The 278,150-nt window shown below is 42.9% G+C and overlaps 20 protein-coding genes and 1 long non-coding RNA gene across 37 annotated transcripts in view; 9 read left to right on the top strand and 12 right to left on the bottom strand.

Annotated features, from left to right (window-relative positions):
* nectin4b (nectin cell adhesion molecule 4b) overlaps positions 1-11,816 on the bottom strand; it is a 14,849-nt gene extending 3,033 nt beyond the window's left edge. For all 3 annotated transcript variants that reach the window (XM_076745714.1, XM_076745715.1, XM_076745716.1), the window contains exons 1-5: positions 11,357-11,816; positions 7,751-7,951; positions 6,936-7,103; positions 3,955-4,233; positions 1,153-1,270 (exon numbers count right to left, since the gene is read on the bottom strand). In XM_076745714.1, the coding sequence (XP_076601829.1) occupies positions 1,153-1,270; positions 3,955-4,233; positions 6,936-7,103; positions 7,751-7,951; positions 11,357-11,408 (818 nt within the window). In that variant the 5' untranslated portion in view covers positions 11,409-11,816. The remainder of the gene's footprint in view (positions 1-1,152; positions 1,271-3,954; positions 4,234-6,935; positions 7,104-7,750; positions 7,952-11,356) is intronic.
* A 173-nt stretch (positions 11,817-11,989) lies between these two features.
* Positions 11,990-15,973, bottom strand: fcer1gl (Fc receptor, IgE, high affinity I, gamma polypeptide like). Of its 2 annotated transcripts, none has more exons than XM_076745303.1 (5): positions 15,772-15,968; positions 15,519-15,610; positions 15,064-15,102; positions 14,578-14,607; positions 11,990-14,390 (listed from the first exon to the last, which is right to left on the bottom strand). In XM_076745303.1, exons 1-5 carry the CDS (start codon positions 15,824-15,826, stop codon positions 14,325-14,327), a joined length of 282 nt encoding a protein of 93 aa, XP_076601418.1. In that variant the 5' UTR covers positions 15,827-15,968; the 3' UTR covers positions 11,990-14,324. The 2 variants fall into 2 exon arrangements, with proteins under 2 accessions (XP_076601418.1, XP_076601419.1); XM_076745304.1 differs by having other exon boundaries at positions 12,125-14,390; positions 14,578-14,604; positions 15,772-15,973.
* Positions 15,974-16,155: 182 nt separating this feature from the next.
* Positions 16,156-30,868, bottom strand: LOC143329082 (vang-like protein 2). Of its 2 annotated transcripts, none has more exons than XM_076744774.1 (8): positions 30,632-30,868; positions 21,951-22,304; positions 21,646-21,769; positions 20,636-21,243; positions 20,215-20,348; positions 19,945-20,080; positions 19,438-19,681; positions 16,156-18,873 (listed from the first exon to the last, which is right to left on the bottom strand). In XM_076744774.1, exons 1-8 carry the CDS (start codon positions 30,844-30,846, stop codon positions 18,613-18,615), a joined length of 2,076 nt encoding a protein of 691 aa, XP_076600889.1. In that variant the 5' UTR covers positions 30,847-30,868; the 3' UTR covers positions 16,156-18,612. The 2 variants fall into 2 exon arrangements, with proteins under 2 accessions (XP_076600889.1, XP_076600890.1); XM_076744775.1 differs by lacking the exon at positions 30,632-30,868 and adding an exon at positions 30,039-30,340.
* Positions 30,869-32,021: 1,153 nt separating this feature from the next.
* Positions 32,022-44,272, bottom strand: ncstn (nicastrin). The gene is made up of 17 exons (XM_076744773.1): positions 44,151-44,272; positions 42,625-42,726; positions 41,922-42,045; positions 41,052-41,173; positions 40,201-40,346; positions 39,103-39,247; positions 38,871-38,983; positions 37,300-37,452; positions 37,086-37,190; positions 36,646-36,723; positions 36,062-36,231; positions 35,867-35,969; positions 35,590-35,688; positions 35,078-35,165; positions 34,329-34,492; positions 33,760-33,972; positions 32,022-33,295 (listed from the first exon to the last, which is right to left on the bottom strand). The coding sequence occupies exons 1-17, from the start codon at positions 44,206-44,208 to the stop codon at positions 33,173-33,175; spliced, it is 2,106 nt and encodes a 701-aa protein (XP_076600888.1). The 5' UTR covers positions 44,209-44,272; the 3' UTR covers positions 32,022-33,172.
* Positions 44,273-44,669: 397 nt separating this feature from the next.
* On the bottom strand, positions 44,670-56,941 carry copa (COPI coat complex subunit alpha). The gene is made up of 30 exons (XM_076745057.1): positions 56,759-56,941; positions 56,268-56,381; positions 56,077-56,150; positions 55,732-55,812; positions 55,501-55,577; positions 55,254-55,363; positions 53,453-53,562; positions 52,565-52,664; positions 52,123-52,341; positions 51,763-51,913; positions 51,560-51,626; positions 51,383-51,458; positions 51,094-51,176; positions 50,560-50,785; positions 50,112-50,250; positions 49,486-49,648; positions 49,193-49,339; positions 48,746-48,935; positions 48,555-48,650; positions 48,199-48,287; positions 47,885-48,008; positions 47,586-47,675; positions 47,358-47,461; positions 47,119-47,265; positions 46,862-47,002; positions 46,546-46,728; positions 46,273-46,383; positions 46,008-46,169; positions 45,720-45,914; positions 44,670-45,092 (listed from the first exon to the last, which is right to left on the bottom strand). Exons 1-30 carry the CDS (start codon positions 56,796-56,798, stop codon positions 45,033-45,035), a joined length of 3,669 nt encoding a protein of 1,222 aa, XP_076601172.1. The 5' UTR covers positions 56,799-56,941; the 3' UTR covers positions 44,670-45,032.
* Positions 56,942-58,411: 1,470 nt separating this feature from the next.
* pex19 (peroxisomal biogenesis factor 19) lies at positions 58,412-63,939 on the bottom strand. Its single transcript, XM_076745745.1, has 8 exons — positions 63,842-63,939; positions 62,583-62,683; positions 62,062-62,224; positions 61,885-61,970; positions 61,635-61,808; positions 61,381-61,551; positions 60,797-60,841; positions 58,412-60,078 (listed from the first exon to the last, which is right to left on the bottom strand). Exons 1-8 carry the CDS (start codon positions 63,900-63,902, stop codon positions 59,992-59,994), a joined length of 888 nt encoding a protein of 295 aa, XP_076601860.1. The 5' UTR covers positions 63,903-63,939; the 3' UTR covers positions 58,412-59,991.
* Positions 63,940-65,811: 1,872 nt separating this feature from the next.
* Positions 65,812-72,460, top strand: myadmb (myeloid associated differentiation marker b). Its single transcript, XM_076744292.1, has 2 exons — positions 65,812-65,926; positions 69,699-72,460. Exon 2 carries the CDS (start codon positions 69,813-69,815, stop codon positions 70,692-70,694), a length of 882 nt encoding a protein of 293 aa, XP_076600407.1. The 5' UTR covers positions 65,812-65,926; positions 69,699-69,812; the 3' UTR covers positions 70,695-72,460.
* Positions 72,461-77,589: 5,129 nt separating this feature from the next.
* Positions 77,590-90,848, bottom strand: nfatc4 (nuclear factor of activated T cells 4). Its single transcript, XM_076744130.1, has 13 exons — positions 90,159-90,848; positions 84,816-84,982; positions 83,862-84,374; positions 83,602-83,777; positions 83,041-83,203; positions 82,729-82,829; positions 82,072-82,173; positions 81,714-81,901; positions 81,377-81,517; positions 80,017-80,072; positions 79,775-79,901; positions 78,809-79,531; positions 77,590-77,876 (listed from the first exon to the last, which is right to left on the bottom strand). Exons 1-13 carry the CDS (start codon positions 90,355-90,357, stop codon positions 77,806-77,808), a joined length of 2,727 nt encoding a protein of 908 aa, XP_076600245.1. The 5' UTR covers positions 90,358-90,848; the 3' UTR covers positions 77,590-77,805.
* Positions 90,849-95,729: 4,881 nt separating this feature from the next.
* On the top strand, positions 95,730-100,490 carry ltb4r2b (leukotriene B4 receptor 2b). Its single transcript, XM_076744270.1, has 5 exons — positions 95,730-95,806; positions 97,671-98,256; positions 99,131-99,331; positions 99,437-99,480; positions 99,622-100,490. The coding sequence occupies exons 2-5, from the start codon at positions 97,690-97,692 to the stop codon at positions 99,887-99,889; spliced, it is 1,080 nt and encodes a 359-aa protein (XP_076600385.1). The 5' UTR covers positions 95,730-95,806; positions 97,671-97,689; the 3' UTR covers positions 99,890-100,490.
* A 951-nt stretch (positions 100,491-101,441) lies between these two features.
* Positions 101,442-102,923, bottom strand: LOC143328856 (uncharacterized). 2 transcript variants are annotated; one of them, XR_013077852.1, is made up of 3 exons: positions 102,804-102,923; positions 101,924-101,967; positions 101,442-101,659 (listed from the first exon to the last, which is right to left on the bottom strand). It is a non-coding gene; the product is annotated as an uncharacterized LOC143328856 (long non-coding RNA). The 2 variants fall into 2 exon arrangements; XR_013077851.1 differs by having other exon boundaries at positions 101,924-102,904.
* A 625-nt stretch (positions 102,924-103,548) lies between these two features.
* Positions 103,549-106,597, top strand: sdr39u1 (short chain dehydrogenase/reductase family 39U, member 1). The gene is made up of 6 exons (XM_076744478.1): positions 103,549-103,704; positions 104,187-104,293; positions 104,508-104,590; positions 104,888-105,009; positions 105,147-105,299; positions 105,430-106,597. Exons 1-6 carry the CDS (start codon positions 103,689-103,691, stop codon positions 105,861-105,863), a joined length of 915 nt encoding a protein of 304 aa, XP_076600593.1. The 5' UTR covers positions 103,549-103,688; the 3' UTR covers positions 105,864-106,597.
* mettl17 (methyltransferase like 17) lies at positions 106,590-111,413 on the bottom strand. Its single transcript, XM_076744477.1, has 14 exons — positions 111,216-111,413; positions 110,413-110,554; positions 110,168-110,317; positions 109,824-109,911; positions 109,554-109,635; positions 109,239-109,312; positions 109,066-109,160; positions 108,894-108,964; positions 108,499-108,606; positions 108,259-108,327; positions 108,122-108,172; positions 107,930-108,022; positions 107,207-107,403; positions 106,590-106,872 (listed from the first exon to the last, which is right to left on the bottom strand). The coding sequence occupies exons 1-14, from the start codon at positions 111,282-111,284 to the stop codon at positions 106,779-106,781; spliced, it is 1,383 nt and encodes a 460-aa protein (XP_076600592.1). The 5' UTR covers positions 111,285-111,413; the 3' UTR covers positions 106,590-106,778.
* Positions 111,414-111,750: 337 nt separating this feature from the next.
* On the top strand, positions 111,751-118,802 carry parp2 (poly (ADP-ribose) polymerase 2). Of its 2 annotated transcripts, none has more exons than XM_076744475.1 (17): positions 111,751-111,954; positions 112,767-112,976; positions 113,102-113,269; positions 113,402-113,475; positions 113,734-113,784; positions 114,060-114,156; positions 114,311-114,386; positions 114,474-114,576; positions 114,714-114,867; positions 115,157-115,295; positions 115,404-115,467; positions 115,560-115,694; positions 115,898-116,025; positions 116,239-116,338; positions 116,476-116,574; positions 117,021-117,145; positions 117,576-118,802. In XM_076744475.1, exons 1-17 carry the CDS (start codon positions 111,882-111,884, stop codon positions 117,733-117,735), a joined length of 1,956 nt encoding a protein of 651 aa, XP_076600590.1. In that variant the 5' UTR covers positions 111,751-111,881; the 3' UTR covers positions 117,736-118,802. The 2 variants fall into 2 exon arrangements, with proteins under 2 accessions (XP_076600590.1, XP_076600591.1); XM_076744476.1 differs by having other exon boundaries at positions 111,768-111,954; positions 113,405-113,475.
* LOC143328949 (protein lifeguard 1) lies at positions 118,746-124,953 on the bottom strand. Its single transcript, XM_076744479.1, has 6 exons — positions 124,877-124,953; positions 123,275-123,567; positions 122,408-122,608; positions 121,724-121,852; positions 120,439-120,582; positions 118,746-118,998 (listed from the first exon to the last, which is right to left on the bottom strand). The coding sequence occupies exons 2-6, from the start codon at positions 123,554-123,556 to the stop codon at positions 118,864-118,866; spliced, it is 891 nt and encodes a 296-aa protein (XP_076600594.1). The 5' UTR covers positions 123,557-123,567; positions 124,877-124,953; the 3' UTR covers positions 118,746-118,863.
* A 646-nt stretch (positions 124,954-125,599) lies between these two features.
* LOC143328950 (uncharacterized) lies at positions 125,600-132,864 on the bottom strand. Its single transcript, XM_076744480.1, has 5 exons — positions 132,053-132,864; positions 130,586-130,681; positions 130,386-130,491; positions 128,859-128,960; positions 125,600-128,207 (listed from the first exon to the last, which is right to left on the bottom strand). Exons 1-4 carry the CDS (start codon positions 132,576-132,578, stop codon positions 128,903-128,905), a joined length of 786 nt encoding a protein of 261 aa, XP_076600595.1. The 5' UTR covers positions 132,579-132,864; the 3' UTR covers positions 125,600-128,207; positions 128,859-128,902.
* Positions 132,865-133,140: 276 nt separating this feature from the next.
* Positions 133,141-155,729, top strand: tep1 (telomerase-associated protein 1). Of its 2 annotated transcripts, none has more exons than XM_076745854.1 (55): positions 133,141-133,294; positions 133,879-134,396; positions 134,512-134,706; positions 134,902-135,051; positions 135,818-135,982; positions 136,064-136,201; positions 136,502-136,573; positions 136,736-136,860; positions 137,683-137,840; positions 137,998-138,107; positions 138,383-138,461; positions 138,895-139,087; positions 139,184-139,460; positions 139,588-139,740; positions 139,880-139,945; positions 140,476-140,597; positions 140,813-140,878; positions 141,187-141,324; positions 141,439-141,730; positions 142,220-142,341; positions 142,544-142,657; positions 142,826-142,943; positions 143,350-143,538; positions 143,849-144,036; positions 144,143-144,281; positions 144,450-144,629; positions 144,715-144,807; positions 145,313-145,448; positions 145,608-145,767; positions 145,977-146,110; positions 146,210-146,298; positions 146,794-146,908; positions 147,032-147,242; positions 147,396-147,516; positions 147,849-147,973; positions 148,081-148,180; positions 148,392-148,547; positions 148,855-149,070; positions 149,231-149,287; positions 149,423-149,561; positions 149,666-149,917; positions 150,086-150,237; positions 150,772-150,876; positions 151,030-151,134; positions 151,224-151,353; positions 151,454-151,539; positions 151,827-151,953; positions 152,619-152,749; positions 152,840-152,961; positions 153,526-153,669; positions 154,053-154,152; positions 154,465-154,576; positions 154,731-154,813; positions 154,989-155,093; positions 155,182-155,729. In XM_076745854.1, exons 2-55 carry the CDS (start codon positions 133,881-133,883, stop codon positions 155,299-155,301), a joined length of 7,791 nt encoding a protein of 2,596 aa, XP_076601969.1. In that variant the 5' UTR covers positions 133,141-133,294; positions 133,879-133,880; the 3' UTR covers positions 155,302-155,729. The 2 variants fall into 2 exon arrangements, with proteins under 2 accessions (XP_076601969.1, XP_076601967.1); XM_076745852.1 differs by having other exon boundaries at positions 141,187-141,330.
* Positions 155,730-156,757: 1,028 nt separating this feature from the next.
* Positions 156,758-173,032, top strand: apol1 (apolipoprotein L, 1). 3 transcript variants are annotated; one of them, XM_076746052.1, is made up of 36 exons: positions 156,758-157,031; positions 157,151-157,204; positions 158,841-158,912; positions 159,032-159,097; positions 159,236-159,304; positions 159,958-160,029; positions 160,104-160,175; positions 160,284-160,346; positions 160,788-160,859; positions 160,943-161,011; positions 161,628-161,699; positions 161,799-161,867; positions 161,959-162,030; positions 162,144-162,212; positions 162,312-162,371; positions 162,663-162,728; positions 162,849-162,914; positions 163,030-163,077; positions 163,276-163,344; positions 163,443-163,496; positions 163,637-163,708; positions 164,154-164,207; positions 164,635-164,700; positions 164,978-165,055; positions 165,151-165,210; positions 165,410-165,490; positions 165,611-165,655; positions 165,889-165,960; positions 166,600-166,650; positions 166,887-166,979; positions 167,133-167,183; positions 168,192-168,245; positions 168,953-169,030; positions 169,403-169,442; positions 169,987-170,038; positions 170,454-173,032. In XM_076746052.1, exons 1-36 carry the CDS (start codon positions 157,029-157,031, stop codon positions 171,400-171,402), a joined length of 3,153 nt encoding a protein of 1,050 aa, XP_076602167.1. In that variant the 5' UTR covers positions 156,758-157,028; the 3' UTR covers positions 171,403-173,032. The 3 variants fall into 3 exon arrangements, with proteins under 3 accessions (XP_076602167.1, XP_076602166.1, XP_076602168.1); XM_076746051.1 differs by having other exon boundaries at positions 162,846-162,914; XM_076746053.1 differs by lacking the exon at positions 164,154-164,207 and having other exon boundaries at positions 162,846-162,914.
* Positions 173,033-174,061: 1,029 nt separating this feature from the next.
* LOC143329835 (uncharacterized) lies at positions 174,062-195,760 on the top strand. The gene is made up of 49 exons (XM_076745943.1): positions 174,062-174,107; positions 178,894-178,946; positions 179,062-179,088; positions 179,198-179,257; positions 179,843-179,893; positions 180,287-180,367; positions 180,651-180,710; positions 180,811-180,867; positions 181,018-181,083; positions 181,407-181,484; positions 181,570-181,620; positions 182,312-182,416; positions 182,660-182,731; positions 182,812-182,880; positions 183,195-183,263; positions 183,371-183,430; positions 183,557-183,628; positions 183,717-183,779; positions 183,872-183,943; positions 184,115-184,183; positions 184,420-184,491; positions 184,726-184,785; positions 184,923-184,979; positions 185,488-185,556; positions 185,745-185,816; positions 185,990-186,055; positions 186,152-186,223; positions 186,530-186,589; positions 186,684-186,758; positions 186,848-186,913; positions 186,993-187,061; positions 187,146-187,217; positions 187,332-187,397; positions 187,499-187,573; positions 187,671-187,739; positions 187,985-188,053; positions 188,141-188,212; positions 188,308-188,379; positions 188,489-188,551; positions 189,276-189,338; positions 189,421-189,480; positions 189,717-189,788; positions 190,001-190,063; positions 190,291-190,353; positions 190,903-190,977; positions 191,110-191,149; positions 191,271-191,322; positions 191,526-191,940; positions 192,544-195,760. Exons 2-49 carry the CDS (start codon positions 178,899-178,901, stop codon positions 194,176-194,178), a joined length of 5,064 nt encoding a protein of 1,687 aa, XP_076602058.1. The 5' UTR covers positions 174,062-174,107; positions 178,894-178,898; the 3' UTR covers positions 194,179-195,760.
* A 5,943-nt stretch (positions 195,761-201,703) lies between these two features.
* LOC143329739 (putative ferric-chelate reductase 1) lies at positions 201,704-208,312 on the top strand. Its single transcript, XM_076745764.1, has 7 exons — positions 201,704-201,743; positions 202,560-202,660; positions 203,274-203,480; positions 205,607-205,717; positions 205,839-205,980; positions 206,937-207,086; positions 207,806-208,312. The coding sequence occupies exons 2-7, from the start codon at positions 202,562-202,564 to the stop codon at positions 207,853-207,855; spliced, it is 759 nt and encodes a 252-aa protein (XP_076601879.1). The 5' UTR covers positions 201,704-201,743; positions 202,560-202,561; the 3' UTR covers positions 207,856-208,312.
* Positions 208,313-208,883: 571 nt separating this feature from the next.
* LOC143329266 (heterogeneous nuclear ribonucleoprotein C) lies at positions 208,884-216,281 on the bottom strand. 7 transcript variants are annotated; one of them, XM_076745078.1, is made up of 9 exons: positions 216,133-216,265; positions 214,010-214,118; positions 211,859-212,127; positions 211,515-211,587; positions 211,256-211,306; positions 210,898-211,067; positions 210,477-210,590; positions 210,086-210,252; positions 208,884-209,515 (listed from the first exon to the last, which is right to left on the bottom strand). In XM_076745078.1, the coding sequence occupies exons 2-9, from the start codon at positions 214,012-214,014 to the stop codon at positions 209,396-209,398; spliced, it is 969 nt and encodes a 322-aa protein (XP_076601193.1). In that variant the 5' UTR covers positions 214,015-214,118; positions 216,133-216,265; the 3' UTR covers positions 208,884-209,395. The 7 variants fall into 7 exon arrangements, with proteins under 7 accessions (XP_076601193.1, XP_076601195.1, XP_076601196.1 ...); XM_076745080.1 differs by having other exon boundaries at positions 210,086-210,249; XM_076745081.1 differs by having other exon boundaries at positions 210,086-210,249; positions 215,487-216,252.
* A 4,727-nt stretch (positions 216,282-221,008) lies between these two features.
* glis1a (GLIS family zinc finger 1a) lies at positions 221,009-264,735 on the top strand. 2 transcript variants are annotated; one of them, XM_076745815.1, is made up of 9 exons: positions 221,009-221,126; positions 236,856-238,015; positions 245,166-245,327; positions 251,399-251,512; positions 253,426-253,552; positions 255,179-255,335; positions 261,594-261,709; positions 261,821-261,919; positions 262,566-264,735. In XM_076745815.1, exons 2-9 carry the CDS (start codon positions 237,101-237,103, stop codon positions 262,706-262,708), a joined length of 1,833 nt encoding a protein of 610 aa, XP_076601930.1. In that variant the 5' UTR covers positions 221,009-221,126; positions 236,856-237,100; the 3' UTR covers positions 262,709-264,735. The 2 variants fall into 2 exon arrangements, with proteins under 2 accessions (XP_076601930.1, XP_076601931.1); XM_076745816.1 differs by lacking the exon at positions 221,009-221,126 and adding an exon at positions 222,532-222,554.
* Positions 264,736-278,150: the final 13,415 nt, after the last annotated feature.

Below are 278,150 nucleotides of genomic sequence, written 5' to 3'. Positions count from 1 at the left end.
AAACACGACACAGGATCAGGTTCACCGCAGAGTGCAACCACCAATTCGCATGCACCTGAACCCAAACCTGCTGGGCTTACAACTGGCGCCCATTGATCCGAATAGCCCGAATAAATACCAGGTTTGAGGGATTTAAGCAAGTCCAGCGACTGAGTCCCACACTGCAGCTGAAGCCATCGCAGGCCACATAATGGAGAGCCGGTTTCTGATCAGGTCCACTGAGAGGGGTCATGTTGCACCTATGTCTCACTGTGCTGCAGCAGCTATTTAAACTGCTGCTTTACCCCCCAAAACTGAGGCCAGCTCAGATTTCTTTTCTCAAAACCCCACCTAGCTCCTCTAACCAGCCCTTTAGAATAGAGTCACAGGTGGAGATTGCATCTGACACAGAGCAGATGGGTGAAAATGATACAGACGGCGAGTAATCCAAAAAGATTCTGGTCAATGCAACAGATGCAGGTAGGCACATTGTTACCTTTGGGCAGAGCCAGGTTAGCCGTTTCCCCCTGTTTCCAGTCTTCACGCTAAGCTAAGATAAACAGTATGGGTTTGCACTGATGAACGCGCCGAAGGGTCTGTGGTGTTGAAAAGGTTTAATCCAGAATAATCTTAATATTTCAAGACTGTCTCATTGCTGCAATATTTTTCACTCGGCACACAACATTCGATCATTGTGTGTTCACTCATAGCCGTAATGGCTGGTACAGTGTCTCTAATTAAAGTACAGACCCTGTGTTTTACCAGGCATTAGAGTGATATTTAAAGCATGGCACTATGATTAAGCGCTTAGCATGTGTCTCCTGCTCTTCCTTGTGTCGCTCCCTCCCTCCCTCGTGTGAAAACATCTCCCTCGCTCTTTTTCTAACTTCCAATTGCGCAACACGACACCATATCTTTTATTCCGCGGTGAATTGAGCCGGCAGAGAAAGACGCCCTCCTTTAGATTGAAGCACACTTCTTTGTTGTTCTCGGGCGTGTAGGCTGCGTATATGCGTGTTATGTATGTTTTGAGACACATTCCGGTGCCATGTAAAGAGCAATTTAGCAGTGCACATAGCATTGAATTAACATGTAATTGTCAGATTCTCGCCGGCAGTCAGATAGAGCTAAACTGTAGATTTGTACGAGCAGCAGACAGGCTGATGACGTTACCGTGTCCAGGTGATGTTCTGAGGTTCGGGGTATCCTCTGCTGCTGCACATCAGCTCAGCTTTCTCCAAACCCGTGTACCAGTTTCCTGTAGCAGCGCTGATGGTGGCATCTGGGGGGTCTGAGACAGAAACACAGACATTAGCACGCAGTGACACAAAAGATGAGGCTGTTTTTTATCTTTCAGACTGATGAACAGTGCAGAGGTGGGACAAAGTCATTGTTTTGCAAGTCACAAATAAGTCTCAAGACTTGGATATAAAGTCCTGAGTCACATCCAAGTACCAAACTTTGTGCTTGGAGTCTGAAACAAGTCGTTTTGATCAGATTAGGTCAGATACTTCACCGTCTCCCTGAGGAGAAATTTGTCTCTTGAGAGACACAGTCGACGCAGCAGCACACATGTGCAATCACACTACAGTTAACATGCAGCATCGCACCCAGATCTACACACGAACACACCAAGAATACTGCACAGATGCCATTCACCAAACACTGCAGACCGTTTCAACAGCAACAGGCAGGATATGACATTTACAGGAATAATGAGCTTTTAATGCAGCTGAACTTATCACTTCCAAATAAAATCTGAACATTTAAAAGCAAACTGATCAGAGATGTTCTGGTACAAAATCTTTTTCCACTGACGTAACGGCAGTTATATGTAAATGTTGAATGTTTTGCATGTTGCTGACGAGTCTTTACATGTGGAAGGTGTTATCTGATGTCGGTCTGCTGGTCTGGTTACTGCCAAACGGATCTTTTCCTCCTGCTCAGGCACAGTCACTGGCTGTCAGACTGATTTGTGTTCTGTATATCTGAAAATGAAAGTTTGCTGAATGATATTTTTTTTAAGTATTTTTTAGTCTTTGGCCTTGAGGAGGATATCAAGTCATTCCAAAAGGTTAAGAGCTGCAAGTCAGATTTTTTGTAAAGTCATCAGATTCATGACTTGGATCCGACTCGAGTCCGCTCCTTTGGACGTCACTGACTCTGTGACTCTGGACAAAGAACAACTGTTGTGCACTGACAGACCTGAAGTTCAGGCGCCTTTTCTGCCGCTGCACTCACAGTGATAGTCGGGGACGCAGCGTGACTCACACACTTTCCCAGCGAGCGATCCAACCTGCCAATATTGTCTAATGTTTAGCCTGCTGTCACCCATTTATTTTCTTGCAGGAAGGTTAAGCTATACAAATATATCGTGCAGGGACTCTACAGGGAGAAAATGTCATTAGTTAAATTAGCTATTAGCAAGAGGAGCTAAAAGAATCGGCCCATAGCTGAGCACACAGCACGCTGTGACCTCATTTCAAACTTCATTTTCTTTCTAAGCAGGTTTAAAACAGGCAGCGTGTTCACACGGGAAAAGTGACACAATTAGGAAAACAAAATACTCATAAAGTCTGAGTCCATACATCTCAAAATGCCACGCACAAAAAATATGTGCAAAAAATACAAATAAATTGAGGATGGTGGTAAAACTACTCTGCAAAGATCTCAGAAAACCAGAAAATATGTTTAAATATTCGGAGAACTTTCTTCCTGGATAAACCTGATTCTCAGTTGATTTGGTTGATTTGTTTGGATCCAAAATTACTACAACAATTTCATGTGATTGTGTAAATATGTCAACTTAAGTGAAAGTAATATTAAATAAATACATACTTACACATGAAGCAGGTAATACTTTTAAAAAACGCCAGTTTGACTGACACCCTGATACAGATTAATAGATAGTATATCCTGTGTAAAATGCAGAATGGATTGGGAACACAGCGATGTGGATAAGGTCATTCGGTTCATGTTCAATCAAGCGCTCGATTACTCATCTCGGTAAGCCTGTAAACTACAAACCCAATGAAGTCATGAATCACTCATGTGTCACTGTCGTTTAGATTTTGCTCTATTTTGACTGGAACAACCTTTTTCACTGCAGATTTGTTGACACGCCAGAGGAAATGCTGCCTAAAAAAAGCACAGCTGGAGCCAATGATATCAATAATTCATCGGCTATAATTTCATTCATCCTGTTATATGGCTCTGGTACGACTTCCTGACTGACACACCTCACCCACACCAAAGTGATCATTAATGTTTTTAGCTCTTCCTGCGCTGAGAAAAACTTTCTCATTTCCTGCTACGAGCATCTGTGCAGACTAAGGAAAATCTGAGCAGATTTTGAGTATTTGCACAGAAAAACTGACCAGTCCACTCAAAAAAGTCATCATTTGTGCTGCAAAACACTTAATTTTGACCTCTGCTTGTGACAGGAAATGGAAGCGTTGCTCACAGCTGCAGAAAAACACTGAAGCACGCTGTGGATGGTGGCGAGACCGCTCAAGGAAGTATTAAAACAATGGAAAAACATTTCACTTTCTCTTCTGTCATGTTTCATCGACACTGACATTGACGCGCACTCATGGCAGCGTGTGCTGCATATTTGCTGTTAGTACAAAATGTACAGTACAGTGATTCCTTGTAAACAAACGCAGTGCAGTCTGACAGTAGAACAGCACATAGTGTGTACAGCTGGTATGTAGCATGGAATCAGGACTCGCCTGCGGTGGAAAAGGCCTTCACCTCCTTTGTTATTCAACTTTCCAGATAATAAGTTGCACTCTGACAAAAGGTGGGTCTTTGGTTCCTCCCACTGATGTTTAACTCAACCAGTAAGATTATTTCTGCTCTTACCCAAGCTCTACCTTCAAGAAAATTATAATTAAAATGCCAATCTGCTTCACCTCTGCTCCACCGTTGGACTCTTTTGGCCTTAAAGTCAGCGTCATTATTAGCCATACTCACATTGAACCACCAGGCGGTTTGAGATCCTGCGCGGCTGCTCCAGGCTGGGATGCCACACCAAACAGTCCAGCTTTTTCCCGTTCATGCTGCGGAGGGGGTGCAGGGAGTAGTAGCTGGACACGGACCCGCCCTCTTTGGTGCGGTTCTGGGACTGGCCCGGCAGGTCGGTGTCCCAGGAGAGGCGGGGAGGCGGGCGGCCCACGGCCCGACAGGAGGCGACCACGCGGAACGACTGGCCCTCCACCAGGTCCACGGGCTCCAGGGAGGAGATGGGTAAGACTGAGGGAAGAGGAGGAGGAACAGAGCGAGTTTAGTGAAGACCTAGAGACAAAAAAATATGTTTTACTTATCGTTTCTTCACTTGGATGTTTGTGCAGAGTGAAGTTTGAGCAGTTTGACACTTGAGGGTGAAAGTTTCTCTGCGCTCGGCTTAAATCTGAGTTCAACCTCCAGAGCTCAGGCAGTGAAAACGGCCTCTGCACTGCAAGCACGAGACACCTGGGTCCAGTTTCACTTTTCAGAAGAACATTTCCACATTCACAGATTCTGGACTTTTCTGAGTGAAGGAGTGCATATATGCATCTTGTATAAGAAAGTGGACCACAAACAATACACAGTTTGTTTAAGTCACTTCAGTACAGTAACATGCAGTAAGTCTGATTTTCTCAGGTTTAATGTCTCATCTGTCTCTCTGTTTTTATATTTATGTTTTTTTTTATCTGCCTGATTTTATTTCATCTTGAAACGTTTTAATCTTGATTTTTCTGTCCAAGCACCCTGTAACCTTTTTGAAAATATCTGCATAAATAAAGTTCATTATTATGTTTTTATACAGAACAGAGGCACCAATAAATCAAAACATTCTACGGAAAGCAAAACATGCCAAAAATCAACAAACCCATTCTGTGCTTGTTTTCATTTTCTTGGAGTATAAAATGAAAATCCATTAAACTACTGAAATGTATTTGTTTGGTAAACCAATCTGCTCATGATTTCTGCTCTTTTTTCTCATCAAACTGACTATATTTGCTTAATTATGTACTTTATTTATGTTCTTTAAGTATAAATCCTTTTCTATGTTGTGTGTAATTGTACAGTATCATATAGATTGTGCTCTTTTCTGAACCTGTATTATCTCACTCTTATGGAACTGTGTTTTGTGGGTACATCTCGTTAAAAACACCATAAAAACAGCATTAGTATTAAATATGATGGGCTTAAACAGAGTCCCTGCAATTACAGTATACATTGTTACTGCATTCACGTATAATTAATACTTCCCAAAGCCTGCTTAAAGCAAATTTGTCTTTACCTTAAATTCCCTAAAGAGGCTGTAATTAGATCCATTAAAACCTGGATTTAACTAAAGGTTCTTGTATGTTTGTGTAGTGACTGTCATTCTATGTCAGGGACAAGTTTGAGCAACAAGCTGGAAGACTCAGATAAGAATACTGTTCCCAAAAAAAGACCTTACATACATCAGAGAAAACCGTAATCAAGAAAACAAGGTACCACCAGGATGTCACTGCACCGTCCATGACAGATGATTCTCCACAACGTTCAGATGCCGAACATGGAGCCGAACCGGCATCGTAACTGTAGACAGTCTAACAATACTGTGATATTTTCCCATTAATACATTTCTGTTGAGTCGCCCTCTCTGTCACCAACTGGTTTAATATGCCTGTGACTCACACCGCGGCCATGTCGGCCTTCACCGTCACAAACACTCAGCGGGAACACCTGGCAAGCCTTCCCACTGCTGTTTGGATTATTAACGCATGGAGACAAAACAGGTCGTTAGCATTAGCAGAAATAGCCATTATGGATTAGCACACAAAGACGAGGGCACCACCTGTAGAGGCTTTACAAACAGAAACTCCAAAAAACATGACATCACAGTACCGCCCACAACGTTTGATTGGCAGGTGATATCTGGGAAGAGATTTCCTGCAGGGAAAAGATGCTGCGACGAAAGCTAGAATGAAGAATGATCTTTTAATCGGGGATGACAGTGAGTCAGGGCCACCTAAATAAACCCATATGCAGAAAATCCTGTAGACATCTATGTACTGGCCGAAAAAGGAGCGTACATGAAGGATCTGCTTTTGGTACTGGCAAGTTTAGACTCCAGTGCAGAGTGAGAAGAAATCAGGATGTTTGATAAATCCATAGATTTATATGCAGCTTATGATTGAGTGTTTATGGATTAATGCGTGGAGAGAATTCAGGGACAAGCTTGTGACTGAGCTGTCACGCAATACGATAAAACCATTCACGACAGATAGCATCACCGCAGGGTTTTATTTCAAGGAGGATCCATTAAAAACAACTGCATTCCACGGCTGCTGTTACGGTTCCACTGAGAGGACACAATGCAATCATCTCAGACGGCACGCGAGCTGGAGGAGATCCAAAATACTCTGTCAGGTGACCGAGTGTCGACGGACAGAAGGTGTGAAGCCCTTTGAGGCAGATTTGTGACGGTGAGATTGTGTGATGGTATGTGGCACCAACCTAATTATCTTTTATCATAAAATGCTCAAAATCAGCTTTCCAGTGTTTTGACAGTTTAACTACGACATTGCTGCTGTAACACCAGTAAGCAACAAAGGAAATCATCTGTTTTTGGTACAAGCAGATTTGGGATATATTGGAGCTTTTTGGCTCCACCTCAAACTTGCTTTTTTGTGTATTTTCCACTCAGTATGGCGCAGTTACACGGAATAAACCATATTCACTTTTCAGATATGCTGTCAGTGTTAAGTGTTTGTGGCCACGTCGGCAAACCTGCTGAATTTCCCCTGGTCGGCAGCGCTGTTTCTTCTATGGAGATGATTATGGTTTAAACATCATTACAGCAGCTCTGCCAGGATTAGGAAGGTGTGGGAAGAGAAGAAAGAAAAAAGCAGGAGGAGGAGGAGGAGGAGGAGGAGGAGGAGGAGGAGGAGGAGGAGGAGGAGGAGGAGGCTGACTCTTACTCCATACGGTGAGCTTGATGTGCCTCTCAAAGTTCCCGTTGGGGAAGGTGGAGATGTGGCAGGTGTAGCTGCCCTCGTCCGACTCCTCCGTGCTGGGGATGAGCAGAGCCGAGTTCTCCGTGGGGCTCTTGCTCTCGAACCTCACCCGGCCCGAGTAACGTCCAAACTCTGATGTACAAAACAAAGACTTCGGCTCAGGCCAGACAACACGTCCATCAAGCTCAAACAGAGGACACACATTTTAAAAATATGAGTACAAAGTTTTCCCAGTGAGAAATCCTCAGTCAAAAGCATCAACTCCAAGAAAGGAAACAGACATGAACCAGCATTTATCCAGTGACGTCACAACCCCACCCTACAGACAAATCATCCAGGTGCAAACCTATAGTCTCCCAGCATGATCTCATTTCAAATAACACTGTGTTGCCAGATTTGTAAACATATACAAGACTTTTATCACAGAGCTATGTCTGAATAATAATTTGCGCAGAAAAACGGTCATCCTGGTTCATTCTGATGTTTGGTTTTGACGGCCATCAGTTAGATACAGCCTAACTGTTCACATGGGGGAAACCACTGATTAAATAAAAAGCAGCCCAGCTGGGGCAGAAAAGCATCCAATCTGGCAACACTGCTGCAGTGTAAACCGTCCAATATCTGTAAAGTACATGTCTTTAGATGAGCTTTGAAGAGTAAGATCCAGATCCTGCGGGTGCATTTGCACCTGAAGCATGCTAACACTACACCTCAGCGATGCTAACAGTGTGAGAATAACCCCCTTCACAAGCACTCATGAAGCCCTCGCCGCCGCCTACCTGTGTGGCCGTCCACGAAGTGGGCGGTGATGATCTGGTCCTTGCTGCCGTCTGGGAGCTCCTTCAGCCAGGTGACCTGCACCACCTTCTCCCCCTGCTCCACCTGGTAGTGGCAGGGGAGCCTGGTCTCGCTCTCTGCCAGGGAGCGCAGGGAGGTGACGGCCTGAGGAGGCTCCACAAAGACGCCATGCACACCCACCGCTGCAGAGAGAGGGAAGGAGGGAGAAGTTCATTAAAGCTCAGTGCTGTGAAGTGCTTAAACGATGAATTAATTTTCACGGCCAGACCTCCAATAGCTGTCCACACATTTCACAAAAAGCCAACAACGTCAGCAGATCACCAAAGTATTGATCATCTGAGCTCCTTGAATGTCTGTGCACAGTTTAATGGTAACCCCTCTGACAGATGTGGAGACATTTCAGTCTGGATTGTCATACCTCGAGTGACGCTGCTAACACGGCTAACAAACCCCAAACATGTTTTCTTGAAAAAACGTGGATCCATCCATTCTCTATACACCTCATCCTGTTAAAGGACCCATAATGCACCGGACGAGAGGAGGTTAAACACACACCCGCTGGCTGATTCACCTCACCTGTTTGTCTGTTGACACGCAGACACAGAGAAGACATGCGAACTCACAAAGAATGGCGGACGCTCTGCTAACAGCTGCAACAATAGTGCCTTTATCTGCGTTAATTCTTTCCCCTGAAGGAGACACAGTTCCTTGTTGGTGAACAGACGTGCTGCTGTGATAGAGTTCGTGCTATACGATGTTCTACGTGGAGGTTTTTCTCCATTGACTTGTTTTTTTGTGCCGTGTTAGATCGTTTACTTCATATTTCCTGATAGTGAATGATTCTATTGAATGTTTCAGATTCATTTTTACATTCCTGTGTGGATATGAGACTTGGACCTCACCCCTCTCTGAGCTTCTCTCAACAGATTAAAATCATTTGTTTTATAATGCCCCTCCAATATTTTAGAAAATAAAACCTTTTCTATTCTTTTTTCTATTTTCATTTGCATTCTATGGATCTTGACATACAGTGTGCCATTGTTCTCATTTTAATAATGTCAATCAATCAATCAATCTGTCAATGGCGGATGTGGTAATTGCCTCAGGTATTTAAGATCTGGCTCTGCTTCTGCACAGCAGCACTGAAAGTTGCTCAGTTTTTGTCACGACATTTTTTAAAGAGATAGAACAGAATATTCAATATCGACTCAAAATAGCAGCTTCAGTGCACTGGAGCAGTCTATCAGTGAGGTGTTATACTATCAAAGCAGCCGACTAATGACTAAGACTGATTGCGCCTTTATCACACCTGATTAAACGTGGGAGAGACACACAAACATGAGCGAGAAGGGTGTGAGAGATGCATCAACAGCTCAAACAGGAAAAACCAAACAGTTGCCCTTTGATTTCTGGGATGAACACGTATTTTTTTTTCTGTGGTTACTGATTCATGAGCTCATTTAATGATTACACCACAGCCGATAGGGGACGCGGACTCCCACAGATAAAACTCCCACACGGCCGGCAAAGCGTTGACACAGAGAAGGAGGGCAAACGGGTCTCATCACACACAGAGAAAGGTTAAATTTGGGGAACAAAGAAGTACAGTGTGGTTGACCTAATTGTGGAGAAGCGACAGAGGAAGACAGAAGAGTGAGACTTTAGGGGGAAGCAAAGAGAAATCAAGACAGTGTGATTAATGCCAAACTGAATGAAAGAGTTACACACTGCAGACGCACATTCTAGACAAACATGAGTTCACCTGAGCGTCACAAGGCTGCCATACAAGCTTTTCCTGTTCACTCAGGACACGAGTAACTTTATCACACGAGTGACTGCAGGTTAAATAATAACAGTCCAACATGCGCATTGGCTGTTTTAACTGGAGCGGCACAGTTGAACTGAGTTTGTTCTCCGCTGAAGAGGCAAACAAAAGCAGCCGAATTAGTCACACAAACCGGAAGACGCAGGTTGGGTAATAAGTTCACATTCGTGCTAACTAAAAGTAAGAATGCGACTGAGCCACATTCTGTTATGCCACTTCTCTCCACACACCTGCAGGGACAAACAAGTAAGCTACAGGGCCAAAAGTGTGTGGACACCCCAAAAATTACACCCATGTGTGATTTTTATTCCCAAACTGTGGGTTTCATGTGTTGCTGTCACAGCCTTCCCTCTTCTGTGAAGACTCTCCACAAGCTTTTTGACTGAGCCTGCAGGGATTTGATCCCATTCAGCCACAGCATCGGCTGGCTGGGCTGTGATGTCGGACGATAAGGCCTGGCTCATAGTCAGCTCTGCCAATTCTCAAAGGTGCAGCCAAATTCCGTCACACTATACCGAGAAAACCATTTCTTTACGGACCCGGAATTGGGCACAGGAGTTGATACGGGCTGTGGAAACGAGGAAGGGCTCTCCCCAGACTGTTAGAGGCGCACTACTGGCTAAATATCACCTTAGTGGCCTTGATTAAGTCATGTGCCAACCTGACTCCAAAAAGATGAGACACCATGTGAAATGTAAGTAAAAACCAAAACCAATTATCTGCAAATGAAAAGGTGTTTCTGAGCTCATGTATGAATCTCCTTTATCCAGTCATGTGTTCACAAAGTGGTGAACCTCGCTCCATCCTCGCTTGTGAACGACTGAGCCTTTCCAGGATGCCCCTTTCACACCCAATCAATCAATACCAATGGTATTATCACCTGTTACCAATGAACCTGTTTACCTGTGGAACGTTCCAAACAGGTGTTTTTGGAGCGTTCCACAACGTTCCCAGTCTTTTGTTGCTCCTGTCCCAACTTGTCTGAAACGTGTACACTCTCTTATTGAAACATCATCGTGATTAATGTTTGGTCATTTCTCTACAGACACGTGAAAAACACACCACCACGCATCAAAAATGAGATGGGAATTCACTGCGCAACCGACATCAGGGGTGTCCACATACTTTTGGCCATATGGTGTAACTAAATGCAACAATAGCCTTTAAATTTCCCTTCACTGGAACAAAGAGGCCACGATCACACCAGGAAAGCCTCCAGCTAGTGTAACAGTGCATATGAGTGTCCACATACTTTTGGCCAAAGCGTGTACAATGTGTTAATGACTCATCAGCTTTGATTTCTGGTCATTTATCTACAGAAGCAGGAAAAACAAATACACTGTGACACCAAGATTAGGGTTGTCCACATACTTTTGGCCATATAGTGTAACTACAGACAACAATATTCAACTGTAATCAGAGAAACACAGATTTAGACGGCACATATAAGCTCAGACACACTGATAAGGCACCAGCATGAGGACGAAGAAGGATTCTGTCAAAAACATGACTGCAACAGATCTGAAGTTATACCAGAGGCCACATTTCCAGATGGATATATTATTGAAAGATCATAAAGATTTATTCCCAAATATCCCATTTTCGTTTTCCTGCAACTCAATTTTAAGAATACGGTCACTTTTCATGTAGATATAAAAAGTTAATACAAATGAGTTTGCACACTTTCAGTGGTCTTTTTTTATGGCACACTGGCAGCACAGACAGTGAACTGTCATGTAAATGAATGCAACAGAAAACTCACCGGTGAGTAACAGCAGCGCCAGACATTTCGCCCTTTGGCCGGTCAACTCCATGTCCAGTCCAAAAACAAAAGCTGGTCTGAATCAACTTATTCTGAGCTGCTGATATTAAGCTTTCATTATGGAGGCCTGCGTCAAGTTGAGACAGGAAGCCCGGCAGCAGCTAGGAGTCCCCAAACACCTGTAGGCAGGTGCAACAGGTGTTTCCTCGTTTAATCTCATATATGATGCGCGAAAAACAAAAATGCTCCACTGCTGTCCACATGGACGAGATGAACATCGTTACGTGCACGCTGCAAACTGCTTTAACTTCATTTCGAGTGCAAGAAAAAGTCCTCCTCAGCACCTGGACGAAGCCCTCAGCAGAGAGGTACAGGTGGACAGGTGAACGGAAACACTGGGAATTAGGCGTGAGTTGACGCAGAAAATAAAATAAACCGCGTATTGAGCAAACACGAGCCTGTCGCGCCTGTCACGCACAGGGTGAAGCACTTACAACATAGGTTTGAGCCTCTACACCTGTGCTACACGGCTCCGCCCACCGCGCCGCCTGGATACGCCCACTGCATGCTGCGTTCTGGTGGCGTTGACAAAATCTGATTTGAGTGCTTCGGGACAAGAACAGACATCCAGCTGCCCAACAAGCTTAGAGATTTGTTTATTCAATCAAATGTTAGCAATTGATCAGCTTAATTCAACTTTATAGCACGAGAGAGAACAATAGAAAAGAAAGAAGAAAACAAAAACTTTAATTAAAAGATGGTAAAAATCACACGGTTTCACAACTCACTGAGACAGGCTTCAGCAGAAAGGTCGCTTAACACCGTTTGAAAGATCAGTGCATAAAAGCAGGTTTTAAGACTGTCAGCATATAAACATTAGGATGTTATCTTGAGCTAAAGTTTCTACTTCTTTCTGATGGGCTACGCAACTTCTTTCAACCCATCCTGGAAATATCAGAATTATGTAAATGAGAGCACATGAATGCCCCAACTCAGGAGGAGGAGGCCCTGATAAAAAGCTTTTGTTGTTTTGTTTTTTTCATCAAGTCAAGTCAGGGCAAGACAGTTTTATTTATAAGGCATGTTTCATACACAGGTACGGTAGATTCAAGGTGCTGCACAGAGAAGTTAAAATAATCCAATGAAAATAGCAGAATAAAGGGAAAAGTCTATATCGTAGTACATTTAAAAAATAAGAAAAAGAATAAAAGATCAAAAGTAAATGAAAAGATTTAAAATAATACTAAAACAATAATAATAAGGCCTTGGGTTTAGTTAAAAGTGCTTGAGATCTATGTAAACACATATAAAACAGGCTTCCCTTCAACATCCATCCCTCCGCGTTGAAGCGTTTTTACCGTTTCTACGCACATTCAGTTGTTGAAAGCTGAAATTCCCCGGATGCAGTGAACGCAGCATGATTTCGTGCGAAATTCCGAATTAGTCCGTTTTTCCAAAACAGCCTCTGACAGGAAGATGCTCCCGTCAGCTGTTTGTCTGATGACTGAGGCTGAATCACAGACACCAGCAGCTTCATTCATATGGAGGCGCAGTGCGGACGTGTGGACACTCACACTGAGAATAATCAAAGCTCAGTGTCTGTCAGACAGCAGCAACAAACACACACACTGCACACTGTGCTGTCCTGCTGCAGCAGCATGTTTAACGTACGTATGTTCAGGCTCATAAAGACTCATTTCACCACTGTGCACATGCAGCTGTGAGCCCAGAACAGGGTGTTGTAACAAGCAGCTGGATGAGCGAGTTTCTTGTCTTTGTCAAGAGCCTCAGGGGGGAAAGCAGCACACGCAGAGAGAGCCCGGGTTGTGATGAGTCTGTTTTGAATACATTTCCAGTCATGTTTCTATGTAAATAAGTCAGCAGGACAATCGGCTGCTACACAGGTGGAATGAAACAGGCTTTTACTACAGTGAACATGAGTGACAGCTCTCTGCCGCTGCAGCTGGTTTATCTTTCCCTCCTGTACATGAGCATTTTTGAGGCATGAAAAGAGATGTTACTCTTTACTATATTATATTTACTCTTTGCTCTGTTATTTCTAGTTTATTGGAATGTAATTCTGGGGTTAGATTTCCTCTGAATACTGAGATATTATCATGTTACTGTTTTCTGCCAAAAACAATTCAATCAAAATAGAAGTTGAGATTTTCTTTTTGTATTAGAAACTGCTGAGTGATAAATTCCAGTGATCAAATGTTTCAGAAGTAGACATGAAACCAGCTCAATGCTTCAAGGTTTCAAGTAAAAACTGAATCAAATTAAATCAGATTTCTTATATTCTTTGAAGAGTATTTGCAGTTTTTGTTCCCAAGTTTTGGTTCTGATGCTCATAAGTAGCCTTTAAAGCCACCACATGACTTGGGCTAATCAAATCAGGTTTATTGATAGAGATCAGACAGTTAATCAATACGCTGATGGTCAGAAAAGTTCCAGCTTTAGAATCTGCTGATTGTCTCTGTTTTATTTCATTGCAAACACTTTGAGTTTTGGATTAATCTGATATATCTGAAGATGTCACTTTGGGCTTTAAGAGATTTTTTTTTACATTTTACACACAAAAAGATGAATTAAAAACAATCAGCAGACCAGTTATTAATAAAAAAAAAAAAAAAAAAAATCCTGAGCTGAACTCTACTTGTTGACATATTTCATGTGTGAAAGGGAACACATGAACTGAGAGACTGAGACTTCTGCTTTCTTAGACACCAGATGAGGAACACAGAGCGACATGCAGTGAAAACACAGATCATTAAATTAATTTAATTCGCACACATGCGTGACACAAAGTTTAGAAATAAAAGATATATTTTTACATGTAAAAAAAGGGGTAGAAAAGTCATGTATAGGAACTCTTTGCACACACCCGCCACATGTTAACACAACCTAATATACAGTAAAACCCTCGAAGGGACTCGACGCTGTTTCTGTGCTCAGCATCCTCCTCCCATCACACAATGGGCTTTTTATCCATTTTGATGGTCTCGTAGGTATCACTGGTTTGACAAGTCAGACCCTGCAGGACACACACACGAACCCAGAGCGGTAAAAGTAAAAAGTTAAACACTTTTTTTTCACAATGTGTTGAGTATTTCCTGCACTGAGTCTGAGTTTGATTTTCTCTCTCTCTGACATTCAGGGGGGGGTGACTTAAAAAATGACACCCACTTTTCCTTTTTAAGCATTAGTATGAGAAGTCTCACCGCATAGATGCCTCCCTCTGCGGGCTGCTTCTGTGGGACGGAAACAATGAAATCAATTATCGAGTGACATCATTTCTTAGTAAACACAACGGAGCGCTGGACGCTTGATATTTAGAGTATCTAGTTCCTCCTTCCTGTGCCTTTAAAGAGGCGTTTTATGCAGATAGTTTTATTTATTCTTAGCTTTCAGGATCGATTCCATCTCATTTTGTGTGCACAGAACATGTGGGAGGAAGTTGGAAGTGACACATTTGTTGTGTGAAGAAACACCGGTGGAAACTGTGACTGTGTATAGAGTATAAATAATGTAGGTCGGTGGTCAACTCAAGCTTACAGGAAATAGACTGAGGTAGACTTTAAAGTAGAACTACAGCTCTTGAGGTCAAAATACCACAAAATGACTTTTTGCTTTAAAAAGCTCTTTTCCCAGCACATTTTCACCTGATCATAACACACACATGAATACATGTACAGCTTTAATCTCACCTCAGGCTGGTTGTCAGGCTTTTTGTTGGCTGGACTCATCTGTGAAAAACCAATCAGAAAGCTCACATGATGATTTATCGTGAGGTGTGAATTAGACTCTGATGTGTGGGTTTTAACAGGTAAAGGTGCAGATATATTGCAGAGGATGTGAAGAGTTTGCTTCTAAAATTGGCAGAAGTTGAAAAAAGTTTCGCTGCTGCAACGGACATGAAAGTTAGGTAGGAGGAGTTTCCCAATCAGACAGATGGAAATATTTATGTTTTTATGTGCTGGAGGATCATTTTCATCACTATTTCAAATCCACGGGGGAGAATATTACAGAGAATCTCTTAAAATATTCTAAATAATCACATTTCTGTCAGTGCTGCAGTGAAAACATCATTGTGACCATAAGGAACAGCTGTGCACGTCTATGTGGTGTGTGTCATGGTGGTGTGTGTTGCTGCTGGTCTTACCCTCAGTCTGCAGTACAAGACAGTGAGAATGATGCCGTAAAGGATGAGAATCCCATCCAAGATGTAACATACGCTCATGTCTCCGATGGCCTCTGCACACAGAAAAGACATCATCTTCATCACTCACCATCACCTCCAGCAGAAAGGTTAAGATGTCCTGACGCCATCTCATCCACCCACAGTGTACCGCTTTAATTCTCTGTGCCACAAGTATCTTAAAGAGCTCAAAGAAAGGACATTTGCTAATCCTCACCAACGCAGGTGGGACTGATGATCAGAAAGGCAGCGATGAGCGACGCTCGCAGCATCTTACCGAGCGAGCTGCTGATGAGATAAAAGGTGTGTTTTGCTGCTCCTTTGTCGATGAGATCTCTTAAAAAAAAGCTCTGCAGTGAGCTCTGTGAGAAGCAGCGATCAGGAAGTCCGGGGCTCTCTGTCCGTTTTTTTGAAGCTGTGAAACCACACGCCTGCCACACGACCATCCTCCCTGCACAGAAGTTCCTCTAAAACTCTTGCGAAAACAGTTGCGTTTGATGAGAACTACATCTTTTAAAAACAGAAAGCAGAAGCCGTCCCAAAACCAGAAATGCCAACAGACATCCCACAACCTAAAATAAGTGACAAAAAGAGCACATGTAAGGAATAAATGGTTTAATAATGGAAAAATGCCTAACACACTATACAAGCTACAGTTACCAAAAGGAAGAAAATACAAGACAAATCTACATTTTTTTTTACAAGCCACTTGTTTTCCAAAAGTAAAAACATTGAGAAAATTGCATCGTCATAACTTAGGCACCTTCAAAATGATAGAAAACAAATTATTATAAAAAAAAACGTTTTGGAGCCCGACATAACTCTAGCATGCATCTTTGAAAAAACATCCGCATTTCTGATCGCTCGGGTGAAATGTCGCACACGTCGGACCTGGCGTTTGGACAGTTTTTTAGAAATGTAAAGGGCTTTTTAAAACCGTGTTTTCACTGGAGAGACAAACATACTGCAGGTAGATACAACAGAGGGGCTCAGGCCTCCACATCGGGCCCGTTTCAGGGTTACAGTGAGTTTTTGAGGACCTGGAGAAGAAGGAGGCGAGGCGTGCCCCGTCGCTGGGCCTCCACCTGTGGAGGGTAAGGCTGTGGGATGGAGGCGGCGAGCTCACGGCGCTTGGCTCAGCCCGTGGCACAAGGCGAGGCGGTGAGACGCTACGGCTGCAGAGAGGAGTTACAATCACACGTCCGGTTTGGGTGTTTTTGTTGAAATGCATAAAAACACTAAAAAACCAGAGAAGTCTGCTCGTAGTTTAACTACAGCTGCCCGTTCAGGGCTGATGTGTCCACTGTTAGAAAGCCTCAAATAGACCATGACCCCGTTTACACCTGGAGTTAACATGTGATCCGGATCTGGATAACGGCATCTGAGCATCTTTGCATTCACGCCCTCTTCGGCTTGACTCAATTCTGCATTGTGATTGGACAGAAATGTGCACATCGGACAGCTGGAGCTCCGGGAATGTCAGCAAACGAACGTCCACAAGTCCACAAGTTGTGGATTTGAGTTTGATTTGAGTCCACAACTTAATCCTGAACAAACCTGATATGTTGTATTGTTATAAATACATGATATTAGACTGTGGTCAATGAACCAGAGGAGTCTCAGCAGACTGAGTTGCTCAGCTGTGATGGAAATGGATGTGTGGTCGTATATGAGGTGGAGATTGTAGCCCTCGTCTCTGTTCAAAGATGGCCTCCTCCTCCGACAACTAAACCATCGCGAGGACAGCTGAGCAGCTCCGTCCACCGAGGAAGACCCTGACATGCCGATGAAAGCTTCAGAAACAAGACTGCCGGCACACGAGGCTGACATCCAATCACAATCCTGACCTCCATCGATCCAGTGGTGGATCCAGGTCTGACTGCATGCAGTTACAGGCTGCATTAAAACGGTAAATCGAGAAATATTCTGTATGTTTCTTATTCTCAGTAAATCCCATGAAAAGACTAAAAACAATGGATGGATCCTACTAACTGGTATTTTCTGTGTATCTAAAGTCTGATCTAAAACTACTTAATTTTAAATTACTCCCACGTACACTTCCTGCTGCTGTGAATACTCAGCATGCATTAGTCAGCGGCTTAAAATAGTACCCAGAAAAAGCCTAATCTACTCCTCTTATAGTGATGTTTGTTAAAAACACTGCCCAGCTGCTTCAGGAACATATTAAGCACATGTTCTGTGAAATATGTGTGTTAGGATTGAACGTTTCCACAGATGCATCGCTGGTTTTCTGGTCTCTTCATGGGATTCGTGCTTTAACATCGTAATCCAGATAATATGTAGATACAGACTGCGTGTTAACAGCAGGCGTAAATGAGGTCTTTGTTTAGTCTCTTTGCCAAAACTGTGAAATAATAGTAAAAAATACCAGTGTAGAATAAAACAAAAGCTGCATATTTAGACAGTCGTGGAGTCGCAACAGCTTGGGAATGTACTTCCATTCTTCTTTACAGTCAGATAAAAAGACAGTTTGACCTTCAGGCCGCAGAGAAGCCACGTGTTAATTCAATGCACATAATGCTACATTCTGTAAGTAAAAAAAAAAAAAAAGTCACACCCTTTAGTATAAAAACAGTCCTCGTCACTGACAGGGAACCAAAAGGCAGTGGTACACCAGCGTCGCAGTCAGAGCTGAGCTCCGGTCGGTCGGCTTTTAAGACACGAGAAAGAGGAAGGGACGAATCTGATGCAATCCGCCTCCTCCGGTGTTCATGTGTTGAGTCGGCACAGTAAAGTAGTCCAGTGGTTACAGCAACGGAAAGAGGCAAGAAGAGGAAAAAGTCCCTTCAGAAAAGTTTTTTACAGCGTGTTGACAAAAACGTAACAACACAGAAAAAGAAGAAGTCAAGGCATCGGTTTAACTCCAGGTTTGGACAATCGTTGAGCTGATCACAGTTTGATATCAGAGCATCTGTGATGATCAGAGAACAGGAGGGAGGATGCAGACCCTCCTCCCCTTGAAGGGATTCTTCGTCACAGACGGGGGAAATGATTGGATGTCCCGCCATGGGAGCGATGCGGCGGCGGCGGAGGGCCTTCACACCGAGGTCTCCGACTGCAGCCTCATGACGAACTTGTGGCTCTTTGGGTCGATGAACTCCTCCCCGAGCCGCAGGAAGGGGAGCGGCGTCACCGTGACCACCAGGGAGAAGTCCAGGCGTCGCAGGGAGAAGACCAGACCCTGACGCAGGGCCGAGGTCACCGGCTCCTCGCTCACTAGAGTCCACTGGCGCCCCCTGCCGTTCTGCTGCTGGTACTGCATGGTGGGGCCTGGGGTGAGGTAACGCTCCAGGAAGGCCTGACAGGGAGGACGCAGCAGGTTAGTCATCGTGGAAACACTGGAAACAGGCTTTAACAGGACAGCACTTCTGTTGCTGTGTTGAAAATAAATGAATGAATGAGGAAAGGGGTTTTATGTGTGCTGCTCCGTCTAACTCACTGTTACTGTTGCCCATCTTGAACACGACTCTCTTGTTAGAGAGATTTTAATCCTGGGTCAATAAAGGTTATTATAGCAACCTATAGTAAGTAAATAATAGTAAGTAAAGGAAATATTTTTTATGTTTAAAGGCATCTTGTGCATCAATTCCTAACAGCAGGAATGTTTCATCATGTGAGTAACTGTAGACGTGAATGGAAATCATTTTAACTTCGAGTACTTCTGAGTATCTGTAGTAAACAGTGCCATGTGTGTACATTTTCAGCTCCAGGGATCTAAATGTTCATGTGCATTGCTGTAAATGCTGTGGCCAAACTCGCCTGCAGCAACCTCAACCCTGTGAGGACGTTTAGACTAGCCACAAAAACTGATTTGTCAGCATTTCTGATTCACTGACGGAGCAGCGAGTGAGGTCAGCTTTACCTTCGGCGTCATGTTGTGCGTGATGCAGAACTGCAGGTGTGTGAGGATGCTCTCCATGCTGTGGAAGGCCTGCTGCCGGGTGGTCCTCAGGTATTTCTGCATGGCCCGCGCCATCGGGGCGAAGATGGCCTGCGCCGCCTCCCGGGGGTCCATCACCTCCCGAGGGTGTTTGGGGGACGAGGCGACCTCGTCTTCATGGAGACGCTTGATGTGTGTGAAGGCCTCCTCCACCGCCACAACCAGCCTGGAGGGACGAGAACAGACATCGTGATGACTTTCTCAGCTTTGATGTTTCTCAACAGAATGTAGAAGGAAGGAGAGCGCTTCACCACTATGTGAACACATGACTGGATAAAGGATGTGACTACATGGGCTCAGGGACGCTTTGTAAAACTGCTGCTGGTTTGTTTATAAATGATTACATTCTGAGTTTATTTACATTTCACACAGCATCTCTGCTTGTTTGGAGTCTGAGTTGAGTTTGAAAGAAAGGATTATCTATCCGACCTGGCCTTGCGTTTGCGGACCCTGCGGTCCATCTCGGCCTCCTCGTAGTAGAACTCGTTGTGGGAGTTGTCTCTCCTCCGGGCGGCGGCTGCGATCATGGCCCGGGACTGACCTGTGGAGTTGTTGGTGGTGTTTTCTAAAGGCAACACATGCAGAAGGAGGAATTAGCAGACTGCATTTCATCTGGTCTTGATGCAGACCAACAAATGACAACTGATAACAAAGATGGATGAAAAACAGGCGTCAGAGCCGTGATGAGGCTGTATTTACCGTCCAGAGAGTAAACCTTGAAGCCGGTCATCTTCTTGGACAGGATGGACTTGGGCAGGTTGAGCAGGGCGGGGTTGTAGACGGGGAAGTCGCTGTAATAACGGTCCAACACCCAGACAGCTGCCCGCTGGATACTGAAACACAGCATGTCAATGATCAGTGCTGCAGCGCTGCACGAGGACAGGCTGTGTGCATCACAGGAGAAGAACAGAGAACAGCACTACAGTGCGAAAATACTGTCTGCAGGAGCCAATGAGCCCTGAACGCTGCAGGCTCACTGTGTGTCTACTGCTTTACGCCAATTTAAAGTTTGTTTGGAAAACACTCCACTAAGGCAAATAATCCCCTGACATGATGAGGGGCTTAAAGTGGGTTTTATGTTATTATCTGATCCAGCTTGAAGAGGGAACTCCTCACTAACCTCAGATGGCCTATGTTGTAGAACTTGCTGGCCCCGTCCGTGCTCCGGACCACCTTGAGGCAAAAGGCCGGCTGCAGGTGCCGGACCTCCAGCAGCACCAGAGCCAGGTACTGTATGAAGAGCAGGGCGTCCACCAGCGAGGCGGCGTACTCCACAATCCCCCTGTAGTCCCTCTCCCTGGGCTCCAGCACCCGCACGCCGTAGAACAGCCAGTACGATGCCACGAACAGGAACACCAGCACCATCAGCAGGCAGCGGAAGACAAAGAAGCGCGGCAGAGTGGCGCGAGGAGGCCGGAGGAACAGCGCCCAGGAGGAGATGAGCAGGACCAGGAGCTTGAAGGCCAAGGAGACGTAGAGGCCTTCGCAGGGAGTGCCGCAGGGCTCGAGGGCCTCACGCCACAGGACCTGCGGGAGGATGAGGAAGGCTAAAGGCGTGACGAGGGCGAAGAAGCTCAGGCAGCCTCCCAGAGCCGGGCCGACGAAGCGCTTGCACTCCAGTGGAGTCGACTCCTCCAAATCTTTGGTGACGCGGGTCAGGTCCTCGTTGGAGATGCTGTGCTCTGACGTGCCGGTGACGACCGTGGTGGTCTCGCCCCAGTTATCATCCTGTTAGAGGAAGAGGAAGAGGAAGGTTCATCAGTGTTTAGGGTTCATTTCAGTGTCTATAAAACAGATTTTACCAAGATGTTTGGCCTATTTATTGAATAAGTGAAGAGAGCCAGAGCAACACGTAGAAGCACAATTTCAGACATTGAAATTCTTCTTTCTGAAGGGAGATTCAGTCCGAAGCTCTGCTGTTTAAAGAAAGACGCTCTTCACTTCATCTAGAGACAAACATCCTCAGTCTCTTTAATGGACACATGCCTTTAACTTCATATGATACCTACCCATACACAACTGAAATGAAGCGACTGAAGCTTATTTACATTCTTTAGATTCTTTAAAGGCGTCAAACCCACATCCCAGAGGCCTCAGTGGAGGTCATTAAAACTGAAAGCAGTGACTGACCCTGTCGTCTCCGCGGGTCGACTCTGCGTCCAGCAGCGGTTCTCCGGGAGTCTGGATGGTGACAGATTTGTCTCCACGGCTGCTGCTGTCCCGGCTCTTGGACCGGTGACGATCCCTTCGATCCCTGGAAGACAAACGATGCAGAGTTACTGGATGCGAGGCAGTTATTTCTCTGCTCTGCTCTGTGATGGACGTCTGATGCAGCGTGTTCAGGGTGTTTTGGAACGAACACATTCAGTCGCTGCTGCTAAAAGAGAAAGCCGAGGTTAAATCGACGTCATCCGTGTGACCTGCGCTGCATCTACCTGTGCTTGCGGGAGCTCCTGGAGTGGGAGGACTTGTATGAGTAGCCCGAGTACTGCGACTCGTTGTCCATGTCTCGGGTCGGCGGTGAGCGGGCTTTACGAGCCCCGCCTCCTCCTCCTCCCCCCGTGCCGCGCTGCTCGCCCACTCCTCCCAGCTGGCTCTTGCGCTCGGAGATGGACTTGGTGGAGAGAGCGAGGGGCAGCTTGAGCAGGTCAACCTTACTCCTGAGGGAATCTATCTTGGAGGCGGATGAGGAGGGAGCAGGAGAAGGGAGGCGGGAGAACGGGGGAGGCTGCAGAGAGGAGAAGAGGGGCAGGAGAGTCGCAGCAGGGGAGAGCTGAGGCGGCTGTGATCTGAAAGAGACGAGCAAAGACAGAGTGAGGGTTAAAACTCCGGAGGAGTTTGATTATGGTGCACGCAGCTCACTCTGAACACACTTATCATTTATACACGTTAAAAGAACAGACGTCACTGAACGCACACAGGAGGGTTCATGTGCATTTCCTCATTTTCGAGCCGTTCTTGATGAGCTTCCTGCCTCGGCTTCGAGCGGCTGTAACACCAGCCGTCGAGATGGAAGCACTTCAAACGCTCCCATGGGCCCATTCTGAGCTTCCTTTTTATATCACGCACTGTTGGTTTGGTATAATCTACGAGATAAACATCATTTAGAAACACTGCCTTCAGATCAGGCATCCTCATTCAAGAGCTGATTAAGCAATCGTTAAAAACTTGACTTTGCAGCCTTTGAAAGACGGAATAACACAACCCTCCGCTTACAAATGAAAAGTCTGATTCAGAAGCAATAAAACGCTCTCGCTCGCTCAGATGCACTGAGGGGTTTTGCTGCTGCAGCCTCGCTAATGCTGCTAATGTTAGCGAGCTTTAGATGAACAGACACAGCTTCACTGACTCTGAGTCCACCTCTGTTATGATTGAGCATTGTTTACCTGTGGAGTGATCCAAACAGGTGTTTTTGGACCAGTCTTTGAAACGTGTCGCTGCATCAGATTCAGAATGAACAAGCAAAAGCGTTATCAGTTTGTCAGAATACTGAGCTGATGGTGTCCTTTTTCTAGATATTGTCCCATCATGTCAGGTCATCCACTACTGATCTTTTGGAGGTTCCTCCTTCATCATCTTTGCACAGTTTATTTCTACATTTGATTGTTTGGTTGGTAGTTTTTCCAACATGACTTAAATATCTTCGGTCCAGTTTTCGTTATTGATGTTGTTGTCCAGCTAACAGCTCAAAATCCAACTATTTTACAACACAATTACATAAAACAGAGACATACAGCAAATCCTCGCTCTGGAGGAGCAGGAACAAACAAATGTTTGGCTTTTTTCATGCAAAATGAAATCAATCTGCCAACTGTTTCAGCTCTTGCGTAAATGGAAAGTTTTGTGGCACCATAATGATCTAAACATTTTCTAAACAACCACAAAAATGACAAAGTTCAGGCGTGAAAACTGCCCAAACTGGAAGCATCAGCACAAACAACAGTCCCTCAAAGACCACGAGGACCCGGGTCGGGTTTCAGGAGGGCGTGTCAGTCGCTCTGATTGTATAGCTTAAGTGTAAATGACCTTTTGAATTCCCAGTCAATCTACGCGGTCGTCTCATGAAGGCTCACTGAGCACCGCTAACAGCCCACACACATTAACCCTACAGCGAGCCTTTCACCTCAGCTCTGCCTCTTACATCACGTCTTCCAGCTCTCCGCCGGGGTTAATCATCACACCGCCGCATGCTCTCTCACCAGGAAGGCAGCTTTAGCCGCCGTTAGCTTGGACACAATGGCGGCCATATTGGATTACTGTGTTTTCACAAAACTTGTTTGCCCTCTCCCTCCCTCTCGCCGTCTCACATTCCCTCCCGCACTCCCCTCGTCCCCCGGGAAACAGGGCCTCACTGGTGCCATGGCGATGAAAGAGGGTGTTCAGCTGGACGGGGATTGGAGGTTGACAGTTGCCGTGGAAACCTGACCTCACGCCGCCCTCTGCCGCTCTGTTGTCCACGCCGGCGAGAAATCACCAAAATAAAAGCGCCGGCATGACGGATGTTGGGCTGTCATATGCTGGTTAATTGATAAAGGGCGGCTGCAGCTCGCCCGCTTTGATTGGCCCTCTGAGGGAGACGGAGGGGGGCGTCAGCTGCCATCGGGGTCCTGATTTGACTTAACGTGGTTTTTCTGCTCCGTCGTGTTTTAAATCCACTTCCCTTCAAGCCAAACGCTGTGACTTCGTCCTCATGTTCCTCGTGCGCTCCTTTGTTTTACAGCCTTTCATTTGGATTTTGTCTGGAGAGGAAGCGCCCTGATCGTGGCTCCCTGCAGCCGTGTGAACACTCAACGACATGCCTTTTCCAGACCACAAAACTGAAATGACTAACAGCCTCTTCCTCGTGCATCATCGCCAGCTTTTATCTGCAGTAATGGCAGAGGAACGAGCATCTTATGTGCAGACCCGTGCGGTGCTTTTATGCCATTTAAGTGCAGAAACTGTCCTCTCTGCAACAGAGAGGAATCTGCCCGCTGAGTGTCACGCAACACGAGCAAACACATGCTTGACATGACACTAAAAAAGTGCATTAAAGACAGTTAAGGTCCCAGAGCTGTCCTCAGCTGCTTCGAAGCATCTTGAGAAAACAGTCGCTGCAGATTCACATGAGATTTAAGCAACAAGCTGCGTATTTTTAGACGGGCAATAAACAAAATCTAAACAGTGTTTTTATCTGCTGGCTGTGGATGTTTGGCTGGAGCTTGTCCTCCGTCGGCCAAAATAACAATCTGAATTCATCGCTGGCATTACTGTTCAGCCCGCCACTTCATAAAAATAACAATTATAGTAATGCTGCCTGCATCACAAAGCGATTACGCTGCAAGAGGAGTCATTCTGAAATGAAGAGCAGCACTCACTGATCCTGTAAAGTCTGACAACAGCAGCCGATTTACTGTTACACATCTCAGACTATCACACGTGAAATAAGGCAATCATAGACAACACAGTAAGTGTCCTTTCAAGTTTCAGAGGCACAAACATGTAGAAAGTTTAACTCATTAGCTGTAGCAATCACAGCCAAAGCCCTGCAGGGCCCGTGTGCACCCACAGGCCTTAGAGATGAAAAAGGACCTCGAATAGAAGCCCAAATCGCAGCCGGTGACCGCTGAAGGTGCAAACATGTTGGGCAGAGCAAACACTGTGGTGATAAGTAAAGTTTGCCGTGAGGTCGGCACTCGAAGGAAAAGTCAAAAGAGATTTGGGGAAAAAATTAGCACAGCAGCAGGACAGTCAGCAAAACCTTAGACATTTGATGATATCTCAGGCTTTGGGACATCTTACAGACCAAACAACTCATCGATACTCACAATGACAATAACCGTCAGCTGCAGCCACAGTTGAAAGAACTGCTTCAGGCTTCACTCTGCAAAGGCATCCAGTTATCCTCAGTGACGCAGAGCAAAGGTCCAAACGTTGCTACTCTGACTCTGAGTGTGGCGTTCAGGACTTCATTCACATTTCCCGCCACGACTTCTGACACTGGATGGACATGAGACATTAAACTGACCTCAGGACTGAGCAACATGAGCAACACTCAAATATCACATAGGAACAACTAAGATTCATCATCACTAGAGCCACCATGGATGAAGAAATCTGGATCTCTGCTGACTTCAGGAAGAAGGACTGATTTCAGCTTCAGCCTTCCAGCTTGAACATTTTTATGATATCATGTCAACATGATGTCACAACGCCTTCGTCCGACCACATAATGAGACGCACATGGAGTGAAAAGCATATGAAGAGTGCTTTGGGTGGTCTTTTAAAGTCAAGCCAACATCCAAATCCAAAAGAAACAAAAGCTTGAATAGAGGAACGAAGCCGGTTTGTAATTCTGGCCTCGGATCGCGAACAGGGCCGGAGAGTCTGAGCTAAAATCTGATGTACATCACAAACTGTCACATTTAACTTAATGCCAATAAATTTATAGTTTATTGTAGATTTCTGTTCTAGTGTTGGCCTGCTTATGATATGTTTTAGTCCTGAAAGGACAAGGCGGGACGGGTCTGACAGAAGACTGTTCAGATGCATTATGGGAAATGTAGGATCCAGTGTTTTTGGAGCTTGAGCTTCTGAGCCGGCTTCAACTTTGACCCTCCACTGGAGGAATATTTGGGAAATACACTTATTGGCTTTCTTGCTGGGAGATGAAAAGATTGATAGGTATCTCATGTCTGCGTGGTAAATATGTAGCTGGAGCTAGCAGCCGATTAGCGTAGCTTTGCATTAAGACTGGAAACGGGGGGAAACAGCTAGCCTGGGTCTGCCCAAAGGTAACGAAACAAACCAACCAACAACTTTAAGTCACTAATTAACACAGTAGATCTTGTTTATTTGATCTATATGAAAACCAAAGAATCAGAGCATCAACCTGTTGCTAACCGCTAAATAGCCAAGGACTAGTCCAGCATGAAACATCCCATAAAAAGATGAATTACCATTCCTATACTTCAGATGTTGTACAGATTAAACAAATGTGATATGTTAATTTAGAGGTGCCGCGGGTGGGATTTTGTTACCTTATGACAGAGTCGGGCTGGTCTGTTTCTCCCGCTTCCAGTCTTTATGCTAAGCTAAGCTAGCTAAGCTAACGCTGGCTATAGCTTCATGTTTATTGCACAGACATGAGAGCTGTTCAGCAAGACAGCAAACAAGCCTAAAATGTCAAACCATTGTTTTAACTGAAACTAGCAATGTGCGTAATAATAACAGAAAATCAGTACGTTTAGTTAAAGGTCCAGTTCTGTAGTTTAGCCTGTAATCAGATTTACCTTGTGCATTATGGCACCTGACATTTCTTTTCTTCAGCGGGATCTCTTACCTGAGCAGCACTGAGTAAAACATTTACTACACAACCCTGAGACGAGCCGGTCTGCCTTCGACCCGTCTGTCTCTCCGTCAGCCTGTTAGTGAGAATATGACACAACACTCGATCTACAGAGGTGTGGTCCAGGGTTGGGATGGATAAGGTTTCCTATTCATCCCAGTGTCCTATGGCCTACTTAATGAGCCTCACCAGGACTCTTCTCGCCGACTTCAGCCAGCGAAGTTAAATTAACGTGCAGAGTCTGAGCTCCAGCCTGTTCTGGAAAAGCACAACCTGCCATTGTTTAAGGCTTTTGATCGGCTTCCTCCATGAACACACAGCTTCATTTCTTTTCATCCCGCTCAGTTTCTGTTCCTGGACAGCCACTGTTAACCCAACAGAGGTGTGATTCTTCAGGATTTTCTTTCATTTCTTCAACAACAGGCCGGTTCAGGAGTCTGTGTAGGTGTGTGTGGTCTGAGATTAAACAACAATGATGGGCTGAAGCCGTTTAATATCATTAACTGATAGCAGACACAAGCTAAGCTGCTTGTTAAGATGATGCTTCCGTATCATAAGATCCCTCCTGGAAGGGCTGCACAGCCAGCATTTGAGCCATCCTGAGGTCAAAAGTCCAAAGTACTCCATCACAACCCCACCCACCTAAGAAATCTTTGACTAGCCACCAACCAAACTCTGTTCAGGATTTTAGAAAAACAAAACAATTAAAAGAATCTAAATTAACACTTCAATGTTTCTCTGCCCACATTATGATCTGAAGCAAGTCCTTATTTATCTAAAAGTATAGATTCTACTTAAAGTAGGGCCTGGGGCACTACTGCAGAACATTTTTTGATGCAAAAACAAAAACAAGGTACTGAAAACTGGCACTGGATCAGCATGTTAGGCTTGTTTACACAACTGATCAGATATTTCCTGATTTAAGTGCTAATTTGGCTAATTTTAATGTTCTTATTTGATGCATTTTAGAAGTTTGGTTTCTGTTTTAAGTGAAAATGTTCCGATTTTTCAAAATAAGACATCAAAACATGTAGCGTTTCGGTTTTGGTACTAAAACTAGCTCATGCTCCGGCACCAGTGCTGAAACATGTCAAACGATAGACGGAGCCCTAATGATAATTAAGAAAGTCAAGCTCTACTCCTCAATAAAGTGATCAAAACATCAATGATGACCGATTAAAGCAACAAAAATTAACCTGGAACTTTGCCGTATACGAGCAGCTTGAGCCACGTTACGTTTAACACAAGCAGATGTAGGATTTTACAGCCTCTCTTTTCCCAAAGGCAAAAAGAAATCAAGCTGTCATCAAACATTCAGGCTGCTGGCGCTGAGACAGCAGCTGTCAGGGTGGAGAAGCAATCTGGGCCATCTCTGAAATGACCAGCTCCACTCAACAGCCATTTGAGGCCTGATATACCAACTGTGAAAATAAGCATGCACACACCCAGGGTGCTGCAGGGGAAGAGGATCAGCACTGTACCAGGGCCACACACACACACACACACACACACACGCGCACACACACACACACACACACACACACACACACACACACACACACACACACACACACACACACACACACACACAGGGCTGACCACCACCCACTGCTGCCTGCGACGACATCAGTAAAACCAGCGAAAAACAAGACAACTGCTACTGTCAACCTTTGTGCACACATGGGCAGCAAACTGGAGCAGGTGTGTGTGTGTGTGTGTGTGTGTGTGTGTGTGTGTGTGTGTACAAATCTAGCAGGATATGGTTGAATAAACAGGCCTGTCCTCTGCTCGGCGCTGTGATTCAAAGAGACCCCTGCATACAATCTGTCTGCATATCCAAACAAAGTATTAAGGAGACAGGAAGTGGCTCAGTGAGCTGCGATTGGATGGATGTGGTTCAGATAAAGGACTCCGGTCCATTAGACAGTCTGGAGCATGAGGCTTTCTTATAAAAATTAAATCACGTTAAAGGGTCAGTTTAGCAATATTAGCCCTGTAGAGGTGTCCAGCCATGCAGACAGTTCCACCACAGTAGCACCATGAGGCTGAGAGCAATTCAACGTGTGGGTCAAAGCACTTAAAAATGACTCAACGACAGCATGCCTTTCAAGGGCCAGCGGCCGGTCCTTCTACATGATCCGCAGATATAACCGTTCTCTTTGGGAACTATTTTCTACACATTACAAACACATCAGCTCTCCTAAAGACAATCTTCACTCATGTTTTACCCTTTAATCCACAGAGGGCAGCGCTAGAGCTGAAACAATTAGTCAGTTAATCAGTTCAGATACTGAAAAGCTGTTTTCATCTCAATAACGTTTGCTGATCAGGACTTCATCGTCCTTTTAGTTATCAGTAAATTACACCAAACCAAACCAAAGAGGTGACTGACAGACAGACAGACAGACAGACAGGCAGACAGACAGACAGGCTGACTGGTGCTGAAAACATCAGTCAATGGGTTGATCTGCAGATCAATCGTGTTAATCAGCTTTTATGGAATTTTCTGGCTCCAGCTTCTCAAATGTGAAGATTTGATGCTTTTATCCAATTTATGTCACTGACAACTGAGCAGATTTTGGTTTACAGCTTCTGATTGGACACTGAGTGGAACTTCTGGCATTTCATTAACTTGATTAAACATAAAACAAAGCCAGTTAGTCTCGGACCAGCTGGACAGTAGTTGAAATGTCCTAATTCAAAATCCACAGTGACACAGTGAACTGGCTGTACTTCTACATCCTCTGTGGCATCACTGTGATGTTACAGTAAAACTCTTGTTACAGGCAATTTACACAGGCTCTCTGATACTTTATGGTATTTTTATGTCCTGTTTCATCTCTTTAACAGTCCCACTGGAAGCTGTTCGTAGTTACTGCAGTACTTTCACTCTAATGAGTATTTAAAGCGTTATACAGAGTTTTCCCTCACAAATAAAGCCATAACTCGTTTTTCCTCCATTAAATAAAGACCAGCAGGTATAAAGATCTCGGTACACATGAGGAAATCAGGGCCTGTTGCTGCTGCAGCAACATCCCACTGTTTCAGTTTGAATTTGAACGGCGCAACCACGGAAAAAGCCACTCGGGCACATTTTAGCTTCAATGGATGAGGCGACATGGATCAGGAGTCCGGCTGCATCCATAATTCAGCAATATTCACCACGCACAAAAGGCTACCAAAAAGGCGAACTTACTGTGAGCATTTAGGGCGACTAGAAAGAGTTGTGCGACCTAGAAAATGAGAAAGGAGTGTGCTGTAGCAGGGCAGGACAATGGGAGACTCCCAGGCCCCACCGGTCGCGTCCTGATGCCAAATTAACCCGAATGCTCGTTCCCTTTCTTCCCCCTTTCCTTCTCCAGACGGGACGCCCTCACAGTAAATGAATGGACGCACTCAAAACTCCCACCAGGGCGAGCGTTCACCACCTTCGGCCTACAACCAAACCGGACGCGATCGCCGCCTCCATGCGCATCTCCCCGGATCATTCAGTCCTCTGGAAACGCTCACGAACGCAACGCTCGTCTTCCCACGTTTAAACGCGCTCCGCAGAGCTACGTGGCCTCTGCGGGGACAACAATAGAGCCGATGAGGGTCCTAAACTTCCCTGCGGTTTCAAAAAAAGAAAAAGGCGACCATCGCGTCCTGTCGACTATTGTTTGGGGAAACCGGAGATCTCCGGCGCCCCAAATCCTCCCTCCACTCCTCTCTGCGTTACGGCGGCGCACACGCACTCAAATCACCGCCGGCAGCGTTTCGACACATTTTCCACACAAATATGCTACTTACTTATTCCAGATTGTCCATTCAGGTATTTTCTCACTTTCCACTTTCTTTCCACTCAGCCGTAGCGCCGTGCGCCCCGCCTCCGCTCCACTTTGGCCCCTCCTCCGGTGGCCCCCGGGGGAGCAGGCCTGAGAGACATCAACCACCGCCGCGATGCTTCTGAGGGAAGAGCCGGACGGTAGACGGTCTAACAGTGCACGGTTCTCTGGATGTCTCATAAAAGATGGAGTTTATGGAGCTGCTGAAACCATCACCATCATCATCATCACCACCACCACCACCACCATCATCATCATCATCATCATCATCATCATCATCATCGTCAAACTGTTCATGAATGCAGGCTGACCTCTGTGGAGCTGTGAGGAAAGTGTGTCCAGACCTGCTGAATTATTGGACATCTACATATGACACTTGTCCTGTAATACTGTTCTGGAAATCATAAAAGTACTTCGTTAAGGCAAAAAAAGCTCTTATTTCACGTTTTTCTTTATGGAATTTGATGGTTTATTTCCCAATTTTGTGTCAGATTATTTAAGAGATGGAAATATGCAACACTATTTTTGCTCAATTCTATAGCTTTTAACAGAGTATTTAAGAGAAAAAGCTGGTTAGATCTTATTGAATATTATTTCATCTAATTTAGTCATGATTTTCAGAGTTTCATCAAGATACATGGAAGACTTTTTGCTGTCATGATCGTGTTTTAATAACAGGCAAGAACAAGTTTCACAGCTCAAAGAAAGATGAAAGTAACTGCAGTTTTAATAATGTGTACAATGATTATCTTTCCTTAACGTTAGCTTTTTGTTTCCTCGTGTTGTAATCGTTTTGTTCAGATTGATTGTTTTTGTCTCCTCTGTGTGTCCTTTGTCTGTGAAATACTGCAGGAGCCATTTTTGGATTTCTAAATAAAAGTGACTTCACTTGAATTAAGATTTGTTTCATCAGGCAGAGAACAAACCTCAGCAAATTTAAAGCTGAGAAAAACACAATTTTAGGTTAAAAAAATGTGCTTTTTAGGGTTTTTTCCTGACTTTTATCTAATATTTGCACTGGATAGTTGTAGCCCCTCAGACTTCTGAAAATTTCTCTGATTAACTGCTCACAACTCGCTCACACATTATATTTACTGGGTGAAAACATTGAGCAGCTCTACTTTAGAAAATGTGATTAAATCCATTTTTAAACTTTCTCCAGTTAATGAAGAGACATTCATGGATCCAGAGCAGGAGAATTGGACTTTCTGCTACTTGAAATTAAACAGTAAACTGAAGCCACAGCATGTGATCGACTGTCCCGGTCCACACAGCCTCCATTCGTAACAGGAAGCTGCTAAAGACAAATCATCAATCACGTTTCAGCGGTCTGTCCGCAATGAAAGAGAAACTGGAAAAGAAGCAATGTTTATTTCTTCATCAAGGCATCACAATTGGTCGTCGATTCCAGCCGTTACATGAACATCCATCACCAAACAATTAAAACCATCTCGCGTCTTGTCACAACGTTCAGAAGTTATCGTTAAAAGGAACCTTGTGAAAAAGGTACGAACCAAAAAAAGAGAGTGCACAGCCAGAGTACCAGCGCGTTTTCAGCGTCAAAACACAAGATTTCTGACTGGATTTGACGGTTTTTGGCAGCTGATCGATATGAAGTAAAGTGTTTGTCAGCCACGCCAGACTCCTCGGGAAATTCTTCTTCTCCACACAAATATCACAATATGTGAAACTGCAGTGGGTCTACAGTACAACTACACACACCTGTAGTCATATGTGTACTGGGACTGAACAATATAAATATTTAGGGTTGTTTTCAACATCCCAGGACCGAAAACTTATCAAAATACTTCACCACACATTTCCAGATTTAGCAAAATCTTAAATTTAAATGTTTCTACTTGTTCATTGACTCAAAAAGTGGTTTCTTATCATTAGAACTGATTGATAAGTTAAGTATATCGACAGAGAAGACTGCTACAGTATTGCACATACCATTGCAATCCTCAAAGTTCAGACACACACACACACACACACACGTTTGTTGTGTTCACACACACTGAATCAGTCAACTGCTCACACACTTAGTCACATTTATATACTCTCACACACACACACACACACTCCAAATAATGCTCCATGTTTAGTGCCTATCCCATGACACAGTAAACAAAACATTCTTTGACAATAAAAAAAAAAGGGAAAACAAAAACCTAAAACAAAACAAATATAAACATCTTTTCCACTGGCAGGGCCTGCTGGTGCCTGCCCAGTGTTTCCTGACCCTGATGAGTCCAGATCCATCCAGGCCGATCCAGTCCGGTCCAGTCCTCATGTCACGTCTCACCCGCGTGAGTCCATAAACATGGAGTCGTCGTCTAAAATAAACCCCCTCTGCCGCTGCTGTGTCTAACCTGTCCGTGTACCTACTTGTGTTGTGTTTGAAAGAAAAACGAGCTTGTCCGTGTCTGGTCGGGATAGAAGTAGTAGTTGTAGTAGTAGTAGCAGTAGTAGTAGTGGTTGTGGGCCTGCGTCGCGTCCGTGTGGGTCAGTAGGTGGCGTTGGTCGGCTCCCTCCCCGAGCTGAAGAGCATGTCGGCCTTGGAGCTGATGATGTACGTCAGCAGCAGGGATGTTAGCAGCACGCCCACGCCTACGCCCAGCGTCAACATCTGGAGCAGCCAGAAGAGCAAACTTATCATTTCTCTGCTAAGCCATTTTAAATCAATTGATCTATTTGGGTGCAAACGAACCGGCTGTAAATACAACTTTGACAGCATTAGCATTTAATTTGGAGTTGTGTTGTCAAATATTTACCCTCCTTTTAACTCTATTTTTGGCCTCTACCGACACAGAGGGGAACATCTTACTCATTAGCTGCAAAATGTCACTGCGCGCTGCATCTCTCATGTTATAGATACTCATTTGATGTATTAATGGAATCAATTTTTTACATTAGTGCAGCTTTAAAGTCCCCATGTGTACAATTTTAACATATATGACTTTGGCACCCCTAGTGGTGGCCTCTAAAATTACACAGTAATATTACATGATTCATTTTCTCTATAAAACTAACTTTGGTTGTCTACAGTGTGTGAATAACTGGGGTCCATCACGTCTCTGAGTGAAGGTTTACCTCCAGGTCGTGACTGGCCACCAGGAATATGCGTCCTTTGATGCTCTTCCACCTGGACTCCGTCCACGTCGAGTAATCTTTGGAGGTGTACTCCCGCAGGTCGAAGGCTGGGGACAAGGCTTTGGAGAGGCGGACCGTGGAGCGCACGCAGAAACCCTCCCGCTCTGTGCTGTTGGGAGGCATCGCACCTTGAACCCACAGGTAGGAGTACATCTGAGGGAGGAGACAGGGTGGTGGTGGTGCGGAAATTAATGTTTTATTATTTCTTTTTAAACAAGAATTGATCAGTCAACCTACAGCAAAATAATCTGCAACTATTTTCATAACTGATTAATCACAGTAAATTGAATATTTTGGGATTTTATGAGTTTATCCAAAAAACAATCCATCAGTCCTGAAGATGTTGTTTTGGACTCTGGAAACTGATGGACATGGTGCGTTCATGACCTTCACAAATATAAATCCTACTCATGATTATACATCTTTCCCTTGTGATATGATTTGTATCGTCCTAAACAAACAAACAAACAGATGTAAATGTATAAAAGGGAGACTGCTGCAGGTCTTACGTGTTTGCTGTCTTTGTCCGTCTCGTCCTCTCTCTGGTTCTGGCAGTTGTCCTGGGTGATGTTGACGGTGCTACCAGTCAGGTTAGCCAGCAAGTGCTGGACCAGAAGGGTGGGTTCACTGGACTGCTGCGTCACACCGACGTAGAAGTTTGTGGGCCTGTTAGCTGACAGACAGACGGCAGAAGAAAACGTTACTACAGTCTCCTCTGCTCTGTCCCCGTCTCGTCATCACACGGTGCAACGACAATCACCTGAAGCTCAATATCAGCAAAAACAACCAGCTGATGGTGGACTATAGTGCTTCAAATATGGATGCTGCTGCATAGAAGCTACAAACTGTAAAACATGGACGCTTCACACACATCTTCAAACTAGCAGCACAGAAGATCTAAACAACCCTCATCATCATCACCGATCTACTAATTCAGGCAGATTGTGACCATATTTCACATTTGCTCTGATCCCCTTCTGCTCCTGAACTATGGCGTTGAACAATGTCCAGAAAAGTGTTTCTGCAGGACATCATGATGTCACAGTGAAGGTGACCTTTGACCTTTTGGATGCAAAATGTCATCACGACATGATTTTATCTTCTGAGACATTTGTGTGAAGTTTTGTCATAATCATCCCATGAATTCTTCAGTTATGGTCAAAGCTGTGCGGTCAGATTGACCTTTGACCACCGAAATCCCCTCGAGGTTTTCCTCAGTTATCGCTTTGAAAAAGGACAAACTTGTATCCCAACTTACCCAGATGGCTCGTGAGGTCAGAGGGGATTAGTTGCTGGAACCAGGAGTTATTTGAGCGAACAAGGAAGCCGTACAGCATGCGGGTCACCTGAGAGAGTGAAAACAGAAAACACCAAGAAGAAACAGCCATTGTTATGAAATGCAAAGAGGAGGCAGAACGACGCTTGTTTGTCTTTGGATTGACGATGATACACATCATTAAAAGCACATTTCAAGTGGATGAAAGAGGCAAAGCAAACTGCAGTTCAATAAAGAAATATGTAAAAGGAAGAAAACAAAGACAAACATGACGAGAATAAAAAGATCTAAAAAGGATCAGATTGAGATCCTTTCACGCCTTCAGTTTGGATAAAAAACAAGCCTGAGACAACGTAACTCCAGACGCTGGAAGACTCCTCTCAGCCTTTCAAACATTCACTACAAATATCCTTCAGATGTTGTACTTGAGAAGGGACAGACAGACAGATAAGATGAACAGTTTGTAACGTCCAAATGAAATCCAGCAGTCTTACCATCAGAGGGTCTGCGTTGATGCTGCTCAGCTGGGCTTCTGCTCCTCCGGCCTGCATGAACAGAGCCCGGGCCACCATGGTGGCCACCTCAGCCAGAGCCTGACAGAGGCACAAAGAGACACTACTCAGCAGCTTAAGAGAAACACGATGTCTCCCAAACAGCTGCGACTACTGTTCAGAAGTTTCAGATGTAGGAGGATCTGGCTAACCACCGTGAGCGCAGAGAGGCTGTGGGCTGGTTCATTTAAGAACACATGAATGTCAGTAAAAGAAATACCTTCGCCGTGTCAGTGACAAACTCGAGCTGCTCCTCTGCCGTCAGGTTTGGTGGGTACGATACGTTCAGGTACTCTGCGTTATCGTACATACTCTCGTAGAACCTGGACGCAGAACGGGAAAATTAATTAGCGAAACACGCCAAATCCTTCTATCAAATGGAACAACGTGGAATAATTGTGCTTTTTAAAGTCACCTGCTGGTGAAAGCAGACTGGTGATCCTCAATAACGACGCCGGGGATTGGCCGAGCTCGCAGGAAACGCTGGAAGGACGAGGGCGGGAGCGGCTGGGAGAAACTGGGCTCTTCCACTGAGACGTTTAAACCTCCTGCAGCCGAGTGCAAGTTTTCAATGAGCTTCCTCACCTGGAACAGAAACGCATGCGTTACACACACTTTGAACAATACTACTCACACGCTGCGAACTCAGTTTGACAGCCAAGTCTGCTCTTAAACACACATCTGACACTGAAAGTCGTGGTAGGTTTTACAGTTAATCATCAACTCAGAAATCTGTGAGTTTGGCCCTTCACAGGCTGAAAATCAGGGATGTTTCTGACGACTAATTTCCTTGAAAATTAAACAGATATTTGAAAGGAAACTCTCAGACAACAGATTTAGTGCAATTTACTTTCTTTGCTGCTGTGAGTCAATAAAGTTTATCTTATGCACTCTAAACATAAGCACTGCGCCTCTTTAAGGTACATTTAGCCGCATTACGGGACATGTCCTGTGGTGGTGCAGCAGCAGTGAAGCTCATAAATACACGCAGATGCAAACCTCATCGTTGACGCTGCTGTTCTTCCTGGACACAGGATCAGAGTGAAGCCACAGCTTGGAGTCAGTGCGCAGTCCCACCTATAATGAGCAAATTTAAGATACTGGCACATTACACACACACACACACATATATCTAACATACACCTTATAACATTAAAGTAAAAGGTACAATTATTTTGACTTTGAGTGCTTGGACTCAAAATACAGATAAAACATGATATAAAACCTGAGAGTCTTTGTAGTTTCATTCGTTTTGTCATTCATTTCTTAAATTGTTTAAAGTAGACTTCTTCAGAGCTTAATATGTTCTTGAACCAACCAAAATTGTGTCCACTGAGGATCAAAAACCCAAAATACCAAAAGATTGCAGCATTAAAGTATTTTTAAAAAATCTGCAGTCTGTGCAGGAAAAGTAAAAAAAAAACCCCAAAAAAACACACCTGTCCAATCTCCACCACTGAGTGAACATTGTCCAGGTCCACGGCAAAGTTGTTGTTCTGCATATCGAACACCATCCTCGAACTGCCAATGTAGTCAAAGGTCTCCTGGAGCCAAAGAGTCACAACAAAACATGAACCAGGCAGGCAGAGCTACATCAAATCTGGTGTGTTCATCAAACACAGCGGAGCGCAGAGCCATGTGGAAACAACTGACCCCCTGAAAGAAGGTGTAGAGGATGGTGCGGTTAGGCTGGGCCTCCTGCGTGGCGTTCCGCAGGGCGTGAGCGGCCGCCAGGAGAGCGACGAACCCCGAGACTCCGCTCTCTGCTCCTGGAGCGATGTCGAAGAAAAACGACCTGCTGTCCAGCTGTGGAGAGGAGAGGAGAGGAGAGGGGAGGAGGGGAGAGGAGAGAAGAGGAGAGGAGGGGAGAGGAGAGGAGGGGAGGAGGGGAGAGGAGAGGAGAGGGGAGGAGGGGAGAGGAGAGGAGAGGAGAGGAGGGGAGGAGGGGAGAGGAGATCCATCAAGCAGAGATGGTATCTGGGTAAGTAGTCCAGTTCAACTTGCTGTGACCTGTTTTAACTACACCATAAAACAAAATGTGGCCTCAAACTATGAGGAAATGCAGCCCATCTTGTCTTTTGGTTCACAGGCAGCAAAAATAAAAAAAGCTGATTATTTCCTTATTTAACTGATTAACCATTTAGTAAATAAAATGTCAGAAAGCAGTGAAAAAAAAACAAAAAAACAACAATCACGTTTGTCAGGCAAAGCGTGTTTGAAATAATGCAGATGCAGGATGCGTCTTGATGCGGCATTGCTATCAGTTGCATTGTGGGAAATGTAGGATGCAGGACGTTGGGAGGTTGACCCTTAATGATCAGAACGCCTCAGCCTCCGCGGCTTTGATTCCTGTCACTTTAATAAGTTCACAAACCTCACGGAGGTTTACCTGCTAAATGGATGGATCATACAACATTCAAAGTAACCGTTACTGTATTTACTGCGCTGCTGTACTGTAGTACTGCACTTGCTTCATGCTTTTACATTTACTGTGTATTTTTACACATCCTCGCTCAGCTTTGTCGTCATGTTTTTTAGCTGTTTGTCCATTTCTATCATCATGTAAATTACTCTTGAAACTGTGTGCAAGTAACATGAGAGCGACTTAAATTCCTTGCGTGTGAACACACACTTGGCCCATAAAGCTGATTCTGATACCATGTTGTGCTTCCTGTGGGGACTTAATGCTGATCTTCACCGGTGATGTACTTTGTTACTTCCTGCCATGAGGGGCGGCGTTAACTCATCTCACAACATGCGTACAATACATTCAGTTGAACTGACGCTCAGTTTCATGACTGCTTTCAGTAAAACTTCAGAGGAAATCTGCCGTCTTCAGCTCGGCGTTTAGCTCACTGTGCAGCTGTATCTTCACTTTCTTTAATGTTTTGTTCACATAGCTCTTACACTCTATACCATGAAGTAGGAAAGCTGTTTACACAAGAAGCAAAGAAACACTGCCAGTAACTCGGACTGTATCTGTGACTGTAAGATCACATGACATACATTACAAAGCAGGACTTATCTTGGACTTGGCTTTTATACTGGAAAGCTTTGAAGTGAGTGAGATCATCGCAGGAGTTGGCTGAAAACCGCTTTTCATCAACTCACAGGGGCCCGCTAATAACTAACAAATGTTGGACTGCAGTGAAATGTTGGCACAGGCCTATTTTAGCACTTCAGCTTAAACTCTGAAGAGAAGAAGACTCTTTCCTGTGACTCACCCGGGCTGCTGCTATGACCACACTCTCCCACATTTTGTGGCCCTTGGCTGTGTTGTTGAGGGGCCTGGTGGACGCCCAAACATTATAGTCACCCAGTGGGTCACAAACCATCTCTGAGGGGAGACACGGAACGAGAACGAGCATGTGCTCATGTTAGAATGGGTCAAAAACAGTATAATCAGTGACTGTTTTCTTGTACTAAAATAGATGCTTATTCGCGGCATGTAACCACCTGGGCTGATGCTGAAGTTGATGTCGTTCCTCCTCATGCAGGTGGCCGTGTCGGTGACGGCGGACATGTGGGAGTACAGCTGCATGGCGCACAGTGGGTACTGAGGAGTGCTGCCGTTCACGGCGAGGTTATGGTCCAGGTAGCACTGCGAATGGAGAAAAGCTTAGACGCATGCGGTATGTGCACGTGTGGGTTTGTTTCTGCAGACAAAATAACCACAATAACAAAGTATTTTCACAGATTTCACGTAGTTACAACATATACATTGGCAGGTTTGGGCACAGTAATACTCTATCTACCATATGTGGACTGACTGTATCACTTTGAGGCAGCAGCTGCTCTGGAGATCAAACCTGAAACCAGTTTACAGTCTCCCTCGTCCGCCCTGCCTTCTTATCTGAGACAGGGAGCAAAGTTTCAAACTCATCCAAATAAACCGTAGCATGAATACAGCCTCTGGACTAAGTCATAAACCTGTTTCAGAAAACTAAAACATCACCGGCGCAGTCCTTCACTGAGCAAAATAAACTGTTTTGATCTGGAAAATTTAAATCTGCAAGTTCGCCATCATCTGTGAGCTGAAAATGAAAGTCGACATGAAACAGATCTGAAAGTCGCAGATGACGGCGACCTCTGCGACCCGCCAATGTTCGCTCTGTTCTGTGGAAACATGAAGCCTGCTGACGGGAAGAACCACACGCACTGCATCAGAGGAGGACCACCTGAACCCTTTGTAATACGATCTGTCTGTTTTTGTCACATGCGAGGCTGGAGGAGCAGCTAATGATTTGTGAGTTCTGACAAATCGTCTCAACATAATGTGCCACAACATGTTGGTTTAAGGAAGACGGTGAGCTTAAGTGCTGCTGCAGCAGCTTTACTGGCATCGCTTCTAATCTCAGCCGCGACTGGGACGAGTTCAGATCAGGTTCTACTGCAACTGTACTGCTTTGTAAAGGCTTACTTTTCATCAACACCAGAGGAAAATGGGAAACAATTGGACAGCCAGTCTGTGCTTTGACAACACAGTTAAACAATGCAGTAAACTGGAAGTATGAAGCAGTTTCATCCAATGGGCTTAACGGACGAAAATATTACCTTCCGTATGACCTGAGTCTCATTGTCGTCTTTCAGAGAGAAGATGGGGAAGTCAAACTCTTCATAGGACAAACCGTTTCCCAGAGGGTTCCACACTGTCATGTTGCAGTGGGCCATGGTTGGATCGTAGCTCTCTGAATACACTCCTGAGGGAAAACACACAGTGAACATCAGCAGCCGCAACACTAAAGCAGACACTAGTGAAGCGTGCACTGCATGAGCAGGGGTCATGTTCATAAAGTGAAGCTGAAAATGCTGCTGGTACCCAGTTCCCGGATTTCTACAAGTGAGTCACATGAATGAACATGACTGATATGCATCTAAAGTCTATACTGCTGAGAAGTGGTTCCAGACGCAAGAGCCAGACTCATTTTGTCCAGAAACAGCGTCAGCTTACTCATAGTTGGACTTGAGAGTCCCCCGATTGAATCATCAGTACAAAAGGTTCAGAACTGCATGAGAACATATCTGCTTCTTTGATAAAAGAGTTGAAGGTTCAAGCCTCAACACAGACAAGAGGCTCATGGGTACTGTAGCATTTAAAACATGATTTTGGTAGAGAAAAAACCTTCTCCTCCCACTTCACAAATCTATTTACATCCACTGTGATATAACATTATGAAAACAAGAAAACATGAATAAATGAGCGTTTTAAATCTGAGCTATGAGCCTAAAAAATGAGGACATGGTGACATCACAGCGTTGAAGAAACTGCTCACAGAACATGAAAACTGAGAACCGAGTTTGTAATTTCATGAGCTGCTTCCCTCTGAGGATCACAAAACTACAATTAATCACTGTAGCTGGTGTAATACTGAGGGACAAGCCCGAGCAGGCAGAGCCAAACCCACCTGTGTTCTCGTTGGGACAGGTGGTGTGTGGAGAGAAGCCCTCAAGCGGGTTTAAGTTTGGCGCCACGACAGCAACGCCAGCCACCCTGTTGGGGCCGTTCTTCAGCTTCATCATGATGGATCTGACAGGCAGACAGTCGGCACGGGGCGGCAGAAATGATACGGGTACAAATACGAGTCAGACATGAGTTTGAATTGTGGTTCAAGGAGATTTACTGTACGTTTCTGCTCCTGACAGTTCGAGACTGTTAGCTTTGACTGCCATGTCGTCATGTTATAACTTCTCTCAGTACAATGCAAAATGTTAAGGACTTATAGAACGACTGATCCACTGTCATCTTTTTATTGATTAAATACTTGCGTACTTGATAAAAATGTCAAAAATAACAACAACAAAAAAAAGTCTGGTAAATCAAAAAAAGATTCAATGTGCGACGGGCTGCAGCCGTACGTCAGTTTCACTGCATATGACAGGACGAAAACTGAACGTTATCACAACATGTACATTTGTTTACCTAAAAATGAATTGTACCGTATTATTAGAAAAAATATTTCAGGTTTTTATCAAGTTTCATGTCTGTCAGGATATATTTTTGAGAAATTATAAAAAAAAAAAGGTTTGTTCAACCAAAAAGTTTTTTCACTCCTGTCAGAGTCACTATAACTGATAATAATAATAATAATAATAATAATAATAATAATAATAATAATAAGTGTGTAATACTTTACATTGTGAAATAGTGATATTTGTTTTTGTACGTTGTAACCCTAGCATGTGAGCATATGAGCAGACAGAGAGTGAGAGGCACTTCCTCTCATGAAGATCTACTGTAGGGACTCCCTCTGCAGGGTGAGACATGGTAAGTGTACCTGGTAAAGAGCGGGGCCTCCAGGATTACCAGATAAGGAGGATTAGGACCGGTGTGCAGGACCCAGTCCACGTTTTCCTCTGACTCGAGCACATGGAGCACACCCACATTTCCCGACAAAGACGCTGAAATCCGAAAGAGGAAGTTAAATATCAGCATCTGTGATTCGAGGCGCGACAGCAGTACCAGATAAAAATGTCCTGAAAGCTCGTCTGTCAACGTGTCCAGCGGGGTTCTTCTATATTACAGGGACGGGTCTACTGTAATGTTCTGACACAACAAAGGCAAAACCACTGCAGCTTCTGCTTTTGTGGCATGACAAGAGTTTACGTTACATTCTAGCAGCTTCTTAGCGTCAGATTTTAATCACAGGAAAAGGCTGGTTTATCTGCTTTTTATCTGCTCTCGGGATTTATTTCTAATCTTCAAAGCCACAGAACTTGTAGGTTTCAAAACTTCAACTGCCTGAAGCAACCACAGAGAGAAGTCTTTAAAAGGGGTTTTGTTTGTAGTAGATCGTGTAGTGAATCTTTTTCTACACAAACCAAGTGAAAGCAGGACACTAAGAGGCCAAAAGGACACACACTCCACATTTAAGACGTGCAAACTGTAACAAGTATTTTTACTTGTCAGAGTGTCCCAGATACATGTTGGGCTCTTGTGACAGGCGCTAAGCATCATTTTAATCTGGCAGTTTTACTCACACTGGCAGCCTATTTGATGTGTTGCATTGAGCAGTCGCACACACGGGACAGTGTAATTGAGATGCACATAAATCTTCTTTTCCACAGCATTACAGCTGACACCTGCAAAGGAAAAGACACTTTTACAACTGCACAGGGTGAGCGATGTGAAATTAGAGCATAACTTTAATAGAGATTACATCATAAACAGACAAATTAGTGGGTTTTAAGGCTCATCCTTCATCTCTCATTTGTAAAAGCGTGTGAGTAATTTTAGACTTGAGACAAGCTGGCAGAATCAGATGTGGTAGTTCAGACCTACATGCAGTTTAACAGGTACAATTTGCTAAAAAACAATGAAACTAAATACACAAAAACAACATAAGAAAAGAAGCAGGGAAAGTGAAAGATGACAGAAAACTATCACATATGAAACGTGTCTGGAGCCAGGTGCTAAACTAATGCAGTGTAACACAACAGACCTGCAATAAATCCTACCTTTGTGAAGCCAATGACTTTTTGTTTAAAACAGTTTTATAGAGGTGTTGATTTAAATTCAAGGTCTCTTTGGCGGGTGTAGTTCGTGGTGCTGATGAACTGTGCTGTATAATACAGATAGGTGTTTCTGTTATTTAGCTTACTCTCACATAATAAGAGAAACCCCAGTCAGTGACCTGTCACTTGTGTTTTAAATAATTTTTATTGTGTACTTTAACTTTAATGCTGTCGCTCTTGGCTTTTCAACAAAACTGGGATCACCTGAAGGTCCAATTAAAATGGTGACAATTTAAATCATACTAATATATTTACTCTGTATATCACTGTCACAACTTTCATCCAACAGGCAGGTTTTTTCAATTAAAATGTAGTTTTTTCGGCTTGGTTCACCTGTTGGTCCCGCTTCATTTTCCACTACAGCGCCCAGAAAAACAGCAGTAACGGTAAAGCACCATTAAAAGCCGTTTTAATGCAAACTAAGTGCTATTTTGGTTGATCACCTGTATGCCGAATTTACTAGGACACCCTACAGATTTTAAAGTGACTTATATGTTTCTTCGTCTGCTTGGGGCGTTTGGTGACAAACAAATTAACATTAGACGACAAAATCTTTTATGTAATTTGGTGTGATGCTCTAACATTTAATCCCTCGAGCTCCGGGCGGCCGCCGCGGGGAAATCACGAGCAGTCACGCTGATGCTGAGTCGCTCATATCAGGAGGGCAGACCCAATCTGTGACTGCTTTGAAGAAAAGTCTTCAAAAAGACTTAATAAAAAGAGGTGTAGAAATATTCCTTACACTCCCAGCTGATGGAAACGGGTCAAGAATCGCTGCTACGATGAACCCCATTGTGAAACTTTTATTAAATAGCCTGGCAAAGGAGATTAGAGCCAAACGGGACAGCCTTTGCTAACGCTGACTAGCCTAGCATTCGGCTAGCTCAGAGCACAAAGAAGCCCATCAAGCTAAAAGCCTGACACAGAAACACACTCCTCTCATTAACAAATACGTGAGCTTACACACTGAACACAGTTAAAATACAACTTACCGACGAAAAACCAACAAACTAGCAAATTAGCAATCCATTTGTTCGACAGTAAATCCATCTTCCTGGTTTGGAAAGCAGAAGAACACAACAGCTAGTGTTGACATGGAAAACGTCCGGGTTCCGCTCTTTGGTTCCGGTCGCTTGAAAGAGAACGGACTCAGCAAAATGGCACCTCTAAATCTCTGCAGCGGGAGTAGTCAGTTATTTCTGGATTATTATTATATTTATTTTTTTAAATTTAACTTCAGGTCAGGTTAATAACACGTAAGTGTAATAAAGTAATTTCCTCTCCCACCACTTCCTTGTTTTCAGTTTATGGACCAAAGCAAAGCCAACCAAGGACTGAGTCAACTCTGTACTCACTTGACATCCGTGATGACTCAATCCGCGATGAAGTGCACTTTGGATACTCCTAAACCACTATTATACATATGCATATGCACAAACACACACACAATAAAAGCTTCTAATATTGCTATGCCCACATACCACAATTAAAAAAAACACACACACACCGCATTTCCAACGATAAACAGGCATTTTTATTCCCCCTCCCCCCAGATACACAGTGCTGCTCACTTTTAATTATTCATCTCATACAAGTCAGAAAAGAGACGCCAGTTAAGTTTACAGCTCCAATAAAGCCACAGCACAGAAATGAGGCATCAGCACTTAGAATAAAAGCTTTGTGCAGGACAGGTAATGCGTGGAATAATTGGTTAAAAGGAACAAACAGGTGTAACATCACTGTGAGCACACATATAGATCTCTACTTTGATTTCTCATGTTAATAACTGTATTATTTCTGCAGTGCAGACTGGGTGTGGATGTGTTTCTCTGATCACACTGTTCTGCTCTTCATCTCGTCTTCTCATCCTCGTCTTAACGGAACTGAAGTGGACTCACACGCAGACCAATCACATCCTTACCGATCTCAGTCACCTAGGAAATAAAGTGAAATTAAAGGTTAAATTAATCTGTTTTTCTTGGTATTTTCTTGGCATTCTGTCTTTTAAATGGACACTAACACAACCACCAGGAGGCCCCTGATAAATATATTTGAGGAAACACAACAGGTGAACACCGTTAAAGATTTCAGCCATTTATACTACTATTTATACTATTTATTACAGGCTATGCTTGGATTTTTTTTTTTCCTTTTCCCATTTTTTTCATTATTTCCTTGACTTTGTGTAATTCTGTATGCAGAGAAATGAGTCTCAGTACAATTGACAAACACGTTTCATGACCTACAAATCTAAAACAAACAAAAAAAGCTGATTTACAAATATCTCTGACAATTTGTGAATTCATTATGATGTTCAGACACCAGTCCTCCTTATCCACAGATGGCACTCAACTTGGCTTAATGTCGGTTTTCTACAGATATAGTTCATTAAAATCAGTAACATTTCTTTTGAAATTGTACATTTGTCTCCTCTATCAAGACGAATTTCTCTTCATATCTTTGTAACTATTATATATACATAATATAAATGCAATCTATTGCTTTGATGAACTTTTCAGGTTGACTGGAGTTGTGCATGGCTGTCCCGACTCCTGACCTACCTGTGTGACCCTGCAGATCTGGCCTTTGTACGTAGGGCAGTAGCAGGCTCCGGACAGAGGGCACTTCTCAACAGGACGTCCGCGGTACAGCGGGACGAAGGAGGCAGCGCACAGGTCGAACGGGTTGTGGGGGTCGTAGTTCAACTGGTGGGCGTCTGTCAGGGTCTTCTCACAGGCTGCCAAAATCTTGCGGGTCTGAATGGTGGGGAGATATTTAGCATGAAGGCGAGAGACGACAAATGCTGCAGTGCTGTCGATTTAAAAGGGGAAACTGTAACGTGAACCCACCTGCTGTGCAACATTTGGATTCGGACCCAGCTCGAGCAGACGGCGTGCGAAGCCGGCAGCTGTCTTGAAGTTGCGCAGTTTGAAGAAGAGGTTCAGAGCTGTGCGCAACACTAGCACCATGTGGACCGGCTGGAGATTACAGTGGGTGAAGTAAGCAGCCATCTGTAAGGAAAACACACGCATACACAAGAAAATTAGTATTCAGTCGGTTTGCAACAGCTGTGACAATCAATGGAGGGTATGTCAGCAAGCTGCAGATTTTTACCTCACACAGCCTCTTCTGCTCTTCCAGTGTGTCTTTAGGCAACTTCTTCCTCTCTGTCTCCATGGTCAGACCCACAATGTACTCTCTGCATATTGTGATCAGCTGCTGAGCCTGAAACACACACAAATCCAAATCACACAGGTGGCCCCGACACATTTAACAGTCACATTTCTAAATAAATCTAGGTGGGTAATCATATACACAGCAGCCACACATGGGTTTGCAGGACAGTAATTTGTGCTCTATTTGAAGTTTAAGAGTTTTGGAGCTCACCTCTGCAATCTCCTGCTTGTTATCAACCACCAGCAGAGGCACAGACAGCAGGATGACTCTGAAGCGCTCGACAGCTTCCTCAAACCGGCCGGCCGTGGTCAGCTGGTAGCACTGCTGCAGGCGGGTGATGAGGTCAGAGAGGCGCAGGCCCACGGCAGGCAGTCCCTGCTTTGCCCCGCAGTCCTGAAAGATGTTTGTGTATGTGCATATTTATATTAACTAAGAATATGTGAGTCTATTTTTCATTAGAAATAAATTAATGACATTCTAAAAGAAACTTCTTTAATAAAGGATGACAAAAAACTAACAGCTGTACCTTCCAGTTTCTCTGGGGATGACCGCGCAGGCACGGCAGGGAAGGCAACCCCAGGTAGCAGGTGCGGCCTCTGGAAAGCGTCTGCATGAACAGCGATTTGTAGGGGCCGAAGTTCACAACTCCTACCTGGTCGTGGAGCAACTGTGGTGCAGGAGGGAAAGAGCAAATGTCAGTGTAGTGCATGAACTGGCCACATCAAAAGCAAACAAAAGAGGAAAAAAACCCTGTAGCAATTCAATATCGAATTGTGTACACACTCTCATAGCAGTTTCGAAAGAGCCAGCCAGGATGTGGTCCACTGGCAGCTGGGAGTTGTTGCACCACATCTGTGTAGGACTCATGCCCTTGGTTGGTGGGACAAAGAAGCCGTCTTCAGCTCCTCCACCTCCACCAGCAGGCATGTCCTGATGGGAGGAAGACATGGTAATATGAAATCAGTTTGGCATTAACTGTGTTTCACTGGTGGTGGAATTTGTAATGATGTGGCTCCTCTCACCAGCTCTGGAGGAAGGTCCAGGTCTTCCTCCACCTCCCAGCCTCCTCCCTCTTCTTTCACCATACCTTCATCCCCTAATCCTTCCTGGGCATCCATGAAACCATCTGAGACACAGGAAAAGGTGGAGAACCAGAAATATGAGTTTAAACATCGTGGTATTGCTGATGTGGAACTCTCCTCTCACTAAAAGGTCAAGTTTAAAATGTTCTTTAGCTACACTGAATTTACCTTCATCCAGCTGAAGCTCAGCATCGTCTCCCCAGCCCTCGCCTCCTGGGGCATCCATGTCGAGGTCGGCTGCCATCTGACCTGCCTTCCCTACAACACAAAAACTCAGTTCTCACTCTGCCAAAGTCGGCTGCCACATGTTACCACAACTTAGTAATTTCATTTTGACTTTCAACACCTGGAAACTACTTCTCACTGGTGGGCTTAAGGCATGTATGGACAGTATATATAATATGCGCTGTGTTTCCATATGATATATGTAAATGTGCACCTGTCATGTGTCAAGACTGATGACTCACCCTTTGCTGCAATGGCTCCCTCAAAGAAGCCCTTTGATACAGTGAGCAGAGGCCAGTTGGTGTCCAGAGGGTTGATGGGTGGAGAGGGCTGCAGCAGCTGTGCATTGGGATCAACCTCTGGCACCTAAAAGACACAAATCCAATATTATTTTATTGAAATTATGCATTTAGCTGCTAACATGAGAGTCAGATGAGAGTCTGTGGTGCAGAAAGGAAATAAAAAGCAGGTAAAAATGCTCTGCTTCTGTTTCAGTGTATGTTATGGTTGTCCATGTTATGAGTATGAAGGGACGGGGAACGTTTTCTCAACACACCGTCTCCTTTTCTGGGTCAAAGGTCTCCTTTAGTGCCTCAGCTTCCTCATCCAGTCCATGAGTGGCTGCAGTCAGGTAAGCCAGAGACTCTGGAAACATGCACACATCACACAGCTTGTTGTCTCATTTTCAATTTAAAAAACACATTAAGTACATTTATGGTATGGTCAAAGTTAAAATAATTAAATCTGAATAATCTGGGTCATGCCTGGTGCTTCAACCTACAGGTGGAGCAGTAATGGCTAAACACACTGGGGCTGATGTATTTAGGTAACAGGCCGACTGAGCATCAAATTCAACTGCAAAAGAACAACGGAAAGGGCAAAGGAGAGAGCATGTGATGGGGGTGGACTCACTCTGTCCACAGTTCTTCAGGATGCGGACCCTCTCACTGACGTCTCCCAGGTAGAGAGCTGCCTGGTAGTGACCACTCATGTCCTTCCTGATCTCAGCTACAAACAAAGAGTACACAAAGATTAGTTCACTGACATACAGGACACACGAAACTCCAAACAAGCCATCAACAAACAGCATCCCCATCTCTCACCAATCTTCATCATCTTGCGCAGCTTTGCCAGGTTGCCGGTGATGAGGTAGAGGAAGGTGAGCTTGTCAAAGTTCTTGGTTCTCTGGTAGCACATCTCCACGACCTGGTGGTGACCCTGCAGCAGTGCTGCTTCACCCAGACGCTCCCAGCAGCTGCGCTCATCCAGAGCCTTGGCGGCCTCCAGAGCGACCTGGAAGTTCAGAGGAACAGAAATATTCAAGCAAAGTGAGCTTGAAGCTGATTCTCATGCAAAACTGAACCAGACAGAACAGAGAAAATCCAAACTTGAGCTTGATGAGCTGCAATTGTTATACAGCAAATTATGGCTCCTCGGAAAATATAGAAGCATCATCAACATATGTGCAAAAAAGAAAAGAAAAAAAAAAAGTGCATGTCGTAAATGAAAAACAGCGTCATCATCACACAGTTTGTCCAGCAGCAGCTCACCTCGATGTTTCCACACTCCAGAGCCAGGCTAAAGCGCGTCTTCTCATCTTTGACGAAGTGCAGCGCCACCTCAGGGTAGCCCTTCTTCTGCAGGTAGGCAATGATGGACTGACCCACCAGCTTGGCATTACGCACCATGTGGAGCACCTGGAGGGACGAGGATAAGAGCAGTGATGTCAAAACCAGCATTTGGAAATTGAGATTAGAGCTGCAGAGTCCTTGCTAACGTCCTACACTGTTGCACAGCATACTCCAATAATCAGTCACAAACACATCGGTCACCACGGACCCACCTCATCATATTTGCGGTTGACCAGGGCCAGCTTGAAGCGGTACTCTGTGGGGTCGATGGTGAGGACGCGTGGCCTGCACTCCCTGTCCAGACAGTAAACGCTGTTTCCTCTCACACGGGTCACATAGATGGGCAGGTCCAGGGTCCTGATGATGCCATGATCGCTGCAGGGAAACACGATGACAGTGCCACGTTAGATGCTGACGTGTCACATTTTACTTTTCAAAGTGTAAAACTTTTAAATCTGATGTTGCAAGTTTCATTGTTTTCCTCAGTTTCCAAGGTAGATAAAAAGTAGTAGTGCAACATGAGTGAATTGTTTGCGGGGAAAGAAACTTAAATTTTGATTCTACAGACAGGATCCTGTATATCAATCCCCTAAACCTGTTGTTAACATGTTGCCGAACAAGCATTCACATATCCTGTGCTGCTGGTTGCTTTGCACTATAAAAAGCACTTTCATCTTTGAAATCAGGTCAGTGAAACACCACCAGTCTGCTGCATTTTAATCAGAGTTAAACCAAAACCTGCGTGTTGGAATCTGCTGCTGCTGCCTGCACAAAAATAACAGACTGCTGTCAACTGTTGCATTAACAGAACACAGCTTTTGTTTCAAGCAGCACATACCCAGAGGTGAGGGCGTATTTGATGTGGTTGGAGGTGGTGTAGATGAAGACTCCACTCTCGTCCCAGGCTCCGCTCTTCACTCGGATGTTCTCGTGGATGTTGCACAGACTCTCCAGCTTCCGGTTGCAGATCATGATGGCTGAGGGACGCAAAAGTGAGCAAAGGAGATTTAGATCTAGAGATGTTTTTCCATCACTACCACTAGAGATAAGCATCAGACACAGGGAGCACGCAGACATCAGTGGTCTTGTTTGAAACAATAACAGCATTATTTGGAAGTCAGATTGACTTAGCTGTACTAAAGCCTTTCATAAACTGCTTAACGGTGCTTTGATCAACATTCACAACTGAGCACAGCAGCAGCACATTCAGCACAGTGGAAAATAAAGATGCTGTGACTCTGTCATAAGTATCCTGATGTGTAGCTAATCTTATCTTATCTACCCACCGTGTTTAGCCAGCAGAGCCACGTGGGTGGTGTCGGAACTCCACACCACGTACTTGACCTTGGAGATCTTGACCGTGGCCAGAGAGCGTTTCTGCTGCACGTCGAACAGCGTCACACCATCGGCGTCGCGCAGCAGCAGCGAGCCCGTCCCGGCGTAGAAGATTTCCTCGCAGCTCGGCACCTGAACTTTCTTCACAATTTCATTCTTCAGGTTCTTAATCAGCAGCTGCAAAGGAGAAGGAAATGTCTTAGAAGAGCTGATTTCAGGTTGGATGAAGAAAAAAAAAGCAAAATAGATACAGATAATAACTATCTCACAATTAACAGTACTTCCAAAATAATAGTAACTTATTTAACTTTAACTGACTGAATCCCTCACATTACCTTCATGTTTAGTAATAAAGTGATCCTCCTCTTCAAAGTAAGCATTTATTTTTTTATCATAATGCTAATCATGATCTCAAGATTAATGTTAAAATATTACTCTGGTCTCTTTTGAAAACAAATACTGTCTAGACCTGCAAAAGGACTCACAGAGTGCATACGGTCCAGGACGGCAAATCTGTTCCTGGCCACCCAGACTGCAGTCAGACCAGAGGACCTCTTCCCCTCCGGTGCTGAGAAAAAGACAAATTTGTATTACTTTAATCAATACGTACAGTATATTGACAGAGATCCATCATGGCATCCAATCAGCAGCTTACAGTGTCACAAAGTAAGAGACACGACATAATTAACTACACATAATCACTCTAGAAAGATAAAACATGAAGGAATTCAGTGTGAGGAAAACCAGAATAACGTCAGTGAGGTGTTTCTGTACCATCGGGGTTCTGAGAGTCGCTTTCTTTGGGAATCGAGTACAGGTCATAGGTGCTGTTCTCCAGGTTGGTCGCCCTCTGCAGGAGGTAAAGAGCATTATGTAAAATGTATGTAGAACAAGGAAGTTGCCTGTGTATACCATTAAGACATTAACATGTTTTGTTTAAGAGACACTTACAGTGCAGAGCAGGACAGCGTTCTCAGCAGGGTTGTAAGACATGCTGAAGACCGGGAACTTTGACCCACTAGGACGAGATCAAATAAAACACAGCATGTTACACTCGCTAGCATCCCAATACTTCAACAACAGCCTTAAATCAGAAAGAATGGTGTTGGTGTTTGGTGCACTGCACACCACAGCCACTAGAAATTATGGCCTACCTGCGCAGCTGCATGACTGCAGTGTCCTTGCTGCTGTTGAAGTCCAGCTGGCGGAGGAAACGGTCTTTGACGTAGTAGAGCATGTTGCCGTGAACGGCGTATGCCGGACGCTCACGTTCGAGCTTGAACACAATCATGCCGCTGTCATGACCTGAAGGAGACGCAGTCTTTCAGTGTAAACACACACTTAAATGTAAGCTTTGGTTTAAATGTGCAAGTCCTGTGCTGTAGGAGGAGGGTGACATTATGAAAAGGTTCACAACAAAGGCAGGACGATCTGTGAGCTTTCATACGCCAACACCAAACTCATGAAGTGACTTTGTTAAACGTGCACAGATGCAGACCAGTGTCACCACCTACCAGCAGCAAACAGGTTGAGGTTCGGGTGAGCGCCCAGCACCCAGAAGCGATCGTGGTCCCGGCGGAAGGTCTGCACTCCCGTCCTTTTGGACATATCCCACACGCGGATGCTCTTGTCCTCGGAGTTGGACAGGATGAGCTCCTGGCGCGGGTGGAAGACGGCACAGGACACGTTGTTGTAGTGACCGCGGCACGTATCCAGCTCCCATGCCTTGGATTCTGAACCGAAGGAAAGCAGCCATAAAAGAGATATTAGAGGATGGAAAGAGAGGGAAGAGACATGCCAAACCGGGTGAGAAGCAGCCTTTCAGCTGACATTCACTTTGATAATGGACCCTCTTAATGCAATGAAATCTGAAAATGTCAACAGGCCTTCAGTCATAACGGACACTTGGCAGCAGACCGTTGACAGACGTGCACTAATGACTTCTGAGTCACTTACCGTTCATCCTCCAGATCTTGACCTGCCTGTCGTCAGCTCCAGACACGATGAGAGGCATGCTGGGGTGGAAGGCAGCCCAGTTGACTCCCCGGTCGTGACCCTGAATGCAGACACCCAAAGCCATGTCACACAAAACCAAATGAAAATCCATCAGCTGTGCCAGCACTGAGGCCAAACACAGAAAGCTTTCTGAACAATCAAACAAAGACTGCCCTCTCTGGGAAAAATTTAATTTAGCATCAAATTACACCAAAATATAATTAAACCGTTATGTTTATCAACGCTTATGAAAAGGCACAGAGAAGTTAGAATACAGAATCCTAAGTTGCTGAAATCGAGTGTGACTGTGCCTGGCCCTGCCCAAATTTTCCATTGCTTTCACTGAATGACACATCAGTTTTACTGATGTTAAAACCAAAGCCAGGCATTTTATTTCCTTGGGTGGGACATTTCTGGACCTCAAGGATTAATAACTCAGTATTCAAAAACACACAGGACATGATGTCATTTCGAGGGTTGCTAACATCAAGTCCCACAACGAATTTAGTTGATTTTGTTTTTCCAATCAACAGGACGAACTGTTGGAATCGGTGCTGATTTGGAAAATCTCGTTACAAGCTTGTTTCTCTTCTGCTTTTCAGTGGACACTGTTGCTTTTTACACAAACGCAACATATTTTTTCCACTATTAGCATTAATGTATGACTTTTTCAAATATGGTAGCTTCAGGCAAAGGAAAAGCTGGACGGATGAGAAAATAAATTATTTTTAAAAGAGGTTTCCAGTGAGCACAACACACTGCAGAGGCAAGAAAAAAAAATCTGTCATTCATCTGTCAAAGTTAACAACTCAGACCCTGAAAAAAACAAACGTGAAAGTCACTGCTCACCTCAAGGACATGCTTGACAACAGCATCCGAGGCACCGAACAAGTCGACGCCAGAGATGCCGCGCACCTCCGTCTCCACAGCGCCCGGAGACAAGTTCTTCTTCCTCAGACCTGGAACCGACATTCAGGGCATCGCGTGCAAGGAAGGAGCCATATTCATGTTACACAGGGCACAACCACAGTACAGGGGAGGAGGAAAGACACGTAAAACAAGACACAAATTATTAAAATAATTAAACATTAAGCAATATCATCCTAGATGAGAGGCAACAGAGAGGGGAATTACAAGGAGTGAGAGCTGTTGGACTACTGAACACACACTCGGTCAAAACACACCAACACAACCTCTGCTCTCTCATTCCATGTCAGCTTGAGTCTGAAAACAATCAGGGCCTTAATGGTGCTGTTGATTGGGTTAATGAATCACTAGCACACAGATAAAATCACGAGTTGATTGGACAGCAGTGCAAGACACTGATTACCTCCCAGACTCAAACAAGATCAGGAAAACAAATGACTGAGAAAACACAGTTTGCATTCATGATTCCCGCCCATTAAAACGATGCGGTGAACAGATAGTTCAACAGCGTGAAGAGATGACACGGGGGAAGAAATGGCACTAGGAACCCTTGAGCAGGTGTGGATGTTTCCAGGGAGAGCATGGGATAAGGAGGACGCAAAGAGGAGCGCATGGACTCGACTGATGGGGATGGGGTGGGTGGTGCTTGCTGTTGTAAAGAGGTGCTCTGATGGGGCGTTGGATGTCAGGAGTATGAGGAGTTTTCTGTTCTCTTAGAGGCTCATGCATGTTTCTGCATAGATGTTTGAGTCACATGCAGAGTTAATAGAATATGACATGTCACCATCGTGGGTTAGGAGCGAAGTTGGTAAAAAAAAAATGGCGACTGAAGCTCAAGAAATATTAACACTGAGGTATATTTCATGTTATATTTTGAGTTGAGGAGCCAGCCGTGCAAATGTCATGCCAGGAGGAGTGTCAAACATTTCACATCAATACGGAGAAGTTTAACTTTGTTAAAAAATACACTTTCAACCTAGTTAGTAGTATCGTCTGTTCTTCTTGATGCAATCCAAACCAAGAAAATGGTCAAATATCAGTATGGGAAATATCATGGACTTCCTATAATGAAAGGATGAGTGCTAAATGTTGTTAAATGGATGCAGGGCATGTAGCATGGTAAGTCAAGCATGACTGTTGATCGCGCTGCTATAACTTCTTTAAATGTAGGAGCTCAAAAAAATGTTTGTATGTATAAATGCATTCATGCTCAGTGTTAGAAACCTGAAATAAATCCCCAGGACAGGAGAGACAGTAAAGAGCGATCTTATGGATGTAAGAAAGAGACAGTAGATGTGAGCCAGTTTAGTTTGTCAGAAGACAAGAAACAAGAAGCAAGAAACAACATCAACAAACAGAGATTTAAAGAACATGCAGAAACACAGAAACACCTCTCCCATTTCCTCTTACATCCCTCTGATCTGCAGACTCTTTCTTCATCCAGAACACTTATTCACAGTGCAGTATCTTATTAACAAATACCACACCATAAATTTGCTCTGATAATACACTATTTCCCTGTCTGTCTTTTCTGAAAGAAGAGGTGTTTCTGCAAACAGCCCACAGAGATTTGTCCTCTACAAGCAGGAGAGGAAGAAGTGGCAGTGCAGGACTTGATATTCATCCTGCTCCGCTTCTTCCTCGTCCTTCATACCACTCTACCCTCCCACCCCTTCCTCAACCCAGCCCGCCGTCCTCTGCTCCGCCATCCCCAGGCCCTCACCAGAAATATCCCACACTCGCACGGTCTGGTCCAGGCTGGCTGACACCACCAGGTCCTCGGATGGGTGGAACTGGGCGCACATCACATAGTGATTATGGCCAGTCAGCACACTGTAGATGAAGAGAGAAGATTGTTTAGCGAAATTTTGTTAAGCAGTTTTGGGGGGTGTTGCATGATACAAAGTAATGTGTAGTAATTGTATTTCTCAGTCTAAAAAACTTCTGTGAAAGAACAAACTGTGTCTTACCAGACGCAGGTCCTGGACTGCCAGTTCCAGATGCGAATAGTCTGGTCATCTGAGGCGCTCAGAATCCAGGGGTACTCCTGCAGAAATGGAGATGACAGAATTCATTCATTCATTTCAAACAGACTTTTTGTACAGATGACAAGACACCAAGTCTTTGCCACTCTTGTACTTTGAAATCAGTGATGATACAGATGAGAAGCACATGTTTTCTAAAGTGGCAGAGAAACTCACATGGTGGAAGAAGGTGGTTCTGATGTAGTCGAGGTGTCCAAGGAGAGTGAAGAGGCAGCGCCTCAGCTTGTAGTTCCACACCTGGTCAAAACAGGAATATTCACTCATCACATACACATACAATGTAACAAATACCAACACAATATATGTTTTAATACACAGGACATAGCAGTGTCATGCAGCATCTCTGACATCTAATGTAAATATTATAACTTAAAACTCAAGTTCTCAACATCAAGGAAAATGCATACAAACATAACTTTTGAAGAAGAACAGGAAATATTATATTTGGTCAAACCTTCATAACATTTCTGTGAGAATTTGCACATGCCAAAGCAGTCTCACCTTAATTTTGTAGTCATCTCCTCCAGACACAAACAGTGGCTGCTGTTTGTGGAAATCAATTCCTCTGACGGGGCCTGTGAAGACACATCATTACAAATATGACATCAGTATCACATATGGTCTGTATCAAGAGCACAGCGAGGACGTTGAAATAACAGCAACACACTACATCAGCCACGTCGCTGCCTTACCATCGTGCTCATCAAACTTGTCAATCAGAGTGCACATCCGATAGTCCCACAGCTGGATGACTCCGTTGTGCAAACTTGCAAGAACCCATGGCCTTTTTGGATGGAAACTTAGGCCTAAAATATAAGACAGTTTATCAGCTATCTCGTGATATCAGTTGAAAACAGGCCGTTATATTTCCGTCGATGAATGATCAGCTGATTACAGATCAGCAAAGAAACAATATCAAGTGATCAAGATTAGCTAAACAGTGGAGATCGTTACGCTAGCTCGACAGCTAATGAGGAAGAATGTCGGTGTCCGTTCAACATCACTACATTTGGACGCCAGACGTGGCATAAAATATTTAACGTTAATTCGTGATACATAAACCTGTAAAAACAAGCAACTGACTTATTTACAGACGCAACTTTAAAAGGACAAATAATTCAACCGGTTAACGTCAGCTAGCTAACGTTAGCTCCGAGGCTAACTGCAGCTGGCAAGCTCTTACCTTTAACACGGGCCGACTTCGTTTCAAATTTAGTTAACATCGTCGCTTGACGGTTAAACGAGTAGTAATTTTAATGCTGTGGCACAACGTAACTCCAGCAGAACCGTAAAAACAACTCAAATCTTCCAGACAGGTGAGCTCAGGCGGCCTGATCGCCTTCGCCCATTGAGCCGATTCTCCTTTTTCCTGACACGTAGCCCGTTTTGTCTTCCGGTTTTGAACAATAAAGTTGTACAGTGAAAACTTGACGCAGAAAGCTCCACGACGGCGGCAGCTAGAAATACAACAAATAGAACTGACTGACACGAGCCTCGTAAACTGAACACGTTAACATAACTACTCTAAATACTGTATTTCTACACAGTCTGGTTAAAGTGACCTATTTACACATTAGACCTTTTCATACGTAAAAAGTATATTGAAACTACAGTATGTCTGTACTGTTGATAAATTATTCTTACCAAAAGGCAAATTTAGTAACTATTGTGGAGTTTTCTGTCATATTCTATAATCTTCATCAGCTCATTGAGTTTTCCCATTTGGATGGAAATGTTGATATTTAAATGGACATTTTTCTGAGCACTTTCACAACTTTCCATCCATGCTGGCTTAAAAGCTTCATTTAGTAGCTGTTTTGGATCTTTCAGTCCTATCACATGAACTTCAAGTGACCTGTTAAGTGCTGAGAAAAAATAGAAACCTGGACATCTGCAATTTTGTCGCATCTGACTCCCATCTGCTGATGAAGAACATGTAATATGATCAAGACATACAAAAAACCTCTAAAGATCCACTTAACAAAAAAAATGTGATATCTAAACCGAGAAAACTCAACTAAAATCTCCAGAAAGAGATAGTAAGTGGTCATTGAGTTGAGATTTTCCAAGTACAGCATTCAGATCCTCTTTTTTAAGAACATCATAAAGTAAAAGTACTCATAATAATAGAGTGAAATAATAAAAAGCTGAATAAAACTGCACTGTAATTATCAAAAGGACTAATTTTACCACTGAATTACTGATGCATGAATGTGTAAGCAGCTTTTTGATGACTCAGCTGGTTGAGGAGGACCATATTCAAACTAGAGTTCAAGCACACACACACACACACACACACATATGAACCTTGTCACCTTTCATCATTTTTATTAGTCTTATAAACGTTTATACACGCAGTAAATTTATATGTAGATATATCTTGTTTTATATTCTTACTCTGCTTTATGTTTACTTTTAACACATTTCTCTCTTTGCTCGCTGGTTTGATGCACATGAACTCCTCAGATGTTTTTTTATGGTTTTGTCTTCGTCTTTGATGTTTTGCCAGTTTTGTGCTCTGGTCTCACAGAAACCATATTTCACTTCAGCCGTATTTCTTACAGTTGAATCAACAAATAAGCTTGAATCTTTATACACTGTTGGACAGTTTGATGTGCAGCGAAACATACATTTTTCTAAGCCAATTACAGCTTTTGATTCATCTGCAATGCGACTACTTGCTATAGTTGTCTGATGAACACATAAAACAGATATACTCATGTATATGTTTATCAAAACAGCATCGGAGCTGCATACATGTGCTGACCCTCTATCACTCACTCCTACTAAAATAAAAGCAATGACGACTAATAATCCACAACAACAACAACAAAACTGTATTATATCATCATTTTATTTCATATATTTACAAAACAAAATTGTGTCAAATAACAGGTTGCATTTTTTTTTTTTAACCGTGCTCTGGGCATGTTTTCATCAGCCCTGACAGCTGAATAGATTTTCACCCCCCCCCCCACCACCACCACCACAGGCCTTTATGGACCTGCACAGCAGCCTCCCCTCAGCTGTGTTTCATGTCAATCTGATCTCTTCTCAGTGCACGGCTGACTGAACCCTTTCACAGTACTCCTTTATTATACAGTTATTGATGAGCTGATGGTCGTGTGATTTCTAGACCTCTCTCCACGGTCGCAGCGCTAAAATCTGCCCACTGGCAATAGCAGCCGGTGAAAAGTGGCCGCTGGAGTAAACAAACCCACCTACCGCAGCCAAAATGTGCTAACATCAGGCTGTTGATGGGTTACCCGACAGTGCATCTGCATGAATTACAGACATGTTTCTCTCCTCGGGTGACATGCGATGTTTAGTTCTCTGCCTGTCACCTTTTCTGGAAAGAACATAATGTACTTTCAATGGAGGCTACAGGACATAGGTACATATCATCTCTCATGAAAGTGTTTTTCTTTCCTAGCGGGGACCGCATGCCAAGGAAAGTATCACTCTGCACATTAAAAACACTGGGAATCACAAGGGAAGCACTTTGCACAGTAACTCTACACTATAATCATCACTGTAACCACAGCAAAGGCATCTGGGAATCAACATCTCAATCACTTCAAATCAGCGCCTGGGAATCGGGGACAACACTCGGGAGATTGGTTTCAATTAGTTAAATTAGTTGGCTGAATTACAGTAGGTGCTGGGAACATCTCAATCCTCTTTAGTCTTTTTAATTCTTTAAATTACCAACACTGTCATTAACATTTTTTCCACTTTCCTTACATGTTAATAGGGAAATTAACGCGTTAATTGAACTCCTGTAAAGCCTGAAACAGAGGTGTGTGTTTAGTGAAGTGCCAGAGATTCATCGCTAACCCGGAGTAAACCTGGGGCGGCATCGCAAAGTCACACTAATAAAACTATGATCTTTAGTGCTTAGCTGAATGATAGCAATGTCTTTGCTCTATGCTGACACCTAAAATAATAACTTTTTAACATTAATAACAATAACATTTTCAAAGGCACTGTTTATACCCGTGAAGTGGTTTGATAGATTTTACCATGAGGCTAAACAGCGTTGTAAAAAAACATGGAGAACGGCAGTGGTGTTTTCTTCTCAAAGAATGCTGTTAAAACTAAACCGTGAAGGAGCGATAGGAACCGCTGACAGACTAATGCAGAGATGTTAAAATGTTCTCATTTGTGCGTTCAGTGATTTTAAACACGAGTGTGTGTGTGAGTGGGTGTGTGTGTAGTTCCTGTTGGTTTTTTTCTGCCTCCTCCTGATGTTTCTGCATCCACACACCTCCTACTTGACGGAGAACAGTGTCGACGGTCTGGTCACCCTCCTGCCCGACCTTTGTTTCGCACTCCTTCCCTCCCTGCCTGTTGCTGACACACACTGAGTGACCCCTATGGTTCCAGCGCTTCTGATTGGACCGCGCCGCTACCTGCTCACATGATGGAGCACTGCTCTGCCGGCCCGGTCCCGGGAAGTCCTGGGAGACTGAGGGACTCCATGTCAAAGTTAAAGCCGGGAGGCTGAAGGGGAAGAAGAGACAAAGACATGTCATATCATGTCTAAGCTAGAGCTGGACGACCAGTGCTGACCAGTAACACAGTACTGTAATCACATTACATTTGAGTGGAACGCAGTAATTAAGTCATTCATTTGCTTGATTAGCTGAGAACAGAATTTCATGAAGGGTTTTTTTTTCCAGAAAACGTACTTCGTTCAAACAACGACCTCAGTAAAAAAGATATCATTGATTTTACACATTTCCCACAATGTCACCAAAAAAGTTACGAGTTTCTTAAACACAGACGTTATGGTAAGGCTGCTGCTGAGTGTATGTACGATAGGTAGCATAAGTGGTTTCAGTGTTTGATTAGTAAAGGGGAAAAAAGGTTGAGAGAAATAAGTAGTCTGGATTTCTGGAGTGTAATTTGCCGACTCAGCATTTTGTAAAACAGCCGGGTACTTGACAAATATAACTTGGTGTACTTTGTATGTCGTGCAGCCTGTGTATTGTCACTATGGCTATGCCAAGAAGTGTCTGTCATTCCAAATTAAATTGGAAAACATCTTTAAAAAAAAAACATACATCATGACTAACAAATACACTCTAAAGCCCTCAGATGTCGAGATATTTTCCTTTACTGAAGACAGCAGTGAAACACATCGAGTGTGGCCCACTGAGGTCATACATACGCTGCACACACGCTGTTCGCTGTTGCCTGAGAGCAGTGGAAAACTTACCGAATCACCTGCAAGCTCTTTGGGTGGTTGGCCAAGGTCTTGCAGCTGTAAGTAAAATCATTAAAATCTGTGATGAGCTTTATATTCTTAACAAGCCAAAGTTTATTCTGGAGCTACACTGAACGTCATTTTTACATTCAAGTCAACACGAAGGAAAATAATTTCAGGTAAATATACGGTACATGTACGTATTCAGAGCTCTGATACAGCCACCTCTCTCTGTCTGTAGTCACCACTCGGTAGTCTCACTTAATGTTCCGCCCATAGTGCTACTTCACACTGAAGTAAAAAGTTTGTCACAGTTTGTAAGTGATGCCGTCCACTGCCTGTGATACTGGACGGGGGTTCCTCTTGTAGTTATAGCTATTTAACATATGATGTCTGCATCATGGAAGCACTAATGTCAGAACTCTATTAGCCACAGTAATGGCTGACTGTTGATTCACAGTGCAAATATTCAACAAGCACAAGACAAAAGATTTTATAACAAACCTACAAACAGATTGATTCGAAAGTCTTTTTTTTCTCAATTTTCATTGAGAAACTATTCCACGATCAAGAAGTCAAATGTAGGGTGTGTCTACCTTCTGCATCAGGTCCATGATGCTCTCGAACATGCCTTCTTTATCCTCTGCCCCCTGGTCCTCCCTCTCAAAGTGCCTACAGATCTCTCCCATGATATTGGCCTGCTGTGTATAGCGCTGGTAGTCCTCTGAGCTAAGGCTTGTCTTGTTGGCATCCAGCCATTCGGGGTACTGTGAGGGTGAATGACACTCATGAGTGACACCTGGTAGAGCAACTAGAGACGACAGTGAGTGCTTGTAAAACAGATGCAAACCTTAGCAGTGATCTCTTTGAGGGATGGATAAAGCACTTCCTTAGAGAGAAGGTTCTGCATGATGGACTGCATGATGGGCAGGATGTTTGCGTCATCACTACCTCCCTCACTACCCTCATCCAATCCCAGGCCCTCTAGAGCCTTGACAAGGTCGTCTCCAGCCAGTCCTGTGGACTGTAAGGGGACAGTACAGAGTCTGTAAACTGGTCTGTTTGCATCACAACAAGTGACAGAGCCTGATTTTACCCACCTGCAGGTTGTCTGCATTTTTGGCCAGGCCACGGAGGGTTTCTTTAAGACAGGAAGTGAACTCTTGTTGGGAGGCGGTGTCAGTGCCTACACAGAACACACAGATAACATGAAAGCTACAGGAGAAGTAGGCAGAGGAACATATCAAGGCACAAATATAGCGAATCGTGGAGCTTACCAACTTTGCCTGCAGCCTCTGACAGTTTATGGAAGTGCTGCAGCAATTCTGGCTCCTCCTGGGCCAGCTCAGTCATGGCCTTCTCCCACTCCTCCTTGGCTTGGGCAGCCATGTCCCCCTCGAAGAGAGTCTCAAAGAGTTTGCAGTCTTCAAGCAGGGGGGGCTACAGAGGTAAAAGGAAAACATGTAAAGTGCCTTCTAGACACCTCAGGGAAAAACCATGAGCGAGCGCTGAACTGTATCAAGCATGCTTTTATTGGCTGAACTTCAAAATCTGTTTTTATCTTTTCCTTCCTAATTAACCTCTTTGCCATCACACCTTGAAATTTATTGACTGTAATGATTCGTCTCTGCTGGACAATTCTTAATAAAATCATTTTTCACCAGATGACAGGTGCAATTTTTAGAATGTACAGTTGAAGAAAAGTGGATGCTGTGATGATATCGTCTGTGCACCTGTGACAAAATAAGATGTGACCGCTGAAACGTCACCACCGCGACACGAGCAATAACAAACAGACCTTCTCTGCACCACTGTTGGCTGAGGCTGAGGAGGAGGAGGAGGCTGCTGCAGGTTCAGGGGCTGGAGGAGCCGATGTCTTATCAAAGTCATCCAACGCAGCTGAAAGAAAGGAATAACATGAGAAACATTCCAGTGGACCCTCAAAGAGTTTTAAAGGAGGAATTAAACAAGATAAATGTTCCAATGTGGCCATTTACTATGTATTCATACATCATAAAACGTATATCAAATGTCAACAAACAGCTTGTGCAGCATTGTCCAAAGTGTCCGAAAGTTCAACAATAACTCTATTATACATTGCGTTTTCCTCACTGGTAATAGTGACTTCTTTGGGGCAATCCAATGGATGTTTTAAACTGTTTTAGAGCTGAGAAAAAGAGCATTATAACGAGGTGTTGATTTAACGTTATTGTCATTTTGGAGGCCGTAGTGAGAACTGTACTGTGCTATACTGAAATATAGTTTAACCTCATTGATATAGATAAATTGGTCCTCTCATTAGAAACAATATAACTAAACAGCACCACAACCAACAGTCTGTAAAATAAAACAAAGTTGAATCAACACATTTCCACAACGTTTCAGCAAAAACTCAACATTATAATCTTATTGAAAGTCGGATTTGTTGCAGAGTTGATTTATTAGACTGGTTTGGATTTAGCTAGGTGAAGCTGGTAAAACAACTGAACATGACGCAGATCTAGAAGATACGACCTTTACAGTAAGTAAAGCACAGTGCAGGTCTAGTACGAGCAAACACTATGAGCCAAACAGAGTCTCCACACCTGTGACGTTACACGTGTATAAGGCTGCCGGCAGAGACAATAACTGACAGTTCAGCCGCCATGTTCCATCATCAGGTTTTCATTTAATCTGACGGCAACTGTCTTTCATTAGACAATTCAAGGGCAAAGCCGCAATGTGTGAAAACAGCTCGGTGGGTCTAAGTTAGCTAACATTAGCAACACGAGTTAGTTTAATCGCATACGTGTAATCACATCGCGGCGGCTAACTTAGCTTCATGCACTGACAACACGCATTTGATAGTTTTGGCGAATGATAAGATCGTCTGGTCTGACTTTCAGCGACAACTCAAGGTACTTTGTCGATATTTTGGACCCAAGCCGGAGGTCCCACTGAGCACGTATGCTAGCTGACCCTTACACAGAGAGAAAGAGAGGAGGGGGTCCCGTTTCAAACAGCAGAACAAACTGCGTAAAAAGAGAGTCGTTGTTAAGATTTAATGTCGACACTTACAGTCCAATATTTCCTCCAATTCTGCATCCGGTCCGGACGGCTCTCCTGATCCCGACGCCATAATGCTGCCTTCTCCAAACACCCACCGAGCAGGTCTCCGAAAACTGACGTTAGTGTTGTGAAAACGTCGCGGGAGCTATGACGTCATGCGTACGGCCTCAGAGGTGTGGCGCCATCTGGTGGCGGTAGTGAAAACCACAGAAGAAGAAATCGACAGGAACCAAACACAAACACTGACAGCTGCGAATCTCTGAGAGTTTGATTCAAGGTTGACCACTGCTGTTTGAGACCACTCACTTTTACTTTTAACTTTTATCTATTTGCTACTTACATACTTCATCAAGATTTTTCATACAAAACACACATCTATATGATATAAATATGATAGTACAAGTACATTTTCCTGATAGTACTCACTCTAACCAATGCTGGAGTTCTATTTTTAATATCAGTGTGGTATTGCACTATTTTTTTTAAGTAAATAACCTGAATGTTTCCTCATTCATTTCTAGATTCAAGAACACTTGAGATGACCTGTAGTTTTTACTGGGTCTTGTTATTGTCTAAAATACCAAGAGAGGAATGAACATTTACTCAGCTAATGTACTTAAGTACAATTCTGTGATACTTTTACTTTACTTGAGTATTTCCATTTTATTTTATTTACTTTTACTTCACTACATTCCAGAGGGAACAATTGTAGCCTACTTTTTACACCATTACATTTATTTGACAACTGCAGCTACTACTAACTTTACAGATTCAGATTAATAATACAAAACAGATTCAAATAGTATCATTATAGATTACTGAAGGGCAGTACAAGTAATCAATTGAAATTAGTCCCACATTTTCAGCTGCAGTATTTAACTGATATTACACATAATGCGTCAGTTTTTATAACATAATAAACTCTATTTGGAAACAGACCATTCTATATAATGAGCACTTTTACTTTTTAACACTAAGTTTTTTTCAGGAATAAATCTTAGTCATGCTATATAGACTAAAATGCATTCTACACACACACACACACACACACACACACACACACACACACACACACACACACACACACACACAGTCTCAGTCACACAGTCCTCCTATAGATTCAGCAGTGGAATGAATGAGCAGTTTCAGCAAATTAAAGCAATCTTGTGACAATGTGCATGTGATGGCAGCTTTCCTTCGTTTCTGTCTCTCTCTCCCCTTTAAACAGGAAACACGTCAGTAACGTATCCTAGTCAACAAAAAACGGTTGTCAGGGGTTACCGCTGCTGTTGCCCAGCGACGCATACAAATAGACCAATAGTTGATGAGTAAGAGTTCAGCAATGACAAATATTTAACGTCATCCCCTCGTGTCGATAGTAACGCTGATGGAGAGGCGTTAAAATAAAGATGACGACGTTTACATGAGTAATACTTGATGGGGGGTTTCCAGAAGCGAACCCGTCCACTCTGTTAAAACATTTCAGTGTTTTTTCAGCATTTATTAGCAGAATATTTAAAAAATAATCTCTCTTCCAGCTTATGTTATTTAGGTTTATCTCAGATTTCCATGAGGCAAACAGACACAGTTTAGCGGATTCATTCAGCTCTAGTGAATCCATGAATTGCTGAATTGAATAAGTGATAGATAATCGTTTTGGGTTCTGATATCCAATAACAGGAGTCAATATGAACTGATCTTTAGTAGTTTGAGACAGAAAACAACCATCTGCACATGCGTGAGAGATATGTTCATAAAAACATCAGTTTAGCTGTAGATTTATTGCGTTTCCCTGCTTTTCAGCCAATGAACATGTGGAAGAAATGTTATTTTAAAGGACGATGAACTTCTGCACTACATTGGGTGTGTTAGGCAGCAGAGTCCTGGGCTGGAGGAGGAGGAGGAGGAGGAGGAGAGTTCAGACAGATGTGAATAACGGTGCAGACATTTGATGCCTAATTTGGCTTGCTGGGCGGGGAGCTGCTCCTCTGAGCTGCTTAGTCAAGTCTGGGAGCTGAGGAGTCGCAATCCACGATTCTGCACCGCTGGACGTCCCGGAGAACAGAGACCATCCGCAGCCAAGTGTCCGAAAAGGTAACCAACATTCACACAAAGCTGACTTGTGGTGAAGAGAAGTGTTGAGCTAAGGAGGAAAATACTTCGTTCAGCTGCAACTTGTTGCATCTTGCATACCTGCGAGGAAGAATGTGACATATGTGCAACCAGAGAGCTTTTCTTTTTCGCACGTTAAAGGACATTTTCGTAGTTTTTAGCAAGAAATTGGGCTTTTATTTTGAGATCACGGAGTTCACATTTGAAATGAGTTTGTAATATGTATATATACACGTATATGGGAAAAAAAAAGTTGAGAGTAGGAGGAAAACCTCCAAAGGATTAAATGTATTTCTTAACTGCTCCCTGGTGAGCTCTGTCAGGATTTTCTACTGCAGTTTTTTGTGGTGAGTGATTTTCAGGCATTCAGCAAAGAAAAATGCAGTTTTTCTTCACATATTTCTGTGTTTTGGGTCAGTTTTGTGTCAGTAGGCTGCAGTGTTGAGTGTGTGGTGTGAGCAGGGTGCGGCAGGCGGCACACCCACCTTCACCGTCAATGAATGAAGCTCTGCAGGAGCCTGACACACAGCTGTCACACTGACACACACTGTTTTACAGGGAAATGTACTCTCTGTCTGTAAACATGCCTGAATTGCTTCGAGGACGCATATTTAGATTCTCATCAACAACTTCTTCATTGTTCTGCATTTAAATGCAGAGAAGTAGTGGGTGTGGCGGGTCAGTCTGCCTGGAAAAAAGGTGGTGACCCTTGAAAAATAATCAGTGTGTGTTTCATAAGAGAGATTTAATATCTTATGACACTCAGCATGTGGAGGAAAATGCTGAATATCTGGGATGTTTTTCTGCTTGAAAACACACAGACACACACTAATATACTAACACTGAGCTATCTCACACACGCACACGGGGATGGTTTGCCAACAGAGCTCGTCTTGTGCTTTGACCCACGGATCCCCTGTAAGTGGATTATGAGTGAAATCGAGTTAGTGATGTTGTGTCATGACAACCAAACAAGCAGCGCACATGACCTCTCCTCCTGAGACAAACACTTGTTTCCTGACCATCTCAGCCCTGTGTGTGTGTAGAAGTGTATTACTCAAGCTGCGGGGAGATAAATCTGTCCACACAGTCACACCCCAGGGACTCGCCTCCCTTATGGGAGCAAAATACAAGTCCTCATAATTTAAATCATAGCATTTTAGGGTGAGGACTCGGGCTAAGGTTAGGGTTAGGGTTGGGCACTAGTGGCTATGGTAAGTCTCCAGGAAATGAATGCAAGTCTATGTAATGTCCCAGAAAGTGATGGAAACGTGACTGTCTATGCAGGGCAAACTCTCCTGCTATTAGTATGAAAAGTGACTGTGCAGATGATGGTGTCACATCCTGCTTGCATGAACCTATTTTCAGCGCCTCTCCAGTTGGGGAAGTGCTCCCTGCCTGTGCGATCGTGTCGTGTTTTCCATGCTGCACTGTGAAAAGACACTTTTCCACACTGGGCTCTTGCTTCTCCTCTCTTTTTCTGCTTCATTCCTCTGCCATTTTCCTCTCCCATTTCTTTCCTGACTCGATTCCATAAGGGGCAAAGTAATGGCGGCAGGAGTGGCGGGATTGATTTTTCCATTACGACCCTCCATATACGTTTATTTTGAGTGGTTTACATGAAGCATAATTGGTACCCTGACTTTAAAACTGGAGTGGGAGCTTTGAGCTGGGGAGGGAGAAAGAGGACAACTGATGGAAAAGAGAGGGAGTAGCCGCCAAATGAGACTATGAGGAGGGAAGGAAGGAAAGAAAAAGAGTGGAGAGGAAAGAACTTGGCAAATATGACAAAGTTACCAGTTGTTCAGCAGCGGCCAGACTGCAGCACATCTGGAACGCATCAGCAAGTTGGAAAATCTTACAAGAAATAAGGGAGAAGGGGGGAGAGAAAGGAGGAAAGAGAGGGGCCCAGTGGTGACTCACTCCTCTGCTATTCCACTCCATCACTGTGTTTAATCTATGTGTCCTTCTGCGGCTGAGGCACAGGGCTTCCCCCGTGTTCCTCCCTCGTTTTACTCCCCTCCCTCCCCTCCACTCCCTCTTGGCTTCAAGTGAGCCGTCCTGCGGGAGTTTTAGGGGTCTCTTTTTCCATTTCTGCCTCTTCTTTCTATTCATACCTCGCCACCAGTTCAGCTTTTCGCCTCCCCAGCCTTGACTGTTTTATAGGTGTTTAATGGGACCAATGTAAACAGGCCTCCCTGTCCTTGTTTAGAATTGTCTTTCTGTGTAAACTGGGACCAGAGAGCCAAGTAGGTGATGGGTGTCAGGAGTGACAGGAGGGAGGACAGCCAGTGTGGTCAGAGGGCCTCTGCTCTGTGAAAATGTCCACCTTGTCTTCTTATATGTCTATTTGTTGCTTAATATCTTGTTTTTATGAATGCAGATCAGCTGGTTTCAAGACTTTTTGTGCAGCCAGTTGCGAAAAATGTCACTCACATCCAGAAATATTTTCCAGAAATAAAACACCAGTTTTCATAAGTCTCAGCAAGAGCGTCTTCATACAGACTCCATTATGTAGCAATGTTCAATAGCAATTTATCCCAGAGGAGGAAGACGATGACTGCAGTCTCATTAGATCACAGTAGAATGCAGCTGCACGGGTTGCGGTTTAAGTCGTTTGTCTTAACTGGAAAACCCCTTTGCTGCCTTGCAATGAGTACAGCCGAATTCAACCATTTCACACCTGATCTCATGTCTCTGGGCCGAGCTGAAAACATGACCTCACCCGTTACTTTCAGAATGGGCCTTATGAAGCCTGGAGTTGAGGTTGACACCTTTTTGTCAGATATCAGAGCCACAAAATTCAAATCTGAGGCCGAAGGTGCAGTAAAGCGAGCAACCAACAAGCATGGAGGTTATAGCCTGTCCGGATTGGTATCATGCCAAAACCAGAGCTGAAGAGATGTCAAATAATCAATTAGCTGATCATAAACAATTCTGATAATACAGCCGAAAAAGTGATGAAGCAAAAATGGTTTCAGCTTTGCAAATGCAAGTTTTTTTTATGTCACATTCGGCTTTTGGGATTTCTGATGGCACAACTTCAGTCAATCAGATCAAGGAATTATGTGACATAATAAATCAAACTCTTGCTGAAGCCAGTCTGGAGGAGAGTAATGAATTCCCATCAGAACATTAGAATGTATGTCCATCCCTCCTGATAAGAACCTGATTGAGAAAACAGGTTTTCGGGGCTTTGAGATGCAGTTTCCTTTGACGAAGTTTGGAACTTAAGACCCAGCAGCACTAAATTTAAAGCCTCGGTGAGAGTTGAGATATGGTTGTAGCGTAGACGGGGTCGCTGGGAGTGGGAGTGAAGAGCGCCATGTTTAGAGCATGATGACAGACACACTGTAGGGTCGCTGGAGGTTGAGGCGCCACGCCCGTCACCGAGGACATGAGTGTGGAGGAATGTCAGAGGGAAACAGTCTGCGCTCAGTGCTGGAATGCTGTTGAGAAGCAGTTTGATATGAGACTAAATAACCAGAGAAAAAGAAAGCGAGTGTTTACCCCATGGTTTGACCAGATGTAAATGTGATGTGGCCACAGTGCAGCCATTATTTGTGGTTTGAAATTGTGTTTTCATGCTTTCAGTTGTTGTTTCACCCATTCATAAAAATACAATAACAGCATTGTGTGCTTCAGAAAATGGAGTGTAGGAGTACATAGCCTGTTGCAAGCTGTTGCCCTCGTGTGGTCATATCTTATGAAAATCTCGCTTACTAATTCTTTTCAATATCTGTTCGTTTTGCAGTTTCTTCTCTGAGTGGCTGAGCAGAAAATTTGAGGAAGCGATTCCTGAAAGGAAGGAGCTCGTATCTCACAGGAACCTTTTCAGCTTCTCTCATCACCTTCTACATCTCACATCATGGCTATAGTCCTCCACTCCAACCCCCTCCTATGGACACGGTTGGCAGCCATGGTCTTCTCCTGCGTGGCCTTCTCTGTGGCCGTGCATGGTGGCAGGCTCTTCCACGGCACCGGAGACTGGTGCATCTTCTGCTGGGCCTTCAGTTTCGCTGGGACTCTTCTCGTCATCCTGGTGGAGGTGTTCGGCCTTCAGACCAGAGCCCCTGTTTCCTGGAAGAACTTCCCCATCACCTTCGCCTGCTACGCTGCCCTGCTCTGCCTCTCCGCCTCCATCATCTTCCCGCTCTACTTCCTCAAGGGCTCCACAGGCCCGAGTGAAATCCGCGACTACCGCATCGTGTCCACCGTCTTCTCCTGCCTGGCCACCATCGCCTACATGACCGAGGTGAGCATCAGCAAGGCGCGTCCAGGTGAGGTGGCCGGCTACATGGCCACAGCCCCTGGCCTGCTGAAAGTCTGCGAGACCTTTGTGGCCTGCATCATCTTCGTCTTCGTCAGCGACCCTGTGGTGTACGATCGTCACGATGCTCTTAAGTACTGCATGTCCGTCTACTGCATCTGCTTCATCCTGTCGGCGGCCATCATCCTGCTCTGTATTGGCGAGTGCACCGGCTGTCTCCCCTTCCCGTTCGCCCGCTTCCTGTCTGCCTATGCCCTGCTGGCCATGGTCCTCTATCTGTCAGCAACCATTATCTGGCCCATCTTCAACTTTGACCCAAAGCACGGCGGAACGAAACAAAGGCCCTACAATTGCAGCAGCGCACTGGGGCTTTGTGTGTGGGATAAGCTCATGGCGGTGGCTGTGCTCACTGCTGTCAACTTCATCCTCTACCTGGCCGACCTGATCTACTCCACCCGTCTGGTGTTTGTCAGTGCTTGAGGGAAGAGAAAGGATGTCAGGCCTGCAGTATGCTCCAAATGAAATTGAATTTGGCATGTTCTCAAAGGCTGTCGAGCTGCTGTCAAAAACAGTGCTGCGAGCAAACAAGACTCTGGTCTGTTTCTTTAATGGCATCCACACCAGCTGGAGGAGCCTGTGGGTCATGCTGGGAACAGACTGAGTTATACCAGAACTGGTGTAGTTTATTGATGTATTTTAATCTAGTGTGACTCCATTTGTTGTTTGATTTGGAATTTGCTCTGAAAATTAAAGAAATTGATTTCACTGTAGTTCTGGTAGTACAAAATAGTAGAATAGGTGGAAGTGGCCCAAAGTACTTGTGTAATGCTTGACCCAGTATGTGCTGGAGATAATAATGTATGTATAATGTATTGGGGGAATTGAATGTTGCCTTTTAAAGAAATTGGCAAGTTTAGCTGGCTAACCTGGTTAATCCAACTGAAAATTTTGTGTTTTTTGGCCCCAAACTCACAGTTTTGCCTGTGCAAACCTGCCAAATTTGATTCTGTGTAAAGTATACTGCCAGCTTGAGGACTGTAGAGTTGAGTGAGACTAGAATCAGAGGTTGAGGTCAGTGGCTATGTTTACACGTACAACAATATTTCCTTAAATTACTGGGGCTTTCTGTTCATGTGTTGGAGCAAGTTAATGTCAAAACTTGCGTCCCGTGTCCTGGAAAGACTCTATCTTGATTATAAGAGACCTGAATGTGATTGCTGGAACACGCTGACATTACCCGAGTCATTTAAAAATCTTTTTTTTTTATCAGTTTTAATGGCAGAAAACAGGATTATTTCATGCATGTAGACACGAGTAAGCTATTAAAAGAATCTCCTGGACAAGACTCTAACAAGGATAGAAGCTAACACCCAAAATACTATGTGCATGTAAACATAGTCTGCAATGACAAATGAAGATAAGACAAAGAAAATGGCGGCTTATTGTTGTGTTTTCATCAGATTTTATTATATATATAATGCATATGTCATTGCTCTGCCTTGTTTTCAATTTGACATCAGGTTTAAAAAGACTGTGGAGCAGTATTTCTAATTTTAACTGCTAAAGGACAAAATGTAGAACAATAATGAATATTAGCTAAGGAGCCAAGGTTAAGTTAACTGTTGGAACAGATATTTGAATACCATACAATTGGATATCCAAGACTTTAAAGACAGTTAATTCAGCAGTATGCAGAGCAGCTGATCAGGTCATATCATTCATCATTTGCCATTTTTTTTACGGCGCCACTGTTTTAAGACTTGAAGTAGCTTCCATGATGTTAAGATGAATGCTAGGCTAGCTTTTTGCTCCTGTTATGATATATGTGTATCTGTATCTGCGAGCTACAATCAATGGCAAGAATATATATGTGGCAAGAACATGTGCAAGATTGTGGATTTCAAAAACGAGAAAAGTATGTTAAAAGTGCACTTAATATTAGTATTTTCAATGTGTGTTTAAGTTTCTGGTGTCTCCAAATAGTAATGCATCTATTAACACCAAACTCACACCACTAAATTCCTAGAATTTGTCAATTGGGTCTATTGGTTTTGTACTGCTGTAGAAGAAATTCTCTCTCTCCAGATGTTGTTAGTGTTATATTCTTCAACTTTTTTATATTCCACTGTTCATGTTTCGAGTGTGCATACCACATCAGTGTTGTAGGAAACGTAATCCAGTGTTTCAATAAAACCACATGGTAAACAGATGTGTGTGTGGTTGTATTATGGTTGGTTTGATTAAAGGTGCCATATAACCCACTTTCATTCTTTCTCTCTTTTTTTTCTTTTTTGACATGCTGGTGGAGTAGCTCTATAGCAATATCAGTCGGTCAGTTGGTCCACCACTTTGGTCCAGATTGAAATATCTCAATGGCTATTTATACAGCTGTCATATCTGCTTGGCACTAATGAGCGTAAGAGACTGTCAAAAGTGATTCCACAACTGTCTTTAATTATGGCAAATGTATGTCAAAACATTCACAAGCGAGACAAATGAATTCACTCCAAGAAAAAAAGAGCAATGCTGAGTGAACCGAAAGGAAAATGAATAAGCATCTACTCTATGTACACTTCACACTTCCCTGTTTACTTTATCTCTCACCACATTTTCTCCTTTCCCCACCTCCTCCCTACACCACCACCAGATTCCCAACCAGGCTTTACTCTCTGCTTACCCCAGTATGACCAACAGGGGCTTGAACATATCTCAGGGCCCCAGGGTCTTGACTGTCAGGAGCACTGACTGCTGGGGACCACTGCGCCTGAGGGACGGAGTGGAACACAGTAAACATTTCAGTCGTCTATGACCAGGAAAGGAGACGGCAGAGACGCCCAGTTCTGACACAATGACATGTCATGAAGTTTGTTTTGTTTAAGGAAGGGTTGTACCCTGTGGGAAAATGGCTGCTGCAATTGCAAACCCAGCCACCGGCAAGTTAAGAGTTAGTCTACCTGCACCATAAGGTAGGATCATAATGACATTTGCAGTTATTGCAAATGTTATAACACTAACCCTTGTCAAGTTTAAAAGCACTGGAGAACATTGTATATTAAATTTGTCAAATTTCTGTGTGATATTCTTTGTTCTGACAAATAATACAATATAGAGTTTTATGCTATAGCCTCTGAGCTTTTATCTTAATTGCCTTGTTTTTCGTCTCATCCCATGTAAAAAATGGTTTTCCTATCTCTTTGGCTTCTTGAATGTTAGTTTTGGCAACAGCTTTTGTCAGTCTCACACCATCTCCCATAAGCTTTGCTGCTGTTGTGTACAGTGAAAAGTCCTGCAGGGGGTGGCCTTCCAACTCCCCTTAGGTGACTAAATCAATTCTTGGCCCTCCCACACTGACCCTAAAAAGAACAAAGGGTGCAAGTCATCAGCACTACAATAGCTTGATACAATCTCAAATGAAAGAGGCCACAGAAAGAACTGTGTCTCAAACGCAGCATCGCGTTTCCACTCTTTAAACAGATGTGTTGTTCTCAACGCAGCCAAGAGTGAAGTGTGTAACAACAAGTTGACTTACAGCACAATACAAAACTGAAAACATGCGGCTAATTAAAATAGACACACTGATACGCCGAGTGGTCGGAAAGACCCGACATTCCTTCCGTGCAGTTACAGCGTGTAGCTCTCTGCTTGGCTTTAGTCCGGATTCTAACCTCCTCTCTTTCCAAACCATGACTCTCAGGGGCAAACAGCTGTCCAAGCTGTGTGTGAGTAGCAAGCAAAGCCATTTTGCTGGGCTATTGCCTAATATGATCATTTCATTTCAACACATTTGTGTCCTCTGACTCTACGCTGACCTTTGACTGTGTTGTAATTTGTCACTTCCACTGCAGCATCTCCTGTTAGCCACGGGTTCGAAGGGGAACTTGAACAGTTTAACATATAAAGGTCTGTGTATTTGTCATGGGGGGTACTACTCATTCTGTGAAGCAACATGTTGTGGTTTTATAGGGGGTCGTGCACGGGGCTATTTCTTGGCCACCTGCTGTGACTTCCTCTCTGCTGGTTGCCTGGCAACTTCAGTGCAACGTAGGAAGGAAGTTACTGCTCCTTGCCAAGAAATAGTCTTGCACATAATCCCCTATAAACCCCAACTTTTTTGTTTTTATACTTAATTGTACAGCTGAAACACCTGTTAATTAGTGAGCTCTGGAGGTGCTGGTAGGCAGATTATATTACCTTTAGATAGAGGCAGGCTAGGTTTTGGTTTCCAGTCTTTATGCTAAGATAAGCTAAGTGCCTGCTGGCTTCAAAATTACCCTACAGACATGAGAGTGGTACCAATTTTCTGATCTAACTCCTGCAAGTCTGAAGTTGAGCACTAAATCACTGGAATACCCCTCCCCCTCCTTCATTCATTCAGTCAGTCTGCAAATGCTTGTTTCTCCCCAGGTCCTGAAAGCTTGCAGTGAATTACTCTAATGCAATTTTGTGTTGGCCATGACTACTTCAGCTGTCCATACAGATAGATAGTACAGCTAGATACAGTGAATGGAATTGGGACTGTTTCTGATGCTCACAGCCCAGTATTTTTCCATTGGAAATAAATTCCACTGAAGATAGTCCATATGAAAATGATTTAAAGCAAGCTTTAATGTCCTGGATTACTCTGAGTAGTCCTAACAAACCTGGACCTGCACACACTCTTGTATTTTAGCCAGGCAGCACAGCTTCATAGCCCTGTTGTCCATCAGTCCACCACTTTGGTTCAAACTGAAATAAGAACTACTGGATGGATCGCCATGAAATATAGTATTAGCACAATATTGTATTGTTTGGTTCCCAGAGGCTGAATTTGACTTTGGTGATACTTGATTTTTACTTTGTGTTCAGTGCTACTTGGCAAGTGTTAGCAATATGCTAACAAGCTAAACTAAGATGGTGGACATGGTGAACATTATGGGTTTCCTGGTTAATATTGTCATTATGAGCACATGGCCATGCTAGTGTTAGCATTTAGCACAAAGCACACGCCTAAGTTCAGCCTCACATAGCTGCTAGCATGGCTTTGTTTTGTTAAATGCCACTTATGCAATCACAACAAGTATTTGTATCAGTAGAGAGGAGTTAGCGTATTAGTGTCACTATCAGTCAGTACCAGTCTTACAGGGGCAGTATTAGCAGCAGTATTACAGCGGCTGTGTCAGTACTAGTATCATCGTGGTACTAAAGTCTGAACATTTGGTGTATTACTGTTAAATCACATTAACAGCGGGCAGCAACAGCCTCTGCTCTGTATTCCTCCCACATACCTCAGTAATCCTATAGTTAGCTTGTCTTTTGGGACTCTAGCTCTCCACTTTGGGAGGCTAGGTTTAGACATAATGGTCAGTCTGTTAGCACATGTAGGCTCTTTGTGATCGAATGGAGGCACTTCCATTAAGGGTTAGGGTTAGCTGCTGTTTCATGAACCTGTGTGTGTCAGTCAGGCTGCCTCACAGAACTCATTGTCTAATGTTTGAGATTATGCCTCCCCCTGGTGTGTGGACAGAGGAGCACCGAATACTCCTCCATACCAATACAAGACATTATAATGTAAGAAATAACTGAGCGTCTTCATGCAGGATACTTCTTATTTCTGTAGCTGATTATTGTGTTAAGGTATGATAAATAAAATGGAGTACTATTCCCTAGTGGAAGGCTGAGTGACCTCCTAAAATGAAATATTTTAGTAGGGCATTCAGCAGCTTTAAGTCAGAGTGACCTCGCTTGCCTATTCATGGGCTGGGAAACTATGCTATACAGATAATGACCAATAAAGTTGTGCGTGCGAAAATGACATCAAGAGAGCATGAAAGATGACTGTAAAGAGAATTTCTGAGACTCTATCTTATCTGAAACATGTGGTCCACAATTGAGCCAGCAAACAGTCACTTTGTTGTGTTGCTCAGCATTCTGGCAAATTAATTCTTTCAAAGCATTTCTAAGTCAAGGCTGTGTTTATTAGTTAACATTAGTGCTTGATTCTTTTTTTTTTTTTTTTAAACTGTCTTTTATGTTTACATAGTTGCTTACTGATGTTCTTTTCTACATTTTTCTTCCTTCCTTTAAATATGTGAGTTATTACATCAGAGGAGTGTGTCTTAATGAAGGATGAAGTTTATATTCTTGATTTTTTTTTTTTCCACTATTCAAGTGCTAAGTTTCACACACACAAAAAAAAACCTTCATGAGAAAAGAGGAAGGTAGAGAATGTATTCATCATCTTGATTAGAGGCTTGTGTTTGAAGTTTTTCTTCTTCATTATTTTTGCCACTTTCACCTCTCATAAACTTTCCTGAGCTGCAGCCAGACAGAAAAAGCTGGAACAACAATAGTCAGTGTCATGAAGGAATTATTGATTCAGACTAAAGCAGTAAGTTCTTCCTAGAAGATGTTCAAAGCTCTACACCAACTGTATCTATCCCTTACCATTAAGGCTTTTTTGGTCTCGAGCTCCCAACATGCCCATTTATGGTCGCACCGATGCATTTAGTCCCATAAAACTGTCAAGAAAACATATAATGCTACTTTAGCGTCTTTTGGTTAGGTTGGTGCGTTTTTATTGCCTTTGCTGTTGTGCAATAATGAAGCCGTTTTGTCTATCTTTCTTGCAGCCACACTCTTTTTAGTGGAGAAAGTACAATTCGCAGAAAATAAGACCTGGAAATTTTACATAATCTCTCAAACAGTTGCTGATTTAGGACTGTGGAGGCGTCCTGGTCCCGAGTCCCCCCAGGGGGCACTGTTCTTCAACACAAAGCTGCTCGGCTCAGAGAGGATTTAAGAAACTATATCTCATACAAACCTTTCAAACAGCTATAACAGTCACAGCTGAGTCATGTCATCTTGTCATGAGGTCAAACTACCTTTTGTCTCGATGCTTTACCTTTACACCAACCACAGACTCAACATCAACTGAGATGAATCAGAAACATTTATCAGCTTACTGATCAGTAAAGTCTTTGTTAACAGCAGCATCTTTTAGTACTTTTCGTCACTAATATGCTATTTGATTAAACTACTATGCAGAAATCTGGCACTGCAGAAAAATTCTGAAATTTTTGCTGCTGTTTGGCAACACAGGATCCTAAATCTTGTTGCTGTTACTAAGGAAATACTTGGAACTGAGCAGAGAAATGTGTTCTGACTGCGGCATACTCAGGAAAAAGAAGTACTTGTGTCTCCTGAAACACAGGACATATATTTATAAAGTTATGTGGGATAATAGATGCCGTAGAGAGTACGGTATGTTGCATAATATCTTATTACATTTTTTTAGTTTTCTGTAAGGTTTAAGCTTTCTTCCTTCAGTCCCTCTATTCTGGATTCACCCTCTATGAGAATTTTTCCATGTAAAACACATAAGACACACCAAACCAAGCACGTTCTTGTATAATTTATATTGAAAACATGTTAAAAACATTAGTTTCCCTTTATAAAACAATAACAATTACCTGTGGTCGTAATTACAACAGTGTCCTGGTAATCAAATTCCCCTGTCAACATTGCATGTAACTGGAGCCATGCATCTTAATACCAAGTGCATAATGGATTTAAAATGATGCTGAATATCAAACGGGGACGAGCTGCTCTGAGCTCAGTTTGGCTGGTTGTCCATCTGTGAGCCTGACTGGTAAGACTGGATGTCCTCCCCGATGAACTCCGTCACTGCGGAGGGAGAAGAGAAAATCACAATCCTGTTCATCCCTCCATCCTTTCATCCAGCTCATATACTCAGTGTCATTGGGACAGTTTGTTCAGCTTAAATATTGCTAGAATCTGTATGTATTAATCTGGAAATGCTCATTTATTTGGAAAGCAGGAGGGTCGGCAGCATCTGAATAATTTCTCTCATCCCTCACAAATCTCTTTGCTATGACAATACACATAATAATAGTGCAAAAACCAAAGGAAAAAATCTATAATACAGCAAAAGGAAAAGTGCAGTGAGTTACAACTTGAGTTTTTGGGAACGTCCAAAAATGCTGCAGGTGTTACACTTTTTAGGGTATGCCCAAAGACTGCATTACATAGACTGATTAGATGATGTTAGAACGATATTGGCTGCAAAAATTCTGCTCTATACAGTATTCTGATTGTCATTTTGCACTAAAGGGAAGAACACATAGTTATCATTGCTGGTAGTTACTGAGTGTTGGCCACATCTATTAAAACTTTTAAGAAGAGTTTGCTTTGGGGACAAACCTGCTTTGATCAACCACTTGACTTCTCAGCTGCAGTAGCTGACACACTTATAACAATTCATCTCCACCCTGACTTCACCTCCTTGTCAAAAATTTGGATTTTCAGGTGGAGGGTGTACAATCTTAATTCCAAAAGAGTTGTGACGCTGTGTAAAACATAAGTGTGATAACTTGCTAATCTTTTTTTGACATTTACTCAAATGAAAACAGCACATCTATTTAACATTTTCCCTCATCAGCTTCATTGATTTTTTGTAAATATCTGCTTATTGAATGATGCAGCAATGCGTTTCAAACAAGTTGGGATAGGAGCAACTAAAGACTGGGAAAGATGCTCCAAAAACACCTGTTTGGAACACTCAACAGGTAAACAGGTTCATAGTACGTGCAACTCACCTTCTTCAAATGTAATGTGGTGCATCGAGGCAGAGCTGGTAAACTCCAGGGGGCACTCCTGGATCTTGGCATCCCTCTCTCCCCCATGCCCTGTCCCCAGCGCCCTCCCCTGGGGGTCCCAGCCATCGTAGTGGGAGTAGGGTGCTGGGCAGATGTCCTGATATGGGCTGGGTTTGGAGGGGGGTGAGGGGCACACCTCCTGAGGATAAGCAGAGTACTGGGGGTAAGGGGAGGTGGGGATGGGAGGCAGAGGGGAGGTCGAGATGGGACTGCTGGCAGGAAACGGACTGAGAGAGGAGGAGTGGGAGGGAGAGGGCGAGGAGGACAGGTAGGGTGAGTCCAGCCATGGGGAAGGGGAGGGGGAGGGAGGCTGCGGCCCACGGGGATACAGGGGAGGAAGGAGCTCAGTGAAGCCCAGCTCCAGGTTCTCGAAGCTGGGGTGACGCTCGGACAGGGCTGCCCTCGACCCGCTGGGCTCCTCCACTGCAGCGTCGGGTTTAGAGCAGTACTCCTCATGGTATCCCATGGTGGGGCAGGGAGGGGAGTAGGCGGAGGGGTAGGGGGGCAGGTGGAAGCCCAGGCCTCGATCATCAGCCAGGTGGTCACCTCTCACGTGGAAGCCCCTGTCCATCCTGGGTTGACCCCCCACAGGACACACAGACCCCCCATCCAGAGGCAGCACAGAGGGCCGGGACAGCAGCGGGTCCTCCTCTTTGAACATAACTGTGAGGACAAAACAGTTTAACAGATGTGTGGAAATAATATTTTTATTTGTTCTTCTCAATTTCCTCATGATGAAGAATATTATTTTTTGATTTCTGTTTTGTTTTTTTTTAGTTTCATATTTTAATTCTTAATGCTGCTGGTGACAGTGTCACCAAAGGAGAATCTCCAATCACGCAAACAGCACAAAAGCTACAACAGAGAAGAGACACACAGGTGACTCAGGTGAGACTGGACACTCACTGGGGAGATACTTGAAGCAGTGAGTGCTGCTCCGTTTCCTCTTCCCATTGGACACGTAAAGACTAACCGACACCGGCCGGCTGACGGACAGGTCGCTGTATGCGGGCACCCTCACGCACAACAAACACTATGACAAACAGAGGTGTGGAGAGTTACACTCTAACCTGATCAGTGATGAAGAGACTCTTCATCACTTTGGTTTTTTTAGACATTTTTTAGACCGATGTCACTCACAAATTTACCTCATTGCTGTTGTCCCGGTCGACATGAGCCTCCTCCTCCCACTGTAATTTACCATCTAACAGATAAGAACATAAAGTGGAATTAAGTGTAAGCTACACACACACACACACACACACACACACACACACACTGAGTCAGTTTAATGAATATAATTTGCTGTCACAGCGTCACATTAACATTAAAGCTTTAGCAAACCTGGTTGCTTCTACTTTTAAAGCCTCCATCAGTGGAGGAAGAAGCACTCAGATGTTTTACTGCAGTAAAAGTAGCAATACTGCAGTGCAAAAACACTATGATGCAAACAAAAGTCCTGCATTTAAACTCCACAAGCGTAAAAGTATTAGTATCAACATATACTTAAAGTACTAAAAGTACTCATTGTGCAGAAAGGCCCATTTCAGTATAATGTGTATTATTGGATTACAACTGGTGATGCATTGATGTGTAAGCATCACTTTAATGTTGCAGCTGGTAAAGGTGGAGCTCATTTAAATTACTTTATCAACTGCTGGGTGGCTTAATCGTTCTATTAACAATACATTCTGATTTATTAGTTGATTATATTTTATATTAGTGATTTGAGTCTAATTAACTAAAGCAGCCAATTAAATGTGGTGGAATAAAAAGTGCAATACTTCCCTCCAAAATGTAGTACAGTAGAAGTATCATGTAATGGAAATACTCAAGTAAAGTAAAGTAAAAGTGCCTCAAAGCTGTCCCTAAGTACAGTACTTGAGTAAAAGTATTTAGTTACATTGCACCACTTCACATCAGCTGAGAACATCAAAAGAAACACAGAAAGGCTGAATTGTCAGAGGAAAAAACAAACTGGATGCAGTCATGGGACTTTTAAAAGAGTTGCTGGTTTTTACCCTCAAAGTTACAGATGTAAGAGTTGATCATATCTCCAACATGAGTGCAGCTGGCCAGAATAAATACTGATTAGTTTGTAAACCCTACTCCTTCTCCTGTTCCTGCCTGCTCAAACCATAACTCTGAAAATGTTTTTTGTTTTGTTTTGTTTTTACAATTTTATGTCAATACATCTGCTAAAATTTGCTCTAAGATCTTTCTGTCCCTCTTAGACTTTAAACCTGTTGCAAACAGAACATTTGAAACATTGTTTTCACATTATGCAGATATCATGAAGCCAACTTCTCTAAAAATCTGACACTATTGGTCCTATTAGCCTAATTTTCTTCCTTATTTACAAAAACTAAAAATAGAACAGCTGTTATTCTTCCTGTATTTTATCCACTGAATGACTGTATAACTGACGGAAAGCTCCCTGACTTCAACTTTTAAAGTGCAGTTTTATCAAGACACGAGAGACAGACTGTGTCCTGTTTGGACCTTTACCTGTCCCCCTCTCCATGAAAAGGACTCTGGAGATTGGCAGGAAGTTAGAGCCGCTCAGCAGAAGCTCCTCCCCTCCCTCCACGGAGCTGGAAGTGAGACTGACGGACTCGATGACGGGCAGCTCCTGAGCCGAACGCTGGGCTGAGACGGGGAGAGTCAAGCAAATGAAACATCACTTTCGCTGCCACTAAACACCCTGCTGATTTAAAGCGTGTTAAAAAATGTCTGGCTTCGGCGACCCCGAGTGGCGATGCACGGCACAAACTTTACACACAGCAGCTTTAACAACCTCTTTGCACTGAAATCTCAATAAAACTGCATCTGACCAGCTACTCACAGCATTCAATGGGCAGGGAGGCAACCTGCAGAGCCAGGACCCGACCAGGCGGGGCCACAGGGGGCGCTAGAGGGAGGTGAGTACGAAAAACCAAACGGACACGCGTGTTCTTCCTCCCGACGTCCGTTTCTCCTTTCCTCAGCTCGATGTCCGAGTTCCTCAGCTTCAGAATCCCTGCACAGTCGATGCTGCGACACAAAGAAGTAAAGTTTGAAAGTGTAACCTTCACATTCATACAGCTGAGCCGCGCCGTCGGCAGCTGAAACTGAGGAAACAGTGGTTGTGTTTGGGGTTCATGGAGTCTAAATGATCGTGCTGAATAACAAGCACACATCGAAACCCTCTCTCTGCTACTCACAGTGCAGTCATGTTGTTCTCAGGGGTGAGGGGGATGTCCAGCAGTTTGGTGCCCACCTGGACGCTCTCATGACTGGCAGTTCCCACCATCTTTCCTGTCACCCTGCAAGGGGAGAAACAGCTCAATTTAACAACCCTCCATTTAGTTTTTATGCTGGATCCCGCAACCCTGAGTAGGATAAGACGCTCCAGATCAGCTTTGACAATTGATATGTGATTTTTCTCTGTTTTGTATCATTGAAAATTTTAATTATTTGGATTTTGGAAGAAACAAGCAATGTCATCTTGGGCTGCAAAACTTGCTGGGGCAGAATAAGAGTATAAACGAGGGCCTACAGTGGCTCTATGTCTCTGAGGCACCTCGTCTGGAGTCTGGATGAATGGATTTCTGTTGCTCTGCTGCACCATCTTATTCAAAGGTCTTGCATGTTCAGCACTAAGCTGATGTTATCATCCAGAGCAATTTACATTAAGAACAACTGGTGCAAGAAATTTCCTGGACCGACACTAGAAGCAGCTTGTGGTGAGTTACGCAATGGTTAAAGCCACAGTGGTCAGATAATGATTATGCAGTGCGCCATGTGGCCTTGAATATTAATGTACCTTAGAGGGAAGCTTGGTAATAAGCTTGATTTCAAATTGAAATACAGTTGAGTACCTGTGTATCTGGTAGAAAGGATGAGGCCGGATCGATCGGTCGTCAGCTGTTCCAACGAAAACCTGAAGGGAGAGCGGCTTCCTCTCTGTGTATCCACACAGCTGTACAGAGAGACACAGGGAGGGGGACGAAATCAAACTGGGACAAGGCCAACAGCAGTGAGCCACAAAGCATGTCCGAAGGCTTTGTTCCAGCATTACGAGAACTAAATTTCTGCTTCAGCTTCGACTCAAGTAACCTCATTATAAAAGCATCTAGATCGTGAAGGTGCAGGTTTGTGCAGCTGCTGAAATCTGCAGGTTCGGCTCTCACCTTGACGAGGGGATGTCCTGTCGGTGCAGCCTTGACGGCTCCTCTGCTCCCCTCGGTCTCATAGTGGGCTCTGTGGTGAGGACGGGGCTGCACCTCAATACGCAACTCGTACTGGTCAAACTGGGATGGCAGCGGCCAGTCGAGAGGCGGCAGGGCGTTAGACCTACGAGAGTATAATATCAAAAAACACTGGACATTAGTGAGCATGGAAGGAGCACACCAGTTACCAATGAATATCTAGATGTAGCACCACAAGCACATCTTGCCATCACTGCTGGTTGCAGCTTGTTTTATTCTCAAGGGTACGAAGAGAAAATCTCTACTGCTGTTACTTTTCATCCCGCCGATATAAAATTGAACGGTGCCAAACAGCTAATATCATGTCTTTTAACTCATATTGGATTCTCAAGTTCTCTGTGATTTCCCCAATCAGAGGAGTAACAGAGATACATTGGTATGTTTATTTTTAATTTAACTGTCTTTAACACAGCACCAGTATGTTGAGCCTCACACTGTGACGTCTTTGATGGATATTATCGCGCGTGTCGGGGTGTAGCTTGCCTGAACAGAGGGCTGTGGGCGCTGGCTCGGGTCCGGCCCCAGGCTAGAGCAGGGGGCACAGAGAGGTAGTCCATGCCCATCGAGGGGGGCTCCCTCCTGGTCTGCTGGGTCTCTGGCAGCAGGCAGGGGGAGCTGTGGCCTGGAGCCTGCTCCTGGTCCACCTCCCTGGGAGACAACTGGAAAACAAAAAGCATGTTTCAGTACTGTGATGCTGATTTTTAAATACTTGATATCTAGATGATCTTTAATATGGAGCAAACCTGCTCCAGTGATGTCTTCCTGGTTTTCTGTGGGATGCTGAGCTCACAGCTGCTGGGTGGAGCTTGTGACAGAGTGATGGAGTCTCCACCCTCAAGGTTGCATCCCTGCAGGTCCTCTGAGTAGCTGCTCCTCCGTGAGGTACAGGGGGAGGCCAGGGGGGAGTTTCTACGCTTTTTACCCCCGGGGGAGGTGGGCCTCGAGGACGGGGAGAGTCCGAAGTTGTTCGTGGCCTCATTCAGCTCCTCCTCCTCCACCAGCAGGGAGTCGCAGCTGGAGGCGGGGCTGAGCCAGCCACGGGAGGAGGGGCTGGAGGCGGGGCTGGGACTGAGGGAGCCGGGGCATCTGTCGCGGTAAGAAAAGGGGTCCAGCAGGGGGAGGTAGAGATGCTCTCGGTCCCACCCACCACTGCTGCCCATGTCCCAGTAACTGGAAATAGTGGGTGCTTTGTCGTCCTCAGGGGAGATGGTGGTGATCTGGATGCTGGGACACTCCACCACACGAGACTCTGAAACCTGGAGGGAAGATGAGAGCGAGCAAGAGATGGCTTTGATTTCACATATTGACTAGATAGACAGGAAATGACACATATTTAACATCTATTTAACAAGCAAAGTTGCAAAAGTTTGCTTCTTCCAGCTTCTCAAATCTCAGAATTTGCTGCTTTTCTCTAGATTTCATTATTGGAAATGGAAAAACTTTTAGATTTTGGGACTTTTGTTTTGACCAAAAAAGCAACAATGATGTCACCTGGCCTGTTTTATCAAAGCAGGTGAGACTTTTGACCTTCAAAGAAATGTTGACTAAGTAGCTTTTAGAGTTCTAAATGAGGCAATTTCAAATGGTGACATCATTGCTGGGGAGCTGTAAAAATGTGTGAGTGATAATGTTTGTCATTGTATGAAGAAAGGCAGCATGTGAGTGCTCTGCAAGCTGTACACAACAGGTGGTCTCACCTGCACAGAGCGCGCCGGCAGGCTCTCATAGGTCCCGCTGAACTCTCTGACGGGGGCTCGCCGCGGTGGCGGGGAATGCATCCCAGCCCGCTGATTGGCTGAGGGCGGCGGGCTGGGGATGCTGATAGAGTGTCCTGCGTGAGTGGCAGCCGTGTGGTTATCTGTGACTGAGAGAAAGAATTATCAGACTGAATGTGTGGAGACATGACAACCACTGGCACCAGAACAGGAAGAGAGAAGGAAATAGCAAACATCAGAAGTTCAGAGCACAGACTGAGTGTGTCTGACAGCACCCGCAGTTCGCACTTGTTGACAAAAGATGGTGTTAAAAACGCAGATAATCAAATGCCGCAAACATTTACTGTGTGTTCATTTTCCTAATACACACCTTTACTTCCACATGGCAGCAATTTGTTTTCTGGCTCTTTCTAGTAAAAAAAATGCAACATTTTTTGTTTCATTCAAACACATTTTCTTTTTATATCACATTTTGTGGGTTTTGGCCTCATGTGACCTCGCATTAATCTTTCCTCACAACCACAAAGTGACAGTTAGCTATCGAAACCTGCTGTTCTCTTACATTTGGCACGAGAAAGACTCATTAGATGTCAATCAAACTACTATAAACACAATTTGTGGTAAGTAAAGAATCGTTTTTTATCATCAACACGCATACATCATTCATTACACATCAGTTTTTCTTCATTTGCTGATCTGTAATTGTTGCCATATGGAAAATGCATGCAACTGGAAGTCTTCCTCAGGAAGTGCACAGTAAATAGCTGTGTCTCCATCATCCAAGAAAACTTCCTCAATTTAGCAAAGAAGTTTTTACGCTCGCTTGATTTTTGCCTTTTTCAAATAAAGAATTAATGCACTTAACAGGAGATAGAAACTCCTTTTCCAATGAAGTTCTGATGAAGCAAACCTTTAGCTCACATGGCTATTCAGCTATTTCAAAGAAGAAGAAGAAGAAGCTGCTTCTGCTGTCGGAGTCTTCCCGGATAACGTGCAAAAACATGGCTGACAGTAGTAAATGTATGTGTGGACCGATGAGGTGCACACATTTTCTTCTTCTTCTTCTTTGAGGTTTATTGGTGGTTGGCGAACATCTGGTTTTGTGTCTACTTCTTTTGCTCTGTTTTTTACAACCACGCGTAACATCGCCAATACCACCAACTTGGTGTAGCCTAGTTTATTCGCTCCAAACCAGTTAATTAAAATGTGCCTAACTCACAGAAATTCTTTCTTTTGCAACATTTCAAAGGTTTTCTTCAAATTTTCTCGACAATTAGATGTAGACACGGCCAATGTCTTTGAGGTGAGTGCAGCATTTTTGTCACTTTTAATATAAAGACATTTTGGAAAAATACAATTATTTGCTTTCTTGCTGAGTGTTGGGTGTTCAGAATGACAAATATGAAGCTGGAGCCAAGATGTGGTTAGCTTAGCTTAGCATAGAGACTGGAAACGGGGGGAAACCGCTAGCCTGACCCTGTCGAAAGGTAACAAAACCTGCCTGCCTCCAAAGCTCACTAACTGCCACAGTTGGTCTTGAGCGTACAAAAACAAAAGTGTAAAAGTCACATGTTGCAGTATAAAGGGGGTTGTGTGCCACGCTAGCTGTTTCCCTCTGTTTCAAGTCTTTATGCTAAGCTAAGCTAACCTTGACAACATGAGGGGGAGGAACTCTTGGCAAGAAAGTGAATAAATGAATTAAAAAATGTCAAACTATTGCTTTAAGTTACATACACTGATAATGAGTTGTATGAATGCTACTTTGATTTAACTTTTATTCTTTACTGCTTCTTTACGTTGTCTTTTCTTGTTCACCGCACATAGATGACTACATTTTTATTCGATGGTATTTATCGGTAATTATTTTACAAATTATTTCTACAATCTGCTCAGAAATATTAAAAGTGATTATAAACTGTACATCAGATTTCAATAGTATAAAAATATCGTAGGATCTCAAAGTAGGATTTGGTTTTATATTCCATAATCTCACAAAGTCACATGGAAATAATTTACTAAACACCAATTTAAACTCTACTTTGAGTGTGAAGAAGTATTTCAATACATGTTTTCCATGTGTTATGCTCCCAAATGGTGCAATAAAGGGTGAAGTGAGAGTTGTAAGCAAATCATGAAGTTTATTTTTGGCTCTCTCATCCAAATCTTAAACTGCTCAGAATCTTGACCTTTGCTGCCAATCTGTACATTATGAGGATGATCTGAGGCTGTCCTACATCTCTGCATTAAAATTTTCAGGAAACAAATTCTCAAATGTTTGACTTCGCCAAAAGAATCATCCGAATGAGGACACGACCCTTCAAGGCCGCAGTCCTCACCACAAAATTTCCCCAGCATGGTGTGGTCGGCCTCCACATGGAACCAAACAGTAGTTACTGTGTAATGAGCGAGGCTCCAACTGATCATTGTTGCGCTGCAGTGGCGGCCCATACACGCAATTTTTGGGCAACGCGGACACACAACAGCAACTGCCAACAAATTAAGACTCGGGGTGAACAATCTCTTCAAATGTTTCCTGGCAACAGAAATATTTCCAAGTGATTAAAGCTGCAGCGCTGAGGCAACTCTTCTGCTGGATTTTTCACATGAAACAATGATTTAGATGTTTGTGTACAGACCAGCAGAGTAGTTCATGAGGCACGAAAACGTAGCTAACACTTATTGAACACAACAAAGCTTGTTTCAAGCGTGCAGGATCTAATACGCTGACATATTTTATTGTGTGTCCCGAGTTGAACCACTCTCAGAAAGTGATGTTTACATCAGTTTCCCAAACTCTGTCTCACATGGGACCACCAGATGATTCGCAGGAAAACAAAAAACCCATATTTTTGCCACACAAACACAAATTTAACTGTATTTTTTCAGACCAGCTGCTGATTTATTTCTTTCTAAGTCTTATAACTGTTTTAGGAAGCAATAATTTGTTTGTGTCCAGACCAGCAGAAGAGTTTATCATGACCAAAAGTTACCTGACAGTTATTGTAGACAGTCACTTTCTTTTGGGGAACCTCATCTGAAGTCTAACAGATCTAAAATAACATTTATGTACAGACCAGTTCCGGGTTGCCCCAGATATTCATAAATCCTTCGTTAAGTTGTGTGAAGTCCTGCCTGAGTTCTTTGTAGCTACTAGCTTTCAAAGCAATGAATTAATAAAACTTTAGGAGTAAAGACTTGAGCTCTGTCCAATGAAAAACACTCAGCTATGTAAACAGGAAGTTATAGTAGCATCACAAGCTGAAATACACCCTTCAAACATAACATCTGTAAGAGGCCAGATGATGTATTCAACTTGACTGTAAAAGTGAATTCATATGTGTGTTTATGTAGAAATCATCTGTGTTAAGAATGAGTGGAAAATATCTCATTAAACGAATCTACCCGACAGCATTTGGTTGTTCTGATGAATGTGAATCATTGTGAGATGAATAACGAGACAGCAAAGCACAAAAAAAAAAAAAAAAGTATGTCGATTTTGTCCGATTTTCCACACGTTGTTGCATTTTTCTTGTAAATAAATAGCAAATTTGACCTAAGACCATTAATATTCTGTAAAACGCTCGTAAAGAGTGAGAATCAGAGACCAGCTGAGTGTCAGGACACTCACAAGGGGTCATAAGATAAATCCGATGGGTCCTGTGGTAACAAGTAAACAGTCATATTGATGTTCTGGACAGAGCTCCAGAAGAGTTAATTACTAACAATGTTTTCCTGACAGTCAGCCTCATCAACTCAAAAAGTCTCTAATGTTTTATACTGTGAGGCTTTATTCTGTGTCCTCAGTTGAACCTCAAATAAGACACAAAACTATATTCTTCTCAGACATTCCTTGAACTGTTGCAATTTGCATGCAAATTAATTAGGAATTTCTCTCTTCAAACTCTCCTCTATAAACTGCTGCTGAATCATTTAGATGTACCATGAGTTACTCATTTCTTTTGACAAGCGTAACAGATAAAATAAATAACACGTTATTCTGTGTCCTGAGTTGAACCTGTCAACAAAAAGGGATGTTTAGATCAGTGCTTCCCAACCTGTGGGTCGGGAACCCGTCCAGGGGTCGCAAACCAAATCTGAGAGGTCGCGCGGTTTATTCATCGCCGTCAATACAAAATACAGCGTTTCCGTGCTGTCGACTGAGCTTTTCGCACCACAACAATCTCCGGCCTCATGTTACTGTGTATAAAAATGATTCCAAGGATTGCAGGCAGCGAAATACACAGACTTTGAATTTGGGAGAAACAGAGCAGCGGCGCTCTGGATGCACACACACTCTGATTTGATGAACCAGGAGAGAAAAACAGGGGTCGGTGCAGCCCAACATTTTACCTCTTTAGACATTTAAAAGTTATTCAACTAAAGAAAAGTCAATCACTGTTTGGTCGAACTGGTCACAACTGGTAGATACACCAAACCTCTGTTTTAAGCAAAAAACGTTTTGCCCCCTGGTTTGCATGTTACATCAAAAGAGACATGTGACCAGCTGAGGACATACTGTGTGTGAACATGGAAGTGGCACGAGGAGAGCTGACAGAAAGGTTTATGCTCTGGAAAGTAAATCTGCATCACCCAGAGTGAAGAATCACTCTCTTGTTTCTCCTGCAGTTCACTTTCATGCACTGGGTGTGGTAACGCGACTGTATGCCAGTGTGGGCGGGAAACAAATGAAAGAGGGGATGTGAGGATATGAGGTGTGTGTTTGTGAGTGTGTTTGTGTGTGCGGAGTGAAAAGGAGGATGGAGGCTGAGCGAGAGAGGGAGGGAGGGAGGGAGGGAGGTGTGTATGTGGTGCGTGTTCAGTACACAGAGGTTGAGGTTCCTTCCCAGATGGCAGCTGTTAACTCTACTCACACGCACAGCTGATTAGAAACACATTGAGTCTGGGGCTGCACGCACACGCACGCACGCACACACACACACACACACACACACACACACACACGCATGCACGCACGCAAACGCGCTCACAAACAGGAATACACTCAAATATGCGCACACGTGCACACAGCACACAAAGCAAACACACAATAACAATATACACATGCTCACATGCTTACAGATGGAGGCACGCACACACAACACATGCAAGATCAAACACACACACACACACACACACACACACACACACAAGCACAGGCATGCAGATGAAGGGCCTCATTATGGCACATGCGCATGCAACTGTAACTACACGTGCGCGCGCACAGAAGTTCCCATGCATTAACCCGCTGTGTCAGGCCGCTCAGACCTATCTATCCAGTGTGTCCCTTTACTTTACACATTCAGCCATCCAATAAATGACTCTAACCCAGGCTGCTGCTGCTGCTGCTGGAGGGCTCCAGGTGCAACAGGGCGCCCTCACTCTCCTCCCCGGGAATGGAGCTCTCCGGCTCGGCCGTGCGCACCGGGGATGGCCCCTGGCTCTGCCGCGGCGGCGGGTCCTCCTCAAACACCAACTTGAACTCAAACTCGCCCTCCTCCCAGCCCGAGCCCGGCGCGGCCCCCATCGCCCTCCGGCAGCAAGGACAGGATACAGATCGAGTGATACAGCCTTATCTCCCTGCGTCGGATACAGTGACTCTAACGTCCTTGGTGCGCCTCGAAACTTTCCCGGAGATAATTCCAAAACTTTTGTCCTCCTATGTGCGTGTCATTGCGCAAATATCCCTCCTCCTGGAAGGTTTAGATGTAACTTCAGCAACTTTTCCACGCGGTTTCCACACGATGGGGGCTGCTTTTTGCTCGGATATTTGCAACTTTTCCAGCCTTCATGCCTTCAAATCTTCGCTCAAGATGTCTCACAGTCTTTTCCGAAGCATATCTCCCACATACAGTCGCTTCTTTCATTCTAGCTCCATCGACATCCTCATAGCTTCTTCTTCTTCTTCCCCGGTCAAGACAGAGAGAGGGGGGAAAAAAAGTTTATCAAATATTTTTGTCGTCCTTTACCCTTAATTGCCTTTGGGTGGGTTTCCCAGCTCCAGTTGGTCCGTTACTCATTCCCCATAGGACCATGGGCCCGTCAGTCATGAATCCCCCCTGCCCAACCTCCAGCCTCCCTCTTCTCCCCCCTCCCCACTCACTCTGGAGGTTTCTCTTTTAGTCACTTCACATTAACTTTAATACACCAACACATATTTTCAGCCCGGCACATTTGACTTTTCTGTACAGTTTACAGCTTATTGCGCATCACCGTCGCGTCATTTTCGTGCCGTTTTTCCACAAGAGTTAGCTTTATCTCCGCATTACCCTCAGCATCAATATTTTTTTTTTTTTTTAAACATTAAGCCCAAAACAATATGATTATTATTCCAATCATGAGCAGGACTCATGGCAAGCAGCTCTCTGTCTCTGAAACCTGCCATTGTAGACCGGCTGCAGGGCCACCAGGGCTGTGATGTTAGTGATGTCAGTGAACATAAGCGGGCCTATTTCCTGTGCCGACCAACACCACAGCCCCCCTTTTTTGGCTGTCACTCTTCCCTCTCCTCCCCCTTTCCTCTTCTCTTTCTTTTTTTTTTTTTTTTTTTTTACCTCACTCCTCCTTCCTCTCTTCTCCCCACCAACTCTCCTCCTTGTCCCTCCTCCTCCTCAGCCTCCCCTCCCTCCCCTTCCTCTTCACCAAAGATCTGTTTCTCATTATCCTCTGTAGTCTGCTCTCTGTCTGAGTCAGGAGACGAAAAACTTAAATAAACACACTCTCTCTGGCTCTCTCCGCCTCGGTCCAGCTCCTTAAACCCACCAACCCAACCCCCACCTCCCGTCTCTCCCCTCTGTCCTCCATCCTCACCCTCCTCCGATTCTCACAATCATTAGGCGTATGTCATACTGGCGTGTAACTGGGGGCTTGTTTCACTCTCCCTGTCATCCTCTTGGGGTTGTGTGGGCTGGTCTTGGATTCTGGACTGATCTCAAGATGTTGCCGCCTGGCCAGGGAGAGAAAAAGTGCTACCAGCAGGGCCGACACAAGACTTTTTGGGGCCAAAGGCTCAATCAGATACCCCGTATCCCCATCAGACCCCTATATGGCACTAATGGGCCCTGTAACAAAGTTATGGAGGGTATACATTTCAGCACAGCAGTGGCAAAACATGAATCCAAAGAGAGTTCAGTTTGTTCTTGCAGTCATTCAGATTGTTTCGGGGGTCTGTGGTGGCTGAGGGTCCCCAAAGGAGGTGTTAATTTTGCTGCTTGCTGACTAATTAGCCTACCAGTCACAGCAAAGCACTGCACAGCGCTATAATGACTGACTTTAACTTTTAACACATTTATGTCTTTGAAATGTTGTTTATATTGCTCTTTTCTAATCTTTATATTTTAATCTTATGCTCATCGTTATTGTTGCACATTGGCCCTTTGGCACATCCTCATGAGTGAACCACCCTCGCATCTCACTGCACTGTGCTGAAAATATGACTGAGTGACGAGTAATTCTTCACATTTTTAATCCTTAGACAACCGATAACAGCTGTGGGAAGTTATGATGACGATCACTTTATCAACAAGCAGGAGGCAAACACAACTACAGTATCACAGTTTAATCTATGCATTTCCATGTATCTGACTGTTTGCGTCGCTGGATTATGTCTCAGTGTGTTGAGGTGAAAGTTACTTCATTACAACTCATTGGTAAATATTACACTTTTTCCTCCACTAGATTCACTTCATAACTTTAGTGAGTAGTTTCTTTGAAGATTCAGATTAAGAATAGATCATAATTAACATTACTATACATTCATATATCAGTAATCATAATCAAATAATCTAATAAGCCTCATTCTGAAATGAGGGTGTTCTTTTTGTATGTTTTACTTGTGATATAGTATAAATGCACTGTGGTTTTTGGGTGTGAATAACGGTGGTTTACTGAAAATGTGAAGCCAAAATGGAGAGAGAAGGGTAGATTTTCAAGGTCAAGGTTCAAGGTCAAATACAGGATTGTCCAGTGAAATGCAGTTGTAGCGCCTGCACACACAGGAAATATATGAACAAATATTTGTTTTAAATAAGAATAAAATAAAACAGTATCAGACAATAAAACAGAACAAAGTATATAAAAGAAGAAATAAAAAGAAAATTAACTTACTATAACTATATCAATATCAACAAATCCAAGTTATTTTCTGATTTAGCTGCTTTGACTTGAGGGACAGTAACTCTGTTTTCAGGCAAGAGTGGTAAAAAGTTTTCATGAGCGATGGATCTCCAGTAAACACGGAGGAAACAAAACTGAACCCGAACTGGAAAAAAACTTCTTACACACAGGTAACGTATGTGTGCACATTTTCAGTAGTTGAGGCACAGAGCGTCTCTAAACGGAAAGTTTTGGGGGATTGTGAAACCGTAGAGCTGAGTGGCTGATAAACTGCTGCAATGTGATGGATGAGCGCAACACACAGGAGGAACTGCTGAGTGTCAAGTTTATGGGAGGCAAAGAAGAGCTGGTTCCTGTGGATGTGATGCCATCATGTGGCGAAAGGCGGAACAGTTTTACTCGGCGCTGCTGTCAGAGAGTCACAATCAGGTTTATTGCCAAGTAGGTTTTCACAGAACAGGGTCCGACTTGGTATTTTGGTGCAAAACATTCAACATATTATGATACAAGTAGTATACTATTACATTTTATAATCTAATTTTATAATATTTACAACTGAAAGACATAGATATCTACAATAACAGACTCATCACAAAGTCAGCTTTTTATGGGCAGACCTTAACTTGAGGAAAAGTATTAGTACCACAATGTAGAAATACTCCATTAGAAGTAAAAGTCCTGCATTTAAAATGTTATTTAAGTAGAAATACGTAAGCACAATTGTGACTTCTTAAAGTGTTAAAAGTAAATTATGCAGAAAAATGTTAAAGCAGGACTTTATTGCTGTAGTTGGTTGAGATGGAGCTCATTTTCAGTTGCCGCGCGGGGGGGGGTGGGGGGGGGTGGGGGGGGGGTGCAGTGCCATCGGTATGTGAATTCATGTGTATGTCTTTGGATAAAATGGAGAGACCGGTTTTTGTATGGTGGTACATCCTGTAATTTACTGTCTCTATATGATGGGCAAACAGACCTCATCCTGGTCACATTCAGCACCAGGAACGTGAACACACCCGTCCTGACCTGCTAAGAATCCATTTACACGTCACATTTCACTCGTAAAACAGCTGCAGTGATTGCTGCTGTTTCAGAGAGATGAAGTCCTGTTAGTCTCAGGGAAAGAAGCTACACTAAATATAAACGTACCCTAACCCTGACCCTTATGTAACAGTACCCTAAAGTGACCTGAGCTAAAAGTCTGTCATTTCCTGTAACTAAAAACAACCCATTCATGTCAAGATATCTATTTCCTTTTGCTTTATATCCTATTTGATTGTGTGGATGAGCAAACTGCTGCCAAGTCTGAGGTCTTAATTTAGCGGAACCAAGCAAAATATTTATTCTTAGTTGGATTATTAAAAATTTAAGCCCCTCTTTTGCTAAATGATGTATATAACATAGTTGTACAGTTTACTTTGTGAACTTGCAACATCTCTAAGACAAAGTCATTGTTATTTTTAGCCACACTAGCAGCGTGGCTCCATGGATGCCGTATTCATGGCACCCACAGGAAGAATCCAGATTACTTTAATGAAGTATATTATAAATATTTTAGTTTGAGACCAAATTCCTGCAAAACTAAAGACATTCCCAACAGCCTCAGCTGTGTTTAGTTCTTATCAGTAATGTTAGCATGCTAATATGCTAAAGTAAGATGATGAGCGTGGTTAAATCATACCTGATATACATGAGGTGAGGCCAGCTAAAAACGCAAAAGATCTTCTCTAAAGTGGTTGTTTTGTCCTTTCTGGGTCCCTCTTTTTTTCCATGTATTCTTCATCCTTGTTAAAACGTGGTGGCGACGTTACCCACAATGCAACCAGACCACCGACAGTTTGGTTGCAGATTTGGGCTTTTTATGCTAATATTGGATAATGTAGCCACGAGCTGCTAGCCTCACGTGGTAAACTCGCCTCTTTCTAACTCCACACCCCCGGATTTTCTTCTTTTTCAGACTTCTGGTCTTCAGACCCAACGAACGCTGACTCAAGTGACATCACTTGAGGCATTTTCTTCTAACAACTTTTTTCAGATATGTAACTGTACTCCTCAACACCTGTAAACAGACTTTGATGAGTGAAATTGGCGGTGCTCCTCTTTAATCAATTCAACACGTCTTTAGAGTCAGAATTTCAGAGGTATAAAGTATTTGGTGTTTGCTCAGACAGTTACAAACGGTCTTGAGAGCCCTCAGCTTTTGATTTTCAGTTGTCTGTCCGTCTCTGCAGTGTAAATGTGAAACTGTGCGAAGGTGAAGCATTATGTCACTTTGGCCTTCTCCACATTTTCCGCTTCTTCCAGCATTCCTGTCAGCGTGAGAGGCTTGTAAGAACTAGTGAGTGTGAGTATTTACGCGTTTGTGTGCTACCTTAATGCATGTTTGCGCTTGTGTCCTCCACATCCATTACACATGGGAGATTGTGCAAGAATTTGAATCACCTCTGATTTGTCAGATTACGCAACAAGTTGACTCAGGCAGCATGAAAATTGCCTCAGGACACACAAATTCGCATTTAGATACATGACACTGGGACATGTTTTATGGAAAAATGCATGTTTGTTTACATAAGCTCCTTTATGTATACAGTATCATTGCACAGATACTTGAGATGCACTCCACTGGATAATCATATATGGAGATGATAAGATAGAAGGAGAGGGAGAGCTTTAAGGAAGGACACACCTCTCTCTCACCGCAGCATGTTGCAGCCTGTGGGGCAGGATGTGATTCAGTTTATTATGGACTGAGCTAACAGAGACCGTCACATAAGGGACTCACAGTGAGAGCTGGACGGAGTGGAGGTAACAGCAGAGGGATAATTGAGTCTGACACACATCACAGAGAGACATCAGGTCCTGGAAAGGTCAGTCACTGTTGAAGGCGAGCCTGAAACCTCTCAGCACCTCGGCTTCTTTGGCTTGTTATTAACATTTTCACTTCGATCTCTCTGTCAGACTTTGCTAACATTTGCCTCTCTTTCATCTTTTCTTGACTTGAATATTTACATGAAGCAGATTTATTACAAACCAGTGACTCATTATTGCAAAACTTTGGACTGAAGCTGCACTGATTTTCTCATTCTCTCAGGTCTTGTTTTGTTGTTTTTGTATCCAAATAACTGCTCAACATTGTCAAAACTCACATCTTGGCTGTATTTTTTTCTCGCATTTATTGGTTTTTGTTGCATATGCTTTTACAGTCCTTTCCTTAGTCAGTCATTTAAACATGAATGATATCAGAGTTCTTGTCTTTAGCGCACTTTGTCCACTACAACATCATATGCATGTCGTGGGTCGAGATTTACAGATTTTTGTGTTTTTGTTCTCGTCTGTGTGTTGCAGCAGCTTTGTGACACCTGGCTTCATTATAAACTTTTATATGAAACAGTTTTCTTTTAAAAATCTGTCACTTCTGAGAAAAAAAGCGCCTCCACCTGACAGCATCAATCTGTTGCATTTTCTTTGAATAGAGACACAAATGTGGCTTTGATTCACTTTGTTTACTCGTTCACTAAAGTCATTGGGGGAAAATAAACTGTTTGTTTAAGCAGGACCAGATCAAGGAAATAAGGACTTACTCTCATAAAGGGAAATGTGGTTTTGCAGAGATCATATCAACTCTAAACCAATTAAGTCCTCTCTACAAGTCAGGGTCTGTCAGGGATCCTTAACTGTGTTATTCCTTGAAGGTCGACCGTCGTTGACCTCTGCACTGCGTGGCACTGGTTTCCATGAGCGCAGGGATTCAAAAGAAGTGAGACAGATGAGGAGAAGAAAAAAAACAAGCCAATCAAAGACTGTGTTGAAATACTCTCATGTCCCTCTTTGACGTAGTGCTGCGATTGTTTGGCGTGTTTTAGCACGCCGCCTCTGAGTTTAAGCCACTCTGTTGGCTACAGGTTCTGATGTGAATACTTTAGAGGCTGCGTCAGGGTGGCAGCCATCCTCCAGCTCTGGAATCAGCTTGTGTACTACTGGTGAACAACAGTTTTCCGTTCTCCGCTATTTTCTTGATGCCAAGCCCCCACCCTGTCTAGAATCTGAATAAAGTGTGAAGTGAAAGATCCAAATTATCAGTGCATTATTTAGCTCCTGTCTTTTCTATCACCTTTTCCCTTTTTTACTACCTCTTTTCATCATTCACATTTAGAAACCATTTCCCAAAGAGGAAATTCTTTTTTACCGCCGGTTCCTGTTAGCTTCAAAGAAGAGTTGTGCAATGGCAGTCACACAGACAAGGAAACATATCAGTGATATGTGAGGAGAGATTTATCAAAATCTGACCAAGAAACTTACTGAAGCACACTGGGTGCAGGGTCAGGGTCAGGGTCAGGGTCAGGGTCAGGGCCAGGGTCAGGGTCAGGGTCAGGGTCAGGGTTAGCCTTTTTGAGGCCATCAGGTGAGAGGAGTTGAGAAAAACAAATGCTGACTGACGTTCAGTGTTGAAAGCAGGTGTGCATCTGCCACCACAGACAAAACATTTCACCATCAGTGATGCAGACCCAGTTAATCTTTGTGGAGCAGGTGATAAACAGTCCTGTACATACCAGAAAAGATGATCAGCAGTGATTAACAGATTGTTGACCGAGTTAAGTAAATCTTAAGTCATGCACTGCGGAAAGCATGTCAAAACAATATGTTTGTGTTTTTTACTCATACTTATTATTTATCATGTCAAAATAACTTTAATAGCTTAACTAACTGTCTAACTTTGTCTGTTGTCCTCAGGATCAACACTCCTTCTAGCATGAGCAACCTCAGTCATTCCTTTGTCAATGACACAAACCACGAGCATGACAGCGTTGTGAGTAATGACTTCTCCACGGCCTTGGGAGCCCTCATCCTCAGCTTGGTCTTCCTCCTGGGCGTCCCTGGCAACCTCTTCATCGTCTGGAGCATCCTGGCACGCACCCGACGACGCTCTGTCACCACCCTCCTCATCCTCAACCTGGCGTGCGCCGACGGCTTCCTCATGGCCCTCACCATCTTCTTCATCGTCTACCTGGCCAAGCAGACGTGGGTCTTCGGTGACATCATGTGTAAGGGCCTGTTCTACCTGTGCAACTCCAACATGTACGCCTCCATCTTCCTGATCACACTGATGAGCGTGCACAGACTGGTGGCCGTGGTGTTTCCAAAGAAAGTGCACTCCCTTGCCAGCAAGAAGATTGTGAGGAGGATGATCATTGGTATGTGGGTGGTGGTGATGGTAATCGCTATCCCCTCGCTGGTGTTCCGAGACGTGAGAGAGGACAAAGATGAGAGGAATAAAAAAAGGTTGGTGTGTGCGCCCAACCACACCCTGCCCCGACATGTAAGTAACAATTATTTCCAGTATCTGTTATTAAGCCGATTTTTTTCTGTTTTCTTGAGTCTTTATTGGATAGTGCAGCTGAAGAGAGACAGGAAAGTAAGGGAGGGACGACATGTAGCAAAGGGCCCCAAGTTGGAGTCAAACCAGTGAAGGACACAGCCTTAATACATGAGGTGCATGCTCGACCGGGTGAGCGACCAGGAAGCCCCAAATCTGATGAATTGATTAATCATTTGCTCCAAAAGCCCGTCGCTAATACCTGCTCTGTCTGACCAAAAGGACAAAAGACATCTGAACGTCTGAAGCCCTTTTAAACTAGCACAGACAAGAAGTTCCCAACTGAACTAGTCTTAACTGCTTGTTTGGACTCCATGAGTGCATCTGCTGAAGGTGGTTATGGGATGTGATTGAAAGCTCTGGAAGGGCTCAGATGGACCATCCTTTGAGATCTTTCTTAAACCTTGCTGATTTTTTTGGGGCAGTGGAAACAAGTTGTGAATACAACACTGATACATGGTCGTTGAAGCAAACAGTTACACATCCAGCGGCTCCAGAGAAACATCATCTTTGATTTGGAGCATTATTTTATCGTAAAGCTTTTCCTGGTTTTAATTGACTGTCCTTCTGCTTATTTTGTTTGCCGTTCTATTGGACATTGTTTTTATGATCTGCTAGTTATGAAGTTTGTGCGAGGCACTTTGTAACGTGTGTTTAGAAAAATGCTCTTTGAAAGATTATCATTTGATTGAGTGAAGGATTTAGATTCAGTATGCTTGTCTTGCCATTATCTCGCCCTGCCTTGTTTTAGCAGATCCATTCATGTCTAAACAGTCATTGCATTGAGCACACCTGCTTTGTGTCGTCCTGCGTGCAGGTGAGGTTTCAGTACGCCTTTGAGACAGTGGCGGGCTTCATTCTTCCTTATGCAGTCATCATATTCAGCTATGTGCTCATCCTGAGGCGCTTGAGGCAGACCAAGTTCCGCAGAAAGGTCCGCAGCGAGAAACTCATCCTGGCTATTGTGGTGATGTTTGGCCTTTTCTGGCTTCCGTACCACGTTATCAACATGATACAGGTGTGTAAGGGCATGTCCATTTTTCACATGAAATACTAATTTCATCTATTAAATCAATGATCTGATCCGTTGAATGAACACTGAGTTTGTTCTTTTCTGTCCAAGGTGGCAGCTGAGTGGTATTCAGAAACTTCTCCCACGAGAGAAATGTGAGTAACAAAAGGTTTTCACCATTTTCACCCTGCCTCTCAAACTAAACGTAACATATTTTCACTGACGCTTATGTGTTTTAAAACATATAAAAACAATTCAGCTGTATTTGTGGTCTAAAACGGTCTGTTAATCTGCAGATTGGACCATATCTCAAAGTCCAGCCGTGCGGTGACCTCGGCTTTGGCCTTCATCAGCAGCTGTGCCAATCCTGTCCTCTACACCTTCGCTGGGAAATCCTACATCAAGCAGAACGGCTTCGGCTTCATGGCCCGTCTCTTTGAGGGCACGTCTATGGATCAGACAGGAAACAAAAAGAGTCGGACCATGGGGAAAGACAATGTGGGAACCAGTATGGCGGACTCCTCAAACAGCACAGGAGTTCCTATTTCACAGAACGGGAGCTGAGCGACGAATGAACTTTGTGCATAAATCAGAGAAAACGCCTAAAATTACACATTTATATATTACATGAGCATATTCTGGTGAAAGCAACATTTGAGCCTGAATTTGCTGGGCTTAAAAAATACAGACAACACCGAAGCAGCAGCTGAGACCTGACCGACGAGTATTTTGAATTTATGTAAATAAATTGTGAAATGTAACTGTCTGTATCTGATCAGAGCTGTAAATATTCTTTTTTAATGTTTTATTTTATTACATTTTCATGTCACTTGCAGGGAATAACACTTGAACAAGGAAAACATAACAATAAATAAAATAACTACATAACACAGTACTGTATGTACTCGGGGAGCAATCGTATTGTGACAAAAACACGGGATTTCACTTCTACATGAGAAACATTTTGATCACTTGAAGTCCCCCTATTCAGCAATAACCATTCAACACATGGTTTATAACACACTATGATGTAGTTTTAAGCAGATATGGCATTAAGTTGTAATTATTAATGTACAGTATTTGTTTGTAATTATACTGATGTCTTTTAGTATATTGTCATTTATTATGTTGATGCAGCAGCATCCACTTATGGGTGCTGATAAATATATTAATGCATGCTTTCAACTACATGATAGCATTATAAACCCCTTATAAATGTTTATGTGCTGCTCATAAAAGGCAAATTGGGGGACTTAAAGTGCTGCTCGTTAATCCAAACAAACTGACCCTTCAGATAAATTGTATTTTTGAAGAGTAACTCACTCACTGGTGCTTGTTCCAGCTTTAATCACTTTCAGGCCACTGGGACAACTGAACCACTTTTTTTTTTATGTGAATCAATACTAAACCAGCACATTTGGAGTTTCATCACAAACACGCTGAAAACATTAAGTCTGAATAGAATCTGGTGCGTGACACATTTTATTATGGACAACTCAAATCCACCCTTGAAATGAAGTTTGATCACGTTCTTCCTCGCAACACGCGGCCACACGGCAGCGTCTGACACCATCAGACATGTTGTAATAAGTTTTGTAACAACTTTATACAAAATGCAGATTTTCTACTCGATTGTCATGAAAGCCTGAATATACAAAATCTTTGGCAGTTTTCTTTTTTTTTTTAATTTTTACATATTTTGCAGCTTGCCACCAACACACTGTCCTGTAATGTGTGCAATGATGTCAACATTTTGAGTTTCTGTTGCAGAGCATGGATCTCAGCTTAAGTCATTTTCAGACTGTTATGCACTGATACTGAATTTAAAACACTTAAATTGGTTTTTATTCCTATGTGTAATTCGACATGCAGTTTTATTTTTCAATAAAGCAGAAATTTACTGATTGAGACTCACTTTTTACAGTCTACACAACAAAAACCCCATCTTTGCTTTATCATCCTCCAAACAGCTTTAGGATCTTTACATGAAGATTGTACCAAATACCCAGTTTTTACACAAGCGATGTGACCTGCTCAGTGATTTAACACCATTTCTTCCTCATCAGGTTTCATTGAATCACACATTCTGTGTCATCTACAAATTAAGACAATACAGTTTAATATTTAAATAATGTTTTATTATTTTCACAGTTCATGTCACAAGACGAAATAGAGATTTAGAGATTATGTTCATAGATTATAAAGACATTACGATATTTTCAGGGAACAAATTGTATTTATGGGTTTCAAATAGCCCCTCTATGAAAACAACGCAGCGTTCAACTTCTAATCCTAAAACATCCAAACTGGGACGATCCAGCAGCGTCCCTTTACCTGTGAAAAGCAAAAAAAAGGTGAATTAATATCTAACAGTTGAAAATGTTTAAAGTGTTGACAGACTAAAAATAAACCTCCCAGAGTAGTGCAATGCAGTTTCAGCCTGCAAAAAAAAATTAGGTTTTAATCAAAATCAAACATCCTTCATGAAGATTTACTGCAGTGCTCTATGGACTGCACTCATTTTACATAGATGGATCTGAACTGGCTGCAAAGTTTAACATCAATGAGAATCAAATCATCAACACTTCACTAAAAAACACTGATACAGACCTTAAAAGATATCCAGTCCGGGCTCTCGAAACCTAAAACAGAACACAGGATGGTCAGTCTCAGCTTGCATTAAAATAATCATCTCAGCAGCGTCTGAGTCGTCAAACCCATCAGTGCAGTGAAAGAATAATCATGAGGTTCAGGTGAAACACGGACTCACATGCAACTCATCATCAAGGTTTGACTGTAAAAAGCAGAACTAAAAGCTTCAGGTGGATTTACTGTAACAGGCATCTTTCTGAGATGACTCTCAATCTGCTCAGATGGAGGAAAAAAAAAAAACCTGCAGCAGGTGCAGATGATGCCTGGCAATATTACAACATGCACCATGCTCAGACACCAGTTTATTATCGGGTTGAAACTTTCAGACGTGTTGATTTAGCTGGGCAGCCGTGCTGGAGGAGGTAGTATTTTATTATACATGTTAATCTACTCTCACTGCTTTAAACGTGGGCAAAAAAGTAACTCATGTTAGTATAATACCTTTAAAATGATCATAAAAACTCTTCAATTTCAACAAAAACTGACAAGTTTTACGATTTAATGCAGGACTGTTGTATTAGACTGTATTAGTTTCAGCTGCTCTTAATAAACTTGCAAACGCCCGCATGTTGATCATCCTAATATTTAGATCGTGCACACATAATTAACTCTGCACAATTCATGCACAGATGCAAAGCAGTGCAAGTGGACGTCGAATAAGGCCCAGCTCGGACCATCAGAGACCATGAGGTCGCTTTGGCGCCGCAGCAGCAGCGAGCTAACGACACTAACCTGAATTAACCGCAGCAAACAGCCGCACGCAGATACACAAAGACACCAACTGCGACATAAGCAATGTGATCTGACACAAAGCGGGAAGAAATACCGATAGTGAAGCTCCACGCGTGCTGGCCTGTGTCTCTCCGCCGCAGCAGATCCGACCTTCATCAACGATACAAGGAAGAGAGGCCGCTAATGAAGCTGAGGCTCAATTTATGTCCTCATCAAAACCACGTGTTTACTGTCCTCCGTCAGAAAACAGGCCGCTTCCGGGTCTGGCACGGTGGCCTATTAAAGAGCCAATCTTATAAAACACATTATCAATGAAAAATAAAAACAACTTGAATCATGAACAGTATCTTCTATTTAATGCAGGTATTATTGAAATTAAATAATGATATTACGTTTTAACTGGAACGTATCAACAAACATACAGACATCCTACATCCAGCAGCTACAAGTGCATTGTTATGCACAGAAATATCATTCAAAATGAATAAAGACTAGAAATAAGAAATAAAATATAGTAGATTATAGAGATTAAAATATTGATCATATCATCAAATGAAACTTTAATCAAAATGCTCCATTGTCTACATTGTCCTCACATATGAGTACAGACTACATGAGTTGAACTTAATTAACTTATAAAAGCTATTTGTCTTGCACCTGTAGCCCCTGACATGTTGTTGAAACCATGATTTACGCCTGAAAATTGATTTAGTTGGTAAATATTGACCGATAACTGGATAGCTGTGATTAAATAAACCCGTGACTGAAATCCACCTGTTCTTTTAAAACCTCTTCCCACACACAGCGCCGTTTGAAACTACAAAATGACGTCGCTGACTGGCTACGGAATCCCTCTAGGTTCAAAAAAGCCAGAAACAAGTCTGTGATACGTCTGACACTGGCGTGAGTCAAAGGGAACAGTGTAACCTGCTGCAGCCTTCATTTGTTTAATTCAACAACTGACGGGGATTTAATAACCATGAGAGTTTTAATAGGTATGTACTTTATTTTAAAATAATATCTTTTTTGCCGCTCGAAAGGTCAATGTGACATAACGCTGCTAGTTAGCTGTTAGCTAATGTTAGCGTTGCAGGCATAGATTGAGTCTATGTAAGTTGCGTGTGCGTGATCTAGGTACAGGAAATTACAGTAAAAACAGGTGTGCCAGCAACGCTATTAGACCTAGAAAGTGCCCATATGTTTTGATAAATCGTTATCGAAGAAAAGTTTGTAATGGTCGTAATGCAGTCCTGTTTTGTAAGCATGCACAGTGCGCATGCGCACTGCTCTGGTTGTCATGCTTTCAGTGTCAGAGTCTGTGCAGGCAACCGACTGTATTCAATACACTGTGTTTGCATACATCATAATATTTCTCACAGTCAGTATTCTATATTAGTAGAATTAGGGTAAATAGAAACTGTTCAGTGTCAGATTCTCCTGTTTTTATGTACATTTCTCTCTATTGTCTTGTTCGCAGGAGGGGGATCTGGCTTTGTGGGCCGTGAGCTGAGTCGCCTGCTCAAAGATAAAGGTCATGAGGTCACAGTGATATCTCGACAGCCTGGTCCAGGAAAGATAACATGGGTATGATCTCAGGTTAACTCAGATTTGTGGCCATTTCAGGGTCATTTCTCATCTTGGCTAACTCCTGATTCATCAGCATTTTTATTTCTTTTTTAATCTCAAATTGCTGTTGAGCCCTGTAAATCCCCCCATTTTGCCATGTTACAGGTCACAGTACTTGTCTCCAAATCCAGAGTAATTTACATACTACCGTGCTTCCTCTGTGATTCTGCAGGGTGAGTTGGAGTCTGATGGCCTTCCACCATGTGAGGGCGCTGTCAACTTGGCTGGAGAGAACCTGATGAACCCACTACGATGGTGAGCAATAAATACATAGTGCCTGAGTGACAAGTCACAAATGGTCAAAGTTTGTGGACACTTCAAAATTGTGGTCTTGGGCTGAGGTTTTCGTGGCCCCCAACCCAATCCAACAACTTTGGGATGCAATGGAACATTAAAGCAAGCCGGGCCTCACTGCCCAACATCAGTGGCCGACTATGCAGTGCTCAGTGCTGTTCAGTGGAAGCAGATCCCTGCAGCCAGATCAGGCACAGAATGAGTGTTGCTCTTTTAATGAAGCTGGATTTTCACCTGATCTGTCTTGTGTGTTTTCAGGTGGAATGAAAGCTACAAAAAGGATCTGTTCTCCAGTCGTATCGACACTACCAAAACTCTTGCTCGAGCCATTTCTGCTTCCCCGAGTCCTCCTCGCTCCTGGGTCCTGGTATCAGGTGTAGGTAAGTCTCTCCTTAATGATAAAACAAATAACAATCATATTTTCCGCCAGTACAAAGTCAGACCACACAAACTCACAGATAATAAGAGCAGTGACATCAATCATTGTGTACTTGTCACTTTGATTTGTGACACACAGCTTGTTACAAGCCCAGTCTGACAGCTCAGTACACAGAAGACAGTGAATGGACTCCATTTGACCTCCTCTCCAGACTTGTGAAGGAGTGGGAGGCCTCTGCACTTCTTCCTGACGATGTGGCAAAAACCACCAAACAAGTTGTCATCAGGCCTGGTATGTAAAAAGTGACTACTTCACTTTATGTAGAGAATCCTGGTAGTTTGATCCCCAGTAACCACGACAAGGACAATAAAATGAGATTTATTTATTTTGGTGATCTTACATTCCTCCCTCCTTCCACCAGGGGCAGTACTGGGCCGCGATGGTGGTGCCATGAAGCAGATGCTGCTGCCTTTCTGGCTCGGCCTCGGGGGCACTCTGGGGTCCGGAAGTCAGCCGTTTCCTTGGATCCACGTCTCGGACCTGGCGGGGATCATCGTCCACGCCCTGGAATCCCCCGCTGCTGCTGACGCTCCCTCCCCTTCACCACAAGTGTTTAACGGCGTCGCGCCTGCTCTGAATACCAACTACGAGTTCACGAAAGAGATGGGCCGGGTCCTTAGGAGACCCACCATTTTCCCTGTGCCTGGCTTTGTCTTGAACACCCTAATGGGCTCTGAGAGGGCCGTGGTCCTCGTGCAGGGCCAGAATGTCATACCAAAGAGGACTGAAGAGGCCGGATTTCAGTACAAGTACCCGGACTTGAAATCAGCCCTGAAACAGATTGTTGGGAGTTAATTGTGTGCTCATATTTACTGCATCACATGAATATAAACAAGTACAACAGCTTAAATCAATACTTGAACAAGAACAAGATCATGAATGGGAAGACGAAGCATTCTGTAAATCCCAGATTCTTCAGATCTGAGGACTTTTGTCTGTGACAGTTTGTTCATGCTTACAGGTGTGATGGGATCCCTGCACATATTTAGGGCGCGCTGGGATCTGATCACTCAGGCCACATTGCTCAGCATTAAGAGTGAGTCAGGGTGACATTGAAGGACTGCAGAGCAGGAAAAACCTGTTCATGTCAAACAAATGGGATAAAGTTTAAAAGTCCAAATCACAGTAGTCCACTCTTCACGCACATGTTTTTCCTGTTCGGCAGCATTTACTCTTTTCAGATGTCTGTATAATCTGGACAGCCTGGCTGCAACTAAGCATGTTTTATCTGACCAACCGTTAAAGAACTTATATGTAAGACAAGGAAAAGCGGAAATTCACACATTTAAGAAACTAAAATGTGGTATTTTTGCTTGAAATGGACTTATTGCTCTTGTTCTCGCTGACTGAGGGTTATGTTAACTGCTGTAAAACCTGTAGGACAGAGCAGGACATCCTCACACCCCCACTTTTCTATTTTCCCACATTTTTAAATGTCACATGACTACAAACTGCAGCATGCTTGTTGCGAGAAAAAGACTGTGTTTGGTTGAGGGTGGTGCATAATAAAGCCGGGCAAAGTGCAGAAAGACACGGTTACGACCTTTTTATTAAAGTCATCAGTTGTGAAATGAGTTCCAGTCGTAAACGTTCTGTTGATCTAAAAGCTGATGAGTCCTTGGATGGCAGTTTGAACTCAGTTCTATTGTGTTTCTATTAATTCAACATAAATGTAAAGAATGAGTCTGTTTCCTCTTCCTCGCTGAATCGTCACTCTGAATCAGTCTGGGCGTCATCCTCGATTTTCTGAATGACTGGCAGCTGATCTCCCCAGTCACTGTTTCGAGCACAGCGGTACACATCTCTGATTGGAGGAAATCAAACACAGTTTTCAGTCATGATTAGACAGCGTAAACAGCGGACAACCAATCAGCAGCGTCGGTCAAGGAGCATACTGCTATCATGACCACAAGGGCTGGATGTCAATACTAATTCGGTCCAGAGTCAGAAATTAAAAAAGCTGCCATTTAACATCTGGTTGATCTGTAATCTCGCTCCGAACTTAAGCCAATCTTAGCCTGTTTTCTTTGTGAAATGTTCTTGCACAGCTGCATGTTAAAAACATTTAACAATCTCCTTTGGTTAAACTGACGTTGCTGACGTTGGGTTGGACAATATGTGCGATGCAGGACCTTCACCTGCTGTGTTTTCGTGCCGTCACCACCAGGTGCTGCAGCTGTCCGTCCGGGCAGCACATTCGACAGTGGACGTGTCTTTTCCTGCGCTGCACAGGCCCGATCAGCCTGGCCCAGTCCACACCTTCTGTTTCAGCCTGCGGCGATTCTGTCCGAGTCAGAATCAAGTAGCTGAACTTCTCCGTCTGCAGCTCATTGTGCTGAAGAGAAATAAGTGGAATTTCTGAATCACTGATTGACTGTTTCCCAACAGAAATTAATATGTGCATTTAAAAAAAAAAAATTATTGCGACTCCTGTGACTCCTCTAAACATATCATAGAACAGGAGAAGACAAGAAGTCAGATTTTTGATGCAAACTGCAGCACTGAGGGTTTTAAAGTAAATCTTAATTCATCCATGAGTTATGTGTCGAAGCTGCTGTTAAGTGGGTCAAACTACAATAATTAACGTCCTGTTGTTTTTAGAGCGCCGTCATTCACCTTTCTCTTTCACCTCCTGCAGCATCTCTGCCTCACATCCTTCCCTCTGCATGCATCACAGTTTGAAAACAAATCAACAAACTGACTGATTTTACAAAAAAAAGGAAGTCAAGCTCTTCTTATTAGCTTTTTTAGACCTTATATCAGTTGAAAGTTCAAGAATGAACATTCATGCTTAACTTACTGATGTCTGATTTGCAGGAAGAATGCTGCAGGCAGACATGTAAAACAGAGTTTGACCTTACCCCTGGCAGAGGCAGAGGTTGGTACCGCTGGTGGAAGTTGCAGGGCGTGGTGGACTCAGTGGCCAGTTTAGGACACATCAGTTCATGAGGACACTGGAAAAACACAGCAACAGAGAGAAGATGTGAGAAGACGAGACACCGCTGGTCGAAAGCACGACGTGACATTTCAAAGCAGCTGGGACTCAAACGCACCGGAGCAAACACAGACGCTGGTCTGGTGTCGTGGACAGTCTTCTCCTGTTTCTGGAGATAGAGCACAGGATGTTTTCAGTCTGCTTCCGTTTACTGTGTCAAGTAATTTACACAACAGCACATAACAAACAGAATACCTTTAACAAAGTGTCTCTGGCCTCCATAAGAATCTGATGGCCCTCTTTGGTCCCATTTTCCACCAGCACCTACACCGAGAAATGCAGAAAACAGATGTCATGAAATTAAACAGGACTTCTAGATACCAGAATAGTTTTACAGATACATTGCAATGTATACAGAAATGTCTAAAGCGTAACATATATTCCTCATATATGCACATCATCTATACATGAAGTTTTGCCATTATTCCAACAAACCAGGTACGAGCTTGTCTTCCTCCACAGGGTGAACACCGCCTCCTCTCGCTCCTTCGCGTTGGGAAGCTCTGACAGGGTGAAGGCGGCGACCACCACGTCAAACTGCACCTGGAAGCAGAAGCACAGGACGGTCAGGGCTCCTCATCCTTAAGATGTGTGTGAATAAATACAATAATAAATCCATAGACGAAAAAATGTTCCAAACACACAACTGAATGTGAAAGAGGGGATCCTAAGGATGCTCTTCATCTGACATGGTTCTACATGCATTTCCCAGAAATCCCGGAGCAGCACTTGTATTTCTTGTATCGCTTGTTAAAGAAATTCTTTAACTCTCTAACACTGGATACAAACTTTGTTTATCTGTTGCTAAAATAAAAATTAAGGGATTTTACCTTAGGAGAGACAGGGAGGAACTGTCTGAAATACACCTGTTTGATGTGAGGTTCAGCTGCTTCATCATCGCCTGCTCAACACACACAGAAAGAACAACTCTTAGATTTTCTGACAAAACTCAAACAAAACTGTTACAAATCAAACCTGACAGAAGTGTTTGTGTGTTCGTACCTTTGAGAAGCCGCTCAGCCAGGATGTTCATCGGCCCGGAGCTGTCCACACACACCATCTCCTTCAAAGTGTCGCCCCAGCACGAGTGTGACGCCCTGTGGGAGAAGACTCAGTTCAGAGTCTTGTGATTAACATGAAAACTCTCTTTATTCAAACCAGTTTTTTACACTAACCAGACAACTGTTCCCAGTCCTGAACCAAAATCCAGGAGGGACTGAGGGGCAAAAGAGGGATCTCTCTTCTTTATCTGAAAAGATTTAAAAATAAAAAAAAGACAAACAGACATTTAGGACAGAAAAAGACCCCTGAACACATCATGGGGTAATAATACTTATACTAATAAAGACATGTCTTCTGTAATTGTCCCTGCTTTACTTTAAGAACAACAGTGTGTTTTTTGGGGGAAATGTCGGTGGACTGACTCTTTAAGGACAGCCTTGGCACTGCCCCCCCGAGTTAGCCTACAGCCTCCACCACTGGCTCATTACCTCATTTATAGCTCTCCTCACTGCTGCGAAGCCCCCAGCCAGCCGAGCTGCCATGTACACCACACCTAACTCTTCATCATACCTGAAACACAGAGAGTGGGCTGTATTTAAGATCATCTGTATCTCAGAATCAAGCAGGAGAAATCACCAGCTACAAGCTCTAAAATGTGAAGAGAAGAATTCAGGAAACCCTGCCGCCCCATTCTGTGCCTGATACTCTGAGATTTCATGACGCTGAAATATGAGACAACAGATAAAAGCAAGTGTTACTTCAGAGGAGTCCAATGATAGGTGTTTCTTCTGAGCTCTGAAAGCACCTTCTTCCTGATGCGATCCTGAAGCACTTGTAGGTCTACATCTGCAACATAAAGTGAATTTAGTTTTCAGGCTGCTGCATCTTATCATCTCCTAAGATTTAGGTTTATTTGTCATATGCACAGCAATTACAGTGAAGCAGCTGCTGGCAATAAAATTCTTGTTCTTAGGCTTCCTTTAACAAAGAAATTCATCCAAGTAAAATGAGAGATGAGAAAAAGATTTAATAGGTTGTAAACAGCAGTGAAACAAATGGAAATATTCTTTGCAGCCATTACAGACATCCATGTGTCACCCACCTCCACTGTTTTCCATTGCTTTCTCCCAGAGTTGCTTCTCCAGGCTCACAGCTTTCTGCCTCAGAGTAAAATCATCGATGGCTCGTTTTCTGCTCCACAGGAAGTTTGTGAGGGCCTGAATGCGGCCAGTCATCCGATTCACCTGAGCGCCTGCAGGTGGAGAAAATGAACAGTCGCACTGCATTCTGACTCATTTCAAGACCAGCGAACACACGACTGATGGCCACATTAAAAACTGAACCCACTGAGAATAATCGAGCGTGCAGCCGTCTGGAGCTCCACAGGTAGTTGCAGCGCTTTCAGGTTGGTCACACCTGGGTGCTTCCTGTGGACTTCTCCTTTCAGGAAATCCACCTGGGACTGTGGGTGTGCAGCTGCACTCATTCCCTGAGGATGAAAAATAAAAACAAGTGTTTCTTTACGACCTCTTTGAGCTTCAGCTATTTAACACTAACTAATCTCACTCTAATTAAACTAAAATAAAGAACAGACAAGAAATACCATTAGACAGTTTGAAAGTCAAGATTTTTTTCATTCAACCTTAGTCTGTAGGCTGTCAAAGCATATTTTATATTTATATTTATATTTATTGATCTCCTAACCGATTAGCTCACAGTCTGAACTTGTGCTGATAGATTTAAGGTTATTTTATCTCTACACGGTTTTGAAAATGCAGTTTCAGGAAATTCACAGTCATAGTGTCTATTCCTATCACCATATATAATACCTGCAAGCATATACATAGTGTGATTTACTGTGATTGAATTATTTCATCTGTAATAACCACCCCTTTAATTAGCAGCTTGTCGAGGTTGCAGCGACAAATATATTTCCCAGTGAAAAACTACTTGTTGTTAGATTGAGTGGAGAAGTTAGTTCACAGGAGAAATGTGCTAAATTAATGAACATGAATACTAAATTTACTCATATATAAGCGTTTCTCTATTAAAGTAACTAAACTATACTCAATTTGCTCTTTTAACAGCCTGTCTGTCTGACCTCCATGGTAAAGATGCTGCGTTCAATGACAGTCACAAACTGGGCTCACCGTGCACATCATCCTCACGATGGACGCCCTCTGACAGAGGACACAAGCTCCGTAAGTCCGTAACGCCATATCTTCGGTGGCTTCTTTAGTTCAAACGGCTTTAAAATTAACTTTGACTTCCATCCACACCTCGGTGAGGACGCAGGCACGTTCGGATAGTTTAACAATCCTTCAACAAAATAATTCCGGCCATTGGTTAGTGCGGAACCTTTAGTTCCAAGGTTTTGTTCCACGTATAAGAGAGCACAGACAAGAGTGCTCACTCTGCCTTAGTTTCCGGTGTTGTGTCTGGGTACAATCCCAGATCTCCAAACATACCGCTTACCTCTCGATAATATCAAGTTTTGGCATAGTCTGAACAAAATTACGCCTAAACGCAAGTTTTAAAAACTAAAGCTATTAGTTATAAATAAATTTTGGACTATTTGTGATTAAGTTTGAACTTTATTCCAGGTTTGTGCTGAAATCGTTTCTATGGTAACGGAAAAAAGCCTTCACGCTTTCGACGCGCATGCGCCAGAAACATTTTTTTAACGACTGCGTGATTCATCCTCGTATTGAGCGACACCGGCCAGGAAACAGTGGTGGGGAAAGTTTTTCCGCCTTCTTTGTTGTCCCTGTGTCCCTTTTATTTCTGTCTTTATCTGGTTATTTTCATAAACCGCCATGAGGCGCACAAGAAGTTCGAGAAATAAAAGTCAGAGTGCACAAGAAAATGAAGAAGTCCAGTCGAAAACAGGTTGGTGCTTGTTTCCCGCTGGAAAGCTAGCTTGACAGGAGAGCTAGCCGCTGTAACTACGTCACTTGCGTACTCGACTCGGGACATGTCTCGACAGGGTAGCTTAGGGAAATAAATATGATGTATTTAAGGTACATGCAGCCTTTACTGTTGTTCTTGTTACTGTAGAAAGCAACCTTTTTTCTGTCTAAGGTGTCATCGATACCTGTTACTGGTTGAGCTTGTTAGTAAAAATAGTTAACGTGAAAGCTCGACACTGTCAAACGTTTATTACCAAAGTTATAGAGCTCTCGAGTGCTCCGGGATGGAAGTGGTTTTAAGAATGTCACACACGCACAGAGATCCGTGTTTGTTAGGTGGAACCAGTGTAATATGACAGCTCTTCAATGAAAGCTGAAGGTTATGATTCGTTTCTGTTGAAAGCAGAGGTGTTGATTTACATACACTGTCGTTTGGGGTGCGGTTGAATCAGAACAGATGTGCATTCATTCAGCGAGGCAACATGTAAGCGGTTTAAAAGACAAACACATTCATTCTCTTTCTAATGATAATTGTACAGGTGTGTTAAGGGCCATACTCTGGGGAAAAGTACTCAGTAAGACAAATACCAACCAGTAGACTAATGTTTTGGCTTGTACAGCAGATATAAGACAATATTAATGTATGTATGGCAGTATGTTGGTGCCTCAGTTAAACTGTGGCCTTGGTGTATATAGTAATATGATGGCTGGCAATGTGCATGATTATTGTCATTATTAATCAATTTAATAGCTATTTTTACTTTATTCTTAACTCCATGTCTCTGTGCTCAGTGTGGGAGTGGAAAGGAGATGAAGGACAGTGGGAAGCATACCCGCCTTCAGCCTGCGCCTTGTTGGACTCAGCCGTCTCTTCGGGAACAACCTCTGTCACTCTGTCTCTGGGCTCTGGGACGTCCTACGAAGTGGATTTGAAGAAGATGGTCCAGATTAATCCTGTCACCAAGTACAAGAGGAAGATTCGCTCTCAGACAGTAAAAGCAGGTTTGTGTGTTTTATGTGTTACCCAGATTGTGATAATTTGCTAATCCCTTTTTAACATAAGATAATATATTTACTGTTTTACCTCATCAACTTCATTGATTTTTCATTTTTCATTCTCTGTTCAGAAAGTGCGAATGATGCTGGTGATTTGACTGCTCATAATGGGACACCAGTTCAAGTTAAAGAGGAAGAAGAGGAGGCGAAGGAGCAACCTGCAGCTAAGAGGAAGAGAGGGCAAAACAAGAGCCAGACAAAAACTGAAGAAACAGCCACAGAGGCAACAAAAAGTGAAGGTACCATGGATCCATTTTCACATATGTTGTCTATGTAGTAACACAGGTTAAAAGGATATTTTATTACCTGTGCTTCACATTGAATGTCAGTTGACCTCATTAATGTTTTTTCTCTGGTCTTTGGATGTTTAGCAGAGGTTGTGAAGACGGTGGTCATGAAAGGAAAAGCTCCAGTCGACTCTGAGTGCAAAGCCAAACTTGGAAAGGTGCAGTACCTGCATCCACACGAGATATGAAACTCATGATTCTGAGAAGTTCTGTCGGCCACACCTTTGTCCTGTAATGTCCTTGTGTTTTAACCTACACTTTGTCACCTGTGATTTGTATGAACTCTTTCCTAAAACAGTATAAAACATTGTAAAAAAAAAAAAAAGAAAATGGAAAAGTTTACAGTACGTTTTTAATTTCCTGCTTTTAAGAGCAGGTCCAGTTCGTATTTATTATTGATTCAATTTCTCTTTCAGGCTCATGTTTACAATGAAGGTGATGATGTTTACGACGTGATGCTAAATCAGGTAAAATATTTAAGAACATTTACACTCAAAATTCAAAGCTGTCGTCTGTATTTCCATATTGAGTCGTGACTGACTGACTAAAATAGTAATTGTAAATATTTTGATAGATATCCACAGTCAGCTAATAATGGAGCTCAGATGCTGTTTCTTAAATGCGATCTGAAAAACAGAAATCGAGTGACGGCTTGAAAAGTATTTTATTTTCATTTTACATTTTGATTTGTGAGAAAGTGATTTTTGGACTTGCAGCAAACACTTTGCATCTTATCATGCAGACAAATCTTCAGTTTAACAACAACAAATACTACCTGATCCAGCTGTTGCAAGACGACAGCTCCAAGGCTTACAGTGTGTGGATGCGATGGGGCAGGGGTGAGTTTATGTGCCAATTATTGTGGTATATTTGATGAGTGTGTGTGTGTATATACACAGGAAATTAACACAAGCTGCACTTTGGAAGCTCTTTTCTAAAATGCAAACTAACTTATTAGATATATTTTGGTGGTTTCTCTGTTGTTTGTTTCAGTGGGAAAAGTGGGTCAGAGCAGTCTGTCATCTTGTGGTGGAGACCTGCTGAAAGCTAAAGATATCTTCAAGAAAAAGTGAGACTGTGCAGTTGAAAAAAATATTCCCAGGTGTCTCACATTGAAGCGAGTTCAGTAAAATTCTGAAACTTGTTTTTGCCACAGGTTCCTTGACAAAACCAAGAATGAGTGGGAACACAGAGCGAGTTTTGAGAAAGTAGCTGGAAAATATGACATGGTGTTCATGGACTACAGCACAGATGAAAAGGCAAGGAGCAATGCACAGAGCCAATAAACCCCCTCAATATCTTCGTAATAAGGAATTGGCAGCTTGGAAATAATAGCTGCCATTGAAGTGAGGTTGAGGTCTGTCAGTATGAACATTAATATATTTCACTGTTTCAGGAGGAAAACCAGAGCACAGTGGATACTGCACCTAAAAAGAAGAACTCCCAGCTGGATGTGAAGGTCCAGTCTCTCCTGGAGCTCATCTGTGACGTCAAAGCCATGGAGGAGTGTGTGCTGGAGATGAAGTTTGACACCCGGAAAGCTCCTCTCGGTCAGTCAGAATCAGAGCAGCAGAACTGTAGAGGAATTTGTCTTGTTATACTTCTTTAATATCACCTAGTTTCACTCTTAAATTTTATATTGAGCATATATCATTTACACATATTTAAGTTGCTACAGTTTGATCAAAGATTCAATAAAAGAAGATCCTCGAGTCATAATTTTAGCTGCAGTTGTGCCACCTGACTGTGTGAGTAGATTCAGCTGGTGACAAACATGTAACCAGCATTTCAAACCTTTCGCGGCATCACATTTCAAATTCTTTTCCTTTCTACCTGCAGGCAAGCTGACCACGGAGCAGATCAACGCGGGCTACGCGGCGCTGAAGAAAATCGAGGATTGTTTGAAGAAGAAGGGTAGCAATCGCGAGCTGCTGGAAGCGTGCAACCAGTTCTACACCCGCATCCCTCATGACTTTGGGTAGGGAATGTGTGGCTGTATTGTTAGAGAGATGCACTAATGCTGTTGGAAAGATGTCTGAATGGATTGTACTTTATTTTGCCCTAACTAAAAGATGTAATCCTCCAGGTTGAAAACTCCTCCAGTCATCCGGACAGAAGATGAGCTAAAGGAAAAAATTGCACTATTGGAGGTAAAAGGGCTCTCCGTTAATGGATGTTTTCACTTAAATCTGCAGTCCATACTATAATATGTATTTTTTTTAATCGTATTTCTTTTTTCCAGGCTCTGAGTGACATTCAGATAGCAGTGAAAATGGTCCAGTCCAGTGAAAATAGTGACGAGCATCCTCTGGACAGACAGTATCGCTCCCTCCAATGCCAGCTGCAGCCTCTGGACTCCAGCAGCGATGACTACAAGGTCAGTGTTTGGCTTGTCATACACCGATGGGTCCGAGTCAGTCAGGATGTTCAAAACATTCGCTTTGCTCTTGGCTCACTAACATTCATAGTTTGCAGGCTGATCTGTACGTTCTTGGTGTGTTAGACTGTCAAGACATATGAATGAAACGTAAGATGCCTTAAGATGTTTTTCTTGAAAACTTTCTTCTTCTCTGTGTGAAGGTGATAGACAAGTATCTACAGTCCACTCACGCCCCTACCCATTCTGACTACACCATGTCCATCCTTGACATCTTCTCTGTGGACAGAGACGGGGAGAGCAGCAACTTCCTCTCACAGATACACAACAAGTAAGACACAGTGTCAGACTGTCGGTGCACCCGGCGGCTCATAGCAGCAGAGGTTCATGTTCCCTCAGATGTTGAACTGTGGTTCCATATTTGCCTGCATTACACCTGACAATAATGTAAATAAAAACAAGGTGCTCTCCTCACATAACCCACTAAGTCTGTCTGTGTGTCTGTCTGTCTGTCTGTCTGTCTGTCTGTCTGTCTGCCTGCCAGGACTCTTTTGTGGCACGGGTCCCGTCTGTCTAACTGGGTCGGCATCCTCAGTCAGGGGCTCCGCGTGGCTCCACCTGAAGCTCCTGTCACCGGTTACATGGTAGGAAGGATGGCAGAATACATGCATTTACTATTATGTTCAGCATTTTGGAATGAAATTATCCATAAACTACAAGGAGTTTTTAAGTATATATTTTATTCCAGCATTAATAATTCCCCTGTTTCTCTTTCGTCTAGTTCGGAAAAGGTGTCTACTTCGCTGACATGTCTTCAAAGAGTGCAAACTACTGCTTTGCCAATCAGCACAACCACGTTGGACTGCTGCTGCTGTGTGAGGTGAGCTCATCATTGGCAAAGAACATTCCTCTAAAAAGGTTTCCTAAAAACTCTGAATGTGCAACGTGTTGGAGGATGCATACCTGGGAGGCAGCATGTGTTTGGTGAAGGTGTTTCTGTCACCAGTTGAACTAATTCCTGTGGTCCTCTGATTGGATGATTTACTCAGGATATATCTATATATGGAGCTGTTGTAATGCTTTTCTAAATACCTGATGAAGGTCGAGCACATGAAACTTCATGACTAAGTAATTAGTTTGTAGGCCAAAGGTCCAGTAGTTGGTGCTTAGGGGCAGTTTGTTTCATGTCCTGTTCACCCGCCAGTACAAGTCCACAACTCCTCTTAACAATAAAACCAACAGGACCTGAACATCACGTCACATGTTGGGCCTAAATGTGGTGCAGAAGTGTTTTAACGTCCCTGCTGTGTGTCTGTGTGGTCGCAGGTCGCTCTGGGAGACTGTAACGAGCTGCTGGATGCAGACTACGAGGCCAACAATCTGCCTGATGGAAAACACAGCACCAAGGGCCTGGGACAGACCGGACCTGACCCCAAAAACTCTGTCACACTGTTAGTCTGTCTCATTACGCTGATACAGTTCATGCAGGCCAAACATTGATTTAACTGTGCTCACTGTTACACAACAAAACTCATTCCCTTATCTGAGAGGGGGAGTTTGTTAATCACATTAGCAAAGAAAAATGCAGGTTGATGAACACAGAGTGGGAATATTTGCCGGTTTCCTTCGCTCTCTGTGATTGGGAACAGCATCTTTGGGTTTTGAACTGATGGTTGCTCAAAACAGGACTCTAGGACACGTGGATCTGTACTCTGTGGATGCACGGCTGCTAATCCTTTTTGACAAATACTCAGTAAACAGAAAACAGTACAAAGACAATTAAAACATGTAAAAGTATTGTAACGGAAAGGCAGTTTTTACTTCATGTATTAAAACCACCTGATTGGTCCTTAAATAAACGTATCCCTCTCTCTTTCTCAGGAATGGTGCGACCGTGCCGATGGGGCCCGGGGTGAAGACGGGGGTGGGTAAGCGTAACAGTTACTCCCTCCTCTATAATGAGTTCATCGTTTACAACCCTGCCCAGGTCCGCATGAGGTACCTGCTGCGGATCAAGTTCAACTACTCTTCACTGTGGTGAGGCTGTGCAAAACAGTGCAGCTGTGGGATTTGCTGTCCACAGAGCAGGGCTGATGTATCACTCAGCCACCTGTCATGTACAGTTAATACTGTTCAGGTCTTGGTTTTGGGGATAGGATGTTCAGCCGATAGACAGTTAATCATTTTTCAAGCAAAAATGCCAAAAGCTATCCCTGCCTTTCTTTGTCATATGTGCTGTCTTTGGGTTTTGAACTGTTGGTCAAACAAAACAAGCTATTTTAGTACGTCAGCTTGGGCTGTGGAAAACTATAGCTGGCGTTTTTCACTATTTTCTGACATTTTATAGGCAAAACAGATCGGCAGATTGATCATTACTTGCAGCCCTACAGTGATATCCACAGTGAGGTTCGACAGATCCCAAGTTCACACAACTCACTCATTATTTAAATGGGGATGTGAATTTTGAATTCAAGTAAGAAAAACACCAACAAAACTGTGTTCTCCAGTGATACAGCATTTCATCTTTGCTCTTTTTGAGTCAGAAAATGATGTTGGACCCTGTAAAATGACCGTGAATGCTGCTTTGACATTAGAGTGAGGCTTCGGCTTTGGTGAAGGTAAAACATGAGGATGGATCCATGCGATACAGTAAGAAGAAAATACGTTGAACATTTTGCACTATTTTTTTGTCCCTGTTGCTTTTTATCGTCTGTGTCCTCGAAACAGTGTAAGCTGTATTTTATTGCATGTGGAATAGCATTCATTCATTGCCTTTCGATTTCTGTTTTGGTGCTTTATGAAACATGAACGGCCTTATCGACCTACTGGACTATCACTCTCTGACTTTCATGGGAAAGCGTAATGATTTGGAGGTTCTTTAGGCAGTTTTGACGTGAGCATTTATACCAAATGATTACCTAAATGTCATTGAATGTTTCCTGTTCTGGAAATTAAATGAAACAACACAGTACAACAATTTTTCATACCGATTTTTATTTGTGTAAAACTGAGACAAAGAAAGGATTCTGTCAAAATCTGATAATCCATATAATTTCAGTATATATACATAATAAAAGTAATAATAAAGGACATTTTCGTTGTGGGTACAGTTTGGAGTGTCAGTCTGTGCAGTAATGTGTTTGTGTACATGCGTGACGTGCATACAGTTTCACCTCCTCCCCAGCAGGTAGAGGAAGATCAGGACGATGTCCAGGTAGATGGTGAGAGCGGCGGTGATGTATTCCTCTGGGTCCAGACGGTAGCTCATCATCCCCATCAGCAGCTGACAGTCGATCATCAGGAACTGAGACAGACAGGAAGGGAGGGAGAGGAGGAGGAGGAGGAGGAGGAGGAGGAGAACGTTTAGGACAGGGTGAGAGATTAAGACCAGATAAATAAGAGTACATTATGACATCCTCTATTTTGACATGTCACAGCAGGAAGAGCACATATGAATGATAAATGAATGCTGGGTGAATTCCGCTCGGCTGCTTCAGTTTCAGGGTCGTGGTGTTTGTGCTGGCTCACGGTCACACTGGGACACTTCAATAGAGCGAAACCGTCGTTAATATGATGAGCAACAGCTGTGCTGCTCCCACTGTGACGAGTCAAAAAATCTGCTGTGAAAAAGCCCTGTTAGAGTCATCAGATCAAGTCTCTGAAAGCTGGTTGGTCTAACTTAAAATGCTGCTGTGGACGTTACTTTGTGACTGGATGAATTCCCCAAAAATCAAACTTATTAAATCCGCTCTCCGGCTTCTGGAGCTTTGACCGTTGCACTCACTCAGACTCGTTTCCTTCAAGTCCGCTAGCTGTTTCACCACCACCCACACTTTATTTGAATGTTTTACAGCTGTGAGCAGCTCCTCCACTTCCTCTGTGGATTAAAGGCACATTCAGAAATCAGCCATATTCAGGAGGCTACTGTCTCATTTGAGTATCATTCATTTTCTCACTTTTCCAAAGCGAAAACATGCCTAGAATCTGCATGTCGGGTGGATTTGGGACATGCTGCATATTTACCTCCCACCATTTACTTGAGTGTGTCCACTGCTTTCTGCTAACAATCCCACAATGCAATCCATCACATTTTATTGACACAGCAGCCACTGCTGTGCTGTTCTACACCTGCCAATGACCCACTGAGTGTCTTTTACATAAGGAGTGATGAACGAGTGAACAAGCCTGCCAGTAGGTGGTGATAAAGTCTACATCAAGCATACATCAGTTACCAGAGAGGAACACGCAGAACATAGTGTGAGTTTATTTTCCTTTGGAGTTAGTGACTTAAAAACACAAACAATCAGCAGCTAATTCATTAGTTATTTGTACTTATTTACCGCCTGTCTGGCACGTAGTCCACCATTGTTGTTATTTCAGATGCTCATCACACAAAGCTACAATGAGGCAAGTGTACATTGCGGTGATGACTTCATTGTTTCCCAAATGCTCTGTTTTATACAAAGAAACAGGAGTTTATCTGGATACGCGTGGACAAGGCCTCAGACATTGTTCATGGGTGTTTTCATCTGTTTTGCCAGATTTAATCTCTTCTCAAGGCTGCCATCATATGTACACTGTGTTCATTCGTCATCGCTTTTCTGTTGAAGCTGTCAAAGAAAGCACCTGTGTGGGAGGGCAGGGCCTTTAATGCGTCTGATGAAGACACTTATTCCACCGCTTCTCCACACTCCTCTTCTAAAACCACGTCACAGGGTCAGGGTATATTGTTTTGTTAACTTACCAGTGAATACAGCAGAGCGCCCAGACATCCATAGGCGACGTCGGTGATGTAGGAGTAGTAGAAGGTGCAGAAGAACCCGAACATGATCACATCCACGGCCAGAATCAGCAGGACACCGTAACAAATAGTGAAATCATAACGAGTCTGCAAAGAACACAGACAGACTGGGTGAGTGCTGGACGGCGCCCAGAGATTTCAATCTAAAGCTTTTCCATATGTAACGTCTCCATAATTCAGAGCAGATCAAAGTATTGATTCATCAGTTTAGTAGTTTTCATTTTCATCTTTTCCCAAATCATTTCAAGTTCTTTACATTAAAGACAGCAAGTATCAAGACAGTACATGACACACTGATCAATTTACAACAAAAAATGCATTTTACATGTTTTAGATGAAAAATTAGTGAAAAATTACACAGCCCACCTAAACACTGGGCCAATATACACTTAAGCATTATTATTTCACATATTTCTACATTTTTATCATTGGATCTTCTGGTTATTATTCTTCATTGTACACAAGCTTCGTAGTACAGCCTCGAATGAGCCACCCTGCATCTTAGCAGCAGCTGGCTTCCTAACGCAGTGTTTAACACAGGATTTGCACATAATGACTCAAACTCAACACTTTTTTTTTTTTTTTTAAATAAGACCTGGAATTAAAAAGCTGCAGTGCTGTGGTCTTGTTTAGTTCAGAGATGTTGTTTGTACAGAGGATACAGCTGAGATGGATCTTCACAGGTAGATCAGACTGCAGCTAATGATAATTTTAATATTGAGTTAATCTTAAGAGTTTCTCTCTGCTCATCATTTGTCATTTTAGACCATAAAAAGGCAGACATTTGTGAAAAGTGTCCTTCTCTCTCCCAGAGTCCAGAAATGTCTTGTTTTAGTTGACTAACAGTCCAGGACTCAGTCAACAACTCTACAATGCTAGAATAAAATAAAACCTATCAAATCTCTTAAATGGAAAAACTGGATCAAAGAATTTTGGACATTTTTTAAATATATATAAAACTGTATATCAGTTATCAAAATAGTTGCTGATTAAATGTATGTCAGGTGTCTGATCAGTGCCACGTTCAAGTTCGGCCACTATTTTCCAGCACTTGCATCATGTCTCATCCTAAAGTCAAATATGGAAACAGTTAAGAGCCGTAACTTCAACGCTGACACATAGAGCAGCTGAGAGGTCTGCACACAGCTCTGCTTTAACAGACAGAGCATGACGAGAGGTTACAGAAGCACACAGAAATACACGCTTCGGCTCAGCCTGGCTGTCTGACCTGAGCGGAGAACGCAATGATGGCCACAGAAATGGCCAACGTCACTCCCATAGTGATGACAACAGCGGTGGTGTCGTGGAAGGAGGCGATGGTTCCCACCATGTATGACAAGCTGAGGGTGACCACAACCTGTCGGCACAAAGTTCAGCATATTAAACATCTTCAGTACTGTTCGGAAAAGCTTTCTAAAGCTTAACTCCTTCAAAGAGAGACTCCCCTGTTAGGGTCCAGATTGTTTATATCTTTGAATATTTAAAGTCTTTTCTATTGCAGTGTTTGTGCCATGCTCTGCATCGTGTATTAACAGTCACAATACAGGAAGTGCCTGTCCTAATTTTACATGCCAACAAAACCTCAGTGGCTCAGAGTGAATCTGCAAGCATGTGAAAACAACTTTAGAGGAAACTGAGGTTTTTTATCTGGAAACAATAAAAACAAAAGAACAGAACTGCTGATAATGGACCAGTTTCTTAGGGGCAGCAGTCCGCCTGCTTGACCAAAATATTTTCACTTCTCTCTGCAGGATGTGACCTCAAGTCATACTGTCTAGCTGTCCCTTCAGTCTGTTACTTAAATAGTGTGTTATATAGATATCACTGACAGTATCTACTGTATGTTGTGTAAAATGAATTTCCCCATTCGATACAGTATTTGGGTCTTTACGCTCCCGTGTTTGTCACCCACCAGTCCCACGATGTTCCAGGGGTGACGCCGACTGAAGGACTTGGAGCAGCTGAGGGCGATGGCCACCACGGCGAAGACGATGAAGGAGCTGAGGTAGGCCCACAGGTTGGTCTGCACTGCGTCTTTGACCACGCTGGAGAAGGTGAACACACACACCACGCTGAAGGTGAACAGCAGCTGGAGAGTCAGGATGCTGAACACCTGCACAGAAAACGAGGGGCTTCATTAAGGGGTCCAAGCAGTGAAGCTTTGCTGCTGGGACTCCAGCATGTCTGACCTAATGCTCTGAAACCCTGATGTGCTTTGATGTGCTTTGCATTGTCAGTACATGGAAAGAATATGTCTTCTGCCAATCAAAGTGTTGCTAGGATGAAGTCAAAGTAGACCAAACCTCCTGAAAATTGTAAACATGTACATGTTTATGAAATGAATAATATTACACAGATTTAGTTCAAAACCAGTGAAATGAACACATCTGGAACAGGAGCGACTCGTCCAGGAGTTAGAGAGACACTTGTCATGTAAAAGTCTCGTTGTTGTCCTCGAACCAGCCATGATGGCTTCTGTTATTATTATTATTAGACACTGAAGTACCCGCTTGGTCAGTTAATAGTTTTTGAATGAAGGAGATTAATGCTTTGCACCAATCCCAGATTGATTTATTTTAAAAAGATTTTAGAGGCCTGAGCAGGTAAAATGATCCAGTAGAGGGTCCTGACACCAGGTTGAGAAATTGTGGTGCAGATTGCAAAACATGGACACACTGAATACTGTTTACACCTAAACCAGACACCAACCAATCACACAGATTGTTTGTCATATATAGAATATGCAGATGTGCCTGAAGTCGTTAAAACTCATACAAACCTTTCTAACAAACCCTCTTCTCACTGCCTTGTCATCAAAAGAAGATGAAGCTGTGAGTGGAGTTGTTTCTGACGCGGCCTCTGGGCAGATGTCACGGAAAGACTCGTACCCAGACGTAGTTATTTCGACTTTGGGTGGAGGGTACATTGCCGGGGCTGCAGAGTAGGGTGGAGGTTGTTGTTGGTGGTATGACGGTGGTGGTGGTGGTGGTGGTGAGGACACATCATAACCAGGAGGGTCCTGTGTCTCTTTGGATATGAGGCGGTCTGCTGCGTCTGACATTCTGCAGGAAACTATGACCCAAAGACAAAATTCAGTCAAATTAAAAGATAAACTTATGCAAAAGCAAACACAAGGCTGATGGGAGACTTTCTGTTTAAGATGAGGTGAGAAGTTCCTGTTTTACATTATTAAATATAGTGTACGATTTACTCTTTACCTTTGGCATCTGAACTACTGAGAAGGACGTTTCTAGCCAGCAGCCAGTGTTGCTGATACACTTTAAAGTTGATTACTGCAGTCGATATTGTCAGCAAGGTGTGAGCCTGAGTGCAGGTGCAGTTACACCACGTTGAATGTCCATTCAGACAGCAAAAGACAGTCTGTCTCTCCACATTTCCTCTCTGCTGTTGGTTTAAGTTAGTGAAACACTGGCAATTTTTCAGCATCCGTCCGCCAGCACGTGCACGACCGCTCCAACCAGAGCTGCTGCTGACTCGTTGCTCAAAAATGGAGTAAACACTAGGAAGTAAAACTTGAGCTGTGGGCCACTTCTCTTACAGCAGACAGAGTGGGGAAATCAGTTTTGTGTCATGTCCTTCAGCTTTAAAAAGCTGCGTGTGGTCTAACAGCCATGTCACCAATAAAAATCCATAGATTTTATCCAAAGCGCACATTCTGACTCATCACAGCAGGAAGAGCACAGGTGCTACTAATAATATTATGAACAATGGCTCTGTTATGTTCACGTGTCCTCGTAATATAAATGGAATTCAGCCATCATTCATTTACTCATCCACACCTGTCCTGTGACACCTGTGACAAACAATCTCTATAAATGTAGCCATTAAATTCCAAAACCTTTAAACAATCTCCTGTTAATGCAGCTAAGTAGAGTAAAGTAAAACTACTTAATACATGAGGGTGGACTGGTAATTGTTTTTTGAGCATTAAACATTAATATTCATGTTCAGTGGCAGTGAGTAGAGACATTTCTTTTTCTTCCTCTTCTGATGAATTAGCTCAAAATAATACGAATATAATAAGTTTAGAAGATCCATTGATGTGGTTATACTTCCTGGACCTGCCTCCCTTTTAATTCAGATAAATTAACACAAAACCATCTGATCCTCCATCTGCTGAAGGTGTTTTCAGGTGTCTATCACTGAGCCTAACTTCTAGTAGTAGACAGTAGGAGTAGAGCTAAATGGCAAAATACATTTTCTGTGATTTGAGTGAAAGGACCCTTTAAAGTTTGCTGTCATGTTGAAAATAACTGAACACTACAAGCAAAGAAAAAAGCAGCAAACAGTAGGATATTTTCTTTTACTTTACACAGAGAATAAGTTCTTTAAAGGAGAATAAAGCGAGCGTTCTGCTCACCTGTTCTGCTGGATTACAGTCTGACGCTGACAGCAGCGATAGTCCAACACCACACTGAGAGGACGTGAAAAGCCTGTCTGCCGATGGACGTCATTTATTCTACCCTACCAACCGTTTCACTTCCTGTCAGCTTGAAGTCTGTGAGGACCCACAGTGCGGAAATGGGAAACTCTACTGTTGCTTCACAGTAGGTCAGAGGTCATCAAAGTGGGGTCTGGGGACTTCCAGGGGTCCCTGTGCCACTCGTACAGGGTCCACCGCAAACCCTGACTGTTCAGACTTGAGCGTAATTAGAGTATTCACATAAATGATGCTTATTATACGACTGTGTCTTCTGTTTTTTACCAGCTTGGTATAAAATCCTTAATTTTTATAACAGTTGACAAGAAACTCAGCAGTAATGACACAGTAGATGTTCAGAATTCAATTGTTTGTTGCTCATGTTGGCTTAAAAAATGAAATTAGAGGTAGATTTTCCTCGTTCAGGGAGCTGAGGAAGATCACGTGATACCATCAAAAGCTCCAGTACGGCCACTTTGTGGTGATGGTCAATTACTAAATAAAATAAGATGCCGTTCTTTTAAACAAGTAAAAAGTGTAATTTAAATTCTCTCATTAAAATAAAACTTTGGGACAGTGTGGTCTGTTTTAGGTCTCGCTGAACATCACAAACAATCACAAACGCATCACTGACACTTAAAAACACAAAAGCGACACTCACAAAACGTCTCTCACACATATTTATTGTAAAAAATACATATAAAAACAATTTCTGAGACATACAAAAGATTGGAGCTTAGAAACAGTATATTGAACAGACAAAGACCAAGCCATTTTTCTTGAATTGCATTACATATTTACAATTTAATAAATAAAATTCAATTTGTCTTTATACCAGAGTAAAGGCAGATTGTCCATATCTTGGGGATGCAGATACTGTTGTGGTGACTCTCTGAAAAACATTCTCATCTAATACATCAGCCTCAAAGCGCAGGGCACACAGGGGATCGCTGCCCGGCAATTCAAAACCAAGGATTTAGGGACATTTATACAAAACACCATCCTCGGTTGGAGAGGAGCAAGTTTACACACAGAGCGTTTAGTTAGCATTGGTAAAAATTGAGGTATTGCACCACACAGCTTAGAGGGGGTAAGAAAGTAAATGAGAGTAATGTGGGGTTTTAGATTGTCTATTATCTTTATTGACAACCCAACACCACCACCAACCCCCCCCCCCCCCAAAAAACAAACACACAAACACCCCCGCCCCTCCCAGCCAGAGTATACAACATCATAACTTATCACCACAACAAATGTAACATCTAATGATCAATGCAGCTCGTCTTCCGCACTCTCTCACACAATGCCCCCGGTGCACAGACAGACTTTTGGCATTATTTTTTTCTATTCACCAGTATAAAAAAATGAGAAACATGCACAGGGCTGCCCTCTAGTGGCGAGACAAGTCGTAGCACCTCAGACTGCAGAACGTCAAGGACAGGAAAAGAGAGGAGGAGGAAAAAAAAAAAAAGGCTGGGGTGAACAAACAGCCGGTGGGAGACCTGTGCTCTGGGCTGACCTCTGAACCGATCCATACCGCTGGTGAGCACACATGGGACAGACTCTCCTTTTGAAGAGGCAGCAAGCGCAATCAATTCATGTTTTGTTCTTTCCCGCGGTCGCCTGGCCTGCGTACAATCTTAATCAGATAGCATCTGTTGAGCAGCCTTACTGCTGTGCTTCCAGCTCAGCTCAGCCCTAAAAACACTACAAACACTGCTTGCACAAGAACCCCTTCACCAAGCAAAGGCAATCAACACACACAAAAAGGCAAAGGAAAGCCATTTAACACATTTAGCAATTATCATGATCATAATGTGATGATATAATATCTAAAAACCTAAAAACAAGAGGGGTGGGGAGGGCGTTGGGGCGAGTTATGTAATAATTAACCATCAGCTGTTCATAGCCTCCAGTGTTGGAAAGAGAGGCAGATGCCACATGGTGTAAACATGCCCCCAAAAATACATCCCTCAGTCCACCCGTCCTTTTGTCCTCCTCGATCTGGCATTCATGTAACCAGATGGCGAAACTGTCTCTTGGTCCAAAAATCCGGACTACACCCCAGAGAGTGCTCAAGAGTTGAGGAGGGAGGAGTGGGTGGTGGGACAAAAACTCAGACCGCATTCAACGTACAACGGGACCACAAGGGCCGCCATGTTGCGTACCAATACCACACGTAACGGGATGTTCGCCAGAGTGACTGCACTTAAAAACGAGCTTTAAAAAAAATAATGGTGACCCGCTCGACCAAGCAGACTTCCGGGCAATTTACAGTAAATACACACAAAACCACACACTTTCAGTCAAGCTCGGGACATTTCCTGTCCCTGGTCATAACAAATACATACACACACAACCTTAACCCAGACATTATGTGGGGGGAAGGGAAAAAAAATCAGCCTTGAAGGACAAAAGTGCTCAAATTGGTGCCAACACCAGCGCTACTATGGCCCTATGAAATACCTACAACCTCCCGAAACACTCAGCAAGTAGCAGCACATTAAACTCAGAGCTAACTAACCACCTACAAGACAACTGACCTACTCAGAACAAGCCCCCAAACTTCCCCTGAAATGTGTACAGGTAATAGAAAAAGGAAAACACCGAGTAACGGCAGCCCCCATTCACCAAAAACAAGCCCTCAACCTCCAGCCGGTTCAAAATAAAGCATGTTTATGTGTTAACAGTTCACGCTTTCAGTGTGAGGTTGGTTCATTTGGGGTTAGCCGAGGAAAGAAAACATTCATCCAATGTATGACATGGAACAATACTCTTTCTGCAAAATACTTGATAAAATGACCAATCCCATTTGGAGGGAGAAAAAAATACACAGGAGAGGATCCAGAGTCACAGTTAATAACTTTTTTGTGTTCCTCCCCAAGTTCAGGATCTTTCTGGGGCAAGTTCCATCGTCCTAGGATGGTAATGTTTATTTCTTTATTATTTTTTTTTTGTTCGTGTTCTGTGGATTCAGGCCAAGTCTGTATCATAGAAAGGGAGCCTCCTCAACTTCTGTTCCAACAAGGGTCTTGACCCGAGATTAGACGGAGCAGCTGTTTCTGCTGTTGGCGTTTGGCTTGAAACGGCCTAAACTAAGTTCAAATGGACTCATCCAAACGGAGAGCGTCGGGTGTCGCTAACTGGAGCTTCCTCTTAGGATCGTCTGTTCTCAGCTCAAATATAGGTCTGCGTCTGAGAGGGACAGTGGGCTTTTATTTGTTTAATTACACATTTTTATTGGGATTTTATTGGGATTCAGTGTAGTCTCCTGTAAAGGTGGAAAAAGACAGAGCGGCCATTAGACAAAGAAATGCACACAAATGACTGTTTAAAATATAGCAACACAGTTGAATTCAGTATCACGTTAATAATATTTTTCAGTATCATTTATCATATCGTGATACGGCTAATGCATGTAAAATCACATACAGTGTTAAACTAATATTCAGTGATATGTCTGTTCTGATCACTCGGAAAAGAAAAACGTGTTGCGTTTAATTCACATTTAAGGGTCTGATACACACCAAAACAGACACAGATTGCAGATCATTTATAAGAAGATAACAAAATCCTCGTCTACAATGATCGCTGTGCAGTGCTGCTCTCCATGTGAGCACGTGTGCAAGTGTGCTGGAAAATATCAGTGTGTCTAACAGAGCTGCAACAATCAATTAAAACTAATTTGATAATCGGTTAATCGTTTTAGTGCCGCTTTAGTGCAGCAGCTTCACTGTGTTATACTTAGATAGAAAATAGTATAAACAGGTAACTCGCATCCTACTTTGGTGTTCTGCATCTTAAATGCTGTATTTTTTAACTGCATCTCGTCTAAAAGAACTTAAGCTTTTTTTACATGAAGCAGAAATGATTATGTTTTCTCTTCTAACGAGATGGAGATCAACATGAGTGTTATGAGTACCTGAGTCGGGTTGGTCACTGTGCGAAATACATGTGACCCGTGAGTCAATCAAAGGGATGTTCAGGGCAGCAGGGTTTCACCTTGGACCAGGAATCAATGCAGCTACAGGGAGAAAGGACAGAAATGGGGAGGGGGAGATGGGGGGGGGGGGGGGGGTCACATTCTGATTCACTCATGTTAATGTGCCAGAACCTCTGTGGTGGGTTTTCAGCCTTAATCCACTTACTGACAGCGTGAAGCCAAACTAAATGTAATCGCTGCAGCCAGGGGTAAATATGCGTTTGCTGGCTCATTAAATGCGACGAGACCAGAGATCAGATGTGAGAAGTGAGCTTCTGAAACCATCAGTCTACGCTCCAACAGTTGATCAGCAGATAAACCGGTCCCTCGCTCTCATGTGTGAGAGTTAACTGAGCGAGTTTGGAGACTTTTTCTTTCACTTTTGCCGCTTTGACGCTTTACAGACCAGATGATCAATCAGCTAATCAAGAAAATAATGAGCAGATTACACTGCTTGTCCCAGTGTGACATTAATTTCATGTGTGAGCGTGTAGTGTTTCAGATCCTGAAATTCCAGGCTTTTCTCAAATCTCAGCTGCTCGACTGGGTGGACCAGAACACCAATTACACAGCCGAACGGCCACACCTATAAACTGTGGGACAGCACTGAAAACTTCTTTCTCTTTGACCAAAACAAAAGAAAGACACGTCGCAAGCTTTATTTGACACCGACTAATGCCAAACCTTTCTCTCTGCTGGTTATCCATCACAGTTAAACATCATGTCTCCTTTTACCGTGTCAGGGAAGCATTATTGTCGTGTGGATTTTCAAATCAATGAGCATTTAAAAGCTGCTCGAACATGGAATGATGACAAAGAAAAAAAACAAAGGCAGGATCTTCACTGATGGATGACTAATCGTGGTAAATTTCGAGTCTCAGAAAGTCCGGTCTCGTGCTCTACCGACATTATGGGAAGCCAGTGGCTCCATGGATGTTGGGAAAGACCAAAATTGTTGAACATTGCAGCACACTTTGAAAATGAAAGTTGACAGTGAGTGGGCTGAAACATGATTAAACACGTGTAGACATTTAATGACTTCATGGTTATGTGTAAAGATAAGAAGCTCTACCGCCAAATATTCACATCATTTACTTGTAAAATCTTTTCTTTGCTCCATAACTTGAAACAGATTTTCACTCTCCTACTTTACACTTATCCGTGTGGCAGTACCTCGGCAGTGGTTGTCAAGATGATGTTTATCATATCATGGAAAAGTACAATGGGTCTCTAATTATCCACAGTGTGTAGTGATTCGTGCACTAGTACAGAACAACCCTCGCTTCCTTATTTTCCAAACTTCTTAGCTCAGTCGCCACATGTTTTCCGATCTGGAAATAGCCACATGAATGTTCCCTGCCATATGAACGACGTCTGTTTTTAATCTCACCTGCATGAATTTGCATGTTTACCATCCGTTTTTCATCTGTGTTTTATTGTTATGCAAATACATCAGCTGAACTTTACCTCTTATGGTAAACGCAGAGGCAAGCCAGCCTGGCGATGGTCTCCCCCTGCACCAGATCCTCCAAACAGATGGAGCACTCTCCGCTGTCTTTACTGAGCACATCCGCTGCACACACACACACACACAAAGTAATCATAAGAGTGTTTCCAGCTTTTGAACAACACAGCCGTCTGGGCCATGTCTGTCACATGATACTTACTATTGTAAGGTAGGGGTGGAGATGTGAGGCAGCTCAACAGGTGATCCTCGATCCGACCCCCCGGGAAGGGCTTTGAGCAGAAGGGACAGCGGATATCTGTGAAGAGCGCAGACACAACAGAGCTGAGATTAACACACTGTCACAGCGAGATATAAATGATAGATGCCCATCACATCGAGCGCGAGTGCTGCGTTTGGACATCTAGATTACATGGGTTGACTTGGCAAACCGAGGAGCCCGCTGAAACACAATCGACCAGTGTGAACGCTGCACTCTCATCCCAGAGATGGTGTGAACGACGGTGCCTCAGGTGACCAAAAATTGTTTGAAACTTCATTTGACTGCATGCACCAGGCTAAACAGTGACAAAGGCTGGAGGGGAAGCCACTGCGAGAGTCATGAGTGGATGGGACGTGCAGGCAGGAACACTGCCTCGCTGCCCTACATTCTCCTCCTCCATCTATGAGCTGCTGCCAGCAGTGAGCAGGCATGTGAAGTTGTGACCCATTTCCCTACACTTGCTAGAGGCTAGCCTGGGAAACCCACCACACTGGTGTGTTTTGGCTCGCACTCTCATGCTTGCTGTCACACCACCACCATCTCTGCGTATCTGATTGTACAACACTGAGCAAAACTGCATTTTCACTTCCTCTGCAAACTCATGTTCCCGTTTTATGCACTTAAACGAAAAGGTGGCCGGTTACTTAATGTTTTCAACTCGCATGCTGCAGGATTTACCACTGACAGCTGCTGTCAACAGGCTCTCTGACATGAAAGAGCGAGCATGTCACCACTTCCAGTTTTACGCCATAGTTCTGCTTCTCACAATGGGGTCTCTGATGATTTTAGTTGGCATGCAAGCACGGGAAAAGGGATTATCTGTTCAGGAATGCAAATTCCCCAAATAATCCATTTTAATTTCAGTGTGGGGAGATCGAGAGTTGTGCTGGGGGATAATTTGGTTTAAAATTCAAGGAGTGAAGTGAGTCTGAGTTTGCATACTAGTGAAACAATCTTGGATATCTGTTCTCGGCCTTTAAGGTTGTTCTTGAGTTAAGTGTTAAATGTTATCTGATTTTATTTTACTAGTATGGCTGAGTAAAGCTAACACTGAATACCCCTCCCCACTATTTGACCATCATATCCAAAGTGCTGTTATTCCCCCTAAACACGTGTCCCACGCCTGTCTGCAGTCAGCTGTCTCATGCATCAACAGTCATACCCCAAATTTCGTCACATTGTGAGTCATTGTGCCAATATTGCCAAGCTCGTCCACGATTTCCATGGAAGTTCAGCAGAGAAACTGCATGTCCCTGTATGTGAGCTGTCGTCTGAAAAAGGCAAACCATCAGCTCGCTAATGTGTCTGACGAAGAGCAGCCAGTTACTAACACATATTAGACAAAAAAAAAGATCAAAAAAATAAATGTAAAGAAAATAATACCGTACTGTAAATGTGGTAACTTACTGCCATGGCGGTTGTTAACACGGTAAAGGCCGATCCAAGCCTCTGACACCGGCCGCTGGTGTGTGCCTCGGACCCGGGCGGATCTTGCGCCGACGCTGCGGGCGGAAGAGTGCCGATTCCCGGGCAGCCGCTCGGAAAAGGTGCGGTGGGGCGTGCGGCCTGTCTCCTCTCCGGGTTGATGTTCCGCTACGACGGGGGGCTCTGGGCTCACATTTCCGTCTTCCTCGGGTTTCCCCTCGCTGTTGTTGTCGTCCACGGGTGAAGCTTGGCTAATGCTGGAGGGAATGCTGTGGTGGTCAGCGGGGCTGCCGTCGGCGCTCGCCCCATGCTGCCCCAGGTCCGAGTCGCTGCCCTCCTCCGATCGGCTCCGGTTGGCCTCCGTGTCCTCGAAGCTCCCCGAGAAGTCCACCATGAGGCTGGTGGGCCTGGTGCAGCGGGGTCGCCGATAGGAATCCCGCTTTGTGCCATCTTTTCCGAAAGCAGAGGGAACCGGGTCTTCTTGTAGGCGACTTGCTCTCGTCCCCATCTCTAGCGAGCTAGCTAATTCAGCTGGCTAGCCGAGGTGCTTCCTCGAAGCGAACCACCACAAAACAAGAGAACGAGTTAACCTCGAAACGACCCTTAAACTGTCAAATGTCCGTCTAGGAGCTCTAACTAATAACAAATACCAAGCAACCTAACCCACCGAGGATATGTACGCAGTTCGAGGTTCTCGCTCTGGCCTCAATTTGTCCTCACTGTCCACATTTTCCTCTTTGACGTGCCCCTTCTCGCTGCTGCAGCGGAAATAGAGCGTTTGCGCTTCCTCCTTTGAGCCGCACACAAGCATTTACGGTAACGTCACAATTTCACCGGAGCAGTTTGAAGTCCAAAATTTAAACCACGTTGACTTGTTTCTGTTGCCGTCGTTGCCTTGGTTTTTGGTTACTGTTTCTCGTCCTAAGCAATTCCGCCTTCAGTCGACTTTATATTTAAGAGTTTGAGAGTTACAACACATCTGTGGGTTATTACGGTAAAAAAGTACACAATAATACTGACCAATCAGAGCTCTCAATGGAGCAGCCGAGCAGCTGGTCGAATGAGGAAATTTACTGTAAACCAGCGGCCACACTGAGCTCCTTGGAAAGGCGTCAGAAATTGATGGTAAAACTGCAGCACATCAAACATTAACGTTGCACACCAGAGGACCCGTCTGTGCAGAGCCGGCGCTCCGTCCGTGGGCTTTAAATTGTGGTGTTTGCGGTGAGTTTACTGCGTCAGTTCAGGTTGTTCACAGCTAACAACCACACCTACACAAACTCTTGAGTCATTGCAAATAATTAGACTACCAGGAAACAAGTGCACTGCTGTTCAGTGTCGACTCTTTCAGTTTATGCTGTGTGACAGATACATCTAGCGGCTGTCTGGATATTGTAGCTGTGATATTAAAAGCACGAAGAAAGAAAGCTTGCAGTAGAACAAAAAAAACTTCTTTGCATTGATTTAATCATTTCTGTCGTTTGATTTGGTCTACTACTGTGTTGGGTTCCCTGATTGTCATTATATTTTACTACTGTTTTGCATTATATCTGTGCATTGTGGTGCTCCTGCTGCCAACTGAAACCGTGAAAAGTCTGAGCGTCTGTTTCCAGACTTTGTTCCCTTTTTATGGATGCTTTCAATTAAGCAACATGCCCTTAACGACAGGAGTCCAATGCTTGTTCAAGCAGCAGAAAAAATGCTGCTGAACTGCTTGGCTCAATACTTAATGCTGTCCAGGATTGTGAGGTGTTGTGTTTGTGACAGAGATGTGGCTTTGACCCTGTGATTGATGTGTTTTTCCACAGAGATGAGGGCGCTGACTTTGCAGCACACAAGTGTGGGCCAAGGAGAGCAGCAGCAGGCCTCATGTGGGAGAAGCCTGACCTCCAACTACGCTCCTCCGAGTCTGGAGAATAAGTTCTTGGTTCAGACCTCCACGCTGATGTCTCAGCCCTCCTCTCTGCTCTTTAACTTTCCTGCCCAACCTCCCTCTTGTCCCTCGCTTCAGCCCTCCAGCCTGTCCTCCACCTCATCCTCCCTCCTCTCCGCCTCCTCCTTCTCGCCTTCTTTCACCTCTCCTCTCCTCAGCACTGAGAACAAGCTCCTAGGTAGCCATTCGACTCTCTCCTTTTCCCTGACCTCTGTTCCCAGTGGCTCTCTGCTCTCCACGTCCCTGGCCAGCGGTGCTCTGCTCAATCGCTTTGCTCATCCTCCTTCATTCCTACATGGTCTGGGTGAAGAAGAGAAGAGGGATGATGGAGAAGCCGAAGGCAGAGAGGAAGCATCCGAAGCGACGCAGTCTTGTCTTGAAGAAACAAGTGTGGTAGATGAAATGTTCTGTTACCTTGGCAGCTAATGCACTCTTATTTGACAAGCATTATTTTTAGTGCATCCCATTTTGCAGCATTACCGTTTTAATGTCATTTCTTGTGCATCAGACGCTTTCTGAGGAAGATGATGGTTTGTCTGAAGAGGAGGAGGGGGAGGATGCTGGGACAGCCATGGAATTAGCTGGCCTGAAAACAGAGTTGGGCACCCTGGAACTCGAGCAAGCTGTGGTGGTCAGACAGGAGGAATTCGCTGAGGTTGTGAGAAGTGATGATAAGATTGAAGAGGAGCTGAAAGAAAAAAAGGTGGGAAAAATATTTTACACTGTGTACTGTGTGTGCGTCAGAGAAGTGTCCTCTGTTTTTGGTCTTTGCAAGTTTAGCATGTCTTTGCAGCAAAGCTACCAAATTATATTCCTGCGTGCTTATTTTACATGTTGGTTAAAATGACCTGAAGTCCTCTGAGCTGTGAACTGAACTGTCTTTCTGTCTGTTCCTCAGTATCTCCTGCTTAACGCCGTGTGTTGCTCCCTGGTCAATAAGAGCACACCTCCAGGCGAGAAGGACTGGGACTCAGAGAACAGCATCTGGACCAGGATCACAAACCTGGCAAAGGACGTTTCTGTCCATGACCCACAGTTTCTTCTCAAGGTGTGTATGTCGGTCTGTGTGGGGGGGCTTGGTGTGTGCCAGGGTAGATATCTGAAGGCATTTGTATCCCAAACTAGTCTGTAGCTCCTGAACTTTCATTTTAACTTTGAAATGGTTTGTGGAATGTTTCAACCCGACTGGGACTTCATCATGCTGTTATCACGGTCAACCAATGAAGAAGAACAATCCAGATCATTAAATCATTGCTCTTTTCCTGAGTCATAAGTTTTACACCAGTTTCTTGTTCTACTGGAGCTTTTCTGCTGGCATCTCCATGTAAAGCCTCCTCTGTGTTTCTGAGGTCCATCAGAGCACAGTTGTTAGGAATGGCATGTCCCATAATGTCTTTTTACATTTGACATTCCAGAGAAACGTTTTGGTTTAATGCAGGAAACATCAGGTGTGGTTTGCCTCTGCATTGCCACAGAGCTTCCAGTGTGATTATTGGGTGGTTAACTGTCAGTTTTTGATCTGGATTGTCATGAAGAACCAAATTTTCATTTTATTTTTCATTTGCAACATGTTTTATCCTTCGTGTGATGTGCCTTTTTTACCAGCTCATTCACAATATGATGATGTTCTCTGAACACAGCTCATTGCTGTATTGGCTTCTTTTTTGCCAGAGCACAATTCATTTTCTGATCAGTTACTGAAACATGACCATCTTAAGTTGGCACAAAATAATCAAAGCACACAGGCCGTACACGTTATGACATCATTTCTGTCAGTCACAAACAGTGTGCTTTTCCTTTTCTTTACTATCCAGGTGGCAGTTTACACTCGACAGCAGTTGAACATCCGCATCACAGCAAACTTTTTACTGGCACTGGCTGCCAATCAGCCCTCCACCAAACCGCATGTCCGCAGATACTTCTGCACCGCTGTGCAGCTGCCCTCTGATTGGCTGGAAGTCGTCAGAATCTATAGCACAGTAAGTCTCAGCGAGTGTCTGCTGCCCGGTGGAATCTGGATATATGTATGTCCAGTCTTAACAGTGTTTTTCTGTTTCCAGTGTTTCAGCCACTCCCTGCCAATGTGCCTGAAGAAGGCAATGGCTGACAAGTTCAAGCAGTTCAACGAGTATCAGCTAGCAAAATACAACACGCGCAAACACCGCTGCAAACACAGCCGCAACAGGCGCAAAGCCAAGGTACGGGAGCAAGTATTTGGTTCAGTGTTAAAGTTTAGACCGCTTAGACAAAATAATCTGAAATATTACAGTCCAGACAGAAAACTCTTTGTCAGTATTGGTGATCAGAGTGACTCTTGCTTTATTATTTCCACTGTGGTAAAAACAAAACCCACACACTGTTAACCGCCTCGACTGAAAATGCACCGAAACTTTGTGCGGTTTCTATTTTAGTACAACGAACTCACTTCTTGAAATGAACACTGGGCTGTTTGTTGATCGCTCCATGCTTTGATCTGTGTACACTTTCTTTCTTTCCAGAAAATAAACAGTCAACTGCTGAAAAAGTGGGCCAACTTGCTCAGATCAGATGCATCTATTCTGACCAAGTTTGTAAGTGAATGCACAGTAATATTCTCTCGTGTCACTAATTAAGTTAAAATATATGAAGTATATATATTTTATATTCATTGCACTTTTTCTTAAGCAGACTTGTTTTATATGTGTGTGTGTGTGTGTGTGTGTGTGTGTGTGTGCATGTGTGTGTGTGCGCAGTTGCAGTTGGAGGACAACAAAGTGGTGGTGAATAAAAAGCAGAGTGAGTTCAGCATGAAGAAGATGATCCGGAGGCTTCACATTAAAGAACCGGCTGAACACGTTATGGCCATCCTGGGAAGAAAGTAAGCCACACAAACACAATTTAGTTGGTCTTCAGTATTTTTCACGCAGAGCCATCCCATAATTAACATTCACCTGCTGTGTGTCATCCAGTTTACTCCATAACTCCCCATTTATTTCTTCATAGCACATCATGATGTAGTTCCGAGCACATATAAGGACAATTTAAGCGTTTATTAATGTACAGTATCATAAACATTTTCTCCTTTGAAGACATTTTATATAACGACAAATGTGTTAAATTATACTGTCATTCATTATCTGTTTATAAACCATGAAGCCATCACACAGGAGGAGTTAAAGTTCTGGCCAGCTACATAAATTACCATCTAAAAAGACCTCATATACACTTACAGCTACATTATAGTGAGTTATAAACCAGGTATTAAACGATCATATCTGTTTTTAAATGCTAAATAGGTATAGGAGTTCAAATAAAGTGTTAGTGGAAATTCAGTTTTATATCACGTGCTCTGTTTCTAGGAAGTGTAAAGATACTTTATCTTTTGTATATACTGCATAAAATATCTTACAAATGCAAATTTTAGGGAAATTACCTGTACAAGAGCTATAATCTCTTTATTACAGGCTCCTTTTTTGACCAACTTAAAGCAAGTTATTTAGAAGAAACAGAGCATTTATTGTCCTTCAGCACTTTATTCATTTATTGTTTCGGCTATGTGAAGACAAAAAAGTCGACAGAGGAGGAGAGAATAAGGAGAAAAGGCTTCGGTTGGATTCTCTTTTACAGAAGAGGCAAGTAACTTACCTCTGGACTGTCTCTGGGTTTGTCCTGCTCCCGTTTTAAAATGTGTTGGTCCCAGGTATCCCGCTGACCTGAAGGCGTTCAGCTGCAGTGGACTGAAGGGCACGTGGGAAAGGGAGCGAGCCGGCCAGCGAATGAAGCTCAAAGAGCCGGAGACGTGGGAACGGCTGGTCAGTCTGGAGGGCAACAAGGCCGCCACCTGGGAGAAGCTCATAGGTCTGCTGAGCACACGCAGACAGAGATTTTGTGAAAGTCTTTCCGAGATGTCAAGCTCTTCCTTTCATTTATGCAGGGAAACTCAGACACTCCTTAGATTTACACATAAACACGTCCATGATCACACATAACAATGAATGTTGTCTCTCCTGTGCAGACAATAAGTCTCTTCCATTCATGGCCATGCTGAGGAACCTGAGGAACATGATCGTGACGGGCATCAGTGAGGCTCATCACAAGAAGATCCTCAGCAGGCTGACCGATAAGGTGCGACTCAGCAGCGAAGCGTGCACTAAAGCCTTAGTTTGAAAATGCTGATACAGCTTTTTCATCAGAGGATGAGCAAGGTTTCTGTTCATCACCTGGTTGGGTAACATAAATATTAAGGTACACATATTCACCATTAACTATTTGCTTAGTAGCATGCATATTGATGGTGAGTATGTGTACCTTAGTTTAGCGTGTTGTCATGTTTTTTTTGTTATTGAACTGTGATGGTGAAGGTTATTAAGCGCTCTCTTGTGTTTGTGATGTGCTTACAGAAAGCTGTTATTCAGAGCCGACAGTTTCCCTTCAGATTCCTCGCTGCCTACAAAGTCATCATGCAGCTTCAGACTTTGGGTGAGATTCATATTCATCAAGCTGCACTAAAACTGTGGACGTATCACAGAAACTCCTCTTTTAGGCACAGCTCATTTTTAACACGCTCGACTTATTTAGTGTTTGGAAACAGGCAGAGAGTCTGAGCATGAAGGGGGTTTTTTAAATGAAGAACAAAAAATTCAAAAGTATAAAAGTGAGATGAAGTGGGCTCGAACCTGAGTACCACAGTCAGAGAGGGAGAGTCAGAAATCATTGAGAGACGTTGGTTTTTAGTCCTTTCTTGGGAATTATTGACGATATGAAAAATGCAGAATGACGCCAGCCTCGTCCTTTAATGTTGGCAGTGTTTCATATGGTTGACCAGCTTTCAATATGAAACCAAAGTATGTTGACATACAAACATTTCAGCCAAACCTTGTCAGTACCTCCTCTTTGCTCCTCTGTCCTCCAGCTTCAGCATCAGAGCAAGCGCTCCCCCCTGTTAAAGACATCCTGAAGGGCATCCTGCAAAAGATTCCCAAGAGCAGGCGCTTCAAGCGTCTGGACTGGGATACCACTCCACGGAAAAGGATCAGGGTGGCGCTTGGGGTGCCGTTTGTCTATCGACTGTACCGAATGAAGAAGGCCGAGCTCATAAAGGCCAAGTATGTCTGATATTCTTTAGATTTATTGCATTTTAGATAAACGCTGTGTGTGCTACTATAAAGTATACATAAGTGTTTCTGTGTCTGTACATTCAGTCAGAGGCAGTACACGGTCGCTCTGTTGGACCGCTACCGCAAAGCCCTGGAGACGGCGGTGCAGATGTCCTGTCGGTACAACATTCCCCCGCTTCCTGGACGCACCGTTATCCTGCTCTCCAGTAACATAAGGGACAACCTTCCCTCAAAACAGGACTTCTGCCTGCCACCGGACCCCGAGCAAAAAAATGAGGAGGAGGAGGAGGAGGAGGAGGAAGGCGAGGAGTCCAGGAGGAGACGGAGGAAGAAGAATGAGGACGAAAAGCTCACTCCCTCCGTATGGGCCTGCTTTCTTCTGATTAGCAAAAACACAAAGGACATCAGAGTTTTCTGATTCACTTTAAAAAGGGCTAATTAACTGCATTGCTTTTAACTCACCTCTCCCCATTTTCACACGCTCTCAGTCGATGGAGGTGGCAGCTTTGCTCTCTCTGATGATTGGCAGCAGTGCCGAGGACTTGCAGCTCTTCTTAGTTGATTGGAATCACAGTCAAGAAATCAAGCTGAAGTCTGATGTCCTCCTGGATAACGTCCGGACGGTGATTAAGCACGTAAAGGTCAGGGCTTTTCAGCGATTACACAGAAGTGAAGGCTTTGTCCAGCTGAATTATATTTCTGCATTGTAGAATAACAGGAGAAGTGTGTTTTGAAGGAGGTTCGTTTTTTCCTTTAATAATGAATCCTTCTCTTCCACAGGCAAATGACAACATGCCATATGAAGACAGAAATCCCCTCTCCACAATGTTCCCCAAGAAACACAAGGCAAGTTTATTTGTACATATGTAGTTTATGTTGTTAGGCTTGGCTGATTATTCTTAGTTTTGTGATTATAACAGAGTGAGATCAAAGGCTTTTGGGGAAAAGTTATTTTTCAAAAGAAATAAAATAGTTATGCCATCATTTTGTATGATAAATGCATCTGTGGTGAAAGTGGCTAAAAAGAAGCACCAAGTATGTTTAGATGTTTTAGAGTTAGCCATGAATTCTAAGTGGTATTAAGGAGGTGCTGCTTGAGTTTTTTAAAAACAATTTTAATAGATATGAAACTCCAAATGGGACTGGCTTGCAGCTCAGTCTTGCACATTCATCAGACAAATGAGTCTGCAAAAGAGGAAGCTGTTAGGAGAAAGTAGCAGCTGAAATGAAACTGAAATTAACAGTTAACGACCAGTTAATGTCAACAAAAGACTGCAGTTCAAAGGTGACGGTGATTCAAAGAAAAAAACGTTGAGAACCACTGCAGCAGAACATGCCTCCCTGACATCTTGACCTCACACGCTATTGTGTCTCAGGTGGACAATATCATCGTGATGACTGACAACTGGATTGGTGGTGATATCGATTGGGTCATCAACAACTACAGGCAGGACGTCAACAACAAAGTCCTCACCGTGCAAATCTTCCTGTCTATGCGGTAATGCTTCAGTCCACTGCTGCAGCCGCCATTACTGCTACACCTTGCATTGTACCTTGTATTGGGAAGCTCAGGTTGCACTCAGACCAATCACAGTGACTGACGAACTTAAACATTAAACACAACACTCTTTCAGCATAGACAGGCACGTAGCTGGTTTCTGTTTCCCTTCTTGTTTCTAACTTATCCTGAATGCATGTGTTGTTGTCTCACAGAGAGCCAGAGTACCTCCCTGACAGCAACTGTGTGCAACTGTCAGGCTTCACTGAACAAATGCTGAGGTAAAATGTCTGCTAGCTTGTTTTAATCCAAAAAACACATTTTAATGAGTTGTAGAAATGGAAGAAAAGCCTGCTTGAAAACAAACCTTGGCTTTCTGTTTATGATATGTTGTATTGATAATGGGAGGAACTTACTTATTTATTGTTTCAAAGAATTCAACATTTTGGGAAATGTGCTTATTTGCCTGCTTGTATCCGTCTGTCAAATATGAAGCACAAAGACTGAAGGCTCTGTTTCCAGTCTCTATGCTAAATACCAGCTGCTATATATCCCACAATCTGTAACTGTTCCTTTGACTGTGTACCAGGTTTGTGGCAGAACGAGGATCATCCAGGCTGCTGGACCATGTGGAGCACTTAGACAAACTGTACAACATCCCACCACCAGAGGGAGCCAAAGCCCCTCAGGCCACCAGCAATGTTGAGCCAATACCAGCCAGCCCTAAGTTAAGGTCATTTTTCTGTCAAAGAAGCAGTTCTGGGCAGTTTTATAACTTGAAGATCTTCTGTCCAAGAATAGTTTTTCCTGCCTTTTCCTCAACGCCTTTCTCTGCCCTCAGGTGGCGAGGCGTACGCGTGTTCATCTCCTCCACCTTCAGAGACATGCACGCCGAGCGCGACATCCTGGTGCAGAGCGTGTTCCCGGAGCTGCGGCGTCGCGCTGCGTCACACTGCCTCTACCTGCAGGAGGTGGAGCTGCGTTGGGGCGTGACGGAGGAGGAGTCGGGGCGGGCCGCCGAGCTGTGCCTGTCAGAGGTGTGTCGCAGCCAGATGCTGGTGGGAATCCTTGGGGAGAGGTACGGCCTGGTGACCCCCAAACCTGCCCTCCCTGACCTGCCGCAGCACAGCTGGGTAAGACCTGACACCATGAAGCAGAATTAATTAATAAGTAGAGCTGTGTACACAATGTACTCACTGCCGCTTAGATATATAAATGAAGTACTGACGCTTTATTCAAGATGATTAACGAAAGAGAAATGAATTGATCACAATCCTAAAGGGACATTAAATAATCTGATATTTACAGATCTCAACCAGCGACCATCGCTGAAATGCCTCGTGAAACTAGTTAGCTGTTGCATCATAGACCAGTTGAAAATGAGGGGAAATACAAGTAAAAGTAGGAAAAATTGTTATTTAAAGGTAGAAATTTCAGCGACCGGTGAAGTAACTGTTCCGTCATTGTTGATGATGAACAGGTATTTAGGTGATTTTGTGATACAGGGAAATAAATTCAAACTGTTTTTAATAACTTAAAATGAGAAGAAATGATGAATAAAAATGTGAGTTTGAATTTGAAATATTCTTCAGAGTACTGACAGAAGTATAATTTGTGTGCAGCTGGCCTCGGCGCCGGCAGGCCTGTCCATCACCGAGCTGGAGATCCGTCAGTTCCAGGCTCTTTACCCCGACACAGCGCACCAGCGAATGTTCTGCTACTTCAGGGACCCAAACGTCATCAAGTACGCCATACGTGCTCACATGAAGTTTTCTCTTTATGCATTCTAAGTTTGAATGAATGAGTCATTTAAATATATTACTAACTCCTTCAAATTCGTCCCATAACGTTTAGATGAGGTTTTTGTAAAGTATTTGTGATTCCATAAGTTGGCAATTCAAACAGTTTGCTGGTATTTGAGGTTTTAATTTCACTGTCCTCCTCAGATCAGTTCCAGTGTCTTGGAAGTCCCACTTTGCTGCTGAATCAAAGGAAGCTGAGTCTAAAATGGCCTCTCTGAAGACAATGATCCGGACCAGCGAAGTCAAGGTCACTGAAAAGTGAGTCCTCGTGGTCATGATCCTCCTTCACTGAAGCTCTGGCACTGAAACAGTAGTCCACTACACTTTCGCTGTTCTCAGACTGCAGGCGTGAATCCATCTTTTTTCTTCTGCTCATATGTGACTAAGTGCCTTAGCTGAGGCTTCTTGTCTGTGTTTCTGCCACAGTTACCCGTGTACCTGGGGGGGCGTTGTGGATGGGAAACCATATCTGAAAAACCTGGAGGACTTTGGCAAAGCCGTGCTGGACGACCTGTGGACGGCTTTAGAAAAGCAGTTTGTGGAGGTTAGTTACGCTGAAGTTTCAATCAATAACCATTAACCTCATTAACCAAACTTAGCTATGTGGTGGAAGAAGTATGGAAATCATGTACTGAAGAAAAACATAGCAATACCACACGTCAAAAATACTCCTTTACAAGTTAAAGTCCTGCATTCAAAATTTTAACAAAAGCATGAAAGTATTTGATAGATATCAGTATTTTATTTATACAATATTTGAGTGTGGTGGAGTAGAAGTTTAGATACAGCAGATGACCTAGAATACAAATACTCAAAATTCTACTGCGCTTGAGTAAATGTACTTAGTTACTTTCCACCAATGCTTGAAAACACTAAAATGACAGGAACTGCCGACATAGCTGACAAACAGTAGATTATGAATGAACATCACTTTATTCTCCACATTGAAGGAGGACGAGGAGGCCGAGGCTGTGTCTAACGTGACTGAGCAGGAGGTGCAGCAGGGGGCGCTGCAGAGGCAGTTCTTCGGCAGGGCGAAGGTGATGGCCGGGGCGGTCGCGATTGTGGAGCAGAGCCAGACCAAAGGAGGGATGATGGTGGTGGAGGGAGGACCTGGAGAGGGAAAAACTGTCTTCATGGTAAATTTCTATTTTATTATCATTACATTAATTTATCTGCCAGTAGTTTCTGCTTTAGTTGATCAGTCATTTGCTCTCTTGGAAATGTCAATAAATTGTTAAAAGCTACTTGTATCAGTTTCTCAGATGACATCTTAAAATGTCTAATTTTGAGACCAGAAAGCAAAAATTCAATTTCCGATGATATTAAACCAAAAAAATGGCAAATCCTCACATTGGAGAAGCTGGAAGCAGAGAAGTTTTAGCTCTTTTGCGCAAGAAAGTGTGTAAAACATGAGCGAGTGGGAAACATATTTATCTCTCCATACAGGCCGCTTTTACAGACGCACTCAGGACTGGAGTTAAATCCAAGACGAACCTCATCTGTGATGTCATCTCCTACACTACAGCTGCCAGCCAATCAGCACACTCTGTGGAAAACCTGCTTCGATGCCTGGTTCAGTGGCTGAGGAAGATGAAAGATACTGAGGAGGAATCGCCTCTTCCCCTTTCTTACAAGTAGCGTTTGAGTTTGAATCATTACAATAGTTCAGATTTACAGGAACGTCATTTTATCTGTACACTCAGTCCTGATTCCCTTTCCTGTAATTACTTGTGATCACAGAGATTTGCTGTTAGAGTTTCACTCCAGTTTGAGCGACGTGAAGAAAAAGCCTCTGGTGCTGCTGGTTGATGGGGTGGATCTTGTCCGAGACAGCAGAGGTCAGCTCAGCTGTGACTGGATACCAGAGCAGCTTCCACAGGTCAGTAACCCGCATAGGGAGAACACACACCTGAGGTGAGGTCCTGGCATGGCAAAGTGCATGGTTTGAATGCAGAACAACAGATTCGCTTAAAAGTATGTGTATTATGGTTGAATTTTTAGGGATTTCTCTGCAACAGTAAAACTGAGATTCTCTTTTTCTTGTCAGGGTGTTTGTTTGGTAGTGAGCGTCACATCCAAAGCGCAGCTGTTACAAACCTTGGCCAGGAAGAGGAGTACTGTCCTGTTTTCACTGGGACAGCTCACCATGCAAGACCGGAAGGAGATAGTTCAGAAGGGACTCGACGAGTTCGGGAAGAAACTCAGCGACTCTGCGTTCAACAACCAGGTTCTTCTCATATGTGTTTTGCTCTGTAGTCATCACGGTGTTGAATTCGTCTTTTATCCTAAAACTATACTGTCTGCTTGTCCAGCTCCAGACGCTGATAATGAATAAGGGAGCAGTGAGTCCTCTGTACCTGCACCTGGCCTGTGAAGACCTGAGGAACTTCGCAACCTTTGACAAGGTTTGATATCCCTTCTTAAGTCACTTCCACAATGATATTGCTGGTTGTTTTTGCAGTGTCAGCTGCAGCAGTGCTGCGTGTTGGGTGGACGCTGACAGGAACCCATGCTCACATTAGCCTGCTAACACACTCGTGATAATGATAGTACAGCCCAGTTAATTAGTAAATGATTGCATTCTGTTTTTATTTTCACAGTGTCCCACCTTGTTCTGAGTCAGGGTTGTATGATGATGTTTAGCAGGTATAGCCTGTTAGCATGCTGACATTACCTAATTAGCACTGTATGCAAAGCATAGCTGAGGCTGATGGGAATGCCTCAGTTTTGCAGGTGTTCGATCACAAACCAAACTACTGGACACATTTTGACACAATGATGCTGGCAAATGCCGCTAATCTTCAACATCTCATTGAAATAATTTGATCACCCTGAAGTTTAACTGGTGCATGCACATGACTGTCAACGTGTTGATAGAAGCAATGATTATAATGTCCTCTTGTGTCTTAGTTGAAGGAGAGCCTCCAGGAGCTGCCTCATTCTCTGGGCCAGTTGGTGCAATACAGCCTGAACAAACTCTGCTCACAGCACAGAGGCATGCTGGGACTCCGCTGGGCCCTGGCAGCACTCACTGTCAGCACCGCAGGTAAGAAGTTTTATATAAGTTTGAGCATTGTTTTTAAACTTTCTGGAGGGCTAGATATGGTAATTCAACAGCTAATGCAACACAGAGGACGAAGGAAAGGGATGTTATCAAACAACATCGTCTTCGGTTGTCTCAGCATTTTCTCCTCTTGGTCGACAGGCCTGCGGGAGAGAGACTTGTACTCTGTACTGAACACGTGCAGTGACCTCTCCTCAAGGGACGCTCAGGTCACATGGCAGGAAGTACTGCATCTGTCCAGGAAGCCGGAAGCACGCATTCCCATGGCAACTTTCACTCGTATAGTTCAGAATTTAAAAAGGTATTAAAATGGGGAAAATCCCATTATGTGGGGCAGTAATCTCCCCCAGCTGACTTTAGTTCCATACTAATTGTGTGCTTTTAGATTTCCTCCATGTTTGAGGGATACACAGTATGGAGAAAACATCCTGTTTAGATTTAACGTAAAATTATGGACAACAATCCTAAAGCAGAAAGCGTTATTTAATCTAATTGGATCCTTTTCCGCAGCCTGATTGGTCTGTCTCATTGCCACAACACTGATGACTTGCTGGTTCTAACCAATCTGGAGGTGAGGAAGGCCTTTGAGGACTTCCTCCTTCCAGCAGAGAGTGACAGAACCAGAGCTCACCTTGTACTAGCAGGTAAAGTACACGCGGTCTGTTTCAATACAACCTAAGTCAGTATTGGTCACCGTATATATTTTAACTAGTCTTGTATCACTGTGCTGTCTCTTCATACAGCTCATCTGTGGGCCCTTGCTGACCAGCAGGGCACAGATACCTTCCTTCACTGTGAGGCCAACTCTGTCAAGCACCTGCCCTCCAACCTGGTCAGTTATCTCCCGTCATCACACATAACATAAAAGCGACACAACATGAGCAACAGTACTTAAAGGTACAAACTATACAAATTCACCAATAAACTCTCATCTGTCAGTTCTTAAAAAACTTTGCAATAGAGAAGCAATCAGCTGCACACTGACCTTCACGTGTACTCGCTTTATTTAATCAAAAGGTTCAGTTTCCTCGACCCTCATCAGGTATGACTCAATTGAAGTTTTAATTAAATCTCGCCTACCTACTCTCACTTTCTGGTTCCTTATCACGTCCTACACGTCCGTCAGCACAGACAGAATTGTTGGAAGTTTTTCCTTCCAATATAATCACATTAAAACGTGTTTGTCAAGCTCTTGAATGTGTTTGAATATTGTTTAGGGCCAAATGAAATGCTTCTTTTACATCCTTGTCAAAGGAATCCTCCAGAGAACAACACTTATTCATGATATTAACTTTAGACTTCAACTCCTTTATTTGGCTTTGTTCAGAGTCAGAGTGGCCAGCAGGAGGCGCTTCAGTCCCTGCTCTCCAACTACTACTTCCTGTATGCTAATGTGCGCCACGGCCTCCTACACCAGCTCCTGGAGGCCTACAGCTTGTACGGTGAGCATGCACAACAATAGTTTGTCATTTTTTAGATGGTTCTCCCTTTAATCCTTTACATGTTTTCCCTCAAACAACAGTGTTTTATTCCTTCTTCATACACGTTTCTCTTTGTGCTCTCAGTTGGCTTCCATGCTGATCTCAAGGACTGCCAGAGTTTCCTGCAGCGTCACGCTCTCCTGCTCTCTTCATGGCCGGCTCTTTTCATTCAGCAAGCCCTCAACGAGCCTCCTTGGACCGCTGCTCACACCTGGGCACAAGACCTGGTTGTAGAAGGAGGGGTTCGGGTATTTGAATTGCTTAACAGTTACAATCAGCCCCCTCAGGAGAGCAGGTAAGCAGGTTGTCTGCAAAGTGGTGTACAAGAAGTTTGTTAGATGTTCTGTCCAAATCCACTATTTGGGACTGAGAATGATTTATTCTTTGCCTTTTTAGCTTAATATTGATAAATAGGAATATGTTAATGGCCTTGTGTGTTTCATCGCAGCAAGCTGGTGTCAACCTTCGCCTCTGAGCCGACCTGTTTGGTTGTGAGCTTGGATGAAAAGCTGATGGTAGTTGGCACTGGACAGGGAACACTGTATTTCATCAACATGCAGACTGGACAGGTATGAGCAAAGTTTCCAGTATAAATGTACTTTTATTTCCTCGTCGTGTCGCACAGAAAATCTGCAACATGTTTACTGTACGCAGACCGTAGTGACTGTTTGTAAATGTTCAGTAATCAGAGTTCTCCTCTACCCCGACCTCATGCTTTCTTCTGTGCTGCAGCACTGCACTCACGGTCATACTTTCCTTGTCTAGTCTTTTTTTATGCACATGGACACACATAGAAAACAGAGTAGAAACCAGTTTTTATGTCTGCACAATGTTTAAATTACTCTTCAGTTTTGACATTGGAAAAAAGTTCTAATATCAACGCTCTCGTGGCTGTGAACAGGAAGTGAAGTCGCTGGTGAGCAGCTGCGATGGCATCTCGAGCTGTGTCTTTCTTAAGGATGGACGTCTTGCTACCACCTCCTTCGATGGACGAATAGAGATCTGGGACATCGAGAATGGCTGCAGGTCAGAGGAGGGTTGGAGGGATAAAATGCCTCAGAGTGCACAAATCTTCACATTCCTCAGATGCAGCACAGACTAATGATGTTTGCATTCACTCATGCTCCTTGCAGGACTGCTGTTATTGATGCCCACACTAATGCGATAACAGCGAGCGATATCACGTCAGACAGGAAGCACCTTGCCACCGTGTCTCTAGACTCCATGCTGAAGGTTAGTCTCAACATTATATTTTCATTTGCAGAATTGTTTCCTGATGTTTGAGTTTCTGCATTTCTCTTTCTCTTATTCTGTGTGATTTTAAATATCTGAATATATGTCGCTATAAATTATGCTGTCAGCTGTTATTCACTTGTACACATCACTGAATCAGTCAACAGTAACCTTCCTTACTAATGCTGACCGAATGATCTTCCGCTGTCAGGTGTGGTCCTCGACTAAAGGTCACGAGGTCGCGGCCCTGCCCAGCTCCAGCCCTTTAAACTGTGTGACCTTTCACCCCGAGGATCACCTGCTGGCTGTTGGTTGCTGGAACGGGAACGTGATCGTGTGGAACTGGCTCCGGAATGAAACTCTTCCGGTGAGTTATCGTGAGGAGAGGCCAAGGAAGTGGTTAGTCGCATAGGAACAGGGAGCTAAAGTCAGCTTCATGTTCGCTCTTTCAAAATAAAAGTAATAATTCTGAAACTGTAAAGAATGAAAAGCCAGACCACTGCAGCCCACTTCCTCCTTGATATGAGGCTAGCAGCTCAAGGATACATTAGCCACTACTGGCATTGAGCTGAATTTTGGTGATTGAGTTGCATTGTGGGTAATGTTTGCAGCCATGTTTTGACAGGTTTTATTTAAAGATACAACCACCGTTTGTCCTCTGTCTGTTCCCCCAGCCTCTGTCCGGTCACCAGAGCTCAGTGCGCAGTCTCTCCTTCTCCTCCTCCTCCTCCTCCATGCTCTGCTCTGGCTCTGTGTCCGGAGAGGTCAGGGTGTGGTCAGTACCCACCTCCACCTGTGTGGGATGTTTCCAGGCTCACTCTGGAGCCACGGATGCCCTCACCTTCCTGGAAGAAGGCAGCATGCTGCTGAGCGCCGGCTCCGATCACAGGGTGAGGCGTCGCTGCCTGTAAACAATGAGCCAGGATCAGAGAAACTAAACAGCTCCACGGGCCAGAGTGGCTGGATTATGATAATATAATGACTGCACTTTTACTGCTTTACTAACCTAATTATTACTAATTATTGTTTTCTTGTCCTTCTGTGAAACAGCTCCAGCTGTGGTCGGCGGGACTTGGACGTTCGGTCTCCACATTAACAAGTGATGAAGTAAGCTCCTTATTTATCTTGTGTATAAATGTTATCTTCAAGCTGCTCAGCTTACCTTCATCCTGTCCTGCTGTGTTTTTTTTAACATATATCTCATATTTCTCTCCAAATCAATTGCCTCATTGGATGTTTCAGTACGAGCAGGAGCCTCCTCTGAAGAAACGAAAGTCTGTAGCCTCTGAGCCTGCTGCTGCTCTGTGTGTGGCTGTCAATGGAGACTACGTTGCTGTGGGGTACCACGGCGACGGCCTCAGACTCTTCAGTCTTAACCCAGGTGTGTTTTTATTTCTTTCCTCTTCTCTGTATGAGTGTTGTACAAAATGTGTGTTTTGAATATAGATCTGGTGAACAGTCGTAACGGTCTTTAATCGATCGTAGTTGAGGAGATTTGGGCCTCGGAGGACCTGGACGTGTCCACGCTGAGCCTGCTGTGGCTCGTTGAGAACGCAGAGCAGACCGAACCGGAGCTGCTGCTGTCTGCAGGAAGTGACAAACGTGTGAGGATCTGGAAGAAGAATAAAGGAGAGGACGGAATGCTGGTGGGCCTGGAAATGCTGGGGCTGTCCAGTGTGCAGTCAGGCCCCGTCATGGCATTGGCACAAAACTCCACATACCTGGCTACAGCTACAGGTGAGTGTTCCAGATGGTAAAGTAAAAACACGGCTTTCAAAGGCAGCGTACTTATGTTTCTGAGGGAGAAGCTGGTTTTTTTTTTTTTTCAGCCTCCTCTTCTGAAAACTTGACACTTTCTGCTTGTAACTCTTTGGTGTTCACCCTTCTGTATTTCCCTTGAATTAGATGACTGGATAACCTTTCTGTGGCGGCTGGACAAGCTGCCCCTCAACCCCTACGTTGACGCTCATGGACTCCTCACGGGCCACACTGCAGGAGTCACCTGTCTGGCCTTCAGCCCCGATGGTAACCTGCTGCTGTCTGGCGGAAAAGATCAGGTACGGTGTGTTTGTGCTGCAGTGTTGTGACAGTATCAGGATTTTGTTTTTGATACAAACACTGACTATTAATACAAAACATTTGCTGTTGAGTTGACATGACACAGTATATGATATCAAAGAGTGTCTTCATGCAACTCCCTGATCAGTTTGAAGGATGTCGTTTGTGGTGCTGTTGAACTGAATGAAGAAAGGTATCTCTGTAATGCAGCTTGGTGGCTCCCAGCCTTTTTCCTATCATTTAGTAAACAGGCGACTCCTAATAAAGTGACACATTTTATGTTTATTGTATATTATATTAATTGCATAACAATAACAGCACAGAACAGCTGATTAACTGTACAATTAACCCACTTAGAGAGCGCAATAACTGCAGGAAGTTTGTGTAAAACAAGCAATTTTGCATCGAGATGAGTTTCCTGATATTATTACATCGTGTCCTTTGGCGACTCCTAGTGGGGGTTGGGACCCCCAAGCTGTGAACCAGTGAGCTCAGTCCGTGTACCGCAGGACTGACAGGTGTCTTTGTTTCAGTGCCTGATGGTGTGGGATGTGAGCGAGTCTTTTTTCCTCTCCAAGACTTTACCTCACTCCCACAAAGACTGGATCACCAGCTGCGCTTGGACTCCAGACTATGTGGTAAATCCTCATCACATTTTGTGTTGTATAGAAGTTTAAGTAAGCTGAGTTACAGAGCTATTACCTGAGAGTCGTATCACTGTATTCTGCCATCTACAGCACCATTGTGTTTCCTTAAACATGTCTTCATCAAGCCTCCCTTCTCTGCTGCAGGTCAGCACCTCAGTCGATGGACGGCTTTGTGTCGTGGATCCGCAGACGGACCAGTGCCTCAGAGAAATCTCCTGGGGGAGTCCTCTTACATCTGTCAGCTGTGTGGTGAGCAGATCTATCTATCGGAGAAAAAACAGCATGCATTGTTTCCCTCTCTACTAACAGAACGAGATGTTTGGTGCTTGTGTGTGCAGGGACAGTATGTGATCGCCGGCTGTGCAGAGGGAGCGCTGCATGTTTGGACTCAGGAAAAGGGCGCAGAAATCTGCCACATTGCTGCACACGAGCAGCGTATCAACCACTGCTCTCTCCTACTAAACGCAGGTGAACTGCCTGGAGTGCACACATACTTACTCTTTGTATTTGTCTGTTCCTCTTTATTTCTTGTTTGATATTAATAGTTCCTTTTTTTATGCTTTTTAAGACAAGACTAAAGAAGTGAACCCTGAGGAAATGACTGTTCTCACTGCGTCTGATGATGGCTCAGTGAAGCTCTGGAAGCCACTACAGGTCTGTCGGTCAAAATTAGATAAGAAAGTGGTTTGAAAGGGTTTTTCACAATTCAGTGAAATATTTCCTTCATATTTATGTGTATCATTTTTGTCCTGGTCGTGTTTTTTAGTGTTAATCACACATTTTCTTTGGTTTAAAGTTCTAATGTAGATACAGAGCTGTAATTACTTCCTAAAGGTTTTTAAGCATAGTAAAAGTGGACACCGTCACTTATTTTTCTGTTTTTTTGTCTCCTGTCTCACTTTCTTTATGTATTTATCTGTGTTTGTATATTTTACCTGCAGGTGGAGCACTACAGCACCTTCCAGGGTCACAGCGGTGCGATATCTGGAGTTGTTTCCAAAGAAGGACTCTCAGAGTTCCTCACTGTCTCTGAAGACCGCTCATTGCGGTGCTGGACATTGACAATAGGTAATACTTAGTATTCTGCCTTTATATGATATGATATGCTGTGTGTGTACCTTTTTCTTTGAAGAGCTCTGTGCTTTGCTTTTTTTTTTTTTTACCCTCAAAAAATTTGGCAGTGCCTTTTTTTTGGCCTCGAATGGTGTCTTCAGGTATTCCTTTCAGGCTGCATTCAGCCCCAATAACCCTCTCAGCTAAGGTAGAGAGGCGTAATCCAGAGCAGAAAAGTCAGGAAAGCACTCGTGCTCATTGCTTTATGGCATGAGGGGAGTGAAGTGAGTGAATCAACATTTTATCGGCTCAGGTCTTCTCTCATCTGGTGGCTGGACAGTGAAAGGACACAGTTTAGACAGACGCAAGCGAGATGTAAGAAAATCAGCCTTAAGTAATAAAAGTGAGGGGGACAAAAATCCTCATTTCTTGTGAATGTGATGCCTTTGATCACACTAAAAATGTTCTTGGTTACACTTTATATAAAGGTAAACATCTTCACTATGAACCAGCTACTTATTAGCATGCATATAGTAGCATATTGACCCATTATTAGTCATTATAAAGCACTTATTAAGGCCTTTTTCTCGAGGTTATTAAGAGTTAGGGTTAGGTTATTAAGATCATAATTGGTTAATCTGTGGTGTGTCCCTGTTCACCTGTGTGTCCTCTCTTTCCAGAGGGTCCTCCGTCAGAGAAGGGCCCAGTCACAGCTCTCTGCTTCTCTCCCAGAGATGCTTTGCTTCTTGTTGGTTATGAATCCGGTTTCCTCGAGTTATGGCAGCACGACGACATGGTCGGCTGCAAGCAGGTGAAGACACGCACCAGAAAGTGGATGTGTACCGCACACGTGTGTGTGGTGTTTATGTAGTCACATGGTGTGTCTGTTTGTGTGCGTCAGACCTCAGACAGCGGCATCACAGCGATCTGCTCCATGCCCGACGGCCAGTTTGCTGTCAGCTACATGAAACCTGCTGTTGATGTGTGGAAGCTGGTGTGGAATCAACAACTCGGCATGGCGAGGTAAACAACAGCAAAACAGTCCCGCTGCGAAGCTGCCATGCAGACCTACAGTACCCTACCAAGAAAGCAACAGAATAAAGCAATAAACACGTTTTTATTGATACCAGCATTCATTTGTAGGCAACAAACGAATGTGAATGAAGGAAAAAATGCAAATAGAAACTGAAAGTTATCAGCCTCACTCTGTTCTAAATATGAAAAAGTAGTAAAGAAACATGCCCATGAGGAAATATTTTGATGTTTTCATGGCTTAAATTATCTGAAAGTAGCAACTCCACTGTAACCGCCCAATGCGTCATGTGCACGCGCACTCCCTCCCAAAAGCAGACGATTAAAATAATACACAAAAAAATCTTGATGAACATCGCTTACAGTAATCAAATGATCCAAAATGAAACCAGCTGACGTGAAACTCGTCCCTGATGTGTGTGTGTTGAGTAAAAGAGAAGGTGCGATAAGCTGATTAGGAGCGGTGTTTCCGTGTAGACCTGAAATACTGTGTGAGCAGTTCGATTACATACACACTGACCAGTCCCGCTCTCTCCTGTGTTCTGTCGCTTCCAGCCTGGTGAAGGTAAACACCTACAAAGTGGACACCCCAGTGGTCCGCCTCAACTACTGCTCCATCCTGCTCGGTGTGTCCAGCAATGGGAGAATATTCGCCGTCACGGTCAATGAGGAACACAAGTGGTCCCAAACAGTCTCCAAGTAACTCCACACGCTGTTCTCTGTGGACCAATTCAGTCAGCGCAGTTTTACTGAATCACTGTTGTTTTCATCATTTTTATGTGACTTTTAGTTTTGACTTGTTGAATTGAGACAGAGGCATAATTTATTATGACTTTAATTATTAGTTATCAATTCATGGAGGTGATCAGAGAGTTGTCTAGAATGATGCTGCTGATGTTTGTCACATGTCCTGATTACATTAGCCCTAAATGATTGCTGTAGTTAGCTGAAACCGATAAATTCGGGTCATTTCACTTCATAGACGGATGCTTGTTCTGAAGCTCAGCTCAGTTGCATATATGATGCTGCTGGATTTGTTTTTTGTACACTGATTGTGGGATTATTTATTGTCTCTGTTGCAGTTGGGAGCAAAGAGTCCGAATTATGGGTTTGATCCCGAACGATGAGAAAAGCATGTGGCTGGTGGGCGAATCAGTGGGAGAAGTTCAGATTAGCTTTATTGTGAGTTTGCAAATTCTGTTGCTAATAATCTAAGACTACTACAAATACAGTGTGTTCATTTCAGCTCTTAGATTTATGAAAAGAAAATGTTATTGTCAATTAAATAAGCTTGTCTTTTTATAGAAAATCAATTCTTCATCATTCCAGTTTAAATTTTTGTGACATTAATTTATTAAAAGAAAAATGGCTTTTTTGTCTCTCTAAGCAGCGCCTACATTTCAATTCCACATGAAGTCAAACGTCAAGTGTGGTGCACCGCAGGCTTTGGTTTCAGTAGATGTTGATTGACACCTCTGTCCTCTCCTTCCTCAGTTTGCCATGGGCCCCAAAAATGTGTTACATTCAGCTTTCAGCTCGATGAGTCTACAGGCCGATGAGGAGGAGAAGAAGGGAAGCACGATATCTGCCATAACAGTGAACAGAGGTACTAAAGATCTACGGTTTTTACTAACGTTTTACACAGCGTCCCAACCTTTTTGAATCAGGTTGTACTAGAACTGCTGCTCCGTCTGTGCGTGCCAGTTTCTGATTTGTTTTCTGTATTGTGTGATTATCCAATGTGCTTTACGTTCTTTCAGATTTTGTTGTGTGTGGAGACACGAAGGGCAACATGTGGTTCATTCAGCCTCCTGAGCCTTCCACCTGGAGCAGCAGAAAACATGTAAGAGCTGAGACACTCTGAAACACAACATGAGAGATGAGCTTATCTGTGAAAAATAAAATCACCTGCCTTGTCAGTAAGCAGCAGCTTATGGAGGAACGAAAGCGAACATCAGAAAGAGCTGGGCGTCGCTTCAAGCTTTGAATTTTTTTTAATGATGGTGTTTTATCCGCAGGCTCACAGTGACAGGATCAGTGTGCTGAGACTCACTGACCGCACCATCATCTCGGCCTCCTATGACCGGACAGTGAAGCTGTGGGACAGAAACACCAAGAAGCAGGTACATCAGAGTCCGCCTTAATTTTTTCATTATTTTAAACTGTCTTTCAGTAACTGTTACCTTCTGCTCTCTCCCTCTCCTCCTCCAGTTGGGTATGTTTGTGTGTGGAGGACCTGTTGTGCACTTGGAGGTGAACCCTGAAAAACCCACCGAACTGGTTTGCGGTGACGGACAGGGAACGCTCTTCTTCCTCTCCTGGAAAGAATGATCCTCAGGATATTCCACACTAGATTCAGCAGTTAAGAAAAGCGCTTCATCGCTACACAAACCTGTGATTGTCAGGAATGTTTGCTGCCTCCTTGCTTCAGTGCCTTTGAATATGCAATAAGTGCATTTAAAAAAGAAGTTGAAATATTTACACTACCTATTGAGATAATGAGCTACATAATAATTGCAATGTCATGTTTACATGCCTTTAATTTAGACGGCAAAAAACTTGCAAGTGTATCAAGCAAGTATAAAAAAATAACTAAGCTTGAAAAATGTTATCAGTTACTTCCCATGAGGTGAATTATTTCTGTTATTTGTAAGAGGATGAAATAGAAATGTGGAGTATGAAACACTTGAAGTGGAAAAATGGGTGCGAGAACCATAAATTATCTTTTCTTTGACATTAAAATATTACTCTCATCAGCATTTTGTTGTTCGTTGTTGTTACTTTCAGCACATTTAACACACAGATATCTGACCAGCCTCAAAGGCTGGAACAGGATTTGCATTGAAGTCGGAATGTTTCATCTATATTCATGGTACTAGAAAAGGGGTGGAGACAGCCTTGTTATTGCCAGATTTGTGTGAATGGTCGCATTTAAAAATTGATTAAACCAAGATCAAAGAGTTAACCTTATTTGCCATTTGACATGTTTTAAGGAAGTTCTGTGAGAGACCCTGTCCAGCTGTGAGACATCAAGGGCAGACATGTAAACACAGCTTATCAGCTAATGCTTTTACAGCTCTGTTATCTGCACTGAAGTGCTTCTGTTATATTGACAATGAGCCACATCCAGTTCAATAAAAACTCACTAAGTCAACAAAACTATACCCAGTACAGGACACTGAATTTTACTGGTTTTATTATAGAATTAATCATATAATACTGTTGTAGAATATTTCAAGCATTGAGGAAGAAAGAAATGGATGGATAAAAATGAGAACAAGGCTCAACAAGGATGATAAAAATAAACTATTATGTACGTACAAGTAGGTGAAGAAATAGGTGTGCATATGAATATTGAATTTGTTCTTGTAACTGTGTGAAAATACACTGAGACCAACTTAAATCTCTGTATGTGTACACATGTCCATAAAGCTGATTCTGACTCTGAAATACATCCAAAAAGCACAATGACAAACAATATACAATGTTCGTATACAAATAAGTGTTTCTGAGTGTTCAGTATGCATTCTGTCTGCTCTCAGTCCACTTTATTTTCTCACTTTTCCAGTGTGAACCTTGGGAATTGGGAGTTAATGTTTTTATAGCGATCGAGGAAACCAATAACAGGAGTTTCCGAGCAGCACTTGAAAGCAGCATCAGGCTGATCTCAAGCTCTCAGGTGGGGCGGACACGCCCTCCCCTGGACGACAGCACAGGTAGAAAAAAAAAAAAAACTGGATCCGCCGGTTTTTGCTATTGTCAGAACGAGGCGTCTGCTCTCTGAAAAGCCCCAGAAGTGACAAGGAGCTGTGGGAAGTCTCAGACCTCCGGCCTGATTTTTCTTTTCCTTTTTTTTAGAGAGGCTCTTTAACTTCACATGTTAGTGTGTGAAAACAACCGACAGCATCAACACGAGACGGACAGAAAGTCTCACTGAGGGTTGTAACGTCTCAACAAAACACAACAACAACAATAACAACAACAACGACAACAAACAACAACAGCGGAATAACTAAACACTAACGCCGAACAGGGGCGGACTGAGAGAAGCTAACCTCATGGTGAGTTAACGTTTAAAAACTAGCTGACGTTCATGTTTGGAGCGCATCATAAACCGAAAATGTCGGTTAACGTCTGTGAAAATAACCGCGAATGACGATGGAAATGCACTGTTTGACAGGAGCGATACGATAACCTGGATCTGGACCTGGAGTGTGAAGGAGGAGGTGTAGCTGTGAGTATTGTCTGTCTGTCTGTCTGTCTGTCAGTTGTTTTTAATGAAAGTTTAGCCTGCTAACGTTAGTGTTCAAACGTTTTTGCGGAGCTGCATTTATAGTTTGCTGGAGTCAGTTAACGAGCGTGTTTGAGTGCATTTAACCGACCTGACCGAATCTCTCCATGTACACACACACACTTACACAGTGAGGTCCTAAAGTATGCGGCCATGTTTTCTGATGTGCGGGAACATCGGATTTAACACCGAACAATGGCTGTGAGGGTGAAAAGCTGACTTTGAGCTTTGAGTGCTCAGTGTACAAACTGGAGCTCCGCATCACGGCCGGATTAACCGGCCAGCATGGTCCAGGGCGGAAATGTGCCACTGGGCCCCCATTAACCCCCCACGCCAGATTAATTAATATGATTATCCACAGCACAAGACTGCACCAAGTTTGAGAAAACAACTTTTGGTACTTGATAAAAGCTCCTTGTGGTTTCTTGGTTCGATCAATTGAGCAACCATAAACAACACAACAACAACAACAACACATCAGCATTCTGAGTGTGTGTTAAAGGGCCTCCTGTCCTGAAAATTACTTCCTGCTTCCATCTGCAGCTCGAGCCACTAAACAGAGTGATGTGACGTCATATGTAAACAAGCTGTTCTATATATTTCAACAAATCCCATGAAAAGACCAAAACCAACAGTGTGTTAGTCCATCGTTGCTACTGGTTCCAACTGATGACAAAAGTCTTTATTGTTGAAGAGTCTTTCAGTTCAGTGATCACAAACCGGTTGACACAGAAAACACCTGTAGCTGCTGGGGCCCTTGAGTTCCTCCTACTGTTATTTAACACTGTTATGTAAAGTACAGAAAGGGGTTTGTGTTCTACACTGTTAATCAGTAAAGACGTAAACACCCTCCAAAGACCACGAAGCTCACAGTCAGCCCTGTAAATAAAGTTTACACTCTTCACTCTTTTATTCATGACTAAAAAAGACTCTTATGTAATGCCAGCAATAGTCAGACTTATGTGCTTGAAAATATCTACATTTTTTCTGTCATTAGCACAAAATTACATGGTTTTTGTAGGAACCCTTCCATGAATTTACAGGAACATATTAGTTCTTGTTAAACCTGAAATAAAGCGTAACAGTTTCTGTTTACATCATGACGATCACCAAGAAACTTACAGACCTTTTTATTTACATCTGCATCATTAGAAAAAGGCTTTAAATGTTAAGCTAAAAAAGACTAAAATCTGTTTACTGTCCAGTCTGTTGTATTGTAGTGCTGCAGTGTCTCCGTTTATGTCGTTCTTTAACAGGCTGATCAGTATTATGGTCAGTCTACACAGAGCTAGAAATGCACCAATCACCCGAAATTTACTGTCAAGTCCAGACATGAAACCAGCTTCAAGTCCGGACTTGAAAACTGGACTGTGGGATGTGAACCAGTGAATGCGTCCGCTCATCCATAAAGTCATCTGTGAATTGTCGGTCATTCGCAGCATCGTCTCCACGCAGAGGCAGATTGACGCTGTTGACTCACAGGTCACGGCAGTGAACGTCCACCCTCTGTCACTCACTCGTTCTCAGTGATGCTGGTGTCAGAACTAAATTAGTTTGCTCTTTTTCGCTCCCTGTGCAGCAAAAAGCGATGTTGTTCGGTGGAATGTTTAAAAGATCCTCCAAGTCTGCAGAACCGTCTGTCCAAGCTCAGGTGAGGGTATAGATTGTTCTTTAACTTTATACAATAACGCCTGTTTGGTAAAATGTACAAATAATGGATTTACGGTATTTGATTCTGCGTCTGCATTTGTTTCTGTGTCGACGTTACAGGACAGTTTATCAGCCAACAGTGAACTTTCAAAGAGCAGCGACAGTCTGACTGACAGCAGCGCCAAGGTGATGCTCAGGAAACAGTCCTGGAAATTTAACTTTTTCATTCAAACTTTATTTCAGACCATCAGTAACCAAACTGAGGAACTTTCCTTGTGTTATGAATAATGTCAGTGTTTTTCAGCTTATTTATTGATATTTCAGGAGAAAGGAGGCATGTTTAAAGGAATGTTTAAGAAGACGACCAAAGCTGCCAAAGAGGGCCAACCGCAGGTTTGTAGTGGCCTTCTTCTATTTTACCAGAACTGAAATCATTAGTCGATTAATCAATGAGTTGATCAGTGAAAGATAGTCAACTACTATTTGGCTAATTGATTGATTGCTTAAGCCATTTATCAACAAAAAGTCAAACATGTTTTGATTAAATGTGAGGATTTGCTGCTTTTCTGTGTGTCTGAATACCTTTGGACTGTTGTTTGGATCAGCAGCTTAAAGGTTCGAGTGGATCCACAATCTGACACCGCTCAGAGGAAGCACTTCATTCATTCACTGAAAAAGTGATCAATAGATTAATCCATAATGAATTTTAGCATTGGCCTTTGTAAGGTCACATGTCCAGGGTTACTTTAGGTCACAGACAAAGAAAAATGGGTTTCAGGCTGCCTTTGTTTTTGACTAATGAATTTTTTATCAATTTTTCATGTATTATTTATTTACCTGCTTTGTTACATTGTATTTCTGAGTTTATGCTACTTTTGTGATTCTGTAAAATCTTTTGTGATCACTTGAATCACTTGTGTTGTACCCATCAACAAAAATGGGAAGATGTAAAAGAAAAGTGATGGTGATAAAATATTTGAATATGTGTCTCCATAGTTGTATTGAAAAGCACAGATGAGATTCTAAACTCTTTCAATCTTTCATAGGACCACCTCTCAGTACAGAATCCTGACCTGTCTGTCAGCAGCGACAGTTTAACAGACAACAAGTCGTCAAAGGTGAGTTTACTGTCTGCTCTGTGAGATTTTTGGTTTCCTCACGTCAGTCTTTGAAAGTAAACCTTTGTCTGCAGGAAAAATCAGGAGTGTTCAGCGGGATGCTCAAACGATCTCCTAAACCAGGACACGCCCGGAGGCCTTCGCAGGTGAACCGTTAATCTGCTATTAGCTGTCAGAGATGTCTCATCCAGAGAATAAAATCAGCAACGACATGTAAAATGTGTTGTTTCCTGACTGATGATCATGTGTTTCAGGATCTTTTGGAGAACGAGTTCACAGGCGGCAACGACAATCTGTCTGAAAACAGCACAACTAAAGTGAGTCTCATCAGCCAAACCAGTTTTTAAATGTAAAAACATTCAAAAACACAAACAACTGGAGACAGATAGAAACGACGCTCACAGGCCACTCACTATTTTTTTAGATATGTTACTCTAAATGACCACTGAGCTCTTCCTTAGTGTTGACCGGCGACACATGTTGGTGATTCTGAATTGATTTAACCTCCAGTAGTTGTGTAGATCTCGACTCAGTGGATGGTGAGTTTGGGAAGGGTGTGTTTTTGTTTTTGTGGCTGTTTGGAAGCTGAACCTGCATGCATCAGCAGTTTGGAAGAGGTGCTGGTCAGTGTGTGAAGCACCAAATCCCCGTCTGTCCATCTGACAGCTGCATCGGTTCAAAAGACAGAACAAAAGGTTTTATTTTCCATTTCAGTTCAGGTAACGTATAAGCAACTGATATGTGACTTTATTATTCAGGAGTCAGGAGGGATGTTCAGCGGGATGTTCAAAAAACCCTCAAAGCCACTTGGAGCGAGGACACAGTCTCAGGTGAGAGCTGCACTTTTACCTGTGTCACATTATTAGCAGATGATGATGATAATCGGTAACGAGTGTCTGTTTCTTGCCTTCAGGATGATTTGTCGGAGCCCAGCGAGCTCTCAGGCAGCAGCGACAATCTCTCTGCAAACAGCAACACTAAGGTGGGTTGTGACAGGCAGCCGCCTCAATCACACGAAGTCTCTCCTCATCTCCATATTCAGCCGCTGTGACTAACACTTCCTCCCTGTTTTCACTCTAAACTGATGGTCCAGTCATATCACACCTCTGTCCTGCATGTATTTGCTCCATCGCTCATTCACTTCATCTAAAATCTGTATTCAAGCATGCGCTTCCTGTTTTAGTGCAGCTTCCACACGGCCTGCCTGTCAATTTGCATCTACTAGTATGAACGCTGATGCACTTTGCTTTGAAACAGTCATCATTCTTCCTTATTTATTCATTAACCACATGACAATTGTGGCATCACATCCTTTTTCGGGGCTGAACGGTGTCACTGACCTGTGGATAATGTGACTGTACCTTAATGCTGTTTGTATAGAGCTCAGCTCATTATATGCAGCGTCTGGGAAATGTGTGTTTGTGTATTTGTTCTTGTGTGTGTTGGGAAGGGCGAGGCAAACCTGCAAGTGTTAGCGTTTCAGAGGAGACTACAAGCGGCTGAGTGAAGGGCGTACCGATCCGTCGGACATTTGAAACCCAACTTCCTCCATTATGGGCAGAATTTCACAAAACCTTTTCATGTGACTTTTGTTCCAGGAGTCAGGAGGGATGTTCAGTGGGATGTTTAAGAAATCCCCAAAGCCTTTCGGAGCGAGGACGCAGTCTCAGGTGAGAGCTCTGCGCCTCATTTGTCTCACATATACCTGCGTTAGCTTATTAGGAGATGATGATAATAATCAGAGGGGGATGTTTGCATCTCGCCTTCAGGATGATTTGTCTGCACCCAGCGAGCTCTCAGGCAGCAGCGACAATCTTTCTGTGAACAGCAACACTAAGGTGAGGTCGTGAGAGCAGAGGAATTCCTTACTGAACTCCTCCATTTTGGGCCAAATTTCCTTAAACTGCTTTGATGTGACTTTTGTTCCAGGAGGCAGGAGGGATTTTCAGCGGGATGTTTAAAAAAAACCCAAAACCTTTCGGAGCGAGGACACAGTCTCAGGTGAGAGTTCTGGAGTGTTGCTGCATCTTATGAATCTCACCGTTAAACCATCTTACTACGAAGCATTAGGCGGGATTAATGTTGATTACTCTGCATTTGTTTCTCACCTTCAGGATGACTTGTCTGAGCCCAGCGAGCTCTCAGGCAGCAACGATAATCTGTCTGAGAGTAACAACACGAAGGTGAGGTTTCTTAAAGCCAGCCGCTGACACTGAACATCAACCATGAGAAGTAAATGAGTGAATGCAGTGATCTGACATGTTGGTTTCATATTTTCTCAGGAGAAAGGAGGAATCTTTAGTGGTGTCTTCAAAAAAAAAGGTGCCAAATCTCAGTCTCAGGTAAGTTTTTCAGTGACCGCTAACCAAATGTAAACAAACTGCCAGTCCGCCATTGTTGTTGTTGTTGATTTATCAACACTTCCAGTTACCTTCAGGAAACACCTTTCCGCACCTTTTCCCCCCGGGGCCCTTTAATTTCCTACCTTGCTTGCTAATAGTCCCTCACAGTCAGCTGTGCTGACTGCAGTTCTTTAGTGAAATGTTGACATTTCACCTCGAAGTAAAGCTTTTGCGTGTCCTTTTTCGTCTTGCTTGTTGCTTTCTGACTGTGTGCTGTGTCCCTCTGTTCAGGATGATTTGTCCGTGGGTGGAGATCTCTCTGCCAGCAGCGACAGTCTCATAGAGAAACCCTCAAAGGTGCGAGACGACGCTCACCGCACTGCACTCCTCTCGTCACGCATCATAGAAACTACTTTACACTGTTGGTCCTGCTCTGAGATTAATGACATGCTGGTCCTGTGTATTGTGTTGTAGCAGGATAAGGAAAAGGCTGAACACTCGAATGAGAATACCTCCACTACAGAGAAGCCCAAAGCCAAGCAGGTGAGCGACTGATCTCCTCTCTGTTGAAGTAAATCTGCTTTATATCAGCTGTGACGTTAAGGTGAGGGTTAGGGCTGTTTTTAAGTGGACTGCAACAGTGTCGGTGTCATTTCAGAACGGGTTCAGTGCGATGATGAGGAGCACCTTCTACACCGATAAACAGGTAAGAGCATGGCATCAGTTCATCTTCCCCATCACACGCCCCTGAAGCTGAATAATACTATTCAGCTTCAGGGGCGTGTGATGGGGAAGATGAACTGATCAGTCAGAAACGCCTGAAAACAATAAGAGACGATGATGAAGTAAAGCTTGTTGTACTACTGTTGTTTGTATTTTACTATAAATTTGGCTCCTTGTGCAGGAGAAGAACCCAGATTCTGACTGTGAGGAGATACTGGACAGTGGAGAGGGCCAGCCCAGTCAGAAACAGGTTTGTAAGGTTTTCTCTCCGTGTTTCAGCAATTTTGTTTCTTCATCTTTTCCCTATTTCATATTTTTTGTCTCTTGTTTGCTTTGTTTCACATTCAGAGCAAACTTGCTGAGACGATGACGAAGCTGAATCCATTTCGATCCGCAAACAAAGTGAGGAAGGTTTAGACTGTGATAGTGCTCAAGAAATAAGTAAAGTGTCCTTTGATGAATGGATCCCTTGAAGGACCGTTACTGCACAGCCTCTTTTATGTGTTGCTCAAAAAATACTGATTTCTGTCTTCTCGCTGCAGCCGGAGAAGCAGGCGGGCTCAGATGACGAGGATCCACCTGCGAGCAGCGAGAAGTCATCGGGCAACAAGCAGGTGCTGTGATAGTTACTCCTTCCTGTTTCATTTTTCTGTTTCTGCAGTTTGAAGTCATGTTTTTGACATTGAGTTGGTTATTTTTTTCAGCAGACACTTGTCTTATTGAGGGGTTGAAAAGCCTCTGCATGTTGTTTGTCTGTCGTTAATAAAGAAGGAGAAGCTCGTTGCTTCCTCACGTGTTGCTCTGTTGCTTATCTTGTGAGTGTGTGTGGGCACATGGGTGAAAAAGAGGCAGCGTGGAGTGCTTTGTTCTGCTTTGGTCAGAAAGTGGAGTCATGAGCCAAAGGTTTAAGTTTTACTCACAGGTTCTGTCTGTCAGCTTTACTTCTCTCATCTTATGGATTTATTAGCGGACTCATTGTGGCTAATGGCAGACAAAGAGGATACTTATCTAAAATGCTGAAGCTTTCCCTTAAATCTTTCCATGCTGTGTCCACCTCAGAGCACCGTGGTTGGAGCCATGTCCAAACTCAATCCGTTCCGCTCTGCAAATAAAGTAACTATGCTGTTGATTGTGTTTGGTGGTGGTGGAGGTGTTGGTGAGTTGGTCATGACGATGAGGTTTTAGGTGGCAGGAAGTCACCGTAGTGGCGGTGGGACTGTGGTTATGGTGATGGAGGTGGTGTTTGTAGAATCTGTGGTTCATTTTAATGAGTCGAAATGATGTGCTGAAGGCTTAAAGGACCATACCTGTGATTTCTCATGGTGTACCCAGTTTACTACAGAACACATATACTTAATTGTGATGAATGACACAACTCTAACAGCTTTCAACAGTGTGCAAATGGATTTCTGTAGTACATGAATTGTAGTTAAAGAGTTAAACTTGCAAAAAGAACTTGGTACAGTCCTTTAATCACTGCACAAGTAATCTGACTTTGGTCGATGCCGTTAAAATGCTAACACTGAAGTCCTTCATTCAGAGAGACACTGAAGACACAGAGACGCTCAAGGAGGACGGGAAACAAGTGGAAGAGAAACCGAAAATGGTCAGTCTATTTTTCACATCACTCATGAGTCATCAGTGACACCACACACACACACACACACACACACACACACACACACACACACAGAGCTGATCAGCTTCTCCCCTCCCTCCTCACGCTCCTCCTCATCCCCTTTACCTCCCTTTAAATCCAGCTTGCTCATTGTCAAACCTCCCCGTCCTCCTGCTCCAACACACTGTGTGACTGTGTGTGTGTGTGTGTGTGTGTGTGTGTGTGTGTGTGTGTGTGTGTGTGTGTGTGTGTGTGTCCTTGTCAGGTCAAAGGCAACATGATCCAGCGAGAGAGCAAAGAAAGAAGTGAAACGCCGTCCGTCCCACCCAGACCAACTGAAGAGGTTCGCCAGCAGCAGAACACACCTGGCACTCAGTGAGACTGTTCGTCCGTCCTGCTGCTGTGTGTTTTATACTTAAGGCTGTGATCTCTCCACAGGAGATGAAGAGCACATCTACATACAGCAAAGTAAAACAAAGAGGAACCGAGGGTCATCAGGTACAGTTTGCACTTCTCAGATTTACTCAGTGACTTGTGGGCTGTCTGCACATCTCTGCTTCCTCAGAGTTTGAATGTATTTGAAGATATTTGTTAGAATACAAGTTAAATCAGTTAATGATTTTACACACAATGCTTCTGACTGTCAGGCTTTGTATGGAAAGGTGTCACTAGTTTCTCATACTTTTGTCCTCTGCAGGACAACAAGGACATGATCTCCAGAGAGAAAAAAGCTAAAGCTGCAGAAAGTCCTGAAGTTCCTGCCAGACCTTCAGACGAGGTAATTTAAGATTTCAGCCTTAAAGGAAAAAATGTCTGTTTGTGTCAGTTTGGAGCTGATGTGTTTCGATGCTGGTGTATTCGCTCTGTGGTTAAAGAAACTGCTCTGCTTTACTTTCAGGAGCTGAGCAGAGCAGAGAGACGTGCTCTGCAGAAGCACCATCAGGTACGCAGTTAGGCCAACGTATTTGTTTGTTACTTATTGAATATACAAAAAAAGATATAACTTAAAGTCTCCCTGAGTCAGAAATGTGCTTTGCTTATTGTTCCTTCACTTGATGTTTAACCTTCACTGTGCAGAAGGACGCATTTGAGACAGAGTTTGACTCGAGACGCCTTTGTAGAAAACACTTCCCTGAGATTACCGTAGTATAATCTAACGAGTTTAATTTGCTGCAGAGCCAATCAGATGATGAAGGCCTCAAAAACGAAGAATCTGCTGAAGCCAAAGGGAGAGACGAGAGCAAAACAGTAAGTTTATCTCTTCATCACTGTCGGTCAGATTAACTGCTAATCCTCAGTGTTAGATTAGTGGTGCACATAATAATCAGTATAGAGGCTGACTGTAGTGTTTATCTAACGTCTGTGTGTGTTGTGCGTGTGAGACCTTCTTTGTCCGTCTGCGTGTGATACGACTCCACATACACGCAGGTGAACACACAGTGTTTGCTGCAGCGTGTAAACGTTGTAGTTCCTGCTTCCTGCTTATCACTTCTTCCATTCAAATGACATGCGGCACCTCCGGGTTATTGTTACCGTGAGGTTTGTGAACGCTCATGGATCGAACTTCTTGACATCAGCTTCATCGTTTTATAATTCAGAGACATTTCTCCAAAGTTCAGCCTGATGTATTTGGTATTCCACTTTGGGATCTCCAGTAGATTTTGAAGGATGTTTCGCTGCACAGCATGAATTTCTTTCCTCGCTAAGCCACTTCTTATTGAGGGGCGTCCAGTGGAAATGATAAGTCTCTCAGTGATGGGAGCAGGTGATAATGAGATGAGACTAACACTGTTTTTGATATACAGAGATAGAATATAGTTACCTGCGTATTTGAGGAAGTTGAAGCCTCTCATCTAACACACTGTCACTGTACCATTTCCTTTACAGACCAGGGTGAAAAAGCATCATAATCCGTTTATGCCTCGTGCAGCTGCTAAGGTTTGTGATGAGAGTGTTTTTATTTTGATGTTTGCACTTCATGTAGAGTCATGAGGACATTTGTCTTCTTTGCTCGTCCCTCAGTTTGTGACACATGATGATTGATTCATTACCTCCTCAAGTGTTTGGCAAAGGCTGCAGAGTGTTAGACTCTAACTTCATTCACATGCAGCCTTGTGTAACTTCTTTCCTCCAGGCACTTATTTATTTCACTGTTATGTTTCACTGTACTTCAGGCTCCGTCTGATGATGAAGGGCTGGGAGAAGAAGATGATCCTTCGTCCAAAGAGGAGCAGAAAGACGAGGAGGCCAAAGACAAAACAGAGGAGGTCTTTTAGCTCATTTCCTTCTGCTCCATCTTTGCTTGTTGATTGGTTAAACAGTTTTAAGTTTGATTTTTACAGTAAAAGTCAGCAGGAACAAATGCTTCAGAATCTTCCTCAAAGTAACACCGAAATCCTGATTTTTTTTTTTCTTTTTAGACGAAAGTCAAGAAACCTAAGAGACACAATCCCTTCATGCCTCGAGTCAAGGTAACAGTCGAACATGTACCAGCTTGTTTCCTCACGTGTGAACAAAACCTGTTTGTTGCTGTTTGTCTTTTAACACATTGGCTAACTGCACTTTGTCCTCACTGAGCAGTTCACATCATTGAGGACAACACGATAGGCACATCGTCCACATCCTTCCACCCTAAAAACAAAAATCAGGCGTTTTTGTTCTCTGTATCAGTTCGCAGCCTGTTCAGCAGACAGTGTGTTTCTGCACGTCGCTGAACTGGAGAAACAAGAATCTGAGTAGACTGATCCAGACTACGTCATCCGGGCTACAGGTCACGGTCCTGAAGGGCCTGAATACACCACATCCACCCATTTCAGGCATCCAGTGCTCGCTGTTCTCTGCCTATTAAGTTCATTGATAGATGCGTGTTGAATATATGGAGGAAAAAAGTTGATGTCATTGGGTGTTAACACAAAGGAAACATGCTCCAAATACAAAGCTACGTCAGAAATGACCTCCTGTCTGCTGTTTAGTGCACATCGTTTGCTTTTCACTCCAGGTTCTGGTCTAAAATGTGTCTGTGGAACAAAAGAAGCTGCGTCCATATCACGTTCACTTCCTCCTGCAGAACGTTCCAGTGCAGCATTTCGCCTTTGTTACATGGAAAACTTACAGTTGAGCAACACTTTCACCTGTCACCATCATCTCTTCGCTCACTGGAGTGCTCCTCTGTGTGACCTTATTTTGGCGAGGTTGCTAAGTTAGCGTAGCTGAAATTCCAAATACTGCCTTTTATGAGCACGCCATGAGTTTGTTACCTGGGTACTGTTTTGAAGGGAAGACGTTATCAGTTATGATGCTTCGATTTTTGTCATTTTTAATTTGTTAAAAATGATCACTCCTACCTCCAGATCAGCTCTGCCTCTGAATAATGACTGTGTTGCTGTCTGGACTGTATGGGAACCAATATCAGCCTCAAAGCATGATTTGATATTGTTATTTGAAGTGCTTTAACCGTGTGTTTGTGTTCATTGTTTTAGGGCAAAGTTGTAAAGAAGCCTGCACAGGACGGCGCTGCAGCCAACACAGCAGAGGTAGAGAAAACCGATGCTCTTCAGAAAGTCCTTCTTTCTTTCCTTCAGTCACCTCACATTACATTTAGAGCAGCTTTTAACCTTTTCCCTCCCAGTCTGTGTCTGTGTATTTATCCAGCAGTCTGACATGTCGCCGTCTTACTCACTGTGGTTCAGGATTATGAAAGGCCTGTTTCAGTCACCCAACCCATCCCTGAAAACAACCCCTTTCTGTTGTTTGTCTCCAGGGTGTCCGCTCAGCTCCCAGCAGAGACTATTATAGTCGTGTTTTTTTTTTTCCTCCGCTCTCGACATGAAACCCACCCCCACACCTTGGCTCCACCACACGGTGTTTGTGCATGCATGTGTGGAAGATAAGATGAGTTTAGGCTGCAATGTGCCCAGACTTGTTTCTCTGCTTCCCTTTTCAGCGTGTCCATGGAAGATTTAGGCCCTTTGTACTTCTGCAAAAACAGCAGAAATAAGTCAGTTCAGCCAGAATCCCTTTTACCCTCACTTCCTCCTCTTTATCTCAGCATATACAGTGTAAAAAGTGAAACTGTGACGCTTGATGAGTTCATTTGAATCCTCGCTCTTTTTTATGTCTCTCAGCCTTTTTGTCCTGCTGACACACACTTCAGCTGTAGATACAGACTTTTGGCTTTACACAGGAAAGCATCCTGGTATTAGTGTACGATTTTTAAGCAGTATTTTTCCTGTTGTTCCAGAATGAAGGTGCAAACAGGTCCTTGTTTGACCAACTGGAAGACTTCCGTATTGATCCAACACAGCCTGAAGACAGACAGGTTTGGCTTCTGAAGCAAAATATGTCACCATAGTAACATTTCAGCATAATCTGACATTATCAACTGTCTATCCAAGAAGTAATCCAAGCCTTGGCTTTGTCTCACCTGGATTATTGCTTATTTATTGGGTAATATAAGAAAACTGCAGGTGACGATATTTATCTGTTATGATAGATTCAGTCTCTCTAGTTTCTTTGTGTATGTTACTTAAATGTTGTCAGTTGTTATTGTTTCATGCACAGCGTTATGATGTGTTATATTAGTGTATTGTGATGGCCAGAGTGAACGTGAACTGTGTGCACCCCTTTAAGAAAAGCTGCTACTATACAAAAACTAATCAGGGTCTTGATTGAATCTCACGGTGTCTTTCAGGATGTGGAGGATCTTATGGAGTGGTGGAACACGGTGGAAGGTGAGTCATAAATAAAATGTTTTTCACTTTGTTCAGCTTTCTTTGGGCTGTGTTTTGAGAGTGGAACGCCAGTTGTTTAGTTTAACCTTGAACCACTTACGCTGTATGACCAAAGTATGTGGACGTGCCTGTTTACATACTTCAGTGTGCTGTTTTTCTTGGTTTGGGCCCCTTTGTTCCTATCAAAGGAAATCTTAATACTGCAGCATAAGTTTATATTTTAGAAAATAGTGTTCCTCCTTTTAAAGTTTCAACATGACGGTGCTTGCGCGCACAAAGCCAGGCTCATAAAGAAATGGTTTAGTGTGGTAGAGCTGGACTGGCTCGCTCAGAGCCCTGACCTCAACCCCATCCACCACCTTTGAGATGAACTTGAACACAGACTGCGAGCCAGGCTTTATTTTTCCAATGTCAGTGTCTATTATAACAGCATATTCATGCCCATGCTTTTGGAATAATGCACTGGATGTTTTGTGTCCACATACTTTTGGCCATATAAGTAGTACTATCAGAAAACTAACATTGTTCTTCATTACTCCTTCAGTTTGGGAAGACACGCCTCAAGATGATGACATGACGGAAAAGGAAGAGGCGAAGTAAGTGAAGGCTCAAATAGATGTTCATATTAATATAACAATAATAATGTAATATTTCACTGTCTGGTGTCTTTGCTCTATGAAATTGGTATTCAGCCATGCAGATAGCCTCAGTTTCATGTGGAGTGTTGAGATACCCACATCAAAAATGTCTTCCATGACCCCAATATAAAATTTAATTTGTTCTCTCCTCAAATCTCTGAAACGTATTAGAGTAGCTCCAAAGTTTTTCTTTGCTGATGACAGAAGATTGTGTGGATTATCAGAAAATCAGAACCTGGTTTCTACGGTTTTGTGGGAGTTGAATGGTCAGATGAAACCACAACCACCTGCATGCCGACGTGCACCAGTGGTGAGTGAGAGACGATGACGTTAAAGATAATGAGGGTTATCGCTCTTCTCTCGCTCCTCTCAGGGCGTTTGCTGTGACGGCGGAGAAGGTGCAGAAGGGCATCCGTGTCTTCAACAAGCTGTTCTCGGAGCGTGCTGAGAGCCTCTGGCAGCACGTCATCGACCTGAACAGCATCGCAGACGGCCTGGACAAGTTCAGCAAAAACACAAAGATCGCTCAAATCACCGGCGGCTCCACCAGCGCCATCGGGGGCGTGGCCACCATCGCCGGCCTCGCTCTGGCACCGGTCACCATGGGAACCTCCTTGATTGTGACGGCGGTGGGACTGGGTGTCGCCACGGCGGGAGGTCTGACGTCGGCAGGCGCCGGCATCTCCAACCAGGTCAACAACTCGATGGACCGCAAGAAGGTGGAGAAGATCGTGCAGGATTATCAGGAGAAGATGGTCGACCTCAACAAGTGCCTGAAGTTCATCAAGCAGGGAATCGAGAACCTGAAGAAGTTCGACCTGATCAAGATGAAAGAACACGCCTACAACCGCGACTTCCCTGTGCTCAGCAGTAGTTTCTATGAAGACGGCGCCATGGCAGGAAAGGCCATCCTCATCAACGCAAATGAGATCATGCGCGTGGTGCAGATCGCCAACGTGGCCGGCAGCACGGCGGCCAGAGCGGTCCAGATCGCCAGCATGGCCACTGGTGTGCTCACCGGACTCTTTGTAGGTATGGACATCTACTTCGTGGCCAAAGACTCCAAAGAACTCAAGAAGGGGGCCAAGTCCGAGTTCGCCGCCAAAATCAGGGAGGTCGCCACGCAGCTGCACGACGGTCTGGTGGAGCTGAACTCGATACGGGAGGAGCTGCAGTACACGGGGCCGGAAAACAAGGACGCAGGCGAAGAGAAGGAGAAAGAGACGGAGAAAGAAAACAAATACGACAGTTCAGATGAAGATGAAATCGACCGCATTAAAAAAGCCATTAAAAAGGACATCGAGAGCCGGGAGTATGTTTGACAGGAACGGCTCAAGGATTCAGTGGGAAGTCAGTTTCTCAGTTCCCCCATTTTAAGTTTTTCTGATGCACCGGCTCAAACCTCAGCATGCTGCTGCATTGTTAGCATCTGAGAGGTGTTTGGTGCCACCTTCTTAAAATGGAAAACTAAAATCAGGCCAGTTCTGAATGCACAAAGACTACAGAGGAGGGAATACACTGGTTTCTAAAACGTGTGGACTTCTTGAATCACGACAGAGCACAAACAGCATTTACGCGACACTACTAAACCGCCACAAAATGAGATTCAAATATTAACTAACTGATGTGTTTGATTATTCCAGTTTTAGATTCATTGAAGAAATAGATGCAAAGTATTTTCTAGACTTTATAATTCAGACTTTAACATGTTGCTTAGAGTTTTATATTGAAAGACGAGGATCATGTGTGGAGACTGTGTGTACTCTTAGTGATTAGTGCCTTTATCATTCATGATGCAGTAGGAAAAAAACAGTACAATGCAACATAGCACGAGTCTGTTTCCTTGTGTTTTAATTGGGCCGCAACAAAACCGCTTCCCCCCAGCTTGAGGTTTTGAGGATTTACAAGGCTTTTTTAGCTTGATGATCAATCGGATTTGTTTTACGTTGTTTTTACAAAAGAGGCAATAAAATGACAAAATCGTGGTGAGAAAGAACCAGGACGGGGTTACACCAGCTGCTCGTAAATCCATCACTTAGCCTGTGAGTGAAGTCCTTGCTAAGTTCTTACTAGCTGCTATTTCAAGATAGTGGGTTACACATTAAAATTTAAGGAATGGCTCATTTATGAAAGACGTTAATAATTCGTAAATCAGTTTTTGGGAAACATCTGCGGCGTCAAAAGTGTGTTAACAGGAAGCCACGAGCTGCAACACAACTTCCAAACATTATGCTAATATGACCGGCGTCATGTGGTGGTTTGCTGTAGTACAATGTTTTAAAGGATTTGTTGGTAGTATAATGTGTTTTTATTTTCGCTTTACATAGTTATCAAACAGCATTTCGATCAAGTGCCAGATATGTTGACCATATTTCATTTTACGTCAGGCTAAACTGGTCATGTATTAGCTGGCTAATGTTAGCTGTTAGCTTTGACAGGCGGTTCCGCTAGCTTAGCATTTACACCTGGCAGCTGCTAGATTTAAATATTTAGTAGCAGGTAAACTGTGTTTGAGAAAGCTTTTGTTGAGCTGCTGCTCTTAATTTATCGACGGGTGAATCTCCACTCAGCAAACACTTTGAAGCGCGAGAGTACGTTAAAACGTCTGAACGGGTGGTGCCACTGGTCTTCAGTCGTGTCTTCTGTCATATTCAATGTTTTAATGCTTTCAGGGTGTAAAGTTATCCCTTTTTAAACAGCTGGAATGACACCAGACTGTTAAAAACCAGCCTGGACTGTGTCGGCCTGTTTTTTTCAATGATGGCATTCATTTTTAATCGACTCTTATCTCAAAGTCTGTGTTTGATACGCGGCCTGATGATGTCAGCTCCGATTAATGAACCTAATATTTATTTTTCAGTCTTATTCTGGGTGTTGTTCATTCAATGATACCTTTTTATGTGCAATATATTGTAGAACTCTATGTGTAATAAATGTAAATGTAAAAATGATAATTAAAGGTCCAAAGAACATTTTCTGCCAGTTTGTGTGTTTTGTTAAGTCTGTTTCCCACCGAGCAAACACTTCATTTCCTTCTGTCGACCGCTGTGCACTTGCTCAGTTGTTACACGCTCAGATAATAACCAGGATAAACTTCTCTGTCAAACAGTCCTTCAGCACTGTTTACTTTTCTTCAGTCATTTCCGTGACGGATGGAAGTCTGCTGGCTGCAAATGTCTCAGTATTTCTGTCATCTGTCACAGTTTTGACATCAAGACTTCATATACGAGTTTGATCTCATTTATGAGAGTCTGACATAATCTGACATATTCAGTGGTTTTTTTTTTTGCATAGAGACAAAGATGACATATGGATAATAACTCACAGATGAAGGGTGACACCTGTTCAATGTTATGGGAAATCCTGAGGCCTGTAAATGAAGTACTGAGTGATGTTCAGTACTTTGTATTGGAGTGATATATAGATGTTCAGACTAAATAAAACACGAGTACACTCAACAATGACAGTCAAAGCCCATTGTGGCTTCCTACAGGGCCACAGACTACGCCCAAGCAGAACAAACCTGCACCGTGCTGGTCGGGGTTTGGAGCGCACACCCACACCCAACAGGTGTGGTTAAAATTACATATGTGTATATTTATATATATGTGTGTGTGTGTGTGTGTGTGTCTGAATTATTTTCCTGTTGTTAGGGAGAAGTCTTGGTTACAAACATCATTTATTTAGATGACCTAATAATGTAATTGAACAGTTAAATTATCAAACATAATGATGAAAAATAGAATGTGAGATGTGAAATGATCAGGAAAAAATAAAACCTTTCCTTCACACGTCATTGTTCTGGTTTCAGGTGAGCGCTGCATTTTTCCTCTCTGTTTTTGGAACAGCTCCCACTATTACGTTCAGGTTTTTATTTACGTGTTGTTGACACTGCTGAAACTGATGAGTCACAGCCGACAGGCAAAGGTAGACCTCCACCTGGCCACGCCCCATCTCAGGTGAGTCCACAGACGCCAGAAACCCAGGAAGGAGACGGAATCCGCATCCTCTCGACTGCAGAAACCAGGTGAGATGTTCGACTTTAGATGCTGCGTTTAATCTTGGGAGCAGTTATCAGACACAGACTGAGTGACTAATAATTTTTATGTGGAAAGTCTCCTTGTTATATAAGAGGTGAGTTCGTTGTGAGGGGTTGAGGCTCAGGAGCTCTCAGGGCGTGTTTTGGTTTGCTTAAGATGCTTTGTTCGACCTGTCAGGAGTGTTGCCTTTGGGTGGTGTCGGAAATGTTGAAATAATGTGGAGGTCAGACAATCATGAGAACAGGTAGCTTGAACATGAGCAGATAAGATTAAGTGAAAAGGATGAAAGCAGCATCGGCAACCTGACTTTAATGAGTACTAAAGACATTCTTCTAAAAAATAAATAAATAAGTACCTTTTGTAAAATAGGCCTAACCTCTCATATATATATAACTGTTTTAATAAAACCTGAAGCCATTTTTATGTTGTCTTAAGATGCATGTAAGAACTTAATCCATACATAGTAGGGATGGGACGGTTAATGAAACCGAGCCGAACCGTTCGGGTCGACCTTCCCGGTTCGGTGCGCGTGCGTGCCGTTCGAATCATACTCGCGCGCAATTTTGGGTGTGTTGCGGGAAATCAGTTTTAGAGGAGGTGCGAACATGGCGAGCGGAGAAGACTCGGAGCTAGAGGATGCGCCAGCAGCGTTATATAGGTCTGGTGTGTGGGAGCATTTTGCATTCAGGGTGACCTATGAAGGCGGTAAGAAAGTTGTGGATAAAAGTGCCACAGTGTGCAAGTACTGTGCAACGCGTATCGCTTACGCTAACGGAAACACATCTAACATGTTGGCTCAACTGCGGAGACATCATCCCAGTGTGACCGTTGACAGCGCAAGAAGGAGGGGCGGGGAGCCGGGCAGAGAGCCGGGCAGAGAGCCGGGCAGAGAGCCGGGCAGGGCTGCACAACTTCTCCTCCCCGCGGCTTTTAAACAAACGTACACAGACGAGTCAGACAGGGCGAAGGGCATAACGAAAGCACTGGGGTGTTTCATCGCCAAAGATATGCAACCTTATGCCGTGGTTGAGGGTGCGGGATTTCAGTGCATGATAAGGCACTCGAGCCACGATATAAAATCCCCTCCCGCAAACACTTCAGCTGCACGGTAATTCCCGCACTTTATGAAGAGGTCCGACGGGGAATTGTGAAAGAGTTGTCTGACACAGCCTATGTTGCTCTTACTACGGATGGATGGACATCCAGGGCAACTGGATTATTTATTGTATTTTGTTTTGTTACTTTAGATAACACAGTGACACTTTAAGTTTGATTAAAAAAAACAAACAAACAGACTCCAGCCTTATTTCTTTGATTGTATTTCAAACACTGCACTTCAATTTTCGAGTGGAAATACTTAGCTTTTCATGAACCACTAATAGTCCATACGGAGTTGAAACATGTTACATGTTAGAAGAAACATGTTATTTTTGTGTTGATTTCAAAGGGACCTAAGTCTGATAGAGCCTATGCTTTACTTTATGTTGATGGTATATAATGTGAGTTGTAAAAACAGTAAAGTTAAATTCTTTCATAAGCACCAAGCGTCAGAGTTGTGAGAGCCGTTTTGGCGAAGCGTTTTATTTTAGATAGAGATATTGTTTTCCAAATAAATGAAAAGCATGTTGGAACTAGCAATATCTCCTCTCTTTCAGTGCCAGAATCTCACTTACCTTTAACCCAAGACCGTCACAATGATGTATCAAATGTCAGACTGCCTCATTCTTTCAGTTTTAACATTACTATACAAGACATAATTGATTTTTGAAACAATCAATGTACACCGAACCGAACCGAAAACCGTGACCACAAAACCGTGATACGAACCGAACCGCGGATTTTGTGAACCGTTCCACCCCTAATACATAGTGATCTAAAATCCGATCAAATAATAGAATAAGATAAGATGGAATAGAACTTTATTCATCAAGAAATTTTACGGTGTATATAGGAATATAAATTGATGTATCTAAATATACACAAAACATAAAATAATTCAGATAAATATAGTAAAATATGAACTATAATTACAATCATTAAAAAAAAGATTTTTTAAAAAAAAGTTTAGGACACCTCCTAATCAGTCTTATTCTGCAATGTGACATTTTTGTAGAAATATATGGTGATATTTTTATTGGTCTTTGTAAATGAATCCGCTACTTAGAAAAACAAGCCAAAGCGCTTGAGTCGGATGCGAGTGAGGCGGTGTGATTTCGGACTTTTAGAGGAGCATTTGAACGCCTCCTGCGTGCAGATGTGCGGGTGTGGTGAAGTTTTTAAAAGTCCTGGGAATGTGTTGACAGTGAAGGAGTCGTCTGTGCTCACATGTAAATTCGGCACAAACTGAACGTGAAATATCGCTAAATTGTCTTCAAGTCTCCGGTAGGTGAAATTCTGACATTAGCGTGACTTTGTTTTTGTAGTTTTAAACGTCTGTAATTGATAATTTACCGTCGCTTTTAAATGACGAGTTCAGTTTTAGCTTTAAATGTTTGCTAGCGTTAGCAAAACGGTTCCAGCCTGTAAGCTAACGTTCAGTAACTCAGCGGTGCTGCGTTCAAAGCGGCAGGCGGCAGTTTTAGGAAATGTGTGTTGTGATACTTCTCCAAATACTTCATACAGTAACACGCATTTCTTCCAGTATTAGTTAGTTTGTCTGAGCAGTGGTGAAAAGTTTACAGGCTATGAAATGCAGAAGTAGAAATATAACAAAGTACTTTAGCCAGACTGAAGTGTTTAACAGTTGTCAGGTACTTGAAAAAGCCATTTTGGTGCCTCATTATACTGCATTATTTACGCTGTACTGCATACTGCTGGTAATAGCTACTTTACAGGTAAAGATTTTGCAAGTAAAACACGATAAACTTCTAAATATGATGGGGTCTTATGAAGTACTGACATGCAAATAGTGTGCTGAAAGTACATTATGCTGCTGATTGTACTTCAGAGTGCAGTATCTATTAAATGAATCACTTACTATTTTGATACTTGATTAATCAGTTTTAATAATTTTTAAGGAGGATTTCAGCTTGTTTAATATGAATATATTCTTGTTTCTTTGCTCCTCTGGGACAGTAAACTGAGTGCCTTTGGGTTGTGGACAAAATGAGACGGGATCACAAAGAGGGAACAAAATGTGGTTTCTCCACCTGTAAAATGTTGTAATGGAAAGAACGGAGCACATGTTCAAGCTGCATTCAGATGAGACGTGACTCGACATGGCAGTATTTTGTCTTTCAAACCCCACGAGAAAGCCAAAACCAGCAAATCATTTATCCTATTAACAAATGTCTACTTAAGATATTTAATTAACTGTCATATATTAGAGAGACTAATCAGTTAATCAGCTATTCGTTGCCCCTCTGCAGTGAAGATCATGGCCGGTGTAGCTGTTGATAGAAATGCAGTATCATGTGCTTCTGTAGGCTTGGTTTTAATTAAGGAACATGTGACCCAGTGCAACACTTTCATGTGTTTTAATGACTGATGGGAGTTTGTGTGACAAAACACTTTGTTTAATATTCGTAAAAGCTAAAATAATGGCAGCCTTATCTTTAATCCGGCATCTGATTTGCATGTTTCCATATTTAAACTCATACTGTGATCTGCTGCTCTGCGTCTGCGTGTTTTTAATGCTGCACAGCTCACCTGGTGTGAAGGCTGATAAACTGAACTCATTAAACATTCTCACAGTCTAAACTAGGTTTTATTTTAGAAACAAGCTTTTCCTTTAAGGCCATGGGACATGATATCAGAGTTCACGCTGTGACGTTTCACCTGAATTCGTGATGGACAGCTGGTAGAAGGTTAATGGTGAACGCTGTTTATCATAAAACATTTTCTGTTTGACAAATCCAGACTGCAAATAAAACCAAAAAACACCAGTATTCCATTATTTACCTGCTTTTTGTGACTTTTTGCAGCTTTCTGACATTTAATGGACCAAACAACTAATTAATTGAGAAAATGATGGACAGATTAATCGATAATGAAAATGATCATTAGCTGCAGCCCAGATAAAAATGCAATTAACTGAATGCTCCATACGCACCAGGTGGATTATGGGAGAAAGGATGGAACAGACCTCTAGTAGACATTAGAGGACGACATGTGAAGGAGCTGTGACAGTAGAAAATGAACAGGTGTTAGTAATTACATTAACGATGCACACGAAAAACAAGCATAATGCCCCCCCCCCCCCCCCCCCTTTTTTTAATCAACCTTGGATGCATAAAAATATCCTTAAATGCATCACACACAGGAAATGCGGGAGCTGCTCACAGCTGCAAAACATTACGAGAAATTGTGGCTGGTGGAGACAAGCTGGAGGACGATGGTAGAAAATGAAAAACAAGCTTTAACTCTGGACGAAGTGCTCTCTGCTTTAAGCTGCGTTCACGGCGTGTTGAATGGATGGAAAGCAGGAAAAGGTTGATCGTTAAGAGCCCACGTTCAAGACCTGAGAGGCAGTTTTCCAGCTGTATTATGAGAGAAAAGTCCGAAACTCGTAATAACAGTCGGCACAAATCTGCATTTATTTCTTTGTTTACATGCTGAAAAACCTTTTAAACATACTGTTGAATTGGAATGCAGGTGTCATTGTTACGATCACACCTGTGCTTCTCCTGTCGTGACATGTCAAACGGTGTGCTGAGAGGAGCAGTGGGAGCTGCTGGGAGGGTTCGTCTCTTACTTCCATCCTGTCCAGTCGGCTTTTAAAGAGACAGTCCAAGCAATCGGTCCTGTTTACACTGTTTTTTGTCACTCTTACAGGCAGGATGGAGGCGTGTATGATGAAGCCAGAAGTCAAAAAGAAGCCGAAGCCGGTGAGAACAGTTACAGGTTTAATGAATATTGTAGAACATGTAAAATACCACAGATGGAAATATGAATTAGTGTATCGTCACTCACAGAGCCTCATGTTTTCTTCTCTGCTCGCAGCCTAAACCTCCTCCGAAGCCTGCAGAGGTACCGTAACAACCCTTTGATTAGTCTGTCATTTGTTTGAGTGGTTGTTTGTATGTGACTTCAGGATGTTACGGCGAGGCATCACCCTTGGATTAAACTGTCGTTACAGAGACAAAGAAACGACCCAGAGAGACCAGCTCCTCTGGTACCTCCTCGACCTGCAGACTCTGTGAGTGCTCGCCGACCTGGAAGAAGCTCCTGATCTTTCAAAGACCAGAGGTGTTTCTCTGAAGGGTCTGCTGTGTGTTTTTATTACGTTTACCTTCTACTGGAGGTGCAGTGTGCCAACATTCCTAAAGATCTGGCAACACTGAAATAGATTACATAACCTGGGTTCCAGTGGAGAGATGTTTCCACTCTGTGAGGTGGAAAACTGAAAGATAATCCATCAAATCCAGATTTATTTAGTTTTTGTGCTGCACACACTCTTTACAGGTGGACCTGCAAGTCAGCCTGAAACCAGCATTACAAAGTGCTCCACCACTGAATGTGACTGCTTTTAACTGTGTTCTGCTGTCATTAGTTTTGAGGAAACGCCCTCTTTTGTTCTTTAAATAAAGGCTTAATGAATGAACATTAACACAAGCTGACGTCTGTAATTAGCCACTGGCAGCTTCAGCAGGACTGATATAAAGTGTAAAAAAACAAACTCTTGTAGAGTCGCTGAAGAAATAGAGGAAATAAGGAGCAGGGGCCACTTTTTAAGATTAACCTGGAGACACAAACATTTTAACCGTTCATGTTTTCTGTGCAGGAACTGAGTCAGACACAATACCGCATGAAAAGAGCAGCGATGAACAATGAGGTACCTTCTTTTTTCATTTTCCATTATTTCTGTTTTACTCGATAGCTTCCAGTACAGGGAGATCAGAGCGGGGGAGGGCAAACGCTGAAGACAACCAGACTTTTCTTGATTTAAATAGCAAAACTGGGATTTGTGATGGCGAAGTGGTTCAGACACATGCTGTGATCATCAAATCAAATCTTTGAACAAAGAAAAACAAAATGAGATATAAAAGATCATCTGAGCTTCAAATGATGCTACAGCAGCACCACCAAAAAGATCAATGCATTAAATGCATCAGTGTCATGATTCAGTATGTGGGTTTACATGTCAAACTGTATTCTGATGTACCAGAAACACTCTTATTGTGACTGCCTTCAAGTGTTTTTCCTCATTTTTTTTTGTGTGTTTCAGGCCAAAGGAAACTTGATCCAAACAGAGACAAAAGACAAACCGACTGAATCCCCTGTGGTTCCACCCAGACCCACAGAAAAGGTACAGAGCATCCAAACACTCGCAACCTCCACACTTCCTCATGCCTGAAGCCGAGCGTGGACTCGATAACTGAGTGATATTGTGTGTTTGTTTTCCTGATTGAAGTCATAGTGAGTGTGTAGTTTAGAGCAGTGAGTGAGTTACAGTAAAGAATCAGAGCTGCACGAGGTTCCACCTTTCTGTTCCTGTTCCAGAGCTCTTCTCTTATTGTTCCCTCGTGTGTGTGTGTGTGTGTGTGTGTGTGTGTGTGTGTGTGTGTGTGTGTGTGTGTGTGTGTGTGTAGGAACTGAATGCCACAACCAGATACAGCGAGCGCAGGAGGGTACAAGCTGAGGATACACGGGTACACACACACGCACACACACACACACACAATGAAATATCTTGTTCCTCATTGCTCGGTTTTATAAATCGCAGTCATCATCCTTCCTCTTCCTCATCAGACTACCAGAGAAAACGACCAATCAGAAGTGTCCAAAGATGAGGCAGACTTCAAACAGGTATTTCACCTGGAGCAGTTATCGGCTGTCACGTAGCTCAGTACAACCCCGATCCCAGAAACGACGGGACGCTGTGTAAAACATTTCAGAAGCCGATGATCAGCGCAGCCTTTTGATGCTCAGTAATTATTTTCCGTGTGCTTTGTTCAGAGCGATCCGACGGTCCCGACTGGAATGTTTCGACGGAGCCAAAAAGACAAAACGCCTTCGTTCACTGTAAGCGACGCAGCTGCGGCTCGTCTCTGCTCTGTGACTCCATATTTTCTCCATCTGGACGCCTTTCAGTAAATCATACGTGACCTCATCCAAAAACCAGAGACTCTGTTCAAAACATCACCTGCTTTTTGAAGGATTTTAGAGTCAGTGTCAATTATGAAACAATCAGTTCTTGATATGTAGGCCTACATCATCTCATAGATGTTGATTCAAGTACTTGAATATACTCAGTCACACGAAGCATAAACGTGTGTATAATACTCTGTTTTAGAGCTTCAAATCAGCAGCTGCTGAGCGTTTGTCTGGTTTTCTTTCCTCCTCAGAGCTATCTAATCGACGGCTGTGCTGACGAGGAAAAGTCTGAAGATGTCCCGGCCAAACAGGCTCCTGGCAGCAAACCGGTGTGTGTGTATGTACATGTGTGCGTGTGTGTGTGTCACTGTTGATGTTCTCAGCTGGTTTGTGACATGTGACTGCGTTCGACAGAGTGCTCTGAAGGGAGTAATGAAAGGATTACAGTTCAAGTCATCGCCGAAGGTATGAAGCACCGCCTGCCTCGGTGTTTTCTGCTGGTGTTACAGCGTCTGAGGAGACTTTTTACACCTGTAAAAAGTACCCTCTCCTGTGTGCTGGTGGAGGTGGTGGTGGTGGCGGCGGTAGTAACAGCGGGTGTGTGTGTGTTTTTTCTCTGCTGGTACATCCCTGTTGAAGAATCAGTGTATTACATTACATTCAGGGTCTTCGGTGCTGACTCTGGACTGCAGTCAGTTTGCGTCCAGTCTGGGACTTTTGTTGCGTGTCGTTCTCTGTCTGCACTCACTTCCTGTCATCTCACCCTAACCCTCTGTCAGCATTTAAAACCTGCAGCGTCACAGCTTCACACAGTGACACATGTGGGCTCACGGTTACTCGCTGCCGCATGATATTAGAATAAGGTTAGAATTTATTCTGTTTAAGTTTTAAATTAAATTTCTCAGTAAAGTCACCTGAAACTTTGAAGACTTTTGGCTTTTAACTTTAAGACGTTCGTCCTCATTGTAAATGTAACCTGTTGTATCCATAAAGCAGCTGTAAATACAGACGATGAGGTGACTGCAAGGAACAGGACGATCTTTATGAAACTTTAAGCACAGAGTCTAAATGTTTGTCTGTCCACTCGTCTGCTGGTACTGATGATAAATTTCAGGATGATCATAATGTTGCTGAAGATTGGTGTCTCCTCTCTAAGGCCAGTGTGGAGCCGAGTCCAGACCGCGTCACGGAGGACGCGGGCGCAGAGAAGGAACAACCTGCAGAAAAAAACAAGCAGGAGAAGAACGCAGAACCCAAACAGGTAAGAGACGAACGACATTAGAACGACACCAGTTCTGCTTTTTCCAAACAAAATCACTGATGTGCTTCGTGAGCGACAACAAAGTGGAAATTTATCCTTTGAAAAATCTGAATACTTTAAAAGTTCTCTTCCTTTAAATGCACAATAAATCAGTGAGAAAGCCGCCTAAAAACACGTCTTTCATAATAATATGTGCTTTTAAAGGCCTTAACATCTGATTTGTTGTCTCAACCTCTCCGTCAGGACTTTGGAGGTCTGATCGCTGGAATGTTTCGGAAAACTCCCAAAGAGAAAACGCCGTCTCCCGCGCTGACGGTACCGTCGAGTCTTCTGCTCGTTTTCTGGTCAAACGTTCTCACGTTCAGCCTCTGACTCGCTGTTTTGCTCACTGACAGGTCAGCAAAGCAGACGGTGACCCTGAAGATGCAGAAGAGGCAGAAGAGAAAGCCTCTGAACAATCCCACGTAGGTCTTTTTTTTATTTCTCTTCTCAAACATAAGAACATTTGGAGTGGGGGGGGGGGGGCTTTAAGGATGGATCCAGGCCCCTGCTATGTGTCGCTATCAGCAGATCTCTGAGCGGATTCAGTAATCAGTGTCTGCAGTCAGTCGGTTTGACCTCGTCAGCAGCACAGAGCTCAAACTGTAATCACTTCAGGTGTCGCTCACACAAAAAGTCAGTCAGATAAGCTTCCTGTGTGTGAACATCCCAGCCACTTTAAGGTGGCGCGTCTCCTGTTTTCTTTATTTGTATCATCACAAACAGAAATCTTTTGCAGGAAAAAGGAGGCTTCTTCTCCGGCATCCTTAAAAAACCCAATAAAGCACCAGATGAGACACCTGCACAGGTGAGGGACAGAAAGTGGCTTCTTCCTCCTTAAAACACAACTGAAAAGTTAATGTTGGTGTTTTTCATTTCACTGTGTGTGTCTCTTGCTTCCTGCTGGTGTTTCAGGAGAATCTGAGTGTTAGCAGCGAGCTGTCTGCCAGCAGTGACAGCCTGTCTGAAAACAAGGTGAGCAGCTCTGTGTCACCGTCCCAAACGGATCTTTAATGACAGCGTACACACAGACTCCTCACTGACCCGACCTTGACCACAGTAAATCCTCCGTAACTGAACGTGCGCTTCTGTCTGTCTCAGGAAAAAGGAGGAATATTCAGCGGGATGTTCAGGAAGTCTCCGAAACCGACAGAAGCGGCTCAGACTGACGAGGTGATGGAGCCGAAAACAAGTCAACCAGATAAATAATCTCATCAGTTTAATCCACACTCACACTGAACCAGCTTGTGTTGTGTTGCAGGACCAACAGTCTCTACATGACGGTCTGTCGGGCAGTAATGACAATCTGTCTGAAAACTCAAAGGTGAGCTCACAAGTGTTCGTATAACAGCAGCATGGTCGGCGTTATCACCGTGCAGCAGTCACTGACCGTGCAAATCTGCCTGATGTCACCAGGAGAAAGGAGGATTTTTCAGCGGGATCCTCCGAAAGTCTCCCAAGATTCCTGGAGAGGGAACACCTGGGCAGGTAAAAAAACGGCTTTGCACGCATTTTAGATGCTCAGTAACAAAACAAACAGATGGAGTTCAGCCTGTGAGTACCTGAAAAGATCAGAGTCATCAGGGTCAAAGTGGTCACCGGCGGGGGTCTTCACTTCCTGTCAAACCACTGAGACTTTGTCGTTTATGTTTGTTTCAGGATAAACAGCAGCTGCAAACGGACCCATCAGACAGTAAAGAGGCTCTGCCTGAGAACAACAGCATGAACGTAAGGAACCCAGAGTGACTGAGCTAAGGAGGAGGCTGACTCTTACACTCACTTTGAACGCTCCTCTTTACCTGCTAACACCACAGACCAACACCGACTTCGAGCCTGACGTGTTAATGGAAGCTGATTTCTAGCTTTACATTATTTCTTTCCTCCTTCCTGTATTTCCTGTACCAATAACTGAAAGAAAGAAAAGATTTTTTGATGGCGAGTTCTTCTCTTCTTCATGTTATCAGGAGAAAGGAGGCGTTTTCAGCGGCATGTTCAAGAAATCTCCCAAACTGCCAGAGAAACCCCGACTGGAGGAGGTAAAGGTTTATATACTGAGCATCTGCAGATCAGATAAAGTCGTCTGAAAAGTAACTAAAGCTCTCAGACAAATCTAGTGGAGTAAATTTACATTTCTAGTACTCTAGTAAAGTACAAGTACCTTGAATTTTGTTCTTATCTACAGTCTGAATTGTGGCTCCTCAGCCTTCCTGTCTTCAGTCTTCATGCTCTCACAGGTCGATTAACTCTTGTGTTGCTTGTGTTGTGTTCAGGGCGCAGAGTCGTTACACGGCGAGCTCTCTGTCAGCACCGACAGCCTGTCGGAGAACAAGGTGAGTCCTCATGATGGAAGAATATCTGCAGCTCTGGAGGAGGAGGAGGAGGAGGAGGAGGAGGATCGGCCTCCTGATGCTGAATATAAAGAAAAGAAGTCGTCGGTTTGCCTCAACGTGTTTTCTGCTCTCTGTAGGAGAAAGGCAGTTTGTTCGGCGGCCTCTGGAGAAAGACTCCCAAAGCGGCTGGAGAGGTACGGCTCCTCAAACACGAGCAGGTTTCATGTAGACCAGGGCTGCCCAAAGTGGGGCTCGTGGGTCAAAGTTGGCCCGCTACAAGGTTTGATTTGGCTCAGATGCTTCTGCTAAACTTAATTTTAAAAAATATAAATAAATCACCATTTATTTTTATTTTTGTGAGGTAAAAATCAGCTCTTAAATATGTAGGATCCCTAATTATTGTTTTTCATAATCCAAGCATAGCAGGCCTTTTGGCATTAAGGGTCCAGTCTGTAGGATTTAGCGGTGAGGCTGCAGTCGGAGTAGAGAAGGGGAACCTGCGGTGGCCACAAAATTAGAGACAAATGCAGAAAGGCCCTCTAGAGTAAAAAGAAACTGCATGTGAGCATGACCACATGCAGCGCAGCCAGTACGATGGAGGTTCTTGAATGTGACACTGAAGTGTTGAAGCATCTGCTGTTTCCTGGAGCTGCTCTCTGTTTCTCACTGTTTTATTCTCATTCTTTTATTCTTCTATTTCAGGAGAATCTGTCGGCACAGAAGGATCTGTCAGCCAGTAACGACAGTCTGTCTGAGGCTGCCAACACGAAGGTCAGCTTTTGCTGTAAAAGGAAGATTTGATGTCATTGTGTACATCTTCTGTATTTCTTCTTCTTTAATTCGTTGTCGTCTTTCTGATTGTAGTAGTGTGACATGTGTCTCCATGTGTTTCCACATACGTTCTACGTCTGGAAGAGTGAATTTAACTATGATGTGTAAAATAAATGACTGTGTTTCAGGAGAAAGGAGGCGCCTTCAGTGGAATATTCAAGAAGTCGACCAGACTTGCAGACGGTCCACCCACAGAGGAAGTAAGACATGTCCTCTGTTTGTCTGGTCCCATCCAGTCCTCCTTTAATATTCTTTAACAGGTGTCTCATAGGTAGTTCCCTTTAATCTCAGGTGTAAAAGAGCAGTCAGGGAGCTGGGCTCACTGTTAATGATGAAACTCACTGTGGCTCTGACTGTTTTCGTCTTTCCTCAGGACAAACAGCCTCCTGCCGATGAGCTGTCAGGCAGCAGTGAAGCTCCGTCTGAGAGCAGCGCCAAGGTGAGTTTTTCTTCTCTGCATCATTCAGAAAACGGTCCTGAAAAACTTCAGCTGAAGAGACCCCACACACCCACTGCATGAACATGTGTGTTTCAGGAAAAAGGAGGAATATTTAGTGGAATATTCAAGAAGGCTCCAAAACCTGCAGAAGCTGCTCAACCCGAGGAGGTAAAACTGTCATTTACAGCAGCATCGAGCTGTTTCAGTGGAATCTGTTTACAGTTTAAAGCCACATTAACTGTTTGTTGGCATCATACCTGAAAACTCACTGACAGATTTCCATTCAAATTAGGAACAAAAGCTCAAGTGATTACACGTCGGTGCAGATTCAGTATTTGATGTAAAAGATATCTTAAGGTTGTGCATTTTTTAACATTTTCACATGATCGTCTGCACTGAGAATGTGGCACATGTGTCCCATGACTGTCTGTTATTAGTATATACTAACAAAAAACCTTTAATCACTTCTTACAGGACGAGTCTCCTGACAAAGAGCTCTCAACCAGCAGCGAAAATCTGTGTGAGAACAAACAGGTCAGCGAGTTTAAGACGATTGATGGCTTTGTTTTGTAAATGCTTCACACTCTTGCAGCTCATCCTGAAGCTTTTTTCCTGTCTGTCTCATCAGGAGAAAGGTGGACGGCTGCTCGGCGGACTCTTGAAAAAGACTCCCAAAGCGTCTGGAGAAAAGACAGAGTTGCAGGTGAGTTGGTCTTTACAGGACGTGAGATCAGTTTCCAAAACTGCACACAAATTCCACTGTTTCATAAAACATCGACTGGCCTGTTCCAGGACAGAGAGGCTCAGAGAGAGCTGTCGGCCAGCAACGACGACCTGTCTGAGGCCAACAGCACCAAGGTGAGCAGCACAGCGCAGAAAAAAGCTCCAGGTAAACATGTTCTGAGGGAGCGTTCACTGACACCCAGCTCTCTTTCAGGAGAAAAATATCTTTAGCAACATGTTTAAGAAGCCGCAGAAAGCAGCAGAGGGCGCTGCAGCAGACAAGGTACTGAGATTTGATCCGGTCCATTAAATCAGTGTTATTTCAGTAAGTGCGGTGGATTTTTACTGTCTTCTGCTCTGAATGCAGGAGCTGGAGGAGAACAGTGAAAATCGGTTATCTGGCAGCTGTGAGAATCTGTCCGACGCCGTCGCCCCGAAGGTACCTCAGCGTCAAAAGAAACCCTCTTCTTCTCTGTCTTTCTCTGTGTGCTGCTGTCACGTTTTGTTTCTGAATGTGTTCGCTCGAGAAAAATGACAAAAATCTGTGTTTCAGGAGAAAAAAGGAGGCCTGGCTGGCATCTTCAAAAGGTCCTCCAGCATCGATAACCTTTTCGATGAGGTGAGCGTCAGCCCCGTGCGCCCTCCGTCACACCTGAGGATAACTTTGACATGAATGACATGAAACCGTGTTAAAGGCTTTAATCTCTGCTCTTACATCAGGAGAAAGGCGGGCTGTTCAGCGGACTTCAGAGGAAGAAAACACCCAAAGCGTCTGGAGATGAAGCAGCTGCAGAGGTGAGTGTGTGTGAGGCCAGTTTCACGTTAGGCTGGGAGCTTCACAGTCTGTGGTTATCGTCCGCATTAATACAACGTCCATTTCTGCTTTTTTCAGGACAAAGACGACCAGAAGGAGCTGACGGCGAGTAACGACAGTCTGTCTGAAAACAACACCACCACCAAGGTACAGTGAGCAGAAATGTTGGTTCGAACCAGAAAGAGAAACTCGGCGCCGGAAAATATTAATAAATGTTTAATTAAATTCACTTAAACCTCCAGCAGACTCTCTCATGTACATTAAAAAACACATTTTAGAATATTTTAAGCTTCTTTAGTTTATTCTTGGTTCAATCTGCACTTAGAAAATGAACATTTCAACATGCCAGTGCTGTTTTTGTATTTTTAACTGTGTTCAATGTCTGTTTTCAGGAGAAAAGTATTTTCAGTGGCATGTTCAAGAAGACTCCCAAACCAGCAGAGGGGACGACAGCAGACGAGGTGCAGTAACGACTCCTTCACTCCTTCAGTTTATTCTTTATACTTTGATCTAGTTTTGCTCGTTCTTATGTTTCATTTTCCGTTCAGGAATTAAACGTCGGTGACGATCAGATGTTCTCTTCCAGTTGTGAAAATCTGTTAGAAGCGACCACATCAAAGGTGAAAACGATGTCCGCCGATCACACACAGCCTGTTTTTCTCTGTTCTGCCGCTGATGATTGATTGTTTACGTGTGGATGTTTCGTCCGTTTCAGGAGAAAACTGGAGGACTGGCAGGGATCTTCAAGAAGTCTCCCAAACCAGCTCCACGATCCATCGCTACAAAGGTGAACAGAGGAGCTCACTGTGTTTGATCTCATTAAATTTTTTTGTGGTAAAAACCTTCAGAAATAACCTTCAGCAAGTTGGAAAAAAAAGCTCGGTTTTGTCTTCCAGGATCCGCTGAGCGACTCACAGGAGCTGTCCGCCAGCTGCGACAGCCTCGTAGAAACCGCTGAGGTGAGACCTGAACTCTGTAGGTGCACTTGTTGACTCCACTCAGAACAGACAGCTAGAGAAAGGAAGGCTCTGCACACTTAAACCCTGTTGGACCAGTGCTACCAGGAGACCTCGTGATTTAGACATTAGCCGCCACGTCTGTGCTTTAAGTGGTGCATTCACAAGGGATAAATTAAATCTGTATTTTATTCGAATTTGCTGACTTTATCCTCCAAACACGATGTTGAGGCCCTGCGTAGCATCAGCGTCCATTCAGCAGCCACATTAATAATCTAGTTTAGGGTTGTTTTTCCCACTTTCTTCATGTGTTACAAGCATAAATTTAAAGTTTGCAGCTCATTCACATCCAGCAACAGCTGCTCTGCGGCTGTACTTTAATACGACAAACTCTTGTTGTCTGTCGTCACTCGTTTCAAACCTCAGCGAAGCCGCTGCCGCTCAACATGCAGTGAGCCGCGATCAGATCTCGTGTTTGTTTGGCTCGGGTTTAACATCTGTTTCCTGACAATAGAAAACAGATGTTGAAAGAGCATTTGAAGCTCAGCGTGCTGAGCCTTCGTCTCTGTCGATTCTCTGCCAGCAAACATATGAAACAGATTGTCAGTGCCGTTATTTACTGCTTTGCATTTACTTTCAAACATCCGAGTTGGTTTTTGAGCTTTGACCCAAATGTTTCAGTGTCAGTGACTCCAAACACTGAAATTTATTTCATTTTATTTTGCAGGAGGATCTTGGTCAACTGTTTACTAGTCAGGATAATCTGTTGGAAGCTGTGGGTGCCTCAAAGGTGAGTCTTGTAGAGTGTGTTATTATCTGTATCAGCTCATTTGGACTTTAAATGAATGCTTCATGTTTTATCTGTTTAACAGGAGAAGAAAGGAGGGTTTGGTGGAATTTTCAGGAGGACGCCCAAAACACTTGAACATCAGGTACGATTGTAGAGAGCGATAGACCAAGTGAGAGGAGCGGTATCACAGTGGAAGTATTCTTCAACACAAATAAAGAACACAGTTAGCAGTGTGATGTGACGTGATGCTGGTAATAGGTATAAATGCAGAGAGCTATCATTTTGAGCACATTAACTGATCTCTATAAATCCTGAATCTTGCGTCTGCGCAGCTGTTAAACATTTATCTCTGCTGCCAATCTCGGCCTTCTTTTGCAGGAGAGTGAGGACACGGAGGCCCCGGAAGGAGGCGGGCTGAGACGCAGGAGAACCATCAAGAAAAAAAGACGGGTGAGTTGGCTGCTGTCCTCGTTAAACGCAGCTCGTCTTCACAGTCGTGGAAGTTTGGAAAATGCCTCATTTTAACCGTTATGTTTTCAAGGTTGCAGTAGGAATATGCTCGAATCTGAGTTTAGTCATTGAACAGTGCTTGATTTTCAGCACGATCGTGTTAAAGGTCTTTCCTCATCGGCGAACCCTTCTCCTCTCGTTTCTTTTCTCAGGTCGTGTCATTCCGAGTCAAGACAACTCTTCCCAAAATACCGAAGATAAGTTTAACTTCTCAGGTAAGTGCTGAGCTCTTCCAGCTGATCCTCAGCTAATACTCACTGCGCTGTTTTACACCTCGACCCTGTTCTCTGACTGCGTCACCACAGAGAGATCTGAAGCTCCACACAGAAACATGACTCATCCTCTTTCTTTATTCACATTTCCTTTACTTGTTCACTGTTTTTTACTATTAAAATGTGCTAAATTTCTCTAATGACATTAATTATCCCCCCCCCCCCCGCAGAGTTCAGACCAGATGCCCATTATTGAGGAGACTGTTGAGCTGCAGGACATGAGCCCAGCTCAGGTAACGTGATATTATAACGCAGACATACAGGAAAACATTTAGTGGGGTTCACAAACATCCAATCAAAAGTCAAACTGAGACCAGATCTTCACTGAACATCTGTGTGTTAATGCCTTGTTTCATCAGCCAGTTATTAAAATCTTACAAATGCAGAGCTCAGCGCTGCTCATAAGAGTCTCAGCCTGCACAAACAGCAACATACTCAAAGCATTATGGGTGTTTTTAATATTATTGGTAGTGTGATTCAGTTACAGTCATTTAATTGTGTGTTTCTTTTGTAAAGCACAGCCTTTAGTACCAGTCACCACTCCACATCTACAGCCTGTGAAGCGGTCACAAGTCAGCATTTAGCTTTTAGTTAGCTTAGTTTGAAGTGATCACGAGTGATGTGTGTGACGGTGAACACACGCGGAGAAGAAACCCTTTGCTGTACGTCAGCTATATAAAACCGTACCGACAGTCAGCCGGTGATGGTTTATGGGATGCCAACAGGCACACAGAGGGATGCTAACTCTTCACACTGAAGTTTGTGTCATTGTGTGTTTTCAGGAGAGCTCAGTGGAGGTCCAGCCTGTGGAGATGGCTGCTTACCCCTCTGAAGACAACCCCAATGAACTTCAGGAGGTGTGTTTCTTGGGCACTTTCACGCCTGGAGTTTGGCTCATTTAGTCCACAACGAGAGACAAAATTAGATATTGTTGCAAACAAATAAATAATAATAAGTATTATTAATATTATTACACTGTCTGTTTTCAGGAAAGTGACGAGTTGATGGAGTGGTGGAACACAGTCAAAGGTTGGTATGATTGTTTTCACCTTTCGTCTGTTTGGACTGTTTGTTTGCTGAGCTGCTCAAAACACTGTTTTATGTATTTGCTCGTTAAACTAACTGTGTTGTTTTGGCTGCTGGTTTCCAGGCTGGGCAGAGTGGAACGAGACATCCAATTTCCAGGAGGATGAGGAGGAGATGTAAGTCTAGTTCATGCTTAAAAAGTCTTACATTCATCTTGCTGAACCCTGCAGAAACACGTTGTTCTGTATTTGTCAGCTTTAGGGTTCAGATAATAAATGTAAATATATTAAGACTCCATGTTTTGCTTTGTCCCCCAAATTTTAAACATACCTTTAAACTGCGTCTCGTGAGTCTCACGCCTTTACTCGTGTCTCTCCAGGGCGATGGAGCAGGCGGCTGATCGAGTCTACATGGCAGCTCGTCTGTTTGTGCGTCTTTTCAACCAGCGGGGGGCGTCCTTACAGCATCGCATCCTGGAGCTTTTGGCTCTGGCCGACGCTGCGGATCAGTTCCACAAGAAAACGGTGACGGCTGCGGTGGGTGGAGGCGTGGCCAGCGTCGCAGGCAGCGTGGCAACAATCACGGGGCTCATCCTGGCGCCGTTCACGTTCGGCGCCTCCATCATTGTCACGGCGGTGGGCATCAGTGTGGCGACGGCGGGCAGCATCGCCTCAGCGACAGCCAATATCACAGATACAGTTCACTCCAACATGGACCGAAAGAAGCTGGAGAAGATGATCCAGAGCTACCAGGAGGAGATCAAAGACATCAGAGAGTGTCTGGAGTTCGTGCAGGTGAGGAACCTCAGGTGTTACACATATCCAGTGTTTACGTGAGCGTGTACTGACAGACAGAGGTCGATTATAGTCAGATATGATCGGATAGGGAAGTTTGGCTCATCAGACACGTCCTAAACTATACTTGATGCTGTTGAGAGAAGCAGATGCAGTTTGAATGTAAGTCCTCAACAGCAAGTAATCAACTGATAAAAGTTTCAGCACTAAACTAAAAGATAGCAGTAAACTCAGAAATGTCACCTTTCAAAGTGTGTTTAGGAAAATAAGGCCAGTTTAAGGCCAGTTTGAGTCCATATTGAGGTGAAGTTGTGAAAACCAGAGCAAGAGAAAATCAATATATTGGATTTGTGAGTAAATCAGCCGCACAGAAATCCTTGAAAACGAGTAATGTACTGACCAAAAACCACAGGAAAACCTCAGTAGAGTCCCTGCAGATGAATTTATTGAAGATTTCTCCTTTCAGCCACAGTTGTTATCAATATGTACATAAATCACATATATGGATAATATGGAAAGTGTCCTCAGACAACTTACGTGATTTGGTGCTGTATAAATAAAATTGACTTCTCACCTCCTCTTTTGTCTCTGTGCCTCTTGTAGGCCGGTATGGACACCCTGCAGGAGTGGGACTTTGAGAAATACTCAGAAAGCGCTGCCAAAAAGGCTCTGAACCACAACCTCAAGCACGTGATGAAGGAGGGCGGCCGCGCCGGAAAAGCCCTGATGATCAACACCGATAAGCTCATCAGCACCGTGCAGGTTTTGGGCGCTGCAGGAGGCGCCGCCAAAGCCGCCCAGGCCATCAGCGTCACCACAGGTGTCATGTCGGCCCTCTTCCTGGCTCTGGATGTTTTCTTCCTCGCCAAAGACTCCCACGAGCTCCGCAAGGGCGCCAAAACTAAGTTTGCCAAAAAGATCCGGGACGTCTGTAAAGAACTTCAAGACGGCCTCCTGGAGCTGAACAAGGTGAAGACGCAGCTGCAGAAGACCATGGACGGCATCGAGGTGGAGGAGTACGAGGAGATTGAGGAGGTGGAGGTGGAGGTTGACGACGATTTGGAGTCGGATCCGAAGAAGCTGGCCGAGCTGGAAAAGGAGCTGGACATCCTGGAGGAGAAACTCGACAGGAAGGTCGAGGAGGGGCAGAAGAAGAGTAAAGAGACGGAGAAGGAAAACTTGAAAAATAAGCCTGAGAAAAAGGAGGAGAAGAGCGTTAAGGAAAAAGGAGAGCCACAGGAAAAGAAGAAGGTAGAGGAAACAGGAGAAAAAGATGCTAAGAAAGAGGAAAAGAAGGGGAAAAAGGGTGAAGGAGAAAGCAAGTTTGAGATCCCTGATGTGGAAAAAGAGCAGAAAAATGGGACGGTCAAAGAGGTCAAAGAGGAAGTTTTAAAGGAACAATCTCAGAAAGGAAAGAAGAAGGACAAAGACACCGAGAACCGAATTACAGCTTCAAAAGAAAAGGACGAGAGCGAGAGAGACACAACGAGAGACAGCGGAGCAAATAAAAAGACAGACGAGAAGGGAAAAGAGGGCGTTAAGAGCAGATCAGGTGACTCAAAAAAGGAGGACTGGGCTGGAAAAGCAAGTTCTGAGAGGGTCAAGACAGAGAGAGAAAGTGAAAAGAGTCAGAGCAGGAGAGACGAGGAGAGAGTGATGAACAAAGAGAAGGAGGAGGAAAGCGGGAGCACGAGGAGGCACAGCAGCAGGAGTGACAAAGACAGACTCCACAGGAGTGAAGGAGGGAGCAAACACGATGAGGAAAGAGGCAGCAGCAAACACAGTGACAGGACGGGGAGCCGGAGGATGGAGGAGGAGAGAGGAGTGAGGGACTGGAGAGCTGAGATGGCAAAAAGCAGAGAGGAGAAGAGAGAAGGCAAGGGAGGACAAGAGGCTAAGAGAGAGACAGCGAGGGAGGATTCGCATCGGAGTCACGGAGCGGCGTCGAGGAGGGAGCATTCGGAGAGAGAGGAGAGGAGTCACTACAGGAGAGGAGCAGCCCCGCATGATGACCAGAGGGAGAGAGACGAGAAACGAGGGAGCAGGATTGAGAGTGCGAGGAGGCAATTTGAGAGGGCGGAGGAGGAGGAGAGGGGGAAGAGGAGAGAGGATGGAGAGAGTCAGAGGAGGGACCAGCAGAGGAGAGGAGGTGAGGAGAGAGACAGGGAGCACGGACACAGCCGGCGAGGATCTCGAACGCGATCCAGCGTGCTGCTGGAAGACGGACTGTACATTTAGCTTTACAGATGAAAGGGACAGTTTGGATTTTTTTGATGTGCTCCAACGTGGAGGAGCAGCAGCAGCAAAAGTGTATTTTAGCCACCAAGAAGTCTTCATTATATTTAAAATATTTTCACAGCTTCACCTTTCTGTCAGGACTGAAGCTATTACATCACTCCGCCCAAAGCCACCGTCCAAACCAGACTCCTTTCACAAAACCAGTCATTTTACTCTGCAGAACACAGGAGCTGCTGGTCTATTGCTGCTTTGATTGGTTAGTTTGTTTGTGGCATTGTGTGACTTTGCTAAATCCTAACTATCAAATTGAAACACTGAAATCACACAATAACGCAGACAAACTAACCGACAGAGGCAGCAGTAGACCAGCAACTCACCTGTTCTGCAAGGTAAAATGACTGTTTTTGTCAAAGGAGTCTGGTTTGGACTGTGGCCTTGGAGAGAGAGATTATCAGCCTGATGACAAGTGAAAATAATCATAATATAAAGTGATACAGATTTCTTTAGGTGGCTAAATGTGTTTTGCTGCTCACCCTGTTCATCTCCAAACCCAAACTATCCCTTTAATGCAAAGTTATCACATTACTAAGACTATTAACAGCACATTTAAAAACACATTGACCACAGAAATCCTATAATATGACTTTAACACTCAGGTGTCATATGTACGTTTAAAGAGTTCCTCCTGTCTGTACTGGCATTTTAAAGCCTCAGATTAGCTTCAGCTTCACCTCTTCACAGCCAGTATGAACAGGAGGAATGACAACAGCAGCCAGTAACACTCTCAGCGTACATATGGGCATGCTAACGTTAATGAATGCTAACTCTCCTTTGATTGTGAGGGATGACTGAAAGCTGCTCTTTGCCGAAAAGCCCGTTAGCTTTACCGACGAGAACTGTGAGTTTTTGATAGTTGAAACCAGAGAGAGGAAGCGAAGGAGCGATAATCTGTGTTTATCTGAAACAGTGTCTTTTTGATGCGACCACTACGAGTCAAATCTGTCTCTGCAGGTTTGAACTTTATCATCTTTGTCTTGTTTTTTTACAACTGAAAGCTGAAGCTCTAGTTTTTATAAAAATGCTGTAATGATGTACTGATGTGAGAAATGTAACACCTCTAATATATATTTAAGACCTCAGAGTGAATCATGTATTTTACATGCTGTCTGTTACTTTCTATATTTCTGGTGTTTCAGGGTAAAACTATGTGACTTCTTTTCCCCCAGTTTGACTGTTTAGGTTCATACTGTGTGTGTGTGTGTGTGTGTGTGTGTGTGTGTGTGTGTGTGTGTGTTGTCTCCTGGACCTGTGTTTTTATCAGGTTGTCCAGAAGCTTCTCTGGGAAATGAAGCAGAGGGGCAGAATAATAATGAGCATTTCTGTCATGAAATAATCAGATTTTCACTCGGTGCACTTTAAACAGACGCTGCCTTCGTCTTTCAGGTCACTTCCTAATGTTTCTGGAGGACTGAGCAGTGGTTGTCTGGTGTCTGTTGTATATGTATGTCATTTTTATATGGGTAAATGTTTTCTATGGTGCTGGTTTTCCTATTGAACAAATAAATTATTAGACTTACTGGAACGTGATGCTGTCTTGGCTCTTACCTTTTTTCTTTTTTACTCTGCTGTTCAGGTTATTTCCGTCTGAAATGGATGAAAAATGTCATCAGGTTCACGTCCACACAACCATATATTAATTCTGATATCATCCATTTTAACATCTTGTTAATCTGCAAAGCAAATCAAAAAAAAAAAAAGCTGATTTAAGGACTCTCAAACCAAAAATGTCAGACTGTCTGGCGCTCTGGGCTGTAGCAGCTGATCAACACTGGGGGGCGACAGAGAGCTGACAGGAGCTGACTTAAGGTCTGCAGTATCATCGAGTACAATCACTCCCAACCAGTGGTACTTGTACACAAGGCTGCGACAGTAAAGAGTACTTGAGTTCACTGAGGAAATGTGACAATAACTCATTTGATGCTCTTTGACACCTTTAACTCGGGTCTCTTGTTTTTATTTATCCTCTGTACTTTGGTAGAAGTTTTAGGTGCTTATCGTATACTTCACTATTTCTTTAGTTTCTTTGTACGCTAAGCTTTTACCCTCAAATGGTACTTCACAAATTAAGATACATATATAAGTACAACTGAAACAAACTGCTGATTAAGAAATCAAGGTTACCCAGAGTGAGGCCCGTGGTCCAAAGTTGGTCTGTGATGAGGTTTGATTTGGCCCGCCGGACGTTTCTAGAAAAACATATTTGAAATTAATTTTTTAAAAGTTTACTAGAAATATCTGTTTATACTGTTTTATTTTTCTTTTAAATATGTACGATCCCTAATTCGTTTTGGCCCTCTGAGGGAAAACGTTCAGACACCCCTGAATTAGCTGATAATTGTCATTTTTCATGCAAAAACAAATCATAGTACCAGTTTCTGAAATGCAAGGATTTGCTGTTTTTAATGATGTTTGGGGGAATTTTAGTGACTTAATTTTAGATATTTGTATATTTAAATATTACTCGTCATCATTCTGACAAGTAATACTAATCAATAAGTAATAATAATCTAATGATATATAATAGAATGACAGTCACAGCAGACGTTTTTCTGCATTGAGTGCTTTTAATTTGAAGTACAGTTTCCTGATTATACTTAAATACTTTCACTTATGTAACATTTTAACTTTTACTTCTAACAGAGTATTTTTACAGTGTGGCCTTAGTGCTGTTACTGTAGTATGTGTAAGTATCTGAATACTTCTTCACCGCTGAGCACAAATGTACGTAAGAGTGACAGGAAAGGACGGACACACGGACACGGCCTTCTGCTCAGAGTGTGTAAATACAGGATTTTCTAACTTATTCTCTGTGATTCAACCTCTTTTCAGTCTGAAGTGTTCTGGAGCTGCTTTCACACCCATACGGCGCTGAGGGGAGAGTGAAAACCTCTGAATACCTGTGTGTTTACTGTGGGTGTGTGTGAGCTTTACCCACCATCACTAAACACACTCTCTGATATCACACAGTTCGGTGTGTGTGTGCGTGTGTGTGTGTGTGTGCGGGCCGAGCCTCTCAGCGAGTCACAAATCATTACGTCGCAGCCTCTAATTTTCCCGAAACACTTGAAACTAAGCTTTGAACAGAGAAGTGACGCTTTTGAAGAGCAGAATGAAAAAAGGTCGTTTCCAACATCTGCTGTGTTTGACTTGTGGTTCTGTTTACTGAAGGTGAAACTCAGAGAATCTTATCTTCATCTTTTATTGCCGTAGCAGTTTTTTCTTTCTTATCTTCAGAATAAAACTACAGACACTGCTGGGATACACTCAAAACACAGGTATTTGTATTCCACTCACTCTCAGGGGCCGCAGGGGTTGATGACACGCAAAATTTCGAATAATATACGACTATAACACACATATATAACAGAGTGCTTTCATCTCCGAGTCAAAATCAAATCAGATGTTGAGGTTGGGCTAAGACGTCACCGCAGATCAGACTGTGTAACATCAACATTTCGTCCAGGAAACGAGCGGCTAAGGAACTGTTTTCCACCTCGTCACTGTATTTTCTGCTCGCTCATCTCTCACATGTCCTGCTGTTATCTTGCGATTCAGGCTTGTTGAGGAGATTGCGAGATCATGAGTTGATGCACAGCAGAGGACAGTGTCTCTATTGTCTCTGAGTCTCTGCAGGCGACAGTCTGGGTAGGATGATCGTGTGATGGCTGCGCAGCGTCTCATGTTGGCCTCTCATCAGCCTCCCCACGTGCTCACGCTGCATGTATTGTTAATACGTTGATTTGGGCATTTTTGTGGAGAAACTGTATAATTTGAATAATTTGTGAGATACACCAGAAAAATCGACATTTTTAGTTGCTTCGATTTGCACGTCGTGCTGCAGTTTGAGTGCTGCCAAAACGCTTCGTGCTTCAGATCGTGTGTTACTGGAGATGGGAGATATAACAGATTACATGTAACTGGGATTATTAAATCAGTTTCTGAAAAATAAGTAAGTATAATCCACCTGGATTATATTTGAAAAATGTCTCTTTAGATCACAGTGACATTGTTGAGGATTACTTTATTCATTTTTGAAAAGCGTGTCTGACACATGGGTGTCGATTTGACGACAAAATGCATTTGAACGAAAATGTTTTGAAATGCTTAAAGAAAAAAAAATATTTGTTTAGTTTCAAGTGTGATACTTTGTGTATTTTAAGTTTGATTTTGTAGGACTGAAAAGTATTCAGATTACATTAGAGTCCTCCAATTCAATGGATTATAATACTAAAGCAGTCTGACCCAAACCTGGAGCTAAATGCTAATGTCAGCATGCTAACATGCTCACAATGACAATGCTGATGTTTAGCAGGTGTGATGTTTACCATTATCACCATCTTAGCTTAGCATGTTAGCATGCTAACATTGGCTAATAAGCACTAAACACAAACAGATGTGGCTGATGGGAATGTCACAGGTTAGGCAGGTATCAATGTCACACTTCAGGAGCTGTGGAGATGTTACCTCAGTTAACGGGTAATCCAGAGCTATTTCATTAGATTTTAGCAGAGCACATGTACCCAGTACAAACTCCACTGACATTTCTAAATGCTCAGCGCTCCGTTCACACTCATCACATCGTTAATTCAGCCAATTCATGACGCTCAGCGAGCTCTGGTCAGATGAAACAATCATCAAAATGCCACCAGCATCAGTGCGCACAGCAGCCACGCGGTCTCTTCAGGAAACGCTTCTCGAGCCGCAGTTTTGTCACTTTGGACTCAGCAGCTTATTTAAGGTGTGTATCCTGATCAAACAGTCCAGACCTACAGAACAAACAGTGACTCAGAGCAGATCGACGTGGAGACATCAGACCTGTAACACCCTGCAGCCTGTTTGACGAAGGATCGCCGTTACGTAAAACATGTCAAATATTCTTCAGTCTGAAGGCTCATTTCCACTCTGTGCTTGCTGAGGTCTTTTTGGGGATGTTTAAAGTGATTCTGTCACTCAACTAAAATCCCCTTTGTCCCAGATTATCAGAATTATTCAAGTTAGTTTTATAGAAAGTAGAGAACCATCTCAATAATAAAGAACGTCTCCTCAAAGAGTCGTCAGCGGTCAAACGGCTGCTGGAAACTCCGCAATCACACGTCAACACTTCAGACTACGAACCAAGAAAACAAAGCGTCCTGTCAGTGACGTCACTCGCAGGTTAATTAAGTCATGAGCACATTTTTTTCTGAGCTGTGTTGGTGACTGACTTCATGATTTCTAACATCTGGCTTTGGCCCTGAATGCGCCATCAGCATTTAACTGACGCTTACAGCTAAATATTAACCATTTATTGACTCTAACCAGGATTTTCACTGTGGTGTTATTCATCATCCTATTTATTATTTTACTTGCATTTGCACAATATTCAAATTCAAAATTCAAATATCTTTAATTGTCATTGCACAGGTACAATGAAACTGAGGTCGAACTCTCATGTCAGTGCTATTTAAAGGACATAAAAGATACAACAGACACAGGCACATTATAATTTAAATAAGATAAAAACTATCAAATAAATAAAATACATATCCATGAGGAGAATTAAAAAAAAGATTATTCCAGGAGTATTTATCTGTGTTTGGCATTGTTCATTGCAGTCATGGCTCTGGGGTAAAAACTGTTCCTGAGTCTGTGTGTTTTGCTGCTCAGGGCCCTAAACCACCTCCCTGAGGGGAGCAGTTCAAAGAGGTGATGGCCAGGGTGGGACGAGTCTTTGAGGGGGCTTTGGGCCCTCTTTAGGCAGCGGCTGTTGTATATTAATACAATAGTTTTTATAAATGTATAAATCAACCACAGCAGCACGAGTCAATTTAACTGGCTTCATTTTAAGGTGGGGGGGGGGGGGGGGGGGGGGGAATAAATGCGGCTTTTGTGACCAGGTGAACTTTTCTTTTTTTTTAAATTGAGCTGAGATTTTATTGTTGCATATGTTGTGAAATGAATCTATTTGGTAAAATATAAACAAATGCTTTCACTGTCTGTTACAGTAAGTAGCTGTTACTCATAATCATACAGGCGCAGACTACAGCCTTGATTGTTTTTAGAGAAAAGAAGCTGTTCGCCGCTCGCTCTGGAGCGCCGAACAATACCAGAGCAGCTGTGGACAAGCTGAGTTTCACTTTGAGATTCAGTTTCAGGAGAGGCCCAAACTGGTTCTTTCTCCTCAGGTTACAGTAATTGTTAGGGTGCCTATAGGCAGACCGATTCAACGCCGATAAATCAGACGGTGACCTTTTTCACAATACGTCACATAATGGAGGCTCTTCATTATGTCTTTTTTTTTAAAAGTGTTGTTGAGCGGGGGGGTCCACCCTGTTTCACAGATATGTGACCAGTCTGAGTCCCAGGAGAGAGTTCAAGGTCTCACAAAGGGGTTAAACATGGTTTCATGCGGGCTTTTCCACTCTGACAGCTGCATAATACAGAGAGATATAATAAATCCTTGTTTGTTTTGGTGTGTTTAACGTTACACCTACTAATGTCTGATGTCACTACTTCAAAATCAAACGTCCTCTTAGTGTAAGAATCCTGTTTCCAAAAGACACACACGAAACACAAATAAAACGGGATGTGATCATTTGCTAAAACAGCAAAAAGACAACATATTTAATGTTTTCATCGTCGGCTTCATTGATTTTTGTAAATATCTGCTTATTCTGGATTTGATGCAGCAACATGTTTCAAACAGGTTGGGACAGGAGCAACAAAAGACACCTGTTTGGAACATTCCACAGGTAAACAGGCTCATTGTTAACAGGTGATAGTGTCATGATTGGGTATGAAAGGGGCGTCCTGGAAAGGCTCAGTCATTCACCAGCGAGGATGGAGCGAGGTTCACCACTTTGTGAACACATGACTGGATAAAGGAGATTAATACATGAACTCAGGGACACTTTGTGAATCTGTTGTCTGTTAAGAAAAACGTCTATTTGAAACTGTGGTTCTATAATTATGGACTAGTTTCTGTAGTCTTTATTTGACCTCAAGCATAAAGATTTTTTCTGGCCTTTTAGATGATAGCTGGACTACTTTATTGATCCCTTTTGGGAAATTACACACATGTGCATACAAACTGTGGTACTCAATAAAAAGTAAACAAATAGATTGAGACTGAAGATCAGACAGAGCTCTCAGAGCGCAAATTAAAGCTGAACGTGCAAAGACTAAAAATCCAGGTAACCCAGAAGATATTACATATGTTTAATTAACTATTTGTTAGGTGTACAGTCTGTAATCCGTTCTGAGGTCTCAAAGTCCTCGTCTGTGAACCAGAAACTGACTTCCCTCAACCTGCACGAGGTTTGTTTCAGAGAACCTGCTTCACACCTTCCAGGCAGGTACGGCCACGCCCTCTTTAGGATGCTGTGATACTACCCCTCCCGCCCCCGTGCTCCCCCGTCCAGCGCTGACATATGCTGATTGAAATCATCCCTGCAGGAATCATATGCACACAGACGAGCAGAAAGCGCTGAGCAGAACATTCCCGCAGCTCAACACTCACAGCTCAGGTGAGTTTCTCACATAAATTCTGAATGGAATCACATTTTAGAATTTGATTCACCTGAATCACTACTGTCAATCTTTAATTTGATATCTTTAATCTTTAATTTATTATTTATTGTTTTCTAAAGTTTCATTCGGTTAAATTTCATAAAAGCAACTAGAAATGCATTTGGGCATTAATCTATTCTGCTTCTTTGGGAGAAGTGGAAAGTTGGTCCCATCTTCTTTTGTACGAAATACGACAATTTCAGAGAGTTTCTGATGATTGAACAGAGTTTATGGTGCACAGATGATGAAAAACTGGGACTGCTGTTTTACGTTTGAGGTGTTTAAGTTTGCTACCTTTGTCTCAAAAGCCTGGAAGAGAGGCAAGATGGACTATTTCATTATTACTGATTCTGACTACACTTTTATAGTCTAACACAGAACTGCATATTATGATATATATATTGAAAATAAAGGTTTAAAGAGCTGCTTGGTAAAGTTGACTGAGTTTGTTTTCTTTGACTTTTATTGATTGTTTATTATATATGAATTTGTGGTGTCCACAGCTGTAAAATCTTCATTATGTCATTTTTTTATCTATGTCAGTATATCAGCTTCTGTTTTTGCATCTTAACATCCTTAACGTAGCAGAATTACAATCACACACTTAAATGACAGATTCCTACAAATGTAAACATCAGAAATGTTGTTTAAGTCATCAGGTGCGGCTTTAAGAACAGTTTTAATATGTCTGCGATGACATCAGACCTTATGTGTCTGATATTAAACGCTGACTCTGTATTATTCTTGGCTCATTTGCTGTAGTCTCCTGTTAGGAATGGAACGTGGATTCGTCCTGCTGGTTGCTGCACTGACGGTTTATGTGGCTTCTGGTGTCCAAGGAACGGCTCATTTGTCATTTGCCAATAATACACAGGTTGGCTTTATTTCATTTTTATCCTCCCAGTGTAAACACTATCTTGACCTTTGTACTGTAAGCAGATAATCATAATGTTTGTTTAATGAGGTCACATTTCATAGTGCTGCTTTATTCGAATCTAAGATGGATCGAGATACAAAAACTGCTAGAACCTACACTTATGTACAACATCTCTCTTTGGCTGAAATCTGAAATTTAAGGAAAAAAAAAAAAACATTACCCAGTAACTTCAGTCGCACTCCTCGTCACAAATGAGTGACAAACTGCTTCAACTCAGCGAAGTTGTTCAGATAACTCCGTCAACCTGCTTCTTAGGATGGCTGCTGCCTGATAAAGTCAATTTACTCAAGATTTGCATTTGTACACGTAAAAACAAACAACAGGCAGAGTCAGCTAGAAGTAGTGACTCATTTTAAGTATCTCTTAATGTCACATTGCTGAAAATATCCAATTTCATCAGGAGAAATGCGAATCTTTCCACTGGAAGTATTCTAAAAAATGCATTAAACGTAGTTTTACCACCAAATATTGTCATAACTTCTAATGACACATATGTGTATAAAATGTCTACTCTTGTGACCTGGTGTGTAAATGCCTGTGTGTCTACCAGGTGAACATCACTGAGGCTGGCTGCGGAGTCACTAAACTATGTGTGACGACACCAGACGGATGTGATCCTGCAGGAAACACCAGCTGTCTGTTTCTGTCTGTGATCGCGAGCGCCCCAGTGGCTCCCAATGGCACTGACCTGTCCGTTGAACTCAGGGGAGACTCCATGGGATACGTCGCCGTGGGACTCACTGCCAATGCTTCAGAGGTAACACACAAACAATCACTAGTGCGAAAATTCAATGCAACGGAGGTCAATTTCAAACATCTTTTTGCTGAAATAGACAAATAACCGTAACTCACATTAACTGGATCCTCCGGGACTTGGTCTACAAAGGTTTACTCCTTCAGAGGACCTTCAGACCAGGCCGAACCTCCTTCTCTTCACCAAATGAGCATGTCTAGATTGACAGAGACCAAATGTAATGCTGTGAAAAGCAGCCATGGTTTGTAAAGTCAAAGATTCCCACCATGAAGTTCCCCTTGAACAGTGAACAAAATACTCCTACTGGTGGTAAACTGAGGTGTGTTTTAGGATACGTGAGTCTAATGAAAAACGCCTGGCAAATACTATATAATGCCCAACTGTTAAGGTATAAAAGCTCAGATAAAAAGCAAATGAACTTCCTATTTTATTGACGGAGTTCATCACAAACTGCTGTTAATAAAACCTGGCCATGCGACATTTATGAACTTGATATGTTATGTATTGAGCAGATAAGGACTGCCTCTTCCTCACTGAACAATACTGAAGGCTATATTTTTATTTTGGGGAAAAGAAGGCTTCATCTCTCTGCTTCAGGTCCTGATATGAGACAGTATGAAATAACATTTTCCTCCATGTTTGGCAACAACAAAACATTCACAGACCTGCAACTGTCATCGATAGCAACTGTCCAACTAGCTAGTAAAGCTAGCGAGCTAGCAATAATCACACAAGTTGGAAAAACACTGGTGCTGACATGTCTGATAAAGTTGACATATTATCATAAGTTTGCACATTTAAAACCACACTGAGGTAGAGCAACCTCATGATAACCTCCAAGCGCTTATGTAAAGTTGTGACCCACTTAAAGCTAACGAACTTACCATGCTAGCAAGACACAACGTTAGCAGCTAGTCTGTTTGATGAATCGATGTGAAATGTGGGTCATAAAGCAGAATGGTTCACATAACTATGCCAAAGTAATATTACAACAACAAAGTAAATAATAATGACCAACTGGCAACATTCAACAATGCTTCTTTACATGTCCAAGGCTAACACATTAGCATTAGCTACCCAAAATATACCAGACAAAAGAAAATGGAGCTCATTAGGTGCCTTTTTAGATAAAAGAGCAATTAGGTAACAGCGACGGCCCAGGGAATACTGAATTATTGAACACATAATCACTAACCTCTGTCATGGCCGGAGGGTCTTCTCTTCGGCGAGGCAAAACCTGCTCAGCAGTGTCTCTGTGGGATTGCGGTCTTGTGAAAGCTGCTTGTCGGGGATCCAAACTCTGCAGAAGAGCATTAGCTTCATCCCAGCGCGTTTGTCCTTGTAGCTCATCCAGTTTAGCATATTTGTAGCAGTAATGACGGATGAGATTGGCCTTTTTTTAAGACTGTCCCCACAAACTAGCTTAGACCTCACTGGTTTGTCTTTTAGTTCACCAACAACAACAGAAGCGTTTGTACATTTCTCTTTGAAAGCGCGACACTCCTCACCTGTTTACGTTTTGTTGAAAGACGCCATGATGCATTGCTCCGCGTGTTGCGTTCTGGGACCGCTCGGAAGATTTTTTTTCTTGTTAAAAAAAATGTATTTAGAAATTGTTAACATCCCTTGGACTAAACAAGATGTATTAAAATGCTCAAAATATAAGATGCTACATGGTTAATTCATTTAATTAACTTCATTTTTCATGTTATTTAAAGTCAAGAATTTTTGCTCCTCGAGACCATGAAAACATTCTGCACCGCTGCATATCTGCTTAACAAAGGCGTTGTCGTATGATGTGTAAGTGCAATGCGAAATACTTTCCAGAGCCATGTGAGACCTCGTCATGAACATACAGGGACGTAAAACACATGCCAACCAGGAAGCAGAAGTAAAAAAAACAAAACAAAACAAAAAAAACAATATTGTACACAATGGCTTCAAATATCGGAACAGGTGATCATACTGGGAACAAGAAGTGCAGGAAACTTAACTATTGTCATGACTATTTCATCACTTTATTGACTTATTTCCAGCCTTAACAAAGACACTTGTATAACACTGGAATTTGTTATTGTCTTCACTTCAAGGCAGCCATCTCATCCTTTCACCGCTAATTCTGTCCTCAGGGCACCGCCATGCTTTTCATCTGTGCTCAAAACAGCTCGGACAATGGGACGTTTTTCTTCCAGACAATGCAGAGAAACAACAGTGACAGTGAACTCACCCCGACGGAAAAGGCGAGGCCTCAAATTTACTGTTACACAGAGGGATAGAAAATGTGTTCCATTCTTCATGCGCAAGGAATATATAATATACAGTATTTACCATCTTTTATTCTATGTCACGTTACATCTTCAGACGGTGACAGAAATCCGAGGCTTGGTGAAAAACAACGTGATCCAGTGTGAGTTCAACATCCCGGAGGTGAACGCCACCAACGCCAGGTCGAGCCGTGTTACCACTTTCACCGTCCTCCTCGGGAATGGAAGTATTGATGGGGGTGAGTGGACACACATGAACACACACTGTACATAATATCACTTTGATTCACAACATAATTTCCCCACGGAGACAACATTTGTTGTTGTTGATCATGCATGGCTGAGCATCCTGTGTGTTATTACATGAAGTATGAATTTAATGCACAAAAGCATTGGCGTGTGTCCACAGAGCACAATCTGATCAGAAATGGAAAAACAACTTTAATTATATCTGATTACTTTATGTTTTTCAACATCAATACACACATATTTTACACCAAATTACTGGTGAAAATACTTAGATGTTTAAGTTTTCACCTAGTGGCATAAATTACAATCAACCAATAATATCAGCACAGATCTTCAAGAGAAAGGTCACCTTTATAATGACCATGAAGCGCTAGTGTGTGGTTTTGACACGGACCCAATTAGCTAACTTATCATGCTAGCAGGTAGCATAGAAGGCAACATATACTAAAGAAAAAAAAACTGTTAATATTCATCAGTGGTTCATCAGTTTTGGATAAACTTAAAATTTTGAGCATACAAAATTAAACCTAAACTAAGTACTTTATAATGACTTCCAAGTGCTTCTGTGTAACTTTGACACTAGCCCAGCTAACTGCTAAGTATCATGCTAGGCGCTAGCTAACATAGTTGGATAGAGATATAGCAGCTAGCCTCTAATCAATGAATGTGAAATAATTTGAAATGTATACAGGTTCAGACAATATGTACACTTCAGTCAAAATAAAATAACTTTCTTTAACTATTTTTACACCCATCCCAGTTTGGGGATGGTCTGCCTTCATCAAAAACGGGGTGAATTTGGAAACTGATGTTGATTTACGTTACATTTCAGCTGTAAATGAAGTGAATTTAATGCATGTTATTGTGATTTTGAGCTGTACATCCACACTCCCGTCAGTGAGGACACATCTGACCTCCCCCTCTGTCCTCTCATGTCATCCTTCAGACACTATCGGCCCCTTCACCATCTCACTGGACAGCGGTTCTCTCAACCTCGCCAACCCGGCCAGCAACATCGCCACCACACCTGCGCCCAATGTCACCATGACCACCAGCAACACTACATCAGGATCCAATGGAGCTGTCCACCCTCACGGTAAACATCACACCGCCATTTTACATCAGCACGCCAGTCTGGACTGACGCTCTAGTCCAGAAGGTCTGAAAGATCTGAGGGCAGTCCACGTCTCTATGAATTCAACTGCAGTATAACAGTACATATAATACACTTATATGCGCACAAACAGTTTGACTGTTATGAAGGAACAAAATCAGGTTGATCAATTAAAGCATACGGCTTCAAGAACCTCAGCCATAAGAGCAAAGAAATGACATTTAATTTTATTCTATCGATATGTAAATTCAGAGCAAAGTTCCTTTGATAAAACAGTGTAATTTGGTACTAATTATGGTAAAAAATGGACCGTGCGTAACCAAAAGAGCCTTTCGCTCAACTGAAACAACCTCACCTCAGGATTCGTTTGTTAGCTGTTCTGGAGGTTTTGCAAAATATTATTTAAAAAAAATCACGAGGAGCATGTCTGTCAAGAAACAATGTGTGAAGTCCTCTGCATAATGAGGATTATTCAGAGTACCGGGGACATTGTGTTTGGAAAGAGGTGTGACTGTTGAGCTTCTGTAGTGGAGGCGTGGAGACATGTCTCAAAACCTGGACAAGTAAAAGCTTGATACCAGAAAAAAAAAAACGACTGCAGCCATCACTGCACTGAGCGACCACGCCATTTAAGAACAAACACAGGAGCTTAACGAACAAACGTTTTCTGATAAAGCCTTTTGTCTCTTTGTCCCCGCCAGCTGTGCTGCTGCTGCTGAGTGTCCTCACGCTGTCCGTCATGACGGCCTAAAGGTCCGGGAGGAAGTTGCGCCCAGTTGGATGCAATGGAGACGGCCGACGTGCTGGATTTACGGGTGTCAGCACACTGTATAAAATGTTTTTACTGAACTTAAGACGTGTTTAAAGTATATTTTGCACTGTTTGTACCTGAGATGTACTTTGAGCTGAGGCTCCAGCTAAAAGTTAATGATATTCATTTTACTTGCAAACACTTCTTGTGGTTGAAGTAACGAAATAATTCTTTCATTTTCTGCGCAGGACTTAAGAAAAGGTGTCGTAATTCAAGTTTAGCACTTGTGTAAACGTATCCTCCTCCTGCTCATCTGGCGCCATAAGCACTTTCTGCAAATTTAAAGGCTTTGGTGGAACTAGTTTGAGCTGTGACAGCCAGCCAAAATCCTTCCAGGGAAGACCAGCCAGGGAGTTTATTGTGTTTTAGTACTTACGTGTGAATGTACTGTGACTGTAAAATATTGAATGGACAGCTAAAAAGGTCCACATAATCTAAAGTTCTAATAAAATTGAAACTATGGTTTACTTGTTTGTGTCGATGGATGTTTACAACAGATGCGATCTTACCATTTGCCTGTTTTCTCCTCTAATAACGTAGCTAGCCCGCAGGCCTGCTTACAACCTGTCGGACCACTTGAGCTTGTTTAAACCATTTAAGTTTGTGGTGATATGCAGATACAGAGAACTCAAGAACTTATTACAGCACTCTAACTTTCAGAACCAGTGGTTAGGGTCTGATATCGCTGTGTTGGTGTTGGTCCTACATCATAATTAATGTTGCTCCAGGACCATTTTTGTAACTGACCCATGAAGTTTCTGACTCAAAGCTTTGTTGTCTAAATGTTATGATACAGGAACAACGCTGACAGGACAAATCCAGATAAGACAAGCGGCTGAAGTGTCAAATTCCAAGTTTTGATAAACTGGTTTTCCTGTAAGCTTTGAAGCATCAAATGAAGGAAATGAAAAGTCCACATTTCGCCCCAGAAATCATCAACGCAGTTTGTGGAAAAGACACAGAAGCGCTTTCCATTTTAATATTTTATTGCAATTTATTCCTTTACAGTTGAACTGAAACTAAATAGTATAAAAAACTGACATTAACATACAGACACACAAGGTCAAACAAACTCACCGATGAGGAAAACAAACACATTGAACCTAAAAACAGTCTTTTGTAGCTGAACTTCCGTCCTCGCGTTAAGACATGTCCGTCGAGCTGTCGTCTCTGAGAACATTAACAGTCCATGTTTCTGCCTTCTCCTGAAGACGAGTTATGACGCAGTAAAAACACAAACCAAAACCTACAGCTAGTTATTCCTGTTACAGTGATACTGGACAACTGGCCAAAAGAAAGAGAAACGGCGTTAGGGACGATGGACCGACAGAGTGTGTGTGCACCATGCTCGTGTGTGTGTGTGTGTGTGTGTGTGTGTGCACGTGTTTGCTTTTTTGGATCTACAACGTGAGTGTCAAATCAGAGTCCGAGTTCCTACTGGAAGCTGCGTGTACGCTGCATGCGCCGGCGGAGCCCGTGTCTACGAGTCCTCTTCGCCGTTGACACTGTCGCCGTCATCGTCACCTTCCACGTGCTCTCCTTCCTCCTCCTCCTCGTCCTCTTCCTCATCCTCTTCGTCCCCCCTCTCCTGACTCTTCACCTGCAGTTTGACAAAGCACGTTTGTAGGAGCGAGAAGATGATGCAACAATGAAACGTGATCAGCTTGAGAGCATGTGACAACAGCAGCAGATCAGAATGGAAAGAAACTATTTAAACATGCATCCATCAGACGGTAACTTCCAGGCTGGAATAGATTCATCTTTAGAGCAAAAGCTCAAAGTTTTCAAAAGAGATTACCTTCAGGATTACACATACATACTGGCGTGCAACTGTTGTAGAGCTGCAGCTCATGATTTTTGCCTTCAGCAGCTTCAGCACCTGACTGACACTAGATGTCTGAGGTGGATACAGATCTCGATATTTGAGGATTAAAAATAAAATTCCCCAACAATTCCTTTCTGTTATCAGTTAAATTCACTCCGTCACAACATCAGCTGTGTCTCTCATTCAATAAACGATCCAATGAGCTGCATGTATTGAAGTATTCAGTGTATTTGGGGTAAAAGAAGAAAACTGGGATCTAACTGCATCGACAGGTATCCTGACTGGAGGTGTGAGCATCCCTGCTTTGTGCAGCCCTGGTCACAGTAAACCTTTGTTCAGTCTCACCTCTTCCTCCTCCAGCAGGTCTCCCTCCTCCTCTTCCTCATCGTCGTCCTCGTCCGAGTCGTTCATCTCCTGGCTCTCCCGGTCTCTCTTCATGCCCTCGTCCTTCTTGTTGCTTGGGTGCGGAGGTGAAGTCACCTCGCCTGGCTCCGTTTTTATACTCTTAGCTTCTGCCAACATGGAGGCATATTTAGGACTTAGGAAATAATAAATGAGGTTGTAAGAAGAATGCAGAGAAACTGCGGTCGTTTCAGACCATTTGACTGGATTACATTTTTAAAACACGACTGTGCAGCTGTGAGTTCTTTCTCTGTAGGTGTTAATTTAAACCATCTCCTCTCCATCAGGGCTCAGACACTCTACAGGCCCATTACAACACACCACGTCCCCGTACCTGACTTCTTGCTGTGGTCCTTCTCCATACGCTCCAGGCTCTCCAGCAGGTCGTCCACTTTGCTTTTGATTTGGGTCAACTCCCGCTTGATGGTCTGCAGCTCGTCCACTTTCACTGCAGAGAAAAGGGAGCGAGAACCAGCGTTACAAAGACATCTGGGTGGTCATCTTTTTCTGCAGAAATGGGAGAAACCGTTTGACTGACTGGGAGTGAAATATAATCTGGATTTCAAAGGATCACAACTGTGGACAAAAGACTGAAATGGGGACATCTGACAGGAATCTCATGTGCATATAGCTGTACTGGATTTTCATTCTTTGACTGTTTTGACCACTTCATTACTCAAAACCACTTCCTCACATGTAAAAAGACAGCGTGCAGCACTCTCTTAGGTTTTGCTGCTCGATAAAGCCACACGTACTTGTTCTGGACGAGGAAGTCCTCTGACTGCTCTTGGAGGAAGAGGAGAAGCTGCTCTTGGTTCGCCGGCTGCTTCCTCCACTCAGGCTGACTCTCGGACGCTTGGACGGGATCACGGCCCGCGACAAGGGGGGAGGTGGAGCGGGGACGCGGGACGGGTACGAGTACATTCTGGTATCAAACACAGAACAATGTAATGAACAGACTCTGGACTAGACTGAACGATTCTGTGTCTTTCCAGCTGTGGTCAACATGGACAGTTATTCAGTGAGGACATAGAGAGGACACTGACTGATGAGTGACAGACAACAAGGCGATCTGTCCCTTTCTTCAAGCTGAGAGACAAACATTTCACTCACCTGTCGTAATAATCTCTCTGAAAGTCGTAGTCGAGGTCAAACGAGGAACTGCTGTTCAGGAAGAAGAATGAAAAGAGTCTGTGTGAGGAAATATGTCAGTTCTTTCCAAACGTCTGTCTTCTCGTGTCAGGTGAAAGTTCAGATTATGACTTTTCTGGTTTACTTCCTGGATGTTTTCTATTTCTTTTCACCATGCTCTCTTATGATGTTTTTCTTCAGAAGTGTGAGAGCTGTGACAGTTCACGGAAGGGTGACTGACCTGTACATGTCTCCAGCGGAGCGTTTGGTGGTTTTTGACCTGTGAGGTTTGGGTTCTCCAGCCAGGTTGATGTCTGAGAAAAATGTGTCACAGATCAACGACAGGACTTCAGATCCACTCACTTTAATGTTCAGGTTTTAAGGAAGCTTTTTTTCATTTTTCTCAAGCAGGATTTTGAGGCATCAAAACTCCCTAATTATCCAAAATGCAACTTACAACAAAGTGTGTTGAAACCTAAAACCTCCAGCATGCAAACACTGCTCTAGCTAACTGTTAGCATCTATTAAACATATGCAACCTTTCACAGAAGATTTAAGTAAAAAGTAAAGAAACTGACTCCGTACCAAGTACTTGTCCGACAATCATCCTGCCGTCCTCCCCGTTAACAGCAGACCGGGCGTTCCTCTCGTTGGCGTACTGAACGAAGGCGTAGCCCTTGTGGACAGAGCAGCCTACGATCTTGCCGTACTTGGAGAAGATGGCCTCCACATCTGCTTTGGTGACCAGCAGGGTGTTGAGGTTGCCGATGAAGACCCGAGAGTTGAGGGAGCGCGGGTCGGTCCTGTTGGTGACGTTGCTGCTGGCCATGAGGCTGGAGGTGGTGGGTGAACGACTAGCAGGAAAACACACAGACACACAAGTCCCAGATTTAGTGGCAGAGGAGTTAATGTTCACCCCACTGAACTACTCCTGCTGCCGCTGGGTCACACACTGCCGTCTCCCTGCTGTGGTGCCTGCAGTCAGGACTGCAGTGGACGTCAGCAGGCTTTCCTGGGGGGTTAAAATGTTTTAAATCAAAAATAGACAAGTGCTGACGACAAAAACTGCAGGACGCCGTGACATGGAGCCATTTACCCTGTTTGTATCAACAGGAGGTGGGTCAAACCAGTCCTAAATAAGGCTTTAAAATTACTGAGGAACTGTCATCAGCCTGGACTTTCATAAAATGTACGAGCAGCATGTGAAGCGGCATTTTATTTTTCAATGACCGCCCATTCCCTCAGTATAAAAATAACAGTGAATGATAGAAAAAAAAATTGGAACATTAATTTCACATTCGGCATCACTTGCTTGCACAAATCAAGCATAATAAGCATCCACACAAACACATACTGACCAGACAGTATATGTGAGATCACAGGACTGGGGCCAAAATGAGCCTTGCTCACTGAATTAAGCATTTTGGTCCTTAACAAAATACAGGTGCTTGCTGCATTCACTAAAAGGCAACAGTAGCAGACAAACCTTGAAATCTCGCAGTCCTTAACGTCATTATATCTGCTTTAGGTATTCCAGTATATCAAGTGTGGTTCTGCTGTTCAAGTGTCTACTATGGAGCTTTCAAACCACATAGTGTTATACTGCAGCATGTTAAATATAGTGAGGTTAAATGGGTTCCAGTATGCCACTGGAGATTATATTCAAAGCACTCTGAAATGGCCCATTAAAGCCGACTTGAAAGACTCCATGAGGGCAACATATAATTCTAGTTGGAATAAGAAACCACAGAGGTGTCACCGCTTTCGTAATGGCCTGCTGAAGCTAAATCCCGTATATTACAACTGTATCGACACAAATAACCGCCAGCAGTGCTTTCCACAGGGTGTTTACACGTCTGAAGGACAAACAAAAGGCAAACTGGTGAACTGAGCTACAAGTCGCACCCTTCCGAGGCAACCAATTCATTTTCCAAACTTTGAAGTGTGCTGTTTGTGCTCCAGATCTACAAACTTTCAAGGACTTTCAAAACAGTGGCATGTTTAAAGCTCACGTGTTACTGTTAGGAACAACACATATCGATTCACTGACACATGAAGCTGCATGGTGCAGCATGCATCCTTCACCTCCACCTGAGTGACAGAAACAGGACCTGGAACCTCTTGAAGGTGCCAGAAACGTCTGCATTTTGCAAAGCTGTGAGGAGGGATCGACTGTTTAGAGTTTGATGAGTTCAGGGGTTTAGAGGTGGGTGATACCCTCAAAAGAAATCAGCATTTTAACTTGATATTCATTCACTGAACTTTGGGCTGACTGCTGGTGCTCATAGTATTAAATTAGGGGGTGCTTTGTTTCTGGGGATAAGTCAGGTGAACATGATGAAACAGAAACAGCTATTGATCATTTCACAGCTGCAGTCAGACATGTCCAGAAAACAATCACTTAGCTGTCAAGCAGCAGACACCTTCTGAGCTACACAACAATGTTATGACTAGTTATCTGGTCTTGGATCATGCTCTTTATCATTATACTGCATTTCTCACAGAACAAAGGATTTGTGTGTGAGTGCGTGATCATTCCAACTCTGCATATCCAAAAAACAGGATATATCACAATTACTCCAACAGACACAAGGGAGGGTGTGTTCTCAGTGAAGCCCAGAGTCTTGTGTGAATTTGGAGATGGCCAGTGAGCCCCGATGCAGCAAACATGATAACAGCAGTGGCATCAACAGTAACGCCCCCTGGCTGACAGGGGGTCGAACATTCATCACTCACTCCATAGCGTCTGTGTGCAGGGCTGTCGTCTGTCTGATGTTTGACACTGTGGGCTGGGATCAGTTTGGGCTGGTGTCTCGACCTTCACCTTCGCCCCTCGCGATTTATACTGAGGTGACAGAAAACACACCTCAGTCAAGCTGAGCAGGGTTATCTTGTACCAAGGCTTACCTGGATGGGGTGTGTACAGGAGTCAGGAATGAGGCAAACACAGTAACACAGCTCTTAACAGAAAGAAGGCAAGAAAAAAAAAGGTGCGTCTCCAAGACTATCCCATTACAACTAACCACTTTGGAACTGCAGCCGGGCCCAAATGCATGTGCAAGTGCAAAATCTGTTGCTATTAAGCATAACCTGTGAGACATGAGAATACATATCCAAGCTTTAGAGAAACAAATCTAAACCTAAGTGACAAACCATTACACTCGTATCACTGAGCAGAAAAGTACACTGGATGGGCCCCGAGTTCATTCACATGCTTATGCCCTCAACAAACATGGTTGTATATGTTAGTTTGTACTGTTTAATCAGTGTAGTTCAAGCCCTTTTACAGTGTAATGTCAGCAGAGGATCACATTGAACCACAAGCCTCCTAAAAAGGACACCGAAGTAAAAATCCTTCATGTCTCTTGTAACCTTGATAAACTCATGTGAACTTATCAATGGTTTGTTGCTTAAACACAACTAAAAGCAAATGTTGATTACAGACATTGTCAAATTTTACAATCAACTAGTGGCTTGACTAGTATGACTACATAAGCAGGGTTACCAAATTTTGCAGACTTTTGCCAATCCACAATTTAGAGTCTAATCATAAGCAGTCCCAGTTATTAGACACTGTTTAAGCAAGGAGGAATATCAGTTTGGAGTGACGTGTTAAACAGGTTAGGAACTACTGACTTCTTATATATGAATAATTCAAACCTGGATATTGCATATGACAATTATTACTGTTAGTAGCCCAATAAAAGTAATACAAAACTTGAGTTTTAAGTAAGAGACCTCAATATTTGCACTCCTTGTGATACATGATGGAAAACAGAATTATTTTATACATGTTATAGCACCAGCATTTAGTGTCCTGTACATGCAGTCCCTTACTGTGATGTGTTTTGAATTTCTAAGTATTTTCCATTTAATGTAAGCACTTTTATTCACTGGCCTGCCTCTAATGGAAAAGACTAAATGGGTCTTATGGGTGTACCTGCAGCCTAGGAGTGAATGTGAAGGCGTGGGTTGATTTTGATACACATAAACAGCCATAATACTCTTTCAGATTGATAAACGTTTAATTAATAAAATGTGTAATTGACACGTTATGTAACAAAACTGAGGCCACTGGCAGTCCAAAGCTTCCAAAATCAGAAAAATCACTCTTCATCAGGGGAAGAAAAAACACGGGAAAAATCTACTCCACAAAAAACAAACAGAGCAGCATGAGGCAGAGGGGCCAAGCCTGGGGATTATCAAAAATTACCTAAAACATCCACACCACACCCGCCTGGAACACCGACAGCGCCACCACCAGGCTTTAGTGTGAAACACAGGCCCTGCGCTAGCTTCGGCGGCTCAAAGCCGGCTAGCATGGCTAACGCAGGCCAACCACCAATTGTAAAGCACAAAAAAATACACTGCAATCAGACCAGATCCTCCGCTTGCAAAAACCAAAACCTGCAAAATTCTGGTAAATTTGTTGTCGATAATCTGTAAACCATAAAGGATCAGGATGAAGCTGCGACTATAAAACCAAAAGAGCCTCTGACGACGTTAGCTAGCGCTAACTTAGCTGGTGGGCTGGCTGAGAAGCGTGCCAAAAACAAATCAGTCCCGTCAAAGAAGTCTTCACAATAAACGCTACAAAAACAAAGCTATACAAACTTGCAAAAAGGGGATGAAACTGTAACTAAGATGCATCCAAAGCGTCGTGTTTCTAAAAACCACACCCAGCGTTCGTGTTTTTGAGGGGGATGAGCGTCTCCAAGTTAGCTAAGCTAGCTACCTCGCTAGCCAGCACATTACGTTCTGTCCACTGGCAAAATAGAAAAAGCATCGTTGAAAAAAATCCAAAAACAAAAGAAAAAGGAAGGAAAAATGAAAAAAATGTCTGGGAACAAAATACTCACCACGACCTTTACGAGTAAAATGTCTTGCTTTCGGCAAAATCTGTCAAATTGTTAGTTAGGTCGTCCCTTTTGAGCACAAGCGAGTCACCCCCTGAGCAGCGAGCTAGCTTTCTTCTAGCCAGCGAGCTAACGTAATGAGATGGCGCAGTACAGCACAGTGATGCTGGTTTTTGATTAGAACGCAGCCCGAGGGGGCGGTGTCGGTGACTGAGACATTCCATAAAGATCACCGCAATTCCCGGTGTGATCTGTTAATTAAAACATATTCACCTGTTGTCTTTTCAAATCTGTCCGTCCAGCCTCCAAATCAAAGCCTCCAAATGTTTTGTTTTGTCTTAATTTGTGATCAAGCAAACGGAAATGTGCGTTACATTCATAAATCGTGTGAGCCCTAAATCACAAACATTTTTCTGTAATGGTTTTAGGTCTCTTGGCAGGAAAAAAATATTACAACTGTCGATCTACAGTATATAGAAGATAGTAGAAAACCCTGTGTACTCGATGTACTGTATGTAATACCTGCAGTACCTTCATATTGTACCTGCATTTCTCTTAATATACACAGCGCTATAGGGCAACGAACTGGTGCTACTTGAAATATGGTATCATGACGCATCCACTTAAAAGAGATTTAGGCCAAAATACAAAACATTTCTTGATTTCGTGATCAAACCTTTATTTTTTTAACAGCCTACCTGACGTAAGGTGCAGCTCATTGTCAATCAGCCTTTAATGAGTCTCATCTGCAGCTGTGATTCATTAACAGTTTTTTCTCCCTTTTGGTGAGTTGCTTTCACTGACAACCCCACCACCCAATAACCCCGAATCTTTGCTTTATTTCAATACAAGTTTGATGCCAGTTACATGCACAGGTATAAAAGCCGTGTGAGCATTGAATTAAACAAACAGGCACAGCGAAGACATTTAATTAATTATTTAAATGCGGGTTATAGAAAATCTGATCGTATGAAATAATTTGGCAATAGTGTGGCAACAATGGTCGATTGCAATATTTGTGTCCCATTTATCTCCAAAAGCGTTCTACAGCCATTTTGTTTTAATACACATCGATATTAAAGATTGTACTTTTGGAAACGCGTCAGCTCGGTGGTGTAATGCCACAGTCAACCAGGAGGTGGCACTGCTGTTAGGAAAATGAATGAAAGGAGACCGTGAACGAGACATTTTTTAAAGCTTACACATTTCTAAAAGTAAAGTGAGTGGTTTGACAAACTGATGACACAACCCCACACAAAATATCCCACATACAGTAATTAAGATCAGAATGGAGGATTATGCCCCACTTAGATTAATAAATACAATTAATTACTTTAATTAAGTTATTACTGATTCTTGTACATACTCAGAGCATGTGGGATTCTGGTTTGACTGCAGCTCGTGGTACAGCCCATGAAGTGAATGTCCTGTTTTAGCTTCTTCATGTGCAATCACAAAAAATCTCTGAAGGCAGATAAGAGGTTTCATAAGAATAAAGTTTTGCAAGACATTTAAAACTCTGTCAAAGCCTCCACACTGTGATGGTACCCCAGCACTGGTGTTTTCATTTATTTTTCCCTGATTAGACCTCCTCACAGTGCTGCTTCACTCTCCTGGAAGTTATTAAGGTGCAATGACTTACACCTCTGTCATTAGTGGTACATTTAGTTTGATAGCTCACCTAATTTCAACCTGAGCAGAAGTCTAATAGCCAGAATAATTGAAAACACCTGTATGTATGTACATATAAGAAAGAAAGGTGATCCTCAGAGGCTGGAAACTCGCTGAGGACATCTAGTGTACCGGTTCACAGCACACATTTTGTCTTGTCATGGACGGAAAAGCACACATGTAATACAAATGTTGATTTAGTTGCATTGAGTTTCTCAAGAAGCCACGCAAGAGATGAAGTTCCCTACACATATAGAGGCGTGTAGAAGTAAACCTATTCGAAATTTCACAGTAAAATTGGCAATATTTGAAAAAGTAAAATATGGAGATCATCTGTGTATCGTAAAGATGTTCTTATTTCCTAGCTTGTTGTGACCCCCTCAGATTTACCCCGTCGGGAACCACAGTGTTATGATAAAGTCAAAAGGGCTGCAAGTTTATATTAGACAAAGGCTTTATTCAGAGAAAGCTTTATATTAAAAACATTGGACAGAGCTCATGTAAAATGTGGGATTCATTTTATTCTCCAAATTGGTCTCATTTGCATCATCAGCATGTCATTTCCAGTAACGTGTTTGGAGTTAATTTGATGAAATGAGATGGGATGCAAAAGCCTCAAATCACTTTTATGCTCGATAATGACCTTTTTTTCATGGAAGACATCTTGACATGTCACTGTAAACAGGTGTAAATAATAAAACGAACCATGGCTGAATTCCATGTGTCAGCTGCAGTTTCGGGGGCCTGTTGTTGTTCATGCTGCCTCGTTGTCACACTGTCATGACTTGCTGGGACCTTGAATAGAACAGAGCCATTGGTAACGTTATTAATAACACCTGCGTTTTTCCTGCTATGACAAGTCAAAACGTCTGCTGTGAAAGAGGCCTGTTAATATTTCTGTACGGCTTTATTGCACCTGAGGATGAAGAGAGGCAGACAAAGAAAGGATGGCAAGCAAACGAGACCAACACCAGCTGTTTTCTGTATCGAGTTAGCAGATGAAACCTCGACAATGTTCCAATTTTTCATGGAGAATATGTTCTTTTGTGAATTGTTTTCACCCATCTGGTTTTGTTTTGAGTGCCGTCCCAAAGGACTTGTTTACAGCTCCGTGCATCATCTCAGGAATCAGAAATACAACTCAAACTTGCAGTTTTACTGTGTAATCAGATATACAGATAAAAGGTTTCTCTGCTTGTTTGCCTCCTTTGTGTATTTATGTCAATCTTAACAGTGCGAAGAAGGGCCCAGATGTTTGACAGGCTGTCTTACAGTATGTCCAAGTTTTGATGTGTCGGTACAAATGTGGGAGGGACGGGGAGTTCACTTTCTGGATGTAACAAGGCTAATATTAAGCATTAATTTTTAGGCCAGCATACATTATACAGAGCTGATGATAAAAGACATTTCAGAAGAAATTCTGCAAGACAAAAACCAGAATATGTCAAAGTTTATACTGAGCGCCACAAACACACTGTGTATTACAGGGTTTCCACTGTAAATAGAAACAGGCCACCATAAAGTGCAATGGCACACATGTGGACTCACTATTAAGTATTAAAGAAACTGTCAGTTATCATATAGGATTATTAGTAAACCATAAGGGACAAGCAGCTACAGTACATTATATTATACTGTATTGGCTTGATGCATGCAGTGATTTTGCATACACACATGCCACAGTGTGACCTCTATTTTAAGACAAAGACATCAGGAAAATTACTGTAGTGCCATTAAAAAAAGGCCATTAAAGAGATTAATGGACACAGTTTGTACAGAAGGAGATCAAAGATACAATATGATGTCAGAAAGGTTGAACTAATCACAAGCATTAAAAATCTGTTGTCATTTGCTCTAAATTCACTCGTGTTTCACTTGTTGTTTCTTCACTCGTATGTTTGAGCCTCACTGTGAGTCTGACGCCGTCTGTTCACGTCCATCTGCCGAAGAGGGAAAGTTTCTCTGCACTCATCTTAAATCTGAGTTTAACATGTGAAATACAAGCAGGATTTTGCGTCATTACAACTCGTTTGGAGGCCAATTATGGTCCAGTGTGCAACTTACACAAGTGTGATGTGGAAACCTGAAGACTCCAGCACACTAAGTGGATCTTTCAGTGAAGTAGAAAACATCTTGAGTCCAGCTGTTAAACTTTTGAAATGAAAAATATTTGCATATTCATAGATTCAAGGTTTTTCAATGAGGGAGAGGAAGATTTAAGAATTTTGAACGTTGCTCTTAAAAGAAAACAATCGAGTCACAAATCACTTTTACAGCACAGTATTTTTATGTGTCTTGAAACATTTGGATCTTTAATAAATCACAGACTAATGCTTAATAGAGCAGACATTTGTAACAAACACTTTTGTGTTACCAGGTTGTGAAGATTTTCTCTGGCTGTTGAGTAATTGAGTTTTTTTTATTTTTTATTTATTTTTTTTTTCACTTTCTGATAAGCCATCAAATTTGCATTTATATTTTTTTTTACTAAAAGGTAATTAACCATTAAATTTGCAATCATAAATTGTTAGTAAGGGTCAAAAAGCAACACTGAAAGTGAGCAAGTCATCCATAATATTGATGTTATTCAATAATAAAAGGTTCAGTGAAGCTAATCTGTGGTTGTGATTGTTAATAAACAGTTGTGTTTTTTTTTTTTGTTTTTTTTGTTTTTGCCAGATTAGAGTTTATATGAGGAACTAAAGAGCTGAAAAGACAAAGCTAGTGTGACACAAGAGGAAGATAAACCCAAGCCACAATCTGGCAACCCAGAAGCTGTGCTTATTAATGACTGACTCGCAAATCACTGACAAATCAAATCAATACAGACTTTTGGCTCATTATAGTTACAAAGTGAAGATCCTTTATAGAAAGTTATTCACTGTACAAGTGGAACTAAAAATATTAGTGGAATACTTTTAGAAAACATCACAGCATAAGTGACAATAACAGAATAAAGTGGGGATAAGGTCATCATGAATGAATTTAAGTCGGAAAATTAAAGCAGGCTTAAAATGCATATGTGCAGTTCGTTAGCATATACTAATAAAAGCTCCACTAATTACTGCAGATACTTCCCCTGAGTGGATTTAATTATCTGCATCACATGTTCTGTTCATTAAGACAATAAAAAAAAAAAAAAGAAAGAAAGAAAAAAAAAAGAAAAAAAAGAAAGCATGTCAGAGCAGGCGTGTGCGCGCGCAGCAGAGACAGTGAGCTCGCGGTGCAGAGAGCGCCGCTGTGACAGTGGGAAGCACAATCCGCGTGCAGCCAGCACGAGGCAAACACCTACCAGCGTGCAGTGAGCGATGACTGGACGCAAAACGGTAAGAGCAGCGCTGCAAACGTTACCTCACTCAGCTTTTAATGCCTTTTAGATATGAAAAAGCTGGAAGCTTAAATGTTGTAATGAAGACTTATGGAGACGTTGCCACGAGACTTATGTTGAGTTTTATATGTAAGTTTGAAGAAAATGCAGGTTCTGTGTTTACATTGTTCAGATAGATCACCTCAAAAATCTGCTAAAACTGCCGTTGCTTTCTTTTAGCAATGAGAGTAATGGAAAAAAAAAAATCACAAGTTCTGAGAAGTGTACATCACTGTTAATGTTAACAGCTGCCTGTAAGCACTCAAAGTGACTCCAGCTGAGACATGAACTATTGTTTGGTGGATGCAGGATGTGCAGTAATGCTTTACAACCACTTACTTGTCAAGAGCAGATGATAAATGAGGAAAATTCTCCCTGGATGGAGAGGAAAAGTTGGACAACTCTCCAAACTGTTGTTAAGAAATGTTATAATCAGATCTAATTTTACCTCTGTATCATGGATTACACAAGAACTTGTTTTGATTGTGCAACAAGGATTTGAGGAAGGCAATTTATAGATACACTGCTCTATACTGTAGTAAACTCTTACCCAAACGGTTCCCTGTGATATTTTTTCCTCTCTTATTACTTATGGGACTCTTCCTTTCCACTCCTCTGCAGTCCGCTGATTTATGTAATGTTGCTGGAATGAAAAGTGCTGCGCAGGGGGTGGAAATCTGGCTTTCTGAGAGTCAAACAGATGAGGAGGCTTGTTTTAATCATTAGTCTCATGGTATCACTGGCATGGAGCTTGTGCTGGGGAATCATGGTTTATACTCGCAGGCCTCGGCCGGTGTTCCCATTGCACAGAGGTGTGCGCAGTGAGCGCCGAATCACTGTTAATTTTATCATTTTCCTTGTTTACTCATATGCATCTGGCTATTAAAGTGGTAATAAACAAGCTTTGTACTGTTCCAAAAGGAATTACCCTAGTATTGCCTTTGGGAGGTTGATCAGGTTGTTGATCAATACCAGTGACTCAGCAATTATTTCACCAGATGCTCAGATTGTTTGTTCAAGTGCTCAGATGGAGCATGGTGCTACAAGCAAGAGACAGCAGTGAGCCAAGATTCGTTTCGCCCTAAACTATTTGTTTGCCCTGGCAGCGCATGTTCGCCTGGGTTTCACACCAGGGGAAGAAATAACAAAAGCATTTCAGTTTTAGTGGATTGGATGAATGGGTTTCGTCCATTTGCCACTGCACGTATGTGGCAAAAATGACTAAAAAACAAAGGGTGACATGAGGCCACATTGCTAGAGAAAGCACCATTTCATAAGGGACACAAATTTTGACGCAACACTTTTGTCCAGTTTTGCACTTCGGTCCTGACCTTGGAGGCACTCGTTGAATCAGCTGGGATGAGGTCAAATGCTCCCAAACAAGCGAGTAAGTGGACTTTTAGTTAAAACTGTTATCTTGAGAAAATAATCTGAGCTTGGGGTTCAATTGCAAGCATTTTCTGGAGCTTTCAACCCCACAATCTTCATCAGTGAATGGAAATTGCTCAGCCAAAAAGTTGAGATTATTTTGCCAAACGAACACTACGGTACTCAGCATCCTGATTTACTGCCCCTTTGCTCAGTGTCTGTGTTGGACCTGTCATTCAGTAACGGCCCACCACATGCTTTCATGCACATTAAAGTGATTTCATGCATGACTGAGGTGAAAAAGTTGGCATATCAATAAAAAAAAGGTTGATGGAAAAACAAATACAGCTTCCTCACTTCCTTGCCTTATTTCTATCAGCATAACATGGTTCTGCTCAAAGGAACAATTTGACATTTTGGGAAATTGCTGAGGGTTAGGTTAGGAGCGCTGTGCCGCTCTCACACCTGTCCAGTAAATATTAAGCTACAGCCAGCAGTTGGTTAGCTTTAACAAAGGTTGGAAAGAGGGGGAAACAGCTGGACACATTAACATAAAAATGACAATTGGTGGTGTTATAAAAGATTGCATGCTGTACTATTTTGTGGCAAACAGCAGTTTATACGTCCTTCCAGCATTTGTATTCATCATTATTGGTCATTTGTTGTTGGTTTCCTGGTAACATCATTGTTAATGAATGAATGAACGAATATAAAGCTACAGCCAGCAGATGGTTAGCTTAGCATAAAGACTGGAAACAGGGGGAAACAGCTAGCCTGACTCTGTCTAAAGCTACAAAATCTGACTGTCAATAAATGTCCTGATAAATTAGCTTTAATGTTGCTAGTTGTATGTTTGAACTATGGACAAAGCCAGGCTAGCTAACAGTTTCCACCTGCTTCCAGTCTTTATGCAAAGCTATGCTAAGCTAATCACCTCCTGGCACAGATATGAGAGTGGTATCAACTCTTGGCAAGAAGCTAATTATTCAAAAAAGGACAACCCATTCCTTTAACCAACAAACCCCAAAACTAAAACAACACAAATGGTAGCAGTATGAAAAACGGCACTTGTAGAAGAAACCTGATCGGCTATAAGTTAAGTACGTTACATATGAGACCTTACGTACATGATGCGAGTCATTACTACGTAAGTTAATTTATGCACACATGTTAAAATAATTGACTTCATTGAAGTCACCTGGCTCACAATAGTGTTGTGGAAGGGTTTACATTGGAGTTAGTTGGAAAGCCTGGAGCATCTCTCACAGACCCTAAAGGGTACCTTGTGCATTGGTATGAGGTGCCAAAACCCGGAATGAGAATGATCAGGAAGTTAAATGTTGGGAAAAGTTGGAAACTTTCCAGAGTTGCTGGATCTTTGATGACGTAATCTTGTTACGCCCTCTTCGTACTATTTGCATTAAACCAGCTGATGGAAATACCTGTTGAGCCAAACTTTCTTTTGTTGACTTTTTGGAAATGTGATTAAAATTTGAGCAATATTTGGATGGACACGACTTATTACTGCAATTCCCACTGGTGGCCAACAGCGGTCATTTAAAGTCATAGCTTACTTACTAATACTCCTTTAATACTTGTGTTTACATTACGTAGAACAAGATGACCTAATGTATTTAATTAAGGGCTCAAAGTCAGTGAGAAACTCTGATCATATGGGACGTATTAGTGTTAGGCAAGAAACAAATTTGCTTTCTCTTACACAAATATTTGTAACCATGTCTTTGAAAAAACAGCCCGGAGTCTGAATTTGTCACATCCGATCTCAAACTAGTTTGGACTGCTGTTTTATGACAGCGGTGCCTGTGTTCAGAGCGCGCTGATGAAATGGTTCGTCACTTGTTTTTCTCAGCTGCCCGGTCCCTACATACCTTTCACGGACATTAACTGTGATTGCCCTACAAGCAGAGCTCATTTTGGTTTGGTTCAGAAATATTATTGCTGGCTAGAGGTGCGTGCTCTTTTGCAACACCCAAGGGTGACACAGCTGGGTAATACGACCCGCAGCGAGTATCAGAGGTAACTGTTTCAACATTGTTTCTGGTGTGTATTAACTGCAGGCCAATGTCTTTTTAAATCATGTTTACTTGGGAAATTATTTCAAGTCCCAGAACTTTTCTTCTAAGCACAGTCCAGTGAATTAGTGGGATTATAAAAGTTCCAGTTAATACACGGAGGGTACTTTATCTGTACATGATGATTATAAACTCCAGATTCTTGCTTGGGGTTATTCTCACAATGCTTCAATGGAAAACAAATGTATAAAAGAAATGTGTGTGTGTATCTAGATTCTTTGGTTTAGATTTGGTTTCCATTGTATTTGCAGGCGCACCCTTCATCTTCCTGGTTGAGTGATTTGTTGATTCAGTGTTGGACTGCAGTGAAAGAAATACTCAGATTTATTCATTAAAGCACCACTGCAACTACGAGTTAAAGTAGAACAACTATTATTCAAGTATTAACAGCAAAATGTTAGTCTGAAAAATAAATGGACCTGTTATGTTGAACAAAAGGTACATTAAGCAAAAACTTGTCTTAAGTTCATTGATTGCTTAATTGATTGGTCAGGTAGTTTATTCAGCCTGATATACTGACTTTCATTGTTCAATTCAAAGAAAAGCGTCAAAGTCTCATAAAAGCCTTGTAGCTTCAGCTTTTGAGATTTTTTTTTTTTTTTTACTTCATTTTAAAGCAGTATTAATCAATTTTTGGCCACATGGGGACAGTTGAGCAATATCTGACATATTAGCACCATATAAGCTTGATATGGCAGCTAACTTCTTGCACCTATTTACACATCCAGCAGATACAGAAAACCTTAGCATTCATGTTTCTGGTCACTGGATCGATATTCACTCCCCGTTTAGTTCTGGCCTGGTTTCCATCACGTGTTGAGTGAAACTTCTGGGTCTTAACCTTTATGTTCAAAAGCTAGTCGCTAACTGTGTTTGTCTGTTGTTTGGTGATGGTAGTGTACAGCTGGTTTGTCAGAGCTTTTTTGCTGAAAACAGCTAATCTGTGTTGATGAGAGCAGTGAGAGTGAAGCAAAATAGTAAAATTGTGGGTTGAACAGCCAAAATAATGATTCAAATGATTAGCTTTAGCCTTAGCTTTAGCCTTGAGTTTGACAACCTCTTGATCCTACTTCTTGAAGCTTTTTTGTTCTTAAAAAGTTTACATTCTGGATGTGAAGACATGAGGCTTTTGTAAAGAATAACACAATCAATTAGTAATTAATTTACTTTCAGTTCCTATGAGGTCTTCAGTGGGAGGTTGAAGTTGCAGCAACACAGCAGCGAGAGAGAGGAGAATTTAATTAAATCACTACAGCAGCAATAAACAATATTGTAGCATACATATTGGTAAATAAATCCAGCAACAAAGAGGAACAGTCGTGCTAAATGAGAATATTATTATGTCAAATGTAAAGTATATGTCTTAGAGAGCATGTAGTCACAGCCAGAAGTAACAAAATGTACTGTTTTTACATGAGTTGGTGTTGGGACACGTACACTAAAAAGAGGAGCATAGTGCATGTGGAGGGAGTTGTTGCAATAAAGTTTAAATATTATTACTGGGAGCCACCTAAAACTAACATACAGGCATAACAAATATAGCAGTTAAATTAAAGAGATCTGTCAAGATTAATGACGCCTCGCAGAATCTGTGAAGCAGACGTACACACAGCTTTGCTCGTTTCATCCGCTCCCACAGGAAAACGAATTTACATTTCAAAGTTTTAGGACAAAAAAATAAAAAAATAAAAGGAGGAGTGATTCAAAGGCTTCAGAGGCCCTGCTGGAAACACAGGTAGAAACGTCTAGTGTGAACTTAAATGTGAGTTTTCAGTGATGCTCAGGCAGAAAAGTGTTGTTTTAGCAGTAACAAGTTATAATCCCAACCTGGAACAAGTGTACGCTCACAGTATTAATTCAATTTTGAGTAATTTAATAAGCTTTTTTTCCCCCCTTACCGAACTCACTTGGCTTCTTTCCCGCTCTTCTAATCCCAAATGTATTTGCAATATGACTCCAAAACTTCCACTCACTTTTGGAAAAAAGTTATTGCTATCTGTGGTCTGGCACAAAACTCTGGGCCTCGTTTGTGCCTCAGTAGGCCCCCGTCCCCCATTTTAATACAGCCATTGTCTCTCCTGCACAAATCAGCAAGTAAACACATGCATCTTTTGTGGTTTGTAGGTTAATTGAAGTATCAGTATTGAAGTGCTTGTAATGCAATTGAGATGGTTTTCTTCTCAACATGCAGCGCTTAGGCGTCAGAGCATTGTTTCAGTCACAGTTTTTAGGATCTCCATTGTACGCGCTGAAGCTGCCAGGATGGTTCCTCAGAACTGCTTGTCGGATGGTTGAATCGCTCAGAAACACCCTCCCCCCACAGCTCGATGACAGCGGATGACAGGGGGGCGCCGTGTCAGACGATTTCTGGAACTTTCTGAAACCGCCGATCCGACATTCGCACTTCATGCCGTGTGAGGCGAGAAGAGAGCCGCTGTTTGAACCTTGTTGCCCTTTCTCATTCTTGACTCACCTATTCCTGTCGCTTTTCACGCAAACGGCTTTTTGATTTCCAACAAGGTCGGACAACACATCGAGGGAACCACTTCTGATTGAGCACAAGCCAACCATAAGAAAGGATTACTGTGTTACTGCACCAGCCCAGTCTGTTTAAATTACCTTTAGCAGCCACTTTATGAGCTTATCTCGTCAGTATCTTGTCATCCTCAGTTACATGTGGCTGTTTCTCAAACTGAAGACAATGCTGCTTCATTTATCAGCAAGCTAATGCCAATAGTATTACTAATACTACTAATTAGCCACGTTACGTACCGATATTAAACACTCGCTTTCCCTCTTATTGCCTTCTATCTCACTCCTCTTTGTCTTTTCTCATTTGGTAGCCTGATTTTATTATTTTTTTTGTGATGTAATTGCGTCAAAGTCACCAGCATCAGTGCTAGCTGTTAGTGGACTTTGTGAACTAAACCATTTGCACCTTTCAGAGCGGCTCTAATGTTGTTTTAGATACATAAAATAGTGCTATATAAATAACACTATCATGCCAATAAATTGCAGATAAAAGCAAACTTTCAGCTTCAGGCCTTTTGAGAATCAGAATCAGAATCAGAATCAGAAAAAGCTTTATTGCCAAGAATGCTTTTACACATACGAGGAATTTTTTCTGGTGAAATTGGTGCATGACACATCTACTAAAATATGACACATCTACTAAAATAAGAGCATAAAAAATAACAATTTAAATATATATACACAAGTCTGTTATTGTTAGAAACACAGTTCTGTTTGGTGATGAGGGCCCTCCCCATTGTGGTGCTTTAATTCCACTATTACCTTCATTACTACACCCCTGTCTGTTAGTTGTGTAAAATTAATTCCCCCCTGACATCATATGGAGGAGCACTGCACGAAGAGCTGGAAAGTGTTGCTTGATATAGTCCCACTTGATCTATTGGCAGAAATAGTGATGCCTCACCAAATGTAGGCCATAAAAAACCACGAGATGCAAAACATAATCTATTTTCACAAGGTTTCTCAGACCAAATACCACCCAAAATTTGTTTGGAAAGACACAAGTCAGCAGCACCCACCACACCAGACTCACTGCATCACAGAAGAGTTTTAACAGGCGTCTTGTGAAGCTGCTCCTATTTCAAGACGCTGGCAGGCCGAGGAGTCCAAGCCGAGTCCATAGGCGCTGCTCCCGCTGCTGCTGCTGGCCCTGCTGTATCTGGTTCACGGGCTCTGCTCACACTGTCTTGTGGTTTGGACGGAGCCACTGTCATTTCACTGGAATTTCCTGCCATCTGCGCTCAGTCAAAGTTTCTCACAGATCCACACCTGCTTGTAAATGTTTAGGTTTGCCAGGAGGAGAGGACGGAGGGCTAGGTGAGCGCTGATGGGGGAAGAGGAAGAGATCCGCACGAGCATTTTGGCTTGAGTTTAGAAACAATGAAATGTAAGCTTGCTTGTTTTGTTGAGATTGAATCAAGAGATGGGTGGATTCCTGCACTCACACTCTAACAGTTATGTGTGCTGTTGTGCATGTCAAAGGTGAAGGAAGTTTTCAGATCCTCTGTCTGAATACAAGTATAGCTATACAACAATGCAAAAATACTCTGTAACTGAGAAATTTCACATGGAAAATAAGCTTTTTCGTTTTCTTGCTGAGAGTTAGATTACATTTATTTAGATGGGAAGACTGATGCCACTTTCATGTCTGTAAGGTGAATACCAAGTTACTGCCAGCAGTTGGTTAGCGTAGCTTAGCATAAAGAGTGGAAACAAGGTGGAACAGCTAGCTTGACTTTCTCTTAAAGTAACAAACCCTACCAGCATCTGTAATGTTCTCTAATCTGTTCGTTTAAGGAAGGAGGCAGGAGGTTTTACAGGAGGCTAACTGTGTGCTGAACTATTCTTTGGCCAGAAACAGTTTCCAGACAACCAGTGGAGATTCCAGGAAGTTGCAGTGCCTGGCCAGGAAGTAGTCTGGTTCATAACCCTCTGCAAAACAGCAAAGTGGCATTTTTACACTTTATTGTACAACAAATGAGATATAATGTATTTTAAAGTGTTTTTAGGAGGCTAGCTGTTTCCTCCTGTTTTTGGTCTTTTATGCTAAGCTAAGCTAAGCTAACCAGCTGCATGTTTACTGTAGGGACATGAGAGTGCTATACATTTTCTCATCTAATTCTTGGTAAAGGAAACAAGTGTAACTCCCAAAATGTTGGATTTTTACTTCAGTAATGAGCAAATTGAACGTTATGGAACCCGCAAAAGTTTTTTTTCCTGAAAATCTTCCGTGTTCTCTCACGATTAAAGTTTTATAGCAGCATTATGTACATAAGTGGCTGCTGCAGAGGCCGATTCTCACAGACTGTAGCTGTGATTATGTCTGTAGGCATGGCATGAAACAGTTTTGGCTGTTGCTCTGATTGTGGCTGTGGCCATGGCTGTGCTTTGGTTGGTGTGATTATGGTTGTGACACATTAGTTGATGTGGGTGTGACATTAACTACATGCAGGGCTTGAATGTGTGCAGTGAAATGACAGTTGTGCTGAAGTTACTGTATTCCTGACCTCTGGTGGTGTATTGGTCACATCTGTCATATCTGATATGACAGTTAATTTTAGGAGCGGAATAGTCACAGTGTGACTACGGCAGTCATATCCATAGCGTCATGGCTGCAACCACAATGGCAGCCATACCCGATCAGCACTCTAACTGTTCCTATGGATTGGGAAGAAACTGACTGCAAGTGAACGCAACACCTCTACAATGACCCCTCAGGGCTCCGTAGTTAAGTATTAAAAGTTAAATGTAGAAGTAACGTTAATGTGTTAATTAATAAAGTGGACCAAAAGTACAATATCTGGAATGTAGTGTCATAGAAGTACAAGGTAGTATTGAATGGTAATACTCAAGTACCTGAAAACTGTCCTGAAGTGCAGTAGCTGAGTACAAGTACTTACTGTATTTACTTTCCATTGTTGCTGTGTACAACACTTGACTTGTCCTCCCTCTCTGTTTGTGTGTGTTAACAGTGAAAAGGTGTCTGATGAACTGACTGATTAAATAAAATGAAAATGCCCCTTTTTATATGCAGATATGTGACATTTTTTAAGAAACTCCCTCCTGTCAATCCAGTGAAAATAAACAATGAGAACAAACTCTGCTGGGAGATCGGAGATACAGTAAATTAGTCATTTCTAAAAACACTATCTGACCATAGAGGAAGAGTCCCAGGACGATCATTGTCTAAAGTTAACAGCAATTCAAGCCTCTTTCTAAGATGACATGCATGAATTCCTATCCAACAACATATTCTTATTTTGTGCAACATGAGACTGTGTTATTCACCTGCTCCCACTGAGTTTACTTTGACCCAAGCTGCCTCTCAAAATCCTGAAAGTGCCAAAGAATTTTTCTGGCTGCAGTCACACAACAAATAGCCTGCAGTACTGTGGAACTGGGCGTGTTACACATCAGTGATATCAATGATCACAGCGCAAATACTGTGATCAATGGTTTCAGGCCAAACAGGGTCAGATAGGATGTGCTTCAGGGTGTGGTTGATGAACTAAGTCATGTGCGAACACTGTATGTTTATGGTGTGAATCAGCAGAGAAGCAGAGAGCAGAGAGGGTTCATTTTTCCATAGAACATGATCTAATGTTGAGACAGGTCCATTTTTCTATGTATCGATCTGCCCATCCTTCAATGCTTTATCATTTTGGAGTCAAGTCCATGCAGTGAACAGGAGTTTTAGTCACTAACACAGATGATGGACCAGGATTCCCCTTCTGCATCATCTCAGCCTCTTCCAGCTGCAGTATCGATATAACCAGGGATGGAAGAGTAATCTCCTCCTCTGTTGGGGTCTTGTCATGGTTTTGCATTCCTCACTTCTTTTTCAGGCTGTGTTTCCACAGCCATCAGTGGTTTTGTCACCTGGAGGAGCCTCATCTTCGAGCAAAGCCTCAAAATTTAGTCATGACTCAGCAGCACTGGCATTTTGTCGTGGTACTGGCGCAGCTTCACCGGCCCTCTACATTAAGCTGATCACTCGCTTGGATGGTGTAGGGATTTCTGCTTGGTATGTGTTTCTGGAAAAACTGTCATCAGCACCTTTTCCATGCTAATCGTCCTTAGACTTGGATGCAGGAGTCAGTCTGCACGCTGAGCCGCCATGTTCAGAAACGAGGTGGCAGCTTGTAGCCATGTGGCCCTCATCAGTGACGTTAATGTCTCCTTGGTACACCTGGACACCGGCTATTTCCTCTTATGGTCCCGATAGGCAGGAGCCTGTTAGATTAGATTACGTTAAATTAGCCTGTATTGTTTCCCTTGGGAGAAATTTGTCTCGGGCATTGAGACTCAGTCAACGCAGCAGCACACAGGTACAATCAAACTACAGATAACATGCCCAAACACACCCACATCTATAAACACCAGAGTGCACACACAGACATGCTGTCACGTTTCTTTGTAGGACAGTTTCTCATGAATTCAGCTCTGTACAAAATAAGCTGAACAAAGAGGAACTAGACCCACTTCCCAATTGTATTATTGGTCAGTATTTTTTTTCCTGTTGTGGGATGATGGTTAAAATTTGTGCTGCACAGAAAACACATGTGGCGTAATAAAGCCTCAGCCTTCACACATACTGACTGACGGGCACTGTGGACATGACGGAGGTGCACTGACACTGCAGTATCTGACATGACTTGATTTGCACTTCCTTCAGTTTTGGGGAAAGGAAAGGTAGCTTTCAGCTCTGATCTACAGTGTGCGTCTTTGTGCAGCTCTGCAGCGTTCATTGTCAGGTCAGCAGCTTCAGGTTGGGCCTCTTCCCTCAGTATAAATAAATGTCTCAGGAGGCTGCACCTCATGATCCTCTTGTTTAAGTTTCTTGTCTGAGGCTCGTATTGCCGTGAACATTTTCGGAGCGGTCAGAAGACAGACGAAAATCAGGACATTTTGCTCAGCTGTCACGCATTCGGTCATTATGTACAAAGTACATCATGTTTTTGGAGGGACAAACTCTTCTGCACGTCCTGTAATAGTCAGACCTAGATTGACCTCCCTGGTCTGAACATAAAATCCAGCTGTTCATCGTACAGCAGACATGACTCAGCACCGTGTTTGATCTGAGCTCGTGATTTCTTTTGCATTTATTACTTCCTCGACTCTGAAGCAACTTTCCTTTTGAGTCATGTTATATAAACAAGATGTATGTATTTGCCCGCGTGTCTCCTGAAAAGTCTGTCTCACTCCAGGAATTAGATGGAGACAAGGTGGATGTACTGACTGATGGTCAAAACATATGTGTTCCTACCAGCTCCTATAGAAAAAAGATTTCTGTGTAAAAGGCCTCAGCTGTTCCTAATGTGGTGGATGAGTGAAAACATGAAGGGTGGAGTGAAGCAGCGCTGTTAAGAGGCCTCGAGAGGACTTTGTGTGGTTTCACACTCTCAGTGTAAATGAATTGGGGGATGAGTACTGTCTGGGACACAGCTACAAAATGTCACCATGATGATGTGTGATGATGAGTCAAAAAACAAAAATTAACAATATGTCAGCTGGTATTTTTTTAACCTAAACAAACGGTTTTAATGAGGATCTCTTAATATCCAGTTATTTAAAATGGTGACTAGATATGTAATAAAGGGAACATTGTCAGTGCTCTCAGCTGTACAAATGTCAGTGTAACACTACTTTTTTTTCTATACTTTACATTTCTGTATTGTAGTTTCGTCTTAATTAATGGCCAACGTGTTCACCAGTGCAGATATATCTGTAACATGATAAAATCAGATTGTATTTGCTGAATTTGATGCTGACTGATGCGTCATCAGTCGAATGAATGTTTATTTCTGGATTTTGTAGACAGACTAATGATATTAGCACATCAATATTGAGGGATCTTTAAAGTTTGGAGGCCACGCTGGAAGCAGCAGTCGCCTAGAGCTTCGAGAAGTGGCGTCATATCTGCTTTGTTTCCCTGAAATGTTGGCAAATGAATAAGTAACACTCTCACTTTTATCACCACCTGCACAGTGTTCAGTGAGAGAAAACTGCAGTCTTTCTGGAAATTTCCAAGGTGTGAATGTGTATAACTGTAAGAATGCAGAAAAAAAGAAAGTGCGCTCGTTCAATTTCCTGTGCATAAATAAAGGTTAATGACCAGTAAGTAGAGTAAATTATGATTTATTGGCGCAGCCGTAGCTCAAAAATTGGTTTCACAGGATTAACTTATTTTGAAAATGGAGGCCCGGAGGCACAAATCATTTAGAGAAGTGTAAACTCTCACCCTCCAGCCAACTTTCTGTGTTATTGGGATACCAGTCTCTCATGTCTTTTATAAAAACACAAGCGACAGTTGTGAAACTAGTGACGCAACTCCCATGTTTTCTTTAATGGTCAGCCAGCCTCATTTATGAGATTTTGTTCTCTTGCAAACATATTGTCCTAACCTAAAATATACTGCACCTGTGGGTATTTCAGTGTCCCCACGTATTTCTTTAAATCCAGGGAGTAAGATTTACAACACTTATTTTCCTTCTCAAACTCATAAAATATCATATGATTTATGTAAAAATGTTATAAAAGCAAAGTCAGGACTGCAAATATGCATGATGCTAATCCCATATGGCTCAGTGATCCTGTTATCGGTAGCAACATGACAGTAAGTCTCAAAGAAATGACGAAACAAACTATACATGAATACAACGCCTCATGTAATGACATACAGCACATGGAGTAAAGACGTGTAGAGCACCAACCAACCCGGCTTAATAGATAATGAAAGTTTCATTTCTTGAATGTTTATTTATACACGAGCAAGCGCACAGGATGACAATCATGTGTTCACAAAGTGGTGAACCTCGCTCCATCCTCGCTTGTGAACGCAGGATGCCCCTTTCATACCCAATCATGATACTATCACCTGTTACCAATCAACCTGTTTACCTGTGGAATGTTCCGAACAGGTGTTTTTGTTCTTGTTAACACTGGATCTTGAATAAATAGAAAATATACATGTTGATTTTCCGGGAAAAGGGGAGTTCACATACACATTATTTCGCATACACCTGATGAACTGAGATAAAACGAGCATCAGATTCTGCTGTATGAATGAAGTTTATATAGATACAAAGTGACAGAATCTAATGTTCTCCTGTACTGAAGATCAGCTACAGGATTCAACGTTAAGACATGAGCATAATTGCTGATCCACCCTGACGCCTCCGTAACACCGTCAAGGATCATTTAGGAAGGATAGGATTAGGACTCTGAATTCTGTCTGTGTATCCACGTCTCTCATTTCAATAAGGATCTTTTTCTCATGTTTCAGCTGAACCAAAAAGCTCAAAAACATTTGTAATTCAAGAACCAAAGTGCTTATTGTTGAGACAAGTACACATTTGCTTGTCCTGAAATGCCACAGCTGTGTTTAGCTAACCTCAGCAAGTGAGTCTTTGAAAGACACCACATGAGATGTGCCTGCTATTTTATAAAGTTTGCATGCTCAGTTGAGGCTTTGTGGGACACTTTTCTTAGTTTTACTGTCTGACTCTTCTTTCTGGATTAGGACCAAAGTGGTTTTTGAATAGACACTGCTAAAAAAAAAAATAAAAAATCCCCTTTTTGCTATATTTGCTGCAGGATTTCACTCTGCTGGATTTATAGCGGAGTGGATGTTTACATGGGGCCGGGGTTGATGCTCAACAGGATCGGTTAGATTATGAAAAGAGATAAGATTATTTATCAGATGTACTCTTTTATTGTTGCGACTCTGATGTTTTGTTTGCATCTGAAATCCCACAGTTTGCCCTCAAAAGTCTAATATTGGTTTTAGCTCTCAAAGCCAGCAGGTACCAGGCTTCAATTATCCTATTTCAAACACACCAAACCACTTCTGCAACACGAGTATCATTAATCCTGTTCAACTTGTTGACACACAGACGCATTGTGATCTCTCTAATTAAGATTCAACCACAGTTCCCATGACTGGCTTGCTACATGACTCTGGTGGGGGGAACTCCAGCGATTTACGGGAAGAATCATAAAACTGTAAACCAGACTATACCAGGAAACTATGGGCACGAACCTACACTTAGTGACTCCTTCGTCAGCTAATATAACTACAGACGTGAACTTACTCATCATCTTAGCTGAGTCGGTTTCTGGCTCGTAAAATAAGCATCCGCATGAAATCCCATTGAATCCTTCCGATGACTAATTAGACGTGGCGGAGATCCTGTTGTAAATTAGATCATCGATATCTGGCAGATGGCAGAGAAGAGTGGAAATCGAGTCTAGTCCAATAAACACTCAAGGACTGTTGCACAGTGGAGCTACTGTATATGTGACAGGGTGGGGGAACTTCTGTTTGACCCACTATTTTCCAGCCTCCCTCCCTCGCATCAGCAGCTCGCAGAGAGATGTGGTCCATTACTCGTCTTCTGTTAACAAGCATCTGGACCAGGTTCCAGGCAATCGGCTGCCACACAACGCCCGGCTGTTTGCTGCAAGGGTGGCCTGAATGCCTGCAGTAATGGATCAGCCCCGACTGTTACGGCAGCTCAGAGGAAGTCAAATATACACTCGCTGCAGCGTCACACTCATCGATTGAAGCCTGCTGACACGGGGGTCAGACACGCCGTTTGTTTTGGTTTTACTGCATCTGGGACCTTCGCTGTCGGTCACCTTGGTCCATTTGATGTTAACGATTGAACGCAGAGCTGACGATGGCTGCGAAGTGAGGGGGGAACATTCAGAGTGTGACACATTTTGGGGTTTATGTTTCAACCCTTTGAATGACATGGCAAGCTGTCACAGCGGCTGAGTCAAAGCTTAGCAACACTGCAGTGAATACACTCTGAAGGGAGCTTATTAGACCATTGCCTTGTGGGTAATATAGCGCCATATTGCTGGAGTGCAAAGCTAAATCAGGAAAGTACTCTTAAGTACAATTTTGAGGTACTTTCTCTATTACATTTCAAGCAAACATATTGTACTCTTTAATCCACCACATTGATCTAAAGACTGTGTTGCTTTACAGATTAAGATTTTACATAGAAAGACATTCATTAAGCTGGTAAAGTACAAAACATTGTTTAATGAGGAACCATTGGTTCATAACCTCTTACAGAAAAACAGTGTCTAGTTGGGAACCTTGCCATGTGTCAGATGAGTTGTTTGCTGTTTCGGGAAAAAAAAGCAAAGAACAGAGAGTCAAAAAAGTCAAAAAAATGAAAACAGATGTGTGTGTTTTTTCATATTTCCTCTTCTATTAATTATGTCATGACCCTCCAGATTTATCATGCGACCCATTCAGAGGCCCAACCCCTGGGCTGGGAACCACTGAAAACTGGCTATCTGTATGTAAAACAGTTAAAACGAGCTCCACCTCGAGCAGCTAAAACGGTAAAACGCTGCTAACACATTGATGCATATTAACAATTAGCATTAATGACGTAGCTCACACCAGGTGTATTTGTTGCAGAATGAGTACTTTACTTATTACTTTAAATACATGTTGCTGATAATACTTTTACATATTTACTGAAGCAGGATTTTGAATTGTAAAGGAGTACTTTTACACTTTGTATTGGTACATTTACTTAAGTTCAGGATCTTGGTCCCTCTTCTGCCGCTGGTTCACAAGCTGTTCTGTGATGTGTTTCACAAAGTGTTTTGTATATATCTTATTTTTTGTCTTTTAAGATGACTCATTTGAGTTTGTTTCCTGTCTCCCACAGTGTGAGCATGAGAGATGAGTGACCGAGCAGCAGTTTGGAACAAATGACAGAAGATTACAGATGCTTTGGCTGAAATGAGAAGATGCCAGCAGCTGAAAATCAATCTAATGTGATTACATGTGAGAACTGAAAGATGCTGTCAATGGTTTCAGCACCAATGGATTCCTAAAGCTGCTCCAGGAAAATCATCGTCTGCGGTTTTACTGAAGGGATCTCTTGGTGGACGTCGGCGAGTGGGGGCCAGGATGTGGCCCCCTGACCTCGGGCCTCCAGACGTCCAGCTGACTCTTCCTGGTTTCGGAAGTGTGTTTGAGGATGCTGAGGACCTTCAGGCACCTCTGTCTTCTGGTGGCTTCTGTCAGTCATCGATACATTCAGGTGGTCTGGGCGTGTGCTGTCTTCCAAGGACTTCCCTGTCGCTGTCCTCGCTGGGCCGTGACCTCAGCTCCCTGCTCAGCTGTAAGACAGCTGGATCCCAGATAGAAAAGACTATGGAGGACTTTGCCACCACAGCGCACACAGATCCTAAAAACAACAACCAGAGGTTCAGTTGTTACCCCAAGCCCTCCCTCCCTTTATCCTATGTGCTCTCCAGCTGTGCCACATCTCCACCTTTTGGCTCTCCACCATCCTCTCTTTCCTCTTCCTCCTCCTCCTCCTCCTCTTTATTTTTTGCCTCTTCCTTGCCTCTTTCTGAGGCACCTGGGGGCAACAAGACTTCTCATCAACAACAAAAGATACAGGAAGAGTATCATTCAATCAAACAAGAGCCTGCAGATGATTTCTCACCATGCAAGAGGGAACCGTTTCAAATTAACAACCAGCAGGGGGAGCTGTTCCACGTGGGCCAGCCCCACCAAGGCCACGATGGTCAAGACGGCGGCCCACTTCATTTCCCGAGGCTTAACGGACCCACGGTACAGGACCTCGCAGCGGACCAACAGGACCAGCCGTGCCATTGGATCGACTGCAGCGCCACTTACAGCAGCCAGGAGGAGCTGGTGAGGCACATCGAGAAGGTGCACATCGACCAGCGCAAAGGGGAGGAGTTTTCCTGTTTCTGGGCCGGCTGTGTGCGGCGCCACAAGCCCTTCAACGCTCGCTACAAGCTACTCATCCACATGAGGGTCCACTCTGGAGAAAAACCCAATAAATGCATGGTGAGTCCGTTTGTCTGGCTGATCACAGCAAATCACAATTTATTTTATTTTACTTTATATGCAGGGAGATTAGAATATTTCTAATACAGTGATGATGGAGATTCTACTTTAAACATCATGTTTGAGTGTCAGAGAAAAGACAGAAATCAGTGGTTTCTTTTTAGTACTCACTGTTTCCTGTTTTGCTCTGTTTTGTTTGAATTTTCTTGCTGAGTTTGGTGTACTTGTATTAAGGCCTATCTATGAATAAGAATTGGAAACTAGCTTAGACTATACATGTTGTGCTACCAGGCAATGGTGTATGAGAGTCCCACTAGCACAAACACAACAACACACATGCAAAGTGCAAGCATGGCAGTGGCTTGTTCCTGGGAGTGATACACGTTTCTGAAATGGACTGAATTGAACTGTAAAATGTGACCAAGAAACCAGCAAACAGTCAATCGACAAAGCACATTTCAAAACATTAAAAAGAAAGTCTTTGCAGATGTGTTAAGATGTATAACGCTGGTTAATCCCACCTTAAGGGCACACATTTTGTTAGTTTTATTTCTCAGAGCACCTTGAAAAAGTTGCAAATTCTATTGCTTGTTAGTCCTTGAAACTTCTAAGATGGAAGAAATGAATTGTCCAGTGATTTTGGGTGCACACTGTCAGCCAAGTCCAGGTGAGCTCCTCTTACATGATGCCATGCATGGTGGAATCTCTGGATAATGCACTTTTAATTGACTTTGCAGATGATTTATCCAAAACATGCAGGAATCAAACTGACAACCTCAGCAGCTTAAGCTCAACCACCACTGTTACAACCATCAGTCAAAGCATCTGTCATTCTTTCCAGCTTTATGTTGCTTTCAAATGAGCCATGTAGAGGTTTAACTGGGTTCGAGAGACTGAGCAGCCGATGATCGTGAGCCCGCTAGACAGAGATGATCAAACGGTTTCCTTTCCTCGGGACAGGTTTCCCTTACTCATGCATGCCAGAGGCAGAAACGTGGCAGTGCTGAATGAATGGAGGATGTGTGTGTAGCACTGAGCATTAAAAAAATCTACTGATCACACTTGTTATTCTGACAAATGGAATTAATTCATAGTTATTTTCATATGTATTTATGTTCAGTGATGCAATAAACTGATAAACCATTCATTCCTGTAGGAGCTGTTCCCTCAGAGAAAACTCTTTTTTTTTTGCCGTGTCGGTCGTCTTTTAGTTCGAGTCCTTCAGTCCTGGTTGAATTTGAAGGACTGCAGGGCTGAGCATAAATTGCATAAAACCCAGATTCTAGAGTGTCTTGATATTTACAAAAATCTATTAATTAATAACTGAGAAATAAGAGAAAAAAGCATATTTAAAACATATAATGGACAATAATACACACAATCCAATGGTTCTCTTTTCTTGAATAAGTTTCTAACAAACTCCAGAACTTAAATTCCAGCTGATTTTATTTCCACCGGTAAGTGTGAGGACTTTGCAGCCTTCTTCCACAACAAAATAATGACTTTTAGGGCAAATATTCCCATAATCCTTCATGCTCCTCTTACCCTGCCTGCTTCTCAGTTCACTGCTGTTTGAACAAATCCTACACCACCCAGTGCTGATGATCTTGGAACGGTGGTTCAGACTCTTAAGTGCTCCACTTCTTCCCTCCTTTTTTAATAGCATTTATAACTGTTTATCTAAGGATATTTTAACCATTGTAAACACCTTTTTACAGTCAGTATTTTTCTTAGGTCACCCAAAGCTTCAATCTGTAAACCACTTTTAAAGAAACCCACTTGAGACCCATCTATTATCAGTAACTGCAGACCAATCTATAACCTCCCATTCCTACGCAAAATTATGGTACTGAAGGCACTGGAGAAACCAAGGAACATGATTCTGACAGCGCTGCTAACCTCGCTCATCTGGAAAAGCCTGGGAGCGCTGTGAGAATCATGCTGTTTGATTTCTCCAGTGCCGTCAGTACCGTACAGCCCACGCTTCTGAGGGACACCACCTCACAGCGTGGATTGAGGGCTACCTCGCCAGCCGACCGCAGTACGTGAGGATCCAGGACTGTGAGTCTGACGTGGTTGTCTGCTGCACGGGGCCCCGCAGGGAACGGCCCTGGCTCCCTTCCTCTTCACCCTCTACGCTGCAGATTTCACATTTCACGCACAATTCAGTTAACTGCCAGCTGTAAAAGTTCTGTGATGACTGCAGTCTCCAGTAAGGGGGTCAGAGAAGTGACCCAGGCATTTGTGAACTGGGGCCACGGAACTGATCGCTGGTCTGCTGAGGAGACTCTGGTCTTTTGGAGCACAGGGGGAACTACTGAGGATCCCGTCGTCAACTACATTTGTCCAAGGGCCAGAATTTGTCTGAGCAGATGCTGGATTAGCCTATTTCAATGTGAACAGACTGCTTAAAAGATCCAAGGTTCAACTACCAATGAATGAGTTCTTATCTCAACAAAAAACTCACAGAAAGCCGACAAAAATTCTAAGTTTGAGACTCGTCAGCCAACAAAAATAAACCCAAGTGACGCCTCACATGTCTAATAGACAAGTTTAGGGAGTCTCCGACAGCTCCCATAGTCCAGCCAGTGCACTGCTGTTGGCTGCAGGGAATGGCCGGCCTGGGGGAGACGAATCATAGAAACACCTCTGAATATAATGCAATCCAGTAACGCCACCTTTAATTATGCAAAGACTTATAGTTAAAGTGGATTATGGCAGAATAGTTTAATTGAATTACATTAGACTGTACATGCGTAACTACTAAAGTTGCCAGTGAGTGTATATAAAGGCAATGACTGACATGAATACACTGAATGGCCATAATTTAATTCAGGATTTAACTATAAATAGCAAAGAATATTGTGGTTTTGTGATGTAAAAAGTAGATAAATCATGGAGTCCGGTAGAACGCCTGTTATGTTCCCACAGAGAAAACTCTTCCTGCCTTTTCTTTCAAAACGTTCAGACTGTTTACAACGATGAAGGACCATAAATTCACAATGACAGAATACAACAAAAGAAGCAGATGCATTCTGAAAAATTCAAGACACACGTCCAAGATAAAGACAAAACCAGACCACGTTCGGCTGGAGGCCGCGAGGTCTCTGCGCTGACCATCACAAGTGGCCTTTGAGCTGCTGCGCAGGGTCGACCTGCATCACCTCCGTCATGAGTCATTTTCTGAAACACAACTGTTGCTGCATGAACACGTCTGTCCTGTGATGACCTTCAGTTTGGTGCCAAAGCCCCGTCCCTCCGAGTGAATAACTCTCTCTGTAATTCCCCAGCGACTCGGCTGCTGTCGTCAGCCTGAGTCTCCGATTAATAATTCATTCAGAAATCTCAACTCAAAGACACGCTTCTTAGAGAATTAGTTCATTAAAATGACCTAATCTGCTGCCAGCTTATAAATATATTACTGTGGATGGTTGCCAGCAAGCAGATTAATAAAATTAAATCAACATCAACACACAAAAAAAGTCATTAGTCACACTTGAACTACGTGAATAACGTCATTTCATTTTCATAAAGCGCTCAGGCCAAAACATGTAAATTAAGTCATTCCTAGTGCAGCAATGGAAAATGAATATATCTCACATGAATGTAGTCAGTGTTTGTTAATGAATTCAGCCGTATTTACCAGCTCGTAATGTCGAGTCTTAGATTAGACAGGTGTTATTCAGGCTGTAAACACCAGTTCCCAAGGGGTTTTTAAATTCATGGTGGGAGAGTCATTTACCCATAATTTATGGTGCTGAAATGACGTTTGTTTACTCAAATACACATCTAAAGATAAGTCTGGTTTATATATTTTATATTTTCCAGAAGACCAAAACCAGCAATGATCATAATAACAAATATTGTCTTTGCTGTCAAACTTGATTTATTTTATTCCTTCTATTCCTCTTTGGCCTCCAGCAGCTGTAGAAATTATCATAACAGGAGAAAAGGAGGAAGTCAGGTGACAAGTGAAAGCAAAATCATGTTTGTTATCGTCACCATGTGGACGAAGCTCCTGTAGCCTTAATGATGAGGACAGCGGTACCCCTTCAATGTCATTTTTCAACATGCAGAGTAGACGGATAGACGTCCATAAACAGTCCATTCTCACTCCCAACGCATCAAATATGGCAGCACTGCAGGTGCCATTTCTAGTCGCATCCATCTAGCATATGTTTTGATGTGCCGTTGAAGTCAGGTGACACTGTATGAAGAGCAAGAAAAGTACAGGTATGGAGGCGGTTGGAGTGGTTTGGTTTGTCAAATGCAGGACTTCCACCGAGCAGAGTGAGCAGGGTTTATGTCCCATAAAGTGAGCGCTGACTTCTTTTTAACTTATGTCTTCTTAACTAACGTGACTATTTTAACACTAACCCTGATCACTTCCTCAACCTAACCAAGTAGTTTTGGTGCCTAAACATAGTTTGAAGCAGCCACTGATCAAGTGTCCACATGTGACGAGTCGGGATTCATGTTGACCACACAGGTACGGATATTTAGCAAAGCAAACATTTTCCTTATTTTGCATTTGGGCCTCTTGTTCACATGCATAACTGTGTTTTAGGTCACCAAATTGAAGATCTCATCACCTCAGCTCATTCATGCCCCTTGTTTCTTTGTGTAAGGATGGCTTAACCTAAACTGTTAGCTTATGTTTGGTTAGCATTGCTATGGTTATACCATATTTAAATAAGTAGCTGCTATTGATTATGTTAAACTAAGCCCACTACGCATGCTCAGAATGTTCTTCTCAGGTATTTGACGTGTTGTTCATGTAGACATGTCCCCCTGGCACAGTATGCTTGTATGAGCGCTTTAAATCATTTTTTGCTTTCCCATGTGTGTGAAGATATTTTGTAAAACGAAGGTTGTGTGGACAGATGTTTTCTTTTTTAAACGGGGGGGGGGGGGGGGGGGGGATATCTGTTTCAGCAATTATCCATGTATGTGGGTGAAAGAGCCTCCCCCTGGACCCAGTTTCACTCGTGCACAGTCAGTTAACAGTCAGCTCAAATAGTCACAGGTGAGTCAGCAGTCAGTGCCTCAGCGCCTGCAGCTGACACCAGAGCACCCCCACGCTGCCACAAGCACCGGTGGTTTTGGTCTTTTCATGGGATTTGTTATTGACACTGCCAAAAATACAGATAATTACCAGCCTTATTCTTTAAGTACACACGTTCAAAAAAACAAAAGATTACAGTGAGAAACATCACAAACGCCAGTGCTGATTTACAACAGGCTAAAAATAGAGTGGCAGGATAAACCATAACTTCTGGAAATGAGACTCCGCAAAGACACACTACACCGTACATGCTGTCTTTATTAGGAAATAAAGTATATAAGCTGAAACAAAGCTGTGCTCAGATTACTGCTCCGTCAAAGACTGTAAAAATCTGTTTCTGTTCAGAAGTCATATACATTCACCGGGGTCGGGTTACGTTAGATTTTTTGGAATATGGTGTTTTAGCTGCAGTAGCCGTGAGGAAAACTGACAAGCAAAGCTGAAGGGGCGTTTAGTCTTTCCCTCTTTCAAACAACTCAAAGTGATGTTTGCCCTCACAGCTCAGCTCACATGAAGCTGCAGAAGGTTAAATCTGATCTGCAACATGCTTTGTCTTGAGTTTCCCACGACATGAGGAGCCTCAGTCTGTGTGTACTAATACCTGTCGCCGTGTATTCTCATGTGATTGATTATGACGATGGGTTGCTTTTAATTTCTTTTGTTTTTTTTGTCAAGGCGATTTAGAGCCTTGGATTAATTAATGACCATGATGTAGTGTTTTTATGCACAGACGTATTAAACTAAATGAGGTGACTGACATTTACTGACTCATTAGCGAGACCTAATAAAACCGCTGGAATGGATATTAGGTAGAAAAACTGTTTCCATATTTCCCTCTGGATTAGTTTAAAAAGGACGAAGCACTTAATTCTTCTATTTTATAGTAAAAGAGTCGGAACTCATTTGAAGTTTGCAAAACATCCTTTTTAGAAACAGATCCGCACGTGAATTAAATCCTTTAAGCATATTTAAATGTCACGTGACTCTTTAATGAACGCAGCGATTTGCCTTCGTTTTGTGTCTTTAACAGTCTGCTTGTTAGCAGATGCCCCTTAATTTCATCTCAGTGACTGATGGAAAAATTGGACACTGTCTCTCGTGATCTCTTTTTAAGTTAAGTTGTTAATGCTGCAGGGGGTGTAAATCAAACTTTGAGATTTATTTCCATTTAAACTTTGACTCTCATGTCAGAAATGAAAAATTTCAAACCTGCGAGATGTGAGATTGAATGTGACACAGTGGCTGTAAAGTTAAAAAAGCTTTGGTTTATGGCCTGCAGTGTGTTGCGTGTGCTTACTGTGATATTTGCCTTGTGTCTGGCTCAGGCTGTGTGTGTGTGTGTGTGTGTGTGTGTGTGTGTGTGTGTGTGTGTGTGTGTGTGTGTGTGGTTTTGTTCCAGTTTGCTATTACTTAGCGGCCAGACCTGGTCTTATATCCACAGTACTGTCGTCCAGCGGACATCCCTGCGTATCGTGCTCCTTTAGTCTTACGAATGGTTACTCCTTTAGAGCATCTTTGAATCGTATCCTCACCAAAGCAAAGAGCAAGCAGGCAGCATGGCTCAGTGGTCGGTCCAGGTGGCTTTCTAGGAAACTCTATCCGTGTTTGTGTGTGAGTGTAGGAGTGCAGGCAGGTGTTCAGGGTCATCAGCTCTGCACACTCTTAGTAACTGGTGTTTCTTTAAGGTTACATTCACTTTAGTCTACATTGTCACCAGCTAACAGCATGCTGAACAAATACTACCAGCTCCTAGCATGTCAAGCTAGGTTCTTCTTTCAACCTACTGGAAACTAGATTGATGAGAGCAGTGAGAGTGAACCAAAGCAGTAAAGACATGGGCCAGAAAACCAAAACAGTGAGCTGAAACACACTAAAACGCTCCATAGAGCTGCGCAGTCAAGTGCGTTTACCACAAAGAGTGACTCCTTTTACATTACGCAAAGCCATTTAGCCCTTTGTTTATGTGAAAATATTGATTGCAGCTGCTTAAAGTCCTGAAGCAATAGGCGGTTTCAAATGGACTTCAAATCACAAAAATGGTGGATGTGTTATGTTGCAGTAACACTGCTCTGTTTCTCTTGTCAGTTTGAGGGCTGCACCAAGGCGTTCTCGCGTCTGGAGAACCTGAAGATCCACCTGAGGAGCCACACAGGAGAGAAACCGTACATCTGCCAGCATCCCGGCTGCCTCAAGGCCTTCAGCAACTCCAGCGACCGGGCGAAGCACCAGCGCACACATCTGGACACGGTCAGTGCACAGCCGTCACCACCACACCTGCCTTAAAGATCATACTTTACATTTAAAATGCACCGTGTTGCAGCAGTATAGCATGAAACCAGGGAACATTATGAGTTATCAGTTATATTCTTTCAGAGTAAAGTCCTCCTATCTACCTTTTAACCCTTTTCAGACAAGCTCTTGTTGCAGGATTTTGCAGTGAAACATGCAGAGGGATTACAGGTGCGTCGTGTTCACCTGGTTAAGACAACTGTAATAAATATAATTAATGAAAGAAAACAAATTAAAGTAAATAAACCATGAAACACTGTGAATGAGCCAATATCCAGTTGTTTCTCTTTGTATGTTTCCCTTCATGGTGATTTCAAGTGGCAGCAACAGTTTAATTACAAACATGAAGTCAAACAGGGTCCCGCCTTCAAGAGGAACTTAAGGAACTTATTTTTTTTGCACTGTACACATAATTACATAGATTCTCGTTGGCATATGCTGTAAATACATAGGATCTTTCCACAGTACGCATATTGTGTGTAAAAACTGCTTTCTCCGCTCAAATTCAGCTTGGATGAGTCTGCAAATTGCACTGAAAAGCAGCAACTCCAGCAACGCCAGCTGTGCGGATGCATGAACATGGAAATCAAAGAGCTTCTCATGCAGCATGCGAGGAAAAACAAACTAAACTGAGAGTTTCAACTCAACACCTCGTCACGCTGTGCTTCTGCACTGCCAAACGTCATAAAACAGGAAGCGGGATTCACCATCTAATAACCGTAAATGATGAAACTGATGGGAAAATTTGTCGGGGGATTCAGGGAAGAGGGGAAGATGGTTGTAAATTAAGGTTTCAGCAAACGAAGTTGTGAAATTCACCACTGATGCATCCTGAGAGAAAACAGAAAACAGTGCATGAAATCCAAACTCTTAAAATCGTCATTGCTCCCTCTTGTCACCAGGTGCCAAATATCCCACCAGTGCTGTGACTCTTTGCATCAAAGTGCTTTCATGTCCAACGGCAGACTCAGACTCAAGTACGATTTTTAGATATCTGGATTTTATTTCACGATCTCTCTTTCACAATGCTGTCAAAACACCGCAGTTAATTATCCATATTTTATCATGTGCAGTTTCAAAATTGTTTCCGTTAGCAATATTATTTTTAAAAATTTTTTTTTGTACTTGACTTTTGTAGAAATGTACGGAAATAGTAGATTTTTTATTTTTATTTTTATAGACTTTTATTCCCTCCTACTTCCTCTTATTGTCTGTAACACCCTAATTCCCCCGATGGGAGATCAATAAAGTTATCTTATTCTATCTTATCTTATCTTATCTTATCTTATCTTATCTACGTTTCACAAGCAAATATTACAAATATTAAACTTTTTGCCACATTTATTTGACAGCAGTAGTAATGAGGAGGATCTAGATTTCAGATACAAAACAAATGATCAGCTTTCGCATTTCTTGGATTGTTCTAAATTATTCTGAACCCTCCATCCGTATATAAAGTATTTTTTGTGGTCCAGTTTTAATTTGCTCCACCTGAATCGACTATATCATTTACATCTCAGTTTACTTACAGTCCTGTGAGATATACAGTAACAAAGAGAGGGAGATTTGATCCATGAAGACTGTGACTTTGGAAGAAACCCACTTGAGTCAAAACAAAGACTGCGGCTTCTCGTCGCACATCATTTACCATAGAAGAAGAGCATTAGGAGGAGCTCTCTCAGGGGCCACGACGAACAGGAGGAGTTATTATGAGGCTGTATCAGCCGCTGCTTGCACAGCTCACACGATATCCTCTGACTGAACTCTTGAGTTGCGTTGTGGGTAATGTGGGTGCCATGATTTGACAAGGAAGAGGATATCTGGATGTGCTGCCTTGATTTTGATTGACTGACCGACAATGTTACAGGAGTGCAGTAATAAAGGAGCTTTAACGTCAAAGAAATCAACGTCTGGATGACAAAAAGCCGTCACTGTAACATACGGACGAAGCGAGCAGTGTGACGTATTATTATGAGCAGCAGAGGATAAACCCTCACTCTCCTGTAGGCTTTAAATACACAGACCTCTTTACGATATGCAATATTTGCTCAGTATTAAGGGATTTGAGTGGTGCACTAAACACATATAAAATCATTTTAATTTGAAGTGCCACTGCTCCCCTCTGTCCTCCTCTTTCTGCAGAGTTGCCTGATATACAGTCTGAACATTCTTTAGGATTGTGAAACTACATACCTGATGTGGATTTACTCTATAAACCACAGTTATTTTTACTCCTGCTGACAAGCGATGAGGGCTTAGCAGTAATCCAGCAAATCAGATCTCTTATTACACGGGTGAGATGGAGCTGTACGTTGCACTCCAGTGTTATTGCAACAAGAGGAGAAAGTTATTTTCTCCTTTTTGTGGTTTCACGCTGGCTAATCGCGGCTTTGCAGTTGCGTCACAAATCAAGAATCAGACACATCTGGCGCCATCACTGAGGCCCAGTGGAGAACCGTCTAAATGTAAATAATTGCAGAATACAGTCTAACAACCAGCCAAGAAAAGGCTGGTGTCAATACAAGTTATTTAAGTTTGACTAAATAACTTGTATTGCGTTACTAACAATATAAATGATAGACTGTCATGAAGGATTTCCAGAATGAGGTCAATCTCATGAAGTCTCAGTGTCGCAACTAACGTTTGCAGCTCACGTAAGCTGAAAACTTTGCTTTTTCACTCAATATAAACCCCTCGCACCAGTTTCAGATCCTTTACTGAGGTGAAAGTACTAATACACACAGTAAAAATACTCTAGTACAAGTAAAAGTCCTGTATTGAAAATGTTATACAAGTAAAAGTATGTAAGCATAGTCAGGAAACACTCGTACTTAATGTATTAAAAGTAAAAGTGTCTAAAAATGTCCCCTGTGACAGTTATATTATAATATATTATGTCATTAGATTATTGTGAATCTCCATTAATTGATTGATAGCTTTGCAAAAATTCAGAGGATAAAGAGAAATGTTGTCATAATTTACCAAAGTGACTCCTTCACGATGCTTGTTTTGGCCAACTGAGAGTTCAAACCTCAAAATTATTAAAAAATAAATCAAAATTAGGAGAGGAGGCAAAACAGCAAATCCTCACATTCGAACAGACCAGTTATTCCAGCAGTACTATCATATTCTGTTGGGTACTTTGATTTCTAACACAGCATCATATTTTCTAAGCTCTTCGTCTGTTGTCTGACCTCAGGTTTGTTCTTCAGTACAGTGCTTTGATAAATGCACTTAGTGACTCTGCCTCAGCTGCGTGTTGTCAAAGCAGCAGTGATTTAAGATGAGTTAGAAAATGTTAGAAATGGTGAAATGCTAAGTGACCAATCAAAACAGCAAACCAAACAATGAGTCGCATTGTTTTCTGCTCGGCTCGCTTCGGTTCGACTGTGTTGTCACTTTGGTTTGTCAAAGCATTTCCGTCATAACATCTTGAATTGCTACATCACAAAGGAAAGCATTGTTTAAGCCCTGTCAATTTAATATTTAGATAATTTTGACACACACATTTGCACACTGACATGCATATTCATTCATTTATGTCTTAACTTCTGCAGCTGACACAACAGCTATGCATGCAATCAGTCTGAAATTTGTATAAGCACACAAGGACAGTGGAGTTCAACACTTCATTTCGACTTTATCCTGTTGGACTCAGGAGGCTCTCAGCTCACCTCCCGGGGAATATTGTTCGGAAACTCTTTCATAAGAGCAAGATATTGCCCAATTTTTGCTAGCATGTAACATTAGGCGCTGCAGAGGAGTGCTTGCTCTGATGCCAGATCTATGTTAGAGTAAATGCACATGTGAAATTTGAAATGTGTTTATTTTTGTCCTTAGGTAATTGCACAAACAATTTGGGATTAAGGAAAAGGAAGAAAACAAACAGTGAAAAGATTCTAATCACTCCCCCCCAAAAAAACAGGATAGTGGAGAAGAAAGGAACAAAGGGTGACGCTGCATCTACCCTTCACACATCTATCTGTTATTTATGGTGATTTAATGCAAAGACATGCTGCTGCTTCCACTCTTAAAGCCCTGCTCAGTTTGTCGTTCAGCCCTCAGATTCATTATAAGTGTGATAAACAGTTTGCATCCACACATCCCTTATTGGACATTCACCACGCGATGTAACGTCTGTGCTGAGCTGCACGGCGGAGAATTGCTCATGTCTGATGCTTCAAGTCCCGCAAGTTTTTTCCAAACATGGAAAAATCTGCCTTCAGCTTTGGTGCACCGAACACATGGAATCACTACTCCTGGACAATTCAAGACGATGATCTCACACCGCTTCACCTCAGTGTGCAAGTGTTTTTTATTTGTTTTTATTAAGACACAAAGACAAACAACACAAGGAAGACAAGAACAGTAAGAACAGTGAGTACATTCAGGCCAGTTAATTGAATTTTACAGGGAGCAACAGAACAGGGTTGTGTTAGCTGTCGCGTGTTGTGTTGGTTTGATGTTGGTGTATGCAGGTCTGTGTGTGTGTGTGTGTGTGTGTGTGTGTGTGTGTGTGTGTGTGTGTGTGCGCGCATTCTGAATAGTCAATCTATGAGGTGAATAGGTGAAAGAAAGAGAACTAAAGCAGAGTGTAGCAAAGGAGACAAGTTAAAAAAAGGTGATTAAACCGAGGAGAGAGAAATAATTAATAATAATAAAGATAAAAAAAGGACACTAATGCTGATTTTTGAGGCTTAAATAAATGTTTTGAATTAAACTGAGTCAAGTAATATAAGATAAGTCACTATTATACTAACGGCAACATGCCATTCTGCTCGCACATTTGTTCATTAAATCATTTTTAATTAGATAACAGATAAACATTTTCAGCTCCTCACCCCAAAACGTCCTTAAATTCATCTCTTTAACAGACATACAGTGATTTATTTATTTATTTATTTATTTTTACATGAATCCCGGTTCTTTATAGTCCTCTCAGATCACACTACATTTGAATATTTCTTTTTGACCTAATGGTTTGTGCAGGGTGAATTTTGAAGCTCTTAATTAAAATTAAAAAACAGTGGGTTAATCTGGTCCTTAATAATTCAGATAGGCTAAATATAATCTTTAGATCTGCATTGCTGTTATCACTATGTGGGTCATTATTTTTTACTTGCAGTGTTCAGATTCTGGTACATAAATTGAACTAAATACTGTACATGTGTTTTCATGTAAGCTTAATTCACTCCACCTGGTTAAACACTAATGAAACAGGGAGAAACCTGGAATGAATTAGATTCATGGAAATGGGCTCATTTACTCATCTAAACTCACAGCATTGATAAAATTGTGAAATTCGGCCGACAGCATGTCAGTAAATCCGAGAAGAAGGAAGAAACTCGGTGCTCAAGGATAGTTCTGTTTACAGTGTGACCACATTTCAAAGCATGTTGCCTGATGTTTATTCCCATGTCTTTTATTTTGAAATGACTGCGGCCTTAATTTTCCAGATGAAGATTTTCCAGTTTGATTTATGCAAAGCTGATGTATTTTATTGTGAAAGATGGAAATGACCTGCTGACATAAACTCATGTACATACTGTTGGCAGTTAGTGATCTGAGGTTTTCTTTATGAATAAACTGATTTATGGCTGAACGGGAAGAATCTGTACACTGAGCTGTTCCCCTTAACACTTCTCTCTCTTCCTCTCCTTAAGCCTGCAGACGAAAGGTAAATACACGCCATTTTCAGCCGAGGAGGACGTTACGTAACATGTTGACATAATCTACATGTCCTCCTTCCTCTGTTAGTGCGGTTGTCACGCTAAATAACCACATGTACAGCACTCATCCTAAATGTTTGTGTGCATAATACACAGGACTACTGTATACAGTATATACTGTATCACACCTGTAACCCATCTGGATGTGACTCTGCTAAAGCTGTGCTTTTATTTTTTTAACCTAAAACTACCATAAATGAATAAACACTGTGGATTTCAGGATCTGTTTTCTTGTATTACCCTCTTTTTTTCTTTTCGTTCTCACACCTCTCCCCTCTCTTTGTCGCGGCTCGTCCACAGAAGCCGTACGCCTGTCAGATCCCAGGATGCACCAAACGCTACACCGATCCCAGCTCGCTACGAAAGCACGTCAAAGCTCACTCAGCCAAAGGCCTGCAGGAGAGGGAGGTCAAGGTAACAGCAGCGGTTATGTTTCCATAGATCGGACGTTGAACCTCCCTGAATACCAGCAGTAGAACATCTTTTATAAAACCCTCTTGTTAGATTATTTTAGGCTGGATGTGGTGGAACAGCAGAAAGTAGGAGTGAGGTTCAGAAGAAACGGCTGCAGATAAAAACATAGCGTAACAAAAAAATTATTATTGGGGAATTTTTAAAGCTTTTATTGATGTCTTAACCCCATATAAACTATTTCTTCATTATTTGACGTCATGTCATCTTGCTCCTTGACCTCAGCTGCAAAATTCAGTGAAATTCATCGAAAAATTAATTAATTGCATGGAAATAAGTTCCATTTCATTGTTCAGTTCTTCAGTTTTGTGATGCACTTTTCATCCAGTGAGAGCTGATGGTCACTAATTGTAGTTTCAGTATGGATGGTCTTACTTTTCTACCATGACAAAAACATTTGATATAAAATCCAAAATGTATGTTTTTTTAATGGAAATATTCAAATGGTAATAGTTATAATTTGGTATAAAATATGGACAATTACAGAGTCAATTTCCCAAACTCTGATATTTTAGGTACAGAAGCAGTACAGAAAACTGCTGGAGGGGCAGAAATGTAGATATGGCTTTTTCTTGATAATTATCGTAATCGTAAATATAGAAGAAAAATTAAACAGAGAGCCAGATTGTGTGCCAATCAGAGCAAAAGTCAACAGCGAGGGAGAGGAGGAACTCTCAAAAAGTGAAGAAGAACCGTATATTTATGTGTTGCCTCTTAATTTATTCTGATTCTTGCCTAATAGTCCACATAAAACTTACAAGTCAAGACATCATGGAAGTTTGGCCCCTTTAAGAATTAAGTCCAACAATAAGGACAGAGGGAAACAGCTTTTGCCGTTTGGAAAACCTTTTCCACAGAAAAGGGTTTTCCAGAGGTCAGTGGTTCTAGGTAGCTCCCGGTCTCTGCGTGAAGAACCCTTGTTTCTGACAGAAAGAGATGGAGAGGAGAGAGTAAGCATGTTTATGATTCAGTAGGATGAAATACAACAAAACAAAGAATTACACACACTCCCTGGAAGTCAGAATAGGGAGCCTATTGTTCGGCGTTATCTGGGCCTTGTTTGTTTTCTATGGACCGTGAGTGACACTGGGGCTTTGTGTGTATTCCCATGCCTTGTTTGGTTTAAACAGAACCACGTGTGCTTGTAAGTTTTGACATGGCTAACACGCCCTGCGCTGCAGTAAACCCCGTGGGGCTAAATAGGACTTTGAAATATTAAACATGCACTTCATAAACTCCTTACGGTTATACATTTCTTCGAGCTGATGCGTCAGAGCTATTGAAGTTTCTATCTTCATAAACACTGGTCTGGGAGAGCATTTTTCGGGGATTATTCATGCTTCTTTTGTGGTTCCTGGGTGTTCTTCGCAAGCTTCTTCTGAGTCCCGCAGCTGTCACTAAACTGCTTCGGAAAGTCCTGCGGGACGCTCTGTGAACGGTGGATAATAAAGCTAATCGTCACGCCTTAACTTCGGTCGAACATTTTCGAATGAGATTGCCTCACAACATTTCTGGATTCTGTGTCTGGAGAAGCTGCATCGCGAGACAAAACAAGAACCAGGCATCATTTCTTTGAAAAGTGAACAGTAGAAAAGTGCCTGCAGAAAACTTGCTGTGTCTTCAGTGGATCTACTGTATGTAATCAAAAGAGAAGTGAATCCTTTCACATTTTAACTCCGTGGGACTTGTATTGCCCAACAGCAAAACACAGTTGTACGCAACTAAGCTGCAGCTTTAACATAATTACTCTCAACTGCACACGCTCACCAATGTGAAAACATAACGCCACATATACCACAACAAGCTTTCATCATGAGCTGTCTTATATGAACACATGTATTTTGTCTCTTTGACAGGTTCAAGTGCACACAGTGCTGGAATCGGACATTTTGAGTGATTGTCTGGCGAGGCAGCACCTCCACAGCTCTGCCTCCTCCCACCAAGGAAACAGCTCACCTTTACCGAGCTTGGATGACTTCACAGGTAGGCGCAGATGAAACGGTAGCAAAAGCAATGAATCTCTGCTTTAGCCTCCGACAGCTCTCTGGAAATTAGTTAGAACAAAGAAAAGGGTAATTGCCCCAACACCTGGGCTGTTAAGCTGTCTCTTTCATTTTCTCCCATGGCCTCATTTGCTCCTTTTCCTCTCCCTCCTCTCCCATTCCTTCGATGATAGCTCATCATGCCAGTGTTTACCTTGTCCAATTACCGGGCACTGACTGTGGGCAAGTTGGCCCTCCCGCCACCCGTCCTTCAGCTTCTCCAAACCGGTTTTCCAGCCAACGTCTTTTTTTTCCCCCCCTTTCAATGGCTGAACCGGGATCAAGAAGCTGTCAGGTACACTGAGGCTCAGTTGGCAAAGGAGAGGGGAGAGTGTCCAGGAGAGCTGTCCATGTCTATTACTTCAGACTACTTGCAGTTTTACCCAGAAGACTTTGAGGGAAAAGCCTCAAACGGCACACTAGCAGCTATAGCCTATGTTTATTCAGAGTGAAATAAGCATGTCAGTGTTTCATTTTGAAAACGTCCCAAGAGAAATTTCTCCTTATCAGAAATGGCCAAATGTGAAAACCTGAATCCAACTTTCTGACTGTTAAGTGTCTACCTGTGTGTGTGTGACATGAGTGTGTATGTACTGGATTAATGGTGACACATGCTATCATCATCAGCTACCCTTAAACTCAGAGTCAAAGCCAAGTGTTGAAAGGCCTGCCGATGGCAAGCAGGTATTTGTGTTACAGCTTTAAGTGAAGACCCCTAAAAAAACTGTTTTTTTAGTACCAAACACTCCCTGTAGGCTTGAAACGTGCCTCCGAAACGTTTGTAGCTTGTTCCTTTGCAGAGCGGCAGCTGTAGTCAGCCTGGATTTAATCTGTTACAGCGGATTTCACTGGCGACCCAGTTTTACTGCGAATATTAAAATGTCCATAGAAACTCCTCAAACAGCTCATATCTACTTTTTCTCTGTTCATGTGTATACTCATTGTGTTTAAAATACCTGTATTTTTGCCATAATAAGATAAAATAGCGTCTCCTGCTGTTGCAGCTAGCCGTTACCCGTTAGCTTTATTGGAAAAGCAATTTGTCTATTAGTTGGCCAACAGAAAATTGACATTTTGTAATAATTTGAAATGACTTTATTAATAACAACATTTTAAACTGTCTTCTGACATTTTAAAGACTAAATGATGAACTGATTACTTAAAAAAAGGAATAAATCCAGAATTGAATAATAAAAGATTAGGTGTAGCCCTAGCTTTTTATGTTTGTAGCAAACAACAGAAACAGCTAACTTTGCTAGCAGCAAACTAGCCATGTGTTTGCCATATTTTGTTGAAAATTGGAGTGTTTTCAAACAAAATGAGAAAGGAAATACAGCATAGAGGTGGAATATATGCTGCAATAGCAGTTTTGGACGTCTCTAAGGATGTTATGATACTTTTAAAGGTTGATTTGCTGCTGGACCCACTCATTGTAGCTCTTATAAATCTAAGCTAACTCTGGCTATAACTTCCAAAAAAGGAGCCACCTTCCAAGCCTACATGTGGTTGCGGACTCGAAACAGATTGTCAGTGAAGTAATCCTTTAATAAATCTGTCTCTCTTTCAGGTGTCTACTCAAACAGCAGCACCGTCCACAACAGGGGAAGTTCTCAGTTTCTCCCCCCGTCTGCAGACACCTGCTCCAGGTATCAAGACGTGGAGGGAAACTTTGATGCCAACAGCCCGATATCTTCGCTAACAAGCCCAGGAAGCATGAGAGAGGGGTGGGTGTAAGAGCAGTGCAAGCAGATCAATGGAGTTAAATGTGTTGCATCCCAAAAGTCAGCTATTTATTTATTTCTTCATGCAGGGGAAAATGGCTGCAAATGTGTGGGCGTCTTCGGCGATGCTGCAGTTGCACATATTTGCTCCTTGAAACAGTTTTTATAACTGGCTATTAGATGTTGAGTGCTTCGTCCAGGTGCAGCTCCACAGTAGTTGTTTCAGGAAGGGAGATTGTCTTGTTTATTTTTCCCATTTAGACATCTCTGTCCAGGATGTTGCACTTGTTTTTACTGCTTCGCAGAGTGACGTCACCAGTAAGAAAAAACACTTTTCATCCAGCTGTTAAACAATAAATTAAAAGGAGATTTCTTGGAAAACAGGGTATTTTACTTAATGATGTACCCAGAGGCAACCTTAAATGGTCAGTTCATCCAAATCACAAAAACACATATTTTCCCACTTACCCCTCGTGGTGTCTGGCAAGGTTTTGAGTTATCTGCTGCAGGGAGTTCTGCTGCCAGCCCAATACAATGGAGCTGAATGGGATTTCGCTTGCGTTTGGCAGTTTTCATTTGGAGCTATTTTCTACTGAAGTTAAAAATAGTGAAAGCTGACCACAGTTTTCTGCTCCTCTCTGCATGTGAAATCAGGTCCTAAAGATGTTCATTTTTCAGCTGTTCACCCTAAATTTTTTGCTCACCAATCTCCTGTGTATTCAAGTATTTTTTAAACTGCTCAACACTTCTGGCAAGTTCCTCCATGTGCTATGTCAGACCCAGAAATCATGCTTCAACCTCGAATACATGGCCATGACTCTAAAGATTTCACAGTCACTTTGCTTCGCTCCTCTTGTCTGGAAAGCACATGCCCATAAACAAGGAGAGAGATGTGAGCTTATGCATTCTTGAATAAACCAGAGACATTATCACCAGAGATGGAGTTATGGCTTTGTGGTCGCACTGATTGAGTACTTGGAGGCCACAGAACTTATGTGTACTGTAAGCTGAGACAAATTTTGTCTAGCTCAGTATAAAAGTAGAAGTGAGACTAAAAAGATACAGCTGACAGCCTCCAGGGCTACAGTTTCTGGACAATATGGCCTCAAATCATTGGTCATTGAAGAATTGCCTGTAAACTAACTTTTATTGCCACAATAGTAACAACAAAGGCAGTCTGTCCAATAAAAGAGCGTCGATAAGGGCCAAAATAACATTTTTGTGGTTTAATAAATGATATAAAATCTTCACATATAATGCACATAGTTTCACATGAAATTGTCCAGTATTTCCATGAGTTGTTTTCAAATGGGCTTTAGGTCTTGGCAGACGAGTTAAGAGGAGAGTTAAGATGGGTTGTTCTCCCTGAGCACAAATTCAGAACCTATAAGCTTGAGCTTGAAGGTTTATTATCGACCTTGGAAACAGCAGTTGGACAAAAAAAAAAAAACTCCAGTTACGGGAAAATCAGGGGTTTTTTCATCAAGTGAACTTTGTGCTAAGAATATTTTGTCAACATAGAAAAGGGTGTTGAAATGGCATCATAGTGTCGTTACACTGTATGTGTGCAGTGTTCAAACAGGCCGTCAATGTTAGCAGATTGTGGTCTTTGATAAGTCTGTGTATAAGATGCAGTCAGATGTTAGAGAAAACACACTCATGGAGATCTGCCCTGACGCAAAGGCAGTTTTTTTAAATTCATGGTGAGGTTAAAACTTACTCAATTTAAACTCCTTGAAGTTAAAAAGAGATGCAAGTTGCACACATTGTACCTACGTTTGTGCAGCATTTTCATGTGTTTTCAAATTTCCTTCAGGTCTCAGCGGATGTGTTAAGATGGGTTTTTCCTTTCTCAGCACAAGTCCAAACCCCAAAAAGTTACTGCAGTGCTAGTAATAAAACTCCATTATATCGTTGCTAAATTGTGTTTGGACCTCAAACAGGCCTCAAAAAGCCTCAAAAGCTGGAGCAAAATAAATTATGGTGATGAATGCCCTTGAAAGTACTCGATTTTGCCTTACTTCTGTCACCTGTTGCAGGATTTCACCTGGATTTCTTGACTTGAGAAGGTCATGTTTAGGTGTAAAACTACACAAGTCAAAGTCCACAAAGCAAATCCATAATTTAATAAACCAAAATTCATTTAATTAAGAGTCTAATGTAAGCGTTTCGGTGTCTGTGTGTTTGAGGACATGTAACTGTACTTGCCTAAATTCAGCATCTCTCAGCCTCCATCGCCTCAAACTTTGCAGCCAGAGCTTCCATGAAGCTATGCACAATCTGTCCATTGACGTCTCTTTATAGAGACTGAGGATGTCATAGAATCCCACTGGTGCCCGCAGTACGCGACGGCCTGCCAAAGCCAATACCAGACAAGCACTTGTTTTTCCCCCAAATGACTTAGCGAGACGTTAAACACGTGAAAGTAAATTATCTTTGCTTCACGGCACAGCCGGCATCAAGCTCTGACCTCATAGCCAGGCGTGTATTTACTCTGGCTGAGAGGACCCATTTTGACTTCTTTTAATTATTTAATACTTGAGGGATTCAGGGGCCCGCGCTAAGGCTTGTCCATCAGCGGGTATTTGTGATGTGCAGTGTTTGTGTGTTTTGTGGTCGAAGGTGGGTGGAGAGCTGGATTGGCCCTTTGGAGCGGCGTGTCCATCAGATACAGGCGCACTAACCAGGATGGCTCTCACACAGAAACGTTATTATACAATTTGAAGGAAAGAGAGGTAATGAAGTTTACTTTGCAGAAGCTCTGAGTGACACCGGATCCAAATAGCTGGTTTAACTGAAATGTTTGACATGTCCACACATTTTTGCATTTACTGTATCTCTAACATGCAATAAGTCTACTCTAGTTTCTCTAAGTATTTGATTGGTAGCACTTAGATCACATTAAATCTCCATCTGTTTTACACACAGTATATTCAACATGATCCTCTGTGATCCAGTAAATCTATATCTCAGAAACGCTCCAGCAGCTTTCCACTGCCAAACCTGAGAACAGATCAGTTTGGGTGCTCACGCTGGCACCTTTGGTAAACCTACTTATCCCCCCCTCTGATCCCGTCAAAGTGGGCTGCCATTAAAAAGCAGCTGCGGATTACAGCAGGGGTTGCATATAGTACAGCATAATGTGCATATAAACATAAGAGCTTGGATTCTGCAAGCAGGATTCTTCTCATTCCTGATATTAGGAGGGCGGCTGGCCGTAGTTAGTTAGAAAGAGGAAAAAAAAGTGAGTGATGAAGGGGTTTAGCCGGTAAAATATGATCAGAGAAACAGTTTCCTGAGGTCGTGCTGACAGCCGCTCCCTCAGGCGTGGGCTCACTGTTAAGCTCATGCATCTGAGGAGTTTGGGCACACCGGCCGCAGAACGACAGATCGGCCCAGCAGGGCCGCGCACGGCACGGCTCAGACATCTGAGCTATGTTGTTGCAGCGTCGCAAGAATGTAAGCCGTGGAACAGACGCGGTTGTTTATAGTTAAGGTCAGCTCTGATGGTTCTGGGGCCACCGAGGGGAATCCAGAGAAGTGTTGAATTCTTGGGGCTCGGAGTCATCGCGGCACATTCGCTTCAACAGTCGTACTATATCAAAGCCCACTTTGTTTACATAATCCTATACAAAGCCTGGTCTTTATTACCTTGGGAAGCCACAGCCATCTGTAAGTTATATCAGTTTGGGTTTCAAAAAGTCTCTCTGATTAATTTTGGCTTTTATTGTGTTTCTCCACTGAAAGCGTAGACTGTTAAATTAAATGTAAAAGCATTTGACATGGGAAATGGGTAATAAAGAGACCTGGGGATGATAAATGGTAGATATGTAAAGATATCTCCAAACATTTCCTTTTTTTATAGCTGGTCAGATGCGAATATAGAAGGCGCTTGGGCCAGCAGCCATCAGTATCTCTGACAAGGCCTGACTTGTTTATGAAGCCCACTAAAACCATTCCAGCAGAAACCAAGGCCATTTGGCTCTCTGGGGACCAATACGCTACAGTACATCATCCTGGAGAGTTCTCAGGCCACATGAAATGCTGAGAGCGAGCTCTTTGAAGGACGAGGGGGGGGGGGTTCAAATACCATATTGGGGGGGCGGGGGGTAGGTTTCAGCTGCGTATCTCCTTGGAGAGATATTCGGCTGCCTTTCTTCTTGTCGACTTGGCTCCACTGACTCACTCGTTTCCATGTTGAGTCAGAGTGTTTGTGCACAGTCAGCACATTCTTGCAGCGTAGCGATGGATACAGCTCCACACAAAGCCCGCCTACATTACCCCCCTGAGGTGGAAACGCTTCCTTATATAAACTGTACTGTTTGTACACGAGTTTAAGTATTTACATGTTTGGGTCTGATAGCTCAGCTGCTGCCAGCTAATGGTTTTCAGCATAAATGACTGCAGAATACTTGGTCTGGGTTTGATTTGTGTTAAGTTTTAGTGAAACTTAGTTTTCAGCTAACTGTACCTGCAGTAGTTTGGGATTGGATTGGATTATTTTAGTGATTTGCCTCTTAAATTCAACATCTTACTCATTTTACTGAAAGGAAACATTATAGGAATCACCTTAAAAGTAGTAAGTGTGTCTGAAAAACATAGTTGTAGAAAGAAAGTGTTGTTTTGATTTGTACGATTTTCTGGTCAGCTGTCACATTACTAATATTTTGGTCATGAGACTACCATCATCTTACCATAAGTGCTCTTGGCTCAGAAATCTGCGGTGAGGTTAATAATGCTTAAGAAAGGCTGAAGTCATCTCTATGTGACAGAAACTTTAAACAGATCAGCAGGAGTGAAGTTTAAGCCAACTTGAAGAAAGTTAAAAACAAAAAAAAATAAGAATAAAAAAGCAGGCTGTGTCAGTCACATTTCAGTTGTTGAGGAGCTTTCGTTGTCTTTCATCCACTTTTAAAAAAAGAAAGCTGTTACTTTGAGAGTTAAATTACCAAATCTGTCAGTTTTAATGGAGCCGTGTTTGGTCTTAAATGGACCTTAGAGGAATTTGTGTTCTTGCCAAGAGTTACATGAGATGATTGATAACTCACTCAATACTGTAATGGTAAACATTAAACTACAGCCAGCAGCTGGTTAGCTTAGCTTAGCACCAATACTGGAAATGAGGAGACACAGCTACCCTGCCTCTGTCCTTAGTAACTGTTCCTATGTTCTTAGCTTTCTGTACTCACATAGCACGCATGTGGTTCACGATTACATTAGCAGATTTCAGATAAAGGTACAGTAAAGCATCGTCTCGTTTCCAGCTCATGACCATTTCGGCAGCTGGAATTACAACTGGGCCTAGAAGGTTTTTATTAGCTGTAGCTTTCACGACTGGTGGGAGCGGGACAGCAGGAGTAGAACCCAGATGCAGACAATGGAGGTAGAGCTGGTGCAGATCAGTGATTTATTAACAAAAAAATATGATGCAAAGCTTACAGGACCATGAGGCAGGCGGGTAGGTACAGGTGACAGGGTTCCAGGAAACAGGTAACAGGATTGAAGGTACTGGAATAAAACGATAGAGCGACTTTGAGACACTGCAAGAGGAACAAAGGAAGTGGATTTGGGAATGAGGTGCAGGTGGGGACACTGAACTGACTGCAGGCTGATGGGAGGTGGAAACAGGTGTGTGGATGGGTGGGGCAGTCAGGTGATGAAAGGGGAGGAATGTCTGAGGACATCTGGTGGACAGCTGGAGGATGGTTAGTCTGAGGAGTTGATGGAGGACAGAGTCTGGGAAAGCAAACAGGTGCCGTAGACAGGGACCAAGAGCAAAGTGGAGGACTGGGACCGAGTGACACTGGCTAGCTTCCCAACTAAGCTAATGTTAGTATCTGAAGCTGGTTCAATGCCATCTGCAGCTGACATTTTAATGTTTCAATGATTCATTTTAAAAGAAGAAACCTGCCAACTGATGAGTTTGGCTGAGGTTGCCATAGTGTAAACTTTCCCAAATCCAAGAAGGACTGAGCCGCTAATGCTAACTCACTTTGTCAGGAAATACGACACAATGAACTGGCCTCCATTAACAGTTTCAAAAGTAACCTGTAAAGCCATGAAACGGTGTTGTATCAAAAGCCTTCGACTTAATGCTGAGTTAGGTTTCTCAGTAACTAACTAAGATAGTTAGCTTAACATGCTAACGTTAGTAGCTTATGCTAGGGTGGACAAACACGTTGTTTAGTCCACTCCCTGTCAATTCAAACCATCATTTATCATCATTTATGTTTCAGCTAATTGCTACTGTCCTGCCAACAGGAACAGACCAGCGTCATTGTTCAATCCAGTGAGCTCCTCGTCAGACAGAGCGGACGTCCAGATGGAGGGCTACCACAAAACCTACAGCCACCAGCAAGTATTCTCACAGCAGCAAGGTACCAACAGAGTTCACTGAACACGTGTCGGCATCGTCGGCCTCACTAAGTCAGTATTCTGCCTGTTTTGGTTGTTCGTGACAATCATCATTTCCTCTGTGGTTCTCTCAGGATGTGTGTATGGAGGAGGAAAGGCAGGTCAGCCAGTCAGCGATGGCGGCTTTGAACCAGCCAGTTACTTCACAAATCCTGCAGCCTCTCACTCTACAGGTAAGACAGAAGAGTGAAGGCGTCCATATGCTTAAGTCAAAGTGCAGGTTGGCTGGTCGAAGTCTCTGAAATCTGAACTGGGCGTCTGTGTCTAACAAATGCAAGAATAACCCTCCGATCCCAACAATCTGACATTCACACCCACTTCACGCTGTGATTGGCCAGCTGTGCAGAGGTGAGAGAGGAGCCAGGGTTTGAACTAGTGCTCTCTCTGGCGCTCTCTTTCTCTCTTGAAACAACTGTTTCTGTCATTTTTCATGTGAACAACCGAGTGAAACACGAGAGAAACTGTCTGAAAATGTGCTCCTCTATCACCATATAACCATCAGCGCGTCTCCTCACTATGATTCCAGGCGTTTCCATTGTCCATTTTCTTAACTTGACCTGAGCTGCACTGTGTGCCTGACTGTTTTTAACTGAAACTAATGTCACCTGGTTTCAAACCAAAAAAGGAAAGACTGAATCACTGATTGGGCAACAACCATTCTGGAAGCTATTATATTAAGACAACACAGGGTTAGGCAGTTAACTGATGATGGTGATTAAACATTAATTATGAGAATAACTGCAGGCCCACTGTCGTTCACATGAAAATAAAGGAGCAGCTTTGAAATAATATGCCAACTGTCTGTTTTTGTCCTCTCAGGATTTGACTTGTTGCAGGACCTGCAGGGCCAGGCGGGGGGCGGTTACTCCATGTCCCCCTGCTCCGATGACAGCTTCCTCTTCCAGGCAGGAGGTGTCGACCGCTGCCTCAACCAGATCTACTCAATCTACCTGGACTCATGATGGCCGCCCAGAGGCAAAAAACTGAATCAGAATCACTTTGTCCTTCTGGGGACAAAATGCAGCATGTACGATGAGTGACGGCAGACAATCACAACAACAACATACTGTACATTCGAGACTGAAGTTGACAGAATTGCTCTTATTCCTAACAGACGTGAAGTCAACGGGAGTTTTAACAGTACAAACTGAAGTACAAAACTGACATGAGGCAGAGCTTCGGGCAAACTGGCAAACATGAACGGCCAAAGAGGAAATCTGGTCAAATTATGAATGTAAATAGCAGCGACTTTTTTATTCAGAGATGACCACAGCATTTGTGATCTGGATAGAAGGAGTTATGAGCTTTATTTGCGGTTTGATCTATTCAGAAAGTCAGATAGCTGGCTCTCCGGCGCTGCCACTGTCGTTAAACTCAACCAGTGAGTTTAATTCTGCCTCCACAGCAGCTTCGCCTCCAGGAAATGTTAAACCAACAACATTTGTCAGAGCGGTTTCCAATCGAAGGACGATGAATGAATCTGTTAGAGCTGCAAGATGACTGAGAAGATACCAAAGAACACAACAACATAGTTCTGCTTCACAAATTATACTAATTCTTCTTTGGCTTTTCTCTAAGTGTTGCTGTTTTCTATGAAATACTGGATAGTTTTTTTTCTTCTTTGAGCAAGTAGCATAATTTTAAGGCGTCACAAGCCAAACCAATTGGGAACCATTATGTTGTAATAGATGGTGAGTTGTATTTAACAGCCCGAGCAATAGAGCAAGGAACAGTTCAACATTTTTGGAGATGGGCTTATTGTTTTCTTTACAAGAGTCAGAAGAAGAGAGCGACACACTCGCATGTATGCACCCTGAATGTAGCAACAGTCGAGAGACAGTTAGCTTAGCTTAGCACAAAGACTGGAAACAGAGGGAAACAGCTAGCCTGGCTCTGTCTAAAGTAACAACATCCCCTGCCAGAAACTGTGGACACATTATATCTCGTTTGACTAATTTGTACAAAAAATACAGAAGGTTATGTTAAGCAACCGCACACAGCACGAAATACACCAGGGCAACGGCCGTAAGACAATAACTTGTCATTTTTACACTACAGTTTTTCTGCAGGTTAAACAAGATATAACTTGTTAATTAGTGGATTAGAGACACAGGCAGGCAGATTTTGTTAACTTTGGACAGTGCAATGCTGAGCTAATTGGCTGCTCGCTGTGGCTTCATATTTACTGTGCAGATGTGATAATAATAAAGAAGAACAACTTATTGTATAGCACTTTAGAGCAGAGCCGTGAGCCTGGCTGATGGAGTGATGTCCGTCTTGTCATTTAACTCTGTAAAAAAAACAAAAAGCATATACCCAGATGTCCCACCATTGCTTTAAAGTTGCTGTGTGTTTGTCAGCAGCCAAATTACCTTGTAACCAAAGTGTCATTGAGAAACCTCCAACCACTTGTTAATGTACAATTCTCAGCTACACAAGGGGGACTGCATGAGCCTGGAGGGTGCAGGAAACCATGGTGGTGCTCCAAACGAGCGTCTGAACGACTGTATGTAAATATAATATACATGCAGTCAGAGTGGATGAGTGTGGACGGCTCCTGAGGCTAATAAACTGACACACAGGACACAAAGAGCTGCACTAAAGCCTATCGTCTATGAGTTTTCCTGTCATGGACTGAGAGGTGCCAGCAGATAAGTTTCAATATGTGTAATCGAACAGCGATCGAGACAGCAGCATAATCTCCTTTTTTTTATATTGTTTCTTCTGTTGCTTCTGCACAGTGCCTTTACATGTGTGTCATATAGTTTCTATCAGTGTTATATTCAGCGAGAGGGAGGCGTGCATTGTTTACAGCAAGTTCTCTGCACTCTTTTCTGTCTCCTCACAGAGACTTTCAGAAAATGACCAAACAGAAAATGTTTACACTGATTTTGTAGCAATTCAGAGACTTCTTATTGTTGTCATTGAACAGTGTATATAGACTGTATAAAAATGCTCCGGTCTTTTATATCTAAATAATAAAAAACTGTTTGTATATGCTTGTGTTTGCTATTTGAGAGGCTGGAATCTGTCAATATTTGGAAGTTTTGTGTGAAATGTGACAATTGATTGTCAAAATAATCCTCTTGTCAATGAACTTATTAACTACTCAAGTGATCATTTCAGCTCATTGAAAAGCTTCTAAATCTGTGCTCGTGTTTTGAGTCTGTTGTGGGCTGTTTAATGCTGCCATCTACTGGTCACACCTTCAGGACAAAACAACCCACTTGATAATACTAGTAAAATTAAGACAGAATGAGACATGATGTGTAGCAAAGCCACTAAATGATAGTAATAAAGTTAAAATAAAATAGAGTGCATAGAATGCACAAAATCAAGTCAAATACAGCATTTTAAAAGCAGTGCAGCAGGGCATGAGTGTGGGGCAAAGCCTGAAGTTTCAGGCCTGTATCAGGAAGTCAGAGCTAGTTAAAGGCTAAAGTGAAGCTTTCTTTTGCAAATATTTAGCGAGCTGACTTCCCAGATATCTATAGGGAGCATGTTCCAGAACTTTGTGGCTTAATGGACAAAGAGAATAATATTCTAGAGTTGCTAGGATTCTCTGTAAAAATCATGGAAAAGTAATCCTTTCTTGCCAGATGTATGACTTTGTTATAGATGGTCATGGCTTCTTTGTATATTTTACAGTGAACTGTGAGCCAAGTTTTTAGTTTAATCTACAGCAATGCATCATTAGATCATCATATGTTTGTAGTGTTACTGTCCTGTGAGAAGCACGTATCTCTTGAAAGTCAACTTTTCATGTGAAAAAGTCTGTTTTCAGCTTTGTGATGCATTTTCCAGCCCATCCAAGAGGCTTTTTAAAGATTCCATCCATCACTTTGGACAGAATTTGGAGATACTGTACAGATTTTCACTGGACAAAAAGGGCATGAAAAGATTGTAGTCTGACAAGTAACTGGCAACTAAAGCTGTCAGACAAATGTAGTAGAGTAAAAAGTAAAATGTTTGCCTCGGAGATGTAGTCGAGTACAAGCGTCAAGAAGCATAAAATATAAAAGACTCGAGTAAGTGCAAGTAAGTCAAAATTGCACTTAATTGGAGTATTTGAGTAAATGTAAACCTGCTGTCATATTCCACCACTCAAGGTTCTCCATTCATTTTGAGAGTTCTGGTAGGAGTCCGGTCAGCCAGCAGGGGGCGCTCTGAGCTCAAAGCGCTGCAGCAGGTCGATGCAACTCTGCGCTGAACTCTGTGAGGCTCCAATCTGTCAGCTTCAGTCGTAGATAAACGCACTTAAACTGAGCACGGCGTATGAATAACATCATTAACACCCTCCCACAGACACAGGCAGTTACTGACTGCAAGCTGCTTTTCCACATTCCGCTGGGAGGGAGACACACCCTCGGATCCGGAGGAGGAGAGCTTCAGCCGGGACAGTTGATGGGATGCAGAGAGGAGAAAGACGCCGCTGCCGCTGCTGCGTGAGATGTTTGAATCCTCAGTGAAAGTTAAAAGTCACCTGAGCTTCTGACAGAGAGCCACAGGGCTGCAGCAGACATGCCAATCACAGGTAGGACATTTTTACTTACTGCACATGTAGACTGAGGTCTTCAACAGGTGTGTGTACATGTTTGGAGAGGTTTTTCTGCATATTTTTAAGAAACACCTATACAAGTTGTGTTATAACTTCTTTGTTGTGCCGAGCTGTACCCAGAAACTGAGCCACACTGAAGTCATGGGCCCAAGACCCCCCACTGCACCCCACCCCCTCTGGAAAATTGACCAAAAACCAAAAAATTGCATGAAATTATCTTTTTAATTGGGTTTTCCCACATTTTATTGATTCACTCAACTGTTAGAATATGCTCTGTAAAGTTAATTTCTGTTAAAAGGCCTCCCCACGCCAGCAAAATAATGAATCCTGAGCTATTTTTAAACGTTAAATTAGTATATTTCAATGATGTTAAGTATACAGAACATGAATCAGCCTTTAAAACACCAAAACTTTCAGGCGCTGGACACTAAACTTTCCCAAATTCCCCCAAAGTTTCCCTCTGTGTCCTCTGTGCGCCTGCAGCTGCAGCCCTGGTTTAAAGTGTGAATATTTTATGATGAAAAATTGAATGTAAGGAGAATGGAAACCGTTATTCCAGAGGAAGCTCTGCTGCCAGAGAGGATGTAGCAACTCACATTGTTAGTGAGTGAGATCATCCACACTGTCCAGATTTAAACCTTGCTCCTCTCGCTGGGCACTCACACCCAGGGAGGAGACGATCCATGAAAATCCATCTGTTTGGATGAAGGGCCTTTGCTCTCACGGCTCAGCCTCTGAGGCTCTGCAGAGCTCAGCAAGTGTCCCTTGAGTTGTGAATAATGTCACCATCCAAAGATCAACTCGTCCATCAATATATAGAGTGAGACAAATCTACAGAAACCTTAGCAGTGAGTCGACTCCCACCTTTAGACTGTGTGTTATCTGGCTCAGATGGGAGTTTTACTCTTCAGGCATTAAGTTATCTTCACTAGTGAATGCGTGGAGTTAGCAACACATACAAAAGTCTTACTTCATCCATACTTTGCTCATATACAGATGTGAAATTTAGCGTTCAAATCTAAGCAAATTATTACCCACATGCAACCACCCAAACCCAGCTGTTTCCCTCTTCCTCCTCAGAGTAATGGATGTTTGAATTAATGGTCTGTTGATAGCTATCAGAACAGAAGCTTTTTACAGTGCAGAGCAGCATGCAAATAATGACTGAGTTAAACGGTATGAAATGCTGTGTGCATACATAAAATAGCTCACATGGTAGAATTTGAGATTAAAGCTTGAAGTGAACAAAGAAGAAACACAAACATAAGCTTTTACCCCCTTATCTGAGAAGTCTTCATTCTCTCTATCACACATGCAACGATACTGATCGCCTTCAAAGTATTAAGTGATTATTGTAGGTGATTTATAAATAAATTTAACCCAATGTGACCTTAGTGATGAACAAACATGGCCTTTCTGTCTCTGTTTGCTGGAGGGGTTATGAATAAATCCCTTTTTTTTAAATGAAGATTCACCACAGAAATTAACCTAACAGCTGCACAGAACGAGTTAAGTTTAATGCTGTTATAATCATTATATCAGCAATGGATCACTCGGCTACTTATGTGTGAAAGTGGTCGCTCATAGTTATGAAGCCACAAAGTATTATCACCTGACTCTGCAACTCTCAGCCTTGTGGAGCTTTTTGGTGTGATATTTAACTCATTATATTAGTTTTAGGGCCCGTAACTTTACTGTTTTGGTTCATTAGCATCATTTCCAGCAAAGGGCAGCTCTATAAACTGACTGTATTCAGCCATCAGACAAAGTTAGCAACTAGCTGGTGAACACAGTGGAGCGTTCAGCTGCTAAAGATAAACTGAGCTAAAACAACGGCTCACTCAACGGTTCACGGCTTGTTTCTGCTGCACCCAAGTGGCCAAAGGGTCAGTTATGGCAGCTTTAAGGAACATTATACCCCAGGAAACTTTAAACTAGCACTAGTTTAGTCTAAAGTCTTGTTAAAAAACATATGATACTATGAATCATGCATACTATGAATTCACACTGTCACGACTTCGCTATTGAAAATTTAGCTGAAGCTAATGAGGTGCAGGAAGTTGAAACAGGCCCACAGTATTTCGCAGGAAGTTTTAAATTTGCTTCTCTCTCTGGTTTTAAATGACCGCGTGATTTGGTTTCTCTGTACTTGGCCTGATTGTGAGGTGACAGATGATGGAGATTACAAACCGCCGTCCAAATCTTTGTGTTCTGATGATTATCTGTCAGATCCTTGTTCCACGTTCTCGTCACTGCTGTGGACTTGTGCTTCATTCATTGTTCAGCCATGATGGCTGTTGTTGCTCATGCTAACCAGCCACGTCTTCATATGTTTATTCCAAACAAACTGCTATTCGACAGCTGGAAACGTAAACTGTGTCACATTCTGTGGCCTAAAGAGGAAAGACGTAGCTCATGAAGTATTCCTGCATTAGCTGAATGACTGCAGTAACTGTTCAATCAGTCCTTCTCAGCAGAAAACAGACATTTTTTATTATGAGGATTAAAAAAATCTCTCATTAACTTGGACAATGTCACAAAGCAATCTGAGTAAATAACATATACTTCATCTTCCATTTCTTGTCAAACACTCTGCACTCCTCACAGGTTGGATATGTTAGATGATCTCTACCAGAAGCAAAAAGTCAGCTCCAGTTTCTTTCTTTTGACACACACTTCCTTCGTTTGTTTGAGAGACTTGCAGCTCTGCTGATATTTAACGTCAAGGCTGAAAATCCATGTGTGCTCTGCTTATTTCCATTTGTGCTGTTTGTTTGGGACTCAGTACGAGGTATTCCAGTTGATTTCGTTTGTATAAATGTCAGTTTAGGCAAAATAGTTTTAATCTGTGTCCACTCAGTCCCTCTTTGCCCATAGACTTCATAATGGGATGACACCACACACTTAAAAATAGCTTTCATAGATTAATGTGTTAGAGAACAGTTAAAAATGCCCATTATAATTTCCCAGAGTCCAAGGCGACAGCTTCAGATTTCATGTTCTGACAGAATATCCGTCCGAAACCCAAGAATGTCCAGTTTCCAATGATAGATGATAAAGAAAACCAGCAAATATTCACCATTGTGAAGCTGAAACCATGTGGATTTTGGGCATTTTGCTTAAAAGAGTGAGGTTTATGTGGAGGTGTACGTAGATGATCACGTATACGCTCCAGCTGGCCACGGCGGTCCTGCTTAAACCCTCCGCCGATGATGAATTGACCCTGTTGTTGGGGAGTTAGCACATTCCTGCCTCCTATCCGTGGAGCAGCTTTCAGCTCCATTGTGGTGGATGAGGAAGTCTGATGTCACGACCAAACACACTGCCTCTCTTTCTGTCTCTTCCTGCCTGCTTCACATGTAAGTCTTTTGGAAGAGACAAGCCTTGTTTATGTCGACCACATATGCTGTTAAGTTCAGGCAGCGTCAACAAGTACACGGGAGTTTTTAGGAAGTGACCAGCAATTAGTTTTTTATGTTTCCAAGCACAGGGTTTCCCAAATGTTGTCATGTCACGGTCTCCCTACAGGACACACGGCAGGAATGAAACCTGAGATTAAAATAGTCACAAGGGGTAATTTCTACTACATGAAATTATAGTGAAATTAAACAGTGTCACATTATTTTGGGGACCTTCTCAAACCTCGTAATTTATGCTGTATTGTACATACTGTACGTGTTTTGATGTTTTCTGCTTTTTGGCTTGCGTGCTTGTTCCTTTTCATTTTGCAAATTAAAATTAGCTTCATGGCTACATCTGACACATTTTGATGTTGCTGATAAACAAAGCAAAGTCAAGTAAAGGTCCTTCCAGGTCCATGCTACCATCTGCTGTTCATGCATCCGTCTGTGTATGTAAAATCTTTATGGTACAAGTTATTGGTTGCCTTTTTTAATTACTTCTCAGTCAAATAAAAAATAAGTAACTGCTGCCTTTCTTGACTGCATTGTTACAACAAATTGAATTTTAGATAGTATTCATATAAAAAGAAATGGAATAAGATACAAAAGTAAAAAGGCCTTTATTATCGTGGCAACATGAACAAGAACAACACGCTGAAAGTTAAAAATATTTTGTGCTCACAGACGTTTATACATAGCTATCCTCGTTAGCTTGTTAGCTAATCAGTATAGCTATCCCGGTTAGCATGTTAGCTAATCAGTATATACATAGCTATCCCGGTTAGCTTGTTAGCTAGCCTGCTAAAACTTCCAAAATCATAAACACAACATTCATAAATGAATGTTTTCATTTTGTATTAGACAGATTGGACAGCTTGATACAAGACATATATATATATATATATATATATATATATATATATATATATATATATATATATATTGTTTTGTTTTATTTATTTGTTTACCCGACTGCACGTCGTTTTTAGCAACCAAAAGTATTTTATTACAAGTAGTATTAGCATCAGAAAACCCCTAACACTTTATGTTCTGTTTTTTAATCTTTTATGCTTTAAGTATTTTATTTGTGTGTTTTAAAACTGCTCCTGTGTTTTAGACTTGGTTGGTTGGTTGGTTGGTTGATGGTTTCCTGTTATCACATTTTGTTGTATGTGCTTCTGTGTTTTGGTGAGCTACAGGCAGTTTTCCACTCCACCTGTCAATAAATCTGAGAGTGAGGACATACAAATAGATACTAAAGCTTTACAGTGATAAAACAATACAACACACACACATCAATGATAAAGAAAGAAAGCTGGGATGTCTAAGATACAGAGTGATATGATGTTAAGATACAGGCTGCTGCATTGTCAATGAAGCTGTTTAAAGACTTTTCCAAGATACAAGTTAATTCAATTATCTGGATTTTTTTTTTTTTTTACATCACATTCGAGGAAGTTTGCAGTCTAAGTTATCTTGGCTCCAGTTTTACCTTCGGGTAATGTTTGTATAACTCCTGTCTGCCAATTCAGGGCACAGCCTTCACCTGAAAGTCATAGTAGCATCTGTTTCCTCTCCAACAGCCAAACACTGGACTCCTGATCCCGAGTGACCTGTGTCACCATGCCAACTCCCACGATCCTCACAGCAACCAGGAGTCCTCAGAGAAGTTGCTAGGTTTACAAGCCCATTTACATCTGTGTGAGCCGACATACTGTGAAGTGGATCCCCTCCTGGACTGAGCGAGAGACCAGGAGGCAGGTAGGGCTGCCTGAGAAGGAGGCAAGGGACACCGTTGTAGGAATATGGCACAATGAAGTCACATCTCTTCTCTGTGTTTGACTGTGTTTTCTGTTTCAGAGATGGTTCGCCAGCCTGGTACCCTGCTGATTTTCGTGTTGCTCATGAAGACGAGGCTTGTGGGTGGATGTGTGTGTCCAGCAGCCACCATTTTGTCCCAGTTTCCCTCTGAGGTCCCTGCTGACGCCTGTTGCTTGAACTACTCTGGCTCTGCTTTCGGCCACGTGCACTGGTCTGTGTTTACCAATGAGACAAACATAGAGACACTGGATCTCTCTTTCTGTAATATCAGCTCTGTTGATATGAGAGGCAAAGAGGCCTCTACATTGCAGAAGGTTTACTTAGGTCATAATAGACTAACAACGTTGCCAAGGGAGTTTCTGGCCAGCCAGCCCAGCCTGACGGAGGTGGATCTGAGCTGGAACCTGATTCAGGAGCTTCCTGAGGGTTTTCTTCAGGACTCAAACAGCCTCCAGAAGCTGTATCTGCAGGAAAACCAGCTACGCTTGCTGCCAGGCTCTGTACTACAGAAGCCCAGGCTGCAGAGGCTGGAGCTAGATGAAAACCCTTGGGACTGCTCCTGTTTGTTACTGGAAGGACTGGAGGAAGGCGGGAAGGTTAATAGGACCGCTAAGCTGCAGGATCTGGTGGGAAACTTGACCTGCGCCTCTCCCAGGCACCTTGCGGGCAGGTCTGTGTTGTTGGTGAGGCTTAGCGATGTGTGCCGCCCAGCTGGCCTCACAGCACTCTTCATTGTGCTCCCTCTCATCATCCTCTCTGCCTTGGTGCTCTGCTGGTGCTGCGGCAGGAAAAGAAAGAAGAAAGAAACAACTTTAAGCAGCTCAAAAAAGAGAGCTTCAAGCTCCAGCTGCAATGGCCAGAAGCATCGCAGAAAGCAGCAACCTGCAGCCGCTGAGCAGAATAAAGCTGGACACTGTGTCGCTGAGGGGATCCTGAAGAACCAGCTGCTGCTACGCCCAGCATCCACCCTCCTGGGCAGCACCAGGGACATCTATGAAGAGGTAGAGATTAAGCTGGGGTCAGTGGAGTCTATTCCCCGAGCGTCTTCACGCTGTTCCAGCTCCACAGAGGGGAAGCAGGGTTCCCAGGAGCCCAACGGGGCCAGCAAGGCAGACCTGGATGCAGTCAGTGTGACAGAGGTGATGAAAGACTCAGCTGACAGGGAGAAGGCTTACCTGACCCAGTCCACTGAATACTACAGCCTGGTGCCCGGTATCGAACTGGAGGACTCAGACCACGGCGAATATGAGAATGTCAGCCTCTCATGACACCATTTTAAAGGAATACTTAAACATTTTGGGACCAACACTTTTGTTTTCTTGAGAGGAATTAGTTGAGAAGATCTGCACTGCTCACATGTTTGTGTTGTAAAAAATAGGAATTGCTTTGTTTTCATTACAGAGGGAGCAGATTCTCTTCCATGGAGTCTGCCATGTTGAACCACCAAACACTGACCTTTTGCATTTTTAACACCCACCATACAGGAGGCTGAGGCAATCTGCATCCTCACTGCGAGATGCCACTAAATCCTACAGTGGTCCTTTAAACTTTGATTGCTTATTTAGTCATAAATATTAAATTGTACATATACTTAAATTGTAAAAAAGAGTTTCAAGGAGCTTTAAGTATGGACTTGGTGCCAAGGGCCAATTAGCCTAGCTTGGCATTAAGTCTAGAAGGAGGGGGAAATAGCTAACCTGAGAGTCCAAAGTTAAAAGATATGCCGGTGAAGATCAATGTATGACACATTTGTATCTCTTTTGTTTAATTTGTGCACAAATTTGGTCCACTCCTGGTGAAACAGGCTTCGTGGAGTAGTAACAACTTGCAGGGTTAGCTGGAAAACTGCCGTAGCTTGAGAGCTAGCCACAAGCATGAAGACATGTGTGCTTGTCAGTCACAATAGCTGTCGAGCTTCTTCATTTTTCTCTTTAGTTGGTTGTTTACTTCCGCCCACCAATTGTTGTTTTGATCATTTCATTTAGTGAGAAAAGCAGGAAGATCCACAGTGGCTAGCTTTCTAAGTGTCATTATGCTGCAGATAAATAGAGGCAGATGGTGCAACACAGCTGCTAAGCTAGGATAGCTTCCTAAATTTTGTACAGCTACCTGTTCTCACAAAATTTCGCTGTTTTAATGACTGGTGTGGCCACGCCTTAACAGCTGTTTATAGGCAGATTTTTATGTTTGGGTGGAGCTAGGCTAGCTGTTTTCTCCCTGCTTGCAGTCTTTGGGTCTCTGGGGACAGTTAGCCTAGCTTAGCTATCTTAATGATCCTCTCATCTAACTCTCAGAAAAAGAGGAAAGGCATATTTCCCAAAATGCAGAATTATTCCTTTAAATGCACTAAAGAAAGACTGTGTGTGTGTGTGTGTGTGTGTGTGTGTGTGTGTGTTACAGAACAGGGAAGTTATCTATTGACACAGAGACAGCCTGGTCCGACCACTGTGGTATCACAATGTAAGAGGAAGTGATTTAATCCGGAGCTTTTCCTGTGGGACCTGAGGAACGCACTGATGGTTTGAAAGGGAGGCCCCTTTTTTCCCTGTGGAAAAAAGCAATTTTAAAGACACCAAGACACAAAGACATTTAATCTATGTAATGTTGCACTCCATGCAAATATACTCTTCGTATTGTTTTCACATCTATTACAAAGAGCAAGACAACCACTGTGCTTTCTTAGGTCAAGGAAGTTTCTGTCTGTACTTTCCTTTTACCTCACCCAAGTGTAATTGTTCAATGCATTCCACTTTGACTTTGACATGTTTTACTGCATACAGGATGTTCTGGATCAAATTCATTTACGCCAAGCTGCACATCCAGAAATGTAAGTGCTGAGCAGTGACTAATCCCATTGCAACGCTCACAGATAATTCAGTGTGAAACGTGGAATGTAAAGCTTCAATGAGAAGTCTAAATTTATATATGTCATTGCTGAGCAAAGATAAAAGGGCAGATGCTTGCTTATGCTTTATGCCACATTCTAAAATGTGCATATATGATGGAAAATGCGCGGGCTGTCAAGATCTAAATGCAGGTTAATGCTGGTTTTAGATAAAAATCTCTGTTGTGCTGCTTCAGTAAAATGAGATGCAGAGCATTTCGGTGCAGCGGTGCTACGACGTAATGACACTGGAGAGGACACCTACACAAAAGACAGCACTGAACATCAGGGTCATCGTGTGTGCAGGATGCAGGCACTCGACTGATATCTGAGAGGCGGAAAACATAGACGTCTCACTCACACATGCTTGCTTTGAATGCTAATTGGTTTATGTTCAGTCGCAGAGACACAGAGAGAATGGGTGCAGCTGAGGGCGTGGAACTTCCTGGAATTTAAAAAACTGAGGTGTGCTTTCCAAAGCTTTGTTTATCGGCGTTGTAAGGTTTACTGCTTTCAAAATGCCAAAAGACCTAAGTCAAAAGACAAACAGGCAAATGAGCAAATGTTGTATTTTGTAATTTTGTACAGTTTCTGCACAGAAAAATAACTTTAATTGCAAACAGGGGTGTTGCTACTTGTCACTCAGGTCATGTCCTCTGCAAACATTTTTAGCAACCTGTGGGTAGCTCTGCTCTCTTATTATTGCTGTTACACCTGTCAAATTTCCTTTCATGCACAACACATTAGCAGTTTACAATGATAATGGTGGCAGGTTTTAAAAGGTCATTCCTGGAGATTTTTTAAACATGGGTTGACAAAAGCAGGCTTCTTGTTTCAAGCCAGCAAACATAGATTTTGCTGCCTGGCACTGGTAGATTTTATCAGCTTTAGCTAGCTAGGTTAGCTAATTAATCTAACAATAGCTCACTTGAAGCCTACTTGGTTAAAAAACACTCTCTCAGGCTGACTTTTTCAATGTTTCGAAAAGGGGCTCTTGAATATGCACTTGATAGCAACATGCATGGTATAATGCAAAAGAAATGAGCTGCCTGCAGATGATAAGAAATTTGCCCTTTGCTCACCGTGCGGTAGGGTGCAGACATTTACAGAGGCAAAGTGCAGCACAGGTATAAAGGCAACAACAACTGCAGTCACAGACCGTTTCATGTACTATGCATTTGAGTTTATCTCAAAAGAAGGCCCTGGCGACTGTGTGTTGTACAATGTATATATGTGTACTCTTTATATAGTTGTGCTGGTGATGCGGAGCGTAGCCCCTGTCTCTGTGCCTTCCTGACATAGCTAGCGTATATAACCTATTTGCCTGTTCAGAAACCTGCTAGTCCCATCTGACTGCTGAGATTCGACCATGCATTACTTTTCCTGCTGAGCCCGTGGTATGTTTTAAATGTTGTGTTACACAGTTTTCTTTCCATCACTGTCTACCTCCCCTGCTTACATGTGTCGCCTCTGGCTGTGTCACATACTGCTGTGATCTCATTTGTTTGCTCTTTGAAAGGTTAGCAACTGAGATCAAAGTTGAAAAAACAATAGATAAATATAAAATTTTAGCATAATGCACAGTGGCAATTACTCCCCATAGGAAAGCAATGGCAGCATCAGTGCACTGAGGTTTTACCACTGATCATGTGAGGGCACCAGTGCAGCAACAAGTGCTTTTTTTTAAAGCACATAAAGACAAAAAATATGCTGAGAGTTGTCTAAATGTTGAAGTAATGGTGATGCTGGCCTCTCTGTCCTCTCCTCTGGGTTCCAGGGAGGTGAAGGTAATAGTGAATTGTTATGAAGAAGCTACAGCCAAAGCTGTCTGACTGTTTATCTTAGTTTGCCACGAATCTGACATTTGGGAAATTCTTGTAAACTTATCTACTCGCTGAGATGGCAGCCTCTAATCCAAACCAGACCCTCCTCTCATCTACCTGCAGGAGGGGGACAGAGAACAGGAGGAATGACTGATGCTGAATGATGTCTATGTTCTCTAACATTTCCATTTGTTTCCAGTGAGATATTATTGAGTGCACATAGTGACTTTGCTGTTGTAAACTTTACTGCTGCTGCTCTAGGACCAATATTCAGCTATATTTAAGATATAAATCAGTTCTAATCCTGTTTTGAATTTTTTCTTTTTAAAAATCACAATTAAAAAAGTCGTAGATAATGAAAAAGAACTGGTGAGGGTATTGATAAAGAACTGGGCCGATAAGAGTCTGGATAAGATACGAGACTCATCCCCTCTGCTGGTTAAGGGCTTCACTTCGGGAGGATGAGCAGATCACAGTTCAGATCCTTCACTGGAGGCCTGTTTTTTGGGGTTATTATTTTTTTTATGACACACGGGACATCATACTGACTGATCTGTGAGCATATTTGTTTCACTTTTCTTGCTAATGTCTGAGTGTAATGTGGAAAACTACAACCTGCATTTGTTTTTTAATAAATGGTGTAACAACAATTGTCTGAAATTGTGTGAAAATGAACATGAAACGTGAAATTTTCCATCCACATGATGGGCAGATGTGTCTGATAGAGGATTTCACTGAAGTTATTCAAACACATGATAATTATAACCTGCCTGATGCAAAACCAACTATAACCCAAACTGAGCTCCTCTGTTGTACCAGCAGGGGACGATAATGATGGGAATGATGGACAAAAGGGCAATAAAGTTCGTAAGTGTTGACTGTTCAACTGATCTTTTCCGAAACCTAACCAAGCAGTTTTAAATCTAACCAAACTGCGACGTCACCCGAAATGTTTCTCTGCAAGCTTTGTGTTGAAAGTGTTACCTGACGTTGTTTCATGCTTGGATGATGCAAAATGTGATACATGGTGGACCGGGGTGGTGTATTACATGCACTGGCTTGAAACCGGGTTGGGCGTCACTCTGCTTTTCCAGGCCTGTGAACAGGGAATTTCCTCTTGATGTCTCCTTGGAGATCAGTTCCATCATTTCCAGGCCCTAAAACAGTGGCATGTAAAACAATGGTGGGCCTGAAAGCTGCTACTGTTCAAGCCATGGAAATATAGCTGCCATTCCTGCAGAGACCCTGTGAGACGAAGCTGGAAAACACAGGTTTCATTATCTTTCTGGGCCTGAGAAAAGCAGCCGCAACATACCTGGAGAGCGTATGAGGAGACCTTGATCTGATCATAGGCCTCAGAAATATTTTCAATTTCTGTCTTTTTAAGATATCATCAATATAGATATGAAAAATTCAAATGTTCCTAAAAATTTAGAGACCTTATTTTTGGTTTCTGGTCAAAAATTTCTGAGAATGATAAATGTAAATGGGTTTTTTTTTTTTTTTGGCCAGATTTCTGCCTCAACATTGTGCATGAAGATGATGACTAACACCACAAACTAGAAGGGACAGAAAAACCAAACTGTGTCTTTAGCTCACTGCATTTTGTTTTTTCCGTGGCCCCTCAGCTCTTTCTGCCCCGACAATGACCCAGGCCGGCCCCAGCTACCTGAAAACCCACTTTTCTTTTGAGCTCTAATTTCACTCACCGTGGGAAGTTGTAATTACGGCGTTGGGTTACCGGAACGATCAGCACTGAGCTGCTCACTCTGTCCCGTTCTCAGAGGTCTGAGCCAGGACCAGTAGATCCAGTCGTGGAGGCCAGGAATGACTGGGCAGAAACAGTCGCTGGACTATCCATGGATGCTAATCTGTGAGTGCTTTTCATCTTGACCAAGATCACAGACTGACTCTGGG

The sequence above is a fragment of the Chaetodon auriga genome, chromosome 12 (assembly GCF_051107435.1).
Source record: "Chaetodon auriga isolate fChaAug3 chromosome 12, fChaAug3.hap1, whole genome shotgun sequence".
NCBI lineage: Eukaryota > Metazoa > Chordata > Actinopteri > Chaetodontiformes > Chaetodontidae > Chaetodon > Chaetodon auriga.
This window is presented reverse-complemented; position numbering and strand designations above follow the sequence as displayed.

What these genes read in the sequence shown, in the direction of transcription:
- glis1a (XM_076745815.1), top strand. Translation starts at nt 237,101, where the DNA reads ATGTGGCCCCCTGACCTCGGGCCTCCAGACGTCCAGCTGACTCTTCCT. An exon ending in CCAGGAAGCATGAGAGAGGG is followed by an intron (nt 255,336 to 261,593) that starts GTGGGTGTAAGA and finishes TCCTGCCAACAG; the next exon opens with GAACAGACCAGCGTCATTGT. An exon ending in AGTATTCTCACAGCAGCAAG is followed by an intron (nt 261,710 to 261,820) that starts GTACCAACAGAG and finishes TGGTTCTCTCAG; the next exon opens with GATGTGTGTATGGAGGAGGA.
- sdr39u1 (XM_076744478.1), top strand. An exon ending in CTGATGAACCCACTACGATG is followed by an intron (nt 104,591 to 104,887) that starts GTGAGCAATAAA and finishes GTGTGTTTTCAG; the next exon opens with GTGGAATGAAAGCTACAAAA. An exon ending in GGTCCTGGTATCAGGTGTAG is followed by an intron (nt 105,010 to 105,146) that starts GTAAGTCTCTCC and finishes TGTGACACACAG; the next exon opens with CTTGTTACAAGCCCAGTCTG.
- copa (XM_076745057.1), bottom strand. Translation starts at nt 56,798, where the DNA reads ATGTTAACTAAATTTGAAACGAAGTCGGCCCGTGTTAAAG. An exon ending in TTGTCAAGCATGTCCTTGAG is followed by an intron (nt 52,665 to 53,452) that starts GTGAGCAGTGAC and finishes GTCTGCATTCAG; the next exon opens with GGTCACGACCGGGGAGTCAA. An exon ending in TCAACCGCAAATATGATGAG is followed by an intron (nt 49,340 to 49,485) that starts GTGGGTCCGTGG and finishes TCGTCCCTCCAG; the next exon opens with GTGCTCCACATGGTGCGTAA.
- pex19 (XM_076745745.1), bottom strand. Translation starts at nt 63,902, where the DNA reads ATGGCGTCGGGATCAGGAGAGCCGTCCGGACCGGATGCAGAATTGGAG. An exon ending in TCAAAGAGATCACTGCTAAG is followed by an intron (nt 61,552 to 61,634) that starts GTTTGCATCTGT and finishes TCACCCTCACAG; the next exon opens with TACCCCGAATGGCTGGATGC. An exon ending in AAGAGCTTGCAGGTGATTCG is followed by an intron (nt 60,079 to 60,796) that starts GTAAGTTTTCCA and finishes CTTCCCCTTCAG; the next exon opens with CCTCCCGGCTTTAACTTTGA.
- ltb4r2b (XM_076744270.1), top strand. Translation starts at nt 97,690, where the DNA reads ATGAGCAACCTCAGTCATTCCTTTGTCAATGACACAAACCACGAGCAT. An exon ending in ACGTTATCAACATGATACAG is followed by an intron (nt 99,332 to 99,436) that starts GTGTGTAAGGGC and finishes TTTCTGTCCAAG; the next exon opens with GTGGCAGCTGAGTGGTATTC. An exon ending in ACTTCTCCCACGAGAGAAAT is followed by an intron (nt 99,481 to 99,621) that starts GTGAGTAACAAA and finishes GTTAATCTGCAG; the next exon opens with ATTGGACCATATCTCAAAGT.
- apol1 (XM_076746051.1), top strand. An exon ending in CCTTCTACACCGATAAACAG is followed by an intron (nt 163,078 to 163,275) that starts GTAAGAGCATGG and finishes CTCCTTGTGCAG; the next exon opens with GAGAAGAACCCAGATTCTGA. An exon ending in CGTTCCGCTCTGCAAATAAA is followed by an intron (nt 164,208 to 164,634) that starts GTAACTATGCTG and finishes TCCTTCATTCAG; the next exon opens with AGAGACACTGAAGACACAGA.
- nfatc4 (XM_076744130.1), bottom strand. Translation starts at nt 90,357, where the DNA reads ATGGGGGCCGCGCCGGGCTCGGGCTGGGAGGAGGGCGAGTTTGAGTTC. An exon ending in CAGGACATCCCCTCGTCAAG is followed by an intron (nt 82,830 to 83,040) that starts GTGAGAGCCGAA and finishes CTCTCTGTACAG; the next exon opens with CTGTGTGGATACACAGAGAG. An exon ending in CTCCCTGCCCATTGAATGCT is followed by an intron (nt 81,518 to 81,713) that starts GTGAGTAGCTGG and finishes TCCCCGTCTCAG; the next exon opens with CCCAGCGTTCGGCTCAGGAG.
- LOC143328949 (XM_076744479.1), bottom strand. Translation starts at nt 123,556, where the DNA reads ATGTCAGACGCAGCAGACCGCCTCATATCCAAAGAGACACAGGACCCT. An exon ending in CCTGGAACATCGTGGGACTG is followed by an intron (nt 121,853 to 122,407) that starts GTGGGTGACAAA and finishes TTGTGCCGACAG; the next exon opens with GTTGTGGTCACCCTCAGCTT. An exon ending in TCATTGCGTTCTCCGCTCAG is followed by an intron (nt 120,583 to 121,723) that starts GTCAGACAGCCA and finishes TGTTCTTTGCAG; the next exon opens with ACTCGTTATGATTTCACTAT.
- ncstn (XM_076744773.1), bottom strand. Translation starts at nt 44,208, where the DNA reads ATGGATTTACTGTCGAACAAATGGATTGCTAATTTGCTAGTTTGTTGG. An exon ending in CTGTCCCAACGAGAACACAG is followed by an intron (nt 40,347 to 41,051) that starts GTGGGTTTGGCT and finishes GTTTTCCCTCAG; the next exon opens with GAGTGTATTCAGAGAGCTAC. An exon ending in AGACTCAGGTCATACGGAAG is followed by an intron (nt 39,248 to 40,200) that starts GTAATATTTTCG and finishes CTCCATTCGCAG; the next exon opens with TGCTACCTGGACCATAACCT.
- LOC143328950 (XM_076744480.1), bottom strand. Translation starts at nt 132,578, where the DNA reads ATGGGGACGAGAGCAAGTCGCCTACAAGAAGACCCGGTTCCCTCTGCT. An exon ending in TGTTAACAACCGCCATGGCA is followed by an intron (nt 130,682 to 132,052) that starts GTAAGTTACCAC and finishes CGCTCTTCACAG; the next exon opens with ATATCCGCTGTCCCTTCTGC. An exon ending in TCCACCCCTACCTTACAATA is followed by an intron (nt 130,492 to 130,585) that starts GTAAGTATCATG and finishes GTGTGTGTGCAG; the next exon opens with CGGATGTGCTCAGTAAAGAC.
- LOC143329266 (XM_076745078.1), bottom strand. An exon ending in CAGAGAGATTATTACGACAG is followed by an intron (nt 211,068 to 211,255) that starts GTGAGTGAAATG and finishes GTTTGATACCAG; the next exon opens with AATGTACTCGTACCCGTCCC. An exon ending in ACCTGCTGGAGGAGGAAGAG is followed by an intron (nt 209,516 to 210,085) that starts GTGAGACTGAAC and finishes GTCAAACTGCAG; the next exon opens with GTGAAGAGTCAGGAGAGGGG.
- parp2 (XM_076744475.1), top strand. Translation starts at nt 111,882, where the DNA reads ATGAGGCGCACAAGAAGTTCGAGAAATAAAAGTCAGAGTGCACAAGAA. An exon ending in ACTACAGCACAGATGAAAAG is followed by an intron (nt 114,577 to 114,713) that starts GCAAGGAGCAAT and finishes TCACTGTTTCAG; the next exon opens with GAGGAAAACCAGAGCACAGT. An exon ending in CTCTCACAGATACACAACAA is followed by an intron (nt 116,026 to 116,238) that starts GTAAGACACAGT and finishes TCTGCCTGCCAG; the next exon opens with GACTCTTTTGTGGCACGGGT.
- LOC143329739 (XM_076745764.1), top strand. Translation starts at nt 202,562, where the DNA reads ATGGAACGTGGATTCGTCCTGCTGGTTGCTGCACTGACGGTTTATGTG. An exon ending in TCACTGCCAATGCTTCAGAG is followed by an intron (nt 203,481 to 205,606) that starts GTAACACACAAA and finishes TTCTGTCCTCAG; the next exon opens with GGCACCGCCATGCTTTTCAT. An exon ending in GAATGGAAGTATTGATGGGG is followed by an intron (nt 205,981 to 206,936) that starts GTGAGTGGACAC and finishes GTCATCCTTCAG; the next exon opens with ACACTATCGGCCCCTTCACC.
- LOC143329835 (XM_076745943.1), top strand. Translation starts at nt 178,899, where the DNA reads ATGGAGGCGTGTATGATGAAGCCAGAAGTCAAAAAGAAGCCGAAGCCG. An exon ending in ACAAAACGCCTTCGTTCACT is followed by an intron (nt 181,084 to 181,406) that starts GTAAGCGACGCA and finishes TTTCCTCCTCAG; the next exon opens with AGCTATCTAATCGACGGCTG. An exon ending in AGGACATGAGCCCAGCTCAG is followed by an intron (nt 190,354 to 190,902) that starts GTAACGTGATAT and finishes GTGTGTTTTCAG; the next exon opens with GAGAGCTCAGTGGAGGTCCA.
- mettl17 (XM_076744477.1), bottom strand. Translation starts at nt 111,284, where the DNA reads ATGGCGTTACGGACTTACGGAGCTTGTGTCCTCTGTCAGAGGGCGTCC. An exon ending in GGACTGGGAACAGTTGTCTG is followed by an intron (nt 109,161 to 109,238) that starts GTTAGTGTAAAA and finishes CTTCTCCCACAG; the next exon opens with GGCGTCACACTCGTGCTGGG. An exon ending in GGCTGAGCGGCTTCTCAAAG is followed by an intron (nt 108,965 to 109,065) that starts GTACGAACACAC and finishes TGTGTTGAGCAG; the next exon opens with GCGATGATGAAGCAGCTGAA.
- LOC143329082 (XM_076744774.1), bottom strand. Translation starts at nt 30,846, where the DNA reads ATGAGACATCCAGAGAACCGTGCACTGTTAGACCGTCTACCGTCCGGC. An exon ending in AGGAGCTCCCGCAAGCACAG is followed by an intron (nt 21,770 to 21,950) that starts GTAGATGCAGCG and finishes TTTGTCTTCCAG; the next exon opens with GGATCGAAGGGATCGTCACC. An exon ending in CGACCCGCGGAGACGACAGG is followed by an intron (nt 21,244 to 21,645) that starts GTCAGTCACTGC and finishes TTCCTCTAACAG; the next exon opens with GATGATAACTGGGGCGAGAC.
- myadmb (XM_076744292.1), top strand. Translation starts at nt 69,813, where the DNA reads ATGGCTATAGTCCTCCACTCCAACCCCCTCCTATGGACACGGTTGGCA.
- fcer1gl (XM_076745303.1), bottom strand. Translation starts at nt 15,826, where the DNA reads ATGCTGCGAGCGTCGCTCATCGCTGCCTTTCTGATCATCAGTCCCACC. An exon ending in TCTTGTACTGCAGACTGAGG is followed by an intron (nt 15,103 to 15,518) that starts GTAAGACCAGCA and finishes GGTTTTTCACAG; the next exon opens with ATGAGTCCAGCCAACAAAAA. An exon ending in CAGAGGGAGGCATCTATGCG is followed by an intron (nt 14,391 to 14,577) that starts GTGAGACTTCTC and finishes TGTGTCCTGCAG; the next exon opens with GGTCTGACTTGTCAAACCAG.
- tep1 (XM_076745852.1), top strand. Translation starts at nt 133,881, where the DNA reads ATGAGGGCGCTGACTTTGCAGCACACAAGTGTGGGCCAAGGAGAGCAG. An exon ending in GACATCGAGAATGGCTGCAG is followed by an intron (nt 147,974 to 148,080) that starts GTCAGAGGAGGG and finishes TGCTCCTTGCAG; the next exon opens with GACTGCTGTTATTGATGCCC. An exon ending in CTCTCTCCTACTAAACGCAG is followed by an intron (nt 151,354 to 151,453) that starts GTGAACTGCCTG and finishes ATGCTTTTTAAG; the next exon opens with ACAAGACTAAAGAAGTGAAC.